Below are 288,358 nucleotides of genomic sequence, written 5' to 3'. Positions count from 1 at the left end.
CATTCGATGCAGGAATTTGTCCCATTAACCTTTTGGCAGTATGGGATTATCTAGTTCCTTGTAATAGTATCTGTTTGGTAACTAGAGCAAAGAGTGTTTATTTGCCTACTCTCCGGCAGATCCCTGTACTTCAGGAATATTTATTGAGTGTGGACCAGCTTCCCGGAACTGCTCACTTCCCCAGTATAGAGGGTGGTTGGGGGTCTTAATAATGTGTTTTGTGGTGGATTGTGCCATTATGGCTCTGCTACCTGACTGTCACCATTGAGCAGCAGGGTGTGGGTCCATGATGATGCGATTCATTGTACCATGGGCCCGATTCAGAGATGTACGCTAACCTGATGTTTAGGAGTCAGTGCTTGTGCAGGGTCCATTCTGGACATATGCAAAATGGATCCTGCGATAACTTCTAGTTATTTGGAAATATATCTGTTTTCAGCAATTAGAGCACAAAGGTGGAGATTTATCAAAACTTCTAACAAGGACTAGTGGAGAAGTTGCCCATAGTAACCAATCAGCTTCTACCTATCAGTTATAGGTAGATCTGATTGGTTGCTATGAAAAATTCTTCACTTGTCATCATTAGGTTTGATATATCTCCCCCAAGATGGAATCTAGATCTGATTTAAAGAACGTGTCCACTTTGCATGTGCCCATATAAATTTCTTGCCTACTCCTATACCTGCACACTACAGCTACGATTGGCTGATCAGCAATATATTCCCGACCCAGTGGCAGAATGCTTAACATGCAGCTGATATGCTAATCCATTGTAATTGTCCTTTTAGATGGTCAAACATTGACTGGCACTTTTCTGGAAATGTTAACCCCTGACAGACCAGGTGAGCTTACAAAGCCAAGTTAATGGCTCTTGTTTAATTTGGGATCAGCCATGCTGGGTCTCAGGGTCTTATAATAACAGGTCCCTCCCTCATTTACATTGATGTAGGAGATCCATTGCGGCAAGAACACTAGTGGAACTCATTTAGGTATACATGATCAAAGGAGTCGCCATTAATATTTCCACTAATTAAATCTTGTGCCAGGGATACTGGGAGAAGAGAATTGTAAAAAAGCTACAAATGTTGGTAGAAAAACCCTGTGGAATTACATTACCAGTAACTGATATATTTAACAAAATAAAATACCACGACAACAGCCAACCGAGTGGAATCTTAATATGAGCTGCCAATGACATTGAGTCACTTAGATCATGGAGTCCTAGTTAAACATTCTAAGAAACATCGTGAAAGGGTACTTTGTTCACTTATCTCATTGATACAATGTCTCATGCATATGCTATTGTGGGATGTTAGAGGTTGGATTGCATTATTGAGCTGATTTAAAGCCATTTCCATTTTATAATAGTAAAGACAGCTGTTGTTTTTTTCTTTTTTTTTTTCATTAACTATAGATGTGATAAGCATTTTTTCTGCTTGCAGAATATATTTTATAGGGTATTTTTATGATTAACATATTGATTGAAATTTTGGAACAATTCTTGTGATATAATAAATATATTTATATTATTCAACACTTGTGTGTCTCACTGGTCCAATACAGGCCTTTGGCGCTATCATTGTTTACTGTGCATTGCTGTAGATATATTACATAATTGCTATTGCAGTTAATAAATGTTTCAGTTGGGAAAACCCTTTTGTTTTTCGTTGAACTAAAAAGTTTTTGCCTGATGAATCATAAATGAGCATGTGGTGCATTAAGTTTGATTGCATCTATAGCACCCCATTATAGTTTGTGGGAGCTATTTTATGTGATCTTTATGGTCTAATTCTATTAGACTCGAGTGCTAAGATATTTTTAAGGTTATTAACCTTTTTAAATATAATCCTAGGATGTGCTGGATCTTTCTGAATTGCATAGAAATGTTTATTTACTATTCTCTTAATTTGTTGAGAATGGCTATTGCATTTTGTTATAAATGCTGTTGAGTGATCTTCATTTTGTGAAGTTTCTGAGATATATTTGGTTGATTGTAACAGCGATTCCCTATTTAGATCCTTGGAGACTCCTACGGCCTGGTTCAGGAAATTTGTATTAATTCGTTGGCTTGGTCTACTTTCTCCAAAAGTTTTAGAAAATGGGTGCTATCTTTGACATGTGATTTTAGAGACATTACAAAACATTGTAGATACTGATCCACATAGAATGAAATGGTTCCCACAAATTATAATGGGGTGCTACAGATGCAATCAAACTATATGCACCACTGGCTCATTTATCATTCATTGGGCGAAAACTTTTAGTTCAACGAAAATCAAAAGGGTTTTCCTGATTTGAGACATTTTTTAACTGCAATTATGTAATATATCTACTGCAATGCAGCTGTATGCTACAATACGTGGGACGAATCGCCAGATGTTTAAAAACCAGATTTATGGAACATAGGCGTAACATCATAAACTCTAAAACTAACCACAGTAATCCACATCATTTTAATCAAAATCACGATGGAAACCTCAAACCCTCATCATTACAGGAATAAAATTTTTAAAAAATACAGCGAGAGGGGGAGATAGATTTCGCAAACTATGACTAAGGGTGGGTACACACCCAAACGACCGGCAATCGTTCAGTGCAATTTGTCTTCACCCTGGACATCGCATGATTGCCGATACACACTTAAAAGATTTAATGAAAGACAGAACAATCACTGTTCCGTCCTTCATTAACATGCACAGCCTCACATGCGATATTGTGTGATTGACTGTGCAGCACAGCCAATCGCATGATATCGCATGTGACCACAGAACACGCAAATCGGGCATACACACTGCATGATATGCCCGATTTGGGCAAATCGGGCAGATATCATTTAGGTGTCTACCCACCCTTAGAGAAACATACTGGATCTACACGTTACAAACTTTACACCCTTATGGACTTAATGAGGCAATTGACATAGGTTTCTAATAACCTTATTCTAAGCAATGTCACAGGATTCATTTAGGCATGGGAGTGACTGACCGCTCACCTTATGCCCATCTGATAACCGTGTTACTACACTAGCGATATTTCTATGCTACTTCTTTTCAAAACGTTAAACTTTCTGTCGAAGCTGAATAATTGGCTAAGACAAGTTCAGGTTAAAATTTACTCGCGGCGACGCCATCTTGCGACTGGCCGCAAGATGCCATCTTGAAAATGAGATCGCAAGACGCCATTTTGCGAATGGCCGCCTAAGCGCCATTTTAGACAAACTCACATTTTAGTACATGTGGCGATAATACTAATAGCACCATGCGTTTGCATCTAGCGAATGCATAGGACTTTGTATGAAACCGCTGTTTTATTAGCTTTATGCGCATGCATCTGCCCCAAGTTAACTAGCGTCCTTATTTCAAACCCTGAATACCCACACATTACATATTCACACATAAGGTTCAGTAAGCTCTAAAGTATATGATTTAAGTTGGTTCAGTTAGTTTAAATGCTGAGAAATAAAGATATTTGATAACTAAGGTATTATACATGCTAAACAAGTCATATTTGGAGTTGTACTGATGCGTATCCTTTTTACAGTATTCCGTTGTTATCGGTGGGGAGATCGCATCACGTATTCCCGAGTTATGGATCGCAGAGCCTACAAGCAACAAAATGTATATTTTAGAAACAACTGTTAGGATGCTACGAGAGGCGTGAAGAGGAAGACCCCAGCTGTTAGAGGCAGGGAGAGTCTGTTTGAACCAGCCTTTTAAATATGCTGTAACAGATGCTTCACCCCTGAGAACCAATGATATCAGCAACAGACTTCCCTATTGTCCTGTATATTCTGGGGGAGTATAAATATGAGTGCACGAACGCTGGTTCTGAGTCTTCGTGCTGAATGCTGAATGACGAGGGGTCTCTTGCTGATGCCTATCTCTGGGTCCGGAAGCGCCTGCGTATGTATACTGTACTTGCGGTCTGTATAATTTTCTTTTGCACCTAAATTGTGTCTTGATCAATTGCGTGTAACTGTCTGAACTTTTATCTGAATATTACTTGTGCTTTGGAACCACAGATTCCACGTCTAAGTCTTTATTTATGGTATGACTGCGTACGTAAACTAGCGTCATCCTTAGAAGGTATAGGCAGGACATTAGAAGGTATAGGAAGGTGTATATAGAGGTTCTGATCCAGTATCATAATTTCCTATACATGTATTTTATAACATATAATTTATGGACTTCATCATATTTCTATGCTATGTAGTAGCTACTGCAGGCAGCTATCAAATTAATGAAACCAATCAATGATTTAGAATACTAGTTGCTTAAATAAGTACAGTATACACGCGATAAATCTGTCGTACCTTGTCTGTATAGTTCATTCTTCATCCTTCTTATTTGTATATTTTATACACTCCTAAATTATTATCATATTCTGCTTACTCTGAATATTTTTATGATCATCATTGTTGCAAACAGATTCTTCTATTGTCATATCTTTGATCTGTCCCTCCATTTTATCTCCCTCTCCCCATTTGTTACTAGATAGAGACCTGACTGTATCTTCAATATTAGAAATTTTTTAAGTTCAACAATCTGAGACTTGAAACAGACTCCATTGATGTTTTTTTCCATCAAGTCTTACGGTTAGAAGGACATATATAATGGAGTTCTTCAAGGAATCACAATATGATCTTTAATCCCTATAAGTGAATTATGCAAACAAAGAGTTAAACAGCAAACTCCTCCCGGCTCCAGGATACAATCCAGTGGTGAATAAAGAGCTAAATCACATGCATCTGTCTTAACAAGAATAAAGAGGACTATAGGCAAGCCACAGGTTACCTCTACCTTCTGAAGAAACTGTCGGCTTAGAAGGCAGAGAAACGCATCAAGGCAATGGACATGTGACAGCCTAGACAGAGGTACCCTGTCCATAACCTTGAGATCAATTATTATTCATTTAGAAGTCCTGCGTTGTGTCCGCAGCACATAACAGGATACACTCTCTCCACTGCTGCCTGACTGACGGGTGGCGCTGTAGGGCCCTGCATGCTGGTGCCAACCTCGGACAGGCCAGTGTTTTCTATCCTACCTGCCTCTACCTTCCCCTCTGCAGAAACGAGGTGGAACACTATTGGCGGCTCATACACTGATACCATCGTGGCTACAAGGAGAGAGGACAAGACTCAGGCAAGTTAATCCTTCCTTGTATAAACACGTTTTTTTGAGACTCACAGGTGTTGTAATCAACCACTGGATTCTATACACATTGCTCAATGAACAGTAAGGACGTTTGAGTTTATCTATGCACCTTTTCTGATATTGGGGAGCTGCATACATTGTTCTTCTTTTTCCCCCATATACCAAGATACATTGTAATCTTAAAACAAAAATATACATATATTTTTTTCCTACACGCCAGGAAAACTAGATACATTTGTCCTCTTTCTACCACATACTGTGTCTTCAAAGAGAACTTTGTGGCTGCAAGCCAGGGTGACTATCATTTGCTCTTTTACAAGGAATGGGTATGAAATACCGCCGCCCGATTTCCATCAGCGGCAGGCCGACATCAGCAGAGTTCCGAGCAGCGGAAGCCCGACAGTGCTGGAAATCCCGATCGTGGATAGGTGAGTATCTACTAACCTAACCCCCCTAACCCTAACTTCCCCCCCAAGTGCCTAACCCTAATCCCCCCTCTAAGTGCCTAACCCTAACCACCCCCTTCCCCGCTGCCTAAACCTAAGTCCCCCGGGGGGGTGCCTAACCCTAAGTCCCCCCCGGGAGTGCCTAACCCTAACCCTCCCTCCCCCTAGCCTAACCCTAACCCTCCCGGGGGAGTGCCTAACCCTAAGTCCCCCCCGGGAGCCCTAAACCTAACCCTCCCCCCCACGGCTGTCCGCTTGCGGCGCCCGGCATCACTACAATCGGGATGCCGGGCACCGGTCTCCCGGCGTCGGGGAAATGCGGGCGTCTACATCTAGACGCCGGGCATTTCACCCTTGCCGGGATATGACAGTCGGGAAGCCGGCTGCCGGTATTTAGGCATTCGGCTTCCCGATTGCTTCCCTTTTACAATCCTCTCCAACCAGGAGGATGCGTTCTTTTGAACACTGGTGCTCTGGGGTACAAGTATTTGAGCCTAGGATCCCGGACATTATGTCTCAGTGTATGGCATGGATACATGACTATATCTATGCACGTTTTTTCTAATGTTGTAGAGCTAATATACATTACATTCTTAATTGAGCTCCGCTGATACATGCCAGGATGACTGGATATATGTGTGTTCCTTTCCTATATATATAAGAATACATTGGGGTAGATGTATGAAGCCCAGAAGTGATATCAGCTCACGTTATGTGCGCTGATACCGCTTCTCCCCGATGTATGATCGGGGGCCTGGGTGGTAAATGACAGGAGCGCTATGCGCCCCTGTCATTATCGGTGCTGCTATCTACAAAATAGCAGCGCCGAGCGGCAGGGCCATGTACGAACGGTCATACCGCATGACCGTTCGGCCAGCTGTAGCTGTCGTTATCGACAGCTACAGCCTGGCGCTAGCCTATCCCCACAGCAGGGACAGCGCTGTCCCTGCTGCCGGCTCCAGGGCTGCACGCGGGGATCTCTGGATACTTGCGAGATCCCGCGCATGCTCAGTGGAGTCGGCCGGGAATGAGACAGCGCATCAGCACTAGGCTGATGCGCTGCTGTCTCTAGTGGGTAGCTCCCCCTCTCTGGCCAATGAGATGTTCTTACATCTCATCGGTAGTGCTTCCTGCTTCGCCTCGGTAAGAGGCGAAGCGGGAAGCATTATAGCGGCATGTTAAGTGCCGCTATCATACATCTACCCCATTGTCTTTAAAAGTGAACCGTGTTATTGTATGCCAGGATATTTTGTTCTATTGTGTAAGATTCTGATTCTTGAATTGTATCTGCTATTGTGTGTGTATATGCTAATTAGAAATACTATAATAAAAACACATTACCGTTTTTTATATACTATTTAAACTTTTTTCATTATAAAGATATTAGACTTTGTAGAGCTTTTCTAAATCTTTTCTATACAGCCAATTTACTTGGAGAACCATAAAGTCTAAATTAGATATCATTGTTTTTCAAATCGGACAGATATCTGAAGTGCCTAGTGTGGTGTATGTAGTACACTTTTTTTATCTATAACATAAAAACCTACTTAATCCAACAGAGCATTAACCGCTTCCATCTAGTATAAAGCTCACATTTCCAAACAGAATCAATACACCAACATTAATTATGAACTCTATATTGTGGGTAGAAACATGCAAAATGACACCTTTTTGTTTTGTATTAGTTTTATGTAGACTGATTTAATTCTGATGCATCAAACATGTACTGAGGCTTTTTTTTCTACTTAGCCTATTATTATGTTAGAGCAACTTTTCTTTCACATGGAAACATAACTGAATTCATATATTTCCTGTATAAGATACTAACTGACTGGATACATTTTTCAAAAGATGGATAGAAGCCCAATTGATGCATTTCCAAATATAAATATGAGTGGTGTGTTAAGTCTTCTGTTTTACAATTTTATATATTAGAAAAACTGGTCATGCATTGGTGGGGACCTAGTTAATCAACCTCCAGGCAATCAGTCTAATTAGAATCCAGTTAGTGGGTTATTTTGACCACCAAAGACTTTCATTTTAAAGGGTAGAGTATAAGTTGTCAAACACATTAATATGGTCTATTTTCATTATACTGAGGTTTACTACTATTGATTTCTTAATAGTTCTAACAATACAATTGTTAGGAAACTGCTAGAATCCGCAGGAGGTGCTGCATTCTTCAGGAAAAGATTAAGGGGCGAATACACTGGGCGACTGTTTTCCAGAATCTCTGAATCGACCAAAACCGCTGGTCGTAAACACTAATTGGCAACCATCGATGATCGCCGATCCGCTGCAGAATCAGTGAAATTCTTCATGTTAAAAATGTATTGATCACGATCATATTTTGCTCGGGATCAGCAAATCAAGGAAATGGAGTTCACTGATGCCCAAACTTCGGGATCAGGGAATCCGTCATTGATGTACAGGGACCTTTAGTGATGAGGTTCTTCTCATGTGCAGTTCTCGGTGCATTGCATTCAGTTGTGCAGTGTATTTGGTACCTAGAACCTACTCTAATATGGTTGCCTTGTTTGTCCCTTAATCTGAGAACTTTTGAGTAAGTTCATAAACTTCTTCTAATGCTAGGTCGAAATGGCCGACGATTGGTAAGTTACCAATTGTCCACCCGATATGATGGGCATGACGTCACAAAAGGGCAGGTATTTAAATTTGCCCTCCCAATTGAGCTGTCACTTGGCAGGTCATCCATAGAACACCAGCAGATGCAGCAATATATCTGCAAATATATCGGCCACTGCTGTGCTGCACAGCCAATGTTATATATCTGTGAATGACATAATTCACAGACATATCAGGAGTACAAACCCGTCCGATGCTTTGATTGAATGGCCAATATATCACCCTGTGTGCACTCAGCTTAAGAGTTCTGCAATGTCTAGATAGACACAAAAGGTCAACAGGTACAAAATGTTGATACACAAAAGGTTGACATGGATGAAGATAGACAGGTACAAAAGGTTGACAGGGTCTAAAGGTCGACATTGAAATGGTTGACACAAAAAAAGGTTGATATTTTTTTTTTAGGGTTAGGCACTTACGAGAGGGTTTGGCACTAGGAGTGATGGTTAGGGGTAGGCACCAAGATGGTGTAGTGATATCTACCATAATCCATTTTCCTTGGCTTTACCTATCCTGCATTCCATTACTGCAGATGAAGTTGCTTCTCTACTCTCCTGCTCACATACTGTCATATGTTCTCTAGAACCAATGTTGTCATGATCTCTGTTGTCTATTTTGCCACAGTTGCCCATCCCTTCTTTGCATCTTTAATTTTTTCCTCCTTATTCCAAAATACTTTGGTTGTGTTAATCTAAAATAAACCTTTACTAGATTCATTATTCTTTCTGAATACCTCTCTATCTGGCTAGAGCAGACCAAGATTCCCATCACTCACAACTTTTTCCAGTGTTCACATGCATGGTTGGACATTCAGTAGATCACTGTACTTATCACTATAAACTAGGGATGTGCAGGCTCGGATTAATTCGGATTTTCCCGCCAAATTCGTATTTTTCCCGCCAATAATCGTGACTCAGGAAGAGGCAAAACGTCATCTTTCATGGACTTTTGTTCAGGAATGATGATGTTTGTCCATATGACATTTTGCCTCTTTCTGAGACCCGATTTTTGGCGGGAAAATCCGAACTAATCCGAGCTTGCACATCCCTACTATATGGATATGGATTAACTAGTCGCACCAAATAAATATTGCACCCCTCAATAAGGGACAATAGTAGCCCCCAAATATTATAATCTGTTGGGGGGTGCTACCACAGGCAATGGATATTAAGCCACAAAATTTTGAAAGAGAAACACCTAAAGTGGTGCACTAGAATAACTAAAATATAACTTTTATTAATTTAATTAATATTGTCTAACAAGACAAATGAACAGCGAAAATTTAAAACAATTAAGGAGTGAAAAAGTAATGAATTCAGTGAATAAAATATGTGCAACACCCCTGTATTACCACATAACCATATTTCGGATCAAAATCGTTATGTATGGCACTTATCCTATTTTAAGTATTTCATGTATATTGATCCTAAATGCCTGTTGCTTGCCGTTATTCCAGCATATATGCATACATGTGTATTCTTTATATAGTTAGCATTTATAAATGCCAATACTGAATAAGTACTGTAATTACTATTGGACCATTAAGTCTGTTTTTAAACAGATGAACATGATCAAAAATTAGTGAGTATTGTTCAATGATTGCCTATATGATTATAGCAATCAAAATTTATGTATATTTATTAAAGTGATTTAATATTTCTTCTCTGTGTCACTTTTATTGTGGATATACACATATTAAGTTTGTCACATTTAGCATAGAACTCATTTTATATGAACCAGCTGCTAAGTCTCATGAAGGTGCTCATGGGAAACATATATGCAGATTTTTTGTGAACAGCGTTAGTTCAGATCTCCCTGCTTCTCATACACTCTATAACAAACCCTCCCGGGTGTCTACTGGGAAGCAAGGGAGAGGTTATTTTCATAATGTAATTACAGGTTCATCACATTGTATACATTCTAATCTCTGCACGCATTAGATAATTATTGACAGGCCCTTTCAGGTTTTCATTGAAGAGCAACAGAAATGTTTTTTATCATATTGAGTGGCAACAGGGTGCGCCACTACCGACGCGGCGTTTCGCTTTGAAGCTTTATCAAGGTAAGCCGAGCCGCTTACCGGAACTGCCTTATATACCCGCAATCATATCATTGGCAAGCGGGATGTCAATCTAAAAGCACCTATCACATCGCGCCACATTACTAAGTCCCGCCCTCTAGCTCATGCTAGTACCAGGGCCAGTGACGTGGTATGTCCAGGATCATCAATCGCTTACCGAGTGACATATTAGTTAGCAGGCTAAGACAATCAATCCCAGAGAACGATGTCTCTGTTGGTTTTAATATAGAGAAAGAACATTATTCCTCAACAGTCTAATAATTATAATCCCTCTAAAGACTTATAAAATTAATATTAGACTATCCTACTTAATATAGTAAGAAAAAAAATCAGTAAAAAATCGTCAGGGCTGGTCACATGATCATTCTTTAATGTTATATTAGAGTCTATTCAGGTTTGTCTAATAGATGGACGATCAAGGATTCACTATTGGCAAAATATTATCAATCCATCACCTATGACATAGATTGACTCTCCAGATGCTAAAAATTCATTATGTAGGATAAATATTATATATAAAAATAAATATGCAGTGAATACCAACTAAATTAATTGTGATCTCAAAACATATGCAGTGTTAAAAGTGATATCAATAATCTTATATTAATAAAAAGTTCATTAATATAAAAAAGGAAAAATGTAAAAAAGAATTAATATTTACATAAAAAAAAATTTTTTTTTTTTTTATTCCTATATCTCATATTAAGTGATAATTGTAACTGGAATCATCCAGTATTATTGTGCATAATTACATATATCAAAGAATTCATACATGAAACTATAGTGAAAAAATGTGAATTTGTAGGTGAGGTAACTCACTTCTTTTTTCCAGTCTGCACAGAAATTATCACAGAAATATATTCTATTATTATTATATTATAATAATATTCTATTATTTGAACAATAATTTATATACTATTTAAATACATTATTAAAAAATTATTTAGCCGAGCTAACGTCTGATCTGCCTTTAATTATATCTAATAGAGCAAGAACTATCATGTCTGAACCCAATATATCAATATATCGTGAACTTAATGACAGACAAACAAAATTGAAAAATAGTATGGATTTATTAATGGATGGTGAAACAACAAATTCTAATAGAACACAAGGGGACTGGACACATGATTTATACCAACTAAAACAATTATTGATTAAACAATCCAAAACATTTTGGAACAAAACAACATTTGAAAGTTACATTAAACAGATGATTACACCAAGGGGCTTAAGGCCACGTGTGTTTCCTTCCTTTGAATTGGCCACGGAGGGCCTGAAAACAGAATGGGAGAAATTTTTAGCATCTGGAGAGTCAATCTATGTCATAGGTGATGGATTGATAATATTTTGTCAATAGTGAATCCTTGATCGTCCATCTATTAGACAAACCTGAATAGACTCTAATATAACATTAAAGAATGATCATGTGACAAGCCCTGACGATTTTTTACTGATTTTTATTCTTACTATATTAAATAGGATAGTCTAATATTAATTTTATAAGTCTTTAGAGGGATTATAATTAATAGACTGTTGAGGAATAATGTTCTTTCTCTATATTAAAACCAACAGAGACATCGTTCTCTGGGATTGATTGTCTTAGCCTGCTAACTAATATGCCACTCGGTAAGCGATTGATGATCCTGGACATACCACGTCACTGGCCCTGGTACTTGCATGAGCTAGAGGGCGGGACTTAGTAACGTGGCGCGATGTGATAGGTGCTTTTAGATTCACTGACATCCCGCTTGCCAATGATACGATCGCGGGTATATAAGGCAGTTCCGGTAAGCAGCTCGGCTTACCTTGATAAAGCTTCAAAGAGAAACGCCGCGTCGGTAGTGGCGCACCCTGTTGCCACTCAATATGATTAAAAACATTTCTGTTGCTCTTCAATGAAAACCTGAAAGGGCCTGTCAATAATTATCTAATGCGTACAGAGATTAGAATGTATACGATGTGATGAACCTGTAATTACATTATGAAAATAACCTCTCCCTTGCTTCCCAGTAGACACCCGGGAGGGTTTGTTATAGAGTGTATGAGAAGCAGGGAGATCTGAACTAACGCTGTGCACAAAAAATCTGCATATATGTTTCCCATGAGCACCTTCATGAGACTTTAGCAGCTGGTTCATATAAAATCAGTACTATGCTAAATGTGACAAACTTAATATGTGTATATCCACAATAAAAGTGACACAGAGAAGAAATATTAAATTACTTTATTAAATATACATCAATTTTGATTGCTATAATCATATAGGCAATCATTGAACAATACTCACTAATTTTTGATTGTGTTCATCTGTTTAAAAACAGACTTAATGGTCCAATAGTAATTACAGTACTTATTCAGTATTGGTATTTATAAATGCTAACTGTATATAAATAATACACATGTATGCATATATGCTGGAATAATGGCAAGCAATAGGCATTTAAGATCAATATACATGGCATACTTTATATAGGATAAGTGCCATACATAACGATTTTGATCCGACAAATGGTTATGTGGTAATACAGGGGCGTTACACATATTTTATTCACTGAATTCATTACTTTTTCACTCCTTAATTGTTTTAAATTTTCGCTGTTCATTTGTCTTGTTAGACAACATCCCTACTATAAACTTCCTTCCTCGGAAATCTTATGAATGACTTTGGATTTTAAAACCAGATTTATGCTGAAGACATTCAAATTTACCCTTCCTGTTCATACCTCTCACTAACTATTATTTCTAATTGAGGGGGAGATTTTATAAAGCTTGGAGAGAGATAAGATTGCAGATAAATAGCACCAACCAATCAGCTCCTAACTGTAATTTTTCAAACACAGCCTCTAAAGTGATAGGAGCTGATTGGTTGGTGCTATTTATCTCCAATTTCATCTCTCTGCAAGCTTTATTAAATCTCCAAGTAGGGTTTTACAGCGCTCTGGGTCTCTTTTATAATTTGTCCTTAGCTGCGCCACCAATAGAGGTATCCCTCCCCCACTGAATCGTAATAAAGTAAATAGTAGTGGTGTGCTCTGGGACAATAAATAAATGTAACTCAATGAAAGTGTCGATGTATTAGTGGTTCGGGTTTGTGCAATGTCCTGTAAATAGATTCCAAAGTCCCAACTATACGGCTGAGAATCTGTCAAACTGTAGGCAGGGTGTTCTTTAAAAAACGTTGTTAAGATTAAGTCATTGGATAGCCTACGATGTATACCCCTATCCGCAGTAGATACTGTATAGGAAATAATGCTAACAATTGTCCTTGGATAGTCCCATCAATAAAGTTGTAGTAATATCTGTAGGGTGGGTGTTCTTACAGTGTGCTTCAAGGTATCAGAACCGCCTTTACCTCCTCTCCACCTCAAATACAATACAGTGGCACAGTATCAGGGATCTTAAAAAACGCTATCATGCAGGTAGGTAAGAAGGAATCGTACTTACCCCGTATGCTGTGTTGCTCCTGCTGGTTCTCCTCGTCCCAGTGCTTGTATGGATGTGTATGAGGGGCTATGGTGGGTAAGGACTGCTGATGCACACTAATAAAGGCTATAAACAACTACAGACTCCGGTCTGAAATGAACTGATTTATTGTAACTGATTAAGGATTCCAGTCAGTATTGACTTCTAAAAAAAGCTTCCTGACATAGGAAGCATAAGGCTAAGAACATGCCCAATAATGGGAATGTATAGGGAAAGTCTCTCATGGAAAGTTCTTGTCAAATAGGGGGCGTGTCCCAACGCATTTCATCCGTTTTTCGCGGACTTTTTCAAGGGTGCCCACCCTCCTGTTCAGTCTCCTTATATAGGCTCTGTGTTTGTGGCTGTGTCTGGCGCTTCTGTCTGTGCTGCGTGCACTTCCTGGTTGCGTGCGCGCATGCGCGCACGCGCGTCCTAGTCCATCAGTGCTGCTGTGATGCCTGGCACTAGAGTGTGCATAGGTGTCCTCATATGTTTGCCGCGCATGTGCGGTCTCCGGCGGCCATTTTGTCATAGGTTTATGTCCAATATACCAGCGCTAATGTATTAGCAAGCGCTGGAGTGTGCATAGGAGTCCCCATATGTTAACTGCGCATGCGCGGTCTCCTATGGCTATCTCTAGAACTGCATCCTCTTGTTAGTAGATTGTCACTGACACTTTAGTGTCTGTCAGAATAGCGGCCATCTTGCCTATGTATTTTAGCAATATCAACACAGCTACACAATCATGAGGTTGCTAAATAAACGAATGAATAATAAGTAGTGATAAAGTGGCTATTTCAACAAATTATTGCAACAAATTGCTGTCCCTATTTTACAATGCTACTCCTTTAGTGGCCATTTTGCACATCTGTTAATCATTAAAGGGCCATTGCTTATGTTTATATACGGGCTACTTTCTCCTAGTTTGTTGTACTACAATCAATTTTATGTTGATATGATCCTCCTCTTATGCTGACGATAATAACCCTATTCCAAACTAAATAAGTGAATAAATGACTACCTGTACTTTGCTCTAATAATAGATAAATACCTTGATTAACTTGGAATCATGTGTCACGGAGAGGCTATAATCGTTCATTATAGAACTTGTTATATAATTTTCCATAACTGATTGTATAATCCATAATTATATGATTATATATACCCGTCACCCAGGCATTATAAGGATATTGTTAGTGTAGTGCAATGTGGAACCATAAACACTGAATAGTGCTGGTGTCCACCTCTTTGTTTGGTTAGGTCAGTAATTGGTGAATGTTGTAGAAACATAACGGTGAATTAAATATGGACATATGTATGTACATACAGTATTTATGGTTATGTTAAGCGTCCTCAATGTTAGCCACCGTGATTGGGTGCATCATGGATAATGAGTGCAGGTCTTGGATCTATATTCAGTCCTTCTGGTACTAATGTGCACAGGTTGAATATCCACCTACTTTCTATCTTATCAATTCTAGCGCTATGGTCACCCCCCCCTCCAATGTGGTGCAACTTGATCTATCGCTAGAAATTTTAACCCCTTTGGGTTCATGTCATGTTTGTTCTTAAAGTGCTCCGACACGCTATGTTGTTCAAACCCTTTCTTGATATTGCGTATGTGCTCTCCAATTCTTATCTTTAAACTTCTAGTAGTGCGACCTACATACTGTAGCCCGCATGGGCACTCAAGAATGTAAATAATGTTTCTACTATTACAGCTTAAACTCTGTCGAATTTTGTGTTCTTGTTTGGTTGTATTGCTGTAGATACTGTTAGTTGGAATGGTGCTACGGTAACCTTGTGATTTGCATGGTAAACACTGTCCACAGTGGTAGAAACCACTATTGATGAAATTGCCATCCAATGTGGATTGTTTTCTACATTTGATGTTTTTTAGGTGATTTTTAACTAATTTTTGTTTTAAATCAGGGGCTTTTCTGTACACTACATTCGGTTGGTCGGACAGAATGGTTGACAATTTATTGTCCAATTTCAAAATCGGCCAGTGTCTTTTAAGTATGTTTTTGACTTTGGGAGCTGACGTACTGTAATTGGTGACGAAGTATATTTTGTTCTTATTCGTGTCATCTTCCTTCTTTTTGTCATTATATATTAATAATTCTTCCCTTGGTCTCATTTTTACATTTTCATAAGCTTCCTCCACTTGTGTTCTATCGTATTGTTTAGCTGAGAATTGTTCTTTCAATTTTTGTCCTTGTATTTCATATTCTTTTATATCTGTGCAGTTTCTGCGGATTCATGTGAATTGACCCTGGGGGATGCTGCGAATCCAACTAGGATGGTGGTTGCTTGCAGCCAGAATGTAGCTGTTTACATCTACTTTCTTGTAGTGTGTTCTAGTTTTAATGCACAAATTCTCAATGTATATGTCCAAGTCGAGGAATTCCACTTTCTCTTTATTGTATTTGGTTGTGAAGACCAGATTTTGATTGTTTGAGTTAATGTGCTGTGTGAACTTTTGCAGTGATTCCTCATCTCCCTGCCATATGAACAACACATCATCAATGTATCGTTTCCAGAGGACCAAGTTTGCACCGAGCTCATGAGCGCCCCATATGTTCCTAATCTCCCAAAGGCTCATGAACAGGTTTGCATAGCTCGGTGCGAACTTGGTCCCCATCGCGGTGCCACGGCGTTGTAGGTAGAACTCTTCCTCAAACCACATATAATTATGGGTGAGTATAAACTCTATACCTTGTAGTATGAAGTTGATCTGTAATGCATCAAGGTCAGGGTCTTGTTCTAAAAAATATCTAATGCTCTCTGTACCTTGTTTATGATCAATTACATGTATAGAGATGTAACATCGCTCGTTGCTAGCCAATAGTCTGCCTTCCATTCTAGACTCTGTAAGATGTTGAGGGTCTGGGTGGTGTCTCTCAGGTATGATTTTTGTTCCTTAACGTATTTCTGCAAAAAATGATCTATATACTGTGAAAGTGAAGCTGTTAATGAGTTTATCCCTGATGTGATGGGTCTACCGGGGGGGTTGTTACTGTCCTTATGTATTTTTGGCAGATAATAGAACACGGAGATTACTGGTTGATCATTCCTAATGAATTCAAACTCATATTTGTCCAAAATGCCAACTGATTTGCCTTCTTGTAGTATTTTATCTAATTCTTGTTGAAATTTGGATGTGGGGTCACCTTTGATCTTATGATAAGTGTCCGTATCAGTAAGGATGTTGTATGCCTCTTTGAGGTAATCCTCCTTATTTAATATCACAATTCCCCCCCCTTTGTCTGCGGGTTTGATCACTATCGTGCTATCTTTTTCCAGTTCCTGTAGTGCATTGATCTCATCTTTCGATAATTATTACACATTCCTGTAGTTTTGTTACTGAGTTTGCGTAAATCTTGTATAACAGCTTTCTCGAATGTCTGCACAAAGTTCCCTTTTAAATGACAGGGATTAAATTTGGATTGGGGCCTCAAATCCGTATGCTGGTACTTATTAGCTTGACGATTGTTTGTAATTGCTGAGTTCTGATCCATAAAATATTTTTTTAGGGATAATTTCCTAGTGAAGTTCTTAATGTCTAGATACGTTGCAAATTTGTCTAATTGATTGTTAGGGGCAAATTTGAGTCCTTTGTTTAGTAGTGTGATCTGAGAGGGTGTCAGTGTTTTGTTACTCAGGTTAAAGATACCTATTGGTGCGGTGCTGTTTGATCCTTGATTTCTCTTCTGCTTTTTTTTCCCTCCCCTGCATCCCCTTCTATGTCTTCTAGTTTCCTTTTGTTTGGCGTCATTGTTTTTTGATCCGTCATGTATATGTTGGTCCCTAACTCTAAAAAATGATCCGACCATTTTGTTGCTGTGTTGGAATCTTCTTGGATAGTTTCAAAAAGGGTTTGTGTAGTGTTCTTTTTGGTGACCTCAGGAATGTTATAATCAAGATTATTGCCTCTGTCCAAAGGTCTTCTAATGTCTTTCAATATTACTGGTGGCTACATCCCTCCATCCTTGTTCAAATGAACATCTGACTGTATTCACATAATCGTCGTCATTATCTCGTGTGTCCTCTATAGTGTAAATAGAAAAACTATCCTCTTCATCCTCACTATGTGTGGTGAGGTTCAGTAGATCTATTTCTGGTGTTTCTATTGGTTGTTTTGCATGTAGTTTAGTCATGTACTGTTGGTATGTTAATCGTAATTTTTTGTAAATGGGGGTTCCTTTATTCCTTGGTTTAATAATATCGTTATTACTACCAATCTTCTTTTTTATTTTGTTTTTATTTGTTTTATTTCCCAATAAATGTCGAGAGGATTTGTGTACTCCAAATTTATCCCTTAGGATTTTAGATTTTTTTGTCTCTACAATATCGTCTTCTATTTTCTTTAATCTATTTGAAATTAGTGTTTCTAGAGTTTTGTATTCCTCGTCTGTTTTGTGAGGTTCTAGTTTCTGATCTAGTCTCCCGATTTCTAAATCTAATGTTTCCAATTCAGTTTGTCTCGTGGTGATGATTAGATCTATGAGTTTGTGTGAGCAATCTTGCAGAATGATTTCCCATTTATCAATGAATTCTTTATTGTCTTGATTATGTGTTGGAGCTTTTTTAATCTTAAGTCCTTTAGGTATAATATTTTGTTCCCGATACCATTTCAATGTATTTAAGTCCCACCAGAGTCTCGTCTCTTTAGCTAGGAGCTTTTCTAGTGTAAGAAAGGAATGGAAGAATATGTCATTCTCTGGTTCTAATCTCTCCCTATCACCTAGTTCTGAAAATAATGTGATTGCCCTATCATTTCTTGTGTCTCGTACATCCAAAAGGCCCATATGTAGTTAATCGGGTGCAGACTAGGCAGCTGTAAAAATGGGATATAACAATAGTATAAACAAGTAGGGTTTTACAGCGCTCTGGGTCTCTTTTATAATTTGTCCTTAGCTGCGCCACCAATAGAGGTATCCCTCCCCCACTGAATCATAATAAAGTAAATAGTAGTGGTGCGCTCTGGGACAATAAATAAATGTAACTCAATGAAAGTGTCGATGTATTAGTGGTTCGGGTTTGTGCAATGTCCTGTAAATAGATTCCAAAGTCCCAACTATACGGCTGAGAATCTGTCAAACTGTAGGCAGGGTGTTCTTTAAAAAACGTTGTTAAGATTAAGTCATTGGATAGTCTACGATGTATACCCCTATCCGGAGTAGATACTGTATAGGAAATAATGCTAAAAATTGTCCTTGGATAGTCCCATCAATAAAGTTGTAGTAATATCTGTAGGGCGGGTGTTCTTACAGTGTGCTTCAAGGTATCAGAACCGCCTTTACCTCCTCTCCACCTCAAATACAATACAGTGGCACAGTATCAGGGATCTTAAAAAACGCTATCATGCAGGTAGGTAAGAAGGAATCGTACTTACCCCGTATGCTGTGTTGCTCCTGCTGGTTCTCCTCGTCCCAGTGCTTGTATGGATGTGTATGAGGGGCTATGGTGGGTAAGGACTGCTGATGCACACTAATAAAGGCTATAAACAACTACAGACTCCGGTCTGAAATGAACTGATTTCCATGAGAGACTTTCCCTATACATTCCCATTATTGGGCATGTTCTTAGCCTTATGCTTCCTATGTCAGGAAGCTTTTTTTAGAAGTCAATACTGACTGGAATCCATAATCAGTTACAATAAATCAGTTCATTTCAGACCGGAGTCTGTAGTTGTTTATAGCCTTTATTAGTGTGCATCAGCAGTCCTTACCCACCATAGCCCCTCATACACATCCATACAAGCACTGGGACGAGGAGAACCAGCAGGAGCAACACAGCATACGGGGTAAGTACGATTCCTTCTTACCTACCTGCATGATAGCGTTTTTTTAAGATCCCTGATACTGTGCCACTGTATTGTATTTGAGGTGGAGAGGAGGTAAAGGCGGTTCTGATACCTTGAAGCACACTGTAAGAACACCCACCCTACAGATATTACTACAACTTTATTGATGGGACTATCCAAGGACAATTTTTAGCATTATTTCCTATACACTATCTACTCCGGATAGGGGTATACATCGTAGACTATCCAATGACTTAATCTTAACAACGTTTTTTAAAGAACACCCTGCCTACAGTTTGACAGATTCTCAGCCGTATAGTTGGGACTTTGGAATCTATTTACAGGACATTGCACAAACCCGAACCACTAATACATCGACACTTTCATTGAGTTACATTTATTTATTGTCCCAGAGCGCACCACTACTATTTACTTTATTATGACTCAGTGGGGGAGGGATACCTCTATTGGTGGCGCAGCTAAGGACAAATTATAAAAGAGACCCAGAGCGCTGTAAAACCCTACTTGTTTATACTATTGTTATATCCCATTTTTACAGCTGCCTAGTCTGCACCCGATTAACTACATATGGGCCTTTTGGATGTACGAGACACAAGAAATGATAGGGCAATCACATTATTTTCAGAACTAGGTGATAGGGAGAGATTAGAACCAGAGAATGACATATTCTTCCATTCCTTTCTTACACTAGAAAAGCTCCTAGCTAAAGAGACGAGACTCTGGTGGGACTTAAATACATTGAAATGGTATCGGGAACAAAATATTATACCTAAAGGACTTAAGATTAAAAAAGCTCCAACACATAATCAAGACAATAAAGAATTCATTGATAAATGGGAAATCATTCTGCAAGATTGCTCACACAAACTCATAGATCTAATCATCACCACGAGACAAACTGAATTGGAAACATTAGATTTAGAAATCGGGAGACTAGATCAGAAACTAGAACCTCACAAAACAGACGAGGAATACAAAACTCTAGAAACACTAATTTCAAATAGATTAAAGAAAAGAGAAGACGATATTGTAGAGACAAAAAAATCTAAAATCCTAAGGGATAAATTTGGAGTACACAAATCCTCTCGACATTTATTGGGAAATAAAACAAATAAAAACAAAATAAAAAAGAAGATTGGTAGTAATAACGATATTATTAAACAAAGGAATAAAGGAACCCCCATTTACAAAAAATTACGATTAACATACCAACAGTACATGACTAAACTACATGCAAAACAACCAATAGAAACACCAGAAATAGATCTACTGAACCTCACCACACATAGTGAGGATGAAGAGGATAGTTTTTCTATTTACACTATAGAGGACACACGAGATAATGACGACGATTATGTGAATACAGTCAGATGTTCATTTGAACAAGGATGGAGGGATGTAGCCACCAGTAATATTGAAACAGACATTAGAAGACCTTTGGACAGAGGCAATAATCTTGATTATAACATTCCTGAGGTCACCAAAAAGAACACTACACAAACCCTTTTTGAAACTATCCAAGAAGATTCCAACACAGCAACAAAATGGTCGGATCATTTTTTAGAGTTAGGGACCAACATATACATGATGGATCAAAAAACAATGACACCAAACAAAAGGAAACTAGAAGACATAGAAGGGGATGCAGGGGAGGGAAAAAAAAGCAGAAGAGAAATCAAGGATCAAACAGCACCGCACCAATAGGTATCTTTAACCTGAGTAACAAAACACTGACACCCTCTCAGATCACACTACTAAACAAAGGACTCAAATTTGCCCCTAACAATCAATTAGACAAATTTGCAACGTATCTAGACATTAAGAACTTCACTAGGAAATTATCCCTAAAAAAATATTTTATGGATCAGAACTCAGCAATTACAAACAATCGTCAAGCTAATAAGTACCAGCATACGGATTTGAGGCCCCAATCCAAATTTAATCCCTGTCATTTAAAAGGGAACTTTGTGCAGACATTCGAGAAAGCTGTTATACAAGATTTACGCAAACTCAGTAACAAAACTACAGGAATGTGTAATAATCTATCGAAAGATGAGATCAATGCACTACAGGAACTGGAAAAAGATAGCACGATAGTGATCAAACCCGCAGACAAAGGGGGGGGAATTGTGATATTAAATAAGGAGGATTACCTCAAAGAGGCATACAACATCCTTACTGATACGGACACTTATCATAAGATCAAAGGTGACCCCACATCCAAATTTCAACAAGAATTAGATAAAATACTACAAGAAGGCAAATCAGTTGGCATTTTGGACAAACATGAGTTTGAATTCATTAGGAATGATCAACCAGTAATCCCCGTGTTCTATTATCTGCCAAAAATACATAAGGACAGTAACAACCCCCCCGGTAGACCCATCACATCAGGGATAAACTCATTAACAGCTTCACTTTCACAGTATATAGATCATTTTTTGCAGAAATACGTTAAGGAACAAAAATCATACCTGAGAGACACCACCCAGACCCTCAACATCTTACAGAGTCTAGAATGGAAGGCAGACTATTGGCTAGCAACGAGCGACGTTACATCTCTATACACTGTAATTGATCATAAACAAGGTACAGAGAGCATTAGATATTTTTTAGAACAAGACCCTGACCTTGATGCATTACAGATCAACTTCATACTACAAGGTATAGAGTTTATACTCACCCATAATTATATGTGGTTTGAGGAAGAGTTCTACCTACAACGCCGTGGCACCGCGATGGGGACCAAGGCCCTCATTCAGAGCCGCTCGTTAGCGGCAGTACGCTCGCTCCGAGCGATGTTTGCACATCTGCGCATGCGTACGGTTTTTAGTACGCATGCGCGAACCAGTCAGTGCGGCCAAAAATCGTTGGTACGCAATATAGCGAGTGCCTGCTATTTTGAGTGACAGAATGAGGCGTATGTGGGTGGTAACAGGGGAAGGTGCTTGAAAATGGGGAGTGGAGATCCGAACGCAGGCGTGCTTAAAGGTCAAAACGGGCGTTTTATGGGTGTGTATATTTAAAACAGCAGCGTCATTGTTCACGTCACTGGGTTATTTTATAGCCAGAACTGCTCGCAAATTTGTGGTAGCAAACACCAACCACAAGAATAGCGAGCAGTTCATACGCTGGTCGATGTACTCGATTAATCTAATAAATAGCGGACATGACGTAGGATGCGAGCGGCCAGGGGGCGTTTTTAACAAATAAACGAGCGTATGTTTTGCTCGCTCATTCAGACTTAGAGGTGTGAACAGACTGCAATGTGCGTACGGATCATTTGAATAGCCACCCCTTGTTTTTAAACGAACGACCACAAATAGCGAACGGCTCTGAATCAGGCCCCAAGTTCGCACCGAGCTATGCAAACCTGTTCATGAGCCTTTGGGAGATTAGGAACATATGGGGCGCTCATGAGCTCGGTGCAAACTTTGTCCTCTGGAAACGATACATTGATGATGTGTTGTTCATATGGCAGGGAGATGAGGAATCACTGCAAAAGTTCACACAGCACATTAACTCAAACAATCAAAATCTGGTCTTCACAACCAAATACAATAAAGAGAAAGTGGAATTCCTCGACTTGGACATATACATTGAGAATTTGTGCATTAAAACTAGAACACACTACAAGAAAGTAGATGTAAACAGCTACATTCTGGCTGCAAGCAACCACCATCCTAGTTGGATTCGCAGCATCCCCCAGGGTCAATTCACACGAATCCGCAGAAACTGCACAGATATAAAAGAATATGAAATACAAGGACAAAAATTGAAAGAACAATTCTCAGCTAAACAATACGATAGAACACAAGTGGAGGAAGCTTATGAAAATGTAAAAATGAGACCAAGGGAAGAATTATTAATATATAATGACAAAAAGAAGGAAGATGACACGAATAAGAACAAAATATACTTCGTCACCAATTACAGTATGTCAGCTCCCAAAGTCAAAAACATACTTAAAAGACACTGGCCGATTTTGAATTTGGACAATAAATTGTCAACCATTCTGTCCGACCAACCGAATGTAGTGTACAGAAAAGCCCCTGATTTAAAACAAAAATTAGTTAAAAATCACCTAAAAAACATCAAATGTAGAAAACAATCCACATTGGATGGCAATTTCATCAATAGTGGTTTCTACCACTGTGGACAGTGTTTACCATGCAAATCACAAGGTTACCGTAGCACCATTCCAACTAACAGTATCTACAGCAATACAACCAAACAAGAACACAAAATTCGACAGAGTTTAAGCTGTAATAGTAGAAACATTATTTACATTCTTGAGTGCCCATGCGGGCTACAGTATGTAGGTCGCACTACTAGAAGTTTAAAGATAAGAATTGGAGAGCACATACGCAATATCAAGAAAGGGTTTGAACAACATAGCGTGTCGGAGCACTTTAAGAACAAACATGACATGAACCCAAAGGGGTTAAAATTTCTAGCGATAGATCAAGTTGCACCACATTGGAGGGGGGGTGACCATAGCGCTAGAATTGATAAGATAGAAAGTAGGTGGATATTCAACCTGTGCACATTAGTACCAGAAGGACTGAATATAGATCCAAGACCTGCACTCATTATCCATGATGCACCCAATCACGGTGGCTAACATTGAGGACGCTTAACATAACCATAAATACTGTATGTACATACATATGTCCATATTTAATTCACCGTTATGTTTCTACAACATTCACCAATTACTGACCTAACCAAACAAAGAGGTGGACACCAGCACTATTCAGTGTTTATGGTTCCACATTGCACTACACTAACAATATCCTTATAATGCCTGGGTGACGGGTATATATAATCATATAATTATGGATTATACAATCAGTTATGGAAAATTATATAACAAGTTCTATAATGAACGATTATAGCCTCTCCGTGACACATGATTCCAAGTTAATCAAGGTATTTATCTATTATTAGAGCAAAGTACAGGTAGTCATTTATTCACTTATTTAGTTTGGAATAGGGTTATTATCGTCAGCATAAGAGGAGGATCATATCAACATAAAATTGATTGTAGTACAACAAACTAGGAGAAAGTAGCCCGTATATAAACATAAGCAATGGCCCTTTAATGATTAACAGATGTGCAAAATGGCCACTAAAGGAGTAGCATTGTAAAATAGGGACAGCAAATTGTTGCAATAATTTGTTGAAATAGCCACTTTATCACTACTTATTATTCATTCGTTTATTTAGCAACCTCATGATTGTGTAGCTGTGTTGATATTGCTAAAATACATAGGCAAGATGGCCACTATTCTGACAGACACTAAAGTGTCAGTGACAATCTACTAACAAGAGGATGCAGTTCTAGAGATAGCCATAGGAGACCGCGCATGCGCAGTTAACATATGGGGACTCCTATGCACACTCCAGCGCTTGCTAATACATCAGCGCTGGTATATTGGACATAAACCTATGACAAAATGGCCACCGGAGACCGCACATGCGCGGCAAACATATGAGGACACCTATGCACACTCTAGTGCCAGGCATCACAGCAGCACTGATGGACTAGGACGCGCGTGCGCGCATGCGCGCGCGCAACCAGGAAGTGCACGCAGCACAGACAGAAGCGCCAGACACAGCCACAAACACAGAGCCTATATAAGGAGACTGAACAGGAGGGTGGGCACCCTTGAAAAAGTCCGCGAAAAACGGATGAAACGCGTTGGGACACGCCCCCTATTTGACAAGAACTTTCCATGAGAGACTTTCCCTATACATTCCCATTATTGGGCATGTTCTTAGCCTTATGCTTCCTATGTCAGGAAGCTTTTTTTAGAAGTCAATACTGACTGGAATCCTTAATCAGTTACAATAAATCAGTTCATTTCAGACCGGAGTCTGTAGTTGTTTATAGCCTTTATTAGTGTGCATCAGCAGTCCTTACCCACCATAGCCCCTCATACACATCCATACAAGCACTGGGACGAGGAGAACCAGCAGGAGCAACACAGCATACGGGGTAAGTACGATTCCTTCTTACCTACCTGCATGATAGCGTTTTTTAAGATCCCTGATACTGTGCCACTGTATTGTATTTGAGGTGGAGAGGAGGTAAAGGCGGTTCTGATACCTTGAAGCACACTGTAAGAACACCCACCCTACAGATATTACTACAACTTTATTGATGGGACTATCCAAGGACAATTTTTTGCATTATTTCCTATACAGTATCTACTGCGGATAGGGGTATACATCGTAGACTATCCAATGACTTAATCTTAACAACGTTTTTTAAAGAACACCCTGCCTACAGTTTGACAGATTCTCAGCCGTATAGTTGGGACTTTGGAATCTATTTACAGGACATTGCACAAACCCGAACCACTAATACATCGACACTTTCATTGAGTTACATTTATTTATTGTCCCAGAGCACACCACTACTATTTACTTTATTTTTATTAAATCTCCCCCTAAGGCCCGTATTCAATTTGGAGCGAAAAGCTGTTTTTGCGTGTTTTTGGCGAAAACTTTTCACCGATAACGTAATTTTCGCCTGTTTTGATTTTACTCAGTATTCAATTTGGAAAACTTTCCGCCTAGGCAGAAAGTCAATGCAATGTAAAAGGCGAAAAAGATTAGCCTATGATTACCAGGCGGAAAAAAGTGCAGAATTGGGGTTTTGGGGTGCAACATTGCGGGAACCCCCGTGTAGCCTTCAGACAGTCCCCCAAAGGTAAACTGTGTCAAAAATGTTTTAAAAAACACTTAAGGACACCCCCAAAAAATCACTTTGAATTTGGGGGCAAAAAAATAAAAGTTGGGGGACAAAGATAAAAACTAGCAAACTTGACTCTGGGGGGGTCCCCAAGTATGCCCCAGGTGTTTTTATCATTGCAGGTGCTTGCGGCAGGTGGATTTTCTACGATTTTTTCAACTTAACTTTAGCAACTTTAAAATATGCTGACCCCCATTTTCAAGTACCCCAAATTTGCTGGGATAAGTTATTTTCTGCAAAAAAACTCCAGAATACTAGTCTTCACCACTTATACAAAAACGCTATTTACGGTAGCAGCTATTGAACCCATTTAAAAACACCAAATACCTTCAGCAAGCCAAATCGGGGGTACCATAGTGAACCTCCATTTCAGAACATCTTTTGGGGGGTGTCAGGCTGATTTCCCCAAATCCGACAGTACTTTCCGCTTGTTTAAGTTTCGCCGTTTGCCGTTTTCGCCTACTTTCAATTTGAATACGGCTATACGCGGGTATGTACGCAATACTTTTCCGCCTGCAAAACACGCGATGTAGGCAAAAAGTCCAGGAGGCGAAAAAGTATTGCGGCTCGTCTCAAATTGAATATGGGCCTTAGTATGAAAGTCTGCAAAGCTGAATTTGTTATCTATACTTCCACTTAAATGTTTCTCCCCCACTCACTTGCTCCATCACAGGTGTTACATTTTACCATCCTTTTTACCACTAAACTGTAGTTTCTTTTTGTCTCTCCGATTCTGCTTCTTCAGCCAACACATACAGTATGGGGCCTGACTCAGAAGTGCAGCTAATTTATGTTTACTGGATTACATTAAGATTAGTTATGTGCTATGTAAGACAGATAAAATATGCTGCTATATAATATTTCTATCAATTAAATCATACCTACTCTCACGGAAGTTGCGGGAGGCTCCCGAATTTTCAAGGTATCCCCCCGCAACCCCAGAAGAGTGTCCGGATCTCCCACATCCCACCCACTTACTAGTGAAGTGGGCAGGATGGGGAGATAATTGCCAGGAATCGTGGAGGGGGAAGGGCTGAATGACTTGAAAACTGGGCCTAATGACATACGTGCCCAAGCCCAACCCCGGAAGTGGCCAGCTGCGTCTCCTCTCCGAGCTTCTACCGGAGAGTAGATATTAAAAGTCGGCAATTATGAATTAAATGGACTTCAATATTTGGTAACATTACTGCCCTTTTGTGTTACCACACCTAGCACACATAGATGTGAGGAGCTGTCCTCACTGCTGGAAGAACATGCAAGCAGTTCAAATTTACCTTTTGCAATAGAATTTGCAATAAATAGAGGTTTCAAGCATAATCATGGCCATGGTTATGGGCCTACCCACTGTGCCCAGGTTACCTCTGAGGGTAGGTCCCTAACATCCTGGGTTTACCTGGACGCAGTGAGTAGGTCCATAACCATGGCCATGATTATGCTGAAACCTCTATTTTTTTGGAAAATTCTATTGCATTATGTATTATATATAATTAGTAATGTTGGAGTTGTGCACTTGTGCTTTTTCCTCTTGTGTTTGCAACAATAGTCTCCATAGTTAGCACCTCCCATTATTTTTATATATATATATGTTTTCGGGGTGTGCAGTCTAGGGCCCCCTTTTCTACAAGTTTACCTTTTGACTGCTCAGACGCTAAGACACAGTCAGCTGATCTCTGCCTCTTACAAGCATGCAGCCCCTGTAAAATCAGCTCCTTACTATGCCTTAAAAATAAACCCAATAAAATAAATGTAAGTATTGTGAATTTAATGATTATCCCAATTTATCTTTGCCTGCCTCGGGTAAAGTAGAAGATGAATGAAGGCAGACATATTATTCTGTTGCCTTCATCTCTCGGCAGGCACTGTACAGAACTGCAATGATCATTTCATATTTGCTCATTGTCGCTGTTTTGCAAACTAAATCACATGACCTGATACATCAAGCTGCTCTATTTCTCTAGACACTCACTGCCATGATTTACACTGTGAAGCTTAGCATGAATTCAGTAAGAAGAAAAAAATCACTGACATTCCCATCCTTGCAAATTCGATTTTTTTTTTGTTTACTTTTTTTTCTCTCTCTCTGATTTCCCATTTGTTCAACATTTTGAGCAATCTTTTCCTTCTGGCCATTTTATAAGATGCATCATGCGCACTTAACCCTACCATCCCAGAAATAATAGAAGTAATTCAGAATGTGAAATTGTGTGTATTTACAGTATGTATGTATGTAATATGTATATTTTTGTGGATATATATGTAACCCCCCTTCAGTGTGCGGTGTGGTGCATTTGGAGTGATACACCTCCTATTGCCTCAGGCTAGCTCTCCAGGGTGTGGGCAATACCTGAGAAGGGGGTCCCTGCCCATGTAGGCTTTATAACAGTCACACATATAGATACAGGTATAGATAGACACATGCAGCAACAGTTCTATTGAATAACTTGGGCGCCAGACCTTCTCTTATAAAAATAAACCAATTTATTTCTCTCCTCCTGCACATGACTTTACAGGACAAGTATATGGTTACAGCAGCTTCTCCTCTTCCTCCAGCTCTTATACTTGGCATGTCAGATGGTGTATGACAATCTTATGGATATGGTTACATTACATCACACTCTTCTTCACCAGCACAGTCTTTAAGCACAGTCACAATGAATGCTTTGCATTTTACCCACACAGGTCCACCTGGCCCTTTGCTGGCTGGTGCCTGTAGTTCTCCACTTCATATGTGCAGGTCCACCTAGACCTTCGCTGGCTGGTGCCTGTAGTTCTCCACGTCATACGTGCAGGCTCACCTAGCCCTTTGCTGGCTGGTGCCTGTAGTTCTCCACTTCATACGTGCAGGTCCACCTAGCCCTTTGCTGGCTGGTGTCTGTAGTTCTCCACTTCATACATGCAGGTCCACCTGGCCCTATGCTGGCTGGTGCCTGTAGTTCTCCACTTCATACATGCAGGTCCACCTGGCCCTATGCTGGCTGGTGCCTGTAGTTCCACAGCTTCACACACATCTCACATAACTTCTTTTGCACTCTGCCTCTCCTTTGTCTCTTCTAAGACCATATACAGAGTGTCTCATACACAGTCTGCCTCTCTCTGCTCCCCTGCTCTTTCACATGGGACAGCAATATACAGACTTTTCTATTGCAGCTATCACACTCTCAGCTGCTGCCCATCCCTATCCTACAGGGATGGCTCCTATAGCCACACTGCTACCACAGTGACCCCCCCTTTAATGGCTGCTGGGGGGCTTTTATGCATAAGGGACTCCTCTGGTACCTTAACAGTAAAAGCTCATGGGAAATTCCTCTTCCCCATCTCTTCAACACATATACTTGCATCTCTCACCCCTCTCATGGGTGCTGAACACTGCACTGGGTGGCTCACACTGCAACCTTCCAGCTCTTTCTCTGTGGTCTCTCACAGACCATCTCAGTGGTCTCACTCCAGACCTATTTCTCCTTTGGCCTTAGATGGGCATCGTGGCAGTCACCACGGCCCCGCCAATCTCCCCCTGCCAGGGGAGCACGAGGGCTACATTTCTGCTTCCAGCTCTGAAGCTTCCCAAAGATGTCTGCTCTCTCCCAAGTTCTTCTTCTCAACTCCCTTTGTTCTCTCCCCCTCCTCCCTCTGCTCTGCCAGCTACACACCCAGTCTTCCCACCCCTGCGTTTCTATCTCACCAGCCCCTCCTTTACCTGAAAACTGATCCGGGTCTCAGGCATGTAATATCTACAACAGGAAGCAAGCTCTAACACTGAGAGGGGTGTATTTACAAATACCATCCCTTAGAGGGTGTTACATATAGATAAAAACTTCTCAACAATGGCACAAATCACAGCCAGCCTAAATATACAGCTATGAAGTCAATTAGCAGGTGTAATGATATAATAGGTGCAATAGCTGTCTTCTCTTGTCCAAACAGTCTGACTCAGCAACAAATAAACCAAAACAATCTAATAAAAAGGAGACAAGGTGGTGCACATACTGTAGTGTAGTAGTTTTAGTGCTTCTCATAAAACTACTAGGATCAAATTATATGTACAAGATCTCAATAGTGAATGAGCACATCAATATAACCACTGATGTATAGTAGACGTCCAACATCCACAACAGATAATTCTGATCATCATGTTTCAGTCTATAATAAATCACAAGCCATATCTGGCCAACATATAGTAGTGTAAATCTGTATGACTTTTTAGAAAAAAAAAAAAATTACCCCCCCAAAAATTACTGCTCACAACCAATACAACTAATGATTTGTTTTCTCACATAATTAATATCCTCGCTAACAACGATCACAATCAGGGCAACCCCTCTGGACCTCTCTGAACAGGGGGATTGGTGCACTTCAGCCCACAAAGATCATTGTGACACCAGCACCATGGTTTAGTTTTGTGTATTATATTATTACTGAGATGCTGAGCAGGAGCAGTGCTCTCTGGTGCCCTGTGCCGCCCCACACCTGAATAAGTGATATCATGGGAGGGAGCTGGGCCACTGGCAGAAGAAGTGTGTAGAGCTGCCCAGATGCTGCAGACTCTGCAGGGTGCAGACCCAGAGCGTCCTTTGCACCCTGCTAGCCAGATGCAGGGGTCGTGGGACAATGACTCTGCCGCCCCAAGGGTCCTGTGCACTGGTCAACGGCACCCCTCGCACAAATCTCCTTAGGGCCCTACTAAAATATGACAATCCTCAAGGAGAAAAAAAATACACAACAGCTGAAAGAAGTGTAGTGATATTCCATTGAAGGCAAAGGGCCTGATTCAGCACAGTTCGCAGATGCGATTTCAATAGCGATTACGCATGCAGTCTCACTGCGACCATATGCTAATCCTCTACGAACGCTATGCCGTCGTAGCACAACTTAAGAATGCCCACCTTACTTTACACATATCCGTAATACTTAACAAGACTGCAAAATCATCGGTAACATCGAGTACAATCGGAACCTCATGCGCAGACCTTGTTAACCTTCCGGTACGCAGTGAGAGCTCAGGCTGCGTATGGCATCACAGTGGCTAATTTATGCACTCTCCTACAACGTCGTTCAAACGCACTGACAAGCCTGTGTTTCGCCGACCACCCCCCTATCACCACCCCCAAACGGTACTTCCTGTCAATCACTCTGTGATGGGTCTGCTCACGCAACTATTGGCCAATTGCGTGCTTAATCACAGTTTCAATCCTTGCTGAATCAGGCCCAATATTAACAGCGTCAAAACTCATACATGCCAGCATGATTTCTCTTCTCTCTGTAAACCCTTGTATACAGGGCCGGATTAAGGGGGGGGGCGACAGGGGCGGTCATCCCTGGGCCCCCACACACAGAGGGCCCCCACACTACTGCATGCAGCAGCACATTCAGTGCTGCTGCATCAGCTTGGAGCAGGGCGGTAGTGTGGACGGCACATAAGTGCTGTCCGCACTACACAGCATAAACACACAGCCGCCTGCACCGGCAGCTGTGTGTTTGTTTTAGCAGCCGATGAGAGTCACGCAGACTGTCATCGGCTGCTGCGCTGCGGCCCACTGCCGGAGCCTCCGTCTTCCGGCTCCCGCAGTGGCTGATGGGAGAGACGATGACGTCTCTCCCATCATGCAGAGCGGGCCGGCCCGGGAGAGGACGCCGGACAGAGGAGCAGATGCCGGAGCGGGGATTAAGGTAACTGGAGATTTTTTTTTTCCCTGTGTGTGTGTGTGTCTGGGGACGACTACTCCTAAGGGCACTGCTGGAGGGGGGGACGGACTACTACTAAAGGCACTGCTGGGGTGGGGGGAACGGACTACTACTAGGGGCACTGCTGTGGGGGGGAAGGACTACTACTAAGGGCACTGCTGGAGGGGGGGAAAGGACTACTACTAAGGGCACTGCCGGGGGGGGAGAGGGCTACTACTAAGGGCACTGCTGGGGGGGGAAAGGACTACTACTAAAGGCACTGCTGGGGGGGGAAGGACTACTACTAAGGGCACTGCTGGGGGATCGGACTACTACTATGGACACTACTGGGGATACTGCTGGGGGCACTGCACACTTTTGGGACCACTATTGGGGGACACAGCATAGAGGGGGGGTACTACTGGGGGCACTGCTCTGCTGGGATGACTACTGGGGGACACAGCATAGAGGGGGATTACTACTAGGGGTACTCCTGGGAGGACTACTGTTGAGGGGGGACTGCTACTGGGGGCACGGCTGGGCTCGGCTCTGTGTGGCTTGAAGGGGGCCCCGGCAACTTAGTTGCCCTGGAGCCCCCACAAGCCTTAATCCGGCCCTGCTTGTATAGAAATCAATAACTAGATTTCCCGGTGTTGTGATATAGGACAAGTGAACCTAGAAAGGGCCGTAACTAGGGGTGTGCACAGATCATTTGCATTCCTTCTGATCAGAGTAATTAGCCGTCTTTGGTAGCTTATGAGTGCTTCTGATGTCATAGTATTTGACTCAGCTGTATTAAGGGGTTTATTTACTAAGTGTCGGGTTATAAAACTTGACACTTGTTCATGTTCATGCACCAATATTTAAAAGGGCAATGCGCTTACTAGTAATAGCATTGCCTTTTTAAATATCGGACATGAACACGAAAAAAAAGTACTTTAGTAAATAAACCTGTAACTGTTGGACAACTACTTGTTTTTGCTTTGTGTCCAGTCTGTCAGCCTGATGGCCTATCTCCATCCTCTGGCCTCCTATAAGTCAGGCCCTGTCAAACCTCCTTGCCAGAGTATTTTGCTTCTGCCCTGTAATCTTGTTACTGCTGTTGCATTCTTACCTAAACATGTACCTTTACCAGACTGTCCTGACTTCAGTGGCGGACTGGGCCGGGGGGCAGAGTACCACCTGCCCCCCGGGCCGGTACATTGTTAGTACTTGAATGCCGCCTGGCTGTGGCAGAGAGTGCTGCTTCAGCTCTGACAGGGGAAGAGCAGCTACGCAGCAAGAGATATCTAAGTTAAAGAGGCTAATAAAAAATGGCTGCCCCCATGCTAAGCTACAAAGAAATGGCCGCTATCGACCAATGAGGAGCCAGGTGTTCATTCCCAGGATCCATAGAGGCTGGAAAGTGGAAAAAGGGGGCGGAGCTATCGGGGAGTCTGACAGGGAAGCTGAGATGAATAAGAAGAGTAATGGCACCCAAGGAAGAGAGAGAGAGACAGTGAGTGCAGAGGTGAGGAGTGCTCCACAGAATGCAGGAGAACATCCTTTCTTCTCTACACTTTTAGAAACCAGGTAAGTGGAGGGTGGCTGGGTGGGGCTTATATACAGTGTGTCTGTCTGTCTGTCTATCTATCTATCTATCTATCTCATATCTATCTATCATATCTATCTATCATATCTTGTATACAAGTTATATGTGTCAGTGTGGCATAAACTTTGTGGGGGTGTTGTTTTGTACTTTATAATGTCCATGCGCGGAATTCAATTCAGTGCCATGCTGAATAGGACCGGGAGGGAGCTCACGGAGCTATTCAGTTCAGCGCGCTGTTACGTCGGAGAATGCTGGTTCTCGCCACCTAACTTAGGTATTTAATCGCGAGAACCAGCATTCTGGGACTAAAGTGCCAGCCGGCACTTTTGTAGAATTTCTCCTTGCATCCCCAGGGGGGTGCGAACAGAAATCCTTTAGCCCGACCAAACATTGCGTTGAATAGCTTCGGGAGCTCCCTCCCAGGGCTATTCAACATCGCAGCCACACTGTGCGTGCGCAAGCCCCGGAGCGAGAGAGAAATTCTCTCGCTCCGGAGCTCACTACAAAAGGAACGCCTGCCACTTTGTGGGCAGCCGCACTGACATCAGCAGTGATCCCTGGGGCTTGCGGTTGCCGAAACCCAACCTTAGGGTCTCGTCGCAAGCCCCGATGGTCGCGATGGTCTTGACCATCGCGACCATCAACCTGGTCGGTCGCTAAAGCTGTGGGTGGTAACCCACAGCTTAGCTAGCGACCAGGAGGCCGCACTTCAAAATACAAGCGGCCATCCTCATTTAGAGCGACCGCTCGCATTTTGCGACCACCTCTGAATGAGGGCCAGAGTTTTAGAGGAAGGCGGAACAAAGGGCCGGGCACAGCTGCTCAACCCAGCCCCCAGGAGACGCACACAATAGATGGTATTTATTTATAGCTCTTTGTCATAACAATTTCCCTCATATGCTTCATTTGCTATTTAAACCACACGCACATTACGGAAACCATGTCACGCCAAATTTTACATTGCATTTGCTAGTACAAAAACTGGGCCACTTGCTTGTGTCTGCCCCTCAGGCTGAAAGTTGCCAGCCAGCCTCTGCCTGACTTCATCTCTGCCACAGCCTTTTGTGCACAGTATTTGGCTTCCTTGACCATACGTTGCTTTAGTGAATCTCCCTGTTTCTAATTTTTTTTCCAGCCAGGGCCGGATTAAGCCTTTGGGAGGGCCACCCCCTCTCTGCCCTCAAACGGTCACAGCTAGTCAACGATCAGGTTAGTACATATACAATCAGGCCCACTTTACATTAGTGCTATATTATCATATTGGGATTTAGGGCCTGATTCTGACCCGCTCGCGAGCGCTGAGTGCTCGCAAGCGGGTCGATGGTGCCCAAGTGCGCATGACGGAGGCGGCTCCGTCGTGCGCATGTGCGAGACCCAAATAACGACGGCCAAGCCGTCGTTAAGGGTCTCGCACCAAAGGGGACGTGCTGTCGATGGTGATTGACAGCACTCCCCCTTTGGTGGGCGTGGCTGCCCAGACGGAGGCGTTCCCATGGGAACGCCTACCATCTGGGTCCGGCCCCACTGACATCACTAGTGATGTCAGTGGGAGTGCTTTTGGCTCTGATAGAGCCAAAAGCACTCCTGGGCTTGCGGCAGCAAGACCCTACCGCAGGGTCTCGTAGCAAGCACGCTGGTCGCGATAGTCACCCACAGCTATGCGAGCGGCCAGGAGGCCGCTCCAAAAAGGAGCAGGGACGGCCCTGATTCATGCCACTTGTGCTCCCAAGTAATAATCATGAGGACCCTGAAAAGTACTGCGAACCAACTCTGATATATTCTAGGCTTACAAATTTTTATTTTAATGTATAGTACCTCAACACAACCATTTATTTTTCATGATCATTTATATAGCACCAATTAAATTATACAGCACTGTTAAGAGCTATGTATTCATTGTCATCAGTCCCGTCCCATTGGAGTGTCACAGCACCGAAACCCGGCTCCTACTTATCAGTGTCAGGCGGTGCTGGTTTCCCGGGACTGTGGCAGTTCCGTTGGAGGCAGGTGCAGGCTGCCGTCCGACGCAGCTGGCCCCTCTCATGGCTGCTACAGGGACTGCCGGCATCTTCTCTTTTCCCAGTTACTGCTCCTGTGAGCAGATCTGCTCTCTTCTGGCGTCTCAGGCTACAGATGGCCTCAGCTACCATAGGAATTGAAATTGAGTGTTAGGCACGTCAAACCTGATGTCACATTTGGCACCAAATTTGAATTCCCTCCCTATAAAGGGAGTCTCTGGTTACTGTTCCAGTGCCAGAATATTAGGCGCTGTACCTTTTGCTCCAGCATCTGTTCCTAGTGAACTCCCAGTGCAAGTTATCCATGTTCTGATCTGAGTTATATGATGATTCTCCTTGGTTTACTCTGTTGCTGCTCCTAGTGATTTCTTGGTTTGATTTCTGCTATTCCTTTGACCTGATACTGCTCACCCCCTGGTACCACATTGCCCACCTGGTTCTGACTCATTCCTGACTACCACACTCCAATATGCCCTTTGGTGAGCAGTCTCACTGCCTTCCCTCCATTCCTTCATACCCACTGGCCCATATATTGGAACCCAGCCAGATCGTATCGGCCGCAGTAAAGCCCCTTGCGGGGGTCTCTGGTGAAGGCCACTAATACGTTAGACTCTGTGCTTCTGTTTTGGGTCTATGCTAAATCCAAGTGTACAGTTAACATCCACACCATCTATTTGAAAGTTTGTGACCATATACTCTGGCCTGACATGGATGCCGGAACACTTTCTTAACAGAGTAGAGAGACAAGAGAACGATCATGCCCAGATCATGCAGTATTTGCAGACCCTCGTGCATCGAGTTGACGCTATTCAGTCTCCTCAGGTGCAGCCTGCACCTATTCCTGTAGCTCTAGTGCAAGCCACAGGAGCCTTGGCTCAGTTTCGGCTACCTAACCCTCCAAAGTTTGATGGAGACCCCAAAAGTTGTCTGGGTTTTTTGAACCAGTGTTCAATACAATTTGAAACACGAGCCAGCAACAAAGGTGGCTTACATTATGTCATCGTCTTGTTGTCAGGGCAGGCCTTGGCTTGGGCCTCCCTTCTGTGGGAAAGAAATAATCCTCTGGTGCATAATAGGCAAACTTCCTGGAACCCTTTAAACAGGTTTCGATGAACCACGACAAGTGACGCCCGCAGCCTTCACCATTTTGCATGTGAAAAGAGACACAATCTGTACATTTCAGGACTCTCACTTCCGAGCTCCATTGAAATAATGAAGCCCTTATCGCCAAATTCTGGCAGGGGTTTTCTGAATTAGTTAAGGACGAATTGGCATCCAGGGAGCTGCCATCATCTTTTGATGATTTAATATCACTGCATCAAAATTGATCTTCACCACAGGGAGAAGAGCTCAAGAAAGGGAACAGTCCCGTTGTTCCAACTACAAACTGGCTCCTCAGTTCCTTTTATGCCCCATGAAGAGCCCATGCATGGGAAATCATGTCTGCCTCCTGAAGAACGAGAAAGGAGGTTCAGGAACAATCTCTGCCTGTATTGCAGGGAACCAGGACACCTTCTTGCTGGCTGTCCCAAGCACCCAGGAATCTAAAAAGCCTAACTGAGTGGTCAGAGTAGGCTCAGCTCACTACATCCCGGAAGAGGGTGCCTCATCACAATTTTCAATTGAAGCATAGTTATTGCCGAATCAATCTTCAGATTTACGTATGGCCTTCCTGGATTCTAGTACAAACAGGAACTTCATCACAGCCAAGAAAGTTAAAGAGCTTGGAATTCCTACAGTACATCTGCGGTCTTCTCTCTGTATAATCAGAGTAGATAGAAATAAAAGTCCTACTACTACTGTTCATTATCAGACCCAGAGTTTGACCATGCAAGTTGGTGCTCTCCATAAAGAGCAGATATCCTTCTTTGTGCTTCCAATGGCTGAAAGTCCAATTATTTTGGGTCTGGCTTCATTTACATGCACCCACCCTTGACTGGAATAAATCCACAAATCCTGTCTTAGGGACCTCACTGTCATCAGAAGTGTTTGTCAGCTATAGTTCCTGCACATTGGGTCATTCAAAGTGCTACTATCTTTTCAAATCGACTCCCTGTCACTCCCTTATCAATCCTTCAGTGATATATTCCGCAAAAATGCTGCAGAGACCCTACCTGTTCACCGACAATGGGACTGCCCTATTGATTTGTTACCCGGGAAATTGCCTTCTCGAGGAAGAGTCTTCCCCTTGTTGCTTTCTGAGACCCAAGCGGTAGCTGAGTATAAACAGGAGAATCTCGAACGAGGGTTCATCAGAAAGTGAAAGTCACCAGTGTGCAAATGTGGGTAGGCAGGCGATCGCACAGCAAGGCATTAGCACGCCCACTAAGTCATGGCGTGCGATCGCTTTGTGTATGCAGATGCCCAGCAGCCTGACGCCCATTTGCACACGTCATATCCAGGAAGTGTATGCAACCATCGGTACATCAGGTAACATCGGAAGCAATCGCAGCGCTTGGGGTGACCATACCCTACCGCAAGCACTGTGAGCACTTCACTGTAAAAACCAGCAACCAACTATGACACTGGCTCTTAATTATGCACGCCTCTGAAACGGCGTTCAGACGCTCAGGCACGCCTGCGTTCGCACCTCTACTCCGTTTTTAATGGCCAGCACCCACAAACGGCTTCTCCTGTCACTCACTCTGCTGGGCAGTCTATGCGCAGTGAGCGAATGCTTCCCGATCTCTCGCACTGGTTCGCTCACGTGCACTGCGATGCGTACACATGCGCAGATTGCAAACATCGACTATGCGTGTGAACGCTTGCTAGCGAGTGGGTCTGAATCAGGTCCTGAGTTTGAGAACCTCTGGCTGTGAGGCTTGATGAGACTCCTACTGTGGAAGATAGCTGGGAACCAGCAGTGTTTGGACTGAATAGCAACGATACAGTAGGCGTTATGCCAAGTCAGGGAGCACTGTGCAGTTTGATGAGGAGAGCTTCCAGAAACAGAGTCTGAAGGCAATGGACCAGGTGTGCCATCTGGCAAGGGTAGAAGTAGTGCTACAGAGCCTGCATACAGTCCTAGATGGATGCTGGAACTGGTTTAGGTGCACAGCGCAAAGGGGATGTAGACACTTGCTGGATAGACCGCACCGCTCAGGGGATGCACCAAACTGGACTTGCTGGATTAGGTGCACAGTGTAGAAAGAATACTGGAACTTGCTGGATGAAGTGCACAGCATAGGACAGATAGTGGTACTTGCTGTATGAAGTGCATAGCGTAGAATGGATGCTGGTACTTGCTGGATGAAGTGCACAGTGTAGAATGGATACTGGTACTTGCTGGATAATGTGCACAGCTTAGAATGGATAGAGATATTTGCAGAGTGAAGTACACTGCATAGAATTGATGCTGGTATTTGCAGACTGAAGTGCACTGCATAGAATGGATAATGATGCTGACAGGCTGAAGTGCACTTCGTGGAATGAATGCTGGTTTATGCAGACAGAAGTCATTACAGAACTAATGCTGGTCTTTGCAGACTGAAGTACGTTAACTGATCTAATGCTGGTTTTTGCAGACTGAAGCACAGGAACAAATCAAGGAATAGATCTTGGAATCAGAACATACCAGGAATTGTGGCTGGGAGCCAGTAGTAGGTCACAGGAGTAGAGTTGTTCTGGCACTGGGCTGCTCTCCGGAACATCCTTAAATAAGGCGCCCTCAGCCCTGGTAGGCTCTTAGAGTTGCTCCTGATTGGTGAGCAGAGAGTCAGCTGACAAGAATAAAGATGGCGGCACCCATGCACTAATGATGTGAGATGATCCAGGAGATATGCCAACCAACCAGCCGTTTGGCATGCACCAGATTCAGGGATGTCTTCGGCAGTTTACCCAAGGCCAGAAAGGGGCAACACTGTGTTAGGTATTGGGGCTTGGAAGCCTGATGTGTGACATATACATTATCTTTGGTTTCAGTCTATGGATGGATCCTGAGAAACTTTCTGCCATTGCCAGTTGTCCTTGTCCTTATGGATGTAAAACAATTCAGCGATTCCTGTGATTCTGCAATTTTTAGAGGCAGTTTATCAGGAATTATTCATGTGTAGTGGCTCCCATCACTGCACTTACCAGGAAGTCACAAAATACCAAGGTTTGACCTCCTGAAGCTGAGAAGCCGTTCTCTCGTTGGAGCTGTTAGCAATGAAACTTGCCTTGCTGGAATAGCAGCACCTGTTGTAAGGAGCAAAGTTCCTGGTGACTGTCTTCACAGACCATAAAATAATTAGAGTTATGGTAGACTTACCTAGATAACTCCTTTTCTTCGAGGTCCATAGGGTCCACAGGGATACCATTGGGATATTATGGTTGGAAGACTAGGCACCAAACAGTTAAAGCTTCTGCTCCCAGAATGCCCCGAGTCCTTCCCTATATATACCCCACCCCTAACCATAGGACTTCAGTTTAGTTAAAAAGCCTCAAGGCAGGAGAAGGAAAGAGGAGAAGGAAGAACAATTGTACACCAGAGACACTCTTACATAATATGAGGTAATCTGTGACCGAAAGAATATAACCCAATGAAGCCAGGTGCCTCAGATTGGGTGTCGTGTGGACCTCGAAGAAAAGGAGTTATCTAGGTAAGTATACCATAACTCTAATTTTCTTCTTCAGGATCCACAGGGATACCATGGGGATGTCCTAAAGCAGTTCCCCTAGGGTGGGAGACGCTCCTGAGCAGAAAGGAGAACTCTTCCCCCAAAGGAAGCATCCTGAGAGGCAAAAGTATCGAAGGCATAAAACCTAAGAAAAGTGTGGACAGAAGACCATGTGGTTGCCTTACAAAACTGTTCAGCGGAGGCACCATGACTAAATACCCACGATGGCCCTACAGACCTAGTAGGATGTGCTGTCACTGTGCTTGGGACAGTGAGATCAGCCTGTGTGTACACCTGAGAGATAGTCATGCATAGCCATCTCGCCAGAGTGTTTATTAGCTGGCCATCCTCGTTTGTGAAAATCATATAATACAAAAAGAGCATCTGATTTTATAACAGAGTTTGTACACTCCACATAGATACAGAGAGCACGAACTACATCCAAGGAGGCTTCACCTACAGAAAGGTCTGGAGCCTGAAAAGCTGGAACAATAATTTCTTTCACATGAAAATGGGAGACTACCTTAGGAAGGTAACCCTCCCTTGTATGAAGAACAGCTTTACCCTGGTGAAAAATCAAAAATGGGGAGCGACAAAAGAGCGCTTCCAAATTAGAGACTCTGCGAGCAAAAGAAATAGCAAGAAGAAAAAGTGCCTTTGCCGTTAACCACTTCAAATCCACAGAGTCCAAAGGTTCAAATGGGGAAGTTTGTAGTCCCTTAAGAACCAAAGGTAAATCCCCACAGTGCTACCGGTGGAACAAAAGGATGCTGAATTCGCAAAACTCGTTGGAAAAAAAATTCTAACATCTGGTAATGAAGCAATCTTCTTCTGAAACCAGACTGACAGTGGAGAAACCTGCACTCTCAAAGTGGCCAGGCATAGACCTTTGTCTAATCCTGCCTGAAGAAAAGCCGTACCCTAGAAATCCTGAATATCTTAGGATCATACTTCCTATGGGTATCCATTGACCAAAAGAATACCAAACTCTGTAATAGATGTGGGCAGAGGCAGGCTTCCGTGCCCTAATCATCGTTTGAATTACAGAACTGGAAAAACCTTTCGCTCTTAGGATGGAAGATTCAAGAGCCATGCCGTCAAAGCCAGACAGGGTAAGTCCGGATGTCGGCAGGGACCCTGCTATAGAGGAAGAGGGTCTTTGGACCTCGACCTGTAACTGGGGACCTTGTGGTTGTGGCATGACGCCATGAGATCTATCCCTGGTAGACCCCATTTGTTTATGAGGAGCTGAAACACTCACTGATGGAGAGACCACTCTCTGGCATGTATGTCCTGGCGACTTAGAAAGTCTGCTTCCCAATTGAGTACTCCCAGTATGAATAATGCCAAGATGGCTGGAAGATGATGTTCTGCCCAAATCAGAACCTTTGTCACTTCCTTCATGGCTGCATAACTTCTTGTGCCTCCCTGATGATTGAGGTAGGCCACTGTAGTCGCATTGTCGGACTGGATCTGGACCGGCCTGCCCTGGAGCAGGTCCTGTACCATAACAAGAGCTCTGTATGTTGCTCACAGTTCCAGAATATTTATTGGCAGATGACTTTCTTGATTTGTCCATCTTCCCTGAAAGGTGTGATGACCTGTCACTGCCCCTATCGGTGAAGGCTGGTGTCCATGGTGAGAAGCACCCAATTTGGAATCCAGAAGGGGCACCCTTTGTTTAGATGATCCTTTCACAGCCACCAGAGGAGGGAGTGACAAATCTCTGGAGTGAGAAGATCCTCTGAGACCTTATAAGATGATGCTTTCTGTTCCACCTAGAGAGAATCAATCTTTGCAGAAGCCGGGAATGGAACGGAGATACCCCACCATGTCAAAGGTGGATACCATCGATCCCAAGACCTGCATTGCTAACAGAATGGATACCTTTGCTTGTGTAGCAGGTTGTGTATTCACAATGAGAGATCCGCAATCTTGTCCTCTGGCAAAAACACTCTTTGTGCCCAAGAATCCAGAAATACTCCCAGATGTAGCTTCTGCTGTGTTGGAGAAAGTGACGATTTCTTCCAATTGAATATTCAGTCGTGACTTTGTAGGCAGGCTATGGTCATTTGAAAATGGTTTTGTAACATAAACTGAGTCTGTGCCAATATCAGAAGGTCACCCAGATATGGCAGAATTCTGACGCCTGAGATAGGCCATCATGACTGCCATTATTTTGGTAAATACCCGAGGAGCCGTAGATAAGCCAAAGGGTAGAGTCTCAACTTGGTAATGTTGCTGAAGGACAGCAAACCGTAAGAATTATTGGTGGGATGGTATAATAGGAACATGTAGACATGCACTCTGAATGTGCAGAAAAACCATGTAATCCTCTGGCTCCAATGCCAAAATAATTGACCGGAGAGTTTCCATACGAAACTTGGGTACATGGATAGATTTAGTATAGGGCGATAAGCCCTATTTGGTTTCTGAACCAGAAACAGATTGGAATAATAACCGCTTCCCTGTTGAGACACAGAAACCGGGATTATTACCCCCGCCTGCAGCAGGGAGTGAATGGTTTCCTGAAGGGCCAAGGCCTTGACTGCATCTGATGGAAGATTTGTGCAAAAAATCTTCTAGTGGAGAGGTCTCCTGAAAGTGAGGGCATACCCCTGAGAGACCACGTCTCGGACCCAGGCATCGGTAGTTTTCTGATGCCAATAATCCGCAAACTGAAGAAGTCAGACTCCCACCCTGGGATCCCCCAGGAGGAGGCCCGCTCCATCAGGCCGAGGGCTTGTTTTCTGGCTTAGAAGCTGGACATTTTGCCGGGCCAGACCTCTTAGTTTGTCGCTTAGACTTGTGGAAACTAGTTGGCCTAGAGGAAGACTGTTCTTTTGCTCGTCCCTGAGGATGGAAGGACTGAAAAGAAACCTGCCTAGATCTAGTCTTTGATGTAGATGGCAGACCTGCAGATTTTGAAGCCGCCAGAGTAGTAATTATATAATCCAACTCTGCTCCAAAGAATACCTTTCCGTAGAAACTAAGACTTCCACCGCCCTCTTTGAGCTTTCCAAGATCTTAACCAAAGGGCCCTGCGTGTCACTATTGATGCTGCTGATGCCCTAGAAGCTAAAATTCCAGCATCCACTTCAGCCCCTCCCAGATAGGAAGCTGTTTCCCGTATGTGGGAGATATTCATAATCTTTCTCAGGTTGCATTTGCTAGTGAATCCTCCAATGCCCTTATCCATTCTTCAACAGCCTTGGCTACCCAGGCTCCAGCCATATCTCGATGAGTAACCACTCCAAATGCCAAAAATATTGCTTTAAGATAGGCTTCAATCTTTTTATTTGTGGAATCCTTCAGCGAAGACGCTGATGGAATAGGCAATGTAGCATTTCTGATTAAATGTGTTACATGAGCATCCACAGTAGGAGGTACTTCCCATTTAGTACATACAGAAGGTGGGAACAGATACAATGATGTTATTCTTTTATTCACATAAAACCGTTTATTAGGGTTACCCCATGCCTCCTCGATAAGCTCTGTAAGCTGTTCAGATACAGGGAACTCTGTTTTGACCACCTTCCAGTGGTGATTAAACATTGGAGCCTTCTTACAATGAGCTGGTTCATAATCTTGAATATCTAGGATGGATTTAACTACCCACATCAAAGAAGGAACATCCACTGTGGACGGATGATCCTCCTCCCCAAGCTAGACCCTGGAGAGGAACCCTGTGCATCATCTGATTCCCCTGATGATATGTCTGAATCCATATGTTGGGCAGACTGATAAAAAGATAACTTGCACTTAGGCGCTTTGGTCACTACCGGGTCTGTTATTAACATCAGGTGGTGCCATACTCTGACTAGAATGGAGATAAACATCCTTCCATGAAGGATGCATAGGAGGTGCAAACATAGTATACTGTGTACACTAAATCGAAGGAGGTATAGTAGGAGCAGCCATACGATCCACAACCTTCATCAAAACTTGGGACAAAGAGGAAACCCAAGATGATTGTTGTCCAGGGACAGGTAAACTGGGTTGGTGAGGTGACTCTTTATAACAGACAACACACAAACCATCCTTTACAACCTGAGAGGACACATAAGCCATACAGGACTTACATGGAACCAGCACAGGCTGCTCTCCCTCCTGTTTCCCTTTATCTTTTGACATGGTCAATAAAGGCAATAATTGCAATGTTATGTGACAGCCTTCACAAAATCTTAATTGACTGTGAAGTACTCAGAAAGAAACCTCCACCCAAAAAGGATGGAGAGAACACATGGATAGTTATAATTGACAGATTTAGAAATAAAAGACAGTATCAAACAGTAGCTAGCAAACAGTCACATACAATGCATATGTAATATAATTACAACAGCTCTAAATCAACTACAGCAACGCAAAGGAATGGTAGGACATAGAGCACCATATACCTTAACCAAGGGAGAGGTATACAGGTAGACTGACCCAAACCCTCCTGAGACCACAGATACAGGGCGCACTGTGCATGGACCGTATCTCATACACGTGGAGGGTAGGCGGAACAACCCAGATGAGCAAAACCCTTCTTGGAACTGCGTCTGGGTCGGGGAGGAGCTGCAGGGTGAACACCTACTTCCCCAAGGCTGCGTTAACCTGTCGGATACACTGGCCTCGTGGCAGCAGAAGTGTCTGCTGTCAATCCCCAGCATCAGACGATAAGGCCCTGGCTGGTGTAGTAAGGACATGGACAATCCCGGGCCCTGACAGCAGCGGATCTGCTGCATCTCTGACACCAAAAGCAAGGAATGCCACGCGCAATTCTTCATAAGTGAGGAATCGCCACCTGACATTTCTGAACATCCAGTGCAGTCCAGGTTGCAGCATTACTGCTAGCTAAGCTCAGCCGCGACCCGCTGAAAGCACCAGCAGAATTACTGATGTTGCGGCCCGGCGGAGGTAGATGAGTCGCATTATCTGCATCTTATAACAGATGCTGAGTACTGCTGACTCAAATATAATAAAACAAAATAAAACACAAAATAAAAGCTTAGGCCTGCCAGAGCAGTCCCCTGTTACAAAGGAGCGTCTTGATCCTGCCACACCAAATGAACAACTGAAGTCCTATGGCTAGGGGCGGGGTATATATGGGGAAGTACCCAGAGAATTCTGGGAGCAGAAGCTTTAACTGTTTGGTGCCTGGTCTTCCAACCATAATATCCCCATTGCATCCCTGTGGATCCCTATGGACACCGAAGAAGAAATGTGCTATATCTATAAACAACTCACTGTCTGAATTATCACCTGGCCAGGTGGTCATTGTTCTTTGGCTTTTTTAATCTGGTCATCATTTATCATCAAATATCAAGGCTGATGCATTGTCGCCAGCAGCGTGAAAATACTGTAACTACTGGAAAATGATTTGTATCATCAGAACTAAGGGCCTGATTCAGAGCCACTCGCTCTGAATCAGGGCCGGGCTTTTTTTTTTTTTGGATCGGCCTCTTGGCCACTCGCATAGCTGTCGGTGACCACCCACAGCTATTGCGAGCTGAGGCCATTTGGCCTGCGACGAGACCCTTGTGGTAGGGTCTTGTGGCTGCAAGCCCCAAAGAGATTTTGGCTAACAGAGCCGGAATCTCTCCACTGACATCACTCATGATGTCAGTGGGGCCGCCCCCAAATGGCAGGCGTTTTCATGCAACGCTTCTGTTTGGGCAGCCACCCCCCCGGCCCGCCCACCAAAGGGGGCTAGCTGTCACTCAACATCGACAGTAACGATACTGGATTTAAACCTATATACGCTTCTGCCTATACCTTCTAAATCCTGCCTATACCATCTAGAATTGTCGCTATTTGCGAACGCAGTCATACAGTAAATAAATGCCTTCAGACTTTGAGAACTGTGTTTCCAACGCACAAAGGTTATTATTCAAGAAAAGTACAGATAGTTACACGCTGTGATCTAAAGACAATTTAGCGCAAAGAAATCATACAGACCCAAGGTACAGTTATACATACGCACGCGCACTGGAACCAGTTACCGGCATCAACAAGAGACCTCCGTCAACAGCACCAGTAAGAAGACTCCAGATTGGAGTCGGTACGCACATTTATACCATTACAGGGATAAGCAACACAATAGAAAAGTTTGGCATGGTACCAATGGTTCCCAGTAGGCATGCATCTGTTACAGACGTTTAACAGGTTGATTCAAATGGACACAAATCATCCTCCAACAGCCTTTTGTCTCCTTTTTCCCGCCGGATGCAAATCTAATCTGCTAATATTACAAAGTACATTTTAGTGTTTTAACTCTCTACAGTCCATAAGTTGAGAATGCATGTTGCGATCTTCTCACCGATGATACTGGAAAGCTGTTGAGACAGAGTAGATCAGTACAACACTAAACATGGTTTACTTATCATGTACTAAACCTTAGATATCAAAATAGTCTTTATTTCGCAACATTAGTAATAAATGAATAACCCTTGAATATTACACTTTGGAGCTATGGAACCTTTTATGTGAGTGTGTAGTGTGTTTGTATGAGGGGTTTGGGAAAAGACGCTAGTTAGTTATATGTAACTAATGCATGAAGCTGATAAACAGGGTTCGCCTGCAGGATTTTATGCATTCGCTAATGTGCGTCATGTTAACAGCGCAACTGTGTGTATTTAAAATGTGTATAGGGTATGGTGAAATATGCGATCGCATGATGCTAATAACAGCATCACCGTATGTACTTAAGTGTGAGTTTCTCTAAAATGGCGCTGGGCGGCCATTCGCAAAATGACGTCATGCAGATCTCATTTTCTAAGATGGTGAATCGTGGCCATTCGCAAGATGGTGTCGTTCCAATCTAATTTTAAACTGATTCTGTCTCAGCCAATTCTGCTGTTGCTGCTTTTAACTGTTTACTCATTGATATAAGATACCTTACAGTTACCTCGTTGTTACCCTTCAAGTCTTCCTGGGGACTTATAATCAAATGAGGTTGTCTACCAAACAGTGTTTCAAAGGGGGACAGATTCAGAGGCGGTCTGGGAATGGTCCTTATGCTATGTATGACCAACGGTAATGCTTCTGGCCATCCTAGTCCAGTCTCTACCATGATTTTACTTAGTTTATTCTTAATAGTCCCGTTCATCCTCTCTACCTTGGCACTGGCTTGTGGTCGGTAGGGGGTGTGAAGTCGACTATTAATACCGATCAGTTTACACATATTTTGAAAAACATCACCTGTGAAATGAGTACCCCTGTCACTCTCGATAATTTTAGGGATACTGTATCTGCATACAAACTCCTGTACAATTTTCTTGGCAGTTAACGCAGCAGTATTAGTGGCCACTGGGTATGCCTCAACCCAGTTGGAAAACACGTCAGTGCACACTAATACATACTTGAGATTCCTGCAGGATGGTAATTGGATGAAATCAATTTGTATTACCTGGAAAGGTCTGTCAGTCGGTGGAATGTGGGATGGTTCGGTAGGGATAGTTTTCCCAATGTTCTTCCTCAAGCAGGTCAGACAGGACATTGCTCTCTTTTCCGCTTGAGAAGAAAACCCCGGTGTGCAAAAGTATGCTGTCACCAATTTGCACATACCTTGCTTTCCCAAATGAGTCAGACCGTGCGCTGCCTCAGCCAGGCTGGGGTAATATGTCTTGGGGGCTACTGGCTTACCTTGTCCATCCCTCCAGAGTCCAGAGGCTTCTTGCCCACATCCCTTGGACTTCCAGACTGACTTTTCCTGGATAGAACACAAATTTTGCATCTAAATTAATTTCAGCAGATCAATTGTTTGAATAGACATAATTTGTTCCGTTGGTAAAAACATTTTTAACCCTGCTGCCCATTTTGCAGCTTCATCTGCTCTGTTGTTGCACAGTGACACCGGTCATCCTCACATGTATGGGCTTTACACTTAATTACTGCCACCATTTTGGGCAGTTGAATTGCTTTCAGTAATTGTTTAATATGTCTGGAATGTGCAACTGGTGTGCCTGCTGCTGTCATAAAATTTCTCAGACGCCATGGAGCTCCAAAATCGTGTACCACTCTGAACGCATACCTAGAGTCAGTGTAAATGTTAGCAGATTTACCTGCTGCCAATTCACACGCTCTTTTTAGTGCTACTAAGGGGTTCAGCTTCTATGATGTCTGTGTCATTTACAACAGCATAACCTGTACATAATTCACCTGTATCTGTTTGTCTATGACAACTCCCGTCCATGTAAAATGTCACATCCACATTCTTTAAAGGTGTGTCATGTATGTCAGGTCGTGCAGTAAAGGTCTGGTTCAGATATTCCATACATAATGTGCATCACTATTGCCGTTGAACTCACTTCCCGCCAGCAACTTGTCTCCTTCCACCCTTTGTACATCATGTTGTACATATGGTAAATACGTTGCTGGGTTCAGCATATTGCATTGATTAACAGTGATGTTTGCAGGTGCTATTAGAGCTAGTTCCCATTTGGTAAACCTAGCCGAAGAGAAGTGTCTGGTTTGGGCAGAGTTCAGCAGAGCAGATACAGCATGGGGAGTATAGACAATCATATCATGGCCCAATACTATGTCCTCACTTTTACTTACCAATAGAGCTGTTACTGCTACACTTCTTAAACATGCTGGGAGTGATCTTGCCACAGTGTCCAATTGGGCACTGTAGTATGCTACGGGCCTACTGGCATCACCATGGTTTTGTGTAAGGACACCTGCAGCGCAACCATCAGCTTCCGTACAATACAAATCAAAAGGTTTTTCATAATCAGGTATTCCCAAAGCAGGTGCTTTTGTCAGACTATCCTTAAGATTAAGGAAAGCCTGCTCTGATTGCTCTGTGTGTATGACACAGTCGGGCTTTGAGGAAGAGACTAAGGGCTGTATTCAGAGGCGGCCGTATGGTCTACGACCGTACGGCCGCCTCGATGTTTGTCTAGTGCGCATGCGCACGAGGGAGCCGGCTCCTTCATGTGCATGCATGAGACCCGCTACGACCGACAGCGCTGGTCATAGCGGGTCTCTTTCCTAAGGGGGCGAGCTGTCAATGTTGATTGACAACTCGCCCAATTTGGAAGGCGGGCCGGGGGGGTGGCAGGCCAAATGGAGGCGTTCCCATGGCAACGCCTGCCATTTGGGGGAGGCCCCACTGACATCACTAGTGATGTCAGTGGAGAGCTTCCGGCTCTAACAGAGCCAGAAGCTCTCCGGGGCTTACGACAAGTGAGACCCTACTCTAGGGTCTCGTCGTAAGCCCCGATGGTCATGATGGTCAATTACCATCGCGACCATCACCCTAGCGGTCGTTAGAGCTGTGGGTGTTAACCCACAGCCTAATGACCGAAACAGAGGCGGCCGGTCAGGATGCAAGCGGCCGCCCAGTTTCTGAGCGACCGCTTGCATCCTCCGACCGCCTCTGAATGAGGCCCTAAGTACTGTAATGGCAAGGCCAAAATAGAAAAACCTGGGATCCACATTCTACAGTATCCACACATTCCCAAGAAGATACAAATTTGCTGTTGGTTCTGCGGCAGTGTCATGTTCTGTATGGTCTGGATTCGATCAGTAGTTAGATGTCATAACCCCTGGGTTAGGCAATGTCCCAAGTATTTTACTCTGGATTGGCACGGCTGTAGTTTGTCCTTAGCAACCTTGTGTCCTGTTTGCGAGAGATGAAGCAACAAAAGTTTAGTATCATTTAAACATGACAAACGAATCAGAACATAGCAATAAATCGTCTACATATTGTATGAGAACAGACCCATTGGCAGGTTGAAAAGATTGTAAACAGTCATGCAAGGCCTGGGAAAAGATACTGGGGCTGTCTATGAAACCTTGGGGCAATCGTGTCCATGTGTATTGTACACCCCTGTATGTGAAAGTGAATAGGTACTGACAGTCAGGATGGAGAGGCACAGAGAAGAAAGCAGAACAGAGGTCAATGACAGTGAAATGGGTTGCATTTGGTGGGATCTGCATGAGAATGACAGCTGGATTTGGCACTACGGGAAATTGGCTCTCTACCACCTTATTAACACCTCTAAGGTCTTGTACCAGCCTATAACCCCTCCCACCACTCTTCTTTACCGGAAAGATGGGACTGTTGGCTACACTAGCCGTACAAACTAAAATTCCCTGTTGTAACAATCACTCAATTATGGGATATACCCCTAATTCTACCTCCTGTTTTAATGGGTACTGGGGAATTTTTGGAGCTTGCCTACCGCCTTTTAAATTTACCATTACTGGGCTTACGTTTGCCATTAATGCAGTTTCCTGTCCATCCTTGGTCCAGAGTGAATCTGAAATTTGGGATAACATTTGATCTACCCGAGATGGATTTGCACTTGAACTGGTAGAGTGATACATTATCCTTTGGGGAGTGTCCAACATATCCCTCACCTCATGCGCAACTCTCTCTGGGACATCTAAAAATACACCATCAGGGGTACAATATATGACACATCCCATCTTACATAACATATCCCTTCCCAGTAGGTTAGTAGGAGCTGCTGCTGCTGCTGCCAGAAGGAAAGAATGCCTGGTATGCAATGGCCCGATAGTAACCTTTGTGGATTTTGTTAAAGGATAATGTTGCACTTTACCAGTTACGCCCATTGCTGGTACTATCTCGTTGGTTACCTGTAAATTAACAGGAGATTTTATCACTGTCCTGGTCGCCCCTGTGTCTACAAGAAAGGATATTTAGTACCAGCTACATCAACCATTATTACCGGTTCTTCCATAGTACTTCCCGTTAACCTGACTATCTGTAGACTACAGGTATGACCTGACCCCTAGCGTTGGCTCCCACTCTCCAATAAAGCATTAACAGCCACAATTGGAGCTGGTGCCTGTTGGACATTTGCTGGTGTGTATATCATTATGAGGATATCTAGGTACTCCCTGGTTAGGGGGTCCTACCCTTTTTACCGTACAGTTCTTACTTAGATGTCCTGGCTGGTCACAATTAAAACACTTTTGTGGGTTGGATGAATGAAAGGATTGTTGTGTGGGTTGAGCAGGAGAGAAAGGTGGTGGGTATGGGTAAGGATATTGAGGGAGAGGGTATTGTGGGAGATATGGGGTTTGTGGATAGTATGGGAATTGTGACTGTGTGTGATAAGTGGGGTAGGGCTGTGTTTGCGGTGGTGTGGGATTTATTGAGGACGTGTAACTGTTCAGGTGTGGGTGCTGGTGTGTCTGCTGGCTGTGATGTTACAGTCATTCCTTCTAGAGCTTGAATACTGACAGCCATTAGTTTCTCGCTCTGGGTCTCTCTTTTTTTAGAGATGTTCTTGTCAAGTTCAATTGCAGATTCTATGAGGGTGTCTATTGTGACTCCCCTCCAGCCAGGCTGTGAGGTCTGAACCCGGGTCTTTAAGTTCTCTTTGAGACCATCCATGAGTACAGTGACAATCATTCCCCTGTCGTGAGTGCTATCTTTAATATCTTCTAACCCAGTGTACTGGGTGATAGCCTGCAGAGCCCGGTCACAATAATCTTCTGCAGATTCACTCTCTTTTTTGTTTTATGGTGAGGATTTTGTTCCAGTTAACTACTACTGGAAAATATATACCCAATTGAGTTACAATGCGGGAAATGTTACTTTGATTAATTTCATCTGTTAAGGGAACATCTCCATCCAATACACAATCCGTGATAAATTTTGTCACATCGATATTGTGTGGTAGACAGGCCCTTAACACTACTCGCCAATCTTTGTTGGTTGGCTCATGAGAGCTACTCAAATTTCTTAAAAATCTTTGACATTTGGCTAATTCCTTTTTGGGATCGGGGAAATCATTCATTATGGAATTTAGCTCCGCTCTTGTCCAAGGACAATGCATTACTACTTCCCTTGTGGGTACTACTCCGTTCGCATCCGCATTCCAATTCGGAACAGTTATTGTCCGGATGGGATGCAGACCGGCCACACTGCTACTTTTGACCTTATTACCTGGCTGGGGGTTTAGTCTGTTACTGCAACGTATAGGGTTAACACTTCCTGTACTATCACTGATGGAGATGGCTGCACCACTTGTGATTGTCGTGGTGGAGCACTAACATGTGTACAGCATGGGAAATGGCAGACATAACAATAGGCTCATCATCCACATCATAAACATTTTCGTTATGGTTACTTAAGAGAGGGTACAAATTACTTGTTACATTTTTATGGGTTTTTTCAATAACTGTACCTGCACCACCATCAACATAGGGCGGCGGTGGTGTGCGTGAACCACTGGCAATACCTTCCACAACACTACCTCGCTGCACATGCGTGCCATTTTGTGGCTCGCATGCATTGCAGTTTAGCGCTGTGGGTGTACTTTCTAGTAATACATTTACAACGCTAGTTGGCGTCACTTGCACACTTTTAAGCCACGCATGCCCTTCATGCTGCCACAAGTTTAAACATCCATTATATTTTACCTTTTTCACTCGAGAACGCACCAGGCTGATGTTATCTTGGACATTGTTCAAAACATCCTTATCAAAACTACCAATTCTGGGAAACGGCGTTACACTCTTCATCATCATCTTAAACCATATATCACAGTACCTAATTGCATAAGCACCATACTTAGTATGCATAATACGACGGGCCGATCCAAGCGGCGTTTCCATTTGCAGCACATCATTGTCTAACATCTCTACTGTTTGCGTGGCTCCCATCCTGGGACAAATCCTACAGTCAAGATACTTTCACTTACCTGCGGACACCTTGGAAAAAGGGTGTATCCACGAACCCTATGGAAGACCTCTAGACGCCTCCACTCACCTATGGAAGAAAAGCTGCTCCCACGCAGAAATCCCTTTTTGACTACGTTTCATCTGCTAGGGGGCAATGAATACCCTTTGTTTTCCAGTTGATTTCATCCACCCTCTCACCAGTTCACAATCACAGTTTAGCCGAAAAACATGCGGTTCAATTATAGTGCTCAAATAAGCCTAACCGATTACTGAATACTATAATCACACTGGGAGCCGAACCCTAACAAAAATAACAACCCATACACCTGCCTTGTGTAAAGTAAAAAAAAAATGCGACTTCGCAGCATATGCAATAATACAACTTGGCTGCGTACGCAAGAATGCGACTTCCCCCTTTTTAACACACAAAGCAAAACAAACAACCTATCGACGAAGGAAAACAAACTTTTTCCTTCCACATCCCTGGATTCTTAATCAGCGCTCCTAAAGTCACAGTAACCAGTACCGCACTCTCAGCAACAACGGTGGTAACAGATTCCGAATGCACAATGCGATCTCCTGTCAGGCGCGCTTCCACCCTTTTGCTGGGAGTTCGATACCAAGTGTAACGGACCGGTGGCATGATTACACTGCGAGCCCCCAACTAATAATACTGGATTTAAACTTCTATACGCTCCTGCCTATACCTTCTAAAACCTGCCTATACCTTCTAGAATTGTCGCTATTTGCGTACGCAGTCAAACAGTAAATAAATGCCTTCAGACTTTGAGAACTGTGTTTCCAACGCACAAAGGTTATTATTCAAGAAAAGTACAGATAGTTACACGCTGTGATCTAAAGACAATTTAGTGCAAAGAAATCATACAGACCCAAGGTACAGTTATACATACACACGCGCCCTGGAACCAGTTACCGGCATCAACAAGAGACCTCCGTCAACAGCATCAGTAAGAAGACTCCAGATTGGAGTCTTCTTACAGGGATAAGGAACACAATAGAAAAGTTTGGCATGGTTCCATTGGTTCCCAGTACGCGTGCATCTGTTACAGGACATTTAACAGGTTGATTCAAATGGACACAGATCAGCCTCCAACAGCCTTTTGTCTCCTTTTTCCCGCCGGATGCAAATCTAATCTGCTAATATTACAAAGTACATTTTAGTGTTTTAACTCTCTACAGTCCATAAGTTGAGAATGTATGTGGTGATCTTCTCACCGATTATACCGGAAAGCTGTTGAGACAGAGTAGATCAGTACAACACTAAACACGGTTTACTTATCATGTACTAAACCTTAGATATCAAAATAGTCTTTATTTCACAACATTAGTAATAATAATCCTTGAATATTACACTTTGGAGCTATGGAACCTTTTATGTGAGTGTGCAGTGTGTAAGTATGAGGGATTTGGGAAAAGACGCTAGTTAGTTATATGTAACTTAGGGAAGATGCATACGCATGAAGCTAATAAACAGCATTCGCCTGCAAGATTTTATGCATTCGCTAATGTGCGTCATGTTAACAGCGCAACTGTGTGTATTTAATTTGTGTATGGGGTATGGTGAAATATGCGATCGCATGATACTAATAATAGCATCGCCGTATGTACTTAAGTGTGAGTTTCTCTAAAATGGCGCTGGGCGGCCATTCGCAAAATGGCGTTGTGCAGATCTCATTTTCTAAGATGGTGCCTTGTGGCCATTCGCAAGATGGCGTTGTTCCAATCTAATTTTAAACTGATTCTGTCTCAGCCAATTATCCAGCTTCGACAACAGCTCGCCCCCTTTGGTGCAAGACCCGGAGTGATGGATTGCCCGTCGCTAGCCGGGTCTCGCGCATGCGCACGACGGAGCTGGCTCTGTCGTGCGCATGTGCTGTGGGCCACCATCGACCCGGTTGCGAGCGCTCAGCGCTTGCGACCGGGTCTGAATCAGGCCATGAGCCCAAAGTTGATCCAATGGGCACATGCTTCCCTCTTCACTGGTCAAGGGTGAAAAGACTCTGGACTTGATCTCAGGAGTTACTGGTGGCAGTCTGTCCATCAGGACGTAAAGGACTTTGTGGCTGCCTGTTCTATTTGTGCTCAGCACAAAGTTCAACTTTAAGTTCCTTTTGGTCCATTACATTCCTTACCAACTCCAGATCGTCCATGGACCTATATCTCCATGGATTTTATTACAAAGTTACCTCACTTTCGAGGATTCAATACAATCTGGGTAGAGGTGGACAGGTTCTCTAAAGCATCCCATTTTGTTCCCTTAAAGGGACCTTTAGCTCCCAAGCTGGTGGAGGTATTCATCAATGAAATCTTCAGGCTACACTGGTTCCCAGAGAATATAATCTCTGACAGGGCAGTACAGTTTACCTTCAAATTCTGACAAGCACTTTAAAAGAGTTTTAATATTAAATTGAGCTTTTCTTCAGCCTACCACCCTCAGAGAATTTCAGACAAACTGAATGGTGAACCAGGATCTGTAAACATTTATTAGAATTCACACACAGATGGTGTAATGGTTAGCATTACTGACTCACAGCACTGAGGTTATGGGTTCGATTCCCACCACGACCCTAACTGTGTGGAGTTTGTATATTCTCCCTGTGCTTGGGTGGGTTTCCTCCCACACCCCAAAAATATACAGGTAGGTTAATTGACTCCCATCAAAATTAACCCTAGTGTGTATGTGTGTGTTCATGTGATATGGAATATAAATTGTAAGCTCCACTGGGGTAGGGACTGATGTGAATGGCCAAATATTCTCTGTACAGCGTGCGGAATATGTGTGCGCTATATAAATAACTAATTATAAATAAATAATAATAATCTCTGCCAACCAGGATGACAAGATTTCTCTGTTCACATGGGCTGAGATAATAACATTTACACAAAGCCTCAGTTCATTCTCATCCTGAATGGGTTACCATCCTGTCCTACCTAAACTGCTTTCTTGTTAATCAGTACCCCTTTCAGCAGCCCATGCCACTGTCAAGAAAACGTGGGGTGAGGAAAAAAAAAATTATCTATGTAAAGCTTTTTCACGTTACAAGTTTTACTCCGACAGGAGGCAGAGTCTGGCTGTCTGGCTTCAATGTTCATTGGTCCCTTTCAAATTCTACAGGTAATTAACCAGATGGCATTCAAGTTCAAAACTTCTGTCCACACTCAAAATTCTTAACGACTTGCATATCTCCCTCCTTAAACCCCTGGTTCTCAATCGGTTTTCATTATCCAGAAGTCCTCCTCCATCATCACAGTTGACCACCAAGAGGAATACAAGGTGAAACAGATTCTGGTTTCTAGAATCTCTCCAGGGTCCATTCAGTACATTGATTGGAAGGGTTTTGGTCTGGAAGAGAGATGTTGGGTAAAATCCTCTAATGTCCATTGCTCCCCAGCTTCTTCACAAATACACGAAAACTTCCTTCATAAACATTCTGTAGGGTGTTTGGTGCCCACCATACGGTGTTGCTGCGTGCTGGAGCCCAGCTCCTACTTACCAGTTCCAGTGATACCAGTCCATTACAGGCAGATGCCAGCTGGCACCCTCTGCAGTAGTTCCCCATGCTCCTGGCGTCTTGCAGGGACCGCTGGCATTTCCACTCTCCCCGGGTGCTGCTTGTGAGCAGCTCTTCTCTTTTCCAGCTTCGCTGGCTACAGATGGACGTGGCTCCCACAGGGGAGCAAGCGCCACTCTGCTTGAAATTCAAAGAGGAACGCGCACCAAACATAATGTCACATTCGGCTCCAAATTTTAATTCTCTCCCCATAAAGGTCTATGGGCACTGTTCAAGTGCCAGAGTATTAGGCTCCATACCTTTACTCCAGAGTCTGTTCCCAGTGAACTCCCAGTGCTAGTTATCTGTGTTCTGGTCCGGTATGTGATTTTCTGGTTTCTCTTCAGTTATTCCTTTGACTTGATTCTGCTTGCCCACTTGGTTGTGACCCATTCCTGATGACTACACTCCAGTACGCCCTCAGTGACCAGTCTCACTGCCTGCCTTCAGTTCCTTCATAACCACCAGCCTGTACATTGGAACACAGAGGGCACCAACCTGCATAGGTGTAGGGGTCCCTGATGAAGGCCACCAACACATTAGGCTCCGTGGCTCTGTTCTGGGTTTATGCCAACTCCAAGTGTACGGTCAGCATCCACACTATCTATCCGAGAGTTTGTGACATGGAGCTCCAAGTCAGAACTGAAACAAAAAATATATATTGTATATATCATACACACACATACACACAAAACCAGAACTCCTTTTTGCATTTATTTATTTCAGTGTAGGAGAGGAGCCTATGCTGGCAGGTGGATGTGGGGAGGCACACACAGGAACCAATGTCTGGGGACCAGTCACTCTGCCCCATGCCTTACCCCATTTGTCTGGGAGCTCCAGAGGTACGGAGGGGCACCCGCTCCAGGCGTCTTCCACAAGTGTGTGGAGATCCCCCTCAGCCACCCCCTGTGCTGTCCCCGGGCCCCGGCCCTGACTCCGAGGAGGGTGCATCTTCCCATGGGGACATACAGACAGCACACTCATCCGGAGCAGAGGCTTCTGCTCACATGCCACCATCTTGATCATCTGGCCCACCGTGGCACTTTCTACAATGAGCTGGGCACTGGGGCTGCGGCCCGCGGGGGACAAGCAGCAGACACTTGGAAGTCTCAGCTGTGTCAGCCTTGCTTGGGGACGAAGGGGGATGTTGCCAGGCAGTAGAGGGGATGGAGTGGGAGTCAGCTAGGGAGAAGATTGGGAGGAGATGGGAAGATGGGTGGTGGCCAGGCAGGAGATGGGAAGGAAGGGCCAGGGGTGATCAGAAACTGAGCGAGTCAACGAGAGAAGATGCCAGTGATCAAAGAGAAGGAAAGGCAGAAACGGATCTCTGCAGGGGCCAGCTGCCAGAAGCACTGCAAGTGAAATTGATTTCAAACTGAAAATTGACAGGCGCCGTTGAACACCGCTCCCTGTCTAGTGGCGCTCTGTGCCATGGCACATGTCGCACCACCCTAGTTACGGTTCACCGTGATGTGGTAGGTGGGCAAACATCTTTGGCCAAACTTACTAAGAAACTTAAACAAAAAACATGTTAATTGTTGGAGTTTATTATAAATATTTTGATCTTTTGCAGCAGTCAGGGGCCGGGTATGCAAATTCCGCGATCGCACGGCCAGGCTTAAGGACGCCCTTTATGTCTTAGAGAGAGACGGCAGAGTGATCGCACGCCCGTGTAATGACGCCCACTTTTCTTTCTTAGCTCACGTCATCTCCAGGAAGTGTATGATTATTCAGTAACATCGAGAGCCATCGGAGCTGCTCGCAGCCTTTGAGGTAGACCCTACCCTGCCGCAAGCACTGCGATCACTGCAGGCTGTAATACAACCAGGTGACGTGTACAATGACGCTGTTTTGCCGCTCAGACACGGCACTGTCACTCAAAGTAGCACTCAGTCTTTGTGCTAGGAGTGCACGATTCACAAATCGCAGTGACTGGCTCGGGCACGCACACTGCCACACATGTGCAGACGGGCGACTATCAGCTTAGCGACCAGGTCTGAATCAGACCCAGAGTGCCCATGTTGACCCCTGCACGTGAGTGTCAGACCTGGACCATGAAGCAATACTTATGTCTCCATTTGTGCCCATGTTGTAAATCATTTTATGCAAAAATTTGTATTAAACTATAAAAACCTAATACAGCCGAAACAGTTCCCTAATGATGATGATGATAATAATAATAATGATAATAATAACTTAAATGCTGATAAAATCTATGCTCAAGCATTATATGCACAAATCCTCGTTAGCAGAGCATGCATAAACAGTAATGCGGTCCATACATCTATTATAGGCCGATTCACCGTTCCACCAACGTAGAACATTGCGCAAAAACACTGTTTGGCGGACATCGATGATTGGCGATCCGGAGGGGAATCTGCACAAATTTTAAAATACCTGACATTCTGATTCTGATCATTTTTGGGTCAGAATCGGTATTGTCCAACATGTTGAATTTCACCAATGCCCCGATCCAGGCATTAGTAGAACAGGGAATTGACCAGATAGCTGCCTGATGTACTGTAAGGGCCCTATAAGTTAGTAATTCCAGGGTCATCCTCATTACGTATTTGCACCTCACCACCTGCAAAAAAATATGGCTCTCCCAGGCATGTGTTTCTTTTTCCCAGCATGCATGTGTTCGCAAAGACATCTTTCCTTTATTTGGTCTATGTTAGAACTCACCCATTCTGCTCATCCAGACGCAGGCAGGCAGAATCATGACAATCTGCATCAGCGTATTTGCGATGATAATGTAGAATATGCTATGCCAACTAGCTTATTGCTCTCCCTGATTCAGCCTCAGAGATAATGGAAAGTGGACAGTGGAATACTGCATTATTATCTTCATCATTATTATTATGAACATGACCAAAGATTTGCTTGCATTGTCTTACTTTTAATGCTGCCCCATTTTTATTTCTAATGTTTAGCTCTAGTCTTACGTCTGACACAGATTTATTAACCAGTTGTCAAGTTTGTGGATTTTGAATACATCAATCCATCACTAGCTTGTTTTGTTCTAAAAATAACATTCCAATTACGCTTGGCACAAAACAGTTGCAATGAATATTATACTGGGATGATTTATCTGACATGCGGTTTATAAAATGTATTTTATAGTTGGGAAAATGAAATGGTAATTGAATACAGAGGTAAAATGCAATCAGACATTTTTGAGAAAAAATTGGTCCTCTTATTTGTAAAGATCTTGTTGATAGTCGTATAAATTTGTCTATTGAAATCATGTATTTTTATCACAATATATATGCTGTAGGATTACTCAACCCAAAACTGAAAATTCATGGATGTGTTCTGTAAATTCAACATGTAATCTAGTTTGATTGGTTGGCAATAGGATGCACGTATGAAAAAATTTGTCTTGGTATGAAAGAGAAGAACATTATCACATTGCACAAACTCTGGGGCCGCACCAGATGGGGTAAATGCCAGATACCAGAGAACAAATTTTTTATTAATGTTTAACAGATGGAATTCCATTCAAATATTTCTGTATAATACAGGTGTAATTAATAAAGTATTTAGACAAGAAAAAAAATTGAAATATAACTATAAATAAATACAAAACATATTCTAGTAGTAAAATACATAGTTACCAACATCTTAATATATTTACCAGGTACATCTAACCCCCATTATGAATTATGCTATCCAGGTTTGTCTTAAGGCCCCCATACACGGTGCAATTCAAAGTTGGTAAGATGTGTTGTACGATTGCCCTTGAAATTCTTCACAAGATGTGGTCAAATGGTGTACGATTGATCACATAGGATAAGATACATGAGGGGTATTCAATATAAATGCGTTAACTTCGAAGTTTTGAAGGCTGCAGGTAACGGAGCACATCGGAGATTTTTTTTGCGTTAAAGTATGGTACGTGCTCCCGCTTATCCCCGTATTCAATATAAAATTAACGAAAACGGCAAACTCCGAAGTTGGATTTGCGTAAAGTTACGAATTTTTCCTTAAAATAATTGTAAGACCCCCCTAAAGTTGTAAAAACATGGGGGAACACTATGGGTACCCCCGTTTTAGCCTTTAATTGAAAGTCGGGTATTTAAATAGCCGCAGCAGGTGTTTTTTTCCCGACATTGAAGAAGTGATGCAGAAGAGCACTTAGGTTATTTTTTTCATTTTTTTAAGTGGTCCCATCAAATTTGGGGTACATGAAAATGGGTACTAGCATATTTTGATGTCCCTAAAGTAAGTTTTTAAAAATTCTGCATTTGTGCACCTGCCGCATACATGCAGAATAGCCCTGAACCTATTTGCCTATTGTTTAACAATTTTTCCCATTTTTTTTTTTGCACCCCATTTTTTAAAGTAATTTTTTGGGGTGTCCCTATTTTTTTTTTTTTACTTTTTTTTGACACAGTTCTTTTTTAAATGTCAATCTCAGGGGTGCAGGCTATTTTTTTTAAGCCTGCACCCCTAAACCCCAATTCTGCACTTTTTTTCGACACCTATTCAATGGTGAAAACTTATCCCCGTTTTTTATCAAAGACTTTTCAAAAATGCGATAAGTCTTTGAAATTGAATATGGTGTAAAACTAAAACCAGTGATATTAACGCAAAAACGATAAAAAATGCGATATTAACGCAAAAAAACCCATATTGAATACCCCTCATAGAAGTGTATCACATTGTACTCAAAAGATCGTAGATCTCTCTGCAAAACCATCTGATCTGCTATCCAACTAGAGGACAGTGGGGACACGCATCGGGGTCACAGAACACACAAAAACACCTATTTTCATATGATTGGTCTGTACAACCCGTCAAAACTATCCATATCTGGTAAAAAATCGTACCGTGTATGGGCACCATTAGTGCCCTCCAATCCTCATCATATATATACTGAAAATGAAAATAAGCAGCTTTGGTATTTTAATGTCACGTTTTCCATTTCAGCATGACATCAGACCATCCAACTTTCTTTGCCCTGGTTTATATGCTTTTTGTTTAAATTTATAAATTCATATTCAAAGAGCTTGATTCCAACAAGCTGTATTGAAGGTGTGTGCGCCATATTAGTTTTCTTGGACCAGTTTGAAAGGAGTTTTGATCAGTAGGCCGTTCATAATATGTGCGCACTTCATAATAACACAAGCAGTGTTATTGGATACAAATGCGTGGTTGTATTTTATATTTAGTGGACAACAATTGGCTGAAGTTTATTATAGGAAATGCCAGTATAACTAACTGTGAGACATGGTGCCATACTCTGTTATGGCAGATGTTCTGCATCCAATTACCTGCATGGATACCAAAGACATCAGAACTAACAGCATCAATGCAACCTGCAGATTTTTCCATTTCAGGTATAAATGGAAACTCTTCAATAAAACTTAAGCTGATAAAGTTCTCCTGTGTTTTAACTGACACATTACCAGATATCAGGATAACGGCAGCATGCAGTGTGTTAACCGAATACATGTGGATTACAATATGTGTATCAAAGTAGAAGCGTAAATGCTTATCTTCATTATGTCTGCAGAAAGTCATGTTACAAGAAGCTGTGACTTTAATCAATGAGCATTGTGCTGCGCTCATTTCAGCTCTGCAGCTGCTTCTCCGATGATGCGCCCATGGGAAGTCTTAGTATGAGGCACATGGCAAAGACAGCTTGTTAGGATGTAGCAGTTCACAGCATGGATATAAATAGAAGGCGTTTATAAATGTGGTGAGCGTGCCCGCTGTTCATCCTGCGAGGCAGGCCGGGAGTTTGTAATTTACTATTTCTTTAATCTGCGATTGTAAGTAGCAGAGACACTGAGCAGCATAGAAACAGACACAGAGATTTTACAGATAGTTTCAGAGAAATTAGTTGGAATCATACCAATGGCTGTTGCTATTCTACAGTATATATACATTAATGCAGATGGAATGTGATTGAAATACCGGCAGCTGTTTAGCCGCCGGTTCAAATCGCGACAGCGGATGCCCGACAGGATCAAGATCCCAACTGGGGCAGGTAAGTACCCTAACCATCCCTTGCCCCCCCCCCCCAACCCTCCCTTAGAGGTGCCTATCCTTAACCTACCCCCGGGGATGCCCAACCCCCTCTTACCGCTCCCTAAGCCTAACCTTCCCGAGAGAGGAGGGGGGGGGGTGCATGACCCTAACCCTCCCCCTAGGGGTGCTACATAGTCACATTTACCAGAGTAATTTTCATTCTCAATTATCTACTGATAACAACAAGTACACTTCAATTGCTGACAAATAACATACTTGAACTATTGAAATAAAGCACAAAATGACACCATTTTATACTCTCTTATAGCTTGTGTCGTTGTTACTATTGTTCTGTATGTAATCTTCCTACAAGTTAGGTCAAAAGTTTTCATATGTGAGGCATTGTGATTTCCAATATTATGCAGATCAACACCTGCAGCTATTTCTATACAAGTGTGACTGGATCTTTCCTTCCATTTTATAGAAATGAAAGTAGTAAAGGTTAACCCATACTTTAAATGTGTAGTGACAATGGTTATGGCCTGGTGTTTAATATGTACAAAGAATGTCTCAGTGATGGTGTTGGAAGGATGTGATTGCTCCATATGACAAAACATTGTAATGAATCAACTCTTCCATCCTCACTCTCAGAGTGACCAGACCAAGGGGGTGTCTCTTTTTTTGTTTGCCAATGCAGTGCTTTGCATAGAATGCTTCAAGCTAAGTCATTACTTCCGAAAAATGTTATTATAGCTAGTGTTCCATCTACTATATATTCAGAAATGTTAATACAATTGTTTGCGTATTCAGAATTGGAAACAAATGGAATCGCAAAACGCATCCGATAAAAGACTTGCATTTTTGAGACCTATAGAGAGTTGCTTGCATATGCAAATTTTCAGCTGCATGACTTCACTGTGAGTACACAATGGAAACACATTACATTTAATGGCCAGGTTGGTACTGATAATAAGCATAAAAGTGGCTTTGAACATTTAAAATGCAATTTAAAGCAGATGCAAATATAATTTTGTAAAAGTGTGTGTCATGGACCGCCGTGACGACTCTTCCCAGATACGACAATCTGAGAGTCGCCGCCGTGACCTTACACCAATACCTCAGCGCATGTGGTTAACTCCGGTATCTGCCACCAGCAGACGACCAATTTAACGCTAAAGCGTAAGGCAAGCTTCTGCTCTCATCTGTACACACAACTTATCAATATTTAAACATAGGTAACATGCCAAACATGAGGTGTTTGGGTCATAAAAACACAGATTCCAAGATCTAAAATTAGTTTAGTTTAATTCAAGAAATATCTTCAAAGCTTATGTACAAAAATTACAAAAGGATATAAGGATGTTACCAAGAGTCACAAACACAGTTAATCACAATTTCAAGTAAACCAAAGAAAATAATAAAATGGGAGAAAACAGACCAATCAGATCGCGACTGGATGGGGCCTTCCCAATGACAAATTCAGGTGCCCTGTGTCTTGTCGACAGCCTCAAGCAGAGAATCACCCCTTCTGCCCAGTGAGCCTGTATTTTATCCCTGTGTGCCCAGCTATTTCACCCCCTCACCCCCCCCCCCCTGGGGGGGAAATACTAACCCTCCCCACAGAGAGTGGCTGATTGGCTCACCCAAACTGTTTAAAGATGTGGGACAGCAAACTGATACCACTTATACGGGTCAAAGTAAGGTCCTTTTTATGCCCAGCTGCACATCCTGACTCCAGGGTTTATATAGACCTGGCCCCCTGGGGCTATGAACAGACCCTGTACTTTGTGTTCAATACCCACAACCACAGATTTTAACAGTTGACCAAGTTTTATGATGCTATGGGAAGGAAAAAAAGAAAAACAAATGAGCGCTAATAATAGATGAAGAAATGTTAATATGTAAAACAGAAAAGGGGGAAAAAAGAAAGGAAAGAAAAAGGAGACAAACAAAAACAAACAGACACCACTTAAACCATATATAATGTTTAGGCTCTTTTAAAAGATGTCTGAGGCAGGTCCAGGCAAGCGTACAGAGGTGTGTATAGTCCAATGCAAACTGTCCCTACCTGAGCCTTCGGCTTCCAGTGCCACCAACATAAACTTAACCTGCCTGTAATGCACGGGAAAGCCACCCGATGTGTTGGTGGGGTAGCGGCAGCTGTGCGCGGCGGCATGGGATGACATCAGCGGGTCAAAGGTGATCGCGACAACTTGATCCGTTGGTATTCCGCTTTTCTTCCTCCTGTTTCTAGGACCAACGCGTTTCGTACCTGCCTAGGTACTTTTTCAAGGATGGTTTCTTGCTCATACAATCTTTGCTTGCTTTGAAGCTTTGTTCAAGTTCATTCAGCTGCGGTGTGCTGCGACCGGGCCCAGAAATACGTCACTTCTCCAGGATAACGCAGACTTTCTCCGCAGGTCTGACTGCCGTGTGCTCAACAGTCCAGCACTACCTCAGGCATTTCTGGGCCCTGTTGCAGCACACCGCAGCTGAATGAACTTGAACAAAGCTTCAAAGCAAGCAAAGACCCGCCGCCTCCTTGCTGGGAAAGCTGCTCTGATGTGACGCGTGCAGAACAAGGCACTGCAATTTTCTCTATATCAGGAAGGATTGTATGAGCAAGAAACCATCCTTGAAAAAGTACCTAGGCAGGTATGAAACACGTTGGGCCTAGAAACAGAGAGGAGGAAGAAAAGCGGAATACCAGCGGATTACCTTCGACCTGCTGACATCATCCTGTGCCGCCACGCACAGCTGCCGCTACCCCACCAACACATCGGGTGGCTTCCCCGTGCAGGTTAAGTATATGCTGCCGGCACTGGAAGCCGAAGACTCAGGTAGGGACAGTTTGCATTGGACTATACACACCTCTGTACGCTTGCCTGGACCTGCCTCAGACGTCTTTTAAAAGAGCCTAAACATTATATATGGTTTACGTGGTGTCTATGTTTGTTTGCTTTTGTTTGTCTCCTTTTTCTTTCCTTTCTTTTTTTCCCCCTTTTCTGTTTTACATATTAACATTTCTTCACCTATTATTAGCACTCATTTGTTTTTCTTTTCATTATCTGATGTTTTTTAACTGAGCAGCTTTATATACCATTCACCAAGCACAGTTCATTCAAACAATTTTCACCTATGGGAATGAAAGCCTAACATTCATCCCAGCTTCAAAGAACTACACTAAGGGTCTTGACACCGCACATTAGACTTTAGCATGACATTATACAGATACACCTTCCTACAGAGAGAGACATATATATTGACATTATATTCTGAATCAGACCCCACTTCTTTAAGAAAAAATATACCTTTTCATCACAGTGTGTACAGATGACCAGGTAGCTGCTCTGCCCAGCTGCTATACCGAGGCACCATGCCGCACAACGCATGAAGCCCCGACAGCATGAGTCGAGTGGGCTCGAGTTGAAGCCGGAACCGTCAGATTTGAAGACAAATATGCCTGCCGAATGGCAGAAGTGACCCATCTAGCGATGGCTCCATTCAAGGCTGGCCAGCCTATTTTTGGAGCATCAATCAACACCAACAAAGAATTCGTATGACTCAAAGACGCAGTGTGCTCAAAGTAAATACATAACGCACGTACCACGTCCAACAGGGCTAAGCTTCACTACTGATTGAAACCTGGTGAAAGGCTGGAAGGACGATATCCTGGTCAATGTGGAAAGCAGATACCACTTTCGGGAGAAAGGAAGGTTTAGTGCATAACACCACCCTATCCCTCATGAAAAATGAGAAGCGGAGATTTACAAAAAAAGCCGCTAACTCAGAAACTCTTCTGGCCGAGGCAATGGAAAAAAGAAAAAACCTTCAAAGTGAGGTATCGCAATTCTACAGATTCCAATGGTTTGAACTTCAGGAATAGTGGCCAATTTTCTTTGAAACAGGATCGACAGGGCTGAAATTTGTCCCTTAAGGGAGGACAATCTAAGACCCTTAACCAACCTATCTTGCAGAAAAGACAAAAAACGAGACTCTCAAAACCTTTCAAGTTTAAAATTGTGTCATTTACACCAAGAAATATATATCTTCCATATCAGATAATAAATTGGAAAGTGACTGGTTTGCAAGCCTGTACCATGGTTTTCCCTTTGGGCCTCAAGATGTTGGATTGAATACCAAGCGATCAAAGCGTGAGGCAAATCGGGGTGATGACATGGACGCTGAAGTAACAGATCTGGACGCAGGGGCTGATGGTACGGAATGTCTGCCGACTTGTTCCGAAGAATTGCATTCCAATAACCGCACGGCCACTCTGGAGCCACCAGAATGACTGGCAGTGACACTCATTGATACCGGTAAAGTACCCTTGGAAACATTACCAGAGGAAGAAAGAAGTATCCCAGCCAGAACACCGAAGGTGCTGTCATGGCATCCACAAAAGATGCCTGAGGATCTCGGGACCGAGATCCGTACATTGAAAGTTTCCTTTTGAGACGGGAAGCCATTAAATCTAGGTCTGGAGACCCTCATCTGGAAACTATGTCCGCAAACACTTCCTGGTGTAATTCCCATTCCCCTGGATGCACACTGTGGCGACTTCAGAAGTCCACCTCCCAGTTGTCCACCCCTGGAATGTAAACTGATGAAATAGCTGGAATCCAACTTTCTGCCCAATGAAGGATGTGAGAAACCTCCCTCATTGCTCACCAGCTGTGTGTGCCACCCTGCTTGTTTCTATAAGCAACTGCCATAGCATTGTCTGAATGGATTCGCACTGGTAGCCTCCTTAGATGAGATTGAGCCTAAACCAATGCATACCAAATTACCTTTATTCCAGTATGTTGATGGAAAGAGAAGCTTCCTTAATGGACCAAAGGCCCTGTAGGTGATTGTCTAGAACCACCACCATCCCAGCCTGTTAGGCTGGCATCTGTGGTGACAATGATCCAATTATTGATAACTGGCAACCCCTGTTCAGATTTACATCCTGCAGCCACCATAGGAGTGAATGACGGGTCTGCAGAGATAATCTGAACATCTGTCTGTTTAATCTAAGGTCTGACTTTACCCATCAATAATGCAATTGATATAGCAGTCGACGAGCATAGAATCTAGTGAAAGGAACGGCTTCGAACAAAGCCACCATTTTTCAGAGTAACTGCATAGCCCTGAGGACTGAGATATGAGGCATCTGTAAAATGATCCTTATTCTGGATTGGTCCTGAATCTTTGGCTGCGGAAGAAACACTCTGACACTGGGTGTCGAAGAGAAGACACAAAAATACCATCCTCTGAGATGGATTTAAATTTGATTTGGGAAAAATGATGATCCAGCCAGATCTCTGGAGCATGCCTAAGGTAATCTGAAGATGTTGTTGCAATAGATCTAATGAAGAAGCCCTTAGCAACAAATCGTCTAGCTAAGCCAACACATTTATCCCCCTCTCCTGAGTAGGGATATCATATGTGCCATAAACTTTCTAAATATTTTGGGGGTGGTGGCCAAACCAAATGGCAGGGCCTGAAACTGAAAAGGCAGATGCCACACTGCAAACCGCAGAAGATGCTGATGACCTCTCCATATCGGAGTATGGAGGTAGGCAACCTTGATGTCTATGGAAGCCAGAAAATCCTCTTCTTCCATTGAACAAAAGACTGAGCTTATTGACTCCATCCTGATTTTTTGAGAATGGGTCGGAACGACCCATCTGGTTTGTCTACTGAGAAAACACTGGAGTAGAACCCCATGCCTTCCTGTAGTACTGGAACCGGAATAATTGCTTCAGAGTTGGAAAGCGCAGAAATGGCCTGCATGAGAGCTGCCTTTCTGCAACCATCCACAGGGAGAGGAGTGGAATAGATCCTTTCCGTAACAGGATCCTCCAACTCCAAAATGTAACCCCTGATGACAATTTGACTTATCCAAAAATCCATATTGGAAAGAACCCTATTTTGCAACCCAATCCAAGTGACCTCCCACCAGAGGACGGGTCCCAGTCCCGTGACAGTCAAGTGCTGACTTAGCAGTAGGCAGACTGGTGTCTGGGCCACCCCGTCCCTTACAGGTCCCGATACGGGGACCCCTAGGCGCACCACGAAATGAAAGAAGCCTGGGAGTTTTTGTTTAGGTGTAGTTACAGGAAGGTAATGAATTTTTCCTCCTGTAACCTGAGAAATAATTTGTTCACTCTGGACCAAACAAAGAACTTTCTTCAAAAGGCAATGCCTCTAAAGCATGTTTTGATTCTAAGTCTGCCTTCCATGTTTTAAGCCATAGCGAATGGCAGGCAGAAACAGCTAAGGCTGAAATATAGACTGAACATGAATAGTATCTAAAAAAAGCGTTACCTATATAGGTTAGAGCTTCTGAAATCTGATCAGCTAAGGAGTCAGCTTAAAATTCATTCCCTGATTGAAAAGCAGTAATCTGATTCATCCATGGACCGATAACCTTCATCACCCAGGCGCTGGCCAGAATTGGCCGCAGCAATACTCCCGACAAGGTGAATAAAGATTTTAAAACAGCCTCATTCTTTCTATCCATAGGATCTATAAGTGTTAAGCTGGGTACACACGTAAAGATTTTCTGTCCAACCATCCAACTAGTTGATTGGTTGGAATGAAAATCTGGTAACATATGGGAGTAAATGATGATCATCAAATTGCTCCTAAACGCCAGAAAACAGTTGAAAATGGTCGTCAGACAAGTTTGATCTAAACAATTTGTTCAAACAACAGTTTTTGTCCATTTTCTGGCATTTGGGAGCAGTTGTGGGAATAACCGTATTCCTGACAAACCTAGCAATAGAAACATCCACCTTGGGTGGAATTTCCCAAAGCTTGATATCCTCTTCCGAAAAAGAATAGAGACACTTAAATTTTTTTGGAATATAAAATTTTGAATCAGGTTTTAACCAGGCTTCTTTAAATTTTTCCTCAAAATGTGAAGATTCTGGGAAAACCGAAACGCTTCTTCTTACATATAAAGAAACTGTACTAATCTCTGGCATAGCTGCCTCCTGTAACTGCAGAGTTTCCCTGACTGCGTCTATCAACAAAGAAACTCCTGAATCTGTCTGGGAGTCCCTGTTTGAGGTGTCCTCCCAGTCATAATCCAATTCTCCTTCCTGTGAAGCAGTAGCTGAAGCTTCTTCAGGAAAATCTACTGAGGCGTGTGAACGTCTTAACGGCTGTGACCCCTGCAGATGATGTCATTTTTTTTCAGGGACTTCGCCGTCTGAACGAGACATCGTCCCATAGTCTGGGCCTATCTGTGCTCTACCGAGGGAGGAGCTTGAGCACAGGGTATCATACAATTCTTCTGAAAGTGACGTAATTCACCTATGGCATCAGCCATAGACCTAGCCCAATCAGTCAGCACCGACTGTTCAGCCCAACATCCCTGTAATGAAACCCCCTGTGAACAACTAGCACAGAGCGAGCCTGGATAAAATTATAAACAGTGACTGATCCCTGTTTTTTGGAACCCTTGTCTGGCTTATCCATACTGGGAAAGAAAGACAAGTGTACTTCAAGCAGACAGCTACCTAAATTCCGATAGAAAAAAGTGTAGCCCTTAATGAATAGAAAGGAGAGAGGCTAGTCAAGACTCTTATTCACCCATCTGTTTAAATGCAAAAAACACCTGGCCCTTAAAAGACCAAAATCTTTGTCAATAAACCAAAGGTAAAATAAAATATCTTAATAAAAAGTTTTACTGCTTAGCTTGTCAGCCTCTATCCCCCAGTGCCTGCTATGGATTCTAACCAGACTACAGCTGCTGTGGCTCTGCAGCAGCTTGTATTAATAATAAATACCTGGGGAAGTGGAGACGTGGCCTAATTCAGGACATCTGTGAATCCTAGCCTCGGGCGTCCGCGGCCCAGCCTAATGACATCACCGCTGTGCGATTACACACCCATCACCTATCCGATGACGTCACCCGCTGCGTGTGCAGCGGCACCCTATTGACTCTGGCCATCTCTTCCCTCCGGCGATCCCCGGAAATTACTTGTGGCCGGCCTAATGACTTCACCGCTGTGCGCCTGCACGTGCAGCGGCGTCCTGGAACCCGGCAAAGCTCCTCTCTCCTTTAAATGCAGCAGGATGTTGCTGCTTCTGTAACCCTTCCAGTGGTCCAAAAGTAAACCCCCTGAGGATTGAAGCAGTGTGGTGTTGGACAACCCATGGAGGTGCGAGACAAGCCGGCTCTACAGTATACTGTCTGTAATAGCAAGCCCCGGCCAATCTGCTCAAAAGCAGTGAACCGGGAAGCAGTATATAATGGCAACAAGATTTTTATACTTTGTAACAAATCTTACCTCTTAGTATGCTGCCCCATCAGATGTGTCTGGCATGGAGAGAGACCCCAGTACTATTAGTTTGGTGACTCTCTCAGAGGCAGTCTTTAGAGTGGGATACAGGTTCACACAAACCTTCTAATCAATATAAAGCTCCCACTCTGTTGGTGCTTGTCGTCTGTCTCCAGGAACTAAGCACCCAAATCCAAAAGATTAAAATAAAACCAAACTGAAAGCTAGGACCTATCTAGCCAGTGCCTTACTCCAAAGGCACTGAAAACAAGACTGAGCATACGGTGGAAAGGGAGGGGTTATATAGATGGTGGAAGCCAGTTTTCAATTAGCTAGTGTCCGACTCCACCCTTCACTATACATAACCCAGATGTAAGGAATTCCCCAGATGGATTAAAAAGAATGCATGTAACAGCCATTTGATACATTTTAAGAACTCCAAATACTTGTATTAGGGCCATTAATACACTTCTATATTGTTATCCTATATAATTTTGCCTTTTTTTTGGAGTATTGGCAGATTTCCCCATTTTCACCTATACTTCTTGCTGGGAAAAGTAGGAAGAATTTTTGGAAACTGGATTGTGTGAATAACGGATGCACGCATAGACGCAATGAGCGGAATTCACACGTAAAGGGTGCAAAACTTAGCACATGAAAAGTTACCACAGCTAACTGAATTCACCCTTTGGTGTAACACTGTTGCAAGTACCACAGCAGAGGTGCATTCCATGCCTGGTGATAAAATGACAGGCAGCATCTAAGTGGATGGCAGTTGGGCAAAATATAATGTTAGCATTGGGTGCCTGATCAATCAACTGGACAAAAATGCAGGTTGTTTGACCCACTCGTCTTGAGCTCGTTGGCTTAGGTTTGGTGGGTGCCCTCTCTAGACTGCATGGTTCAGCTCTTTCCATAAATGTTCAATAGGACTCAGATCAGAGCTCATAGAAGGCCACTTTAGAATGGTAAAAACAAAACATTGGAATATTCTGGAGTGCGTTTAGTGGTGTATATTGGGTCATGATGTAGAGTACCATTATGCAGAGTACTCCTACTACAGCTCTACGTCACAAAGTGCTCAGTACAATTGTGTACTGTGATTGATTCTCACAGGAGTCCTAGGGCATTGTACCAAACCACTTTAATAGAATAAACAATACAAATAGTTTAAGGAAAAGATAGAAAAATATTCTATTTAACATAGAGGTATTGTTTATTATTCTTTTAGAGATCGTAATTGGAAGTGTCCGAGATCGGAGAGCAAGACCCAGCAGTGGGGGCGAAAGGCACGTTCTTCTTCAAACTACCAGCCGGTGGGAACATGACAAGTAGCCTCTGAACTAGTGTACACCACGCTCATCATCTGTCCATGTAGCGCTGATTGCAGCAGCACAGCTTCCTGCCCACTCTGACATGACTGGCCACATTGAGAAAACCTCATGTCAGTGGTGCCCGATGCATATACAGTCTCTACCCAGCACTGTATACGAGACACCACTTCTGATACCAAACAGCAGAGTGACTACTATTATCCTTGTTTAAATAGGCTGAATGACTGATTAGAAAATCAAAGTGATTGTGTGATGCTAGTTTAAGAAAGCAATTAGTTTTAAATATCAGTGTAATACAATTATTTATTAAGTTTTATAAAGATGTACCAACAAATTTGTCCAGGTCATTTTGCAATATCTTTGAAGAATAAGAAATCATTTCTTTTCAGTTTCTTTGCTTTAGTGCAAAGGTTCCCAAACGTGGGCCTCAAGGCAACCCAACAGAGATACTAATTAAGTCACATGTGGTCAAGCATGGATATCCTTAAAACCTGGACTGTTAGGGTGCCTTGAGGACTGAGTTTGGGAACCTCTGCTTTATTATATGACATAGCAAAGTCATGCAGCTATTCATAAGACAATAACTTTTAATATCATCACTTTTTAACAGGAATGAGGCTGTGTTTCAATGAGCTGTACGGGTACCAACAAATTTGTACACATCTGTATTGATGTGTATTATTTTTTTGTATACATTATCAGGTTTTTGTTCAGTTGGATGCAAAAAATTTTTTTTTTATTGTTAGATACTTCATCTCTTCTTAGTGGACTACAAATCCCAGCAACTAGTCCTAGTACATCGAGCAATGTACTGACTGACTAGTGTACAGGGCTGGTTGGTACTATAGGAGGGAACCTATATGTTTACCTACTATAGTTCCAGCAGCTCTGGATGGCATAGCCCAGTGCTGGTAACAGCAATTTCTGGGGACTCCGTCCCCTGAATATGCTGCTACCAGCCTAGATATGAGCATTTTTTATTTATTTATTTATTTAATATTTTGTTATAGGTATACAGTTCATGTGGATGCTTAGGTTAGAGAGGTTAGGTTGAAAGAAACAATGTCCATGAAACCCAAAGAACTATACAAGTTAAACAGTCAAACAAAAACAACAAATATGTTTTTCTGAAATACATTTTTATTGGTTCGGTCAATATTTTTGAGATGTCTTAGCAACATAGGGAACTGGATATTACGATAAACAAGTCACATGCTCCTCTAGGCTGCAATGCACTGACCACTGGTATGGAATGTAAATGTGTATACAAAGGTGATGAAATACAGTGGTATATCACAAGAACAATGGAAGCGGCACCAAGTGAGATACATTAAAACCATAGGCTAGGCATTGTGGGCACATAGAAAAAGTATTAAGGAGAAATCAAGTGGACTAACATAAAATATGACCTGGATACAAAACACTCTTGGTGCTATGCACAGTAAGCACATAGAACGCCTGTACACACACCTCTCTACTTCTACAGTCTACCACTACTTGTTCATTTAGTTTAATATGGCAATTTACGTTGGCAAAGAACTACACATTGAATAAATATTTAGTTGCGCTATACAGCAAGCACATGATATTGATAAAGAAAACCTACTTTGTGTCAATGAATATGAGAGAGCTATTGGTATATGTGTGTGTGTATGTATATATATATATATATATATATATGTGTGTGTGTGTGTGTACTCATGTAGTAATTCAACAAGTGTTTAGTCTGCTTCTGAAAGTTGATAGGTATATTATCAGATTGGAGAGATTTTAGATATTAACAGGTGCTTTCTCCAAATTCCTATACGCTCCTTCTGACATCAGAACTTTCACATGTTGAAATGGATGGTCCAATACATTGTAAGAATATACGGTAGAGTGAGACATATTACATGAGAAGTAGTTAGCATACATCTATAGGAGGTCAGCCATCAGACTGTTCTATTAGCTCTTCAAGATGGAATCATACACCTGGTATACATAATTACACACCTCCGGAGCACGGCACTTCAGGGAAAGCTGCAGGAGACAAAGCACAAACAGATTACTGTTGTATCCGGCACACAAATGTACCTGTGAAGTCATCTCGAAACAAATGTATTAAATGTAGCTTGTGGAGATTTTAGGAACAAAAAGTTAACAGATAATTCAAGAATATGATAACAAGCTGAAGCGAATGTCCATTTTGCAGACAAAACAGGCGTTATGATGTAATTTTTAGTAAACACTGATTAATCACAAAAAAAAAAACCCTTGTGAAAATACAGGTATGTCTGTCCATGTATAAATAATGATACAAATGTAGAACAGGAAAACATTTAGGCTCGGCTGTACTGGAATATTCAACAGTTTGAGGGTGGCACCAAATACAGCAGCTCCTAGCTATTTCCTTGTTACCCGAAAACCTGCATAGAGTCTGTTTTATGACATTTGTAATGATTTGCAATCATGACTTACAATAGATAGGTCATATGACTGTACTGGGGCAATACTGACTTTTGGTTAACGATAGTGAAAATATGCTACAGCCATGCATCATAAGGTCTCAGAAATCATAAGATTGTAAGCTTGCGAGCAGGGCCCTCTTACCTTTATGTATGTAGGTATGTATGTATGTATGTATGTATGTATGTCTTTTACAACCCAGTAAAATGTTAATGTTGATTACAATTGTAAAGCTCAACGGAATTTGCTGTGCTATATAAGAAACTGTTAATAAATAAATAATAATGATAAGAGTAGTATTAGCATGGTATTGTTAAATATGATGAAGGCAAATGTTTAAAAAAGGAAAAAACAAACCCCTCCCCTAAAAATAGGTTAAACTGAGAAGGGAAAGGCCCTTCTAGCAAGAAGTTCGCTCAGGTCGCGTTAGCCTCTCATGCTCTTTCATTATAGTGTATAAAGCCATAACTAACTAAAGAAATCATTTCCTAATAGTTGTTTTAGCCCAGGCACATCAGGATGTCTCAATTATAGTCGATAATTTTAACAACTAGATACGATTTAGCTAGAGATCATTTTCTCTTCTAATACTCTCTCTGCTGATAGATAGCAATTGTGAGACTTGGTGTAACACTGTTACAAGTACTAAAGCAGAGGTTCTTTCAATGAATGGTGATTAAATGACAGGCGGCAACTGAATGGATGGCAGTTGGACAAATTATGATGTTAGCACTGGGTGCCTAATCACTCAACTGGACAAAAATGCAGGTAGTTTGGGCCACACTTCCTGAGCTCTTGTTGTTTTAGGTTTGGTGGGTGCCCTCTCCAGACTGCATGTTTACATGACAAGCAGCCTCTGAACTAGTGTACACCGCGCTCATCATCTGTACGTGTAGCACTGACCACAGCAACATAGCTTCCTGCCCACTCTGACATGGCTGACCACATTGAAAAAACCTCATGTCAGTGGTGCCCTATGCATATATAGTCTCTACCCAGCGCTGAATCCGAGACACCATCTCTCCACACAGGTGCCAGCTGTCCTCTCTCCCTCATCGCTCTCTCATTCGGTCCGGAGGTCTTTCCTGCAATGCTCTGAGTGACAGGAAAACCCCAGTTAACACTTAAATGAACAGAAAAAGCGATCTGTTCTACTTCTAAGCCTCTCCTTACCCAGTTCTGTTTATATCTGCTGTTCAATGCACATGCAAACAGCAGTGTGACAGAAATAGTAGCAAGGTCTGGTTTATTTTCATTTCTTTTTCTCCCTATTACAACACTGTACATTATATCCCTTCATGAGAAAACAAAGACGTCTGTTTTCCTCATATTTAGTGAAACAGTGCTGTGGCAGCCAGAGTGTCAGATTTATCTTCAACTTACAATTTTCTATTCAAAAATTTACTTTATGTACATAAGCTGTGTGGGAAACTGTATTTCAGCAATTGAGTAACATTTATTTAATATACGATTCATTATTATTGAGTTTTTGAAGTGGTCTAACAATTGTGTTTGCTACATGTGAGATATCCTTATGGCTGCAGAGGATAGGAGTATTTATATCTTCACCTCAGATAACCACTAAATAGATCTGGTTCAGGGGCGGATTGGGCCACCGGGCCATTTCCTGCTGGACCGGTACCCCGGGCTTCCACTGCCCCATACCGCTGCCGCAATCGGAGCTTAAACTTCGATCGGGCAGCTACACTGTACACAGCAGTGTGCCCGAAGTTAACAAAAAATGGCCGATGGGGGAAACTCCTCCCATAATCCTTTGCGGAGCCTGGAGGCGTCAGTCACCACTGACGGCTCCGCCTCCAGCCCCTCCGTGGCCCGCGCGATGTCACACCCGCCAGTAGCAGCAGATGCTGCATGGCATGCACACAGTGCTAAGCTGTCAGCACCCAGCGGCAAGCTGCCACAGTAGAGACGGTAGGCAAATATTACAGTGCCCAGTTTGCTGCTTCACAGGGGCAGCTTCCACGGCCCCCGGTTCTCCTGAGCAAGGACCGCTGGATACCTCCTCGGACGCGCGTGCACGGACTTGTCCCTGGTTGCAGGGGCATTGTCCGTGACCACGCTACACAGAGCACCACAGCATAGAGTGACCCTCGCTATTGGCTCCAGCCAGCCATCCCCGGACCGCAAGAGGATCACCCCGGTCAACGTGCGAACATCAAACTATATTGAACACAAGTCACAAGTATCCTTCACTGAGAGTAGCGGGACGCCGCTAGATCTCCACATATATATTGACTATACTACCACCGGACTTTTATACTTAGTGGTGCGTTACAGGTTAAAGACTGGCCCATGTAAATACATCTTGTCCCGACCATTTCCATCCAATCTCCCACTATTGAATTATGCTTATGTATGTTTAACATTGCTATATCTAATAACTGGCACTGTGTTTTTCCACATGACTTATATGTGTGTGTGTCCACCACACCGTGCTGGTATCAGTCTTCTACTGAGTATTAGACACCTGTATAGATATAGGTCTTTCTGCCATTATAAGTAAAAGATATTTTTTAATACATCCTATTCTGTGCATAATTATAGATTTCAATCAGCATCACACTGTATACAAATACATTACCAGAGATCTGTATGCACATTAGTTGCAGACAGCACGACCCAACAAATAATGCTGCGCATCCACTAGGCAATTAAACCTAGCGATGGAGCGATAACCAGGGTAGTTATCGCTCCATCGCTTGGTAATCGGCCTCAAATCAGGCAGTATAAGGTTAAAAACGAACAGCGATGCCCGTGCCCGCTGGTCGTTTCTATCATCATTCATCGCCCGAACATGACGGTCAACCTGACGATCGGCGTCAGGTTGCCATGTTCGGGGATGATTGATCTGCATACACTGAACTTCTGAACGTTCAAAGTATGCACTTCACCCCGAGGGAGACAACGGTGTCATAATCGTGCCATCGTCCCTGCATCGCGTAATGGATGGGCAGCTTAACAGGAGAAAGGTTGTGCGCAGCATATGGTCACTTTTACCTACTCAGAATAAGGTCCTATGAGGAGGGATCCTGCCCCCTCAACAGACCCCGCCCCCATTAGGGCTGCATCTATTAATTTCCCAGGCTGGTATTCCATCCCAATCCGCCCCTGATCTGGTTAGTGACATTTACCATATACCCACTGCTACAGTATTTCCCATATTTAGGTTGCACAATTTGTGATTATTGCTATTTTGGCTCCTACATTCTTTTGCATGTTTCAGAACGAAAATATAAAGAACACCTAATAATATAGAACCGTATTCTACTATAGTTGTTAATTTATTTGCATATCTTTGTGTAAGTTCTTTGATTGCTCATTAGCTATTTTAACTGTACAATTAAAAGTTACGTTTTAATACTTGCCATCTAAAGAGTGCCCCTGAAAAGGATTTTTTTTCCCTGTCTGTTCCATCTTGTACAAAGGAATAATCCTTTGGTAAGTCTCTATACACATCAGCATAAAAGCAGCTTCGATATAGAATATTTAATGCTACCTACACACACATACAGTTAGGTGAATAAATATTGGGACATTGACAGAGTTTTCATATTTTGGCCTCTATTCACCACCACAATGGCTTTGAAATGAAACAAACAAAATGTGCTTTAACTGTAGACTTTCAGATTTAATTTGAGGGTAATTACATCCAAATCAGGTGAACGGTGTAGGAATTACAACGGTTTCTATATGTGCCTCCCACATTTTAAGGGGTCAAAAGTAATGGGACTATCAACGCAAAAGCTATTTCATGGACAGATGTGGGCTATTCCCTCGTTATTTCATTATCAATTAAGCAGGTAAAAGGTCTGGAGTTGATTCTTGGTGTGACATTTGCATTTGGAATCAGTTGCTGTCGACTCTCAATATGAGATCCAAAGAGCTGTCACTATCAGTGAAGCAAGCCATCATTAGGCTGAAAAATCAAAACAAACCCATCAGAGAGATAACAAAAACATTAGGTGTGGCCAAATCAACTGTTTGGAACATTCTTAAAAAGAAAGAACACACCGGAGAGCTCAGCAACACCAAAAGACCCGGAAGACCACGGAAAACAACTGTGGTGGATGACAGAAGAATTAAAACCCCTTCACAACAGTTGGCCAAATCAAGAACACTCTCCAGGAGGTAGGTGTATATGTGTCAAAGTCAACAATCAAGAGAAGAGTGAATATAGAGGGTTCACCACAAGATGTAAACCATTGGTGAGCCACAAAAACAGGAAGACCAGATTAGAGTTTGCCAAACAACATCTAAAAAAGCCATTACAGTTCTGGAACAACATCCTATGGACAGATGAGACAAAGATCAACTTATACCAGAGTGATGGGAAGAGGAGAGTATGGAGAAGGAAAGGAACTGCTCATGATCTAAAACATACCACCTCATCAGTGAAGCATGGTGGTGGTAGTGTCATGGCGTCGGCATGTATGGCCGCCAATGGAACTGGTTCCCTTGTACTTATTGATGATGTGACCGCTGACAAAAGCAGCAGAATGAATTCTGAAGTGTTTCGGGCAATATTATATGCTCATATTCAGTCAAATGCTTCAGAACTCATTGGACAGCGCTTCACAGTGCAGATGGACAATGACCCGAAGCATACTGCAAAAGCAACCAGAGAGTTTTTTAAGGCTAAAAAGTGGAATGTTATGCAATGGCCAAGTCAATCCCCTGACCTGAATCCGATTGAGCATCCATTTCACTTGATGAAGACAAAACTGAAGGGAAAATGCCCAAGAACAAGCAGGAACTGAAGACATTTGCAGTAGAGGCCTGGCAGAGCATCACTAGGGATGAAACCCAGCGTCTGGTGATGTCTATGCGTTCCAGACTTCAGGCTGTAACTGCCTGCAAAGGATTTGCAACAAAGTATTAAAAAGTGAAAGTTAGATTTAGGATTGCTTAGTTTGTCCCATTACTTTTGGCCCCTTAAAAAGTGGGAGGCACATATAGAAACCGTTGTAATTCCTACACCATTCACCTGATTTGGATGTAATTACCCTCAAATTAAATCTGAAAGGCTGCAGTTAAAGCACATCTTGTTTGTTTCATTTCAAAGCTATTGTGGTGGTGAATAGAGGCCAAAATATGAAATTTCTGTCAATGTCCCAATATTTATGCACCTGACTGTGTGTTTCTATACTGTAGCAATCATTATCATTTGGACTTATGTAATGCAACTGGCCATCCAAATCGCTAATATATATGCGCACCCTTGCACATATGTTTCCTTTTCATATCTGATCATAGTTTTAGGTTTAATGTAATAGCAAAATAACTTATACACTCACTGTGTAATTAGGGTTCCCAGGCTGGATCCTCAGCTCTGCCAAGATCCAGATGCCATTGGTAAGTTTGAGAGACTGGTACAGCATATCCTGTCCTTCCACGTTCCTCTTGGCAATAGTGTAAACATTGTTATTCTGTAGCTTGCTGGAAACAGAGTCTAAAAAGAGATAGTTTTATAATTTAATATCAAAATTTCTGTGCAGTGCATGTTTATTATATACACAAAGCAGTTCTGTGGACAATGACATTTTAAATTACAGCAATTTCCTATTATTCATCTCTAAATAATATGAAAACTCTTGTCTTGAGTGCCGAGTAATGATAAAAAAAAAAAAGAGAAAGTCAGTACTTGAAGGAAGATAAAATGGAAGAGTGCTGTACAACACAAATACATTCATTAGATCCAGCTGTAAAAAGTTATTCACTAAACCTATAAATAACCTAAAGATCAGCTTTGATTTCATTAGGACAATAAAATGCATTAGTTTAACTATAGGTATTGTTTGGTTAAACTGTACTCATTCTTTAGTATATTGGACTGAATAGTCATATTACCTGAAATAAAATGTGTTTATTATACATAAAGTTAAAATATATAATATAATAAAATATTTTTCAAATATCTTAAATCTGCACCATCGGTTAAATGTTAAAATATAAACTACTCCTTCCCAATATTGTAGCCTCCCACTGTGCCTCTTTCTGTTGCTGCCGTCCACCCCACGGGCCACAGAGTCATGCGTGAGGGGGGTTAAAAGTTAGGGGACCAGTGATAAGAGGATGAATAGACGGCATGCAGGGAGAGCTTGGGGGCAGCCCAGTATCTCGGTACTGGGCACGACCCCTAGAATGATGGAAAGGGCGACATACTGCAAGTCCACATTCCCTTTTCGGACAGGAACGTGACTTTAGCGTGTGCAGAAGAGCCGTGCTTCGTGATCATCCTGCCCAATCATTAAGCTAGAATTAACACTACTTCAAACAGTATTGATTGGTAATGCACGGTCATTATAGAAGAGTTTCAAGTGAAAACATGGATTGTACAGCATTAGACTTTGGTCTACTCATCAATATGGAAGCTCCCACTCTTCTGACAAATACAATTTTGCAAAAAATTCAGAATTAAAATTTTAGTAAACGATTATAAAAATTAAAGACTAAAAAGCAATCACATGCAGAATGGAAAACTAAACCACCCAAATTAATAAAACAAACGTCAGTGTTAAGTATCTGTGTAATGAAATTGTGATGAATTGATACTTAGGCACATAAGGCTCTGCCTAAGGACAACACAGCTTTGTTAAATACCTTTATTTAAATCTTAAGGTGCATCCACACGTAAAGATTTTCTGTCCACCATCCAACTAGTTTATTGGTTGGAATGAAAATCTGGTAAGGTATGAAAGCAAATGACAATCAGCAATTTGCTCCCAAATGCAGAAATTGGACAAAAACTGTTGTTTGAACAAATTGTTTAGATTAAACATTTAACAAACTTGTCTGACTACCATTTTCATCTGTTTTCTGGCATTTAGGAGCAAATTGCTGATCGGTTACTCCCATACGTTACCAGATTTTCATTCCAATCAAACAACTAGTTGGATGGTTGGACAGAAAATAATTACGTGTGTACCCAGCCTTACTGTTCAATTGAATTAGATGTGAGGGGGGTGAGTTGCCCCCCTCACGGCCCAATCTCGCGCCAGACTCGTGGATTTTTGTGCTCAGCCCTGTGGGGCTACAAACAAACATCTGTGAGTCTGTAGGTATCGCATATACAGCGCCTTGCAAAAGTATTCACCCCCCTTGGCTTTTTACCTTTTTTGTTACATTACAACCTGTATTTTTATCTGAATTTTATGTGAGGGATCTGCACAAAATAGTCTAATTTGGTGAAGTGAAATGAGAAAAATATATAAAAAAAAAGAATCTTTATAAATAAAATTCTGAAAATTGGCATGTGCATATGTAATCAACCCCTTTGCTATGAAGCCCCTCAAAAGTTCTAGTGCAACCAATTCAGAAGTCACATAATTAGTGAAATGAAGTCCACCTGTGTGAAACCTCAGTGCCACATGATCTGTCAGTATAAACACACCTTTTCTGAAAGGCCCCAGAGGCTGCAACACCACTAAGCAAGAGGCATCACACCATGAAGACCAAAGAGCTCTCCAAACAAGTCAGGGACAAAGTTGTTGAGAAGTACAATTCTGGGTTGGGTTATAAAAAAAATATCCAAATCTTTGATGATCCCCCAGAGCACCATCAAATCCATCATCAGCAAATGGAAAGAACATGGTACCACAACAAACCTGCCAAGAGAGGGCCGCCCATCAAAACTCACAGACCGGGCAAGGAGGGCATTAATTAGAGATTCAGCACAGAGACCAAATGTAACCCTGAAGGAGCTGCAGAGTTCCACAGCAGAGACTGTTGTATCTGTGCAAGGGACCACAATAAGCCGTACACTCCATAGAGCAGGGCTTTATGGAAGAGTGGCCAGAAAAAAAGTAATTAGTAATACAAATAAGAAGACACGATTTGAGTTTGCCAAAAGGCATGTGGGCGACTCCCCAAATGTATGGAGGAAGGTTCTCTGGTCAGATGAGACTAAAATTTAACTTTTCGGCAACCAAGGAAAACGCTATGTCTGGCGCAAACCCAACACATCCCATCACCCCAAGAACACCATCCCCACAGTGAAAACATGGTGGTGGCAGCATCATGCTGTGGGGACGTTTTTCAGCAGCAGGGACTGGGAAACTGATTTGAGTCGAGGGAAAGATGGATGGTGCTAAATACAGGGATATTCTCAAGCAAAACCAATATCAGTCTGCCTGTGATTTGAGACTGGGACGGAGGTTCACCTTCCAGCAGGACAATGACTCGAAGCATACTGCTAAAGCAACACTCGAGTGGTTTATGGGGAAACCTTTAAATGTGTTGGAATGGCCAAGTCAAAGCCCAGATCTCAATCCAATGGAGAATCTGTGGTCAGACTTGAAGATTGCTGTTCACAAGCGGAAACCATCCAACATGAAGGAGCTGGAACAGTTTTGCCTTAAGGAATGGGCAAAAATCCCAGATGTGGCAAGCTCATAGAGACTTATCCAAAGCGACTTGCAGTTGAAATTGCTGCAAAAGGTGGCTCGACAAAGTACTGACTTTAGGGGGGTGAATAGTTATGCACGCTAAAGTTTTTTGTTATGTTGTCCTAAATGTTGTTGGATTCACAATATAAATAAAAAAAACAACTTCAAAGTCGTAGGCATGTTCTGTGAATGAAATGATGCACACCTTCTAACAAGCCATTTTAATTCCAGGTTGTGAGGTAACAAAACATGGAAAATGCAAAGAGGGTGAATACTTTTGCAAGGCACTGTAGTTGTACTTACTTGTGGCCAAGAGTCATTAGTAGCTAACTGAACTGACCTCATGTGTAAGCTAAATCTATTAATGCCTGGTTAACTGGTTCATTTACTACATTTACAGCTCTTTCAGTTTATATTTTATTATCTTTATGTGCAAATGAAGCTAGTGTAATGATTTGATATCAGCACAAGCAATCTGTGTGTACTGAATAACGCTTACAGTTTCCACTTACATTGGTTTGCTATCAGGTAGGAGCAAAGCACAAAAGTTGCGCTGTGTCCTAGGCTGGCTTTTTCATGTATTCATAATATAAATGTGTCAACACATACTTACACAGATCCAGACTCTCAGAGACATGGTATCATTACCAAGGAGATGCTACCAGGCACCCCTGCTGCCGGATAGCAGATGCTATGGAATTACAGGTTTACTAGTACTGGAAATTGCTCCTATATTGTGTTTGTAAGGATGTGGGGCGCTTATCAGTCAAACACTGCATTGTTGTTTATGTCTTTGTTCTTGCTAAAAAAAATCCTCAGGCTTCTTACAATACTGCAAAGAATTCCCTAGGAATCCATGGGTTAATAATCCTTCCCACTGTCACATGACCTGTGCTATTTTTAGAAGGCATCTTTCTCTCTCTCTCACACATACACACACATACACACACACACAGACACACACACACACACACACACACACACACACAGAGGAGCTGCTGAACTGTATCATGCGCCCTACTCTTCATATTTTTTGCAGGAAGATGGCAAACTAGTGATGATGAACTGACTGTACATTGTGTGGATGCTACAAGAACAATAATAATATTTAAAAGGTATTTAAAAAAGGTGACAACTGCTTCAGAGCGCAAGAAATACAGCAAGCTACTAATCAAATGCTGGAATGACTGAAAAAATAAATAAAAAAGATATTATAAAACATACGTTATTTTTTATTTCTTTTGTAGACTGTACCAACACACAGACAATCTAGATTATCCACATATTTGCACAGGAGCTGCCATGTATTTCCTTCACCATGTACTGAATCCAAACCTAACACAACTGCCAGGTAACAACAATAACCCCCTTCTCATCCCAAATATTGCTTCATGGAAAAGTAATCTTACAGGTCTTAAAAATACCACCTTCAGTGGGACAGAATTAATTTACTGTGCAGACACAAAGGGGTATATGTAATAGGCTGCAGGCTTAAAGCATCGACGGAGTTCTGTGCGAGACTGAGTGATGGTTTAAAGTAGCAGACATTTAATAGGTAAAACCAGGTTGATTTGCCTTATAAATGACTGCTACTTTAAAATGTCAGGCAGTCTCGCACAGCACTCGCCGATGCTTTAAGTCTGCAGCCTATTACATATACCCCAAAGCATCCGATGCAATGTTATTACACTGCCAGAGAGCACTGGCACCCGGCTCTACACAGCCTGAATTGAGGCAAACCTGCAACCAAGAATCACGCTCTTTAGAACCCACAGTGCATTACAAAGGATCTGCATTCATTAGCACACAACTTCAAACAGCTGACAGACTCTGGGCTACATCTACTAAGCAGAAGGTTTGGTGTCATTTAGAATCCTCCAGAAACCGCTGTCAATTGACAGTGGTTTTCATGTCAAATTGGTACCATTTACTAAAAGTTGGGGTTGATGTTTAAACATTGGGTCTGATGCAGTACGGATCGTAACTGCGATTTCAATAGCGACTACGCACACAGTCTCACTGCGAAGATATGCTAATCCTCTGCGATCGCTATGCCGTCTCAGCACAACATAAGGACGCCCATAAGATGCATACGCAGAATGCAACAATCGGCCGATTGCGTGCGTAATCACATTTGCAATCCTTGTTGAATCAGGCCCATAATCTGTCGTCGAACCCTGTGGGTTTAGAAATTATAACCCGCAGCGGTGTGCTCTATATGGTGGTGGTTTCTATTGAAACTACTGCGGAGTAGAACATATTCTATTCATATTCATTTAATTGACATCATATAAACAAACCACTTTGAATTAGAAGGAATTCTATTGATATTTGTTTACTTGTTGGAACTATATTTGTTACAGAAAGCACAATTCAATTGACATCATAGAAACAGATAGTGGATTAAAAGTTATTAAATTAATGGTGCTTTTACAGAAACAACATTCAATTAACAACATAGAAACAGACAGCTAGCTACTTTCACTTTGTAGGTTTGTGAGGAGTTTAAGTGGCGAAGGAGAAAGTTGTAGGTAAGTATAAGGAGAAAGATATAAAGTGATTGCTAATTGCGGTGAATTTTTTTTTATATATATATATATATATATATATATATATATACACACATATATATATATATATATATATATATATATAAAATCTTTTTTCTTATTCTGTATATTGTCTATTTGAAGTGCTTTTTCCATATAGTCTGTCTTTTTTTTCTTTTTCTTTAAAAAAAAAATAAAAAAATAATAGTTTTTTTGTGTGTGTGATTGTGTTTATGTTTTGTTTTTGTATTTCTGTTAAAGACCAGTCAAGTCTGGTATGATTTAGGCATAATCCTCCATAGCCCAATTGGGTGTTAATTAATCTTGCCTTTCAAAATCAATTCATTTACCTGCTGTTTCAGCAATTACGCCTGTCTGAGCCTAGTCATTTTTTTGGGTGAATTTGCTCAGGTTCCTAATTCCATTCTATTCTTATCATGGTCTAAACTCTAAAACATCTTTGGTGCTTTCATATTCAATTCTATTCTATTCCAAAGTGTTTTTTCTCTGTGGTTTTGGCTTTAGTAAAATCAGTGGTTTGCAAAGTCATGGAGAGGGCTAAATTTACTAAGAGTAAACCAATTAAAAGCAACACAAGGTTATCCAGGACCCCCGAACAGGTGAACAGATAGCGTTCCAAAGTACAGGGGGTTTCTATAGATGAAGGACTCATTAAGATTGGTTCCGATAATTTATCTTGTGCAAAAGTTTCGAAACCTGGTCTTTAAGATGTTTTTTTTTTTTTACATGGTTTAAAAAAAAAAAAAAAAAACAACCTACAAAATGACTGGCACCATAGACATGTATATATTATATTTGCCTGAAAACATGATGTGGACAGTTTAACAAATTTTGCTAATCTTCTAAAATAGGAGCAGAACACTGAATAATAACACAGGTCTGCGATGAAAAAGGTTTTTTAACGAATTTATGTTATTTTTTCATATTCTTTAAAGTAATACATGTATTCTGCCTACATTTATTATAAAACATTGTCTTAAATTAATTCAGTCGGTAGTATAGAACGTTGCAATTCAGTTCTAGTCATAAAACTTCCCCCACCCAGTGCCAGATTAAGGTCCACATGGTCCTGGAGCTGAAATTTACAAAGGGCCTAAACCCCATACTGACTAAAGGAACATTGCACACACACAACTACAACTAGAAGGTGAGCTGGAGAAGGTGGAACCAAATACAACACAGTTTTGCCCTGTGCCGGCTCATTTTAACCCCTGCCTACCACCACATACACACACACACAAACAAACAGTACATATACAGTATAAGTGATTTAAATTTTTTTAGGCAATATCAAGGATCCAAATTACAAAGAAATAGTCAGGGAAATGCTTAAAAGTAACAGAAACCTTGGCTGCAATACGAGTTTAAAGGTACATTTTTTGAAATCCCATATTGAGCATTTCCCGAATAATCTCGGAGACTAACATCGTGGTGGAACCCGTTCACCCTGTTCTTCACTGTAAAGATGTAGAAAGAAGATAGCAGGGTTGCTGGGACGTCAGCATGATGGCTGACTACTGCTGGATGATACACAGAGACGACAGAAAAAGCTTATGAGCGTAAAGTGACAAAACGAAGTTTGAAGACAAAAAAAAAAAAACATTAACGATTTTTTCAATAGTTATGGTTTTGTTTCTATTATTGTTTGATTTTATTGTTATTGTAATTAAGACAAAACACAGTGATATCACCTACACTTCTTCGTATCACACAATAAATATGTCAAAAACAATTAAACTTCTTGTTTTTTCTTAAAAATGGGTGTAACCCCCTTATAGGTAAATGTGATGTACACAGGAGGATAATTAAGAATATAAAAGTATTATTAAAAAAGTTTTCAATACCTTAAATTTTGCAGACCTGTGTAATGTTTTGAAACACTGATAACAACAACAATGGCTTGTATTTGTTCAACCTTAAATGTAATATCATACCTAAATGTATATGTAGCATATGGTTGATTGGAGCAAGAGAAACCATGGGCGGGATGTAATAGAGATCGAGTCTGCTGGTGGTGTGGGATGCAGACTGATCTCGATCGTTTTTTTTAAAGTTGAAGTCATTTACAAGGCAAAGCCAAAAAACGATCGAGATCAGTCTGCATCCCACACCACCGGCAGACTCGATCTCTATTACATCCCGCCCTAAATGTGACAACTAACTACATAATGAACCATGAGAGTAAATACATTTCTAGGTGTCATAGTATGGACTGTGAGGCTCTGTGCCTCAGTATGGTGCCACCATGTGTGGAAGCCTCCATCACAAGATTACTTTTGTGTAGTGTGCATAGTTGCTGCAGCACCTATTTGCTGGTTCTCGTTGTAAAGCAGATGTGTATAACCAGCGACGGCACACAGCGATGGAACAATATATTCTGCCGGCCGTACACATTACACGATCCCGTGTGCGACCACGCGATAGATCGTTCCAATGTACATTTAGCATTGTGGCGTCGCTGACTATTTTAGTGAAGCAAGTCAATGAATAAAATGAACGTCCGAGCGTTTTCTTAGCTTACGCTGCCTAAACAGTTAAAGATATATCACAACGATGGACTTTATTTTATTTGAGATTGATACATATTATCCGGTTTCTCCAGAAAGATTGATGGAAGCCCTGCTTACTGATACAAAATTTCATTTTTTTCCTTTATCCACCGTTCCTATTTCATTTATGTGAAAAACGATTCTTTCATTTCACAAGAGTCCAATTCCCGGTAAGAGTCTGCTTTGGTATGACAATAAATAAAGCACAGGGAAAGACACTTAACGTGTCAACGTGTCTGGAAATTGTTTTTCTCAAGGACAACTTTACGCGGCCATTTTGCGTGTCACGTCAAAACTAATCTTTTCGTGTTGACGAGGGAATACGACTAGTGTCGTCATCAAGGCAATCTTATAAGTCCTTGGTCAAAAAAGACTCGCTGTAAATTCAAAATTGCTCCCGTGTGAAGGTGGGATGGGTCGCTAGTAGATAATATACAATGCCATGAAACGATAAAGAGGACCCTGCCCAAATGAGCTTATCTAACAGGTGTGTGGAGAAAGTCACACATAAGGTAGTGGAATAACAATTGTAGCAGCTGGTGGTAGAGATTAGTGTAACTACTGCAGAGGAGCAGCATTATCAGCCACAAATATTAAAGGCAATTGGCAACGATCACTTCCATGCAGCTACTGGAGGGAAGTAAAGTGCAGGCAAGCATGGTGGGTGAGAGGGAGGAAGAGGTGGAAAGATATACACTATTTTTCCATAGCTTAGACAATCTGCAACAGTTTTATAATTATGAGATTTATTTAGTGGGAAAAAGGGCGCCAAGCTGTTCCAGCTAAGGTTCTGCAATGAAGACACTACAGTATAATCTCAATAGTAAATATTGACAAAAATTGTGGGAAAAATTAAATTAGAAAACAGAAAAAACTATAAAACTACTGGTTGGTATCATAACTGTTCGACAACAACCACCAACCTCCTACAGGTGAGATCCAAAAATAATTTACAGCATATCCATGGGTGTCCTCCAGGGAAGGGGTACCATTTTACGAGGAAGATTCCATATTAACTTCATTGAAGCAGTACAGTATTAATGTGTTGCTTCATTTCTACATATAAAATACAAGGTTGTTAAAGAATGTATTTTGAGAATGTTACATGGCATAGAGCATGAGGTGAGAAAGGAGCCTAGAATACAGTATTCTAGGCTAAGCAGGGAAAACAGTGTTTAAAAATAGGGAAATAGGTTCAGGGCTATTCTGCAAGTATGCGCCAGGTGTTTTCTAGAATAGGCTATTAGCGGCAGGTGCATTTTTGCAGAATTTTTAAAAAATTACTTTAGTGACTTAAAAAATATGCTAGTACCCATTTTCATGTAGCCCAAGTTTGATGGGACCACTTAAAAAAAACCTAAGTACTCTTCTGCATCACTTCTTCAATGTCGGGAAAAAAACACCTGCCGCGGCTATTTAAAAACCCGACTTTCATCCTCAGGCAAAACCGGGGGTACCCATAGTGAGCCCCAATGTCTGGACATCTTTAGGGGGGGGGTCTTACAATTATTTCCTGAAAATTCCCGTTTTTTTTTCGTAAATCCCAATTCGCCGGGTCCCGGTTTTGCTCATTTTAAATTGAATACGGGGATAAAGCGGGCACACGCCCGATACTTTTTCCCCAGAAAAGCTCCGATGTGGAGCAAAAAGTCCAGCACGGACTTTTTGCTCCCTAATTGAATACGGGCCTTAGTTTGCAATGTTCTCTCTTTGAATGTATTAAATGTAAAAATCTCAAATACAAAGACTTCATTTATAAAATAAATAAATAATGACCGTGTCAGTGGGTGAACATACTGTACATGAAAAATATGTGAGTAAGAGGGGTGATGGAGCTGGGTGTCATCATTTCAGAACAGCTCAGCGCAAATAGTAACTGTAATGTTTATGCAAGTTATTTTACCTTTGCAGGTGCCAATATGGACAAGGGCTTGAGTGTGGCACCTATGACGTTTGAGGACATAAAATGGCATTTGCAAGAGGGTAAAAATTATTTCTGTATCCGCTAAAAGTTGAGTTTGATCTTAGTGCGGCATGTTAGTAAGCAAAGGTAGGAGTGTAAGCACTGTAGAAGGAGATGGAGGTGGAAGAAAGCAGTAGTGCAAGGGATGAGGGTTAAGAAAATAGAGCATATGGCTGAGTGTTCGTGTTTTTTCTTTTATTGTTAGTGTATGGTTTGCATTCTTCTGGCAGTACATTATCTATGTGCATGTGTGTGGGAAGGAACAATTACCTATCATGCAGAGCAGACGCTGTCTGGCTGGACAAACAACTAAATCATTCGCTGTATATTATACCTGATTTTCTTCAGTTTTGTGTAACTTGATACATTTCAGGTACATATTAACAGTGACAAATTTCTTGGAGAACAAGTACTGCTGCCTGCTTGAATCAAATCAAAAATCTGGGGTACATATAAATGGATACTAGTATATTTTGGGGTCTGTAAAGTGCAAAATTAAAAAAAAATTTAAAAATACACCTGCTGCAGCCTCCTGCAAACCTAAAAATACCTGTCCCATCCATAAAGTACCCCAAAATACCTATCCCAGTACTTTAGCTCAATTTTCAAACACTTTTTGTATTTTCACCTAAAAAATTACATGGCTTTTTTAGGAGGTACAGGTATTTAGAATTTTTTTTTTTTTGGCCTAATTAGTCATTAGGCCAAAGGGTTCTGAACCGAGGGCCTGATTCAGACCCACTCGCAAGCGGTTCGATGGCCATGCAGTGCGCACGCCACTGCACGCGACCTGGAGCGAGCGAGAAATTACTCGCTCCAGCACTCGCATCCAAAAGGGGCCGCTGTCGATGTTGATCGACAGCTCGCCCCATTTGGCAAGCGGGTCGGGGAGGGGTGGCTTGCCAAATGGAGGCGTTCCCGAAGGAACGCCTGCCGTTTGGGGGCGGCCCCACTGACATCACGAGTGGCGGTACACCTGTCAAACCGTAACGCAGGTGTCCTAAGGCGAGCTTAGGGAGGACAGAAACCTCCCGTGGAGCAGAAGCCCTTCTGCTCCACAGGAGGTTTCTGTCCTCCCTGAGCTTGCCTTAGGACACCTGCGTTATGGTTTGACAGGTGTACCACCCCAGTCAAACTCCCCAAGTGATGTCAGTGGTGAGCTTCCGGCTCTATTAGAGCCAGAAGCTCACTGGGGCTTGCGGGAACGAGACCCTACCACAAGGGTCTCGTCACAAGCCCGATGGTCGCGACCATCACCTGGCCGCTCGCAAAAGCTGTGGGTGGTCACCCACAGCAATGCGAGCGGCCAGGAGGCTGGTTTTAAAAAAACATGCGGCCGCCCTGATTCAGAGCGAGTGCTCGCTTTTTGCGAGCGGCTCTGAATCAGGCCCCAAGTCCCCACTTTTTACTCAAAAATAGGGATTTTGCACTTCTTTTCTCCTCCCTTTTGGTGTAGAAACTTTTGTGCCTGTTTTTGACTATGGAGTTTTCGCCTCTAATTTAATACAGGCCTAAGTTTGAACTTTTTCATATTTTATTGAGCAATTCTTTTTAGGTGGGATTCTACCTCAATGTCAAAGATATTCATTCTTAATAATGGCAAAAACAATGCTCGTCCCAAAAAAAGCCAGACAAAACAATGGAACGAAAATAAGCTCATTTTATATTTTGAACAAAAAGAAAATAACTTTTTCAAGCTTCATCCCAAAGTAGTAACCTATTGACTGCTTTTTAGGACAATTTTTCCATATTTGTTGGTTATGATATTTTTTCGTTTTGTGCTAATAGTTTGAAGGATTAACAGACAAAAAAAAGGCACTTTGTACTTGTACATAATACACTTTTCCATTTCTGCCAGCTACCCATCAGAATTGTGGGTATATAATACAAGTGTAAAGCTGGGTACACAATTTTGCAGATCACTCTGCTAATCTGATCAACCCTCTGATCCTTGGCGTAATTGTACGATCAGTGTCCACACTGTAAACACTTTGTTCCCGGGGATCGACCTCCCGATGTAACCGTTGCAGGAGTGTCTGAAGTAGTTTATCGGCTATTGCTCCCAGTGTAACACCATTACGCTTAACTTTGCAAGTCTATAAATCAATGCTTATATTCAACTGTAACATAGGGGATGAACTGTACATATGTACAAAGACTAACCTGCATTCAGATGGCACTCTTTGATCTGGAACTGCAGCTCATTCTCGTTAGGTATATCTTTCCACGTGGCCAGGAAGACTTGCCGCTCTATAAAAATAGAATGTGAAAATAAATTATACACCAGCAGACCCTTCCAACAATTTACATGGGGAAGACGTTACTATGACTATGAACTTTACAGTGCATGACATGAAAATTAAGCTATATGAAAACTCACAATGCTTGTTTCTTTGTCTAGCACATAACTTTGCTTATTATATATATAACATATACTGTAAATATAGGATGTAAACAAAGATGACAATGTTTTAATCCAAAAGACACAACATTTTATCATTAAGTACATTTATCAAATTTTTCCATGCTATGTGGCTTCTGCCACTAGCAGCCTCTTCCAGTCTTTGTATGTTCACAAGCCTGCCTAGGAAAGGGGGGTGGGGGGAGAGAGTGTACTAAGCAGGTCTAGGGTATAGGCAACAGGTCAGTTCAACGAGGAAAACATAAAAGTACATTGTGCAGTGAGTCATCCTAGGCCACAAAAGATGGATGACAGTTCTAACTTTAAATACCCTTCAGTGGAAGGGCAGACTTGCTACTTATGAGACTTGAATCCAACCATTTTAAAGTGACATTACCATACAATATAAAATCCTACGCATGCAGAAGAATTCTCTCTTACCCATTTTGCCATCTTCCACAAACAGTACGTGTAGAGGGATGAGGCAGCTGAAGTAGAACACATCAATGTTGTTTTTCACAGCCACCTATTTGACAAGAGGGAGAACTATGAATTAACATGCTAGATTTACTAGCATCAAGACCCTGGCATCGTATATCCCACAGCTGATCTAAAGAGTTCACAACATCTATTAACCTCTCATCCCCACAGTGGCCCTACTTGGCTTTTCCTAAATCATTCTCTCAATCAGGCGAACAGAAGTGACATTTGTATTTATATGCTGTACTATAAATAAATGAACTCGCTTTTTGTTGTTACTGACTGACGTGGATTAAAACCATTTATCCAAAAATAAAGAATACAACAAAGTACTTAATTTTCCACTTTCTGTTCAAATGCATAATACAAAGGCAAATGATTAGGACTATGTAAATTCTCATTACCTCATGCCTGAAGACTAGGTTTTATAATATGCAGAGCTATTCTGAGACACAGTGTTGTCATGTAATCCTACGAAGGGTTATAACATCTGTCACTATGAATTATAACAAATCCATACACTTAGGGACAGTCATGTTTGCACAACCAGTGTACTGAGCTATGTTGGAAGGACATGTCTGGGAGCTAGCAACACTGAGCGGAAAGAATGTACACTGCCCTCACATTACTGAACGTATCTTAGTGCCATGGGCTTGCCCATGTCATTGACAGGCTACAAGACATAAACCAATTCTCTGGCTGCATCTTCCAAAAGTTAAGGCACTGTCAGAATATCCATTATTTGATCACCGTGTCAGTTTAGCTGACCAAGTCATATGGAATTGTCCATATGAGTAATGTATCCTCCTAAGGTAAAATGACATGCTATATAAAGCTATGTTTCAGTGACACAATGCATAGCGGATGTGACTACAAAACATTGCTCCTACTTACTGGACACTGCAAATAATCTGTAATGAGTTATGCCAAAACACTATAAACTTCCATCCTACTCCAATAATGTAACAATTCAGTCCTGCCATGATCTCCTAAGTAGTAATCTGCCTGGTGCAAGGCCACCTCCTTCTATTCTTGTTATATAGTCAGGTGCATAAATAATGGGACATTGACAGAATTTTCATATTTTGGCCTCTATTCACCACCACAATGGCTTTGAAATGAAACCAACAATATGTGCTTTAACTGCAGACTTTCAGATTTAATTTGAGGGTAATTACATCCAAATCAGGTGAACGGTGTAGGAATTACAACGGTTTCTATATGTGCCTCCCATTTTTTAAGGGGCCAAAAGTAATGGGACTATCAACTCAAAAGCTATTTCATGGACAGATGTGGGCTATTCCCTCGTTATTTCATTAGCAATTAAGCAGGTAAAAGGTCTGGAGTTGATTCTAGGTGTGACATTTGCATTTGGAATCAGTTGCTGTCGACTCTCAATATGAGATCCAAAGAGCTGTCACTATCAGTGAAGCAAGCCATCATTAGGCTGAAAAATCAAAACAAACCCATCAGAGAGATAACAAAAACATTAGGTGTGGCCAAATCAACTGTTTGGAACATTCTTAAAAAGAAAGAACGCACCGGAGAGCTCAGCAACACCAAAAGACCCGGAAGACCACGGAAAACAACTGTGGTGGATGACAGAAGAATTAATTCCCTGGTGAAGAAAAACCCCTTCACAACAGTTGGTCAAATGAAGAACACTCTCCAGGAGGTAGGTGTATATGTGTCAAAGTCAACAATCAAGAGAAGAGTGAATATAGAGGGTTCACCACAAGATGTAAACCATTGGTGAGCCACAAAAACAGGAAGACCAGATTAGAGTTTGCCAAACAACATCTAAAAAAGCCATTACAGTTCTGGAACAACATCCTATGGACAGATGAGACAAAGATCAACTTGTACCAGAGTGATGGGAAGAGGAGAGTATGGAGAAGGAAAGGAACTGCTCCTGATCCAAAACATACCACCTCATCAGTGAAGCATGGTGGTGGTAGTGTCATGGCGTGGGCATGTATGGCTGCCAATGGAACTGGTTCCCTTGTATTTATTGATGATGTGACTGCTGACAAAAGCAGCAGAATAAATTCTGCAGTGTTTCGGGCAATTTTATATGCTCATATTCAGTCAAATGCTTCAGAACTCATTGGACGGCGCTTCACAGTGCAGAAGGACAATGACCCGAAGCATACTGCAAAAACAACCAGAGAGTTGTTTAAGGCTAAAAAGTGGAATGTTATGCAATGGCCAAGTCAATCCCCTGACCTGAATCTGATTGAGCATGCATTTCACTTTATGAAGACAAAACTGAAGGGAAAATGCCCAAGAACAAGCAGGAACTGAAGACATTTGCAGTAGAGGCCTGGCAGAGCATCACCAGGGATGAAACCCAGCGTCTGGTGATGTCTATGCGTTCCAGACTTCAGGCTGTAATTGCCTGCAAAGGATTTGCAACAAAGTATTTAAAAGTGAAAGTTAGATTTAGGATTGTTTAGTTTGTCGCATTACTTTTGGCCCCTTAAAAAGTGGGAGGCACATATAGAAACCATTGTAATTCCTACACCATTCACCTGATTTAGATGTAATTACCCTCAAATTAAATCTGAAAGTCTGCAGTTAAAGCACATCTTGTTTGTTTCATTTCAAAGCCATTGTGGTGGTGAATAGAGGCCAACATATGAAAATTCTGTCAATGTCCCAATATTTATGCACCTGACTGTATGTGGTGCATGAGTAGGACAGCAGTCTGGGGAGTAAAAAGCATACAGTAAGCAGAGGTTGTGTGGATGCAGACCTAATAGTGGAGGATGGAAGATTCATTTATATTATGTTCCACACGAAGGGACTGATTCAGAGATTTACGCTAATGCAATCGCAAGTGCATTCTCTCTCAGATCACAGTTGCTAAAATATGCTAAGACCTTTGAAAGCAAAGCAGAGCATAGGGACGCCCACTGCTGCCTACTCATATCCGTTTGATGACGTACAACAACGTAAACATCGGTAACATCGATGCAGATTGGACAGCCATGCAGCATATGCGACAAGTCTGACCAGCACGAAAACTGCAGCTGTCATGACACGCAGAGCTGTATTGCTGTGTAAGATATCGCAATGGCTAATTTATGCACACCCAGATAATGGCGTTTAAACTGTCAGACACGCCAACGTTTGCCTAGCCACCCCTTGTTACCTCTCCCTAACGCTGACTACCTGTCACTCACTTTGCAAATGGATCCTGCGAGCAGACGGAAACGCAAAACAATCGATGCGTGTGCACAGTGCGGCTTATTCACACGTGTAATGGCAAACAATCTCTCAATCAGGTCCTAAGTGTGTGTGTAAAAAGCAAAACATGTATGTAAATCTGTGCCGACAGGAAACAAGGGACATGCTCACACTATCCTAAAAAGGGCTCTTCATTTAACTCAATAGTGTAAGATGGTCTTAGGGGCTAATAATGATTTTTTTTTTAGTTGGATCCTCCTTGGCAGTTACATTGAAATGAAAGAATTAAATAAAACTTTCAACGAGAAAGTACCGTTGACTAAAATCCTGCTTAATGTGTTTTTGGCTAGACATGTACAGTGTTATATTAATATGTTTTATGGCCGGTTCCCTGCAACATGTGTACCGTTTTCCTCTATCTTACAACTTCTGTTTTTAAAATTTCGGGCAGGAGCCAAATATTCAGCAGTGATCTGTGATCTGTCATTCATAGTATGGGACACGTTGCCTTGCCCACGATACACACATTGTGCTATAATGATATCAATTACAAGTTCTCCTTAAAAAGCACCTTCAATTTAAATGTCCCCTAGTTTAATGTGTCTATATAGTTCTATACGCATACACAAAACATGCACACACATGTCTGTAGATATACAGAAATACGTGCAGAATAGCTCTTCTGTAAGCAGTACGTGTTCTGGATTCACCAGCACTTGGAAGGATATTGTTACAGTTACAGATTGGGATTTAATACTGCGGCACATTGCCACCTGCATTTATGCCACTAACCTGGAATGTTGCCACAAAGGAAAAAGGGAGCAGAACAGTCTTGTAGATGGCACATTCATTAATGACATGTCTGGCATGGGTGGTACACTCAAATTGATTTTTCTAGATGAATCAGTAGGACTGAATGGGGTGAGCAGATGGCTCAGTGGGAATACATGAACCAACAACACTCCCAGCTGAGCACAGCGAATATGCTTTGGTGGAAGCTTGCCCTATCTTAGGACACACACAGCATTTCTTTATCATTGTGTATGCTCACAACGTCTGTTGCTATCTGGCTCCTTATTTCTATAGTGCTTAATGAAAGCCAGAAGCACCAATGACATCATTCCAGCCAAAAAACAACAACAACGGTTTAATGGTGAAACTACTGCTGCAGCTTAATATTTACCCATTCAAACAGAAGGAAAAAGAAATGACAGAAAAATTAGAGGTAGTTACATACCTGGAGGTTATTAAGTGGCTCCATTTTCATGACAGGTCCCAGAGTGTTGAGAGGCAGAGAAATGTCGATGCTTTGGTTTGGCATGAGGGGTGTGTGTATAGCCAAGGGTGCACTGGGAATTACTCCAAAGCTGAAGAAATATACAGAGAGAAAGAGTCCATTATAGGTAAGAAATCTCCATCACCTTTCTAGTCACCTGTAGCTTCTTCTGACCACGGCGGCCACAGACAGAATAATCCAGATGAGACTAGATCCAAAGAAATTGACTGCAGAGCTACAAATGAACGTTCTCTGAGACCTGATGAACATCTCGGTGAGCAAGTTGCACCATTTCACCCAATTTGTATCCTGTAGTTCAGTTCTTTACAGATGATGCAGACTAAGTTTTCCACTCACTCATTGCAATTGATACGGGCTCATTGATATTGATATGGGTTAAAAGTAATTTCACAGAAAGAGCAGATCCTACTCATATTACTAAACTCTTTAAATATCATATTGCAACGTGCTTTAATAAACAACAATAAATAAATAAAATAAAACACTTGTAAATAATATAAAATTTCCCAATTCCCACTTTGGGAATGTAGCATCTGCCACTAATATCACTATTTTACCCTTGAGAAAAAAAATGTGAAAATGCAGTGAGATAGGTCAATGCCAGGGGCTCGGGTATCCTAATCCCTGAGCTTTTCACCCAAGTATACTATGGCCGATACATATATTAATACTCTAAATACCTTAATCCTCACACCTAATAACAGCTGCCCTTCTGCATGCCATTCATTTCATATTAGGTAAGGCAAGTTTGGACAAAAGCAGTGAGGCTAAACCATACATAAGGCTATCTGACCGTAAACCAGCAACAGACTCTTTTTTTCCTATATTTTTTAAATGAGTAGGAAGGTATTTTATTGCAAATACATGGTGCCCTATACAGTAGTACACTTGAGGGCCTTTAGTAAAAAGATCTCTTTTTGCTGCCATTTAATTACGAAACTACAAATGAAAGAGTTTTCATTTACGTTAACGTAAAAATACATAGTCTTTCATATGCTCCATATATTAGTACTTAGATCAAGCAATTTTTCATTTAAACAAAGGACATTCTCTATGGCAGTGGTTAAACTGGGGGCCGTGGCAGGGTACTAGCAGGGGTGCCACAGGTTTTTGGACCTGTACCAAATCAAATTATTTATTGTCAATGTAATCGGCAAAACCAGTGCTGAGGCCTACCAATCATAAACTACAACAATAAAGGAAGAAAGATGCAGTGCTTGACCAAAATTAGTTAGATGAATCAAATAAAAACATTTAGTTATAACATGGACATAAATGCACATTTAAAAACCGGTATAATATGATCACAATATACAATCAATGTGTTAATAATTAATTCTCAGCATAGGTGCATAGAATCAACAAGATATGAGTATGTAACCTTCATCAGGTGATCCACCTATTCATGCAGGAATTGCAGGAGTCCCCCAGATTTTGATCAGATATTTCTGTTGTAAGAGACTCATTTCGTATGGAGACACAGTAGCATATGTAAATTGCAACAATGTTTTTCAGAGTGTTAATTGGTCAGAGGGTAAATATAGGGCACACTTCAGTATAGAAGGGGTGATCACGTGTCCTTTTAGTTGTAAATCAGTACCGCTCCAATAATGGTCATGAGTGACCAATATGCAGTTTGCAAAGAAATTACATTGACTACTAGTGCTCCATGAAAAGTCAGAACGTATCTGTATTAACGAATAGTCGGAAACTAGAAAGATTCAAAGTATCTTGTGGTTCACATTAAAAGTAGCAATGTCTCGTTAGTAGCAATGTCCCGTCAATAGCACTAACATCGCTTTAGGCGCTCCTGTTGTCGATGCTGGCTTTATCCCTGTCTTGTCTCCTGCGGCAGAGGCGGACTACAAGTCAGTCTCGCTTATAGCAGCCGCCAGTGGCAGGTACCCAGGGGTGTCAGCAGATGTAATTGTGGTAGTGTAGGCCAATATAGGCAGCAGATATCAAGCAGATTAGCTGGCGGGTATATTCTTAATGCTGGTACAGTATTAGGACGTAGCAACAGTGTCCTGAATAACCTTGATGTGTTTCTCAGGGTGTAATTTCTCCCGATTTGCCTTCTGATGAAACAGTTTTTGCCCCCTATCCTATTACAAAAGACACAAAAACGCATATGTGCGAAAACTGCGCAAGGTGAAACCAGCGAAATGTACAGAACATTTTGGGGAAATCAGTCTGTAACCCAATAAAAAGCCTAACTGGTATAGGAAATAAATATAGAAGTGTATTAATAACCCTAATAAAAGTATTTGAGGTTATTAAATTGTGTCAAATGGCTGTTATATGCATATTTGCTTAAGTGTTGAAAAATGATAAAAAGCTATATTTTTTGGAGAAAATAATTGCTGTAGTTAAATTGGGGGTACATTAAAATGGGTGCTAGTATAATTTTGTGTCTTTAAAGTGCAGTTTTAAATTTTTTTAAAAACTACACCTGCTGCAGCCACCTGCAATCCTAAAAACACCTGTCCCATCCATACAGGCCCCAAAGTACCTGACCTACTACTTTAACCCATTTTCCACTATACAGTACTTTTATCATTTTCACCCCCAAATTGTCATTTTGTTATTGGCCAAATGAAGCTAATTAAAAAAATATTTTTGCCAAATTAGTCAATGGGGGAGTGTCCAATGGGTTCTGAACCAAGTCCCCAAATTTTTTGCCAAAAATAGATATTTTGCTAATTTTTTTCACCTGCTCTGAGAGGGTGAAAACTTTTCGCTGGTTTTTGTCTATAGAGTTTTTGCACATGAGAAAACTTTGGCAATAGGATTGCACGATACGCACTTTTGTGCAAAAAGTTTGCACCTGCGAATGCTTTTTGCGGCTAATTGAATCTGGTCCTATGATCTCTAAGAAAATGTTTTTCATTTACGTATCACAGCACAATGACAACAACTGTGAGCAAAGTATACCGTATAGCATATTTTAGTCAAAAGGTTAAAATGATCCTTGTGGTTTCTGCGACAGCGCTGTACTACACAAAAAGCAGTCCTCACCTATTCTTGTTAAATTGAATGGCAAAGTCTGTCATGTGCTGCAGGGCCTTGTTGGTGAAGTTCATGTCCATGTAGATGTGCCCTTGTCTATGGGAGAATGTGCCCGAGATCTCCAATCCCTTTGCTTTCACAGCAGGCAGCCAAACCTAAGAGAGCACACAAGGCAATTACTATTACATTACCAAATTAGTTGACTGGCTCAATGTTTCCCTTAGCTAATTTGTTCAGTGGGTTCGCAGTGCCTATCGACTGAATAGTGGCACTAGGCTAAAACAACGAGGCACATAATTTGTATCCAACTTTCTGGATTATTTTAAAGTATGCGGTCTTAAACTACCACTAAATGCAAAACATATTTACAAATGTTTTATACTTTCTGGAATATACACTGCTTTATGACTGCATTGTTCCCTACTGCATTTGAATAGGCTAATATTCTTTATTTTACGTCCTTCTTTCTTATATTTGACAGTTGAGGCTTTGTGCATCCAGTACAGTGGTTCATGTTTTAGTAATATAAAGGTACATATCCTATACAAAGACTGCAAAGCACAATGGGCCTGGTTGAAAGTTTATTGCTCAAAAGAAGTGTACATGGAATAAAAATGGGAATATTGATGCACATGCACGGTTGAAAGCGCCTGATTTACTACTAGTCTCCATCATCAGTGTGGGCTTGCACATACACTATACTATGTAAAAGATAGAACGCCAAACATGTCCAACACTACATAGAATGGATTTATATGTACCTGTCCTATGCGAGAACGCCCCATTATAAGCCAGTTGACTTCTTGGGTCGTAAGTGTAGATGCGATGATAATGCTTACAGCTCTGTACTGCCTGTACTCTGGTGCAACCATTTCTGAGCACACGCAGTGTAAACGTTCTGCCAATGGACATACGTTCAATCATATGTGTTAGCTCAGATATATGTTGCTGTTCTGAAATGCTCCTCTCATGCAAACCATATATCTAGCCCTTAGGTAGCCATTTTACATGCTGGAAAAAGCTTTTTCTGTATAATAAAATAAACTGCTGCCATTAACTGCAAATTGTCTAGTGTGAGCTGACAAGTATAAGCTATTGCTATATGTTATCAGTCATACAAAACGTAACTAATATGGAATGACTGCAGCATGTTCTCAGCGAGATTATAAAATACAATGAGAAACTATAAGGTTACCATGAGAAAAGTGCATGGCAAGGACAGTTTGTGTAGCAAATTGGTTGCTAGATATACTTAATGTTACTGTAATACAACTAATGTTTAATAAATAAATGGTTCCAATCATATAGATACAAGCAATCTGAAAATGGTTTCAGTCACACTTACAGCTTTCGGGGAAACATATCCCCCTGGGGCCATCCCGATGCCAGTTGAAAGTTCAAACAAGTCATTGAGTCCACTGCTAACCACAGCTGGAGTAGGTGATGGTGCAAAGGTAGCCGGGACAGAGGACGGGATAAAAGTCTGTCCAACCTGCGAGTTAAATATAGGCACAGTGAGTGTTACAAAGAAATTGGACATAAGTAAAAACTGCCCATGTATGTTGTAATTTCACCAGCCAGTATAGCTGAAAGTGTTAAAAGGAGTTGTCTATTCTAATTATTACGCTTATTCACTCCCCTTCCCAATAATAGGACTTTTACTTGGGTACCGCCACTCCTTCCCCGAAACAATTCAATGTACTCAGCAGTGTCCCAGGATACACACAGTCAGGATCCAAGTCATTTAACTTCAATAATGAAGAGATCTGACTCAGCACTAGCTGGAAACCTTAGATCCAAAGTAGTGAATCTCTACAACCTACGGAGAGAGACACCAGCAGTACTAAACGTTGATGACAGGTGGTGAGAATGCGGCCAGTAAGAGTTTGGCAAATTAACCATCTATACTTTATGTCTAACTACTTAACATCTAGATCAGTAGCAAGGCGGGACATAAATTGGCTGTTCTACCATCATGATGTGATACTTTGGCAAGCTCTAGCTGAAGACATGCTTACCCTGGCAGACCAGGTTAGCGAATGTACAAATGGCTTGAAATCCACTACTTGCCAAGCTCTGACCCAAGGTGTAAAGTCTCAATAGTATAAAGGTGTTTGAATAGAGAACCAGAGCTTGCCATAGCTCATAGACTAGTGGGTAACTATAATATAGTACTCTGTATTTGTGTATGAAGATGTGTGCAAAAAGACAATTTCAACAGGCATTCTAAGTATTTAAAAATATGAAACCTGACACTAAGGTTTTAATATGCAGAATGAACACACATCTACAATAACTGCTGCTTACTATCTTGAACACAACTTCAATGAAATTACTATTTAACAGGCAAACAGAAAATAAGTTATAATCAATAAAATTTCCATACATTTTTAAAAAAGTAGTCTAAAAGGTGCGTACACACTAGACTCATTTTTAAACTATATTGCCCATGACGACACATCGTTACAACAATTTTGTTTACGCGTCTAGTGTGTACACACTAGATCGTTAATGATGCGTGCTCGTGTGGGACGTTAACGATATCCTTGGTGGTCTGCATTTGCAGCACAATCTGGGGATATCGTTAGCGATGCCATGCTGCCGAATGCAGCATGTCCTCGCTCCTCCCCTGCCGTCATTCCCGGCATCTTCAAGTGTGTATGCACTTACCAATGCCTGCACCCTTGCCGCTGCCGATATCGCTGGGTGTACACATCATTTAGTGTGTACCCAGCTTTAGTAAGTTAAGGCAGCTAAAACTACACGGTCAGTAAACAAAAATGTTTTTGATACTAATATTTGAAAACTGTATTATTTTGAGTATTTTAGTTTTTAATAGGATTACTGGATAAATACTTTTACTGTGTTGCTTAGTATTGTAGTGAACACTCATGTTTCTATCCAGTCTCTATTTATCTACACAGCACACTGTGAAACGTGTTCCTCTATCAGAGCACATGTCCATGCCAGCTTTAGATTAAAATATTTTATAAAGCAAAGAAAAACGGATGTATATAAATTATACCAAAGTGTAAAAAACAACTTGAGGAGCTCTCTAAATTTATAAAATTCCATTTTAGCTGTAGACCTAAATAGTTTGCAGAGGACACAGTATAGTAAAAACTGAAACAGCAGGTGCGAGGGACTAGGAAATGTAAAACAATTATAATAAAGAAATGAACTGTTCCATATTAAAGATGCACATCCTGACAACTATTGCAACTGTGGCCAAGAAAGTGATAGTCATCAATTGGACTTCCCATGTTAACCATTGTCAAGAGATTTCTTATGCAATTGTTATATTTTGACAGAAAGGCGACACTTCCCGATATTGAGAAGGTAGTGATTCACTTTAACAAAAAATGGCAAATATTTATCTCACATCTAGATGATCAAAGCTCAATCTCAAATTTATAAACTATTTGAAAATACAAATTGGTATTTGTATAAGCAATTGAAGGCTTCAGGTTGTCTCCTCCCTCATTTACTATTTACCAGCTAGGTTGCACCACACCGCTAATTGTAATCTTATCAATACTGCTTCAATATGTTTTTGTGACGTAATTCTTTCTACTACCAAGCACAAGTTTTTCTGAATGACACGCCTGACTGCTCATAGGTCCCCCCTTCCAATTCCCTTCCTATTTTATTCCCCTATATAAACAACTTTTATTCAAGTGGTTATGATAACTAAGCACATATTCTGCATTTATATTGCTGGACTTTTTACGACAAAGTGTTGTCTTGTAAAACAATGTGCGTATATCTTTGTTTTTATTTTCTGATACCGTTTGTCATGTCATTTTTGTACTGTTTGTAAAAAATAATAAAACAGACTTAAAAATAAAGATGCATGTGTTAAAAGTTGAAAGCTTAAAATGTTTATGTATTTTAATGAAATTATTATTATTTTTTTTTACAGCAACAGGCTGTTTTGTCATTTCCGTGTGTGAAAGTAACAAAGCATTGTAAAGAGACAACACAATCTGTTGGCATGTTTCTGGTAATAGGGATACTTGGAGATAAAATGACAATCACAAAAGGTGGAGGATATGGAAGATGGGCTAACAAGTTCATTAAAGCTGATCAAAGAAGTTCATTAAAGCTGATCAAAGATACAATACAGCTGGTGATATTGGACAACTACCCCACAATGTCAGTATACGTCATTTAAGAAGATAAGTACAACTCCCTCAGATTGTAAATGATCATTATTAGGTAAATAGGAAATATGGTCTGAAGATTGTGCCTTTATCGTCTGTACTTATTAACAGGTCTCTGTTTAACTCGTAGATAATCCAGCCCACTGGCCTAAGTACTGAATGGGCAAAACGCTCTCAAAACAGCCAGACGGAGAAGTGTCCCCGAAGTCTGGTGAACAAGCGAAGGATAAGTTTAAAGTTTTTATCAGTCTTATGCTGCCCATCCACTAGCAGACCTGAAATTGACTGCACGATTATGACATTGTAATCGTGCAGTCTGTGCTGTGCCTATACTGAGCGAGCAGTCGTTCAGTGTAGGCACAATCAATCATCTGCAAACATGCTGAACCTGACGTTATCGTCAGGTTGTCCAGCATGTTTGCCCGATGATAGATGGCTAAACAACCAGCGGGAGCACGCATCGCTGATCGTTTTAGACATTTTTGCAAACGATTTATGAATGATTGAACAATAACGATATCGTTCAATCGCTCAACTTAATCGTCTAGTGCAGGGATGGGGAACCTCAGGCCTGGGGGCTGTATAAGGCCCCCGGAATCATTTGGTATGGCCCTCGGTGCTTTTTTTCTGCTAGCCTCATCTAGCTAGCAGTGTGCCTAGAATGGCATCCTGCAGCCAGAATCTAGGCAGCAGTGCCGCCTGGAGCATCCGTAGGACGCTTCAGACGGTCACACCACTGCTAACCTTACAGCTCCCCGGAGTATTCTCAAGATGTTGCAGGCATTGCTGTAATCCCCGGCGATTGTGGCTCCGCCCCGTGTGATGTCGCTCAAAGGGTCATGGCCTGCACCGGCCCCGTGAATAATGTTAGATAAATCAAAATAGCCCTCAGCGGAAAAAAGGTTCTCCACCCCTGGTCTAGTGGATGGGCACCTTTAGAGGATTGTAGACTTAAATCAATGAGATAAAATAGAGAAATTCAGAGAACTGCTGTATGTAAACCAAACAGCAAGAATACTGGTTTATTAAAATCCGTAAAAGCTAATTTCCCATTTATCATTACACGGTTAAAGATAACTTTTTTTTAGGGCTGCAGCATGAGTCGACGATAACCATCCCAGAAACTAAAATCATGAAACAAAAAATGACGTGTCGATGGTATGAGAAGAGGTGTATATTATATAATATTTTTAATCAATACCTTGTACCTCCAGGAAATTTAAATGTTGGAAGCCAATCTGAAATTATATTAATCCAAAATTGAGATGGTCAATGTTTCAAATAAAGTTTGCCTGTACCTGCATAGTTCCACTAAGGGCCATTACACCAAAAATACAGGTTGATTTCAAAACAAAAACAAAATAATAACATACGTTGATGTGACCCAACAATGTTGTGATGCGATGTAACAATACATCATAAGCACTGCACACATTGAATGATCCACTGTTGACGGCGCAATGTATTGTTACATGCTGCATGTAAACTGTATGGCATTGCTCGGCACACCGTCCCATCTGCTGAGCAGAACAGCAGATGGGACGATGTGATGAACAATTGATCGGGCGTACACACTATACGATGTGTACGATATGCTGTTCCGATGTGCATTGGAACAATATATCATGCAATAGATCATATAGTGTGTTTAGTAATAGCACTACTAATTAATAGGTGAATAAAATAAATAAATAATGAAGAAGGAAAATATAGGCACACATATTCCACCTATAGTGTGTCAGGTAGTATCCCAGGTTCTTACCGCTGGACTTCCACCGATCCCACCTCCAAGGTCACTTCCCAACTGGAAAACAAAAAATAGTGTCAAACAGTATAAATAAATTCGCTACTAAGTAGCATCAAAGGTGATAATGATATTTCAAAACTTAATAGCAGTACAAGGTGTCTATCCAAATTTACTGTTGAATACAAAGATAATTATGTTAAGGCACCTACACAGATCCAGGATAGAAGCTACTTAGCACAAAACTGAAAATGGCATTCCTAGGTAATGATAAAAATTCACACTAGACAAGGTGCTATTCAAGGAGGTACCCTTCCATGCTGTTGGTTTTCCTGTGGCTTTATAATTAATTTCTCAGTCTCTCTTGAAAAGCAGGGCTATGCAAGCAGGAGGATAAACCAGAAGTCGCACAGTGACTGCAGCTTTTAATTGGCCGTCCTGTTTACAGCTATATTAAAGTGGCTGAAAGTAGTCCAAAGAACGAGTGACTTTTTTTGATAACGCTAGAGTATTATAACAACAAGACTAACATTGTGAGGCATATGAAATGTTAAGCCTTTTACCATATATTGACGGTCTCTAAGTGCCAAATAAAACTATTGACAGGAGATACAAGACACTACACCATAGTTGCATGGTTGCAATGTTATTAAAGTTAAACTTTCACCAAATTTATAACTGTGCATGCAACACAAATGATAAATAGAGCAAAAATGTATATAGGTGCTTCTTTATAAACTGTGTTCTTAACTTTTAAGTGGTCTTACATATCCCATGTAATGACAACATAAAAGAAAGCAGAAAATCTGTATTTCAACCCCACGGGAAAGCTTAGAACATTCTACCTGACTGTTGAGTTTAATAAACTGACCTTGTCATAGCTGTGATGTATTTTATGTAGCACCTAAAAGAGACTGGACCAAATTTATACAGTATTTGATTTACTAATTAATTTCAAAATTGTAATCTTTTTATGGTATTCTCAAGGGAGTAAACTTACTCTAGCTGAGAACCACCTTTTGAGTAAGACAGCAATGTAGTATGTTTATTCGCATTAACTTTGGAGCCGGCTGATCCAGTATAAAAATTATAAAAGTGACAGACTTATGAAGAATGCACCAACTAAACATTTCACCTAATTTTGCCCCTATTTCCATGATCTTTAACTAGGTTCATGGGTTGAGTAAAATTTTTTTAGTATTTGCAAACCTATTTATATTGTACAGTAAAGGCTGCTATAAAGCAACCTTTATTGGTGGTGAACCTCATGTACCATGATTTTACAAAGTAACCAAAATGCTTCCAAGTCCTATTTCTTACCAATGAACTTGAGCCACTAAACCCAAAATCAGAACTTGATGTAGTCCTGTGCCAGCTTAATAGGTATCAAAGGTGTAAACATGGCTCTTGATGCTTGGATGTGGTCACTGCAGTGGCTCAGACCCAAGCCCTTTCCGGCATTCAGCGGCTATCTCAAGCCTCTTGGCAGGGAAACTGTCTGGGAAGAATTGTCCCCAGAGAGTTTAGAAGAATAAAATAAACACAATGTAGCTGTAAGCACTTGCAGTGATTTGCTGAGAAAGAAAGCACTCTTTAAATGAAGTACTTCCACTAGTATGTGTTACAAAACAAGCAGCATATCGTCTACATGCAAGTTGGAGCTGGTTCAGTGAGGCTGAAAGCATCATATAAATGAGCCAATATTCTCAGGCCTTGTATCCACTGGCGTTTGTTTTGAGCAAATGCCAGTGAAACTACATGTGAAATGCAAACATGTTTCACATGCAGTTGCTAATTGTGTTTTATTTGCGTTTAGGAAGTATGATTCCACAATGAGTTGGCTTGTGCTTAATAAATGGAGCAGGCACAAAACTCCCTAACATAAGTGATAGCGTGAGTCAGTAAGGCGTTCATTGGTAAGAATGGTTTTCAGACTCTGTGACATACCAGAGAGGAGGCCTGGGGACAAAAATAACCTAAAATCTATACTAAAGGTCGCTGCTGCATTCAATACCAAGAATTTAAAAAAGTGATACATTTGAAAGTGTTTGGCAATTTGTGGAACATGTTCAATCTGAGGATTCATTATCAAGAAAGTCAGGAGAGAAAGGTCCACACTTTCATGAACTTTAATTATCCTAAAAGACCCACTATCATCCTTAATAAAACAAGCTGATTTAATTACTCAACTTCAATTCCTGTTTGACTTTAGTTTCCCTTTAACCACTTGCTTGGCACTAACACTTGAGATGCGACCGCAGCCAGGAGTGCGTTACCTGTCCAGGTCGCACCTCATGTGTTAGTGCTGTCCTGCTGTGTTCCCCTTGTCTAATGAAGGACGCCTAGGATTGACACTGCAGTCTGTGACCATCAAAATCACTTCCAAAATTGCGCCCCAGAATGTCGTGCGAACGGCACTGTGGGGCATATGTGCCTAAAGTAAAGGTGCGAAGAGGAGAACAGTTACCCTCCGAGCAGAAATATTTTGATGAGAGAGCGGGGCAGGGGTGGGTTCTGCCCACTAAATCTTTTTTTTGTCTGTGGGAAATTAAAAATAAATAAATGCATAGTGACACATGGGGAGGTGAGGCACTAAACAGTGGGGGCCCATTGACACAGGAAGCTATTACAACTGGGGGGGGGGGGGGAAAGAGTATTGATACTGGGGATCTTTTTCAATCGGGAGGGGCTATTTCTGATGAGAGGGTGAGAGGTTATTTTATAATGGGTGCTTATAGACACGTATTTTTATAAACATATACATTTTATTAAAAAAAAATTTCAGACATTATTAGATAAAAAACATCAATATCTGAGCTGTTTTTGGTACAATAAAATTGGTCAGTTAACTGATTGAACACGGGTAGTGCTGAAGTCCCTATTTCTAGCATGTACGCCTAGAAGCAATAATTAACAATGTAGCAATAATTAACGTATTATTTGCTGCAATTCACATTCTAAGTTTCAAATACAGGATAAGCCACTTAAAACCAGCCCACCTCAAGAATGGCTTTGCGACAAAATAAGAGTTACTTTGGTAACACTTTTTATTCAAAGTCCACAGGATACCATGGGGATAATGTGGTTGGAGTGATCCAGGACCAAACAGTTAAGCTTTCAGCTCCCAGGATGACTCTGGTCCTCCACCATATACAGTATACCCCGCCCCCGGCCACAGGCATTCAGTTCTGTAAAGAAGCCCAAGGCAGGAGAAGGAAAGAGGAAAGAGGAGAAGGAAGAACAATCATACACCAGAAACACTCTCACAATATGAGTGAATCCATGCCAGAAAAAAATTACCCAATGAAGCGAAGCGCATCATGGTGGATGCCCTGTGGACTTCAAAGAAAAAGAGTCATCAATGGTACGTCTACCATAACTCTTATTTTCTTCTTCAGGGTCCATAGGGATCCACAGGGATACCAATGGGGATGTCCCAAAGCAGTTCCCCTAAGGTTGGGGGACGTTCCTGAGCAGAAAGGAAAACTCTTCGCCCAAAAGGAAGCATTCTGAGAGGCAAAAACATCAAAAGGCGTATAACCTAAAAAAAAAAAGTGTGGACGTAAGACCACGTGGTTGTCTTGTACAAATGTTCAACATAGGCACCACGATGAAATGCCCACGATTGTTCCACAGACCAAGCAGAATATCCTGTCGCTGTGTTTGGGACAGTGAGATCAGCCTTAGTGTAAACCTGGGAGATCATCATAAGTAACCATCGAGCCAGAGTTTGTTTATTGGCTGGCCAACCTTGTTCGTGAAAATCATATAACACAAAAAGAGCTACCTATTTTCTGAGAGAGTTTGTACGCTCCACATATATACGGAGAGCACGAACCATATCCAGGAAGATTTCACCTACAGAAAGATCTGAAGACTGAAAAAGCTGAAACCACAATTTCTTCATTCACATGAAGATGGAGAACTACCTTAGAAAGGTAACCCTCCCCTGTACGGAGGACAGCTCTAACCTAGTGAAAAAAATAAGAGATAGCAAGGACAAAAAAAAAATGTCTTCGCTGTCAACCTCTTCTAATCTACAGGGTCCAGAGGTTCCAATTGGGGAGCTTGTAGTCCCTTGAGAACCAAAGGCAAATCTCACAGTGCTACCAGTTTTACAAAAGGTGGCTGAACTGGGAGAACCCCCTGAAAAAAATAATTCTAATATCCGGCCAAGATGCAATTCTCTTCTGGAACCAGACTGACAGTGCAGAAACCTGCACTCTCAGGGTGGCTAGGCAGATACAAAAGTCTAACCCAGCCTAGAAAAAAATAAGTACCCGGGAAAACCTAAAACCTTAGGGTCATACTTTCTTGAGGGAACACCCAACAGAATGTCAAACTCTAACAGATGCGGGCTGAGGAAGGCTTTTGTGCCCTAAGCATCTTTTAAATCACAGAGCTGGAGAAATCTTTGGCTCTTAAGATGGAAGCCTTAAGAGCCACCCCATCAAGGACAGACGAGGTAAGTCCGGATGCAGACAGGGACCCAGCACTAACAGATCCAGCCATAGAGGAAGAGGAAACTGACTATTTATGAATAGATTCTGTGTGCTGGTGAACCAATGACATCTAGGCCAAGCAGGAGACACTAGTATTACTGTTCCCCCTTCCTGCTTGAATTTCCTGAGGATCCTTGGGAGGAGGGAAATTTCAGGAAACAGATACGCCAGCTTGAAATCCAATCTTACTTCCAGTGCGTCCCTGAAGGCGGCTGAGGGTTCCTTAGTCCTGACCCATACCTGGAGACCTTGTGGTTGTGACATGATTCCATGAGATCTATGTCTTATAGGTCCCATTTGTCCACCAGGAGTTGAAAAACCCCCAGGAGGAGAACCCACTCTCTGACATGTATATCCTGATGACTTAGGAAGTCAGCTTCCCAATTGAGAACTCCCTAGATGAATATTGCAGCAATAGCTGGAAGATGACGTTCTGTCCAAACCAGAATTTTTGTCACTTCCCTCATGGCTGCATGACTTTGCGTGCCTCCCTGATGATTGGGATTGGCTACTGTGGTCGTGTTGTCAAACTGGATCTGGACAGGCCTGCCATGAAGCAGGTCCTGTGCCATGACGAGTGCTTTGTATACTGCTTGAAGCTACAGAATGTTTATGGGCAGATAACTTTCCTGATTTGTCCGTTTTCCCTGAAAGGTGCGATGACCTGTCACCTCTCCCCATCCGCGTCCGTGGTTAAAAACACCCCATCTCGGATCCAGAATGGGCGACCTTTATCCAGATGATTCTTATGTAGCCACCACGAGAGAGAGAGAGAGAGAGAGAGAGAGAGAGACGCATGAGAAGGATCCTCTGGTACCATCTGGAGAAAATCAATTGCTGCAAAGGCTGGAGTGGAATGGAGCATATTTCACCATGTCGAGGGTGGATACCATCTACCCCAAGACCTGCATCGCTGATAGAATGGATACCCTTTGATTGCGGTGCAATTTGCGCACTTGCAATGACAGGGCCACAGTCTTGTCCTCTGGCAGAAACACCCTTTATGCCCGAGAATCCAGAAGTGCCCCCAGATGTACCATCTGCTGTATTGGAGACAGAGAAGATTTCTTCCAATCGATTATCCAGCCGTGCTTCTGTAGGCAGGCCATGTCAGTTGTAGATGGTGTTGTAGAATTACTGGAGACTATGTCATTATCAGAAGACCCATCCAGGTATGGCCGTATTCGGATTCCCTGAAGCCTGAAATAGGCAGTCATCACTGCTATTATTTTGGTGAAGACACACGGGACCGTCGAGAACCCAAAGTGCAGTGCCTAAAATTGGTAATGTTGCTTCAGGACAGCAACCCGTAGAAATTATTGGTGAGATGGCTTAAATCGGCACATGGAAGTACGCACCCTGAATGTCCAGAGAAGCCAAAAAAAAATCCCCAGGTTCCATTGATCGAAGAGTTTCCATACGGAACTTGGATACACAGATAACCCTATTGAGGGTTTTCAGATTTAGAATAGGGCGAGACCCATTCTGTTTCTGAACCAAAAATAAATTGGAATAATCATCCTTTCCCTGCTGAACCACAGGAACTGGGCTGATCACCCCTGCCTGCAGCAGGGAGTAAATGGCCTCCTGTAGGGCCAAGTTCCTGATAGATACCGATGGCGGAGTTCGTGCGAAAAACTTATGGGGAGGATGTCTCCGAAAAATGAGAGCATACACCTGAAAAACCACTTCTCTAACCCAGGCGTCTGTTGTTATTTGAGGCCAGTAGTCCTTACTTTGGAAATATACTTTTTCAATTTGCAGATTCCAGAGCCTTCTTGACCCCGCATCTGCTTTCCAGGACCTTAAAAAAAAAAAAAAGGCTCTACGAGCCACAACCAAGGCGGACGATGCTTTAGAAGCTAGGAGCCCAACATCTATTGCAGCTTCTCCCACATAGGGGCCGATTCCCTTATGTGGGAGATATATGTCAGCTGTTCTCTGGTAGAATTGGTAGAGTATCCTCCAATGTCCTCGTCCTTTCTTCAATAGCCTTGGACACCCAAGCTCCAGCTGGTCAAATAACAGCTCAATATGATGAAAATACTGCTTTAAGACATGTTTCAATTTTCCTAATCTGTAGGATCTTTAAGAGGAGATGCTGACGGAATAAGCAACGTAGTGTTCCTGACTACGTGTTACCTGAGAGTCCACGGTAGGAGGGACTTCCCACTTAGTACATTCAGTAGCCGGGAAAGGATACAAAGATGCTAATCTTTCCGTTTATCCTGGTTACTCCACGCCTCTTCCATCAGTTCAGTGAGCAGACCGTCCCCCCCCCCCCTCAGATTTAGGAAACTCAGGTTTTACCATCTTCTGGTGTTTAAATACCAGAGCCTTCTCTCTAGGAGCCGGCACATCATCCTGTATACTTAGGATTGATTTGACCACCCTCACCAAAGAAAAGACATCCACTGTATAAGGATGGTCCTCCTCTCCTGAGCTAGACTCGGCAGAAGAACCCGGCGCATCATCTGATTCCTCCGATGATGTGTCTGAATCTACATGCTGAGCAGACATAAAAAAACGAACGTCTGCTTAAGTGCCTTAGTGCCTACCAGTCTGTTCATAACAGCCGTCATACTCTGACCTGAGTAAGTATAAACATCCAACCAGGAAGGATGTATAGGAGGGACAAACATAGCATGCTTTGAGTATCCCATTAAAGTAGGCAGTGTAGGAGTAGCCAAATGATCCACTAGCTGCGTCATCACCTGGGACAAGGAGGTACCCAAGATGGCTCCTGTACCCGGGCTGGTAGACTGGACATGTGATGTGGTTTTTAATAACAGACAGCACACCAACCATCCAGTATAAAGTCCTTAGGGGACAAGCCTGCCAAACAGGATTTACCTGAAACCAGCACAGAGGCCTCAACCTCCTGTTTCCCTTTACCTTTTGCATATTCCATAATAAAAGGTAACAATGCAATGCAATGTGACAGCCTCCACAAATACTAGTAAATATGAAGTAAACAGAAAAACCCCCATCCACCTGTACAAGAGGGATGAGGAGAAAAAATAGTGATAGTTATAACTGACAGTCAGAAATAAAAGGCAGTATAAACACAGCAGCTAGCAAACAGTCACATACAATGCATATGTAATTTAGTTGCAGTAGACTCTGAATCAACTACTCAAACACAAGGCTTGGTAGGAGACAGAGCACCATATACCTGACCTGAGGGAGATGTATACAGGGAGACTGACCCAAAAACCTCCTGAGACCAAATCGCTTCAGCAGAGCACAGATAATGGACTGTGAGTGTCTCATTTACACAAGGAGGGTAGGAGGCGCGACTCAGACTCCCATAAACCTTTCATGGATCTGCGTCTGGGGAGGAGCTGCCGGGGGAGAGCTTACCTCCCCTAAGCCACATCAACCGACCGTAGCAGAAGTATCTGCTGCCGATCCCCGGCGTCAGACGATAAGGCCCCAATAGTATAGCGAGGGAGCGGACACACCGGGCCCTCATTGTAGCGGCTTATGGTGCGTCTCCAGCGCAGGAAGCAAGGACTCCTGTGTGCGATTCCCCGTAAGCGAGAAATCGCCTTACCTGACATCTCCATTCATCCGGTTGCAGTCCAGGCCCCAGCATCGCTGCTAGCAAGCTCTGCCATGACCCGCTGAAATCACCAGAGACGTTACTGGTGTTGCTGCCAATGGGAGGTAGACTGAGTCGCAGTGCATGCGTCTTAATACAGACGCTCAGCACTGCTAACTCAAACACATAGAAAATAAAAGTTTGGGACGGCCTTAGCAGTCCCCTGTTACACAGGTACGTCTGAATCCTGCCGTACGAAACGAACAACTGAATGCCTATGGCTGGTGGTGGGGTATACATGGAGGAGGACCAGAGGCATCCTAGGAGCTAAAAGCTTAACTGTTTGGTGCCTGGATCACTCCAACCACATCCCTGTGGATCCCTATGTACCCTGAATAAGAAATGTAGGGTACCATTAATGCGGTAAGGAAAGAAAACCAAGAAAGTACTGTAGTACTTACTTTTATTTTCATAATATCAAATGCTTGGTTCTGACCATAAAGACATGCACTACGAAAGAATACACTAACCACCAATAGTTGTTGCGCTCTGGGTTTAAGGTGGGCCAGTTAAGAGGGCTGGTTTTAAGTGGTTCACCTTGTACAAAAGACTAACACGGTGTGCTTATTCATCTTGAAAAAATACGTTATAGGATGACTTTACAACACTAGAATAGTGCCATTTTACTGTGAAGTTAATTAATTTTCAAATAACTACACAATCTGGCAATTAATAAATATTACACGAATATAAATATTCCAAAAGAAATATCCCAATAAAAAACAGCTGCCACTTTCAAAACCAGGGCGAATTTCTCAAACTCCTTAAAATTCAGAATAAAAACATGTTAACACAGTATGTGTGTATAGCTAGTTGAATATGTATACACTTAAATCTCTAAAACCATTGCTGAATTACAGCATAGATTGGTTTACAACAAATATTTACTTACATATAATCATATACCGTGCTTTTTTTACTGATGTTACTCAATGGTACCAAGTACAGGACAGAAACAGAAAGTCCTTCTATCAGCATCGCAAGTTAATTTTAACGCTCCTGTCTAAAACTTGCACCAACAGGCTACTCCATCCAGCTAGTTTAATGACCAGGGAGACATTCAACTGGTCACAGGACCCTCAGCACTTTAGGTTTGTTTTTCATACAAAAATAGTACTGCATATACAAATACATATAATAAAATCTTCAAAACATGCACACAAATAATTCTGGACTTAAAAGGCGCAAACTGCACAAAAAATAATGTCACTGATGTTTACATAATGACAAATAACACACCAATCTCTACCTTTACAATACAAAATAATGTGGGCAATTCAATTGTTTAAGAGAATTAACTCCCTTCTAAAGTAGCCGGGTAGCTAATTAAATTGTTTGCGCAATCAGCCCCGTGCTGCAGCATTCTCACGCTCTAATTCACGGGATTTTAAATGTTAAGAGGCTTCTCCCGTGCTAAATGCTGGACGCTATGCACTTAAGGTGCGTCCTGCACTCACGTCCAGCACCAAAGCCCTATTTTCCGTGGATTTGTGCTCGCTCCTCGGGAGGGCGCGAGCAGAAATCCATGATAAGTGCAGCCTCTGGGCTGGTCGCCCAAAACAATTGAATTAGTTCCCGGCCACCTTAATCGGGGAGATAATTCAGTTGAATCACCCCCAATAAGTTAATGTCATGTATGATGCCAATTCCTGGCTTCTTTGAATTGCTGGACATAACAGTTTTAATCAGCTGAACCAAATTATCCATATAGCTAACTAGTGGTTTATTATCACAAAAGATGAGTCAAGTTCTACCGTATCTGCTGAAAGGCTAATCCAAGACTTGTACTACATTATTAGTAAAGTAATACATTTAACAATAACAGAACTTAATGCTTAATGTAAATATCTGGAAGAAATGGTTTGAATGACAAGAGTCACATAGAAGAAAGTTGAAGCAGGCAACATGGGAGAAATAATGGCATATCTATACAAGGTTATGTATTGTGCTACAGTAATCGGTGCAAGGGAAGACAGGGGCTGTGTTTTGTCAGGCTAAGAAACTGTATGCTTTTGAACATAGTGTTCAAAGCTGAATGCTAGGGATCATGCATGTGAGCTGCCTGATGAGAGACTCTATAATGGAAACCAATAGAGGGAGGAGAGAAGGATAATGCCATTTTATCACAATACTACAGAGTTAGAACCAGTTACCCATTGCGTATCCTCTCCCATCTGCAAGGGTAGGCGGAACACAGGAGGAAAGAAGCAGAAAGGTTACTGTCAGCGAACAGACAGCTGAACTATAGAAAACAACAATCAGTGCCTACAACAGCGAATGTAACATCCCCAACAATTACCAGCTGAAAAGTGCAGATACTGCCCTGATGCCACCAGCATGAGTGCTGCTTGTAGTGTTTGGGTGAGGACAGGATGTTCCTGACACAATTAGAAACAGGATGTATTGATCTACAAAAGTCATGCTTTAACCCTTTATGAGTCAGGGAACGCAGTCACTGTAATAGTCTGGAATACTGTATATTTCTACTTCTGAAAGATGACACAAAATGCATAAAGCACATAAACGTAATTAGTAATAACACATTACATTGGTCTCCTTTTCTGCATATCTAGCAAAAACAGATTGTTTTTTTTTTTCTTTTATAGTGCTGAGAATTAGGTCAGAGAGAATGTATTATTAGCTTTCATTTAAATACCAAATTAACATGTAATCCTCACAACCCAGACGAGGAAATTTGCTGAAGATGGGTAGCAATGAACTTAAAACAGCAGTTGAACATACAGTGACTGTTTTGCTTTCTTGTTTAACTATAATACCAATAAAACTGTGGCGCATGTAGTGCCTTTTCCCAGTCAACAGTTGTATAACAGTGAATGAAGCCACTTACCAGACTATCTAGACCTCCACCAAGCAGATCCACAGCTCCCATCTGCATTGTGGACACTTGTGGCACATTTCCTGGAGGTCCCAGGTCTAAATTGAGAAGATCACCCAAGAGGTCTCCTTGTGAAGGAATGACCTGTGGCTGCTCGAGAGTGGTAGCTGGAGCGGGACCTACAGGGCTGTCACCGATATCAATACTAGGAATAAATACATTTGTATTAGATTACAGAAGTAGAGTACCACTACTTAACAGCTATCTTCAACTGCTCGGTTTTTAAATGCCACACCTAATCCCCTGTGTACAGATGGACCTTATGCTGTGCCATCTTGTTGACATCAACAGATTTGATTAGAATAATGCAAAAATATATTTCTGCAACTCAGTTCAAATGAAATGACAATGGAGGGGGGTATGACTGTCCCATGGGTGATGTCAGGGGCTTCAGGAAGATACACTGGCAGCTATGTATAAATTATATATATTAGTCATAGACAATGTATATAGAGAATCCTAACAGACAGAACATGGATTACATTTGCAGAGAAGACATATAAACTCTATGGTATTGCACATTTATCCCCTAAAAGAACGGAAAACAAAACTCCAGCATTTATAAAGATGTTCCAGTGGGAAGCTTATTATATGCAAAAATAAGGGAGCATTTTCCATTGAACTATGAGTTATACTCCTTTCAGACATGCGACCCGGGAAATTCCTGCTCAGACCCGGGAATTTCTCCTGTGCAAATTCCCAGGTATTTGGTCTAGACCCCCCTTTCACACTACAACGTCTACCCGGGAAATTCCCAGGTAGACCCCTTTCAGACAAAAGCAGGGTTTTTTAGTTTTTAATATTACCTGCCTCTCCTCGCCTATCCCCTCTCCGGCTGCCGCTGATTTTATTTTATTATTATTAAATTATTTAAATGTGCCCTGGTGGTCCAGCGGGAGTGTGGGTGGCCCGCTGTGGCAAAAACCCACCGGCGGGTGTCCCCGGTGTCCGGCGCTGGGGGTGGTGAGCAGCAGCACTGAGCGTCCTATAGGACACTCTGCGCTGCCAACTCAAAGCAGCAGCGCTGAACGTCCACGCTGTCAACTCAAAGCAGCAGCGCTGGGCGTCTTATAGGACACACTGCGCTGCCAAATCAATGTAAAAGCTGCTTGGTGCAGTCCAGGAGTACCATTCACACATAAGCAGGGCAATTTCCTGGGACTTAGGTAATCTTGCAATCTTGCGCTGAAATCAGAGAGATAAAGCTTAAACTTGCTCTTTGATAGATGCTAGGCGGAGGCCTAGATCCAGTCCAGCCTGAAGAAAGGCAAGAATTAGAGAAACTTAAGACCTGAGGGTCATAGTTTCAAGTAGCACACCATTGGAAATATAAATGCCAGATTCTGTGGTAAATCCTAGGTGAGGCCGGTTTACGTGCTCTAAGCATGGTCTGGACCACAGAGCTAGAAAATCCCTTAGCCGGTGGGAAGTCTCGAGAGCCAAGCCCTTAAAGACAGACGGGCTAGGTCCGGATGCAGAAAGGGTCCCTGAGATAACAGGTCTACTCGTAGAGGAAGTTGAAGAGGAAAGTCTATGGAGAGTCTTAGAAGATCCGAGTACCAATGATGTCTGGGCCAAACCGGAGCTATTAAAAGGACTGTGCCTCCTTCCTGCCTGAATTTCCGAAGCACTCGAGTAAGTAGGGATCTGGAGGGAAGAGATATGCCAACTGGATAGTCCATGTCACTGACAAGGCGCCTATGAAGGCCACGTCGGGGTCCTTTGTTCTTGCTCTGTATACTGAAAGATTGTTCTTGTGGCCATGAGATCCACTTCTGGGAGACCCCACTTGTCCACCAGAAGCTGAAACACTTCTGGGTGTAGAGACCATTCTCCTACATGCACATCGTGACTTCTGAGGAAATCCGCTTCCCAATTGAGAATACTGGGATGAACACTGCAGAAATGGCTGGGAGATTGCGTTCAGCCCATGCGAGAATGCGGGGCACCTCAGTCATTGCTGAAGGACTTCGAGTGCCCCGTTGATGTTTGAGGTAGGCCACAGCCGTGGTGTTGTCAGACTGTACTTGTACTGCCCTGTTTTTCAGAACATTTTGAGCCAGAGTGGGAAGCTCTGTATATGGCTCGAAGTTCCATGATGTTAACTGGCAACATTGTCTCGATTGGGGACCATTGGCCCTGGAAGAAGTGTTGGCCTGTGAGGTAAGCCCACTCCGGGATCCAAAAGGGATGACCCTGGTTCAAATGGGGAGTCTGTAGCCACCAGGCTAGGGACAGACAAACCTCTGGGGGGAGGCTCATCATCTGGGATCTCCTGGGGAGGCTTCAGGTGTTGCATGGGCCTGGAGTGAAACTGAGCGCACTCCACCATGTCACAGGTGGATACCATTGATCCCAAGGCCTGCCTTGCAGCGTGAATCGATACTCTGCAACTGTGAAGCAGTCTGCGTAGTCTGTAAGTACTGTATCACTGAAATCTTGTCTGCCATCAGGAAGATTCTCTGAACTCGAGGGTCCATGAGGGCTCCCAAATGTACCATCCTTTGAGAGGGTGTCAGGGAAGACTTCTTCCGGTTGATCAGCTAACAGTGCATGTGTAGAAATGTAATGGTTAACTGCAGAGGGCATTGAGTCTCTGGGGAGCTTGCCAACAGCAAAAGATCGTCCAAGTATGGGAGCAGTCTGATCCCTTGACGACTAAGTCAGGCCACCATGACTGCCATGATCTTGTTAAAAACATGAGGGGCCATTGAGAGGCCAAACGGTAGAGCCTGAAATTGGTAATGTTGCTGTAGTATAGCAAACCAGAGGCACATGTAGGTAAGCGTTCTGAATGTCCAGGGAAACCATAAAATCTCCAGGCTCCATAGCTAGGATAATAGAATGGAGAGTTTCCATACGAAACTTGGGCATCCTAATAAACTTGTTCAGAGATCTGAGATTAAGGATAGGCTGATGAGACCCATTGGGCTTCCGAACTAAGAAAAGGGTAGAATAAAAGAAAATTGCCCCACTGTAAGGAGGGGGCCCGAGTTATTACTCCTGAATTCAGTAAGGACTTAACGGCTTTGTGGAGCAGCAGGGCCTTGGTTGAGTCCGAAGGAGGTCCTGTGCAAAACAACTGTTGGGGGGGGTCACCTCAGGAAGGAGAGGGCCTATCCGTGGGAGACCACTTCTTACCCAGGCATCTGACGTGGGTAGATGCCAAACCTGTGCGAATTGAAGAAATCGGCCTCCCATGCCCCGTCAGGCTGCAGGCTTGTCCGTAGACTTGGCTGGTGGACGTCTAGTAGCCCAGGCCTATTTGGCCCTAGACTTGGAGGCCTTGGCTGATGTCTGGTGCCGTGGAAAAGACTGATCCTTTGGCTTTTCCTTGAGAGCAAAAGGCCCGAAAGGATGACGTGCGAGGCTTTGTATTATATGCAGAGGGCGGGAACGCCGTCTTGTTGGCCACCAAGGTAGTCACAATTTTATCTAGCTCTGGACCAAATACGATGTCCCCCGAATAAGGAAGAGACTCCAGAGCCCATTTTGAATCTGAATCTGCTTTCCAGGAACCGAGCCAAACGATACGACGGGCCACTGCCAAAGTGGCAGATATCCTGGAGGCCAGGAGAGCCGTATCCATAGCTGCCTTACCTAAGTAGGAGGCTGCATCCCTAAAGTGAGATACATAGGAGAGTTGTTCCCATGAAGCATCAGAGGAAAGTGTTTCTTCTAGGGCTTCTGCCCAACTCTCAATGGCTTTTGCCACCCAGGCCGTAGCCCTAGCAGGACGAGTAATCGCTCCTGTAAGAGAGTAAATGGATTTATGACAAGCTTCTATACGTCTATCTGTAGTCTCCTTCAAGTAAGTAGCAGTATGAATGGGTAACGTGGTATTTTTAACCAAACGAGTTACATGAGAATCCACTGCTGGGGGAACTTCCCATTTAGTGCAATCAATAGCTGGAAGAGGGTAAAAGGAACTGAATCCTTTTACCAGGCATGATCCATGCTTCACTCATGTGATCAGATAGCTGGTCTGATTGAGGGAACTCTGGTAAAACTACCTTTTGTCGTTTAAAAAGTGCATTCTTTTTCTTAGGAGCAGGTTCATCCTCTTCAATTTGTAAAATGGATTTTACAGCTCTAACAAGAGAAAGTATATCTAGCTTAGAGGATGGCTCCTCTTCTCCGAAGATGGAGTCAGAGTGAGAGGGGTCTGCATTTTCCGCCTGCCCACATGTCAGAATCAGATAACTGAGTGTACTGGGGGGAAAACCGAGCCTGTTTAGAGGGTTTGGTAGGTAAAGGCTTTTCCTTCTGTAGCAGTTGCTGCAAGGCTGTAGAAGTAGTAGCCAAACTCTGTACTGAGGTAGACGGCATATCTACACATGGTGGAGGCAAAGGATTTGCAGGGAGTACCTACTGTGGCCATCCCAGAGTGGGAACCACTACGGGGACCGCTCAGTGTTCTGAAAATTTTGCCAGCATTTGTGAAAAGGCAGCCCAGGGAGGGTCCTGAGGGAGAGACACCGGGGCTGAGGGACCAGGGGCTGTGTAGCAATTAGTGCAAAGCCCATCCTGAATAAAGTCCCCTGGGGCTAAACCCGCTGAGCAGGCTTTACAGGACAAAAGAATAGGGGCAAGATCCTGAGGCTGTTTATTATTCTTTCCTTTGCCCGCCATAGTAACTATACAATGCATTAAACACATTGTAGTATGTGAAATATGGCACAATGTAGTGTGCAAACGCGCTATATATGACCCAATATCATATGAAATAACGCTATATATGGCCCGATGTAGAATGCAACAGCGTTAAAAGTTACAGCATATAGTATGCAACACCACTATATATGGCACGAGGTAATGTGCAACAGCGCAATATATGTATATAAAGGTAGCACAATATAGTGTGCAACTGCACTGCTGGTAGCCCCCCTGGAGTGACAGCGCTATATATGGCACGAGGTGATGTGCAACAGCGCAATATATGTATATAAAGGTAGCACAATATAGTGTGCAACTGCACTGCTGGTAGCCCCCCTGGAGTGACAGCGCTATATATGGCACAAGTTAGTTGCAAAAGCGCTAAATCTGATACCAGGGAGCGTGCAACCGCGTTAGATCTGGCACCATGTACTGTGCAACGCGGTGTCAAGTATGTGATAGCCCTCACAATGTGAGGTACAATGACCCTCTATACCTTAGTATGACAGGGTACAGTAGAAGAAAGGGATAGTTCTAACTGACAGTATAGAAAAGGAGAAGTTAGCGCTAGCACAAGTCACATACAAATCAGAAAGAAAAATCACATTTTCTGCAATGGTCACTAATATCAACTACACAAGCCACAGTGGCTGGTATGAAATAGTGCTGTATGACCTGGCCCTTGGGAGAGGTATACAGGGAGACTGGAACCAGCGATTCTTGGAGACCTGCATGCCTAAAATGGCTGCCATGTGTCTCTGAGGGGGAGAAGGGTGAAGGAGGAGCAGCCCAGGGAACACCAGGACGGCATCCTTAGCTGGGGGAGAGTCTGCAGCCTTTTACCCTATAAATTGTCACTCCTACTATTCTTCTAGAAGAAATCTCATGCAACATTGGTGGCTTGCAACGATTAATGTCTCTGAGAACCTCAATTTCTCTCTCTTCTGTCACACTTTGAGGGCAGATGACCGTGCCAAGTGTTTTTGAGGGCCCTCTCCAGTCTCTATTTGTACAAAACATCCTCGCACTAACATGGGGATCACTCTAACTTGAGCTTAGATCATTAGGCTGTATTTATTGACTTTAGCTCAGTATGTATAAATGTGTCCTCATTCACTATTGTTGCAGTCAAGCCAAACAGTCCCTCTCTGGGTGCCAGCTCCCGTGCGACTCTGCTTGCGCCAAGCATCTTTTATTTGCCTGAAAATGTGTCTTAGTCACAAAGCAATGCGACTAGGATGCACCAGGAGCCTGCACTGATTAATTTGATATGCAAAACTTGTATATCTGTGTGCGAGTCTGAATCTGCATAGGAAGTGCTACAATGCAGCGGTCGCAGCTTTTTTCCATGGTAGCTTCTGTTGTGCTTCGTATACAGACTCAGTCACACACAGATGTACAAGTGTCACATATTTTCAATTAATCAGTTCAGTCTCCTGGTGTGTCTTTGCATCAAATTTTCAGCAAAAAGATGCTCAGCGCAGTCGCATAGGACCTGGCGGCTTGCTCGCGCCACATATTGAGGCTAGGTTTAGGAGGTCACCTCTGTATGGGGAGGAATAGTTGAGACACCGTATTCAAAGGAGAGTATATGCAGTGCACCTTTCAGCAGTTGTACCTATTAATATATCATGTCATGTGAATTAAAATAATGAAAGTACAGACAATATAGGAAATGCTCCGTACAGTATTGTGAGCCATCTTCTGCTGACAAAAATATCAACCACTAAAAACAAAATTAAAAACTTAACCCAACACACATTGATAACATTCTTGCATGTATCAAACAATTTGGTTCTAAAGCAATGATTAATCTGCCACAGAAAACCAGGAGAACAAAATCACTATCCCTGTTCCTGTGTGATAGATGGCAAGTCATGGTGACAGGGTCCCTGATATTGTCCAGAGTTTGATACAGCATAACATTCTGTTAAATAAGGAGCAAACTCATTAGTTGGATGGTAGTTGTCTCTCTTCCTTAGTATAGTTTTGTTGTCTATGTCCCCTCTTATCCTCTGTATAGATAAAAGAACATGGAATAAAAGAAGCTTCATCAATACCGACAATATTGCAATACTACCGTAAGTAGAACCAGTGTCAAAATTCATTAAAAATCTAAATACTGAGGTAAAAACTACAGTTTGTACGGGGGTGAGATATTCTTTTGCTTCAGTAAACCAGTCCAGGGTAGGAAGACCCGGGTTACCCGTTTCCACTGAGCCTGACCAGGGATTTACCAGCTTAAAACCCTGCTTGAGACCTGGGAAGAAATGCAGGGTCGATTCTGGATTTTTTCCTAGGAGCCTTTTCCACTGAGCCGCTACCCCAGTTCACACGGCAATAACCTGGGTATTTAGGCCAGTGGAAAAGGGGTATTGGAGAACACAGTAAAATAAAGACATTGAGCTGGATTCCGAGTTAGGAGCAAATAAAAAAGGAGCAGTTTGCTCCTGGAACAAATAATGTTGCAGATGCATTTATTATATATTTTGCATGCAGTGATAATACTGGCTGCCTTTGCATGTAACAAACAAACACTGGCCAGCTTTGCTTTAACACTATTTTAAAATACACTCAAACACAACACTTCACAAGTACAAATCTCTGCACATTTTAAATCTACCTATCAATTTATGCTGTACCAACGTACTCCATGATACTGTAAAAGGGCAAAACTTTACTCACCCATATATGTATTTGCCACAGTAATTTGCCTACTAGATTCACAGAAAGCCACACACAAGCCCATTTAGAAGACAATAACCAAAGAGAATGTCTTTGCACTGAGAAAACTACCTGCATTATACATACTGGGAGAACATACAAACTCCATGTAGTTCCAACGTTGGGTCAAAATCACACCCCATGGCTCCAGCACAGCAAGTAGCAATACTAATATACTGCCTATAATTCGGCTCACCATTGTGATATGTGTTTACATATTACTTGGAAACTCTTGTATTCCAGACATTCACTGCAACACTTATATTAAACATTCAAGAACTCCATGAGCAAGTTACCCATGATGCAAATGCAATTATGACCAAACTCAAAGTTCTACACCACATGACAGGGTTTTGTATAAAAGATAGACAAGAATGAGATAGACAGGCAAAAAAGGTCGATAGTGACAAAAGCTCGAAAGAGAAAAGGTCAACATGGATGAAGGCCGACAGATTTTTTTTTTTTTTTAACGCTAATCTTCACCTTACCCCTCCTCCCCTTGTTGTCTAACCCTAACGCCCCCTCCTGCTGCCGAAGCCTAACCATTGGGGTAAGAGCCTAACACTAACCATCTCTTCTAGTGCCGAACCCTAACAAAAAAAAAAAAAAAAGGTGTCAACCTTTTGTCCCTGTCGACCTATTGCCTGTAATATCTATTGTCTACGTTTTTAATGTCTATCTATTGAGTGGAACCCACATGACTGATACTCATAGTTAGACCTATCAATAACAACATGCACAACACTAACACTTGGTACACTACGCTATATGTACTAATGTTTTGAAAATACCTGTAAGAGCCACAAATGAGTATTGAAATTTTAATACTTGTGTTTGCCTCTTAAAATTTGTATCCAATTCCATTATGTAAATAATAATATTACTTAACGGAAATAAAATCAATGTTTTCAATGAGTATGATATATACTGTATAGCACATTATATACCGGCTAAGGTCACAACACTCACCTTCCATGCTGGATTGGCAGGTGTTTACGGTGAACTCCATGACTGCCTTCTACAAAGGCGTTGGGTGGTTTGTGATAAACTGAAGCCAAAGAGCCAATATGGCAAATCAACTCATCCAGCAATGTGGGCTCAATGAGGTCAGTCTCCTCAGAGATCAGTGGCTTCTCTGAGAGCACCACCTCCTTGGCAGTGACAGGGTCAGTAGAGAGTAAACGCCAGTAAATGTATCCTCGGTCACGCAAGTCGGGGTTGTCAGAATCCTAAGGTAGAAGCAACACGTGTGACCTTAATAAATACAACACTTAAATATGATTATCAACGGTGCAATATTAAAATCAAGTTCTTAATGCATTAGTCTTAAAGCAATTGCCAAAATATGTCACTGTAAAGGGCAGAACAATTTGTACTACATAATGAGATGAAGTTACATTTAGCTGTATTACCATCTATCAACTCAATTTGATTAATGTGTACCTTCATTTTAACAGTAATTTTAAAAAAGGTATTAAAGTTTAAACTAGAAGAACAAGCAACAGCATGATTGTCAGCCAAACCATACCAGTTCAGACGGCTTCCTCCACTGTAGCAGGAACAATCTCCAGATAGTTTTACAGAGTGATCAAATAATGCTTTGTATTTACAATCGCAAACAGGGAGCATGACCTAGGTGCTCTATTTATCTTACCCCAGAACCTTTCACAAGCATCCACAGTTGTATGCAGCTCTCTCTACTGAACATGTAACAGGGAGAAAGAGCCCCAGATGTCTTTGGAACCTCCAACTAATCAGTTTGGAAAGTTCAAGAAGAGGTTTCTGGTGGTTTGGAGAGTTATCAGTGAATGAAGGATAGGTAGTTATCCAACGGTGTGAAGCATGTAAGACCATATAACCTAGAAATGTGAGAAGAGCTAAACCTACTCTAAACCTAGATTCTCTCTCGTACCTTCCTAACAAGCTTCTGTGTCAATGGTCCCATAATTACTTTACCCAAGATACCAAATGAGTGTGCTGGGTATAAACTGTACATAGAGACATTGACTAAAATTCTTCAATTTAAAAAAGACAGGAGAAGAGAAGTGAAAAAACAAAAACAGGATCTTAAAGGATTTTAGGGATTGGAAGTTTTAGCGCTTAAAGCAGCTGCAGAGAGACTCTCAGATTTACCTTCTCTTCAGGTACAGCAAAGACCTGAACCTGACAAATTATATTTCAGAGCCTTGACACCAGAATAAACATACCATAGTTACAGGCATATTGCAGTCAGTTTTTCATTTTTACAGCAATTACTCTGCACCATACTACTTAAAGAGTTTTGGTTTAAAAAAATAGCTAATTAGAAAAACAGAGTGCACTCATGCTGTATCCGGACACCAATAGTAGAAGCGCACAATGCAGGCCATAAATTGGACTTTTTACCCAACTTCTGAATTAAAGGGTCACTCTGGAAGTGTTTTTCTGCAATACAATTTTACATATTTAAAAACAGGATTTTGGTACTTGCCGTTGAATCCATCTTTTCCGATTCCACAGGGAACACTGAAGCTTTTGATAGTGGGGTATAGACGGTGAGTTGAGTAGAGCCTGGCACTTTAAAAATCTGAAAGTGTGATGGCTCCTCCCCCTCTACGCACCAGTTTTAAGAACAGAGTCCGAGAGGGGACGGAGAACAGGCAGAATGACAGAGAAGGATATAGGAATAAGAACACTCAGTCCAATAGGACCAACACACTACAGGAACACAACAGTCTGCAGGAACACAATAGTCACACAACTAAAACAGACCAAACTGCAACAGAACTGAAGCAGAACAATTAACTGGTAAGCAGGTAAGAAGCACAGGGCGAGCGTCTAGAGTGCCCTGTGGAATCGGAGAAATGGATTTAACGGTAAGTACCAAAATCCTGTCTTCTCCTTTATCCACAAGGGGAAACTAGAGCTTCTGACACTGGGTAGATCCCAAAGATTCTCTCCTGGGGGGGGGGGGGGGGGGGGATAGAGTGCGGAACAACAACCTGCAACACTTTGCGAACAAAACTCGAGGCAGATGCCGCAAAGGTGTCAAACCTGTAAAAATGTACAAAAGTATTCAACGAAGACCACGTAGCAGCTCTACAAAGCTGTGAAGCCGAGGCACCTCTACGTTCTGCCCATTAAGTACCCACCGAGCGTGTAGATTGCGCAAAGATGGATACAGGCGGAGGCCTAGCAAAAGCAACATATGTCTGATGAATACTCAGACTAATCCACCTGGCCAAAGTCTATTTTTTATGCAGGATAGCCACGACAATTTGCACCATGAAAGGACAAACAGAGCCTCTGATTTTCTTAGTCTTTCAGTATGGGCCACATAAGGTCGAAGCACCCACATTACATCTAGGGAGTCCACTACCCCCAGAAGAGTCAAACAAGGCCGATACCACTATCAGCTGATTTAGGTTAAAAGCCAAGACCACCTTAGGCAAAATTGAAGGTCTGCTACGCAGTTCCACCCGATCTTCGTGAAAAACTAAGTAAGGGGAATGGCAGGACAAAGCCCCAAGCCAAAGCAAAGGCCAATAAAAGTACCACCTTCCAAGTTAAAATTTTCAAATCCATGTCCTCCAAAGGCTCAAACGTGGCTGACAAAAGAATGATAAGACTAAGTTCAGGTCCCATGGAGCCGTGGGTGGCACAAAGGGGGGCTGAACTCTAAGCAACCCTTGAAAAAAGGTCCAAACCTCTGGAATCGGAGCTAGGCGACGCTGGAAAAAATGTAAAGAGTAGATGTAGACCCAAGTCAAGCCGCTTTTGAAGAAAAAGACGCAACAAATGAAAAGAGGAAGTGGAAGATCCACGTCCTTCACACCAAGAGATATAAGCCTTCAAAGCAATGATAATACAATGATGTCACTGGTTTCCTGGCTAGAAGCATAGTAGGAATGACCGCTCTTGGAATGCCATTTCTTCTTAGGATGGCGGTCTCAACAGCCATGCCGTCAAATGAAGCAGACATAAATCCAGGTACACGAATGGACGCAGCTGCAGAAGATCCGACCATAGTGGAAGAGGCCAAGGTTCGTCTGCCAGACAGAGTGGGAGATCGGAATACCAAGCCTGACTAAGCCAAAAACACAACGCAAAATTGCTAATAAGTAGCACGGCCAGCTTTTTAACAATCTTCCCCAAACACATACCGACGGTGTCTGACATACATAAAAATGCCTTTCCAACACATTAAAATCACCACAGACTTAAATATGAACAGCACTAAAAAGTAGCAAATTAGTGGTGTTTTCCCTGCATTCACATTAACACATACACGCGATGTTAAGCAGTGCACAACGCAAAATAGCTAATTATAAGCACGTTCAGCTTTTTAACGATCCCTACACAACCAATACCGACTTAGTCCCATACACTCAGAGATACCTTTCCAGCTTAGTGCTGCTCGCTAAGTACCCCACAGACCCCCAGACGCACAACGCTATTTAAGGTCGTTCTCCCTTGCATACATACACTTAAAGCAATAGATCCGTAGCGCAAAAGGGTTATTATTATTCAATTCAATCACAAAGCCAGCATTTAAAGAAATGACTGTTTTCTACAACTAAGGTTTAGTACATGATAAGTAAACCGTTTTTAGTGTCGTACTGATCTACTCTGTCTCAACAGCTTTCCGGTATCATCGGTGAGAAGACCGCAACATGCATTCACAACTTAAGGATTGTAGAGAGTTAAAACACTAAAATGTACTGTGTAATGTTAGCAGCTTAGATTTGCATGCGGCGGGAAAAAGGATACAAAGGGAGGTTGGAGACCGTTTGTATCCATTTGAAATTGTCCAATAAATGATCCTGTAACCAAGACAACTTTAAGAAGAACCAATGGAATCAAGCCAAACTTACCTATTGTATTCCCAATCCCTGCAAGGGTATAAATGTGCGTACTGACTCCAATCTGGAGTCGTCATGCTGATGCTGTTGATGGAGGTTTCTTATGGATGCCGGTAACTGGTCCCAGTGCGCGTGCGTATGTATAACTGTACCTTGGGTCTGTATAATTTCTTTGCGCTATATTGTCTTTAGATCACAGCGTGTAACCTACTGTTTTTATGTTGAATATTACACTTTGTGCGTTGGAAACACATTTCAATATCTGAAGGTTTTTATTTTACTGTATGACTGCGCACGCAAATAGCGTCAACTTAGAAGGTATAGGCAGGAGCGTAAAAAGGTTTAGAAGGTATAGGCAGGATTGTTCAGAGGTTTAAAGTCAGTATCGTTACTGGAGCCACTAGAATGACTGAGGACGACTCGCGCTTGATCCGCTTGAGAAGCCAAGGAAGAAGCAGGAAGGTGGGAATAGGTACACAAGGCTGTACGGCCAAAGGATCAGTAAGGCATTCGCTCCCATCGCTTCTGGATCCCTGGTCCTGCGGCAGTAAAGGGGTAGCTGTCAATTTGTCCGGGAAACCTCGAGATCTATCTGTGGCCTCACCACAATGGTGAACTAGTTAAAGGAAGACCTCGGGATGAAGGGACTACTCCCCAGGGTGAAGATCCTGATGACTGAGGTAGTCTGCTTCCCAGTTGTCGACTCCCGGAATGTGGACTGCTGAGATGGCCTGAACGTGCCTTTCTGCCCACAGAAGAATGCGGCTGGCCTCTTTAATTGCTAGACGGCAGCAGGTTCCCCCTTGTCGATTTATGTATGCCACTGCTGTGGCGTTATCTGATTGTATCCGAACCGGAAGTCTTTGTAGAAGAGGAGCAGACTGAATCAGGGCCCTGTAGACTGCCTGTACTTCGAGAATGTTGGTCAGTAAGATGGATTCCTGTCGCGACCAACGTCCCTGGAAGTGGTTGTCCAAGACCACAGCTCCTCATCAACAAAGGCTGGCGTCCGTAGTGACCAGAGTCCAAGTGTGGACCCGCTACCAGATGGTCCGTGCAGAGCCACCAGATTAAGGTTATGCGGGTCTGAGGAGACAGGAGCACCAGACAATGCATTTGTAGGTGGGAACCCGACCATTGAGACAGAGGATCTAATTGAAATGTTCTGGAGTGAAACCTGCCGAATTGGATGGCCTCAAAGGAAGCCACCATCTTCTCTAAGAGACGGATGCAAAGATGCACAGACACTTTCTTCGGCCTAAGCGCCAAGCGAACCAACTCCTGGACAGCTCTATAGCTTTGTCTATCGGCAGGAAGATCCGAAGCAGAATTATGTCCAGACTCATACCCAGGAACTGAAGTCTCTGCGACGGCATCAGTTGAGACTTCTGGAAGTTGACAACCCAGCCATGTTGTATAAGTAACTGATGTATAAGGGACACTTGGCGCAGATGGACCTCTCCCGACGGAGCCTTGACGAGCAGGTCATCCAGGTAAGGGACAATCGTCACCCTCTGAGAGCACAGAAGTGCCACCATCACTGCCATCACCTTGGTGAACACCCTCGGAGCTGACTAGAGACAGCACAGCAGGGCCTGGAATTGGTAATGAGCATCCCTGATGGCAAACCTGAGCAAGGCCTGGTGACGCTCCCAAATCGGAATATGTAAATAGGCATCTTTGATGTCTAATGACACCAAAAATTCCCCTGCTTCTAGTCCCGCAATCACAGAATGGAGGAACTTCATCTTGAGCCTGTGAAAGGAGAGGTACTGGTTCAAAGACTTGAGATTTAGAATGTAAACTAACCCTTTCGAATTTGGAACAACAAAAAGATTGGAATAAAATCCCTGGTTTCTTTGAGAAGTCGGAACAGGGACCGGAACCTCGGCCAGCAGAAGCTTGTCGATCACCTGATGCAAAACTAGTTGTTTCAAAGGATTGACTGGAAACCCTTTTGTGAAAAATCACACAGGAGGAGTTTTGGAAATACTATCTTCTATCCTTGAGATAACTAATTCCAAACTATTTATTAAGGAGGGTGTGACAGTCTGTGCTGTGTTAGCACTCTCCGCTTCACAAGCATTGCACAGGGATGACCCTTCAGAGCGAGCATGGGTAAATTTCTTTCTGCACCTAGCGCAGGCAAACAGTTTCTGTGTAGCAGTCTGGTCTGTCGCTTTGGAAGACATCCTAACCCACTCACAGACAAGCGCGCGCGAACACACACTTGCAGATGACCTGACATAGACAAGGTAAACTGAGGCATACAGTGCAACAGATGGGGAGGAGCAGAATTACAATAATAAAGCTACTCAAAGTAGAAAGGTGGGAAGGAGCACAATTCACACAAAAAAAACTGCTACCCAACTAATTTACCCAATGTAGAAACAAGTGGGGAGAAGCAGAATTTACAAAAAGAAATAATGCTACCCCACTGCAGCACTCACAGACCCCTTTGCAGGCTGGAGCTAGTTGTCCTCTTGTCTCTCTGTTCCCCTTCCTCACTGTGAAGAGGAGCTCTGTGTGTAGCTGAAGATGGAGCCGCTCCTAGTGAGCAGAACACGCCAACACCACTGTGCAGTGAAGAAGGAGGAGGATGAGGTGGCGCATAGCTCTCTGGGAGAACCATGGCAGACGTCAGCAAGCTCTGCCCCCTTCCCGGAGATTTGCAAATAGCCCTGAAAACCAGCGCCGGTGCCTCTCTTCTCAGACACATTGTGAAAACTGTGGCTAATGGGGCATAGAGGGGGAGGAGCCAGTCACACTTTCAGATATTTAAAGTGCCAGGCTCTACTCAAACCACCATCTATACCCCACTGTCAGAAGCTCCAGTGTCCCCTAGTAAATGAAGGAGAAATTATTATTTACACTGCTAATGGTGAAAGGCTTTGCAATCCTTTGCCATCATTCTATAAAATGTCTCAACACAGGACCCACATGGTATCAATGATGCAGAAGACAGGTCAGTGTCCGGTCATGGTCAATGAATTGTAGCTATATGACAATATGCTAGGTATATTGGCCCGTACACATGCAGCTGCAGCCGTGGGAAGGGGGGCGGACATGCCCTCGACCCACGTCCAGAAGCAGATGATGGCCGTTCAGTGTGTATGAACGACCATCATCTGCAGATATATCTGTATAGTGTGTACCCAGCTGAAGCTACAGTAGTTGACTTTTATAAGTCATTTTGAAAATCATGATTTCGCATGTGCTTTGGCCACACAATTTTAATCACTTTGAACTGCAATGATGTCCTTCAATCTCATGCAATGACTCAATTTAATTACCTCCCATATTCCCTTGTGGAGAAATTAATTGCAAAAAGAAATCTGAAAAAAAAAGTTCACTTTGCTTTCATAAACGATTAACTGCATGACATTAAGGGGCTGATTCAATTAAATGCCATGTTACAGCACAATGTATGGGTGCACATCACGTACATAAAATAGTCCAACATCGCACATTTTCCTGCACACCCCTATGGGAGTGCAAGTTAATATGCATGATGTTGGGACGACATAGGAGCGATGATGGGCGCTATTATCATCATTCACACGCCGCCCCAAAGGCACCGATCCTACGCCGTCCCAATTGCACCGCTCAAATATCACTTTTAATTGAATCTGCCCATTAACCTCAAGGTGGTCCAGTTTAATAGGCAATAAGCTACAAAATAGCATTTTGAAGTACCTGAGTAGCTAGACTTAGAACTTGTTGTACCAACTCTTGCGTCTCTGATGGTTTTTTCAAGAACAGTTTAACAATGGCAGTCAGAAGAGTGAGCTGCACCTACAGAAAAAGAGAATCATTGTCTATGTTAATAAATTTTAAAATATGTGCAACAGAAAGGGTATTTGTGGAAACAAAAGGTTTAAAAATATTTTCCTTACTGATTAAGTTCATAACAGTACATGTCAGATACAAAGGTACTAATGGTTAAATATCAACAAGTTTCAATGGTCCCAAATTTACAATATCTTAATCTGAATTCAAATTACAAGATAATGTAATGTCCAGTAAAATGTATCAGAGTCACAGTAAGGCAACGTAATATACCAGCAGTAACTGTAATGACCAATGCCCAATAAAGTCACTGTAATAATGCCCAATAATAGTAGTTCCTCCTCAGTAATCACCAATCCTTCCCTAATCTACTGACAGCCGTTACCTGAATCTCAAGCAGTGTCCGATATCACTTGATTTCTTCCACTGCCGCTCAGTTACCATATTAATCATCTCAAGTATTACTCCTGGGAGAACACAGGTGTGGCCATGAGCCACCAGTTTGGCAAGACAGAATGAAATGATGGCCACAATTATGCACAGTAGAGAGTTACCTGTGTGCTCTCATCGTGGAATCCTTCCAAAAAGCTCTCCAGCAGTTCATCAGCATTGTCAATGCGCTCAGCGTATTCTCCTACAATCCAGATCATGGCAGCTCGGGCGTCAGGCTCATCTAGGGAATCCAGATTCTCACACAAAGTGGCAATGATGCTTTCATATCTGCCGTACACAATTGAAAACACATGCTCATAGATTCAGACATTATATTAAATGCGCCCAATCATTTCATAGCATTACTTGAATACAGCTTTTTTTTTAATTTCAAAATGACTATCCACCTATATATCTTTTTTAGGAAGGACGTACTTGTTGGGGTACTTGCGGAAGATGTCCCGGATGACAACAATAGCTTCTTGTACCACGTAGTTCACCTTTGTCTGAATGAGGTCAAGGAGGGTGCTCACGCAGCGCTCTGCAGATTGCTGTGGAACAAGAGGCATATATTGTGCTCGACGCTCAACAAGCAATGGAATCTTTGCTGGGACAGACGTACTGCGTTGTTTTTACTATCTTTTTAGTGATTTCCATTCTATAATCATTACAAAAAAAATAATAAATACAAAAAAAAATAATTTATCTAGTACCCCCCAAAGATCAGAAGAAAGATAGGAAAGGTAATGGGAAAATTGGTGTAAGATGGATCCAATAGTAAACGAACATTTGTGGAAATTAAAAGTGAATCTATACTTTTTACCAAACTCTAAAATACAATAAAACTCTAGGTAAAAACAATACATCCATAAAACGACAATCAAATGAAACCATAGCCTAGCAGATTCTCATATATGCAACCAATGTAATAGATATTCACTTAGGAAGTAAGCATTTGTGGTGTACACCTTACCTCAACTTTGATGGCACATCTGCCAATGGCGCGCACTGCCTTCCTGACAAAATCAACATCCACTTCAGTAGCGTATTCCTTCAGCTCAGCCAATACCTGACAGAAATAAATAATGGTGGTCACTCACCCAACAAGAGCATTAGATTCAATAATAATAGTACAGCAAATGAAAACATCTAGGTTATTATGAGGAACATGTTCATCTCTATACTGTTTCAAGAATATTCAACAGTATGGTGTCATCTTGCAATGCGATATTTCTGATTTCAAGTCATCTGCAGACTACAGAGATGAATAGGCTAATGGCCGCTTAATCTAAACAGGATGATTCAATACAAGAATGCAATACTATAAACCACTCTACACAATATTTGTATTCCATGAGCTGTCCAAGTGGAAAAGTGAAATGAAAGTTTGAAGTGATCCTGTAAGCCTCACTGGAGCTAACATGACTTCAAATAATATGGGTTCAGACTAATAGGCTGGGACCAAGCGCTGTAAATCTGTGTTTCTATATAGGAAGAATGTGTATGTAAGTAGAAAAATAGAATTCAGTAAGGAGATAGAGAGAGAAGATAAATAATAAAAAAGGGGAAAAAAATGAAAACATTTCATTAAAATTAGAAAAAAAAAAGTGCAGATAAAATAAAATGAATAAAATAAAATAACAAAAAAAGATAAATAATTTACAATTATAGCAACAGGCAGTCAGCAAATTAAAAAGTAGTGGTTAATAACCACATGCATATAAGTAATGTTTACATTCTTTTTGGACTGATTGGTGCACCGATGGGAGGACCGATTTGTGCGGTCTTGCTGATGTGGGTGAGGATGTCCCTAACTGACCCTACCTGTGGATGCTGCTCCTCTTCTTACCATGATTTCCAGTGGTGTGCGGCAGAGACGCGGACGGTGTGATGATGTCAGACGACGGCTTCGTTCCTAATGGGGTCTTGCCTCCTCCAGCTAGTATTCGCTTGGACGCTTCTCTTCTCATCCACAGATTTTTGTTATTTTATTTTATTTATGTTATTTTATTTATTTTATCTGCACTTTTTTTTTTCTCTCTCATTTTAATAAATTTTTTAAATTTTTTCCCTTTTTTTTAAATGTATCTTTTTATCTCTATCTCCTTACTGTATCCTATTTTTCTACTTACATACACATTTTTCCTATATAGAAACACAGATTTACAGCGCTTGGTCCCAGCCTATTAGGCTGTACTCATATTACACACTATTATCTTTACCGAGCTGCTCACCACTCAGAGAGTGCTGCTTATTAACCCTGTTTGTTGACGACTTCAGATAAACTTTATAAAGCCATAAAAGGGAGCTCAGCAATGAAAAAAAACACACTGAAGCATACTATGCACACACGAAGAGTGAAGACACATGTAGCAGACAACACAACAACGGAGGGAATGCAGTGTCCCTCAGGTGGATTAAGAGAAACAATTTAACAGAGTACCAAAATTCCAATTTTCTCTTGCATCCAATCTGGGGGACACTGCTCCCCATGGGGGTTGTTCCTAAGCTGTCCTTATGGGAGGGTACACTCAGCCATAACTATGTACCCAAGGCTGGCTTCCTTAGCCATAAACACCCACGGGGCGGAATTCAATTGATTCCAGCCCCTATCGCGCCCGACGGAGCTATTAAATTCTTGCTCCTGTCGGGCGCGATCAGCTGCCAGCGCTACATTTCAGCTCGCAGCCCCTGGGGGATGAGAGCTGAAATGTGCGAAAAGTGACATGTTTGGGCGCCCAAACATCACTTTTCGCGATCGCGCCCAGCACTTTGGTCAGGTTTAGCTGCTTTACTCAGCTAAACCCGACCACTTTGGGCGCGATCAGCACGAAAATCTAGAACAATTGCATAGCTGCCCGCGATCTCCTGTCACTTTAGACGGGAGATGCGGGCCGCGAAAACAATTGAATTCCGTCCATTGAATCTGATGAACAGGTGGCTATCATGCATAAACGCCCCATTGACACTCCATCGATGTACTATAACGCAACACTAAAGAGGCTTTCACTGAGCTAGTAGAATGATCTACAATACACTCTGGAACACGGACATGCTACAAAACATATACAGCGGCACATAAGGTGTGTGAACATCAAAATTTTGGACCTCGGGCATAGAAGACAACTTCCTCTGGGGGAATTCAATTCAATATTGAATTGAAAAGCGCCGGGAGGGAGCTTCCGCAGCTATTAAATTCAGTGCGCTGTTATGTCGGAGAATGCTGGTTCTCGCAACTTAACAAGGGTGTTAAGGCGCGAGAACCGGCATTCTCTGATTAAAGTGCAAGGCGCGCGGCTGTTAGCGTCGCGCTAAGCAGTAAAGCAGCTGCGCGCCCGGCACTTTTGTCAGATTTCTCCTCGCATCCCCAGGGGGGGTGCGAGAAGAAATCCTTTGCCCGTCCAAACAGCGCGGTGTATTGAATAGCTTCTGGAGCTCCCTCCCGCAGCTATTCAACATCGCACCGACTTGAATTCGCCCCATTGAAAGAAAATGGACAGGGCAGAAACCTATTCATTTAAGGAACCCAATTTTAAGCCTTTGTCCAGTCCATTCTGCAAAAAGGACAAAATGCGTGGTCAAGTATGAACCTGCTTCTTTTCGTACCAAGTGACATAGCTTCCAAACTCTATTACAGTTTTTGGAAGACATTGGTTTCCTGGCCAAGATCATCGTCTGAATTACCCCGTCAGAAAACCTCTTAGCCCAGAGCATCATGGCTAAAATAGCCATGCCGTCAAATCTAAACCAGCTGAGTCTGCGTGCTGGAAGGGACTTTGGCTGAGTAGATCTCTGCGTGCAGGAAGTCACCACAGTGGTACTGCTGCCAATAGGAGGTTATTGGCATACCAAGACCAATCCAGGACCACCAGGATGAAGGGAGTTTTCTCTGCCTTAATTTCTTGAAAACCCTGGGAATCGGAGGAATTAACGGGAAAAGATATGCAAGTTGAAAATGCCATGGTGCTGCTAAGGCATCTGCCAGTACAGTCTGAGGATCCCTGGTTCTGAGCCCCATACCAATGAACTCTGTGATTGAGACGAGAGACCATCAAGTACAGCCCTTGGTGCTACACTAACTAGGTGAACACCTCGGGATACAAAGACCATTCCCCTAAGTGAATGGCATGTCTGTTGAGGTACAGTAGTAGGCTTCCCAGTTTTCTACTCCTGGGGTGACCACCGCTGATATCACTGGAACAAACCTTTCTGTGCCCAATGAAAAATCTTGCACTACAGGTACACACTTGTGGTTTACATATGCCAAGGCCATGGCATTGCCAGACTGAATTCACAGGTCTGCCCTGAAGAGCGCTCTGAACTGCGAGCAGAACCTGGCGAATCATCCAGAGCTCGAGTATATGAATGCGAAGTCCTGTCTTGGTTCTGATCCAAACACCCTGAAACAGAGGACCCAATGTAACTGTTCCCCAACTAGAGAGACTAGCGTCCGTTGTTATTATAGTTCATGTTTCCACCAACAGATGCTGTCCTAGACTGAAGTGACTCCTGACCAGCCACTAAAGTAGAGACTAATGAGTCAACGGGGACAGTCTGAAGTACTGAGTCACCAGATGGGGATTTGACATGAACCACTGGGCCAGCAACTGGGCCTGAAAAGTCCAAGAATTAAAGTGTGTATAGGGAACAGTCTTAAAACAGGACACCATCCTCCACAACAAGCGCATGCAGTGGAGTATCGACACCTGTCTGCAAGCCAGTAATTTCGATTAATACCAGTAATACCAGTCTGCGCACAGTTAAATCTAGTCTTCCTGGAAGGAAGACTAGGAAGGATCTGGTGCAAAATGGAAGGCCTTAGAAGGTGCTGCAACAATAGAGTCTGCTTTCCCTCCAATATAATTAGTCCCTTTGAACTTTACTAACCTCTGAAATCGGACTCTCCCTGAAAGGACACCCATGGATGGCCAATTGTGCTCTCCAAAACTCGATATTTCCATTTGATATATAACGATTTAGAAATATAGCCATATTATATTGGGCATCAATCCACCTGATATATCGTACTGGGAAAAAATTATTGATAAACCTGGAAAAAACTGGGAATGGATGGCCCTCCCTCCTGCAAAAGCTAACTAACTGCAGGTACTGACCTAGACAGTGGGGATTAGACACTGTGTAAGGTCCTCCAGTATCCTCCCCTCAGGCCCCAACTATTATTTACACTGCCGGCACGCACCAGAGATGGAGGACCACTGCACATTCCATTTCAATAATAGTGAAAGAGATGGGGCTGCGCTGTGTAACGTAGCCGCGGGTCCAGGTGCACAGCCTTGGGATTTTCGGCAAGTAGCGCCCGGACCACCAAAACAACTGTAACTGGTATGCTTCTAGCCGGATACCTGTGAGACATTTCCCTTGTGAGGAACTTTGTAAAAAAAACGAATGGTTCTCCAAAAATAGGGAATAAAAAAAAAAAAACTCACAGAAGCTGCTTCAGCAGGAAACAATGATGGTGCCTACTACCTCAGGCGCATGAAGTAAACTGTAAACTGAATTCTTGTTAACTTCGGTGGGGATTATGGGATGTGCCAACTCCTCACAGCGCTCTCTACATCCTATGATGAGCACGGTCCTGTCACAAATCAAGTGCTTAGACCCCTCTTACCCTACTCGGTGCTGCCGATTTACTGGTTGGTGCCTTTCTGCTGGCCAGTCAGGATTTCCTGTAGCTGCAGATCGGCAAAGCAAGCACACCACCATCTTGCCTGAAGTCATCTGAGTAGTTTCAGCTATTCAGTCTCTACGATGCACATGATTTGCACATCCAATATTATGCTAGAGCTCCCTATTTAAACTGCTCTCTGTCACCTGTCCATTGCCAGTACAACAAGACTCCAAGGACTCCTGGTCCCCAGTGACAGAAGCGGTTTCCAGATCCTGAGCTGCAATATCTATACCAGTTCTCTACGTTGTTTTATCTGAATGCAGTGTATTGAGCCCTTAATCAGCATTCACCATTCTGCAGCAAAGAGTTACCATCTGCTCACCTGTTGTAAACAGTGTGCTGTCTGGCTCCCACAGCAAGATCTGTGCATCAGCGAAGTCTGCTATACCAATACTCCTGCATGCAGTCTCACTCACCACGTACCATGTGTGTTTAGGGCTGGTTCTGACTGTCAAGTTGTTGTAGCTGCTATTGCAGACACAAATGTTGTAGTGTGTTATGGACTGATCTATCCTGTACTTATGAAGCACTCACTTGTACTAGGTTGTTCAAGTATGCCAGGTAGTATACTTAGTTAACCTAGATTTACTCTCATCTCCTATACTTCAGATAGGTGATACTGAATGAGGAGAAATATTATTCACCCTTCTAGTTTCATTCATTCTAGTGTAAGCCAGTTCTGCCCTGTGGCCCCAGGTCAAGGTACTCTACAGCATCAGAACATGACGTCTCCCAGATTGGTTGCAAAAGAAATGTATGTTAACTGCAGTCTTAGGGCTGATTGCGAGTTGAACATGGGTCTGTAACTCAATAGCTCAGGGTGCTTTACCTGGGGTAACAGAACGCACCAATCAACCCGCAGCTAACTGAATCTGCTCCTTAAACTTTTTAAACAAAGCTGCAAGGTAATCCTTAACAGAGTGTTACCTACAAGCTTTCTGTACTAACATATGTTTAGCTGTACTAAAAGAAAAATAATTGCACTGATTTAGCAAACTGTGAAACTATAGGTTATGTAAAGGGAATGAGACTGAAATGCCAGCGGCTGTTTAGCCGGTTCAAATCCCGACAGCGGATGCCCGATAAGATCAAGATCCCGACTGGGGCAGGTAAGTACCCTAACCCTCCCCTGTACCCCCCCCCAACCCTCCCTTAGTGGTGCCTAACCCTAACCTCCTCCCTTGTGCCTAACCCTAACCTACCCCCAGGGGTGCCTAACCCTAACCGCCCCTTACTGCTCCCTAAACCTATCCCTCACGTGGGGGTGCCTAACCTTAACCTCTCCCTGTGGGTGCCTATCCCTCCCCCCTAGGGGTGCCTAACCCTAATCTCCCCCCAAAACCTAACAATAACCCTTGCGGCTGCCGGTCACATGACATGACTACACTCCATGTAAAGAGGTTAAAATTAATTTGTGGCAGTGATATGGTGTGGTGTAGCCAGTTAAAAATTTAATTTGTTTGTTAGCACTGCTAGTGGCAGCAGTGCTTTCTGATCACATTTATTTACAGCAATAACCCTACAACAGAAATTACAGTATCAAACACATATCACTGGTTTTCATATTTTAACCACAGCTAAGAAAGTATGCCCCAGAAATCAGAGTGGAATAATTACATGAAACAAGACTGAAGAGGTACAGTGACCCTAACCTGAGCGATGTTGGCCTGCGATGCCAGCCGTATCATAATATCCAGCTTCTCCAATTTCACATAAATTGGATCATTGTATTTGACAAAGAACACCTTGATTTCTTGCTTCAAGATCTCTGGCCTGGTATGAGGAAAAGTGCAAGTGGTTAGTCATCTCCACCTTTACTAAAATGTAGAATAAAAATTACTAATATACCATACTGACCTACTTGCTTAATTTCTTAAATTGCAGCTACTATTTGCCCCAGATATCTAAATGCCTTCTCCCTTTAGATGCTGGGAAAAAGCAGCAAATACTGTATACAGCCACCATCCGTTTCTTTAACCAAAGCATTAATAACTCCCTGCAATATTCTATTACACTCATTGCTCTACCCCATCCTGTAGTCCTAAGAAGAAATCAGGCAGGGGTGCACACTATAACAGTCCCCAGCTAATGTGCATAAAAACCGAACCGTCAACATTAGAGAATCCTATAGCTGCACATCCAGTTATGTATCCGGTGTGACAACAGATGCTATTTTGGTAAAATGGGATAAAATTTAAAATCTAGATAGAAACTTACATAACTATCTTAACAAATCACCAAGAATAAAAAACTACTGCGCTTCTGATGAACTATTCTCAATCAAGACACTTATAGAAATGCATTTTCAGAAACATTATTTCTTTAAACACCCAAAAATGTAAAAACTTTCACATAATATTATTAAACTGTAACAACTGTGGTCAAATTAATGACAAAGGATTTAGATGATGATCCGTGAACACTTTGGACAGAATCTCTTTCCTGTCTTAAGCTGGGTACACACTATACAACTGTGCGACCAAGCGATGCGGCAACAGATGTAATGATACATCGTACAGACTGCATGATGAACCATGCGATGGCACAATGTATCGTTACATGCTCCATGTAACTACACTGCGTCATTCATTGCATCGTCCCATCTGACGTGCAGTACAGCAGATGGGACAATGCGATGGACAACCAGGAATGACTGATGTGACGCACACAAAATACGATGTGTACGATATATATTGTTTCGATCCACGACGTACTACACATCTTATAGTGTGTACCCAGCTTATGTCCACCCACACCTAAATCTAATAAACCATTACAGAAATAAGCACTTATGTGCCAGGACTTGATTACCTGTCCATTTAACATTAACCCTGTTAGGCTTGCAATCAGCTAGTGTTACACAATTTGGCATGATTCACCACTTGTCTGGCGTGGTCACATCATTTGTGACCACGTCAGGCCGTGTTACTTGACATGGTCGCAAACATTTTGACCGGAAGAAAACCTACAGCAGCAGCAAATGGCAGAGGGTCCTCGCGGCCTCTCTGCATCCTTGCACCCCCCTACCCCATGTCTGCCGTGCTGCCAATCACTGCCGATCGGGTAATGCGACAATAATCCCCACCAGGCAGCTGCAGAAAAGAGCAGCCGATGGGTAAATGTAAAGTCGCAATGGTCCAATGATTGATATTCCGATATATGGCCGGTCGATATTTTTCCATTAAATCGATATTAACGTTTTAACGTTATGTGTTTCAAAAAAAATAGTTTCTTAATAAAATCGTGTTGGATAAGTTTTAAATAGATACTCATGTCCTAATTCAATCATTAAAAATCCTTATACTGTCTGGGCGGTTTTTGGAAAAAATATTAACCACTAAGGCCAGGATCCAATTAGCCGTGATAAATTACCACGGCTAATTCGCTCGGCTGGGGCTATCCAATTAGCCCTGATGCCGGCAGTTATCGTGGATTTGGTTTTGCCTGCCTCCCGATCGCAGCAGTGAAAATACATAGGTCCATGTCTTTTCACGGATCCTGTGTGTTTTCGTGAAAAAAACAACGTTTTCGGAAGTAAAAAAAGGGGTTTTAATTGGATAGCATGAAATAACAACCAGCGAAAAAGACTCAAAAATCGTCGAAAAAACAAATAATTTTTTTGCATCTGAAAATTTGTCATGGCTTATTGGATACCGGCCTTAATTGGTTAAATAATTAGTCTTTTAGTGCTGAGCAACCAGCAGGCACTTGCAGACTTCTAAAAAGCATTTCTCTTTCGTCCAGGCTGGGGGACACTGGACCACAGGGTTGTAGGTGGGAAGGTGTGGATTTGGCACTAACGCTGAAATTGCTTTGTGGACAACTGCATGCAGGGGCTTTGTGTATGGACTGTCAGCTGGGGCCCACGTGTGCTCAGCCAGCTGGGGGAGCCAGCATGGGCTCAGGCTATGAGCCGTTCACTCTCTGACCTGGTGACGTTGCTCCGCCGTAGAGAGGAATTAGCTCAAGCAGCGCCTGTTTTGCCCTCACCGCCTGCTGTTGCAGAGGGTGGTTACCCAGGGTCCTAATCCTCCTTGGGTCCGTACCATGGAGCGCTTAGCGCTACGGGTCGAGAAAGTATCGGCATCTATGGAACGCTTCTTTGAGGAGTCTAAACTACGCACTACGCATAAGCGTCTTCCTCCATCCAGTGTCTTGTTGGAGTCAGACCCCGAGGGGGACAAAGAAAATGAAGAGGGGGAACTCCAAGAGGAGGTTCTGCCCGACAAGGAAGGTTCAGACTCTGCCTCAAGTCAGGGCGTAGAGGACCTTATTATGGCAGTACGACAGTATTTGGACTGTCCGGACCTTGACATCTCAGCTAGGGCGGAAGGGCCATTTAAGCGGAGGCGTAAGAGGGTCATTTGTTTCCCAGTGTCTCAGGATCTTTCAGATCTGGTAGAGGAAGCATGGAAGACCCCAGATAAAAAGTATGCTACTCCTCGTAAGTTTGCAGCCCTTTATCCCTTTCTACAGGAGCAGGTCGCTAAGTAGAAGCTGCCTCCAAGAGTGGATGCAGCTGTGGCTCATTTAGCAAAACACACGGCTCTGCCGGTCCAAGGGGTGGCCTCCTTTAAGGATCCGCTGGATAAAAAGTTGGAAGGATGCCTTAGGAGTATTTTTATGGGCGCTGGAGTGGTATTCGCCCATTACTGGCATCTGCATGGGTCTTTCCAGCCATGGAGACGTAGTCTGACAAATTAGTGGCAGGCATTGTCGGTGACTCATCCAGAGAGGACTTACTGGTACTGGCGGAACATATACGTGCGGCTGCAGACTGTGTGTGAGGCAGCACAAGATGGAGCGCAGATTTCCTCTAGAGTCTCAGCCACGGCAGTCGCGGCAAGCAGAGCACTCTGGCTTCGTGCTGGGAGGCGGACGCCGAATCTAAACGATCTTTAGAGTCTCTGCCTTTTGGTGGAAGCATCCTGTTTGGCTCTGAGCTTGATACTATCACATCCCTGGCGACAGGTGGAAAGAGCGCTTTCCTGCCGGTGGTGTCCCAGAAGCTAAAGGGCTCACGTTTCCGAGTCTTCCATTCTTCCTTTCGAGGAGGGGGGAACAGTTAGAGGTCAGGGGGCCCAAGGAGGTTCTTTTCCAAGTAGGGGTTCTGCCACCCGGGATAGATTCTCCGGCACATTCAGGCGCCCGAGTGCTAGGGCACCTGAGAAGCCGAGTACCTTACAGGATGTCAGCCCATCCGGTCTCAGGGAAGGTAGGGGGCAGTCTCCTTCTTTTCCGGGACAGGTGGGTAGCTTCGGGAGTAGTTGCCTGGGTAAGGGGTATTGTCTCCCGAGGTTATGTGATTGACCTAAGGGGGCCACCACCACAACATTTCTTCGCTACAGCATTACTCAGGGAGCCGGAGAAGAGACGGGCCTTAAACCAAGCTATCAGTTCCCTCTGTTCAGAAGGGGTTATAGCTCATGTTTCACAGTCTCAACAGGAACAGAGGTTTTACTCCAACCTGTTCCTAGTCCAGAAACCCAACGGCAGTTATCGGCCGATTTTGAATCTACGAGCCTTGAATGTGGGTGGATCGGTTTCGCATTGGAGTCGCTCCGATCAATGATCCAGGGTATGTCTGCAAACGAGTTTCTGGCGTCTATCGACATCAGAGATGCATATCTCCACATACCGATTTGGGCGGGGCATCAGTCTCTACTAAGGTTCACTGTCGGAAGAGCCCATTACCAGTTCCAGGCTCTTCAGTTCGGTTTGGCTACAGCTCCGCGGGTCTTTACAAAGATCATGGCAGCAATGGCAAGCTTACTGCATTCCGAGGGAATAACGGTCATTCCCTATTTGGACGATTTACTAGTAAAGGTGGATTCCGCTGCCCAATTTCAGCTCCACCTGGATCACACAATGCAGTTGTTACAGCTGTTACAGCATCATGGGTGGATACTGAATCTCGAGAAGAGTCACCTCAGGTCGTGCCAAGGTCTGACGTTTATGGGGTTGATCTTCGATATAGCACAGGAAATGGTTTTCTTGCCCGAGCCCAGGCCCTTCAGGACTTAGTCAGGAAAGTGCTGTCTGCCTCTTGGCCATCTGTTTGGGTGGGCATGAAGTTACTAGGCACGATGGTCTTTACCTTCGAGACCATCCAGTACGGCCGCTTCCATTCACGGATTCTCCAGTGGGAGATTCTCCGGAATTGGACGGGGCGCTCAGATGACCTTTCTTCTCAGATGTAGGCTATGTCAGACAGCACTCGTCAGTCACTTCACTGGTGGCTGATTACCGATCACCTTCTCCAGAATCGGTCCCTGGTTACTCCCAACTGGATTGTTGTCACCACAAACGCAAGTCTCAGAGGTTGGGGAGCGATGACTGAGAACCTCTGTCTCCAGGGGAGCTGGTCGTCATTGGAGATAGGTTTCCCAATAAATATGCTGGAGCTCTGAGCCAGTTATCTGGCACTGTGCGGGGCTCAGGCCCTCCTGGTGGGCTGACCAGTGAGGATGCAATCAGACAACGCCACGGCGGTGGCATATGTAAACCAACAGGGCGGAACCAAGAGCGCACTTGCCATGGCAGAGGCAAGTCTCATTCTCTCTTGAGTGGAGACGTTCCTCCCGGCAATTTCAGCAATCTTCATACCGGGGGTGGAGAATTGGGAGGCAGACTACCTCAGCAAGACTACTTTCCTGCCAGGGGAGTGGTCTCTCCACCCGGAGGTTTTCCCGCAGCTGGTCCAGAGATGGGGGCTGCCGGAGGTGGACCTGATGGTGTCTCGCCACAATTGCAAGGTCACTCGACTTTGTGCAAGGTCCAGAGATCTTTTGGCATTTGCAGTGGATGCCATGACAGTTCCCTGGAACTTCTGTCTGGCCTACATTTTTCCTCCAATTCCCATGTTACCAAGAGTACTCCGTCGACTCAGGGAGCAGCAGGTTTCAGTCATCCTAGTGGCTCCAAACTGGCCGCGTCAGTCGTGGTTCGCCATGGTTCTCAGGCTAGCCGCAGGTCCGGGTTGGAGTCTGCCTCTGCGACCAGATCTTCTGCTACAGAGGCCAGTCTGTCACGAGGTCCTACCTCAGTTGGCTTTAATGGCCTGGTTGTTGAAACCGGTCTCTTGAAGACCAGGGGTTTTCCTCTTCAGTCATCAGGACCTTGCTCCGAGCGTGGAAGCAAGTTTCGGCGCAGAACTACCACAGGGTTTGGAAAACCTATATTGTGTGGTGTGAACAGTGGGGAGTACATACTGCCCAGTTCCGCCTGCCAAGGTTTTTAGCATTTCTGCAGGGCAGTCTGGAAGCCGGCTTACGGCTTCAATCCTTGAAGGTACAGATTTCGGCTCTCTCCATTTACTTTCAGCAGCGTCTGGCTCTGCTCCCAGAGATGCTGACTTTTTACAGTGACGCCATGGGATTTGCCCCTGGTTCTGTCGGCTCTTAAACAGGCTCCGTTTGAGCCTTTGGAATCCGTGGACCTTCGGTTCGTAACGTGGAAAGTGTTTTTTCTTATGGCCATTGCCTCGGCTCGGCGGGTCTCGGAGTTGGGGGCCTTGTCCTGCAAACCACCTTTTCTTGTTTTCCATGACGATAGGACTGTTCTCAGGACGGTTCCTTAGTTTCAACCAAATGTGGTTTCATCTTTCCACTTAAACCAGGAGATTGTTTTTCCTGTTTTCTCACCTTAAGAGTCCTCAGCCAGGACAAAAGAGAAAATAGGATTTTTAGTACTTACCGTTGAATACTTCTGAGTCAAGCTGGGGGACACTGCGTTCCCTCCCTCACGCTCAGCTGTATTGAGTATGAGTTATGATTTTGGGTCGGATTAAAGTCAATTTCATTTTTTTTTTTGTTTCGGAGTGACAGTGTCACTGAGTATTGCTTCTCCTTACCAGGCACTTTTGAAGTTGTACTGAAGTCAGGGGTTGCAGAGGGGAGGAGTTATAGATTTCAGTGTTAGTGCCAAATCCATGCCTTCCCACGTACAACCCCATGGTCCAGTGTCCCCCAGCCTGACTCCGAGAAAAGGATTCAACGGTAAGTACCAAGAATCCTATTTTCTCTTTCGTCCTGGCTGAGGACTCTGAAGGTGAGAAAACAGGAAAAACAGAGAAAATAGGATTTTTGGTACTTACCCTTGAATCCTTTTCTCTGAGTCAGGCAGGGGGACACTGCATTCCCTCCCTCACGCTCAGCTGTATTGAGTACGAGTTATGATTTTGGATCAGATTGAACGCCAATTTCATTTTTTTTTTTTGTTTCGGAGTGACAGTGTCACTGAGTATTTCTTCTCCTTACCAGGCACTTTTGAAGTTGTACTGAAGTCAGGGGTTGCAGAGGGGAGGAGTTATAGATTTCAGTGTTAGTGCCAAATCCACACCTTCCCACCTACAACCCCATGGTCCAGTATCCCCCAGTCTGACTCAGAGAAAAGGATTCAACGGTAAGTACCGAAAATCCTATTATCTTTGAAAATTCATTTTTAATAAAAAAATGTAAAAAAAGTATTACATTTGTACAGTATTTGAGTTCCTACATTTTTCAGTTTAGCTATAACTACTTTTTATCCATCTCCAAAATTTCTATTTTGGTTCCCTTAAACCTTATACTGACACCTTGTTCAAACCATATAACTCCCCTTGTTCCATAACTGTTCCTTAATTGGCAAATACATTTATTTTGTTCACAATTCACCATACATCAAATAAATACCCCATATCCCCAATCTGATCTATTATATATTTGATAGTATTTCTTATTTGACTGCCTACTTTTAAGCTCCATGATTGTAGAGACAGAATTTCACTTTGCAGCTGATTACAATGAAATGGCCATATAAAATTACAGCAGTTTTAACCAATGAAACTGTAGGGATTTCACACAAAATTGAGAAACATTCATAATGAAACTACTCAGCTTGGAAAAGTGGATGTAGATATTTAAGTAGTCACATTGTTATAGTGCAAACAAGCCCAGGCCATCTGCCACCAAAGCTGGTTAAGAATCTTGGGAATGGGCCAGGCCCCCATTTTTAAAATCATTATACAGGAAACAAACAGTGCACCAGCCCTCCTATGAGTCATTGTATTTTGAAGAGTGACACACGTAGGAGGAGTGGCAAGTACTGCCACGGATTAGAGATCGACAACAATACACCCAGTGGATGCACTATGTATTGCAGCTTGTCAGGTGAGTGACAACATAGGGCAAGAACTTCTCAAAATAAGTCTGGCAAAACAAAAGTTCTTGGGGTAGATGTGCTAAGCTTTGGAAAGAGATAAAGTGGAAAGATAAAGAGACGGCAGACCGACGGCATAATATATCTGGTGGTCTGTGCACACTGCATGATCTGATCCCCCCCCCTCCCCACAACCAGAGCTTTGGTTTTAGCCATACACAGCAGATCAGATGCTACCAATGACTCACACGAACGCGCAATAGTGCGGACACTGAGCGATGTGGTCAATATATCCTTCTGACCTGTGTCGGAACTAAATATCGCTTAGTGTGTATCCAGCTTTGGGGGCTGATTTGTTGGTACTTTATCTCTCTACAAGACTTAGTACATCTACCCCTTGTCTGTTAAAAGAAAACACATCGGTAGCAGTGTAACTGCTGTTAATGGTCACCAAGACTTGTTTATGGAGAAGAGACCTCAGTGTATTACATTACGAGAAGTTCTATATGGCTTACAGAACAATTATTTTCATTCTACTTAACCTACAACACCACAATTGAAAATTTGCTAGAAACACAAGGATAATGGTGCATACACACGATCAGATTTTTTCTTCAGATATGGACGATAACGATTTAAAAATCGTTCAGTCGTTCATATCTGAAGGAAAATCGTTCATATCTGACATGCCTGAACGATGGACGATCAACGATGCGCGTTCCCGTTTGTCAGATAACGATATCTGACATCTGATGGGTTTGCAGTCAGACTTGGACGATTCCATTCATTTTAATGCAGTCAAAAATCGTTCAATCGTTCAAATCGTTCAAAACTTAAGAGTAAATTAACTGGTCATGGACAATTTACCACAGTGCAAATCAATGACGTGGTAACACATGGAATATCACTAGGAATGACTAGACATTTGTTGCCATCATTAACAGAACATCATCAACAAATACACAAAGAAACATTAATCAAGTAATAAAAATGCATATACTAGAAGCCCAATATGTTTTTTCCTTGAAGGATTGTTAAGCATGAAACAGAAGTTGCCTTACATAAATGCACTACTTGGTAAATTTCCATATAAAAGTTAGAGGCGCTTATCAGAAGTGAAGTAATATCAGATATGATCTTGACTTGCATGGTTGATATGACTTAAACCAAGGTGTTTCCTTTTATTTCTTTAATGACATTTTACACATCAGTTATCTAATAGTGTAGCATCCTTGCTAATGTGTCATGTCCAGAAACCAGAAGAGCCATAATGACAGACACTGCTGGCTTGCTGACATGAAGTTAGTGAGCATGTGCAACACACTTGAAAGAAGGCAGGGGTTGAAGAAATTGACTAGGAATAAGTGAATATAATGGGAATAACATATTATAGAACGTAAAGATACTAGGGGGTAAATTTACTAAGGTGAGTTTTTAGAAGTGGAGATGTTGCCCATACCAACCAATAAGATTCTAGCTATTATCTTCTAGAATGTGCTAGTTAAATGTTAAGTAGAATCTGATTGGTTGATATGGGCAACATCTCCACTTCTAAAAACTCTCACCTTAGTAAATTTACCCCTAGAAGTTACCTAGGAGTTCTGTGACGATAACAGAGCATATGGCTATTGGTCATAAAAGTCCAAGGTGAACTTCAATATCCTTTTTCCTTAAAAAGAGTTTTGTTTGTTTTATTTTACTTTCGCTGACATTTATACATTCCATCACTGAAAACTTTCACAATTACAAAATGTTACCTCACTACTCTACAAATATGCATTATACTTTCAGGAATCACTTATCAACTTGCTCCTTACCTAAAATGCCAGCAGAGCTGCCATGTGAATGGAAACTTTTAGTTCGCAATGGCTAACAACGGAAAACTATGCTTTGCACAAGACATCTGCAAGCTAATCTCAAACATCGGACATATTTTCAATGTATGTAAATTCTAATTAAAACATTTCAGATCATAAAATGTATATACTGGGATTAGGGACTACTAAAATGACACAAAATAAAATATTCTTTCTTATTTACCTTTTTTGGACAATAAGGTTGATGTTTCTTAGAGCCACATATTGGACTTCAGGCTCCCCGGAAAGCAGGGTGACCAAAGGAGGTGCCAACTTTTTAAGAAGCATGGTGTAATAGTCAGAGTCTTTGGGCAGCAGCTCCAGGAACTTCATGAGGACTTTAACAGCAGACAGGACTACAGCAGAGTTGGCATGTGACAGACGAGGAGTGACGCGCTCGCATATACTGTGCAAAGGAAAAATGGGGTTACCCAGGCATACTTGGGAGAACCACACAGACTGGAAATGTATAACGGCACATATACCTGTTGACCAAGCTCAGGAATTGTAAGCCCAATTAAAAGATGCCCTTACCTTTGTGCCTCCCTTTCATCCTTAGGATTGTAGTTTGACAGACAGTCCAAAATAAAGATCTGACCCCACTCAGTGCATTCGTTCAGGGCAGTCAGCAGTTTGTTGATGTTTTGCGGATTCAGGTCAAGCAGGTTACTACTAGGGTGAGACTCGCTGATTTCAGAGAGAGCGGCCACTGCATTGGCTACCACCTAGTTAGAGGAGAGAATTATTTAACACAGAGAAAATGAATGCTCAGGCCTTTGTGAAAAAACAATATATGCCAGGCAGTAATGGACAATTAAACACTGACAGGTTCATATAGCATTGGACACATTTTAAGAAAATATAAACATACCATCCATATAAGTTTATTTTTTGTGTGGTGATCAACTAGCGTTGCACTGAAAATCTTTCTAGTAATAGTTGAATATCCTATGTGGTACTGTGTTCGGTAATATCAGTGATCATGATTTAACTACCTGTTGCATAGCGCCAGGGAATTTATAAATTTCTTTTTACAATTTATATAAAAATTGCAAGTGTGTCTGGGAAAAAAAAAACGATGCCATGCGTATGCTGAGCCTCAGTAGCTACGTCCAGCTCTGCAACAGTACCATATACACCAGTCTTACTCCAAGAGGAACCAGAAACATATGTGGCCTGGTTTATTCCGGAAAAATAGTTGTATATGCTCCAGGTTTATTCTGGGAGAAACCAGTAGTGTATATGTCAAGTTTACTGTGGTAGCATACGCGCTAGGTTTATTCCAGGAGACAACAGTGACATAGGTGATTGATTTAGGTCAGGAGTAACAAAAGCATAGCGAAGTTTGAAAATGTTAGTAGTAGATATCACATTAGCCAATTTGTACACATAATACTGTAACAAAAGTGTCTGGTCTGGGTGCAAAATTCACATTTGCAATATGAAATAAAAATAAATACAGACACACATACAAAATAAAAGTACAAGTAAAATACAAACATATGCTGTTCTCTCTTTTAGAAATCAAATGGGACTATTCTCAACTATGGCAGTGTGAATGCAAATGTTAAATTAACAAACATGGCTGTAACTTCATATAGTACAGCAGCCAAGTTAATGACATATACAATACTAGTATATCGGACCGGGCACGTGCCAGGCCACCTTGGGTTGCCACCCGTCCTCATCTTTCAGCTGCTCCACCCCCTGCATGCTACAGTTGCACACCCTGTTGTCCTATCCAGCTCCACTAAAAACCTCCGTTACCCCCACACTCTGCTCCCATTGTGCTCGACCTAAGCTTGACATAGAAAAAGAAAAAAAACTGTTGCACAGGAAAATATTAGTAAATAGTATGAGAGAGGTTCCCCTAATAATAATGATCATCAATCCTAGTAACAGTTGGGGGTGCTACCACAGATCCAAGATATACATATAAAATGAGTCATTTTAACAATATAATAAAGATGAGATTTTAATTTATGTGCACCATTTACAGATCCCTTCTCCCTTCCTCTTCCAATACTCGACCTAAGCTTGTAAGATCCTCCCTACCCTTTTTACCTAAGCATAGAGAATCATAGGAACAAGATGCAAACAAATCTGCATAAGGATGCAAGCGCAAGTCTTTTTGGTGAACACGTGCAGCACAGAAATGTGTATTTTACACTAACAAAAAATGCATAGCTCCAACTCTACATAAGCTCCTGAGTTTGAACATTTATTTCAACAAAGGGAGATTAAATCCACCGGTAGAGGAAGAGGTAAAGGAATGTCATATACTGTACGTGTACAGTATTGTTGCTGTCAAAATTCATTGCTCAAAGAAGAAGCATAGCTACCAATGTGCATCAGTAACTGTTAACCATATATTCTAGTACAGATTGGTCCAGTAGAAAGGTGTGAAATTATACAGCACAAACATCTCTACTACTACTTACACTTTGTAAAATAGATTTTATTCCCACACAACATGAAAGTGGGCATTTGGTTTTTCTCCCTTTTAGTTGACCAATCTGGGAATACTAACAAATACAGGTGTAATCTCCTTACTGTCTCCTTTCTACAAGGAGTTCAGTGCCTGAAAATATATTTTAGTTGTAAGCACCAGCAGCCTGGGTTATAGTTTGCCCATATTTCTACATGGCATACCTCACAACTTTGGCACACATAAGCGTCACAAGACCAAGCTGGAGGCCTTAGGTGCCCCGTATCCATCCCTAAAAAACCTGCTATTCATTGCTTGCGGACCCAGATATGGTCAGAGGCAGTGAACGGGGCAAACATCCAAACTTTATGAGCTGCGGGACAATTTTTATCTAGAATGTGACACAGCTGTCAAATTGGGATGGACATGCCAAAATCAGGACAGTTGAGAGGTACGGTATATAGTGTTTAATTTGTGTTGTTGTTCATGTTCTACATAGTATTGTATGTTCTCCCTAATACTACAGTAGCAGGGAAAGCTTCATTCTTAAATGACTAGAATGCCTGCAGAATCTGTCTTCATTTTCTGCATAATGAGACTGGCATAAGGGATATACTGCCAGTAAAGGAGTGTAAGGGAACATTAATAATAATAATGTAAGTGAAAAGTAAATGTCTATAAATGTCTTGAATGTCTCATAGGCCATTTAGAACAGTAAGCGGTGTATAATATGAACAAAATTGCTGAATTATTGAATGACTATGTATTATAGGTTTTACTTTGGAACCAATCATTAATACAAATATAATATGGTTATAGATGTAACAAACCTAACCTTGTGTGCTATTCAACACTCTACTTACCATATTACATCTTCTTAAAAGTAAAGTACATAGAGTGGAATGTTTAAATAATAAACATAATAGAAACACATAATAAAGACATCAATAACACTTTTTTGGTAAGATGTTCGGCTTGAGTGTATAACACAGACAGTTTAAAGTCTGACCATTGGTATCTCAGAAAACAGAACTCTGGAGCAAGGGAGTGAACAGCGGGCTTAGAAAGACACCATAATTATATCTCCATACTTCAGTGTGACAAATGGAAAAGACGCGGTAACCAAGCATAGCGGCAGCTGATTTTGAACACTACACGCTTATAAAGTCAATTACATGCATATGTGATATCTTCGGGCTTTAAAGTAAAATTCCTCGAGAATACTGGTCTTTAGATTGGTATTTTTATACTATGTGCTGCAGAAATGGCAATCTGGATCTGTGACTGTTTACGCGTATACTAAAAGTATGCAGTGGAGAGTCAGAAACTACATAGAGACACATGGACAATTTTAGGGACAAAGGCTGCTTTATAACCAATATTTATTCTGCAATGCCACAAAGGCTAATAACAACAATAGACCATAATGGCTGAAACATTCACTGAATGCTGTCCACTAGCACGACTGTCCATGAAAATACTTCTAACCTTAGTTACAATAAATCTAACAATGTATCAATTTAAAATTACCAAGACAATACGTAGAGCAGCGGTCAGCTGAACTAACTTCAGTGTTCTCCCCAGAAAATTTTGCCAGCCGGGTGGCATCAAGTAGTAGCCTGGTGGGGGCCTTCACAATAATGAAATGCTGAAATCCTGACCTTTTATTGATTTAAACCAAAGAGTAACATTTTATATATTAACTCTTCTATTCTTCTGAGAGGTCCAGTTGTCACCAGCTTTTTCATAATCAAAATCTGTAGGATCTAGTTCCTCTATTGAAATCAGGATCAGATTATTTAGTGTGTTTTCTTTCATGCCAATCCTTAAGTTCAAATACGTTATAGAGTAAAAAATCCTCTGACTGGTAAGCTATATATATATATATATATATATATATATATATATATATATATATATATATATATATATATATATATATAGCATAGGATCCGGCACTCCCTGTATATAAAGGGTACTTAGCTGGTTGCCTGCATGAATATCGAATGTTCATAAGACCCTCAGTGATGTGGCACTCCAAGCAAATAAACACACCATAGACATGGCTGAGAAAAGTCAACGTTTCAATACCTAGAACAGCGGTATTTTCATCAGGACATACATACATATACACAAAACATCCTACCTTATAAGTGCTCACTTGAGTGACTAAACAGCCTCACCGGAGCAGGGACCCACACCCGCCCGGCGGCGCTGACCAGTGACGTCACAGCGTCACATGACTCTACTAAGCAAGTGCCATCACCATGGTGACTTATAAACAAGCTAGCGCAGTCTGCATTACAGTACTGTGCGATTAACATAAACATAGGCAAATAGCATATAATGTCTCATATAACAGGAAAATATTAACAACATGTCTACAAATTTAGCTAAGATATTAAACACACTTTTTTGAGGATAATATGATTCCACATGCATAATGAAATGGTATTCAAGTTAACAAAAACATGTTCCGTGTGTCTCTCCGGCTTGGTTCCTTGGTAGCCTTGCTGTTCAACTCCGTGACCGCGATACTTCCGGGTATGGGTCTCGCGGTATTGGAAGCAGTGTAGTCAGACTACTGCTTCCAATACCGCGAGACGCATACCCGGAAGTATCGCGGCCACGGAGTTGAACAGCGAGGCTACCAAGGAACCAAGCCGGAGAGACACACGTCTGTGCACTCCGGGATACGGAACCTAGGAAGAAGCCAGGACGATCTGCCCAGCACCCAACCCCCACTTCAATTCTCAGGGCTCCGGACGAAGACAAGTGAAGAAGGTGAGGACACTGCGCTCCAGAAGACTACTGTGGGTAAGTAGGGTACCTGGGGTCACGGGACGCCGCACCTCGAGGCCCTGCTCACCATTGGGACATACTAAACTGGAAGTGACTATCATTGCATCAGTGACCCATATTGAACAAGTGGTTGCATTTTATAGATTTGGGACATACTAAACTGCAAGTGACTATCATTGCATCAGTGACCCATATTGAACAAGTGGTTGCATTTTCCAGATTTGTACCACAACATCTCACACCCATCAGTGCATTCGATAGATGCATTTAACAAACCCACAATAACTAAACGGGTTTTGTGGAACTCAAAGCACTTTTTTCTTTTTCTTTATATATAATATTTTTTTGTTTTTCATATCCCAAAATTTTCTTCTGTTTGCCAATCAGAGTACTTGTAGTTATATATTTTCCATCCCCTCTATATACATTATTGATTTTTTCTTTATTTAGATCTTGTTCTTACTGGTGTCTTAGTTTGTCTTGTCTCTGTCTTATATGTCTATATGTGTACATGTATTGACATACTTTGTATCATACATCTGTAACATTAAGTTTCACTCAACAAGTAAATTGTCTTGTATAGTAGATTTACTGTTTATTGTATTCATTGCGACATTATCAACTATAGAATACTATCACCTGTGATTGAGCGCGGGCTATTTCTACTGCAATTCTATTAACAAAAGAGATAAGGTTCCTCTTCAGCTCCTGCTGCCATCTCAGGTTACAAGTGAGTGAGCGCTTACTCACTATTTACTATCTAGGAACTCCCGAGGTGCATAACCTCTCGGTCGACACCATTGGAAGAACGTATGCCACACACGATGGTATAGTCTTGCAGAAGATGGTTTCCGAGCTCTCAGCATAGTACGTACTACAGAGCTGGAAAACCCCCTGGATCTTAACATGGCCGTCTCAACAGCCACGCCGTCAAAGACAGCCGAGTCAGGTCCGGGTGAAGACTTCGGGTTCCTCCTTGCCGATTTATGTAGGCCACGGTGGTGGCGTTGTCCGACTGGACCTGCACGGGATGACCCTGGAGAACCCGATGGGACTGCTGGAGAGCATTGAAAACGGCGCGGAGTTCCAAGATGTTTATCGGAAGCTCCTTTTCCGCCTCAGTCCATCTGCCCTGGAACAAGTGTGGACCCGAGACCGCTCCCCAGCCCCGAAGACTGGCGTCCGTCGTCAATAGGACCCAGTTCGCCACCCAAAACGGACGACCCTTCTTGAGATGGGTCGTCTGCAACCACCAGGCAAGGGACAGGCACCTCCGGAGTGAGCACCATCGTCTGGGACTTGAGACTCTGAGGCAGTCCATTCCATTTGGACAGGATCAATTGCTGCAGAGGTCTGGAGTGAAACTGGGCATATTCCACCATGTCGAATACGGACACCATGGAGCCCAGTAACCTCATTTCCGAGTGAAGAGACACACTGCGACTCTGCAGACAACTGCGCACCCTCAACTGCAAGGCAGAGATCTTTTCCCCGTCACAAAGATCCTCTGCTGACTGGAGTCCAACAAGGCTCCGAGGTGCAGAATCTTCTGAGACGGGATCAGGGTGGACTTTTGCCAGTTTATCAACCAGCCATGCCGTTGCAGTACTGCAATCGTCAGGTCCAAATGGTGTAGAAGGAGCTCCGGAGATCCTGCCACCAACAGAAGGTCGTTTAGGTACGGCAACATACGGACTCCCGACAGCCGCAGGGAAGCCGCCATGACCGCCATAACCTTGGTGAACACACGTGGTGCTGTCGCCAGGCCAAAAGGTAACGCCCGGAACTGGAAGTGATCGTTGCGGATTGCAAACCTGAGGAATTGTTGATGGCGCGAAAGAATAGGGTCATGCAGGTAAGCGTCCTGTATGTCCAACGACACCATGTAATCCCCAGGTTCCAGCGCCAGAATGATGGACCGTAGGGTCTCCATCCGAAACCTCGGCACCCGCAAGGACTTGTTGAGTGCTTTGAGGTTAAGGATCGGACGGTACGACCCATTGGGTTTCTGCACCAAAAACAGATTGGAATAGAAACCCAGGCCCCTCTGGGAGAAAGGAACAGGCACTATAACTCCAGCCTGGAGCATAGTGTGCAAAACCTTCTGCAGTTCCGTGGCTTTGTTCCGGTCTGATGGAAGACCCATGGTGAAGAATCGGGATGGGGGCCTGTGCCGAAAGGAGAGGGCATACCCGTGAGAAACCACCTCGTGAACCCAACTGTCTGTCGTGGTTACCGACCAACACTGGGCGAACCGTAGCAGGCGGTCTCCCACTCTGGGATCCCCCAAAGGGATACCCGGACCGTCAGGTTTGTCATCGGACTTAGGGGCCGGACGTCTGGTACTCCAGGCCTGCTTCCGGGGCTTGGCCGATTTCTTGGGGCCAGCCTGTCGGGGAAAGGACTGTGCTTTAGGCCTACCCTTTGCCCTGTAAGGCCGAAAGGACGACGTACCTGAACTGGAAGGAACTGCAGCAGATGGGAGACATGCCGATTTGGCTGCCGCCAGCGTGGCTACAATTTTGTCCAGATCCGGACCAAATAGGACTTCTCCATTAAAAGGCAAAGCTTCCAAACCCTTTTTGGAATCAGCGTCCGCCTTGCAAGATCACAACCATAAGGTGCAACGAGCCGCCACAGCTGCCGAAGAAACCCAAGAAGTCAGGGTACTGATATCTAAAGCCGCTTCATTAATGTAAGTGGCCGAATCCCGGAGATTGCCTATCAACTCGGTCTGTTCAGCCAAACAGTCGGAATCGAAAGACGCCTCCAAACTATCAGCCCAGCGCTCCATAGCTCTGGCTATCCAACAAATGGCCATAACCGGCCTGGCTGCCCCCCCCTCCCCGCGAGGGAATAAACGGACTTCAGGCAGATTTCCACCTTACGGTCCGTGGCATCCTTTAAGGAGGACATGGAGGGCATGGGCAACGTGGCACTTCGGACCAGGTGTGTCACATGAGAATCCACCTGTGGCGGGGATTCCCACTTAGCAAAATAATTGTCCGCAAACGGATAAGCCACTGCTAAACATTTTTGAGGCTGATACTGTTTGCCAGGATGTTTCCACGCTTCCTCTAAGTGGTCCACCAATTGACCCGAAAGAGGAAAGTGGCGTCACCCTTAACATCCTTGAAAAAGGCATATTTGGATTTTGATACCGGAGGTTCATCATCCTCAATAACTAAAGCTGTGCGGACTGCACGAATAAGGCCAGGTATATAAACCTTAGACTTCGCGTCCGACTCTTTAGTACGGAGAGGTTCTTGGTCCGAAAGATCCAGAATCTCCCCATCATCGGTCGTCCCCTCGCCATCCTCATAAGGAGTGGACAGAGACGCCACCGGCCGCTTGTGAGGCTGCAACACAGACTCCTCTCGTAACACGTCTGACAAATGCTGCACAGAACTTGTCAGAGAATTAACCCACGCAGGCTCCTGAGAGACCTGAGGAGGGGAAATAGGGAGACTGTGGGGTACCATCTGTTGTCTCGGGAACCCCTGCATGGGTGACGACACCACTGACTGCTGGGACAATCCCATCTGAGGGAACGCAGGTTGCGGAGCTAACTGGCCCATTAGGGTTGTAAGCGCTTTAGCGAAACAAGCCCAGGGCGGTTCCTGTACCGGAGCCGTGACAGTAATTGGCCGCGTCAATAAATAACACTGCCGACATAGCCCCTCCGCGCTACCCTCCCCCTCCACTATAGGTACCTTACACGTAGTACACAGAAGCTGGAGAGGAAAATCACTCTCAGACATGATGGCAAGTATGTGACCCCTCTCACTGATACTCGTTAGTATAGTGGGAGAACCACCCTGCAATCACCGCACCGCAAAGGCTTTAGCAGAAGAAGAGCAGGGACAGTGAAAAGGCTGACAGTAGAAAGTGAAATTACAGGCAGCAGACGCTAGCAGCAGTCACATACAATGCAAAGAAATCAATCCCTGCACTATCAGCGCTGATCCTCAACTACGCAGACACAGGGCCTGGTAGGACACAGCGCTGCATACACAGACCTGTTCCAACGGAGGAAAGGTATGCCAGGGGACCCAGACCACGATGCCACCGATCAGCAGCTTTCAGCAGCGTTCACCATGCTTCCATAAAGATGGCCACCGAGGAGCAGAGAGGAGGCCGGCCTGGGGGAGGAGCGCTGCCACAGGGCCAATCGGCAGGTGCAGAGAGGGCTGTGTGCAGCAGGGGAGGCGCCGGCTGTGTACAGGGAAGGCGCGCTCCCCTGGCATGCAATTAACCCCTGGGACGCCGCAGCGCTACCACTCAGCTGCGATCTGCTGTCCCAGGGGGGTAGTGGACCACGCTGCAGCCAGTCCCCAGGGAGCCCCCTGCCTGGGGACTCCGGACCATGTTCCAACGGGGACCCACCGCGGGACCCCGCTGCTTACCTGCTGTCCCCCTTAAATCCGGCCATGGTCCCAAACATCTGGGGTCACCGCTAGCTGTGACCCCAGATGCCTACCAGCATCCCCGCATCAGTACCGGCATTCTGGTACCGGCGGGGGTGTAGGGAAGACAGCATGGACGTCAAGAATGACTGTCCATGCTGTACCTCCAGATGTGCAGCCACAGCTGCCTTGTAGAAAACTTCAGGGGCTATCCTTAGCCCCCTTCTAAACAGGTGCATCCGACTCCGAGCCGGGCACCAACGAAACGGAGATGCCTTGGCTCGTGGGCGGGGTATAGGAGGGGGACCCTAGTGCATCCTGGGAGGCTGAAAACTTAACTCTATGGCGCCCGATGCCTGTCGTCATCACCTATACCCCAAGGTATCCTGTGGATACCCTATGGACCCTGAAAGATAAAGAGGCATTAACATAGGGAATCAATTTAGAAGGGTACGAATACTCCTAATAAAAGTGTTTGGGGTAATTAAGTAGTTTAAATTGCTTCTCATTAGCGTCTTTGCAAAAGTGGTGAAGACACAGAGCAGTATTTTTGGGTGAAAATAAGTAGTCCAGTCAAATTTGGGGTACTTGAAAATGGGTGCTAGCATGTTTTAATGTTTGTAAAGTGAACTTTGAAAAAAATTTCAAAAACGCACCTGCAATCCGAAAAACACCTGACCCATCCTTGCAGACCACCAAGAAGTGTATTTCGCTAGTTTATATGCCTGTCCCCCCACTTTTTCACCCCAAAAATTAAAGTACTTTTTTGAGGTGTTCTTAGTTTTTCTTTTTTTGCCAGATTTGTCCTTTGGGGGACTGTGCCAGGGTTCTGGGTCATTTCCCCACGTTTGCACCCCAAAATAACGATTTTGCACTTCTTAGCAACTTTGTCGCCCTACAGTCAACCCATTTTCTATGTTTATTTTAATATTTTTACCAGTATTGTAATTCTTGACTTTGAGCCGACACCCACAAATATTGGGATTTGTTGCCATACTTTATTGATTATTAAGTTATACACTTAAACACACTCCACTTTAATAACCTTTTGCACTGTACCCATCCATCTTTTATATATATATATATATATATATTATATATATATACACATACATACATATATATATATATATATACATACACACATACATATACACAAAACACACACACACGCCGTGCCAGTTAAATGTTTGGAAGCACCTTCTCATTCAATGTTTTTTGTTTATTGAAATTATTTTCAACATAGTAGATTAATACTGCAGACATCAAAACTATGAAACTATGAAAGAACACATAGGGAATTATGTTGTAAACAAAAAAGTGTTAAACAAATCAAAATATGTTTTATATTTTAGATTCCTCAAAGTAGCCCCATTTTGCTTTGATGACAGCTTTGCACTCATATGTGTTCTTTCATAGTTTTGATGTCTTCAGCATTAATCTACTATGTTGAAGATAATTTAAACTTTTGACTGGTACTGTATATATATGTGTGTGTGTGTGTGTGTGTGTGCGCGCACGCACGCACATATATATATATATATATATACATACATATATATATACACACACACACACACACACATACTTATACTATATATGTTTTGACCGATCACTGTGGCCAGCAATGATCAGGACACATCGGGAGGCGGAGCTGAGGCCGGAGGGAGTGGGCGGGGGCTCCAGGTTACATAGTAACAGCCGCGGCTATCAGAGCTGCTGCTTCTTCTGCGCAGTGATCACTATTGTGATCACTGTAGTTCCGGAGCCGCAGAGGGAGGGTGTCCCGCTGGCGGCCCAGATACAAAGCAGCAGCGGTGGCTACCAGAGCGACTGCTACTGCTTCTTACTGATGGGGGTGGGGCCGGCTTCCCGATCACTGCTGGCCACAGTGATCGGGTCACAGCAGCGGTTACATGAGCCGTGGCTGCTGCTTCTATGGAAGTTCGCTGGGAGGGGGGTGCTGCGAGTGCCCAATCACTGTGGCCAGCAGTGATCGGGATACAAAGGAGGGGGAGCCGCAGTTGTAGGGGGACCAGCAGCTCCCTATGAGGTGGGCGGCTGCTCGAAATTAACTTCCAGCAAGCTACGCACTGGGCGTTTCTGACTGGTCGTATCAGATACGACCATGTCAGGGAATGCCCAGTCTGGTATGGTCTTATCTGATACGACCGTGCCAGGCAAGTGGTTAATGTGTACCCAGCCTAACCTCTGCGGCCTAAGGAGATTTAGTGTGTTTCCCAATTTAACACAAAGGAAACAGAATTAAAAACTAGAGTCCACGGTGTTGAGATGGGTACTTTATAGCAGAGGTTCTCAAACTTTGCCATTACAGTCCACGTTTTAAGGATATCAATGCTTGAGCAGAGTACTTAATTAGTACCACAGTCAATTTGATTTAACCATCTGAACTGAAGCATGGATATCCTTAAAACCTGGACTGCAATGGCAGAGTTTGGGAACCTCTGTTTTATAGAATTAATGATATATTTAACACTGCCCGAGGAAGCGGGCAGGTGCTGTGAAATGTGCTGCAGTTTTAAGTGAGAATATTATTTTTATAATGCATTATTCTTATGCCTGATTTTTAACTTGATACAGTGTTTTTAAATTATTTAAAAAAATATTTGTATTTTTATTTAATTCTTCTAACCATTGTGGTCTATAATAGTGAAAATTATTGTTATTTTTATAATAAATCATTTGATTATTGTTAATAAATTTTTGTTGGGTCATCCCTCATTTGCCAATTGCAGTCCATATTTCATGTTTAGGTAAAAGTTTGTTTGACCACTTATACAGTATATCTTATCTTAAGTACCGATACTACCTTTAACAGTCCTATATTGCTTGGCTTCTATTTATGGAGATAAGGGACTAGGGACCTCATTCAGAGTCTCTCGCAAGCGGCCGCTCGCTCGTACGCGGCCGATGTTAATAGACCACGCATGCGTGCACTTTGTTGTGCGCATGTGCGTACGAGTCCTTGCGATCACAAAATCCGTTGCTTGTACGGCTTGCGAGCAGGAAGTGACTCCCGATAGTTGATTGACAGGAGAGGCCATTTGTGGGTGGTAACAGGGGAAGGTGCTTGTGAGCGGGGGAGTGGTTGTGTGAACGCAGGCGTGTCAAGCCAACAAAACGCCATGTAAAGGGCGTGCATAATTTACAAAGTAGCGTCATGGTACACGTCACCTGAATGTATTTCAGCCAGCACTGATCGCAGTGCTTGCGGCAGGCTAAGGCAACCCCAAGGGTTGCGAGCAGCTCCGATGGCCCCGATTAATCCTTCAATTCCTGGAGATGACGTCTGTTGCGAGTGGCAAGAGGGCGTCTTTAAACACTTGCAAGCGCACTTTGCCGTAGCTCGCTAAAACATGGTGGGCGTCCTTACGAGACGCAGTGCGAGCACTTCATTACAATATCCGGCCCCTTTTTGCCAGCGAGCGATCGCATCTTGCGAGAGATTCTGAATGAGGTCCTAGATTTACGTAGCTCAAGTGTCACAACAAAGTTTTGATCCATAAAATATCCCTCTCAGCACCGGAGATACTCTCGTATTTAAAGGAAAGCCAAACTTGCAAGTGACTGCCGCATTATAGTGTAGCACTACCCAAAGCTGGTAAGATGGAGCTGCGCAGATAGACTGTTGGCTCCAAGCAAGCATACAAACAGGGAGTGGGAGCCTGAGCAAGGAGAGCAAGATATAGAAAAGCAGGCTGCTTTGTTACTGTCACAGGGTAATTAGGAAATTAACTGAGTGTTTAACTCAGCTAATGAGGTGTAATGTGCATCTGATTAATACGAATCTTCCACTTACCAACCTATTAAAACGTTACTAATGTGCTGATTAGGGTGAAAGCAAGCACAAGCAAAAATTAAAGGGTCAGTGGAAATAAATAAAGTAAAATACAGGTAAAATGAAATGTCAGTGAGTTCAAACAAGTACAAATGTGTTGGTGAAATGGTTAAATACAGAGATGCCTGGATTACTGCTATTTCACATTACAAGAGCAAAATATAGATTTTATGCTTGTAAGAGCCGTCAGTTTGCATCAAATCACTGTGGCCACAAAACAGAATTTGTCCTGTTTTGCAGATTTTTGGACTTGCTTAGCGTTATTCCATGGAAAGAAGTTCTTAGGCTCTCTCAGAGATTGTGCATGATGACAAATCCCAGTGTCACAGTTTCCCTGCATTAATCACACTTACTGAACAAAAAACCAGCATCAATTGCTTACAATGCAATTGCCCAAGCACATAATGGACAATGCTGCCTACTTATGTAAATGGGTTTGCTCGACTTAAAGACATTGTATAACAGGGATAACAAATTCTGGAACTGTTAAATATTATAGTCTAATAATTAGACATGAGCGGTTCTGTGGAGTCCGAACATAGGGGATCCGAGTCAGGCGGGGAACACCCGAACTGGGTTCGGGTGTTCCCCGCCTGACTCTGATCCCCGTTCGGGGCCGAACGGCGGCGCCTGATTTCGGATTCTCGCTAGAGAATCCGACATCAGGGCTCCTCGAGTGTAGGGCAGACCGCTGTGATAGCGGTCTGCCCTACACAGAACAAACACACAGCCGCCAGCGGCAGCTGTGTGTTTGTTACAGCAGCCAATGAGAGTCACACAGACTGGGGGCATACTACTGGGGGGGCATACTACTGGGGGCCTGCTTATGGGGGCATACTGCTGGGGGGCATACTACTGGTGGCCTGCTTATGGGGGCATACTACTGGGAGGGGGCTGCTTATGGGGGCATACTACTGGGGGGGGGCATACTACTGGGGGCCAGCTAATGTGGGGCATACTATCGGAGCGGCATACTACTGGGGGCCTGCTTATGGGGGCATACTACTGGGGGGGCATACTACTGGGGGCACTGCATAGGGGGGCCTACTACTAAGGGGACTGCATAGGGGGCACCACTGCTGGGAGCATTGTGTAAGGGACACCACTGTTGGAGGCACTGTGTAAGGGACACCACCGCTGGGGGCATTGTGTAAGGGACACCACCGCTGGGGGCATTGCTGTGGGCATTGTATAAGTGACACTTCTACTGTGGGTACTGTATAAGGGGCATTGCTACTGTGGGCTTTGTGTAGAAGGGTCATTACTGTGGGTATTGTGTAAAAGGGTCACTACTGTGGGCATTGTGTAAAAGGGGCACTACTGTGGGGCGTAACATAAATAAGAAACACTACTTTATGGCGTAATGTGAATCAGGGGCACTATGTGCGGTGTAATGTGAATAAGATTGTGCGCTTACTCTTTGGGCCGTAGCCCACTTTGTAAACAAGTACTGTGATTCTGCTGGCCGTACCCCACTGAGTGGGTGCACTACTTTTCATTTCTGCCACTGCTGTGTGGCAATGTGTCATAGATGTGCTTTAAACTGTGGTGTCTGTGTCGCTGCTCTGTCGCTTAGTGACCAGTCAGCTCACTGCAACCTTTGGCCAATAATGTTGAAAACAATATTATAAGCTGTGAGGTGTTCTATATTGACTAGAAATTAATGTTATTGAGGTTAATAATACTTTAGGAAGAAAAAAAAGACCAATTTATGTGATTTTAGCTTTTTTTGTCAATTTTTGTTAAAAAAAAATCCAAATCCATCTCCAAATCCAGTCTCCGCAGTTTGGAAAATCCAAATCCAAACGACGAATTAGAACCAAATCCTAATCCGAATTAGAACCCTAATAATAATACAGTCATGCTCCATGTCATAACAAGAAAATTACATTTTACAGACTTATTTATGTCACACTGAACTACAAAATCATCCTGCAATTTAATTTTGTTAGAGGCCTTCAAAACATAAGGAAAATAAAAAAGGATTAAAAAAAAAAAAAAAAAAAAAAAAAAGTTGTGTTCCATTTTCATACCGAAGATGAGGAAAAATCACAGCTAAATTAGACACTCATCTGGGCCATACAATCATAAAGTGAGATATCAGTATTGTTCTTAATTTGTTGCCAAGACTTACTCCGTATAATATGCGGGTTATTTTATTTGTAGCAAAACCTTTTTTTGTTTTCATTTACTTGTGACTGCTATTTTGTCTCATAAAGTACCCTTTTTAAATCTGTTTATTTACATATCAAGAAATGATCATCTAATGCTCACTAAAATTCAACAAATCTAATCTAAAGTAAATATAGCCTTAGGGGGGCATCCAGTTAGCAGCGAACTGCAAAACACGGGGATTTTTCTATGATTTTTTTTCCTCCCTATCCTATTATTTTGTGCGAAATAATAGGATATTTCCGGCGAAAACACATACAGTAGGATCTGAGATAAGCTCACGGACCTGTGTGTTTTCACCTTTACAGAGAAAAAAAAAACTTTTTGTGGATTTGTTTTGGGACACATCATGTGTCCCGAAAAAACCCCACGATGAGTGCCGGCATCGGACGGCACGTCGGGGATAATTGTATAATCGGGTTCCATTAGCGCCCCAACAATGTTCGGGGGTTATTTGGATACCTCCCTTTGTACTTCTATAGTAATAAATTAGTTAATTAGATAGCGGTTCTGCTAATCAAATGTACCTCATTACTTTAGCATTAGGAAGTGCTACTAGTTCTATATAAAAATAGAACCTTTGGAGAATTTCAGGTCTGTGGTAGTACCATGCCAAGAAGTAAGAATCTGCAATGATCTCAGAAAAGCAACCATTAGTGCTTAACAGTCTTGAAACGTTTTTTTTAGGACTTTAACAAAAAATTTAAGATCATAATTCCACATTGAGAATTATTTACAAATACAGAACACTGAACACAGTTGCTTATCTTTCAAGCAAATTCTCCTAAAGATCACACCATGGCCCAAATAAAATAGATGGCTGGTCAGGGCATGATACAGGTTAGAGATTCAAAGTGGCAATTAGTTTCAAGGCACAACCAGGTTGTTTTCACCTTTAAACTAATAGTCACTTTAAATAATGAGAGTTATGGTAAGAACTTACCTTTGTTAACTCTCTTTCTTCGAAGTCCATAAGGTCCACAGGGAGACCTTGGGGGTGTAAGTGATGGAACTGAATCCGGGCACCACGCAGTTAAAGCTTTCAGCTCCCAGGATGCACTGGGTCCACTCTCCCTATACCCCTCCCCTGAGCCAGAGGCACCTCAGTTCGTAATAAGCCAAAGGCCGGAGGAGGATAAGAGAGAAGGAAGACTGGTACACTCAAGAATCACATTCTCACAAAGGAGGAGACGGAAAACCGGTGACCAGCAACATAGCCCATATGAAGCCAAGTGCTCCAGGGCGGGTGCCCTGTGGACCCTATGGACTTCGAAGAAAGAGAGTTAACAAAGGTAAGTTCTTACCATAACTCATTTTCTTCTTCAGAGTCTATAGGCTCCACAGGGAGACCTCGGGGATGTCCCAAAGCAGTCCTTTTAAGGGTGGGGACGCTCCTGCGCTGAGAGGAGAACCAGTCGTCCATAGGAAGCATCCTGAGAGGCAAAGTTATCAAAGGCATAGAACCTTAGAAAGGTCTGGACAGAAGACCACATGGCCGCCTTACACAGCTGAACATCCACGGTGAGCTGCCCACGAGGGACCCACATACAGAGTAGAATGAGCAGTAACAGAAGCCGGAACAGGCAGGCCAATCTGCGTGTAAGCCTCCGAGATAGTCATAAGAAGCCATCTAGCTAATGTTTGCTTATTGGCTGGCAATCCCTTCTTGTGAAACCCATAGAGTACAAATAAGGAGTCTGATTTGCGAAGGGAACAGGTACGTTCCACATAAATCCTGAGGGCGCGTACCACATCCAAGGAGGCCTCACCTGCCGAGAGGTCTGGTGATTAAAAGGTCGGAACTATAATTTCCTCATTAATGTAGAAACTAGAAACAACTTTAGGAAGGAACTTGGGGCGAGTACAAAGCACAGCCCTGTCCTGGTGAAATATCAGGGAGGGGGAGCGACAGGAGAGCACCCCAACTCTGACTCTCTCCTGGCAAAAGAGGCTTCGCTGTTAACAACTTAAGGTCTGTCAAATCTATTGGTTAAAATGGAGGACCCTTGCGGGCCTGAAGAAAAACCACCAAATCCCAAAGAGCCACTGGGGGAACAAAGGGAGGATAAATCTGGAGGACACCCTGGAAGAAGGTGTAGAATCCGGTAGCGGAGCAAGTCTTCATCAGTACCACACTGACAGAGCAGAGACATGCACCTTCAGTGAGGCCAGCCGGAGTCCAAGGTCCAAACCAGCTTGAAGGAAGGCCGGGACTCTCAAAACTCTAAACATCTGGGGGTCATATTTTCTGGGACGACACCATTGGAAATATGAATGCCACATTCTGTTGTAGATCCGAGCAGAGGCTGGCTTCCACGCTCTTAACATAGTTTGACTACAGAGCTGGAGAACCCTTTGGACCTCAGGAGGGATGTCTCAAGAGCCACACCATCAAAGAGATGATCCAAGTCCGAGCAAAGGCAAGGACCTTGAGGCAACAGGTCCGGTCGTTTGAGGCAGCAGGAACAAAGTGTCGATGGAGAGACTCCGAAGATCTGAGTATGAATGACGTCTGGGCCATGCTGGAGCCACCAGTAGGACAGTGCCACCGTCTTGTTTAAACTTCCGAAGAACTCGAGGAAGAAGGGAGACTGGGGGGGAATAGGTACGCAAACTGGAAGGTCCACTTCACTGACAATGCGCCTACAAAGGTCGTCTCTGCATCTCTTGTTCTAGAACCGTACACTGGCAGTTTGTTGTGTCGGGAGGCCATGAGGTCCACCTATGTTCGCTAGGAGTTGAAACACCTCTCGGTGAAGAGACCATTCCCCGGGACGCACATTGAGAACTCCCGGAATGAACACTGCAGAGATGGCCGGGAGGTGACCCACGGCCTATGTCAGAATGCGTGACACTTCTGTCATTGCTGCCCGACTTAAGAGTGCCTCCTTGATGATTGACGTAAGCCACATGGCAGGGTCGATTCAACAGCTGTCAAACGGCCATGAAAGCAGTGTGGACTGGTTACTGCACCCCCAGCCCCGGAGACTGGAATCCATTGTTAGGATTACCCAGTCCAGGTTCCAAAAGGGGCGACCCTTGGTCAGATGAGATGTCTGTAGGCAACAAGATAGAGACAGGCGAGAGCACCATCGTTTGAGCTTTGATCCAATGGGGTAACCTGTTCCACCAGGAAAGATCCTTTTTGTAAAGGCCTTGAATGGAATTGAGCATATTCCACCATGTCGAAGGTGGACACCATGGATCCCAGAACCTGCATTGCTGAGTGGATCGACACTCGGCGACTGTGGAGACACCTGCTCACTCGTAGTTGAAGTGTGGAGATCTTGCCTGATGTCAGAAAGATTCTGTGATCCTGAGAATCCAGTAGGGCTCCCAGATGAATCATTCTCTGTGAAGGAATCAGGGAGGACTTTGTCTAGATGATCAACCATCCATGAAGGAAAACAATGGTTAACTGTAGATGGCTTTAAAGCACCTCTGGGGATCCTGCTAAGAGCAGGAGGTTGTCCAGATATGGTAGCAGTCGGACAACTTGACCACGCAGGTGGGCCGCCATGAAAGCCATAATTTTGGTAAACACTCATAGAGCTGTGGACAGTCTAAAGGGCAGGGCCTGAAATTGGAAGTGTTGCTGTAGTATAGCAAACCAGAGATACCGCTGAAGAGAGGGCTCTATAGGTACATGTAGGTACGCGTCATGAATATCCAGAGATATCACAAAGTCTCCAGGCTCCATAGCTAGGATGATGGACTGTAGGGTTTCCATCCTGAACCTTGGTACCCTTATGGATTTGTTTAGGGATTTGAGGCTGAGGATAGGCCGATGAGCCCCATTCGGTTTCTGAACCAGAAAGAGTAGAATAATAACCAGTTCGTCACGGAGATAGCGGGACTGACACAATTACCCCTGCTTGCAGCAAGGATCGTATGTCTTTCTGGATATGTAAGGCCTTGTTCGGGTCTGAAGGAAGACCTGTGTAGAAAAATGGGTGGAGATGCCATCTAAGAAATGAGAGGGCACACCCGTGAGAGACCACTTCTCTTACCAAAGCATCCGTGGTGGCTTGACACCAGCACTGGACGTACTGAAGATGTCGGCTACCCACTCTGGGATCCCCCAGAGTGAGGCCCAGCCCGTCAGGCTAAGGGTTTATCCTTGAGTTTTGAAGAAGGGCGTCTGGTGTTCCTGGTCTGCTTGATCCTGGGTTTGGCGATCCTTGTTGAGGCCGACTGCCTAGGAAAGGACTGGCCTTTAGGCTTTCCCTGAGGACGAAAGGACTTAAAAGATGTAGTAGAAGCAGCTGAAGGCAGAAATGCCGTTTTCAAAGCTGCCACCGTGGTTACAATCTTGTCCAGGTCTGGGCCAAACAAGATCTCCCCATTGTAGGGTAACCCTTCTAGGGTTTTCTTGGAATCCTTTACTGCCTTCCATGAGCATAGCCACAGGGTACGGTGAGAAGAGACAGACGCAGCAGAGACTCTGGAGATTAGGAGACTGGCATCCAACTGTGCTTCTCCAATATAGTGTCGAAACTGGATTATTGGCTGAGACAAGATCAGTTTAAAATTGAATCGCAGCGACACCATCTTGCGACTGGCCGCAAGACGCCATTTTGCGAATTGCCGCAAGACGCCATTTTGCGAATGGCCACCTAAGCGCCATTTTAGATAAACTCACACTTTAGTACATGTGGCGATAATACTATTAGCATCATGCGAATGCATCTGTGACCATCGCCATAAGTTACGGCGATTCACCAAAAGCCCATTTCATGACTTTACGTATTATAAAGGATATATTTCAGAAATGGCTTTACAGTATGTCAAAATTGGATTGCATTAGCTAAACAGAGCAAATGGCCACGTGACAACTAGCTTGTGTAGATAAGCTTCCTGGATAACGTCTGCTCTCACTCCAGGTGGCCCAGCTAGAATACACACCTTACCTTAGCAGGCTTCCTGCAATGAAATAACTTCAAAGCCAAGAGTGTTATCTTAGGTCTGGGTCATGTAGCTGGGCTAATTTGCATTCACACAAGAGTCTGGTAGAATAAAGGGCCTTTTCTTTTGAGCCTGGGAAAAGGTGGGGCTGCTGAGAGAAGGGGCATGTGGAACTACTATAAGGCTCAGCATTCAACACTGCTAGGTGTTCACTTAGTAAGTGAGATTTAAGTGCACCATTCCTCATACACACATTAATACTAGGGATGTGCAGGCTCGGATTTACTCGGATTTACTCGGTTCTTATCGCCACTTTACCGCAAATTCGGATTTATTATATTGGCTATCCAAAACACATGATAGGCGATAGCCAATAAAATGCCGTTTTGAGATCCGAGTAAAACCGAGCCTGCACATCCCTAATTAATACACACAATTGCGCTCGTAACTAGTCGCATATTAGCGAATGCATAAGACCTTGTGTGAAAACACTGTTTTATTAGCTTCATGCGCACGCATCTGCCCAAGTTAACTAGCATCTTTATATCAAACCCCACATACTCACACATTACATATCCACATAAAAGGTTTAATAAGCTTTAAGGTATAAGATTAAAGTTTGTTCAGTTAGTATAAATGCTGTGAAATAAAGATATTTGATAACTAAGGTTTTATACATGCTAAGAAAGCCGTGTTTGGTTTCGTATTGATGCGTACTCTTTCAACAGAATTCCGGTATTACTGGTGTGGAGATCGCATCATGCATTCTCAACTTATGGACCGCAGAGACTTCAAGCAACAAAATGTATATTATGAACAACTGTTAGGATGATTGCATGGGGTGGGAGGGCAGAGACCCCCAGTTGTTAGAGGCTGGGATGAGTCTATTTGAACCAGCCTGTTAAACGCTCTGTAACAGATGCTTCCCCCCTGGGAACAAATGGCATAAGCAAGAAACTTCTCTATTGTCCTGTCTATTCTGGGGGGGTATAAATATGTGTGCTCAAGCACTGGGTTTTTAGTCTTCTTGCTGAATGCTGACTGAGGGGTTTCTTGTTGATGCCTAACATCTGGACAAGAATGCGCTGCATATGTATACTGTACTTGTATATACTGTATAATTCCTTTGCGCCGAATTGTGTCTGGATCAATAGCGTGTAACTGACTGTACTTTTACCTGAATAATACTTGTGCTTTGGAACCACAGATTCCAGGTCTTAAGTCTTTATTTACTGTATGACTGCGTACGCAAATTAGCGTCATCCTTAGAGGTTTATAGGTAGGATATTAGAAGGTATAGGCAGGGGTATATAGAGGTTCTAATCCAGTATCATCAATAGGAAGCTGCATCTTGTATGTGAGCAACAAAAGACATCTTATTCCTAGAAGCCTCTGAGGGAAAAGAGTCTTCAAGTGCATCAGCCCAGCTCTCTATAGCTTTAGTTGCAATAGCCATGGCTGGATGGCCAACAGCCCCTTAAAGAGTATTTCAGCCAAGCTTCCACCTTCCTATCAGTAGGATCCTTCAAGGAAGTAACTGTAGGAAGAGGCAACATAGCACTTTTTAATTAAACTCTTAACATGGGAATCCACCGCAGGGAGTGATTCCCATTTTGCACAATGAGTAATCGGAAAAGGGTAACATGAGGTCAGCCTTTTCTGTGGTTGAAACCTCTTACCAGGTGCAGCAATGTGTTGAGCTAGTTGATCCGATAGAGGGAATTCTTCTAAAGCCACTCTCTGTCATTTAAATAGAGGGTGCTCATCATCTACTAATAAGATGGATCTGACAGCTCGCACCAAGGCAAAAATATTAATTTTTGACCGACTCTCATCCTCCTCTAGAGGGGAGTCAGGGTTAGAGAGATCAGCACTGTCTGCCTCTTCGGATGATGAGAGTTGCGTGGACTGTGATGATAACACAGAACGCTAAAAGGGCTTACTGGATAGGGGCTTCTCACCTTGCAACATGGTTTGAAAGGCATTAGATGTAGCCACCAGACTCTGTACTGAGTTAGAGAGTACGTCTACCTATGGTGGAGGTACAGGAGTTACCTGTATCGCCTGAGCCTGTTGTGGCAACCCCAAAAGGGGACATTTTTGGGGTTGAATGAAGACTACATTGATCCTTTTGTGTGCTCCTTACTGTGAATTAAGCACAGTTAATGCTATAGATCAGTGTTGGCTAACCATGACACTCCAGCTGTTATGGAACTACATAACCCAGCATGCACTGCTACAGTTTTGCTATTAGGGCATGCTAAAACTGTGGCAGGGCATGCTGGGATATATAGTTCCACAACAGCTGTAGTGTCAAGGTTAGCCAACACTGCTATAGATACTTAGTTCTGTGCTAGTGTATTCCCTTGATAACCATGAAGCTATTACAATATGTCAGTTAAATCTTCAGTGTCTCTGTCTAAAAGTCATAAGCCCCCAAAAATATTAAGCATGTGTGTTAGTAGACAAATTATTAGGCCCACCTGCTCTTCCCATAGAATGGTCTGCTGAATCATTAAGATTGATCATATGTGCCTTTTCACACAGAGCAAACAACCATGTTTTTGCCCGTGAATGCACATAGACTCAGGTTTTTGCTCTGTGTGTGAATGCGAACAACTCAGGACGAAGTCCCTGGTCCACAACCCTGCTGTTTACAGGGGTCGTGCTGAGGCTTAGGAATTTCCAATTTCCCGGATCTCTACGGTTCTTAATTAGAGAGGCCATGCCCCCAACCAAAGCACTACTATTGGGACCCTTTAAAATGTGCCTAATAAGAATAAGAGAAAACATGTAAGAATAAAGATCATCTATTTGAACCGCAAATATATTATAGAGACATGTACACATATATACGCTAAGTGGGTACACATGTACAAGTGCATGTTAATACTATTTAATCAGCCAAACACATGACCAGAAACTCAATACATAAAAGCATGCAGACATGGCAAAGATGTGAAGTTGTTAATTAGACTAAACAAAAGAATATTAAAAAAAAAATAGTCTCAGGGCCTGATTAAGAGATGTAAGGAATGTGGATGTCAGACGCATGTGGAGTAATTGGAGCAAAATTAGGAGAGACGCTCTGTCTGAGACAGTACAGGCTTAATCAGAAGTTTGATGTGTGACCGATGTTTCCGCTTTGTATGTGTGGGCCTAAGTCTTTTGCATATTTTTCAAGTCAGTTGTGTATGCAATTGTAGACATTACGGGATTTGCGTCCATCTCTATATCAGATTATTAGTACCAGAAGAGGTGGTCTGGATATTACAGAAACAGGTGATCTACTTGGATTTTCACACACAACAGCCTAGAGAATGGCACGCAAAACAAAAACATCCAGTGTACAGCAATTCTGTTGGTGCAAACACATTGTTAATGAGAAGAATGGCCAGGGCATGTTTAACATCTTTTGCATTCAAATATACTTACACATTTTTAAAATGTAAGGAATGCTGCTTTCTCTGTATTTTACCATGTTGGCATGTTTATGATATTCTGAGCGGGCATCCTAAAGCATGACCCATGTTTGTGTAGCGTTTCCTCTACTGTACATTTATATATACATTTTATATAAAGTTACCTGCTACTGTAAAGTGAAAGGATGCTAAAAGCCACTGGTGTCTTTTGTGACATACTTTTGTAAAAGTCAAAGAACGGTCACGTGACTTCTGATATCTTTATATTTTGTACATTATTCTTTACCATAAAAAAAAAAGGTCTTCACTTTCAAAAATGTTCATGTCACTTGTATCAGTTTCAATCTTTATTTTATACAATTAATAATAATCAAAATTTTAACTGGTTGAGTGTTGACACTGCACAATGCACCATTATCAGCGAAAAAAGGATCTGCATTATGATGGCTGATGAAGACACTGTTTTTATTATTTGTCTTTGTGTGCAGAATATTACGGTTGTTCCTATCTAATTTTCCAATATCCTGCTGCCACCCAGTGTTTCATTAATGCATTGCAGTTGATGTTTTATTTGCCATTAGCCTTTCACTGTTTTACTACCACGGTCAAAAAAACCTGACAATCACAAACTTCAGCCCAAAACTCAGACCGGTCGTATAACATTGGACCGTTCAGATTTTGGGCCGCTACTAACCAGGGGTGTTTCTAGAGAGGAGGGGGCCCGTGTGCAGTCTCCTTGGCCAGCAGCGCACTGATAGACTCTGGGCACTAGAGCAGTGTTGGCTAACCTTGACACTCCAGCTGTTGTGGAACTATATATCCCAGCATGCCCTGCCACAGTTTTAGCATGCCCTAATAGCAAAACTGTAGCAGTGCATGCTGGGTTATGTAGTTCCATAACAGCTGGAGTGTCAAGGTTAGCCAACACTGCACTAGAGTGTGCCCAGAGTCTATAGCGCATGCACAGGTCACTGGGAAAATGGCCGTGACGGCCATTTTCCCTGTACTGTGTATGCACAAAATGATAGGACAATGGTCCCACTGCTGACACCAGTGCCGACATGGGGCTCCAGAGAGGAAAGTATAATATGGGTGCAAGGTGTGCGGTGTGGGCAACCTCTGGACCCAGGGGCCTGTGTGCACCGCACACCCTGCATCCATTATAAATACGCCCCTGCTACTCATCTCCTCCAGGGGGAGAGGATCTCCATTCCATGCAGTAAACTTCAGCTCACTTTTGGATTATGGACCGCCATTATCTCCTGCTGTGGGCATTAGATTTCCCAAGTGGTACAATCCTTCAAATGACTTACCAGTGTAAGTGCAACCAGCGCAATCATTCAATCATTATTAGGCCAAAAATAAACTCTACACCGCTATAGACATTTAAATCTATGTGGGCTTCTATGCGGTTTATTGTTTTTATATCTATGTGGTTTTATGTTATGATATTTCATCAATTAAATCTATAGTAATATTATAAGAACATTGTGTCTGTCTGTCCGTTCCAAGTTGACGCATAAACTACTGAACCGATTTTCATAAAAAATGCATAAGTCTGTAGTGAAATCTCCTAGAAATAACCTGCACTTTGTTTCATCTCAATCCATCAAGTTAAAGCTGAGCAACAAAAAAACAAAAAACACATTTATTAACATCATTGGTGGAAGAGATAGGTGTGGCACCATACGTGCGGCCGGAAAGGTGCTTTGGGCCCACATTCACTTGAATAGGATAGGCTACATAGCAGTATATACACAGTGCACACTGTGATAATGGTGTGAGTGGTGGGTGAAGACGCTGATGCCACCAGTCTGAATAGCGCTGCGACAGGGAACCTATGCAAAGCAATACAGCTATAAGACTTCAAATAAAAAACAATGTTGGCAGAAGTGATTTCACCGTGGGCAACAGCTAGTTGTTTCATAAATTCCTATCTACAGTGCTTTATTCATATCTAATTTATTGACTTCTTGATAATTCGTCTCAGCGCTGTTCTTCCCATTATTTCCTGCTTTGTAATGAGGCAGACAACGCCACCTCTCACCTGCACCTCATTCTTTTTTTAGCTCAAGCAGGGTACACACTAGACGATATGTCATCTGATCCGGCGGATCGGACGACATATCCACCATGGGCAGTGTGTACACGCTATGTCGCTGACGATGCTGTTGCGCCGTCGCTCCAGGCATCAGCAAGTGTGTACGCAATTACCGATCCTGGCACCCCTGCTGGACTCACCGCACAACACATTGGGTTGGGAACACATCGTTAAATTTGTACCCAGCAGTGTCAGAGGTTGCCTACTTTATTATTCCAGCAAGGAGTGGCAAGGCAGCCTCAACCTTCTCCACTGGCCTGCTCTACTGGGACCAACTGCTCCTCAAAACGCTCTCAATAACTACCGAACTAATACACATCACTCTAAACCTACTCCGCTCACCTTCTTTATGCCACATACTCAATTTCACCACACTTTGATCAAAACTCCTTTCTCCAGCATCCTGTTTTTCCCTCCCCTATAATTCATACTTCAGTGTTTCTCTCCTTGCCCATCTGCACCCCAATGAACTATTCTAACTCCTATACCCAGTTCACTTACTGACATACAGAAGCGAAAATAAACCTCCCACTCAGAAATCCTCCTCTCATATTCTCTTTCCCACCTTGTGCTTTCTTATAGATGGCTGGTGACATTTCACCCAACCCCAGCTCCCTAGTAACCTCCATTAACTAGTGACGCTCTTCTTTTAGGTCACCATTGACTGTGACCTCCGTGTTACTCTTCACCTCGACCTTCTAGAATACGCAATTCTCTTACCAAAGATGCAAAGTGCTTATCCATTCTGTAATCTCCCACAATTACTGCAGCATCCTTCTATGTGGCATTCCCTTCATCACCCATCTGTCCCTGCTTTAATTAGTCACTAATTCCATAATTGCTCTGACTCTCTCTCTGCTCAACATACACCACTCTCAACTTAAGCTGGGTACACGTACTGAGACGATGTTGGCACAATGTGTCGTTTCCGGCCGACAAATTCTTCAGAACCACCATTGATTTATGCATCTTAAACTATTCTACCTCAGTCTCTTAGATGAGCCTCTGACCAGTGCCATATCTCCTCTCTGATAACTCCTGCCTGCCTATGGTATTCCCTACCATGCCTATTTATACTCTCCCAAGCCTTCAAATCTTTATTCATTCTTTGAAAACCCATCTATTAAACATTATATTACTCACACCGGTCACCCCTTGACTACTGTCACAATTTCTACTCTAAAGGTGCATACACACGTAAAGATTTTCTGCCTAACCATCCAACTAGTTGATTGGTTGGAATGAAAATCTGGTAAGGTATGAAAGCAAATGACAATCAGCAATTTGCTCCCAAACGCTGGAAAAAGGACAAAAACTGTTGTTTGAACAAATTGTTTAGATCAAACATTTAACAAACTTGTCTAAATGACCATTTTCATCTGTTTTCCGGCATTTAGGAGCAAATTGCTGATCATCAGTTACTCCCATACGTTACCAGATTGTCATTCCAACCAATCAACTAGTTGGATGGTTGGACAGAAAATCTTTACGTGTGTATGCAGCTCTAGCCACACTAATTCTACGTGTCTCAGCTCTGTCCTTTTCCCAGTAAATTGTAAGCAGGGTGGAAGCCTACCCTTTGTTTTCAGATTTGCATTTAGTTTACCTACAGTACCTTGCATGACCCTATATCATTTATGCTCCATTTTCTCCACTATCCAGGAACCGTGTAACAATCTAGTGCTTTACATCAAATTAACAATAATAATGTAATTATTAATAATAAAAGGGTTTTGGGTCCCTTAAAACAACAAATAATAACTCCAGATTAATTGCCTAAGTAGGAAAAACACCTCTAAGTTTCTCTTAACACGATGGAATGACCTCAATAGAATATGTCAAGTTGCCAAGCAACCCATAAACATTGCTTCACCCAGAGCATCACTTCACGCAGAGTAATCTTGAAAGAAGACCGGATGTTGCTAGGCAACCAGCTGCAGATGTATGCCAAAGAACAGAAACCACAGGCCAAGTGTGCTAAAACCTATTCCAGTTCAGTTAGCATAGAGAAGAAAATAAATTCCAATTTACAAGTATAACAACAACCATCCCTGCATAGCTTCCACAATAACAACACGCCATAGTGTATGGGTGGCTGAACACAATTTGGAAGAAATTAAGAAGCAGAAAAGAAAATGCAAGAATCCATAGTAGTCTTGATACTATCAGCTCATTAGTGATTAACCACTCACTGAGTGAAAGTGACATGTCTCTCAGTCTAATCCAGAAGCACTGTTGAGATCATTGACAATCAACAGTTGATCAAAAATAAGGTAACATAAGCCAATACATGTCATTCTCCTCAGACGGCAATGAGCTTAACTTCTCCCTAAACTTTTTAAATGCACCAAATGATACTTTATAGTCTTAAATAAGATTTTTTTCATTTCTTTCCTGTCCACTGTACCTTTTGCCATTCATAAATGTAGCCTTTTTATATACAGATATTCCCTATATAGAGGAGCCTTTCATGCAGGAACATTAACAATCTCTATATTCTAAAGCTTAATACATCTTTTAATAGCATCAGAATACATTTAACACCTCTATTTTTCACAGTGAACCTACTAGCCACCATCTCATCCATGGATTCTAGTTTTATCTATGTATTGTTGAAGCTGGATTATTGGCCGAGACAAGATCAGTTTAAAATTGAATCGCAGCGACACCATCTTGCGACTGGCCGCAAGACGCCATCTTGGAAATGAGATGGCAAGACGCCATTTTGCGAATGGCCGCCTAAGCGCCATTTTAGATAAACTCAGTTTAGTACATGTGGCGATATTACTATTAGCATCATGCGATTGCATCTGTGACCATCGCCATAAGTTACGGCGATTCATCAAAAGCCCATTTCATGACGTAGTTTGGGTGCTCTGGATAAAGTGTATATAATTATAATTCCCCTAAAGGATATATTTCAGAAATGGCTGTACAGTATGTCAAAATTGGATTGCATTAGCTAAACAGAGCAAATGGCCACGTGACAACTAGCCTGTGTAGACAAGCCTCATGGACCTAACGTCTGCTCTCACTCCAGGTGACCCTGCTCGAATACAGCAAGAGGGTCGTTTGTAGCACCTTACATTAGCAGGCTTCCTGCAATAAAATACCTTCAAAGCCAAGAGTGTTATCTGAGGTTTGGGTCTTGTAGCTGTGCTAATTTGCATTTACACAAGAACCTGGAAGAACAAAGGACTGTACTTTTGAGCCTGGGAAGGATGGGGGCTGCTGAGAGAGGGGGGCGTGGAACTATAAGGCTCAGCATTCCACACTGCTAGGTGTTCACTTAGTTTAAGTGAGATTTAAGTGCACCATTTCTCATACACACATTAATACGCACAATTGCGCTGGTAACTAATAGCATATTAGCGAATGCATAGGATCCTGTATGAAAACGCTGTTTATTAGCTTCATGCGCACGCATCTGCCCCAAGTTAACCAGCGTCTTTACATCACACCCCGCATACTTACACATTACATATTCACATAAAAGGTTTAATAAGCTTTAAAGTATAAGATTTAAGTTTGTTCATTTAGCATAAATGCTGTGAAATAAAGATTATTTGGTAACTAACGTTTTATACATAAGTAAGCCGTGATTGGTATTGTACTGATGCGTACTCTTTCAACAGTATTCCGGTACCATCGGTGTGGAGATCGCATCATGCATTCTCAACTTATGGACCGCAGAGACTACAAGCAACAAAATGTACATTATATGAACAACTGTTAGGATGTTGTATGGGGCAGGAAACCAGAGACCCCCAGTTGTTAGAGGCTGGGTTGTGTCTATTTGAATGAACCTGTTAAATGCCTTGTAACATATGCCCTCTCCGTTTAGGACCAATGGTATTAGCAACAAACTTCTCTATTGTTTATTTCTGGGAGGTATAAATATGCTCTGACCCTGGGTTCCTAGTCTTTGTGCTGAATGCTGATTGACGAGGGGTTTCTTGCTGATGCCTAACATCTGGACCAGAGAGCGCTGCGTATGTATAATTGTACTTGGGTCTGTATAATCTCTGCGCTAAGATTATATGAGGATCATAGCGTGTAACTGCTGTACTTTTACTTGAATAATACTTTGTGCTTTGGAACCACATGTTCTAGGTCTGGAGTCTTTATTTACTGGATGACTGCGTACGCAAATTAGCGTCATCCTTAGAGGTTTATAGGAAGGATATTGAAGGTATAGGCAGGGGTATATAGAGGTTCAAAGGCAGTATCCTCAGTATCATTGCTGGTTATTAGTTGAATTGATTGATGCTCAATTATGACTATGTAACACAATGAAAAAAAAATGTTTTGTGAAGTGATTCTTCTCAAGTTTGATTGGTTATACATTACCCCATATAAGCTATGAGTAACAAGAATCTATTTATGGAGTACACATGGGCAAACCGATGACTTACGGAAACATCATAGTTCAATAGAACTACGGCCCCAACTGTGTGGAGTTTGTATATTCTCCCTGTGCTTGTGTGGGTTTCCTCTGGGTGCTCAGATTTCCTCCCACACTTCAAAAATATACTGGTAGGTTAATTGGGCCCCCAACAAAAATGATCCCTAGTGTGTGTATGTACATGTGGTAGGGAATATAGAGTGTAAGCTCCACTGGGGCAGGGACTGATGTGATGGGCCATATATTCTCTATAAAGGGCTGCGGAATATGTGTGCGCTATATAAATAACTGGTAATAAAATAAAAGTTCTTTGATTTCTTTTCAACTGGCATGCATGGCATTCATTAAAATAAGTACATGTCTTTTCTTACCTGTATTTGATCTAATAATTTGTAAATCTTCTGCATTTTGACCATGGCTTTCCTCAAGTTCAAATAGATCATGCAACTCCAGTTTACATTCAACAGACTTTACAATAATACAAACTAATCAAACAAAAAAAACCACACATTTACCATGTAAATGGTACAGCATATGTAGTGTTATATGACATTTACCAAAAGTTCTGCCCCGATGTTATGGTCATATATGCTTTACTTTGATACTGGCCAAACGTCAGCACAAGTTTGTCTTTTCTTACTTCATACAAATTGTATTCAGGTTAAAAACAACAAGACCATCATTTATAAATAACCAATATCTTTACTCTACATTATTTATAATTTGTTCAATCAACTAAAATATTTGGGTCATATTCTATTAATGTATCATGACTAAAATAAGGGGGGGGTTAGGATACTTAGAAAACCTGGTACAAAGTTGACCTAAATTTTGCATAAGCCCACTAGTAATTTCTTTAAGCATTCCCCCTTCTTACCATTGGGTTGGAGTCTGCGATGAGATCACGCAGCGAGTCCAGGAAGCCTTGATCCTCCACCATCTGTGCATTAATATCATGAAGTTTGGCAACACACACAGCAGCTGTCTTGCGCACATATGGGTCTTCATCCTTCAGGCATTTGCGCAGAGGCTCGCAGAGGTACTCTGTGATCTTATCTACACGGATGCAGCCCATGGTGCGCACAGCCAAGGCCCGAATCAGAGGGTTGGGGTCCTCACAATCCTAAGAAATATTATACTTGGTCACTACAAAAACTATTCTGTAAAACAATGGTGAACCAAGAGCATGTGACATACAGCCCTTTCCTGGAGAATTCCATGTACACAACTTCAAATCAGAACATAAAAATATAATCTAAAGCTTGTTAAACAGTTTTGGCATGCCAGAATATTATAAGTCTCTAGAAACATCTGTCAGAGCCTAAGTGAACATAACAGACTAAATGCCCAATAGATTTAGCATGTACAGTAGATGCATCTGTAATGCTCTGCTGAGTAGGTGTGAATACCTTCCCCATGTTTATCATTAGTATACTCAACACACTCCACTAGAAATGGGTTGTGTGGTTAGAGGAAAGCAGCATCGGTGACGCTGGCGTATCTGGTAAAAGGGGCATGCAAAGTTAGTAGGACTTCCATTTTTAGTTTAAAGTAGCCAGACACTTTGAATACACCAATGAAACAACAAATTCATGGTTGTTTTTGAACAACCTTATGGGCCGAAACTAGAATTCAATCAATCAGATCCTCCTGTTCAACTTAGTTAAAATATTTAATTATGATGGGGCCACAGGCGATTCTTCCCCTTCCCTTTCTTATTCTTCTCACTATTGATTAATAATTGAAATACGAATCTACTAAATTCTACTTTTTTTTTTTTTTTGAGAAGGACAAGATGTATGTACTAATAGAGCAAAAAAATCCTTTTTTTTTTGTAACTGTTAAATTCTAATTTCAATGTTGTATGTGATACAACTTTCTTTTTGTCAACAAATATATTGTACTCATATCTAAAATGTTATAGTATGTAGACATAATTACATTTTGTATATTTTATATGCAGCTTTTGTGACATGGTGCGTTAGCCTGCTGAATGTAGCCTTTTTAAGATAGACAGACTCTGGCCATAAAAGAATGCACATGGTAAGCAATACACAGGTAGGCTATAGCATTTAAATAATGCTCAGTTGGTATTAAGGTGCCTAATGCCAAGAAAACAAACCTCACACAATTACACCACCACCAGCCTGATCCATTTAAACATGGCAAGATGAATCCATGTTGTTTATGCATGTCTCACAAATTGAGATTTGTCAGACCAGGTAACAGTTTGTCAGTCTTCAACTGTCCAGTTTTGGTGAGATTCCACTGCCTCAGTTTCTCGTACTTAGCCGATAGGAGTGGAACATGATGTGGCCTTCTGTGGCCCATCAACTTAGAGGTTGGACTTGCTGTGCAGTCAGAGATGCTCATCTGCATCCTACTGGTGTAATGGACGATTATTTGGGTTACTGCTGATTTAATGGCACCTTGAACCAGCCCAGTCATTCTCCTCTGACCTCTATCATTAACTGCAGTTCACTGGATGATTTTTGTTTGTAGAGACTTTATAAGTAAAAATCCCTGGAGTTTCTGAGTAAAGGCACCCATACATCAGAGATTGATTGCAGCAATCGTGCAATTTGCAATCGATTGTGTATAAAAATCTTTCCCTCTTTCAATCGATTGTGGCAATTCTGCAATCGATTGAAAAAGGGAAAGATTTTAATACACAATCGATTGCAAATTGCACAATTGCTGCAAAAAATCTCTGATGTATGGGGCCTTTAGTCAAACCACCCAGTCTGGCATCAACAATCACTCTATGGTCAAAGTGACTGAGATCACAATGCTTGCCTATTCTGGCATTTGGTCTGAACCAGGGTTGGGGGGGGGGGAAAAAAAAAGTTATTTAAAAAAAAAAAAAAAAATTTGCATTAATGTTTTTATGAAAAAAATGGACTTCTGCTTATTATTTTAATACTGTGAAACAATGCTATTAGAAACCTTGATCAACCATGTTCTAATGCTTTCTAACATTAACAAACCAAAGTTATTAGTATTTTTTATCTCAGTAAAAATGAGCCAGACTAAAGGTGCATACGTCCAACCATCCAACTAGTTTATTGATTGGAATGAAAATCTGGTAAGGTATGAAAGCAAATGACAATCAGCAATTTGCTCCTAAACGCCGGAAAATGGACAAAAACTGTTGTTTGAACAAATTGTTTAGATCAAACATTTAACAAACTTGTCTGAATGACCATTTTCATCTGTTTTCTGGCATTTAGGAGCAAATTGCTGATTGTCATTTACTCCCATACATTACCAGATTTTCCTTCCAACCAACTAGTTGGATGGTTGGACAGAAAATCTTTACGTGTGTATGCAGCATTACTTCCACTCATCTCAGTAGGACTGAAGGTTTTGAATTGAAATAAACATGAAGGAGTTTAAACCATGAGGTGTTTCTCCGTTTGTTGCCTCTTTAAAATGTTGGAGTTGTTTACCCTTTAAGTTAGTTGATGCTAGGCAGATTTAGGGCCTGATTCAGACCCACTCGCGAGCGGCTGTCCGCTCGCAAGTGGGTCGATGTTATGGACTGAGCATGCGCACGACGGAGGGAGCTCCGTCGTGCTAATGCGCCAGACGCGACGAGCGAAGGAAAGTCCTTCGCTCGTTGTGTCCGATCAAAGGGGGCGTGCTGTCAATGTTGATTGACAGCACGCCCCCTTTGGTGGGCGTGCTGGGGGCGTGCCTCCCTGACGGGGGCGTTCCCACGGGAACGCCTCCCGTCAGAAGCCGGCCCACTGACATCACTAGTGATGTCAGTGGGAGTGATTTTGGCTCTGATAGAGCCAAAATCACTCCGGAGCTTGCGGTTAAAACCTCAACCGCAGGCTCCGGCTCGCAAATTCGATGGTCGCGATGGTCTCGACCATCACAATGCACGCTCGTATAGCCTGTGGGTGGTGACCCACAGCTATACGAGCGTCCAGGAGGACGCTCCATGAAAATGGAGGCCGGCCCTCATTCAGAGCGTGCGCTCTGCTCAGAGCGTCCGGCTCTGAATGAGGGCCTTAGTGCCTTTCTTATCTGGTTCACCCTTGCTATATCTCTGTTGTGTGTGGATTTACTGTATTGGTTCAGGTCATTCTACTGAAGACCACTAGCAACAATAATGTGGAATACCAGAAGGATTCCTTTAAAAACAAAGTTCTATTCTGCGGTGACTTCTTAAAAAAAGCCTGCGTGTTTTTTGTTTTTGATTTTTTAAAACCAGCCAACCCTGATCGGAACAACAAACTTCTTTGCAGATGGCTAACATGCTTTTATGCATTTAGTTGCTGTAACATGATTGGCTGATTAAATATTTGTATTAACAACCAGGTGTACTTAATAAAGTGGTCAATTTGTGTATATATACACATACATAAAAATAAATGCATATATTTTATATTTTTAAAATCAGACAGCTACCTTGACAAAGCTGTTAACAGCCATTATAGCCATGTCTGGCTGGCTCTTGGCATAGTTCATCAGGTACAGGTACACAAGTTTCTTCAGCTCCAGGTTGTCTGTCTGCATGCAATTCACTACATCTGGAAACAGGGAACTGTAGCAGAGGGGGAAAAACATCAAAAAGTGAACCTTGAATTGAATTTGTACAGACACATTATTAAAATGTTTTGTGAGACTAGGTCCAAGCCATGGTTATGGTATCAGTAGTCTTCTTTCTTTTGTGTGTTTTGTCTGCAGTTTTGAAATTAGCAAGGAGAGACCATTTTGTAGCCAGATTTTTTGAATAATCACAGCAGCACAGAATATTTCAGGAGAGAAGTGTGTTGATCTTCTGGGAGGCAGTTACCTGTCCAACTGTGTGATCATGTAAAGGAGGACAGGGCTGCATGTGACAGGGGCAGTGTGAGGAGGATAATACATGCAAACACATTTTCAGGCAGAAGGTGGCTGGTGAGAGTCCAATCAAATTAGACGGTAACACTAGTGTTAAACACTCTTCCAAATGAAATAATGTGAATACATCCAACAGGTTATCTGACTAACGATTTTAACAGCTGCATATAAAACCATAAAAAATTAACACACACAGTTTAAAAAGTACATTAGCTATTCTGCGCACAATGAAAATACCTATGCAACACAAAGGGAACATCTCTCTTTATGAGATACTATACCTAGAGAACTGCAAATTCATTTAGACCCAGAGGTTGTGCCGACTATGGTTAAATGATCATTAGATTTGTTTTAATGCCTCACAAGACTCTTTGTCTTCTGAGATAATTTTTATTATCTTTTTTCCAGGATAGAGAGGGCTTCCTTTATATTATTTTATTTTATAACATTAAGTAGTGATCCACAGAAAACATATTTGCAATTTTTCATAACTCTTCCCATTTATTTTCCTTAAAAATATAGTTCCAGGTTTCTTGACCTGATGTTTTAAATGGTAGCTTTACACCATAGTTTTATCCAGAGTTTCTTGAGGTTAGATTTTCTGCTTATTTTTCATATAGAATGCAGAAGTTCAGCAATCTATAATTTTTTTAAATAGCCTTCTCCCCTCACCTAGCAGAATAATGAAATAAATTAATCAACCAGTTGCTGTTCCCCTTAATTGACCATTGGACTTAAATAAGGTAGCACCTAAAAGTTATTGTTATTGCCTAACAATCATCCGCATCATCTCAGGGTAGTGGATGCACAGCTCTCCCAATCTATTCCTTTATTCGATGCAGTGGGAATCATTTTTGATTTCCTAGTTAATTTTATGGTTTGTTTTAGGACATAAGTGACTATTGTAGTAACCCATTGAACTATCTCAAAAAAATGTGTTATATAAGGAAAAGGAGCAAAAATAGGATTTTGGTACTTACCATTAACTCCCTTTCTCCGAATCCATAGGGGACACTGGAGTATACACAATGGGGTATAGACGGGTGATAAGTGGATCCTGGCACTTTAAATTTCTTCAGAAGTTTAGCTGGCTCCTCCCCCTCTATACCCCACTCGAACTTAGTTAAGATTAATCAAGGCCGAGCGGAAACAGAGAGAAGAGCAATAGAAAGAGGAGAGACCGGGAAGAACCAACTAGGAAAAGTCGAAGACGAAAACAACATCGGTTTCAAGCAGACACAATGCAAACCTACAAGATGTAACAGAAAACTTACCAGACACTGCAACAAGGAACAGCGCTGAGAGGACGTCCAGTGTCTCCTATGGATTCGGAGAAAGGGATTTAACGGTAAGTACCAAAATCCTATTTTCTCCTTCATCCACTAGGGGACACTGGAGTATACACAATGGGGATGACTCAAAGCTGACATCCCGTGTGGGAAGGCGCTGAGAACTGCAGAACTGGTTGACAGTAAATAGGAATCGCCAAGGATAAACGGTAGAACAGACCAAGCCTGAACTGGGCACCACACAGCCACCTGGCAAGCCGACACATAGAAGTGCGATGCCTGACTGCCCCTGAGGAACCCACAAAAAACACAGAGTATCAGAGGTCACTAACAAGACTCTGTCGAAGCCTGAATGCAACATAAAGGACAAGACTCAAGAAAAAATTAAGATATAACAACATCCAGAAGATGCCGCTACAGCTGACCAAAAAGAACCACAAAAAAGAACCATCAAGAAATACCTACCAGATATAAGGTGGTCGGCTTCGAATTAAGCACAGCCCGAACTAGGAACAAGTATGGATAGTGATGGACAGGACCACATGCTCTGACGTTACAGAGCGAAGGCAGAGCCGAGCCACATCGTGACAAAACAAGAGGCAGGAAACCAGCTAAGAGATGGAAAAATTGCCATCGACAGCAATTTCAGATTCGGGACAGGAAAAGCAGATATCAGGCTAAACTCGCTCCTCACAACCACAGCTGCGACAGCCACTCCGGTAACCAAAGAGCAATAGTGCAAGAAATATGAACCAGATCTGGTGAAGATAGTCCAGCTCACATGGAGACGGTCACAGACGGTTACCCACTTAGCTAGACCAAGTAGAATCACTAGGAGACTGACATGGAGAAGCACTACAGAGGCCCGAGAACCTGAGCCACTGTACACTGGGAGAGGACATGGACTAAATGGCAAACACCATTAGGAACGCACCAGCTAGGATCGCAATGGAGTAAAGAAACAAGGACACCTGTAGACTAGGATCACTTGTGCACCAATCAACAGATTGATGATGGGGGCACCTGTAAACTAGGATGACCTATGCCCCAATAAGGATTAAGGAAAACTATCAAGGCCAAATAAAAAAAACAAAGTCAGGTAGCAACCTTGCCCCCCCCAGGAGTGACCTATAGAAAACTCAGAGTAGGTTAGGTAGTGCAGAACCCCCATAAATCTTGATGGTCCTTCATACTTGGACACCAACCAGAGGAGCACTAAACCTGGAAAAAGACAGTACGCATTCAGTAATTCCCCAAATAAGGACTGAACGACCACCAGTGTAAAAAATACATAACAGGGCAACCCAGGTGAGCCAGAAACAAAAGTCCTCCAATTTCATCAAATAAGACAAAAAAGGATGCAGTCACCTCCAAATAAAACTGTGCTCTCTTCACTGAGAACCGAGTAGAACTGCACTACCTAATAGGTGCTTGTTTAGACACACTATTGTAGATAAACTAAGGAATGATCATTGATAGATAAAGCTTATCCCCTCTGGTGGGGATGCAGCTAAGCAAGGATACTGGAACTTGCCAACATGGCTTATACAACCTTAGTGCACCACATGCACCCTATCAGGGAGATCTGCAGTGGAATGCTTACGGAATGATCCAAACACACAGAGTACGGCTGACAATGTGTTTAGTTCCAGGAAGGAAGGATAAGTCTATAAGTATGAATAATTATTCTCTATCCTCTAACACATGATGGGGAACCTCAGGCAAGCAAGTCGTATAAGGCCTGCGGAATCATTTGGTCTGGCCCTCTGAGCTTTTTTCTGCTAGTCTCATTTGGCTAGCAGGGTGCCCAGAATGGCACCCTGCAGCCAGAATCTATGCAGCAGTGCCTCCTGGAGCTTCCTTAGGACACCTTAGACGGTCACACTGCTGCCCTTACAGCTCCCGAGCATTGCCGTAATCATCAAAGATTGTGGCCTCGCCCCATGTGACGTCACACGGAGGGGGCGCAGCCTGCACTGGCCCTGCAAATAATGTTATATATATCAAAATGGCCTTTGGCAGAAAAAAGGTTCCCCACCCCTGCTCTAATGGATATAACACCATAAGGAGATTTTTAACAGATACCAAATTGAAAAACCGTAGCTAGTCTGACCAGGGCTATCCGACCTAGGGGGATAGAATTAGTACAGTAACCTGATGCCATAGGATATGGTCGTGATGAGAAGGGAGGTACCTTATAAGGACAGAAGTCTGCTTTTACAGCAGTTTATGTGTAATGTCATGTGTGCGATGTCACACTGTGACCTTGTTACCCTTGTAAAGGGGATCTGTGTCAAGAGTGTCTTCCTATGACTGTAGAGCAAGCTCCTTACCTGCAAGCGAACTGGAGTCGTCTGGTCCCTTTGTGGATTCTACTGACCTCTCGTCAACGTCAGACACCAGTACTCTCCTGCAGGTACCAAAAGGTTCCGTAGGTAGTCAAAGCCTCTACCTCTACATCCTGGTCATGGAGACCTGAACTACTTCTTGTAAAAATTGTACCGTGTGTGAAAAGATTAGCAGAGCTGTTAGTGGAGACATTTATGGTCCCACAAGTGACCCCCAGATCAAAACTCACAAAATCACAACATTGTAAGGACAGAGGGTCTCATTCAGACCCGGTCGCAAGCACCGATGTGCTTGCAACTGAGTCGATAGTTAGCCCTGCGCGTGTGCAAGCCCCGGAGCGAAAGAGAAACTCTCTCGCTCCGGAGATCTCTACAAAAGGGGCGGCTGTCGATGTTCGCGATGGTGTCGCTTACCTAACGACCAGGAGGCCGCACTTCAAAAATTAAGCGGCCGCCCTCATTCAGAACGAGCGCTCGCTTCTTGCGAGCGCCTCTGAATGAGGGCCAGAGTCCCCTGGGAAACAACAAGAACTCTCAGACTAAATAGACTGGGTCAGGGAGATACCAGACTTCACAGCCCCATAATCCGAGAGTGCTCTAATGGGGATGTACATACAGATATATGGATATGTAGATAAATATGATCAGACGGTCTCATGAATCCATCTACTAAAGGAGATAGAGTTCAAAGCTTACAGAATCAACCTAATTAGTGTATCTATCCGCCAGAGGCGTGAGGTTACGGTATATGCATGAAGATGTCTCATTCCTCAGTAGGTAAAGATAGCTATCCAACAGCAAAATTTTGCACATGTAAGTTCCAACCGCAGAATTGCTTCACCTAGGGGCTCTAGAAAAAGGGCGTATCAGATATTAAACTGACAATAACAGATATTACACTAGATCATAGCCGAATCAAGAAGTGATCTGTTAGACAGTAGAATATATTTTCTAGATCAGAGAAGACAGAGGAAAACAGGAAAAACGGCATAAATCTCCTAGTAGGGGGGACATGTCTAGAGATAAAAATATGAGATATGGTAAGAACTTACCCTTGTTATCTCTATTTCTACGAAGTCCATAGGGTTCCACAGGATACCTTGGGGTATAGGCGATGGCGGCAGACATCCAGGCACCACAGAGTTAAATTTCCAGCCTCCCAGGATGCACTAGGGTCCCTCTCCTACACCCCGCCCCCGAGCCTCAGGCCACTCAGTTTCGTAACAAGCCATAGGCCGGAGCAGGAGCAAAAAAAGAGAGAGAAGACAGTCTGGAACACACAAGAATCACATTCTCACCAGAAGGAGACGGAGAAACCGGTGACCAGATCAAAGCCCATCTGCAGTACAGGTGCGACAGGGCGGGAGTCCTGTGGAACCCTATGAACTTCGTAGAAATAGAGATAACAAGGGTAAGTTCTTACCATATCTCATATTTTCTACTGCAGGATCCATAGGGTATCCACAGGATACCTTGGGGATGTCCCAAAGCAGTATCCTTTAAGGGCGGGGACGCTCCTGTGCTGTAAGGAGAATCCACCGCCGAAAGAAAGCATCCTGAGAGGCGAAGGTATCAAAAACATAATACCTTACAAAAATATGGACAGATGACCACGTGGCTGCCAATCACCGCTGAACCGCTGAAGCGCCACGTCGAGCTGACCACGAAGGACCCACAGACCTAGTGGAAGAGCTTTAATAGAGGATGGAACAGGAAGACCCGTGAATCCATCCTGCCAAAGTTAGCGCAGTGGCAGGCCAACCCTTTGAATGGAAACCAGAAAGGACAAAACCGAGGGTCTGATTTCCTAAACGGACTGGTACGGTCAACTTAAATTCTTAGAGCCCGTACCACATCCAAAGAGGCCTCACCAGCAGAAAGGACTGGGGAAGTAAAGGCAGGTACTATAATTTCCTCATTGATGTGGAAACTAGACACCACCGTAGGTAAAAAACCAGGGCAAGTGCGAAGCACTGCCCAGTTCCTAGGAAAGATGAGAAAAAGGGAGGTCTACATGACACAGCCCCCCATTCTGAGATCCTACCGGCCAAATCAATGGCCAGAAGGAATACATTCCTAGCCGAAAGCCATTTGAAATCCACTGAGCCCAGTGGATCAAATGGCGGTCCTCAGAGAGCCCTAAAGACCACAGCCAAATCCCAAGGAGCCACAGGTGGAACAAAGAGATGCTGAATATAATGTACACCCTGCACAAAGGTGCAGACATCAGGAAGAGGTTTAATCCAACGATGAAACCAACAGGGCAGAAACCTGCACCTTCAGGTAAGCAAGGCGAAGACCGTCATCTAAGCCCACTTGTAGGAAAGCCAACACTCTGGATATCCATAATACCAGAGGAGCATAGCCTGTAGGGCGACACAACTGAAAGAAAGTATGCCATACCTGATGGTAAATTCTTGCAGATAAAATCTTCCGAGCTCGTAGCATGGACATAGGTCCTGTTAACTATAGAGCTGGAAAAACTCCTAGACCTTAAGAGGGCAGTCGTCAAGGACAGACAACCCAGGTCTGGGTATCAGCCAGGATCCTGAGACAACAGGTCCGGTCGTAGAGGTAACAGCTTCGGAGTGTTAACTGAAACACTCCAAAGATCTGAGTAATAGTGCCGTCTGGCCCACGCACGCGCTATCAGCAGGAGCGCGCCTCCTTCTTGCTATTATTGGAGGAAGAAGGGATAACGGAGGGACGAGGTACACAACTTGGAAGGTCCACTGGACCAACATACGTCTACCATAAGAGTCTCATCTCTGAAAGGCTCCACTTGTTCACCAGAAGATTGAACACCTCCTGATGAAGAGGACATTTCCCTGAATGCACGTCCTGACGGCTGGGAAAGCCTGCTTTCCATCTGAGGATTCCTGAATGAACACTGCCAATGACGGCAGGGATATAGCCTTCCACCCAAGCCAGAATCCGGGACACCACTGTTAGTGTCGCCCGACTTCGGGAACCTCCTAGGTGGTTTACCTAAGCCATCATGATGGCGTTGTCAGACTGTACCTGCACGGTATTTCCGTGGAGGACCTGTCCTGTATGCTGGAGAACCTTGAATACTGCTCTAAGTTCTCATATGTTTATGGGAAGCGCAAAAACTACTGGTGTCCACCTGCCCTGGAACAAGTGTGGACCCATCACTGCTTCCCAGCCACGGATACTGGCGTCCGTCGAGGGACCCTGTCCGCAATCCCAAAGGGGGGTGCCCCTTGTTTAGGTGAGCTTTCCGCAGCCACCAGGCCAGAGAGAGACAAACCTCCGGGGAAAGCACTATCGACTTTATCCTATGGGGCAACCCATCCCATCCGGAGAGGATCAAGTTTTATAGAGGTTCAGAGTGACACTGGGTACTCTCCACCATGTCGAACAGCGACACCCTGGAACCCAGGAACCACATTGCCGAGTGAATAGACACTCGGCGACTCTGCAGGCAACTGCGTACCTTTGCCTGTAATGCAGAGATCTTTTTCTCAATCACAAAGATCCTCAGATGTTGGGATATGGAGCATCCTCTGCGAAGAATCAGAGAGGACCATTTCCAGTGTATCAGTCAGCCCTAACGTAGCAACACAGATATTGTCCGTTGCAGATGGCACTGAAGTATCTCTGGACACTCTGGTAGCACCAGGAGGTCGCCCGGATTGGGTAACAAGCGGACCCCCTGCATCCGCAGGTGGGCTGCCATAACTGACATGACCCTGGTAAAACTGGAAATGCTTATCGACCACTGCAAACCTGAGGAAAAACACTGGTGTTCTAAGAAAATAGGGACATTCAGGTAGTCACCCTGAATATATCCAACGACACCACAAAATTCCCAGGCTCCATTGAATGATGGAATGCAGGGTCCCCCTCCTGAACCGAGGAACCCTTAAAAATTTGTTGAAGGATTCGAGATTGAGGATGTCCAGATAAGACCCATTGGGGTTCTGTACCAGGAAGAGGATGGAGTAATACCTCGTTCCCCTTTGGGGCAACGAATAGGTACTATAACTCCTGCCTGGAGCATAGAGCGTAACACCCTCAAAAATTACAGGGCCTTGTCTTGAATTGACAGAAGACCTGTAACGAAAACCCGTCTGGGAGGCGTTTACCGGGAGGAGAGGACATACCTTCAAGAAAATACTTCTCTTACCCCAGTGGCCGTGGAGGTCAGACACCAGCACTGGGCGAACTGGAAAAGCCGGCCTCCAACTCTGGGGTCCCCTGAGAGGAGGCCCGTCCCGTGAGGCTGAAGGCTTATAGTCCAACTTGGGAGTAGGACGTCTTGTACTCCAAGCCTGTTCTTATGGTTCAGCAGATTTCCTGGCTACTGACTGTCTTGGAAAACTTTATTTTAGACTTAGCCCGGCCTCACAGGGCCGAAAAGACGAAGCCCCAGACCCCGATGGGACTGTAGCCGATGGCAGACACGCAGACGTAACTGCGGCCTGTGGGGCCACAATTGTGTCCAGATGAGGGCCAAACAGGACCTATCCCGTAAAAGGCAAAGCATTCCAAATGGAATCTGCGTCCGCTTTCCAAGAGCGCAACCACAGGGAGCGGCGAGCCGCTACTACTGCCGAGGAGAATCTGGAAAGGAGTAGGCTATATGTAAGACTGTCTCATTATAAACGTGGCTAAGTCTCTGAGAATTTGCCACTATCCACCTGCTCTGCTGGAGAGTCAGTGTGCAGAGATCCAGTTACCTACCCAGCGCTCCATGGCTCTAGCCCCCCAGCACACGGCCATAGCCGGCCTGGAAGCCCCTCCAGCAAGGGAATAATTTAGATTTTCAATATATTTGCACCTTGCAATGTGTAACCTCCTTCAAGGAGGACCTGGAGGGCATGGCAACGTAGCACTCCTCACTAGGCGTGTAACATGAGAATCTACCTGTAAAGGTAGCTCCCTTTTGGAAAAATAATTATCCGCAAAGGGGTATGCAAAAGGTCAACCGTTTTTGAGGCTGGAACCGCTTACCCGGATTTTCCACGCCTCCTCTAAATGATCCACCTGACCAGATAGAGGAAGGCATATTTGGGAGGCTGGAAATTTAACTCTGTGGTGCCTGGATGTCTGCTGCCATCGTCTATACCCCAAGGTATCCTGTGGATACCCTATGGACCCTGCAGTAGAAATTCTGCTACTTCCCTGGACCTGGTCCTAGGTTGTAGTTACGGTAGTTATCATATAAGAACCTGAACAACATAGTAAGCAAACAGTAGTAGCTTGTGTAATAAACCCATCAGTACCTATTCCGATTGTTATGCAAGAAGCCCTCTTGCATATCCAAACTGGTACTGAAGTGAAAATTCATATATTGCAGGCAATGTAAGTCGTTCTGTAGAGTTAGAGTAAAGGCTACAGACATCTATACACCAGTTCTGCCTTCCGTGTGTTCAGAAGAATGCGAACGCAGTCCTCCACTACCACAATGAAATGAAAGGACACAATACAGGGTGCACCTACCCCCTGACTGGGGTTGCCGGCTGGTACACGGTGGGCCTTTAGGGACCCGGACACAAGCCGCAGGCAGCTTTGGCGGGTCTCCCCAGAGTCTGATGACCCCGGAATCCGGACACCAGCTGCAGGCAGCTGTGGCAGGTCCAGCCGGCGGCACCCACGTTGCAAGCACACTGGCACAGCCAGCAATCTGCCTGTTGAAGATAAATAAAAATAAATGAAGAAACAAATGGCTGAGGACAGCCCTGGAATTGCATCCGGCTCCCTCGGCACTTAATCTAAAACGGAGTTCAGGTGGGGTATAGAGGGGGAGGAGCCAGCTAAACTTCTGAAGAAATTTAAAGTGTCAGGCTCTACTCATCACCTGCCTGTACCCCATTGTGTATACTCCAGTGTCCCCTAGTGGATGAAGGAGAAATACATGAAGTCACAACTGTTGTTTTGTCATGTTATTTTTGGCAGTAAGTTAAAACCCACAAATATAACTACGGCTGTACTTAGGCACTTCAAATTTTAATCGTGATATCGAAATTCTTTCTTTATCAAAAGTTGGCTGCATGTATGACAATCACAGCCCCAGCAGCATCTCCCAGAGACCAATGTGCCTTTGTCATCAGGCAGAAACGTGGTCATATTCAACTCACTAAACTTCTCTAACACGAACAGTTGTAACCCCCATGCTACTGGAGCATATCAAAGCCCATATATTTCTGAACTAAGCAATTTAGAGGTAAAAGCTTAAAAAATTTCAAAATATGCAAAACATGGTGTTAAGCCCATCCCTTTCTGACAGTTTTCATCTTAAAAAGCTACTGGGGTAACTCAGAGCATGAGATAGTCAGAGCTTTATGATATCCAAATAACTAATATGCTGCACTTTGATTGTTAAAGAGCCATGGAATGTGCCTTTAGAATGTTATAAAGGAGGTGGAGGAAATACCCCTTTACATTTACAATTAAACTGCAGAATTGTAATGGACAGTCAGTTTACAGCAAATTTAAGAGTAATGGGGCCGATTCTGAGTTGGGCACAGTCACGTCCATCTCAGTGTGTTTTGCCGGTCGCCCATCTGTGACTTTATACAAATGCTGCTACAAAGCCCTTCCCTCGTGTATATACGCAGGCATGAATGTGTAATACTGGGAAGCCCACTGTCAGTGTCCGTAGATACTCAAATACCAATTGGGGAGTCTTTAGTCGCACAATCGGAACTTGCACCAACCCTGTGGCAGGTGCAGTTTCTCTGCCAGAGTAAGACCTTCTATGTGAGCGTCTGTGTATGCCATTACTTTCACCAACATGCCTGCGACACTCCCATAACACGCAGTCTCCGTGCATGCACTAAATCACCTCCTGTCACCGCCCCGGAACACCCACTACATTTTCAATGCACTCGCTGTGTGCCCCTAAAATTACAACAGCAACTCTATACAGACACAAATGGAACACATGCAGCAGCAAAATAAATAAATTGCCCCACTGCGTCCAACTCAGAATTAACCCCAATGTGTTGGGGCACCCTAACAGTCCAGGTTTTCAGTATATCCATACTTAAGCACAGGCAACTTAATTAGTACCTCAGTCAGTTTGCTTATACCATCTATGCACAAGCATGGATATCTTTAAAACCTGTTAGGGTGCCTTGAAGACAGAGTTTGGGAACCTCTGCACAATGGGCCTGATTCAGAGCCGCTCGCTCTGAATCAGGGCCGGGCTTTTTTTTTTTTTGGAGCGGCCTCTTGGCCGCTCGCGTAGCTGTGGGTGACCACCCACAGCTACAGCGAGCGGCCATGATGATGGTCGCGATGGTCTTCGGGCTTGCGACGAGACCCTTGTGGAAGGGTCTCGTTCATCGCAAGCCCCAGAGAGCTTTCGGCTCTAACAGAGCCGGAAGCTCTCCATTGACATCACTTATGATGTCAGAGGGGCCGCCCCCAAACGGCAGGCGTTCTCATGGGAACGCCTCCATTCAGGCAGCCACCCCCCCGGCCCGCCCACCAAACGGAGCGAGCGGTCACTCAACATCGACACCTCGTCCCCTTTGGTGCGAGACCCGGAGCGACGGAGTGCCCGTCGCTAGCCGGGTCCAGCGAATGCGCTGTGGGCCACCATCGACCCGGTTGCGAGCGCTCAGCGCTTGCGACCGGGTCTGAATCAGGCACAATATGCTGAAGATAAGATATTGCTACATTCCCCTCATCTCCCCTTGCTAGAGAGGGGGTCCGCAACCTATTGTGCTTAATATATTCTCATCAAAACGGGTTCCCAAATTCTACTTGGCTGCTTTCTCTTCTGTCCTGGTCCATACAGGACTTCAAGGTCTTTAAGGCAGGAAAAGCCTTGTGGATGAAATGTAGTCTTTAAGTCGACATTTTCAATGTCGACAGCACAATGTACACAGTTATAATGTTGACTGGCTACGTGTCAGAATGTTATGTAAAATGTTGACATTAGTGTTACATGAGGGTGGGAGGGTTAGGTTGTGGGGGGAGGTTAGGATTAGGTTAAATGTGAGGGGAGGGTTGGTTTAGGCACTAGAGAGATGGTTAGGGGAGAAATACTTGGTGGAACACAGCAGGATCACAGGTCTGTCAGGACCCAGAAATAGAACAGCTGCAGCCATCGGGAGCAGGTAAGTGACCGCTGAACCACCAGGGAGGATATGGCGACATTTCATCAGTGTCTACATGATGAATGTTGACATGTCAACATTATGACCATGTCGACACGACATATCAAACCACAACCTTGAGGTTGAATGGCTCAGTTTATTGGGTGCACAGCGAGCATGTGCAGTGGACAGGACAAGGAGAGATCAGAGTTAAGGTATCAGTATCTTGGGTGTGATACATCAAATACCCTTTCATTGCGAATGAGGGCAGTACTTTTTCCAGTACCTTATGTTCAGAACATACAATATTAAAGACAAATTAGACACATATGCCCATGTGATGATTATTTACATTTAAGTAAATTGAGCTCAAATTACATGCTATATTTTGTAATTTTATAACATCTACCATCTATTACTAGCACCAAAAGTCCCTGAATAACAGTGCTTCAGAGGTTTCCAGGTATGTAATGTCACTCTGCAAATGTTTAGTCTGGCTAAAAAGGAGAACATAACACTTATTCTGTGAATTAAGGGAAATGTGCAGAAACTACTAGTGCAATCGATATTTGAAAGAGGTTTACATTACTTCCTGGAGCCAAGGCCGAGTATCATCCACTCTACCAAATAAATCCTATTGTATTATTTATCATCAGTGAAAACTTGTGCTGTATACACACTTAGCAATGTGTACCGAGACGATATGTCGGCCCGACAGGCCGACATATTGTGCCTCGGGTACACACTGAGTGATGTAAAGAACGACGGAACGTTCCTTCGTACCGTCCTTCATTACCTGCAATGTCGCCACATGCGATACTGTCTGGTTGGTGGCGCAGCACAGCCGACCGGAAGATATTGCATGCGACCGTGGTAGCGTAACACATGGGACGATCCGGCCGATATGTCATTCCGAATCGAAAGGAAATTACATATCAGGCCGACATCATCCTAGTGTGTACCTAGCTTTCCTGTTACTCACAAAATGCTAGGACTCTGGTGATTAATAATAAATAAAACAGATTGTAGAATACCGTGCATCTATGTGTGCGTTTTTGCCACTAATATTTTAATTCTACACGTACAAGATGAAGCTAGTCTCAAGAGCATTACCTCACATCTTTGCCAACTGTCATGGCGGCGATGACCTTCTTCACGGCTTCCTTGCGTTTCTCTTTCTTCTCATTGTTCAATTCAGCCTTTAGTTCAAAAATCTCCCCTGAAATCAGACAAAAACAACTGGTATACACATATTCCGGAATAAAACCATAACGAGATATTTTCACATAGTAATTAAAATAAAACAGAGGTCTTTGGATTGCAGACAAAGATGCAAGCTACCTGCAAAGGGGACAAAAAAATTAAAAAATCCTGCTTCTAGTTATTTTGCCAATGGAACGTTAATGTAAATAAGGTTCTCTAACATATAAACGCTACTCCGGACCAGGACAATAACTTGGGATAGTGTAGAAAGCAGACTACATGCAAGTGCTAGAGATTCTGGTGAGAGCCTACAAGGTTGATAATGAGGCCACTTATATCACTGTTGTTTCAGCCAAAATATTTCAGACTGCCAATTTTGGGTTTACTAAAGTTCCAGTAATATTAAACGACGGCGTATTTGTGCTAAATTTCACACATCACCAATCCGTTCCACTGAAAAGGTGTAATGTTGGTTCTACAATAGCATCCAATAATGCTGTGCTTTGGTTTATTTGTTTATTTATATGTTCTAGGTAAAGCTGCAAGTCTCTATTACAATAAATTAAAATGTTCCACACTCAAGTGAAGGAAGGGGAAATGCACAAGCCCATGTACAACACTTTCCACAGAGTATTAGCACATGCAGAGTATTTCTCCTGACCATTTATGCTGGAGATTGGTGTACCACCATACAAATACAGAAGGAGAGGAGGACAATATACATGTTCCTTCTAAGTAAACATTAGTATCAGAATATAATTTGAGATAAAAGAAACAAATCAGTACTGCACCTTTCTTGTTTGTGGTGAAATACTTGGAATCTGTCATGTTTGCTCTTCAAGCACCTTAGGAAAATAAACTGTATTAGAATAATTCAGAAAAAAACTGCAGCAAACAAAATATTGTTGTGATTAACAGCTGCATTGTAATCAGTGCACCAATATGTCACTAATGACAAGTGTATGGTCAGGGGTAGCAAAGAACAGCATTATGTTTAGTGCAGTGACACGGGAGATTAAAGAGGAACCATAATGTACAGAAAAGATTTCAAATGTTGGCAGAAATGAAATTGCATAATGGAAGAGGCATAAATAACATTTACACACATTGGGGCATATTCAATTGGGGGCGAGAATAGCAAAAATCCAGCACCCGCGGGGTTTTCCTGCAGATGCGGGATTTTTTGCTATTCAATTAGGAGCGGGGTTTTTAATTTTTTGAGCACCGTGAGGTTTGTTTTTTTTGCGCACCACCAGCGCATGACCAATTTTTCCTAAAATCCACAATTTTAGGAAAAAGGTTGGGAAATGCTCTGGGACCCTGGGGGCAACCCTCCTAATGACTAATTAAGCAATTGGAAGTTTACAATTAGCTTAGTCAGTAATACTCACATTCCGAAGTGCTGTGTTCGGCATCCAGCATCGGGGCCCGTTCTCCTGCAGCAGCGGTATGTATGTGAGTGTTTATGAGTGTGTGTGCGCGCATGAGTGTGTGTGTGTGACCCCCGGCGTGTGTGTGTCCCAGTGTAAGTATACCCCCAGGTCTCCCAGCAGCCCGCTCCTCAGTGAGAAGATGGAGGGGAGGCCACCGGAGACCCCCGGGCAGGTAAGTGTAATTTTCTTAATTTATTTTTTTTATGCGACGCAGGGTTTTCAGCTCTGAAAACCCCGCTACCACTTTTTTTTTTTATTGGATACCATGGGTATCGGGCGCGTGCATACCCACGGTAATCCAAAATTAGGCGCAAGTTTATTTCCTCGCTAAACCTTGCGCCCAATTGAATAGCCCCATAGATTACATAAGGGATGGTTGAGAGGATCTAAAAAAATTTTTTTAAGAAGTAGTTATATAACACCTACTTATTCTGCAGAGGATATTTAATGATTCACTTCAGTCCCTGTCACAGTGGAGCTTACATTTACATTTCCTCCCAAACGGACTCACACTCATACACGGTCTGATTTTGTCAGCAGCAATTTAACTTACCAGAATGTCTTTGTAATATTCCCACTAGGGAATTGTGGATATATAAAATGCTATCAATTATGCTATAACAAAATTTATTTGCACTAATCTTTGTAGTACTCCCCACGTACCACTAAGATGACACATGAGGATGAATAATGAACTTCATCCGCTTGTCATTTTTATGGCTTCAGAATATATGTAATTCATTGTCATCTTCTTCTCCACCTCTCCCTCGGATAGAATGGTTAATACTATTTATATGTGTTGAAAATTCAACCAGCAATGAATAAGTGCCCTTATGGAAGGATAATTTTTACACTCTGGCCAATGCTGACCAGAGAACACACATGACCTAATCAATTAAATTAATTTACAATCGTGTATCCTCTTACCCTTAACCATTCCTTACCTTTATAGGAAAAATAGAAGTCTAATATTTGCATAAAAACAACTATTTTATACCCCCCTAGGATGACTTATGCACTGTGATCATCAGTTAGTGCAACTTGAGCACACCAGCATCTTAGGAGTCAATCCTATATACCAATTATTAATTTCATCAGCTTATCACTATTATTGCTCCACAATATATGATACTTAAGGTTATCTACCTCTTCCTTGGACAGGATGGTAAACACTATTCATACGTGTTGAAAAATTCAACCAACACTGAACAAGTGCCCTCATGGCCAATGCTGACCAGAGAACACACATGATCTAATCAATGAAACTAACCCATTATCGTGTATCCTTTCACCCTTAACCATTCCTTACCCCTATAGGAAAGATAGAAGTGTAATTTTGCTATAATAATAACCATATCATTTAAATTCAAGAGACGAGAGTGTGAATTCATTTGTGTATATTACGTTGCAGTGAACATTTCATTATTAAAAAGGTAATGGATGCCTAGGATGAGACCCACCACTTCGTGACTGCCTCATTATATTGGGAGCAATGATCTGTTCTCACTGCATATTAACCCTAAAGGACCACTTTCGAGAGAAAATAACAATACAAAAATAAATTTCAAAAAAAAGGCTCAGCACCAGTAACATCATTTTTCTTAATCTGAACACTGTTTTGTTTGGCAGAGTATAGTAAGAAGGTAACGCAAACGTTACATACAAATTGATAGGGAAGTATTTAACTAATGCCAAACCATTAGAAAACATGGTTAGGTAAAATTGTGAAATAAATGAACCCAGTATTATTTTAAGAACATAGAAACTTAGGGTGAAAGCTTGAGAGACAACCCAAATCAATGTCAGGTTATCTTAAATTGAGGGTAAAGATTACTTTATGTAAAGATGAAAATAGATTTTTTTTTTTACATAACCCCCCCTACTGTTTCCTTCAAACTATTACTCTACACTGCTGGAGAATAATGTTATCTTTCATTCTTCCACTCTCCAATATCAAAGCGCTTTTAAGCGTTTTTTTTTTTTTTTACAACACTTGTGTATAAGAGTGATCTGACACTGGTAGAATTGAGAGCTGTTTCCTGACAGAGAGGCCTTTGCACTCCATCATTAAGAAGCATTCTCTGCATCTGATACCACTGATTCTTGCGGATCCTACTATTCCCATCCAATATACGGTTCAGAGGTGGACGCAGTTCACACGCAGCTGCTGTGCGAAAATACGAGTATGTAAAAGTAGCAGGAGGAGAGTGTAGTAGAAAGATGCCCACTGCAGGCTTTTGTGAGATGCTGCTGGGTCTGAAGAGCCAGTATCGGATCATCTACGTGAACATCGGTCATCTAAGTAAGCCTCAGGTTAGTCAGGATGCCCGTGTATTTCAAGTAAAGCTTGGTCCAAAGACAAAGTTGCTGGACTCAGCATGCCCAGACACCCAGTTTCTGTAACGCTGGGAGGCGCTGCCCCTTCCCTGCCACCAAACGGCAGCAGCAGCTTAGGGGGCACTGTAATCGTCATAACAGACACAGACCTGCACATGTGCAGTACACATTCTGCGCATATCGCCAAACATCAGAGATGTACATAAATCACTGGGATTGCGTACAATTCTCGATCAGGTCCATACTGCTGTTTGGGGTAATGCTGAATAACAAAAACAGAGTGAAGTTCATGGGCCCCCAAAGTAATCCAGCAGAACATGGTTGGGTAAAACCTCCATGCACAGTGGAAAACGTCTCAGTTTACTTCTGCTAAAATTCAAAAATATATACTTAGGGGTAGGATAGTGGTATAAGAATAAGACAATGTCATCATTTCTGGAACTCAAGAAGGAGAAGGAAAAGTTGTAAGGTAAAAGAAATTCCAGCTGCGATTTGCTCTTTTTCAAAATGCAGAGTAGTAACACACATTTTATATCTTGCATTATGGACCTTTGTTATTATGGTTATTATTGTCAATATAATCAAATTATAACAATTAAGATGCAGAGCAGAAAAGATTAGAGAAAAAAAAGTAGTAGTGCTGCGCTCATATATTGTAAAGCAGCTAAATTGTTATAATGTAACATGAGATGGAGGTTTTCTTGAGCGATATAAGGAAGGGGAGTGAGGGATGAGGGATGCCATAAATAAATATTATAATAAAAAGAATAGAAATAAAGTAAAGGATAAATTTAACAGAAAAAAAAATTAAATAAAATAAAAGGATAGATGAATTGAGAATATGAATCTAGAAAATGTGGGGAGATTCAATGGTTAAAACAATTGAAGCATATAAAAACATGTCACTTTAATAGTGCGTGCCAATGTATATAGCCTTTTTTGAAGTAGTGGGGAGCGGACCTCGGGAGAGGTGTGGACAGTCCGTCTGATGGGGGTCCGCAAGTGCGGTGAGAATTGTCCCTAATCTTACCCTACTCTGGGGCTTCTTCTGTGGCGGCAATCTCCGGATGGTCTGTGGAAGCGCGTGGTGCCGCGCTTCTTGATGACATCAGACGCTCGCCGATGAAGTCACTTGTATTCCACTAGCTCCAGCTACTGTCTCCGCCTATGGTCCAGCTCCAAATCCAATGCGTTTCACACCATATAGGGTGCTTTATCAAGGTTGCTTGTTAGGTGCAATGATGCTCTTTAAATAGGATATGACTTTAGTAGGAAACAGGAAGTTAATTTCTGGAAGTTGTCACGAAAGGGCGGTAAGCACATGGTCCTGAGTTCAAAAAATACAGGTTTCAAAAAAAATAAATAGATTCATATTCTCAATTCATCTATCCTTTTATTTTATTTTTTTCTATTTAATTTATCCTTTACTTACTTCCTTTTTTTCTATTCTTTTTATTCTAATATTTATTTATGGCATCCCCCACCCCTCACTCCCCTTCCTTATAGCGCTTAAGAAAACCTCCAGAGAAGAAAAGATATTGGTGAAAGTCTGCAGATGAACTTCAAAAGAGGAACTAAAGCTGGGTTTATAAGTAATTCATTATATTCATCTATATTTCTATGTACCTTTTCTGCTATTATTGCAGACAATATTGATTAGATATATCTAAGATTTGTATGAAGCATTAGTTATTCTTCTGTTTTGGACATTATGCAGATTGGCAATATATCTAGGATTTATATGGAGTTGATAAGAACATAATAGTTGGAAATTTTCAGCTGCTTTTTTTACTAATTATATATAGGAACATTTGCTGTTTTTGGTCACATTAAATTGCTCTATGTTGTGTATGCTTTATAACACTGTATTAAGTTTATACAAGTCTTGCATTTAATGTGGTGATGGTTTCTGTACACAACTACGTTTCCATAGCTACGTCTTCAGAGAGGCTGCTCACCACGACAACTGGGGACCATCTGATTAACTAAATCAGAACTGGACTCCAGAACTGTGTAATAAGACAATGTTTATTCATTTACAACTATCCCAGTCACAGAGTTTATAGTCAACCTAATTTCTCCACCGCAGACATGCTCAGAGGCCCAATGTTAGCCAGGGAGGGAGCACATACAAACTCCACACCGTTTTGTTTAATTGAGGACATCCACTTGGGCATCACTACAATTGGGAACATTACTGGACAGCTTGGAATGCCCCTATTTGACATTAGGAGGGACAGGATTCCTTAAATAAATAATCAAACTAGGATGTAAATAAAGGCAGACTTGCTTTGCAGAAAGAAGTGTAGATTGGTGTATTTAGATACAGGATGAGAGCCCATGCATGTACAAGTTCCTGCAGTTTTTCACCTTTATTTTTTTCCTCAAAGCTTGGTTTCAAAGAAGAGAAAGACATTATCTGCATATAGGCACAATTTATGGACAGTGACATGTAACAGGTGGCTGGGGAATTTCTGTGCCAAGCTCAAGCTAGGTACAAACTAAACGATGTGTGGACCGGCAAAGGCACAATGAGATGGAACGATATATTGTGTTGTCCATAAACACTACACGATCTGGTGTAAGACTGTGCGATATATATCATTCCATGCTACATTTAGCAGATGGGACGATGCGATGAGCTACCGCCGTGTACGCGCAATCGGATGTACGCAATATAAGATCCGTGTATATTGTTCCATGCACCCAGCTTAAGCATACTTGCCGACTCTAGAATTCTCCTCTCTGGGAGCAAGCCCAGATAGATGCGGGGACCGGATGGTAAATTATTCGCATAATTTTAGCCTCGCCTCCTCCCTACTGACCCGCAGTTTCCCGCAGGGAGTAGGCAAGTATGAGCTTAAGTCGTTGGGTTATAGCAAGTACAAAGATCAGAGGGGAGACGGAAGAAAAATCCAGAAAAGAGCAGATGTTGGACAGCGCTAGCCGTTTGCTTAAACTACATGAATACTGAGTAAGCCTTGTACAATAAAACATTTGAACATTTCAAATAGATAAGATAACTTAATTATTATTTATGGATTGTAACATACACCTGAAATTACCCGTGAGTACAGAGACACATTCGGAGACTACATGTACCTTCCTGATTTAGATATACTAAAAAGGACAATGACACTTTCCTTTCAAATTGGATGCTGGCGCTTGTTACCACACAGAGCACACTGACCTACAGACTACAGGCTCATACACACTACTAGATGATAAAGTGAACTATATGGACGATAACGATATCCTTATATCTTCCAGTGTGTATGCACGATATCGTTAACGATGCACGCTCCCACGGATCGATAACGATGTCTTCCATCGCCTGTACTTGCTAAAACTAAATCGTCAGATTCTGCAAGTTCGGGAATGTGGCAGGGTGACGTCACTGAACGATATCGTTCAGTGTGTATGCTTAATGTTGTTCCTGACATTGAGCCCGGCAGTTCAAGGGATAAAACTTAACGATATCGGTCATGGAGAATATCGTTAAGTGTGTATGAGCCTTAAGACTAAATAGAATGTGATATACGGCGCAATACCCTTTAACTCTAGCCGCCGGACCGCTGCACATGTCCATATCACTTAGACAGCAGTGAATTAAAGACCAGGAGCTCAACTAAACATATACGCTGGACTGCTGAGTACAGTTTGCAACATACAGTACAGACAGGAGACAGGCAGCTCCATAAAGCATTCCGGAATCCCATGCAGATGCAAGTAACCAGCTGGCAATATATCTTGCAGTCTTTTAATCATTCCCACTACAGCAGATTTAGCACTGACCCAGCTTACAGTATTGGTAACTCCTTTAGCCTCCTCCACTAGGAACTCTTACAGCTGCATATTGATGGAGCCTGCACATTGGGAGATGTCTTCCTAACAGGACTACAAGTAAGCAACTGCACTGTGAGAGTGAGTGCTATATTCAGAACTGATTTTTAAGCTGGGAACACAAAAATCCTATAAATTGGGTGACTGGACAAACAGTACACACAATCAGACTGTATGGTTGTGAACTGTAATCTCTGACTAAATTTCAGGGCACTAAACTGTATATAAGCAGCACTGCACACCGAAGAAGTCAGCTTGTTCACTTCCTTCACAAACTCGTTACTGAGCTCAACAGAGGCCACTGGAGAGCCATGATCTTCTATTACTAAAGTGGTCTGCAATAGCAGGATAGTTTTGATCGACTGCGATGTGCTTTTGGAGAGGAAGCTCCATCACGAACCAGTGTGTTCGAGTGGTTCGCAGAATTTCAACACGGGATATGGTCCCTGGAAGACGAGGAACGCTGCGCCTGACTTGTGTCCACCATCACCTAGGATAACTTTGCTGCCATGTGGGCCATAGTCAGGGCCGGTTATAGACATATGCATGGTACGCTGCTGAGTACGGCGCCACATAGTGGAGGGCGCCTCAGCTGCGACCATGCAGGCCACAGGCAGACTGTGTCTCTGTGGCACAGCTGCACCACGAGTGTAGTGCTGACCAAACGGAGTTCGGTGAGCACTACACAGTGACAAACACACAGCTACCGGCATCAGTGTGTTTGCTTTAATTAGCAGCCAATGAGAGTCTGTCAGACTCTCAATGACTGCTGCTCCCACTGACGGAGACTCGCTGGAGCGGCGGGAGCATTAGATTCAGGTGTTTGTTTTTTTTAAATTACGTGTGTATCTACTGGGTGGGGGGACTACTACTAGGGGCACTACAAGGGGGGCTACTACTGGGGGCACTGCATCGGGGGACCACTGCATAGCAGGGGGGCCTCCACTGGGGGCACTACAAGGGGGGGCTACTACTAGGGGTACTACAAGGGGGTGAGACTACTACCAGGGGTACTGCATTGGGGGACTACTACTGGGAGCACTGCATAGGGGGGCCCCACTAGGAGCACTACAAAGGTGGGGGGAACTACTACTAGGGGCACTACAAGGGGGGTGGAGGACTACTGCTAGGGGCACTACAAGGGGGGACGGGGACTACTACTAGGGGAATTACAAGAGGGGGGACTACTACTAGGCGTACTACAAGGGGGGGACCACTACTAGGAGCACTGCATAGGGGGGGTGGGGGGAGAACTACCACTGGGGGCACTGCATCGGGGTACCTCTATTGGGGGCACTGCATGGGGGGACTACTACTGGGGGTACTATATAAGGGGCACTGCATAGGGGGGGACTACTACTGGGGGCCCTATATAAGGGGCTTACTACTGGGGGCACCACTACTTGGGGGCACTGCATAGGAGGGACCTCTCCTGGGGCACTGCATAGGGGGGACCACTACTGTGGGCACTATATAAGGGGCACTACAGGCGGACTGCATAAGGGGGACCACTCCTGGGGCACTGTATAAGGGACACTGCATAGGGGGGACTACTACTGGGGGCAATGTATAAGGGGCACTACTTGGGGCCTGCATAAGAGGGACCACTACTGGGGGTATTGCATACTGGGGGTATTGTATAAGAGGCACTACTGGGGCCTGCATAAGAGGGACCACTACTGGGGCATTGCATACTGGGGGTACCGTATAAGGGGCACTACTGGGGGGACTGCATTAAGGTGCATATGGAATGGAAAGGACTGTTCCCAGAGTGACGAGAAAGGGGTGTGTCATGGTTATGGCTTTTTCCATGAGACCACGGCCCCTTAATTTGTTTGGGCACGTGCAACAATATGCCTGGGCCCCCAAAAAATATACTCGCTTACCAAAAAATTTGGGCTAGGGCCGGCCCTGGCCATAGTTGAAATGGACGTCAGGGTGACTGTGACCCAGTTAGAGAAGGAGAAAGGCATCTCATCGGGATTCGTCCACTTAATACTCCACAAAAAAACTTGGCCTGAGCAAGGTTTCTGCACGCTGGGTTCCCCATCAGCTGACTCACGAGCAGGAGGCGGCTCAGGTGACTTTGTGCCGCAACATGCTGGTCAGAGACTGGTTTCACGCAAACTCCGTTTGGGAGATGAATTCTGGAGCTACAGTTTCAACCCAGAGACAAAACAACAGTGGACACCAGTTGGAGGTGCGCACGGCGTGGCCAACCAGTTGGTGGTTGTTATTGTGGCCAAGACTGGTCATGTAGCTACCGTACCACTCGTAAAGCAGCACATAGTCACTGGGAACTGGTACGTTAACCACTGCCTTCTGCAAGTGCTGGAAGCCATTTCCTGGAGGCATCCAAGAACTCACAATCGTGTAGCCCTTCCCCATCATGACAATGCACATGTCCACAAGTCCAGTATGTCACGGTTCTGATATTCTGTATATCTTGCCCGGGACCCTTACGTATGACGGATGTGTATAGGAAACGTGGATGTTTAATGATAACTTGGCTCATGGGTAAACTAGTGACAGTGTAGGAAACACAGACTTATGATATGCATGGATACCGAACTGGAGTAAACAGACCACGTCCTGTTGGCAACTCCGCGCCCAGTGACCTGCGAAGGCCAGCAAGACCAGGGATACACTCCAGAAGCAAAGGTGAACTCCACTGGGTATAATTACTAAAGTGAGAGTTTTTAGAAATGGAGATGTTGCCCATAGGGGGCAAAAAATAAAAAAAAAGTGGCCAAAGGGGGCGTGTCTTTATGAGGTGTCCCTTCTTAGTCACTCCTGGGGGCGTGCCCAGCCCTTACGGACATGCCGGGAAGCCCCCAAGCGCTGTGGTCACTGTGAATGGATGCCGGGCGCATGCGCCGGGCATACATTCACCGGTGGTGACCGCTGCACTACCGTTTTGACGACCCGCGGGTGGAGACAGAACCCGCAAGCTGTCTTCAGCGGGCCGCTGAAACAGCCTAGCGGGAACGCTAATAGAGGAGCTTGGTCATCCACCGTATAATCGGAACCTGGCCCCCTGCGACTTCTTTGTGTTGCCGGAAGCAGCAGTGGAGACTTTCAACCAGCATGTAGAAGACATACCTGCTTTGGACAGGTCCAGCTGCTTCACCAAGTGGTATGAGCGCATGCAACTAGTGAATACTTTGAATATATGTATTGTGGACTTTGTTTGTAAATATAGATGTGTCTTTATACAGCTTTGCTGCAATGCGATGTGACTAGGATGCACCAGCAGAATGGGCTTATTGATTTGATATGCAACACTTGTATATCTGTGTACGACTGAGGGCCATATCCAATCAGACAAGAAAACGTTAAGTTTTCATATGCAAAAACTTTGCGCATTGTTCGCCTGAATGTAGTGTTCATTCTAGTACCCTGCAGGTAATCAGTGAGGAGGACATATTTTAATTTTGACGGTCAACATTTTAGATGTGATGTATCGCTACAGTAACTATAGTGATACATCATGTATAAAATTTTGTTCTTCAAAATTAATATATGCCATCCTCACTGATTATGTGCAGGGTGCTAGAATGAATACTGCGAATGTGTGACTTTTCTTGTGTATCGCATCTGCCATTATTCACGCAATCCTATTGTAAAAGACATGATGCGGCATTCGCCCGAAGAAATACCTTGACGTTAGCGGCGAAAAGTACAGCTGAACATGGAGAATTTTGCCTGGACTCCAAAAAAAGGTCAACTAAGATAGGATAACATTATAGAAGTCTGTTATGGGCCATAATAAAAGGGTTTTGGAGTTCTCAATTTGTGTCAAATAGCTGTTGTATGCATTTTTCTCTAAGGGTGAAAAATTCTACAAAGTTAAAATTTTGTGAAAAAAAAAATGCTGTAGTTAAAATGGGGGTACATTACAATGGGTGCAAGTATGTTTCTGTGTCATAAAAGTGCATTTTTTAAAAAGCCCCCCAAAATACCAATTTCCAAAAATGTTTTACTTTTTCACCTGAAAAATTACATGTCATTATTGGCCGAATTAAACGAATTAAAGAATTATTTTTGCTTAATTGGTCATTAGGAGGGTGTCCAAGGGGTTCTGAACCAAGTCCCAACATTTGTGGCCAAAAATAGGGGTTTTACACAACTTTTCACCTGCTCTGAGATGGTGAAATCTTTTCGCCACTTTTGACTATGAAGAATTTGCATGTGTGAAAAGGCGCCTAATAGGATAGCACAAAACGCATTTCTAGCTAAATGTTCGCACAAGTGTAAACTTTTTGCACAACCGTGGTTTATCAAAGCTAATTGGATATGGCCCCGAGTGTCTGAATCTGTATACAATTAATCCATTGTGGTTCATATACAGACTCAGTTGCACACAAGTTACAGTTTTATCAGGACAGCAGTTAAGCGTGCTACAACTATTACCCCTTTCACATCGCAAACCCGAGTCGGACCCGGGTCCAACCTGGATCAGACCCGGTCAGGGCCTTTCACATCGCCATAATAACCCAGGTTATTCCCGGGTTATTGCAGTTTTGGTGCCTTTTAACTCAACCTGGGTTGCCCATGTTAAAACAGTGTGATGTCATTTTTAAAGGATTTTATTGGCTCACAATTATGATGACGTTATCAGTAAAGAAAAAGGAGGGGCTGGGGAATGCTTGCAGTGCAGCAATCATGGCCGACAGAGCACATGTCACAGATGCAAAGTGTGCAAAGGGCCTGATTCAGTGACGGACGCTCTGAACGAGCGCTCGCTCTGAATCAGGGCTTTTTTTTTTTGTTCGGCCTCCTGGCCGCTCGCATAAGTGTGGGTGACCACCCACAGCTATTGCGAGCAGCCAGGTTGATGGTCGCGATGGTCAAGACCATCCGGCTTGCGTCGAGACCCTGCGGTTCCTTGTTATATCATCATATGGAAAGTATTAGTTAAAAAAGATACTTTGCTGAAAACCTTAGCAGATGGATAACTGTAAACAAATAAAATTCAGCTTAATCTCTCTCCCTGAAAACCAAAGGAAACCAAAACTTTGCACATATATTCCCAGTGGAGCCTATCAAAGGCCTTTTCTGCATCGAGGGAAAGTAAAAACACATTCTCTATACGTGTAAAATTCATGAATATTTTATATCCGACACATGTTGTTAAGGGCCTGTCTACTTTACACAAACTGACCTGGTCAGGGTGTATTAATGAAGGGAGAATCTGGGTCAAGTGGTTTGCAATTAATTTAGCATATATTTTGACACTAATGTTTAATAGTGCAATAGGCCCCTAGTTCCTGAAATCTGAGGTATCTTTGCCTAGTTTGGGTATTGTCACTATTTGGGTTTCTAGTATTTCTCAGGGAAAGGAACCACAGGCTGCAGCTGCATTAAACAGGTAAACTAAAGTAGGAGCCAGGTACTCACAAAACGGAACTCACAAAAGGCAGAATAAGGGGCATATGTATCAAAGCTTGATGTGAGATAAAATTGTGAAATATATATCACCAACCAATCAGCTCCAAACTATCATTTCTTAAACACGGCCTGCAAAATGTAAGTTAGAAGCTGATTGGTTGGTGATATACATCTCACAATTTTATCTCACATCAATCTTTGATACATATGTCCCTAAGTCATTAATGTAGCCATGGACAATGGGCCTTTACCTTAGGGAAGACATTTGACTAATAAAAGTGAGTTTGTCCAGAGGGCAATTAAGGAGGTCAAGCCCATAAAAGAAGGGCATGGTCAGACCAAGTAATAGGCAGTAACTTTACATACTTGGGAGGGAAGAAAACTGAACTAGCCCAAATTACTGGGCTATCGTATTTGCCACAGGGGAAGAAATATGGCAAATTAGTTAACATGTGGGGTAGGCAAAAGTCATCACACATCCATGCGAGTTTTCACCTGTTTCAGATATCATTAGGTCAAGGTCCAAAAATATGAGAGGAGCATTAGCTTTCCATAATTAAACAGAACGTTAATTGTTTAACAGTAGCTTTTGTGGAATGTCAGGTAATACTGAACATATTTTATTTTCATAATTCAAATATGAAAATTACCATTTTTGTTTAAGGCTTGGTATTGATCAATATTGTGTACTATTACTGAGCATCATATTGGCTTTTGCTGCTACAGAAAGGTCCTTGCTGGGCATTGCAGTTATTAATTTCCACCATACTGGTCATGAATGCTACTACTTGGCATACCACTTGCTATTAGTGATACTAAGATTAATTATGAAATAGAATAAAAGGTATCTCTATCTATGTTTACTACAGTAAGACAGGAATATTTGATCTTGCTGCGCACTATCACCAGATCTTAGGGAATTGCCAATGGTATAATAGATTTTGGGGCTATCACCTCTATGCTTTTTTTCTTCTGGCTGGACAACACTATCCCAAGAGCAGTGGTTCCCAAACTGGGTGTCTCAGGGCACTTTCCGGGGTCGCTTGGATTGGTGGTCCAGTACAAATAAAATTAGATTTAGTCAGTGTGATAGGCAAAACCAGTGCTGGCTGCTGCCAATCAAAAAATATGTGGACAAAAAAAAGTGAAGCCCTGTCAATCACCACGTGACTGAACCTAAAGGCGGGTATCCACTACCCGACAGTGAAAAGACTGAACGATAACGATGTCGTTATCGTTCAGTCGTTCACTACACTGCAGGGTGCCCACACTGAACGATATGTCGATCAGTGCAGGCACAATCGATCATCTGCAAGCATGCTGAACCTGACGATATTGTCAGGTTGACCAGCATGTTTGCATGATGATAGATGTCTAAAAGACCAAATTTTCAAACGATTGAACGATATCGTTATCTTTCAAATCGCTCATTTTAATCGTCTAGTGGCACCTTAAGAATGACATATAAGCACAATTTACTTCATTTAAGTTTTGCTGAATTTCTCAATAAGAAACTTTTGCCCCAGGGGTGCCGTGGAAAAAATGCTGATACTCTAGGGCAGGGGTTCTCAAACTTTTTTGCTCTGGGAACCCGTCTAACACTAAAAATGATTACAGGACCCCAGTATGTTACTGCAGAATGACTGCCACACGTGTGGTCAGCAGACCGCTCATGCACAGTAACACTATGGAGACACAAAACTGTGAGGTGTCCGATAATTCGATCGTTTCATTTTTTACACATTGCAGGGATGAGCTCTTTTCAAAGCCCCTGTCCCTGCAAGGTGAGGCAGAGTGACTGAGGAGACAGTGGGTTACTGGTGAGACAAAGGGTGACGTAGGAGGCAGTGGATAACAGGGAGAAGCTGTGGGTGACGGGTGAGGAAGATGGTGGAAGAGGGTGGCATGGAAAGGCAGAGGGTGACTGGGGAGGCAATAGGTGACGTAGGAGGCAGTGGGCAATAGGGAGAAGCTGTGGGGGATGGGGAGGCAGATGGTGTCAGAAGGTGATGGAGAGGCAGGGAGTGGCAGTGGCTGGCAAAGAGCAGCATAGGGTGGCAGGGAGAGGCAGAGGGTGGGTGGGGTCAGTGGGTGATTGGGGAGGCAAAGGGTGACATAGGAAGCAGTGGGTAACAGAGAACCAGAGGGTGATGAGGGAGGCAGATAGTGGCAGAGGGTGAGGCAAAGGCAGAGGGTAACTGGGGAGGCAATAGGTGACGTAGGAGGCAGTGGGTAATAGGGAGGAACAGTGGGTGACAGGGTAGGCAGAGGGTGTCTGTGGGTGTCAGAGAGGCAGTGGGTGGCAGGGAGAAGCAGTGGATGACAGGAAGAGGGAGTAGGTTGCAGGAGGAGGCAGTGGAAGGCAGCAAGAAGCAGCAGGTGACAGGGGAGGAAGTGGTGACAGAGAGAGGCAGTGGGTGGCAAGGAGTAGCAAAGGGTGGCAGAGAGAGCCAGAGGGCGGCAGGAAAGACAGTGGGTGACTGGGGAGGCAGTGGGGGGCAAAGTAACATAGGAGGCAGTGGGTAACAGGGAGAACCAGTGGGTGACAGGGGGAGGCAGAGGGTGAAAAGGAGAGACAGAGGGTGGCAGTGGATGACAGGGTGAGGCAATAAGTGAGAAAGACAGAGGGGGAAGTGTGTTTCAGGGGGGAGGCAGTGGGTTTTTAATAAATTCATTTTTTTTCTGTTTCCCGCCTCCAGTTCCCATACTGTATGCTCCCCTGTTCCCCCATGGGGTCTATGCTCAGAACTCCCCTCATTCCACATGCTCCCCTGTTGATGTTTCTTCCCCCTCCACAGCAATCATCACACATTCTGTGTCCCCCCACCCTGGCAGCAGCGGTCCCCCAGGCTGCACTTAAGAACATCTGCACAGACTGCAGAGAGAGTCCGGCAGCTGGCTCCTCTAAGTCTGTCTGCTGCTGAGGCTTGCTGCCTGTGTGTCAGTTTCTGCTGCTGGGCAGGAGGAAATGAGACGCTGAGCACTGGGGTGGGGACGGGGCTGCCTGATGACACCTCGGACCTCTCAGCCAGTGATCTGAGGAGTCTGAAATAACAGACAGTTCAAATGGTTTCACTCTCTTCAGATCACTGGCTGAGAGATCAGAGGAGTCATCAACCTGACCCCATGTGAGTCGCGACCCCAAGCTGAGATGGCTGCGACCCACTTTGGTGTCACGACCCACAGTTTGAGAACTGCTGCTCTAGAGTGCCGTGATTCTAAAAAGTTTGGGAACCACTGCACTAGAGTATTATATTCTACTACCATTGGCATATTCAATATTTCTGTGTGATAATTCTCACTGGCAATTACCTCTTCATATGTGTAAACAATGGCATATTATATCTTGATTTGTATAATCAGTAGTATTTAAGGTCCTGTTAAATATTATCAATGACATATGTTCTGGCTTTATCACTTTTCTAGAGGATATTGATGGGACCTCATCAAAAGCATAGTAGATCTTGTTGTGCATTAACATGCCATTGTAAAAGCACAACTACTACATTCTATATTTGCGGTTATATCCCTGAAAACACACATTTTCAGGGGCTAACCGCAAATATTAAGTTTCCCCCAGTTGTATTAAAGAGCAGCAGGTATTGGAGATCCTTCCATGCACACAGGCAGCAGCATACCCCATGGGTTTCTATGGGGGATGTGATGCTGCAAAATTTACCAACATCCGGAATGCGATGCATCCCGGATATTGGCCCCCGCAGCGAACGTCATCTGAAGATGGTGTTAGCCGCTGTACCCTATGGGCTGCACTGTGCATAAGAAGCCGGCGCCTCCTCAGCAATGGCGGACATGCAGGTGCAGTCAGCGGGACTGCGCAGCAGCCCCCGCTGCTCACCGGGGAAATCGCAGGGATGGGCATCTTTTGGAGCCCCTGTCCCTACATGTGCCGGATGATGCATTCCGGCGATAAGATTGCATGTTGCAATGTGATCATGGGCGTAATGTCATGCCCAGATTGCATTGCAAATGTGATCATTAATAAATGGGGGCCTATATCTTGATAGGAACTATTACTGGCATATTTCACATTTATGGGTGTTATCAATGGCAAATTACATAGTGCTCAGAGCATATAGGTTGTGTTATGTTTAGAACTTACTTAGCAACAATGAATCAATGGTAATCTTCACTGGGCACTGAGACTACGCCAAAGAAAAGAATAAACTTGCCCAACATGTTGGCAAAATTTGCAGATTGTTTGTCAGCATTAAATAGGCAGTAAAATCAAGGTAGGTTTGATAGGTACAGTATGCGTTTACAGAGTATTTGCTGAGTGGAGAATATTTATCATTTCTGCATTGGAGCCATGTACTGCATTGGTCTCTACAGAAGTTTATGAGGTGATCTTCACTGGTGTTCAATGATTTATGGGCCTTCATTGGCAATCTCATCATGTGCTTTCACCTTTGACAAGATGAATAGAAGAGTCATTACAGTACATTTGGGTAAGAGTGAATGATGCAGTTTATCAGACAGCTGAGTGCTAGATTACCAAAATCTTATTTTATCATAAGGTGATAAAATAACGGCTAATGCCCATCCTCTGGGTCCTACCGCTAAGGCATACATGATTGTAATTATATACAAGGCAAAGTGACCTACACCTGATAATTTCTGCCAAATGTCCATTATGCTGAAACAAGTCTGAAACTTGTCCATTACTAATGATATAATGCTTATCACTTCAGGAATCACATTTTCTGCAGCTGTACGAGGAGCTCATGCGTTTACATTTACATGGTAGCGAATGCAGATGCTGCTATGCTACATACTACACAGCACAGTGCGGGCGAGAACCCAGCACATCTGTCCGCGACAGCAGAGCGCATCTGTAACCACAGCCGTGTAGTAGCCGCTACATCACTAAGTAACGGCGGGGCAGCAGCTTTCCCATCCCCGCTGCTCCTACTCACCTGTCTGCCGCTGGGAGGAGGAGGGACAGTGTAGCCGGAAACAGGCGAGCCCCGGGAGCAGAGATTCCAAGCTGCTCAGAATCAGACAGCGGCTCCGGCGGAAACCAGAAGCTCCTCACCCAGCAGCAGCGCACCCACCTGCGTTCCACCCTCCGGAAGCGCGTCTCAGAAATGCGTTCCACACGCCGGAAGCGCACATGCGGTCCAAGAGCAGGAAGTGATCCATCCGCCTCTGTCACTCTGCGGGCCAGGCACAGGAAACTCGCACAGGCGGTGCTGGAACTGAGACCCGAAGACGCAGACTTTTTTTTTTTTTTTTTAATGGTTGTTGTCCGTGAGAAGAGAGAGGGAAACTGAGAGACGGGACCGGTCGGCGGCCAGCACCATGGTGATTCCTGTCTGACACTGCAGTGGGTGTACATGTGAGTACGATACTCCAGCTGTCAGTGTGCGACATATATATACATATACTTAGTGTACACGTGTGTGACTCTGACCTTTAACCCTGCCCTGTATGTTACGTCTCCCGTGCAGGATCCTATTAATTCTATTCATATAGACAGAGGTGCGGGGGTTTATCTCAGTATGCTGCTGTTGTTATGTGAATCTCTTACGATGAGTTGTTGTTGTATAATTAAAACTGACGTAGTCATTTTCTATTTTTAATGTGTTGGTGAAAAAGAGCAAGCACAAAGTAGGAGAGTTATCAAAGCTTGGAGATAGATAAGTAAAGAGAGATAAAGGGGAAGATGTATCAAACCTTGGAGAGAAAATTAAAGTAGCAACCAATCAGCTCCTAAAGGTGTCTACACACTAGACGATTTTTTGCACGATTCCAACGCATCAGAGCGACAATTGGTGTAGAGTCCACGAACGATAACAATGCAGATGCGCGGTCCCGTGGGTCGTTTGTCCTATACTCAGATCTTGCTTTCATGCAGTAAAATCTGGAAATTTTGTTAACGAGATTAAGTCATTGGTCAGATTGCACAGTTTCATGCACTATATCATATGTCCGGGAATTGACGGGGGGTTCAAGGAAAATCATTGACGACATTACATCATTTGCAAGTCATCTAATGTGTAGGCACCTTAACTGTCATTTTTCAAACAGAGCCTGTATCGTGACGGGGGGGCGATTCAATTATTTTATCGTGCCTGATCTCCCATCTAAAGTGACGGGAGATTGGGGTGCGATATTCAGCTGTTTTTTGGGCGCCCATGCCTTTTTCTGCCCTAATAGAGAACGGGTTTACCTGCGCAAAGTGGCTAAATCCGTCTAAAGTCCTGGTTTCTTTTCTTTTCATACATTTCTGCTCACCACCTCAGGGGTGTGCGATCAGAAATGTGGCCACCCATGGCATTTGCGCCCGAATCGAGCAACAATTGAATTGTTCCATCAGATGCCCATTATTCACAACCACAGGTGGGTGAAAACAATTTCATCGCCTCTTTAGAAGCTGATTATATGGTACTTTATCTCTCTCCAAGCTTTGATAATCCCTACCAAAGGCAGATAATATGCCAGTGTTGATGATGGTGGCATAAACAGAATAAAAGTGATCAATACCTCCAGTAAATATTAGCTAAATATTGTTAGCAGATTTTAAAGTGAATTGTGCATTATTGTTGTTTTTATTTACACAGGGTAAAGTTCATGGCGTAACTTTCATTAATTGGAAATAAGAGTTTAAGAAACTGAATCCTAAAAATGGCTGAGCGTGGGGCGCACATCACCACAGCATCACCCTCTGATGACCGACCCTCTATATTTGAAGTTGTAGCTCAAGAGAGCTTGATGGTGGCAGTAAGGCCTGCACTGCATCATATTGTCAAGGTGAGTATTTTAGTGTCATCTGGTGTAAATAGTATTAGTACCTATAAAAAGTGGTGTGTACTTTATGTCTAAAAATGTCCAAAAACATACTGGTAGGTTAATTGACTTTCAATTAAATAAGCCCTAACATGGATGGATGGATGTTTTGTTTGTGTGTAAGTTCACTTAAACTGTAAGCTCCATTTGGACACAACATATGTAATTGATTAAATACACTGCCTTTAAAATGCTGTGTGATATGTTGCGGCTGTATACAGGTTAATAATTATAATTAATAATTGTCATATTTGCTTTTAAATGGCACCATGCTTTTGTTCTTGCTGTGCGTGATTTGGTGTAAAACAAACATGAGTCAGTTTATTTTTTATTGCAATCCTGACCTGTTTATAAACTTGCTGCAGTAAGCTGCTGATAAACTTCACCCATTTTCTCAATAAGGCACATGAAATGGAATTTTCCAGCTTTATAAGTGTGGCAAGCTACTGCATGCAATACTTGCAAATGGTTCTTTTAATGTGGAGAAGTATCTTATAATAGCTCATTGTTATGTGTAATTTTGTTTTTATTCTATTTATTTTCTTTTTTAAATCACACTGCTATATATAGCTGCCTTGTGTTTTCTGTGCATCTGTATTCGAATGATGAGCTGTAAATGAGTTGGTAGGATGGACAACAACAGAATGTGAATGCAAAGCAGGTTTTATACAGCTGGTACTGACTGGCAAGAACAATTGACACCTTTTGGCTGCCAATTAGCTGGCAATGTGTTGGGAATGTTGAGATGAATACAGTCTACAGCTGTAAGGGTTTAGACTTTATTTAGTACACAATTTCCATGATGACTTTGATGTTCAGCGTGACCTGTGTGTTTCACCTTGTATCTATTATTTAGACTTTAATAACACATATTACTAATTTTTAGTTATGTATTGTAAGGGGAACACACATTTTATTATTTTATCAACAGCATTTGAACACTATTTGCAACACTTCCTCACAGAATAAAAATCTAGTTTAGTAAATAAAAAAGCCATTTGTATGTGTACCTATATAATATTCAAGGATAGCTTGTCCTGAGATGGATATGCTTAGTAGGAGTAAGGGTGACCCTCCCACACACACCAACAGCTCCCACTTTGGGGAAAAGAGAAGGGAATCCTGACCGCAGCTGGGGTAAGTGTAGGGGAGGAGGAGATACCCCCTCGATCCAGCATTCACTGGGACCAATATAAATTGACAGAATAGCTAAATCTTGTCTGCAGAGTATAAAAGAAATTGGGCTGAAAGAGTAAATAAAACTTCATGACTGCTAATATCCATTTCACAGGTCCTCGCAGAATCAAATCCTGCACGCTATGGCCTCCTGTGGAGATGGTTTGATGAACTGTACACACTACTTGATCTGCTCCTACAGCAACATTACTTGTCCTGGGCCAGTGCCTCTTTCTCTGAGAACTTCTATGGACTAAAGCGTGTGGCCATTGGAAGCACAAGTAGACAACATACCTTGCAAAGGAAGGAATATTGGAAGTCCCTGATGCTACTGGTGCTCGTACCTTATCTACGATTGAAACTAGAGAAATTAGTAAAGAAGTTACGGGAGGAGGAAGACTATTCTATACAAAACCCAACATTATTCCGTAAAAGATGTTATAAGGCTATTCTGGCATCATATCCATTTGTGAAACTGTCTTGGGAAGGGTGCTTTCTGTTTTACCAGCTCCGATATATTCTGTGGAATACAAGGCATCATTCTCCACTGCTCAGTTTAGCTGGAGTGCAGCTTGCTAGGCTGACACTGGTAGACCTGCAAGCCATGGACAGTACATCAGAAAAAACAGTCTCAACACAGTCTGTTCTAAGGTGAGTTGCAGGTGATCTCTTATTTGAAATTCACTCAAGCTTTATATCTTGTTGTGATACATCAGGCATACGTTACAGTTCTGTAGAGAAAGACCAGATTTAAAACCTAAATCCGAATAAAATTTTGAAATGAATCTTTACTACACCAAGATTTATTTATTGAAATAGATATTTATATACTTGGGAATATTTTAAATATTTTGTGGGCCACTAGTTAAGGGGAGTGTGTTTTATTGCAGAACTCTCTGCCTGTGAAACATACTGTCTCTGTATGCAGCTAGTTGTGTGGATGTACAGATTTAATAAGCCATGTACAGCTTACCAAACTGTGGGCCTGATTCATTACCGATCGCAACTGCGATTACGCATGCAATTGGCCAGCAATGGGATTAGTATGCCATCGCAGTGAGACTGCGTGCGTAATCGCTATTGCAATCGCAGTTGCGATCCGTAATGAATCAGGCCATGTGTCATTTATTGGTTTGGACTCCGTAAAAGGTCAATTAGTGGATTGAAAAATATGCTGAAAAGTACTTTATTTCTTCCAGATGCGGGTTAATTGTACCCATTTGTATAAGAGACTGCACCCAAGCAAGCTTTAGTCACAGTGATTATAGCTACCCTGTAAAACACGCTGTGGAACCTTCTGCAGATCCAAGTGGAAAGATTAAAACTTTTATTTCAAAGTCCCGTCTATTAACTTAGGACCGACCTTCTTTACTGTGAACTTATTATATTTTCTTATCTCCTAAAACATTGCTTGGTTTTAGCCTCTTGCGTCTTAAAATAATTATGAGTGGGGTGATATTGGGATAATCTTTATTTCATGTTACTTTCGTGTTCTTATTTCATTGGTTGAAGTGTACCTAGAAAATAGTTTTCTGTATAAAGACGCAGAAGGTATACCATTAACATGGGAAGGATGGATTTGTGTGTACTAGCATTAATTTGTGTGTGTGTGTCGCGTAGTTTAATGTCGGTAGTATCCAGTGAACCACTTGCTATACAGTTTGGACGGTATGCAATCGGGAAGCCGGCGCACGTAAGCCCAACAGCCGGCTTCCCGACTGCTTTATCCTGGCAAGGGTTAAATGACAGGCGTCTAATTCTAGACGCCTGTCATTTTACTGGCGCCCGGCATCCCGTTCGAACTGATGCCGGGCGCCGCTGCGGACAGGCGCGGGGGGGGGGGGTTAGGTTTAGGGCTCCCGTGGGGAACTTAGGGCTAGGCATCCCCCCGGGAGGTTAGGCTAGGGGAAGGGAGGGTTAGGCACCCCCCTCCCCCCCCGGGGACTTGGGGTCAGGCACCCCCTCCCCGGGGGACTTAGGTTTAGGCAGCGGGGAAGGGGGGGGGTTAGGTTTCGGCGCTTAGAGGGAGGATTAGGGGAAGGTTAGGGTTAGGCAGCCCTAAGGAGGGTTGGGGATGTTAGGTTAGGTTGGTACATAGTTACCTGCGGACGGTCGGGATTTTCTGCCGTGTCGGCCAGCCGCTGTCGGGATTGGAACTGCGGGACTTGTGTCCGGCGGTAATTCGTATGTATTCCGCTTGGACAATGTTGGTATTGTAATAACCTATGTTTTTAATGTTAAGGGTAGTTCTGCACATAACTCTCCTTTTTAAGTTCTCGCTATGCTACCACATGACAAAGGAAAGAAAGCATTTTATATAATTATTAAGCTATTCTAATATACTAACATTTTTAAACTAAAAATGACCATGTTGATTTGTGCAACATAAAATAGCTTTTTAAATCAATTAGAATAGCCTGTACCCTGTAAAACATTATTTATCTTATTCTTGCCATAACTTTTGACCCTCTTCTTCCACAGTGTGGGCAGCATTTTGAAGAAAGCTCTTGGTGGTGTGTCTATGACTCTTTCCTCCAGCCTGTCCCTGGGTGTCTTCTTCCTGCAGTTTCTAGAGTGGTGGTATTCTGCAGAAAATCAGGATACTCTTAAGTCTCTGAGCACTTTGCCTGCCCCCTCTCCCCCTATTCATTTTGATCTAGAAATTTACTCCCCTCTCCTGCCCAAGCTAAAGACTGTGTGCCCACTTTGTCGCAAAGTACGAGTAAATGATACAGCCCTCGGCACTTCGGGCTATGTCTTTTGCTACAGGTGTGCCTACTACTATGTAAAAAATCACCAGCGATGTCCCGTCAGCGGCTATCCAACAGAGCTACAGCATCTCATTCGGCTCTATACACCCGATAGCTAAGTGCTGATAGACCACTACAAAGAGATGGTTTGTACTTAAGGGTACAGTGCGAAAAATGTATATATGTCATTTCAGTGAGGAAACAGAGTATTATCAGCTGTTTAATTGTTTTAGTATTTGCATTAGTAAAACAAGGTAGGGTTTTGTTGCAGTTAAACGTTGCTGTAATGCTCCTTATTAAAATGTATTGGAAAGGAACTAGAAAAAAATGCAATTTATAACTCATTAGATACATAAACATGATTACATCACAACCTATAGTGCTTTAATGTTCTACTGTGGAAAGCTAAACAAGACAGATTTCATATAGATGCACAACACATAGCCAGTTTATTCTTTAAGACACAGCTGACCAATGCAAAATGGGTATGAGACATCATAATGTAACAATGCCACCCCTCCTCCAATGAAACATCACTATTGAAAATGAATTAGACTTATTCATTACAGAAAAATACACAAAATTGAGCAGATCCAATACAGCACAAGCGATGCCCAGCTGTAAAGATTTCTGCCAGTCTACGGTAAACTAATCCTCCTCCATGTGGTACAAGCAAGATTGCCCTGCACTCATATCCTGCAACACCCTCAGAAATAACTGAATTGTATTGCTCTTTTATGTCACTGTATTATAATTGAGACCAGTGTTTAGATTATAAAGGACTAGAAAACCTTACACACTGTTTTGGAACAGTTAAATCAATATTGCTTTTATTTTTTTGCTGTATAATTTTGAGCACTTTTGATATGAAATTATGAAGAAGGATAAAAGTACAAAATTGTGTGTAATCGGCTTCAGTCTTTAACGGGAGTAGAGTCCCCAGCACAGTTCCCAGTACAACCCTGCACCAGCGGAAGAGTGGGAGTAAAGACTTGAGCCAGGCGCTCTTGTTTATGTTGGTACACCATTAGCCATGCATTCTGGTTAGTAAAGCACTTCTGCTTTTATTTCAGATGGTTGTTTACTATTAGAGAAAAAGAGTTTATGGACAGCTGCATTCATTTTGATAAACCCAAAACGTAAGCAACTTTTATATTGGAGTGAAATACATTTTCTCTACATATTAAAGTTTTATTTTCTCTCTATTTTGAAATCTTTTTTGTTTTACTGCTTTGAAGATTGTCAAATGATTAAGAATAAGGAGATGCGGCTGCCAGATGTTTCTCTATTATGTGCAATTTCATTTATTGAGGGAATTCAATTCTTCAACAGTTAAGGGAGGAGCGTTTCCAGACCGGCACATTTTACTCACAGCCCATGGAGGTAGGCAGGGAAGCTTGCAATGGTGGCACTACTGTGGCCAGTGTTTACCCAGCCAGACATCACCGCCATGCCGGACATTTCATGGAATTGAATTCCCTTCATTGTGCATACATATGAGAGATGTAAAAGTTTTGTGTTTGTGAATTCAATAGGCCAATTAGAAGCCGATGCTGAGGGAAAAAGAATAAGTGCTTAAAGAAAACAAGAAAATGTATATATACAACGTCATCTGTAAACTGTCTTAGAGGTGGTCATAGCAGCTTAGATCACAGCATCAGAATGACTACAGAAGTGTACGGTAATACCTTGTCAGAATATGTAAAGGGAAATGCATCCAAAATCATTGGGCAGCATTTTCCTCTGCAGTGACAGACAAGCGTCCAAGATGAAGAAAGAACAGAACACCATATTGTGCAATCTCCAACACTTCTACTGTAGGGAGGAAAAGTCTGTGCATCCACCTGCTAAACATCCTGCACACATGTCTATGTACCTTCTAAACCCAGATATTTCATTTAAATAATTCCATATCACAAAGCTTTGTTTGTTGAGGGCTATGAAGTTACACATACTAAACTGATACTATGGTTCTATTTTTCCAATATGACACTTCTACATTTAGCTATCTTCTATTTACACACTTCAGTACAGATAAGTCCTATGTAGACTTATAACTAAATAAATGGATATTTTCATGTGGCCCCTTTGATCAGGTTACAAACACACCATTAGGTTTGAACATAATACTGCAAGTACATATTTGTGCTAATCAGCTAGCATAGGCAAGTTAAGGTACTGTACATCTATTGTCACGTAATGCATTACACTGGGTAACAAAATGCATACGTTTGTGTTTCAAGGATGAAAATAAAATCTGAACAGAGACAAATTTGTAGTTTATAAAGTATCTTTGTTTGATTTTCAGCTATACTTTGCCTCAGGAATGCCGGTCATCCAGCAGCAGTTAGCAAGCCAATTGGGACTCCCATTTGCCTTGCTAACGCTTTTCCATGTTAGAAAATAGTATGTTAATGGCCAAGAGCCCCAGTGACTGAGTCGACATATTTACAAAACGCAAGTACATCTTGGAAGAAGTCTTCGTTGAATTCATCATGGCAGTGGCTCAAAAAAAACAAACTTAAGTATCACACTGCTGTAAATGCCAACCCTTTAATCCAAATGTTCAGTGTGCTTCTTAGATAAAATCTAATCACAATTAAGGTCATTCAGATCTCCCTGTGAATGTGGTTTATTGGAGGAGCAGGGTAGGGATGGCCTTCGACCAGCAATTGGTGCCATTGATGGCTGCCTGTCGGCAATGTTTTTCTCCCGGACACAGGTAGCATGAGCATAGCCCTGCTCCTGAAGTGATTGACTTGCCATTCTCCTAAGCAGGGATTGTTATTGATAGGTACAAAACATCAATAGTTCTATTCCATCAATGGTTAAAAAACCCATGGCCTTCCATAGAGCAGGTCACCTGGAATGATAGATTAGACATGTCTTAATGTTTATTCCTCCTGATGAGCTCCAGCTTCAATTGATTCCCCCATCAGGATATGTAACTTAAAGTTACATATCCTGGAAGATTTGGTAATATATGTTTAGCACTGTGGGGAACTAGTCTAATTGCAAATGGTAGATTTTAGTATTTTACAGAGCTCTTTCTTTTTCAAGTGATCTTTTTTGTACTTAGAATGCAGAAAGCATCTGTTGTGTGATCTCTGGAATAGCAAATGGCATGTGATGTAAATAATTTGGCGATCCCATGAGTAGCCTTGCACATGTCACTCAACAAGGTAAGGGGATGGGTACGGGATGCTGGCGATCAGGATCCCGGTGGTTAGAATCCCAGTGCCAAGGGTTAGGAACTGACGCCTGTCGGTAGGTATCCTAACCCTCCCTCTCTCCCTACCCTAACCCTCCCTCCCTGGTGCCTGAACGCCCCCCATAGTGACTAACGCTAACACTCCCCCTAACCCCGCTACTTACCTTCGGGATTCCGGCGCAGGGATTCTGACAGGTGTTGGAATTCCGGTGCGGGGATTCTGACAGGTGTTGAAATTCCGGCGCCGGCATTCTGACCGCCGCAATCCCCGGGGTAATGGGTTAGAGAGGAGGGTTCGGGGAGGGGTGGTTAAGTTTAGGCATCAGGGAGGTTTAGGAGAGGGGGAGGGTTAGTAGACCGACCGACAAGTGTCTGTATCCTAACCCTGTGGGGATGCCGGAGTCGCCTTTTTGACTCCCGCAATCCCGAGCACCGGCGTCCCTTACCCAACCCATTAAATTAAATTTTAATTGCCAAATGTCAGGCAGCTAATGATCTTTAGGGGGGATGTTATACCATGAAGAAGGTCATTAGATGCCGCTCGCACTGCCTTACACTTCTGTACAAATCATTAGTACAGAATATTTCTTCATCATAAAATTATAATGGCCTCATTGTAATTACACATGCCTACTTCCTTACCGCTTCCCGATAAATTGCATGGCCGAGGTTATCCCAAATCTAACAAAAAAAAAAAAGAGGAGGACACCGGCTTGAGTAAGGAGCAGTGAAATGTATTGTTAATCCTCAGGTTAGCAGGCATTTTCAGATGGAAGGCCACAGGATTGATACGAGAGATAATCCTAAATGGTCCAATGAATCTGGGACCTAATTTCTGCGATCGTTGATTGATATTAATATTGTTGGAAGACAACCACACCAAATTGCCCACTTTGAAATTGCACGGTCGTCGATGTTTATCCGCCCAGATCTTGGCACGACCAGATGCTTTCATCAGACATTGGCGAACTTTTTTCCAAACAGACCGTAGCCTCGCTACCGATGTGGAGGATGGCATACCAGCTGAAACTGCCTCAAAGGAATTTGCTCTAGGGTGCAGCCAAGAGTTGCAGAACAAAGGTGAAACCGATGAAGAGGAGTGACAAGAATTACTAAATGCAAATTCTGCAATGGGAAGAAGAGACACCCAGTCGTTCTGGTACTTGGAAACGAAGAATCGGAGATACTGCTCCAATGATTGGTTCATCCGTTCTTTCTGCTCATTTGACTGTGGATGGTACCAGGAAGATAGACTGATGTTGATACCCAGGGCTGAGCAGAAATTCTTCCAAAACCGCGCCACGAGTCCCTCAGTCGGAAACTATATCCATCGTTAAGCCATGAAGTCTGAATATGTGGAGTACAAATAGTGAAGACAATTCTTTAGCAGAAGGCAGTTTGGTGAGTGGAACAAAGTGAACCATTTTGCTAAAACGATCGACAATTGTCCAGATGATAGAGCAGCGGGAGGAAGATGGTAGGTCCACAATGAAGTCCATGGCAATATGGGTCCACAGCCTGGAAGGAGTAGGAAGAGGAAGCCGGAGCCCGGACGGAGCTGTGCGAGGAGACTTGTTGTGAGCACAGACATCACAAGCCAAAACGAATTCCCGAGTATCTTGACCCAGAGCTTGCCACCAGACCGAACGGGACAGCAATTCGGTAGTTTTTGCAATTCCTCGGTGCCCTGACGGCTTGGAAGAATGGAAGTCCAATAGCACCGCTTTCCGAAATCTTTCTGTAACGAACGAACGTCCCAGTGACGTTTCTGCTGGAGCTTCCGATTGACAGGTACAAATAAGATCCGCAAGATCCATGGTCAGAGCAAAATGGATATTGGAGGTAGGGATGATGGTTTCTTCCAGTCTGGTGAGTGATTGAACTGATTGAAAACTGCGAGACAGCGCATCTGCCTTAACATTCTTGGAGCCAGGCCGAAACGAGATGACATTAAAACGAGTAAAAAATAATGCCCACCGAGCCTGTTTGGCGTTCAACCTTTTGGCGGTCTCAATATAAGAAAGATTGTTATGATCAGTGAGCACCATGACGACATGATTCGCTCCTTCCAGCCAGTGCCTCCAATCCTCAAACTTGATAGCCAACAAGTCACGATTCCCTACATCGTAATTCCTCTCTGCTGAGGCGAATTTCCGAGAAAAATAAGCGCAGGGATGGAGTTTGCCATCTTCAGGATCCTTCTGAGACAGTACGGACCCCACGCCGATCACAGAGGCGTCTACTTCGACAACAAATGGGAGGTCAGTATTAGGATGCTGAAGAACTGGAGCGGAGGTGAAGGCAATCTTTAAGGAGTCAAAAGCTTGAAGAGCTGTGGCTGGCCAGTTTGCTTCGTCCGCTCCTCTCCTGGTAAGCTCCACAATAGGCGCGAATATGGACGAGAAGGGGTCAATAAATCTCTTATAATAATTGGCAAAGCCAAGGAAGCGTTGTACTGCTTTAGATTGGTGGGCTGAACCCAATCTAAGATGGCCTTGACTTTGCTCGGATCCATTGCAAATCCTTGAGAGGAGATAATGTACCCCAGGAATGACACTTATTGAACTTCAAAGTCGCACTTCTCAGTTTTCACATATAACTGGTTCTCCAGGAGTTCACGCAGCACCAGTCTCACGTGCTTGCGGTGTTCCTCAAGGGAGTTGGAATAAATTAGCATATCATTGAGGTAGACCACTGCAAATACCCTGAGATACTCCCTCAATACGTCATTAATGAAGTCCTGAAATACAGCTGGGGCTTTTGACAGGCCGAATGGCATCACCAAATATTCATAATGGCCGGAATGGGTGTTAAAGGCTGTTTTCCACTTGTCACCTTCTCTAATGCAGACCAGATAATATGCGCCTCTGAGACCTATCTTGGAGAAGATGGAGTCCCCCACGGAGCTGATTGAATAACACAGAAATCAAGGGCAATGGATAGGAGTTCTTCACCGTGATATTATTCAAACCTCGAAAGTCAATGCACGGTCAAAGAGAGCTATCCTTCTTTTGCACAAAAAAGAAGCCTGCTCCAACTGGCGATTTGGAAGGCCGAATTTACCCCTTCTCCAAAGCGTCCTGGATATATTCTTCCATAGCCTTCCTTTCAGGAAGGGAAAGAGCATAGAGTCTGCCTTTGGGAAGCTTAGCACCGGGAAGGAGATCAATCGCACAATCATAGGAGCGGTGAGGTGGAAGGGTGTCTGCCTCCTTCTTAGAAAAGGCTTCTGCCAAGTCCTGATACGGAGTCGAAATCCTTGAAGCTGATTCAGATTGGACAGCAGCAGCTAGGAGGACAGGGAGAGTAAGGCAGGTAGAGGCACAGGAATCACTCCACTGGAGAATTTCTCCAGTTGATAGGGTTGTGTCTTCTGAGCCAAGGAAGACCTAACACTAACGGAGCCAGTGGACACTGGAGTAATAAGAACGTGATCTCAGAATGTAGGGCCCCGATGGACAACTGGATGGGAGATGTTTGAGAGACCACGACAACTCTAGAACGTTCTTCTCCATTGAGCCCAACTACCGAGAGAGGTTGTATTAAAGGTTCAGATGCTAGTCCCAATGATTCGAAGAAGGAGATGTCCATAAAATTCCCTGCTACACTGCTATCTAAGAATGCTAGAACTGAAACTTGCCCGCCTTTTCCTTGAATAACGGTGGGGATTAGGACTGAATTTGCAGGAGAGACAGATGCAAGGCCTAGGTGTAGCTCTCCTACAACACCTAGACACTGCCTTTTCCCAATTTTAACAGGACAATTCAAGGCTGTATGCCCTTTTCCTTCACAGTATAGGCAGAGGCCCTGGGAGCATCTTCTTAGTTTCTCTTCGGCCGAGAGCCGACAGGCACCCAACTGCATAGGCGCTCCAGGATCCGGCTGAGTTAGCCAAACTGGAGACCGAGGAGCAGGTGTAGGAAGCTCCTTCTCCATTCTATGTTCTCGGATGTGGCGGTCAATACGAATGACTAGATGCATGAAGTCATCCAATGTCTCCGGAACGGTATGCTGGACAAGGATATCTTTAATCTGGTCCGATAGACCAAGGCGGAGTTGACTTCGTAGCGCAGGGTCATTCCAACCGGAGTCATACACCCACTTACGAAACTCTGTGCAGTAATCCTCTGCAGCTCTTTGATTTCGTGACGGACAGGAGTTTCGACTCTGCTAAAGCCGCCTTGTCTGGGTCATCGTAGAGGAGGCCTAGAGCGGCGAAGAAAGCATCCACCGTCTGCAGAGCACTATGAGCCGGAGGCAGACCAAAGGCCCAGGTCTGACGGTTACCTTGGAGCAAGGCAATAATAATTCCGACCCATTGAGTCTCTGATCCAGAAGAAGCAGGCCGAAGCCTGAAGTATAGTTTGCAGCTTTCTCGGAAGTTAAGAAAGTCCTTACGGTTGACCGAAAAACGATCCGGCAGATTGAGTTTAGGTTCGAGGGGCCGAGCTGAGGCAGAAACTGAGGGGGGAGGTGCCTGTGTCTCTTCTACCTGGAGAGAAAGTTCCTGGACCTTTTGTGTTAGGCCCTGTATTTGAGCAGCCAGAATTTGAGCTAAGTTCTGACCTGGCTACATGATCACAATCCGTGGCTCTACAAAAATTTATGGCCGGTGATAACGTTATGATTCCTGGAGGGAATCGATGGTATAAATGTAGAGCCAACTGACGACAGCCTTGAGGGCTAGAATGTGCCGAGGGCAAGAGGTGTGATGCAGTCTAGGGGGCTGGTTGTGGCCTTTATAGTCATTGCCAAGGGACTGGTGATGTGAAGCAGCCTTGGAGGCTGATTGTGGCCTTTATAGTCGTGGCCAAGGGACTGATGGTGTGAAGCAGCCTTTGGGGCTGATTGTGGGCTTTATAGTCGTGACCAAGGTACTAATGGTGTGAAGCAGCCTTTGGGCTGTTGCAGCAGCCTTGAGGGCTGATTGTGACCTGGGGCCCCAGGACCGTTGCAGCCTTTGGGCTGATGACACTCAGGTGAGGTATGCAATAGAACATGGGGCTGCTACCAGTGCCACCGGGATGACACTGGCGACGAGGTGTGCTTAATAGCGCACCTGGAACGCAGAGTTGCTACCAGTGCCGCCGGGATGACACTGGCGACGGTGTGCTAATTTGCGCATCTGGAACACAGTGGCTACCAGTGTCGCCGGGAAGACACTGGCGACTGTGTGCTAGATTGCGCACCTGGAGCGCAGAGTTGCTACCAATGCTGCCGGGATGACACTGGCGACGGTGTGCGATGTTGTGTACCTGGAATGCAGAGCTGCTACCAGTGCCGCCGGGATGACACTGGCCACCGGATGGTGACAGACGCTTCTGGGATAGGAAGCGCTCCATGCTGCCCAGATGGTACAAGCAGCACGTGAGGATGGGATGTAGGTGGAGCCACCTGGATGGAGTAAACGGCGCAAATGAAACACAGCTAGACTGACTCAGGAACTCGACTGACAAGCAGGAGACAGGAACCGGAAGTACGAAAATAACTATCACCGGCATGGCGTGATGGACTGGCTGGAATTTAACAGGTACAAGGCCAAACAGAGCAAGTCTCCCTTACTGATAGACCAGTGTGCAGCTGTGCACAGACAGGGGAATTAATTAGCATGCACCTGACACTACACACAGACAAGCAGTAATTAATGCAGTGCTTTAGGCTGGAAGCTGCAGATCCTGACAGGCCATTAGTAGATAAAATCAATGTCATTACACAGTCAACAGAAAACCATCGATAGTTTGCACCCATCTGTGGCCATTCCTTAAGTGGGCATGTCGAGCCTTGGACCAATCAAGTTAGGGAGTGGGATTTAGGGGTAAATTTACTAATGTGCAGGTTTTTAGAAGTGGAGATGTTGCCCATAGCAACCAATCAAGATTCTAGCTATTAGCCTCTAGAAGGTGTTAGATAAATGTTAAGTAGAATCTGATTGGTTGCTATGGGCAACATCTCCTCTTCTAAAAACCTGCATTTGAGTAAATTTACCCCTAGCAGCAGTGGCAGGGCTATGCTCTGTGGATCTTGCGTATGGGGGGGGGGGGGGGGAACAATGCTGACAGGATACCATTGATGGCGGAGTACCATCTGGGGGCTTTATCAAAGAGGCCTTACAGTAGCTTTGCTGCCACGCTACTGAAACTGGGATCTTGTGCTGTGGAAGCCTAATAGACTGAGTCTTAAGCCAGGAGCTGGAAGCTCCATCAGCACATATATGCAAGCGGCTGTGACTCCGAACAGCTCACTTTGCTTGGGATTGTGCATTGGAAACTCCCTTGGTTATCAGCTGCACACGTGAAACACAGACCGGACCCCCACTACTTACCAGGAGTGCCCACCGCGAGCGTGCTTCATAGGAGGTGTCTTCCCAAACTCAGCGGATTGTTCATGGGACTCTGCAACTAGGTATCAATGTGGTGAGAGACTGGTATAACAGTGTGCGCACTTATATCATACAGAAAGAGCTATATATATTATTGGATTTTCCACGTCTTTAATTTGACAAGAGACTGCTCCAGGCATCAAAGATCCAGTGATTCATTTTTATTAGAGGCAGTATATTTTATTTCTTTTTTTAGAAGTGAATTCTTAGAAGTGTATTTGAGTCTTTCTATATTGAATAAATGTGATTACAGGTTGAGTCTCCCATATCCAAAATGCTTGGGACCAGGGGCATTTTGGATATCGGAATATTACGTATTTTGGAATATTTGCATACCATAATGAGATATCTTGGGAATGGTACCCCAATCTAAACACGGAATGCATTTATGTTTTATATACACCTTATACACACATCCTGCAGGTAATTTTACACAATATTTTCAATAATTTTGTAGCTCAAAAAAAGTATGTGTAAATACATGAAATTCATTTATGTTTCATATACACCTTATACACAGCCTGAAGGTAATTTTATTCAATATTTTTAATAATATTGTGCTTTAAAAATAGTTTGTTTACATTGAACCATCAAAAAACAAAGGTTTTACTATTTCAATCATGCTAAAAATATTCCGTATTTCGGAATATTTTGATATGGGAGACTCAACCTGTATATGTACTGACATATTCCATTTTGATAAAGATTATTAATATTATATAGGTGGTGTCTTGAGAATTTTTTTCTGCCATTTCAGGTCTTATATAGTATATTATTTGTTTATTAGCGCATCACCTTTGTCTTGTTGTGATATCTATTCATTACAAGTTAACCCTCTGTCTCCTGAGCTGATGCAATTCATGGATTCTACATTGCTGGCTGATTTCAGAGGGAAACTGATTCAATTGCAAACTTGTCAACTGAAATACATTTTGCACTGCCTGAATTTTTGGGGAGACTACCAGATCCCATCAAAATGGCATCAGGGAAAACAATTTCTGTAAATATGGAACTATGAACATTGGACATTCTTCCCCTGTTCAGAGCAACAGCAAGTTATGGAGTTTCCTATGAAGTCATAAGCCCAGGTGGTGAACAATGGGCGTTGTTATTGGTGAAAGACCTCGCTAGCCTGGGTTCTAGGGGGTTCACACGGAGCTGTCTTTGGGATTTATAACAGTCACTCAAGCTCGGATAGTGGGCTACCTTCTTCTAGCCTTCAGAGGGAAAGCTTAGGAGTGGACCAATCCATTAATAGAGTGAAAAGATCCAATGCTTTATGATTCCCTAGCCTTCTGAGATGTGGTACTTCAGAAGTTTGGTTCACCTGCTGCTCAGTCCTCTGAGTATCCATTAGTGTCCAATCTTCCAAGTGTCCATCTGCTTCTACAACATCTCCCAGATGCTACAGTTTTAAGCCTGTAGAGCCTGTACAACAGTCACAACCTTCTATGAAAATCAGGTATGCCTCACTAGATTCTTCTGACCTCTTGGTGGGTTCAAATTCTGCAAATACGCTACCTGGTCCAGATGTCATCTAAGAAAGTAAGTGGTTGATGCAAACGATGGATTTGAATTCTGACTCTGAAAGTGAATTTTTGGATGATCCTCGTCTTGCAATTGGGGGTCTCATATTTTCAAATCACGTCTTCTCCTCTGAATAATTCCGGACATCCCTAAAGGGGTCTAAAGGTTCTCGGAAGAGGAGAAAGACCAAAAGGAAGTAACTTGTGGAGCATTTGTAATCCGCTTCTTGGAGAGTGGGGGTAATGTCACAATTGGTGCAGTTCCTCCTCCTTGCCTCTGGTGTCATTCTCTGCCTGAAGCCTGTCTAGCACATTTCACCCTGGCTAGTCTATGCTTTGCAGCCTGATTACCTAATCATACAGCTGTGGGTTGTACCTGGGGAACTGGCTATGTATCTTTGCTCAGTTTTGTAATCTGTGCCAGGTCATCAGATCTACCACTGTGACTGTGTTCCAGGTTAACAGTTCCCAGATAGTCTTTTCCTGTTTGCTGCCTTACTACAACGAAGATTCCCCATGTGCTTCCCTGTGTAAGTTATCAGGAATAGTATTATACCTCTTCAGTATTACTTCCATTGCCCCAACTTACCAGGACTTTGTTTATCTGCATATCAGTTATTCTGGACTTTTATCAGCATTTACCACATCTGCCTCACACCTTCAGTACATATTTATGCGGTGCATTGCTACTTTGGAAATTTTTCCATTTAATTCTGCTGTGGGTATCCAGTCCGGTTTCATCCAAACCAGCCAATATACCTTCTAACTATATTCAAAGACTGCCTGTTATTATCCACATTCAGAACTCAGTGACTGTTTATCTGCATCAGCAAACAGAACTCTGTCTATTTTCAGTGATTGCCCATCTGTATTATTTCAGTACTGTTCTGTCCAAACCTGACCATTTCTGTATTCGTGAATGTATCCTTGTTGCTAAATAAATCATTATTTTAATACATCTGGCAGCAGTATAAACCTCACTGAGTTCTACATGCACACAGTAAACCATTGTGAATTGTGTCACGCAGTCAGTGACAGTCCCCCGCTGTGCCACTATTCAGAGGAACCGCTCAAGGAGCTGTAGTCAACAGCGGTGTGCAGCAGGTAAGTTTGCTGGAATTAGTGGGTAAAGGGGTGTTGTGATGGGAGAGAAGTGCAGAGAGGGGTGCTGTGATGGGCGAGGGGTGATGAGAGGGGTGCTGTACTGAGATGAGTGCTGTGTATAAGGGGAGAGGGGTGCTGTACTGTGAGGTGTATTAGGCACCCTTAATAGACATGGCAAAGTTGGGAGCAGATAATAAAAATGGTGTCATTACACATTTTTTATACTAATCAGTAGAATGTTCATATAATCTTTGTCAGAGCTTAGTGCGTATTTGGAGGACAGTATTTCTTGATTGCAAAAGTCATTGTTCTTTACTATTAGTGGGCATATTATGTACTGGTGGGCATTCTGTTTTTTTTTTCTTTTCCCTGTTGGGGGCCAATGTCTTTATTTTACCTCGCCCATTTTCACAAACCCCACACCTTAACAGACCCCGCCTCCATTTCAAAATATTCCTGGGCTGGTTTTCCATTCCAATCCACCCCTGTATGCCCCTAATTCATAGAACATTTCTAAGAATGTAATTCATCTGTATTTATGAAAGAGAGAAAAATACACAAGAGAATGAACATAAATATAAAGTCAGTTTTATTAAACAAAGTCCATGGTATTACAGAAAATATGAAAACACTAGTACATTTTGAGACAGGAAACCAAATCTATAAACTTATGCTTCATCCTAACCTAAAAAAGGATACATGAGAGGACAAAATATTGATAATTTGGTTACATATACAAATATTTTTCAAATAAACATTAGGAGAAAATGCAGGTTCCTATCCATGCAGCTAATGTGATGTACGTGAAAGGAAGGAATCATCCGGCGGTTCAAGTCCCGACAGCGGCTGGCCGACATGGCTGAAAATCCCGATCGTCCCCAGGTAAGTATCAACTAACCTAACCCTCCTTAGGGGTGCCTAACCTTCCCCCCAGTGCCTAACCCTAATCCCCCTCTAAGGGACATATTCAATAAGTCGCGGGGTTTACCCCGCGAATTGGCGCACTGGACGGGATTCATTTAGCAGGGATTCCACTGTTTGATTTTACTTCGCACCTCATGTAGGTGCGAGGTAAAATCAGCGTGAGGCCGCCCTATTCGGCCTCGCGTGGACAAGAATAACACACTGATTCCGCAGTTCTCGCGGAATCAGTGTGTTCTCGCGTGGAAGTCCTGTTTTTTGACGCGGGGAAAAACCTATTCTATTGAATAGCTTAACCCCGCGCCGCGGGACTTTCACTCCTCAATTACTTGCGGGAAAAGTCCCGCGGGTAATTGAATATGCCCCTAAGTGCCTAAACCTAATCCCCCCTTCCCCGCCGCATAAACCTAAGTCCCCCGGGGGGGTGCCTAACCCTAAGTCCCCTAGCCTAACCCTAAGCTTCCGGGGGGGTGCCTAATCCTAAGTAAACCTACCCCCCCCGCGCGCGGCTGTCCGCAGCGGCGCCCGGCATCACTTCAATCGGGATGCCGGGCGCTGGTCTCCCGGCGTCAGTAAAATGTCAGGTGTCTACATTTAGACGCCTGTCATTTAACCCACCCCGGGATAAAGCAGTCGGGAAGCCGGCTGTCGGGCTTACGTCCCAATAATATACAAGATGTATATCAGAAATTTAATTATCTGTGGGTCATATTCTAGTCTTTATATACCAAGATTCAAATGCTCCTATTACTGTAGGATGTACAGCCATGGCCAAAAGTTTTGAGAATTGTAATCTTACTTCAGTATACCATAGTAACATCTGACAAAAAGGTCTAAAAACACTGAAGCAGCAAACTTTGTGAAAACCAATACTGGCTGTATTTTTAGACAGTCATGGAATAGTAAGTCTCCGTCTAGGTCAAAGGTTAAAAACTGTCTCGGCTGATCATCCACTGCCTGTACATTTTAAAATGTGCTATCATTCGTTCCCAGTAAAGTATAAAGGTACTATGGGGCCCATTTATGAACCAGTTTTATCATACGCAACAAGTTTTAAAACTTATTGCGTATGATGATAATAGTGCTCCAGCCAATCAGCTCCTGTCATCTATGAAAAATGCCAGTTGGGAGCTGATTGACTTGAGCACCGCTTATCATACGCAACAAATTTTAAAACTCGTTGCGTATGATAAAACTTGTTGATAAATAGGCCCCTATGAATGGACACAACCTGAGGTGAAGATCAATTACAGAGTTACTAAAAGTGAAAATATTTGGATGTAGATATTTATGGGCTATATCTGTGATCATTCCAAACACATCATTTCACAACAGTTTTCTTTGTAAATTAGTGTCCATAGCTCAGTACATGTCATGTGAAGCTTTTTATTAATATAAGTGTATTTCATTAGTAATGATTGATAGACTGAGTACATTTCAAATGCTTGCCTTTTGATCAAACATAATGTTAGCAGTGCATGCTGAAACCAGTTAGTTTTATCATTCCTTATTCACAATACAAATATACTTTTAAGAATTTGTATTCACCATAGAAGTATGCCAGTCTAGTTGCTGCTTCAGGCAGTACAATGACAGTACCTGTGCATCATTATTTTTTTTTCCATATGAAAATACTCACTTCTCTATACACTCATACAAAGGGAATGAACGATTCACACTTGAGATTTGTATCATGTCACACAGCTATGCCTGCACTCAGGAGAAAGGCTTTATTAAGGCATAATCTAAGCATTTAATCAGTGTTTCTCTGGCCACCTCTATAATAGGCTGCTTGTTGGGATTGTCTTGCTGTTTCCCAATCACAGTTAAAATCTCCAACATCTCAGACTCCACCAGTTTCTTTGCCAGCTCTTTGTCCGCACAGATGAGGTTGTAGGCGATTACAAGTCCTCGATGCTGAACCTGCAGGTCATCATTCAGACAAAGTCTCTGCAGGATTTCCATCCACTGTGTAGACTGGTAGCAGGGGAATACAGGTATGATTAATGCACATAGACATTTCTAGTCATAGTAATATAGAGAAATGGCTGCAAATAAACATCAACAGTACAGTATAGTCTACCATAACCAATATCTACCCTATGTGCAGGGCAGTTGAGAGTGGTGCAGAGCCCGGTACTGTAGGGGGGGGTGGCCTAATTGCATAGGTGTGGCCACAACCCCTGCAAAAGAGAGGCTGCTGGTGCCGACGTACCCGCTCCCGCCCCCCTCTCAGTGTCACTGAATGTGTGTGCTTAATTATTATTATCCTTTATTTATATGATGCCACAAAGGGTCCGCAGCACCTTACAAAGTGCATGAACAAAACAAGAACAAAAAGACTTACAGTACAGAACATTGCAGGACATAGACAATGTTTATAAACCCTGCTGCATCAGTGCTCATAATACCCAAATAAGCAGCAAGGCAATAGAACCCAAGGGTTAGGTGTCACTGTAAGCAGTGGGGATTAGATGATGGTATAAGTGAGGGAAGGCAAAGTACTTGAGGGAAGAGGGCCCTGCTTGTGAGAACTTACAGTCTAAAGGAGAGGGGCAGATGTAAAGCTAATACTAATGTGGCTGATCTGTCCCTTTAGTCTATCCACACACTCATTCCCCTTTTTTTTTCTGACAGTATCCAAGATCCGAGAGGGGAGTTACTTGCCAATTACATTCCCTAGAGCAGGGCTCGACAAAACCCGGGGGCCAGGTCGCCATGGCGACCAGATTTGGCTGCCTGGCGACCAGGTTTTCAGCAACCCCCGGGCCCTGTCATGCAGACCACGAGCGCGGTCCACACTACAGAGTAACAAACATATAGCCGTCAGTGGCGGCTGTATGTTTGTTATAGCAGCCGATGAGAGTCTGTCAGACTCTCATTGGCTGCTGCGTCGTTCACGGAGTGAGCCGGCTGGAGCTCACTCATGAGCTCCACCTTCCGGCTCACCCCGCAGCAGGTTTGGAGAGACGTCACGTCATGACATTTCTCCCATAGTGCAGAGCAGCCAGGAGGAGCGGACAGCGGCAGTCGTCGGTAGGAGCGGGGATCAGGTAAGTTGCGTTTTTGTTTTAAGGGGCACTGCATAGGTGGGGGTGGCCACTACTGTAGGGACACTGCATAGGTGGGGGTGGCCGCTACTGTGGGGGCACTGCATAGGTGGGGGTGGCCACTACTGGGGACACTATGGGGGGGGCTACTACTAGGGGAAATGTATAGTGGGGTCTACTACTGGGGGCAATGCATAGGGGGGGCACTTCTGGGGGCACTGATTAAAGAGGCACTACATAAGGGAACCACTGCTGGGGGCACTGCAGAGGGGGGATTACTACTGGGGGCACTGCAGAGGGGGGATTACTACTGGGGGCACTGCAGAGGGGGGATTACTACTGGGGGCACTGCAGCGGGGGGGATTACTACTGGGGGCACTGCAGAGGGGGGGTTACTACTGGGGGTACTGCAGAGGGAGGATTGCTACTGGGGACACTGCAGAGGGGGGATTATTACTGGGGGCACTGCAGAGGGGGGATTACTACTGGGCCACCCCGTTAGTGGTGTGGCCAAGGGGTTGGTTGTCAGGGGCGTAGGTGCTCAGTAACGGTTCCCGGAGGGAAGGGGAGCGTCTGGCTCCTACACTTTCATCCTGGCTCCTAAGTTTTAGAAAAAATTTGTCAAGCCCTGCCCTAGAGGGTGATGCACATGTTAACGTCAGTAATATTTTTTGCAATTTACAAATAGACCACACCTGTAATAGTAATGTGAGTATGGGTTTTACTTACCACTTCAGTCATTTTATGACACAGCCTCTTGTGGGCGGATGTAAGTATAGCAAGAGCTCCCGCTGCCGCTCTTTGTAGTTTTACCTCATCATCCTCGCCACACAGCAATATCACCAATTTCAAACGATCATTTCCATCTGCTATAAACCTTTCCTGCACCTGTGAGAATAAGATACAGGAGAGAATGGCAGTGATTTGGGGCTTTTTAGTTGCTGAATGAACCAAACATCAATTTCAGAGGTTGCTTTAGAATAAAAGGGAATATGAAGGAAATGTATCAAACCTTCTAAACAGCAGAAAAGTTGCCTATAGTAACTAGCTTTTAGCTATCATTTTATAGAATATACATGATAAATACTAGCCAGAAGCTGATTGGTTGATATGGGCAACCTTTCCACGCTTTAGAATGTTTGATACATTCCCCATAGTTACATATAATATAGTATTGTACACAGGCCAAAATATGGGTTACAGAACATTCTTAAAAGATAATATGACAACTTACTATCTAACTGTGTGTGTGTAAGGTATGGACTTTCTCAAAGGAATATATGATTGGAGGTCACTGTGTCCTCTACAATAGGATTTATGTGTGTATACACACACAATATGTGCATATATATTTTATATACACACACACATGCCTTATTCAGAGATATTCTTTGTTGAAACATCGCATTGCTTTTGAATATTCAAAAACAAACCGTAAAAGGATTGTTCAAGGACTATAGACAGTGTGGCTAATTGGTCCATGAAGTTTAATGAACAACCTCTTAAGCTGCATACACACAGCGATTTTGTTACCAACTATTTTATGAACGATTTTCTGTCAGATTATCTGTCAGATTTTTTAAAGTGTAATGAACGATTTTTGTAACTTCCCTTAATGAAAATCGTTCAGTTGGTCAGTCAGAATAAACTACAAACGGGAACGCGCATGAATGATAATCGTTCATTGTTATAACTCAGAAACTGAACGATTTTTTCAACGATTGAACAATAACGATGTCGTTATAGTTAAATCGTTCAAAAAAACGTTGTGTGCAGCTTTAGTAATAAAAATTTAAACCAATATGTAACTTTATAATCTAACCTAGATCAGTAGAACTGTGTACACGTTATCATATCACTCACCTCTTTATTCACAACCAGATTGCACAAACATTCAGTGGCAGCTTGACGAATCTGCTCATGATTTTCAAACATGTAATTCTCAATTTCAGGAAGAGCCTTCTCCTTAATAATTTTTTGCCTTAATAATATAAAATGGGATTTCAGAGCATCAATTAACTGTATTGCACCATATCTTTCAATCACTTTGTAGAGTTTAATTTAAAATAATTGGATAATTAAATGGTCTGTGTAAGGTATAGCTTTTCAAGTGTTTTATACTGAAGAATGACTGAAGAAAGAATAAAACTTCTGCTGCTGCTACTACCACTACTATTGCTACTACCACTACTAGTGCTGCTACTACTACTCCTATTGCTACTACTACTACTCAGGGCCGTATTATAGCTTGGGCGACAGGGGTGGTCGTCCCAGGGCCCCCACACATAGGGGGCCCCCCCTCGGTGTCCTCGGCACCATCACCAAGCTGAAATGTTTTTTATTTTAATCTTTTAACGGAGCTGCGGCCCGCGATTAAGCCCCGCCCCTGCATTTGGCTCCGCCCCCTTATTCTGCTGCTTGCCTGCTGCCACTGAAGTAAGCAGCAGTAATGTATATATCTAATGTATATATGTACATATATAATGTATGTATTTGTGTGTGTATGTATGTATATATATATATATATATAATATATATCAAGTCTGAAGGTGCGGCACTCAGGGCATATTGAATAAATAACTCAGACAGGTGAAGATAATTTTAACGTTTCAATCCATATCAGATTGTCATCATGACAATCTGATATGGATGGAAACGTTGAAATTATCTTCACGTGTCTGAGTTATTTGTTCAATATGCCCTGAGTGCTGCACCTTCAGAGTTGGTATTGTTTTATATTGTGGTGGCACCGGGCTGAGTTGCTTAGATTATATGAGTGCCAGACCATTGTTGGCTTATATATATGTATATAATATATATACTTCTTACGTCAGCACTCCACTCTAACAAAAAAACAATTGATCTGGTGCCATCTGTGGTATACAAATATACTGAATGAATAAACACGCAAAGGCAGCGGCACTCACGCGTCTTGAAAAAAAGATTCACACCAGCCAAGGGAACGTTCGTTCAACATTTCAGTCTTTTATCAAGAACGTGTTCTTGATATATACATACATGATAAACTTTAATTGATAGGGTCCCCCACAGTCCTTAATCCGGCCCTGCGACTACTAAACCTGCTACTACTATTGCTGCTACTACTGATACTGCTGCTACTACCACTACTACTGCTGCTGCTACGACTACTACTACTATTGCTACTACTACAACTGCTGCTACTATTGCTGCTACTACTACTGCTGCTACTATTGCTGCTACTACTACACTTGCTACTACTGTTACTATTACTTCTAAATGACTGAAATCTGAATGGTGGCCATTTTAATCAAATTGGGCAGAATGGCAAATAATATTTTCATGTGTGTGGCCGCCTAAACATACAACCCAGCAATAATATCACAGCTAACATATTGGTGGGGGGAGGATTTATCAAAGCTTGGAGAGAGTTAAAGTTAAGAGACAAACTTCCAACCAATCAGCTCCTGTAAATTTTCAAACACAGTCATTAAAATGACAGAAGCTGATTGGATTAGCACTTTATCTCTCTCCACTTTATCTCCCTACAAGCTTTGATAAATCTACCCCCAGGTGTTATTTCGACTTGGATGCAAGAAAGATATGCTTTTGTGTACAGCTCATGTGCGTGAAAAATGAGCATTCCTAAATCCTTGTTAAGAGCTTTGCAAATCACTCAGTTGCCTCACCTTACATGTGGAGAGGTGGAATAAGAGAGGGAGGGGGTGTTACAACATTGACCAAATGTCTATAAAGTGGAGACAGTCACACATATGTTTGTTAGCAGCTGTATTCTTTGCAGATGCTCTACCCCTGGAGCCAGGGCCAAATTAAGGGCCTCACGGGCCTGTGGCTGAAAATGATTAATGGCCTATATCGAGAAGTAGAGGAGGTGTGGCCAGTGCGGTATGGGTGTGATCTCTATCAATATGTAATGGTAGAAACAATTACAGAATTTTGTGAGGGAAAAAAAGTTTTAATACTTATGTTTTGGGCCGTCTGTGTGGCCAGCTGCACAGGGGCTCATCAGAATGCTGTCGTGATGATGGGACTATTTTTATTTGGAGGCCAGATGCTGTAGTTCCATCTGCCCTATTGTTAATCTGGCCCTGCCTGGAGGAAATGTCCATGCGGATGATTATGAATGCACCCTTGTAATCCTCACACACTTAGACATGGGCTGACCTATTTCAATAGGAGCAAATGCAGTTTTGCAAATTACTCTTTTTTCCCACTAATATCTCATGACTCATGTTTGTGTGATTACAGCATTGAAAATAAAAATGAACAAAATGATGTGTTGGTGATGAATACACACCTCAATTTGTCGCTCTTCCCAGAGAGGTTGGTCAAGCCCAGGAGTGCTTCAAAGTTCTGTATGCCATCTTTCTCTGTGTTTAGGAGACTTACCAGGGGACGCACCACCTCATATACCTGCAATAGGAAGATCAGTGGACTCAAGACATATCCCAGCGGAAACCATGTTTGATTTGCAAAATACGTGCATCGTCAAAACAGCTTTTGTCAAACCATGTGCCTAGATTACTGTGCTTAGGTTTATGGAGCAAGATGACAGCATTTTCAGAGAGTATGAGTTTAGACAGGGCGTAGAGAGGATTTAATCGTCACCAGACCATGGGCTCAGCGGGGAGGGGGGGGGGGATGTAGTCACTATCTTGGCTGTCGGGATGCCGGCGCTCAGAATGCCAGTGCTGCAATCCTGTCACCAATCAGTATCCTGGTGCCGGCATCCCGACAGTAAGTATTGGGGGTAGGGTGAGAGTTATGGTTATGGGGGGAAGGGTTATGTTTGGGCAGCAGGGAGTGAGGGTTAGGGGTAGGCTTAGGATATCCTAACCCTGTCGGGATGCCGGTGTCGGGATTCTGTCTGCCAGGATCAAGAGCGCCGGCATCCAGTCCCCAACCCGTGTGTGGGTGGGGGGTGGGGGAGGTTGCTTATTAAGGACCCAACGGGGTACCAGGTCAGCGGCTGAGGGGGACAAATGTCCACTCCTACCAGATTTTCTTTCTCCTAATTTGTAGGGCAGTACAAAATTAAGATTTAGGGCCGAATTCAATTAGCCGCAAAAAGTGCTGTCTGGCGAAAAACGGAATGAATTCACCTAATTCGCCTGTTTTGACGCAATGTTTTCTCCATGCGCGTCCCCGCTTTTCACCATATTCAGTTGTAAAATAGTCGAAAACGCGGATAGGCAAATGTTTTACAAAGCGAAACTAGCGAAAAGGACCTCTTTTTGGGGGAAATCAGTCTGTACCCCATAAAATGCTTCAGTGACCCTGGGAATCAATATAGAAGAGTATTAATATCCCTAATAAAGGTATTTAGTGAACTTATTTTGAGGCAAAAGGTTGTTATATGCATATGTGTGAAAAAATGATAAAAAGCATTGTTTTTTCAGAAAAATAAGTACTGTAGTTAAATTTGGGGTACATGAATTTGGGTACTAAATTCTTCATATTACAAACATCAGGATATATTAGTACTACTAATATATCCTGATGTTGTAATATGAAGATTTTAAAAGAACATAAAATACACCTTCTGCAGCCTCCAGCAATCTCAAAAACACCTGTCCCAACCATATAACCCCCCAAAATACCAGGCCCCTCCACTTGTTACCCATTTTTCAAAAGTTTTTTAATTTTTTGTACTGATTAGTCATTAGGGGGGGGGTCAAAAGGGTTCTGATTCAAATACCCACATTTGCAACCCAAAATAGTGATTTTGCATTTCCAATCCGCCTGCCTGTATGTGGAGAAACTTTTTCACCTATTTTTCCATGTCAAATTTTCACGTGGGTGAAAACGTCCTGGAATTAAATACAGAGAAAAGTAGAAAACAGGCGAAAAGCGCAAATCGGCGAAAACTTTTCTCCAAATGGCACTATTCACGGCTAATTGAATTCGGCCCTTAATTTGAAGAACAAAATTATTAAATGAGAGAAAGTTGTAGTCAGGGTGCATTTTCAGGCCTCCTCCTTGCTCTGCCTTTACATATGCATTAGATCAGAGCTGGGTGTCCCCTATACTTTTATCAGGATGCATTTTAAGCCTTCATGAATGATTTTGGCAAAGAAGTGAATTTATATGTGTGCTCCAAGCACTGTAAATATAAGCTTCACACAAAAAGACAATAAAAAGAGGAAAAATTTATCCATTAATCACCGCTTTTTAAAGTCATAAATAAACAGTGTTTTTGAAAAACATACAAGTCTAATTCAATGAAAGGAATAGTCCTAAAGTAGTAGGAGGTCGATCTTTGATGTGACATTTAAACTTATACACAGTTCGCTGCTCGTGTGCCTTTCTACAGCCCGAGTCGTACGTATGAAGGCATCTACATGTCGGTAGACCCTTTAAGCACATTGATGAAAAAGCAAGGTGTTTTGCAAATTATGCACAGAAAGGATCAATGAGCAGAAACTCTTGGTATTAATTAAATTATGGCTATGCACCTTCGTGCAACATTTGACACTTGCAGAAGATGTGTCATGGTAATACATACTCTCTCTCCAGGGAAGGCAATGTCAGGGTTTGATACAGCTGCTATCTTAGCCAGACCATGAGAAGCCTTTGTTTTCCCTACTTCTGTACCTTCCAGAGCCAGTGGGATCATGGCCTATTTAAGACAAATATCAAATGGTAATGTTATATATTTTATGCAATACTTACACCATTAGTTATTGTTCATTTTACCAATGTAGTGTTTAGCTACAGATTGCATCATGAATCCTTATGAAGACAGAGTAAAAAGGCATGATATAGTAATTACCTTGCCTCCCCCTTGTGCAACAATTGTTCCTCTGTCCTTTGAATCTTCACACAATGCCAGGAACACCCTAAAAATGGGAAATATATACATTGCACAATGTTTTCACATCAACACTGCAAGAAGCATTAACTAAGCTTTTGCGACAATTCCATATTTAGCAGGGTTGGAATACCTGAGACTGTGTGTACTGATACATGTTTAAATGTAAGACTAAAATGTTCAGCTGTATCTGACAAAGAGAGGTTTGATAAGTTGATGTCTGATATCATAGGGCAGTGATTCCCAACCTCGGTCCTCAAGGCACACTAACAGTCCTGGTTTTAGTGTTATCCATGATTGTGCACAGGTGGTTTAATCAAAATAACTGAGGAACTAATTAAGTCACCTGTGCTCAAGTATGGCTATCCCTAAAAGCTGGACTGTTAGTGTGCCTTGAGGACTGTGGTTGGGAACCCCTGTCATAGGGTGTGGTATGAAATGTCATCATTCAATGCTATTTAAGCCAACCCTAACTGCTGCCTAACCCTAGCCCAACCATAATTTCATGTGTTGACTTAATGCCGACATTAATTTTGAACTTGTTTACATAGTGTCGACATTATGAATCTCCACATGTTAAATGTCAACATATCGACATTTAGATCATGTCAACATTCTGAAAGTCAGGCTGGCTGCATCCCATATATATGCACACATGAATACTTACACAGATAAAGTGGCGTCACTAGGGGGATGTGGACCACACCAGGAGTCACCCCCCGAGAGGATGACACCAAATTGCCGGTTACTACTCAAGTGTTAGTGTGCAGCGCCAGTCTCTTCTTCCAGATGCGCATGCCTCCGGCACGCACAGGGGGTCAATTGGCCGCACTTGTTCGTTACCAACCCCTCTCGCACTGGGTGTTAAAAACCCCTATCGCACTGGGTGTTACCAACCCCTGTGACACCACTGCACAGATAGGTCTATTTTGTGCTAGTATTTCCAAATACCCCGATTTCCCGATATATACTTATATTTACGATATGTACCTTACTTCTCCATTGCATACCACAATCCACCTGCTAAAACTGCAAGTGAAATGTGAGTTATTACACTTCCCTTGGTGATTTAGCTGATGGATATTCATGGGCAATCGAGAATTAAGGTTTATTCTATATATATATATTTGAGCAGTTACTAAGTAGAATGAATGGTGAAGACTGTTGTCGTCTGACAGTCTGCCTGCCTATTAGTATCCTGAATATAACTGGTCATCCTGTACTCTTGGTGGCATTACCTGGCCAGCTGCTCTTTTGTTTGGTCTGTCAGGATGGCACTGTCTGCTTTCAGCATACACGCCAGAGTCGAGATCACATCAGCCTTAAGCAGCTTCTTCACACGTTTTGTCACAAAGTCAGCCTTATCCTAACAGGAATTAATATGGGCAATGTTAATATTGCAGCAATATACAGCAAATTTACATGTGGTATTTAGAGATATTTTTGAAAAAGGTCTATTGTGGTTTGCATTCATAGGATATTTTCAGATAGTACATTTTTTTTTTTTTAATCTTTACATTTTATCGGAGGTGTAAAAGTGAAATAAACAAATAAATAAAAATGATATGATACTTCTATTGTTTCTGGTTACTACGTGGAGTTCCAGATTTTTCTGTTTCCACAATGCGTGTCATCCACTTACCTTTGGGTGTTGTTCAGGCACATGCTGCTTGGAGAACTTAGCCAGCTGTACCAGCTCAGGTATTACTTCCTTTACATCATAGCTGTTTGTGCAGTTGACCAGAGTGGTAGCCACAGAGTATAGAATTGTCTTATCACTTGTCTGTATGAGAGATGATTGAACAGCACTGTCAGTCTACAATATCTGCATATAAAAGTAATTGCCATTATCAGAAATGAATGAGCAGATGCCTGAAAGGCCTTACATACCTTCGATAGCTCAAACATGGCTTTAAGAGCTTGATCATCTTCAACAAAGTCATCCTTGACATCAGCATCTAATGTCAAATAAGCCAACCCTTCCACTGCCCACTTCCTAGTCTGTAAGTCAATGTTCGGGTTACACAACCACCTGTGAAGAGACACCAATCACTTTACAAAGTGAAAGTTGATTATCAAACAAGAGGATATATACATTCTAAAACACCGAACCTACTGTAGTAGTCCTAATTTCAGGCAGCATCCGTATCTGTGCCTTTTGCCAGTCTTGTATCTGCTACTTTATACTAATGCCACTACAAAGCCCTTCTCTGGTGTATATCTATCAGCGTCCAGAGACGCTGCAATACTGCTTGGTTCGTCTTTAGACGCAGCATTGAAACTTGCACCAGCCCTGTGGCAGTTTCTCTGTCTGAGTATGGCCTCAAATGTAAATGGTTCAGCTTCCCTGTACATAACTGCTTTCAGCTACACGCCTGTGACACTCCCATAAGACACAACATGTCCGTGCGTCTTTTTAGCCACCCCCAGTTACTTCACAATCACCATCCAGGAACACCCCTTATATTTCTGCTGCTGTGCGTCCAAATCTGTACTGCGACTCTGTACCTACAAAATCAGGATGCATGTGCAGTGTGTCTTTAAGATCAGAACAAAGACATTGCTCCACTGCGTCCAACATTGCCGCTGCATACAACTCAGACTCAGGCCCTTTGTGGTCACATGCTAAGTGCTTACCCAAATATGTGCATGAAACAAGCCTCTCGAATTTAGGTTATTTGATGAGAGCTGGTGGGGCCAATAATATAGGAAAGATATCCAAAACATCAGGGTAGATTTGAATGGGTCCACATAATTATTCACATATACATATGAAATATGATTTATGGTAAGGGCATTGTATGCTATAGAAACACTTACTTCCTGCATTGTTTGGCAAGTTTATCAGTAGATCCCTCGGCAAACTGCCTTAAACCATAGTCTGTACCTCCAGCAGATCCCAGTTTACAAAGACCCTGCAATTCAATATTCAAGCATGGTAATCATTATCATAAAAAAACATATTATAGAGCAATATGTATTATGAAGGGAATGGGTATGAAATACCGACGGCTGTTTAATCCCGACTACAGAAGCCCGACAGGACAAGATCCCAACTAGGGCTAGTAAGTACCCTAACCCCCCCTTTCCCTCCTCCCCCCTTTCCCTCCTCCCAACCCTAAACCTCCTTTAGAAGTACCTGACCCTTAGATTACTAGAGTGGTGCCTAAACCTAACCCCCCCTAGCCTAACCCTAACCCTCCCTGGGGGATGTACCTAACTCTAAGTCCCCCCAGAAGTCTATAAACCTAACATTCCCCACCCCCCCCCCCTGCCGTGGCTAAGTGCTAAGCCGCCCGGACTTACCTCGATCGGTCTGGCATCCTTCTGTACTCCGGCGTCGGGATTAAGATAGGTGTCAGTATTTTGACGCCTATCTTAAGTCCCCCATTGGGCTTTAGTTGTTGGGATATAGACCGGCGGCATGTAGTCCGCCGGTCTATTAACCACATCCCTTATGAAGGAGTTGGGTGGACGAAATGGGCTGCAAAGTGTTTTTGAACCTTTATATAGTGTATACATATTAAGAAGTTGCACTGACACAGTCGTAGCAAATAATTGTTAAAGAAAAGCCCAACTCATCAAAAATGTAGTTAGGATAACAGTAATGAAGGCATTTTAAGTAAGTAAGAATGGTTGAATAGGAAAGTTAAATAAAAGGAGGTTAAAGAAATCACAGTAGGAGAGTTTCTGAATTCAGTAAAGGATGCAGTCTGGTGATAATAGATGGGTAGAAAAAATACAAATAAAGGATCACATTATATTGTAGTAAGCGATGCTGTGTTTTAGGTATGATTCTAGAGATAATGACAAGAAATGAAAATGATAGCCTGACAGCTATGTTGATTTGATTACCAGTTGTCTCCACTTCTAGAGATTGAATTGTGTTCTCCAATTCTCCTCTGCTAAAATCAGTCAGCATATGTGCCGAAAGCAGGTAGAGTTCACTTAGTAAGGATCTGCACTATCAGGCAATCAGTAAGACGTAATGAGAGTGCTAGAAAGCAATTGTATTGCAAGTTACAAGTGATCCTAGTAATCTCAATCCTGGAAGGGTATGGGGGGCAGCACCAGACGAAGTCATTGTGTAATACTGGGCACATGAGCTTATTGTTGTCAATTACTGAAAATAAATATTTAAAGTGCAGTCTGTAAGACTGCATGCCTGCTACAATACTTAATATTGGGGTTAAGCAAACTCACCGATAGCATTGGATATACATGCCAAAAGTACTTTGAAATTTGTGACAGGAGCATTCTACATCTAAAGAGGCTTCTACACTATAGAAAAATGCATGCTTTCACTAGAACAAATAAGACAATATTTGTTCATAATATACTAATTTACATTATGCTTCATAGCAAGAGGTAAGTGACCAGCCAATGAACTATACAATGGACACATTGCTGTGAAATATGTTGGCTATAGGGGTTCCTCCTAAATGGTCACAAAGTGTATTATATGACCACCCATCTTCTCAGATATTTTTTTACATCCCATAGAGTTGTGTAGGAAAATTGGTGCAGATTAACTAACATAATACATTTTAATGTACCCAGCTGGACATCATGGTGATGTTGGGCCATGTATTGAATTGGCCACTAAGGGAGAATTTTATGATGACATATTATTGAGATTATTGGAGTTGTATAGATGGGTGAAGTTTTTGTCTATAATAATAAGCCAGTTTTGTCTATAATAAACTGATCTCCGTTCATGAGCACTTCATCTGCAATGCCTTGATTCTCCTTGCCATCACCAAACCCTGGATTTACCCCTCTGACACCACTGTTCCTGCAAAATTCCTCCATCACTTTGCTTCCTGGCTCTTAATCTTCAAATGGGCCCTCAAGACCCATTTCTTCCTCAATGCTTTCCAGCGCTCATCCTAACCCACTACTCTATGCTCCTTCCTCACTCTCTATCCCATCTGTGTCACCCCTGTTTGTCTGACCCTCCCACCAGAATGTAAGCTCTCGCGAGCAGGGCCCTCTTTCCTCACGTGCTTCTTCTTGCCTTACTTTTACTTTCATTTACAATGGCACCTAAAACTGCTTACTGACACCCTGCTGCTTATTTAGGTGTTATGCAGCATTGTTTATAAATCATGTACTTGTCCTGCATTGTCTGTACTGTTAATAACTGTTGTCTTGTGTGCTCATTTGTTTCTGTACTTTGTAAGGCGCTGCGGAACCCTTGTGGCACCATATAAATAAAGGATAATAAAGGATAATAAATTATTAATGGTAATGGAGAAAAGGGCCTCAGCTGAGGTCTATGTACAAGGTTTTTTAGAGGTCTATGTACAAGGAACACTTATTTCTATAGACTATTTCAGCACTCTAAAGATTTTGAAGTAACTTTTTGCTTATTGAGAGGCACTATAACAGACTACTACCACACAAGCACAGAAAGAAATATGTATGTTCCATCGCATGCAGTTCTACACCCTTTCGTGATATCTGTATTGGTATTGGTAAAATGCGTGGAGCTTTCACACTCACCACTAAGGCGCGAATCTTTATCTTCTCATTTTTTGTTTTCTTGTAGATGTCCTTCAACATGGAGACACCATTGGTGATAATGAAGGTGGCACGGCTGAGCTTTGTACTGGCGTGAATTAGAGCTTCCACTGCAACAAGCTGGTCTATCTCATTCTCTGAGGCAGTCAGCGCTACCATCATCTCCATAACCCCTTGCATTCCTAGGAGTTTGTTTCCCAGGTCAAAGGGCCCCTGTAAGATGCCGGACACAGTCTGTATGGCGTGCAGGTTTTTTTCCATGTTTTTGGGGTCAAAATTTCCACTGTTGGAAAAATAACAAATGTTTGTTAAATTACAGCAAATAGATACAGAATGATAGATAACAGCCTGAGGACTGACAGGATGGTAATTTAAGTAATTTCACTTACATTAATACAGTTATGATTACAATTTATTACTTATTTATTGTTTATTAATTTTATACTGCAGAAATTATACATCGAAAATATTTCTGTTGTGCAGAAACAACAAATTATGAAACATCCTTATTGTAGCAATTTAGTGAATGGGTGGCTTACGTTATATACTCCTCACAGATTATCCTGAAGTTATCTCTCTCTGGATCACAGCGCAGATCATCGTATAATTTATTCACAAAAATAGAAGCATTTAACCGGGTGTTCACTGTCAAGGGGAGGCTGTTTGGTAATTCTGGGATCTGACCCAAAATTTTAAGAATTTTCCTCAATCCTGGGAGAAAAAAATAATAATATTGTATTATATTAATAGCTGAGAACTTTCTGAAGAATCTTACAATAACACAATCATATGGTAAGAGAATGATCAATGATTTAGGAAATCTCTTGTTCTAACATCAGAATTTATAGTTTCTTTTTCAGCTTTGAAACATAAACCCACCAACAATGAGAGCCTATCTGAAACCAGGAATTGTAAAACACAAATGTGTTTAGTACAGGAAATGTATTTAGAGGACTAGATGTAGTTTTATAATCCCTATGTACAGGCTGAGATAAAATGTAGGATTTGTGAAATTCTCCACTTTGACTGCCCTCTGTCATTTTTCTTGAACCTCAGAACCTTGGTCACACCACCATTCATTTTAGGTTTTGCCTCCAGTAACCAGACCTACTCCTGTTACACTGCCATTTATCTGTGACCGGAGGTAATCTTTTCTTATTAAATTATATTGCTAACACAAATGTAAAGGTTACTTTTCTATATTTTCCCCCATTCTTTTATTTGGTATTTACCATATTACATTTTTGAAGGTATATATTATTAAAAGTTAAGTTTTAATTATTAACCACATTTTATATGTATATTTCAAAAAAGTGCCCCACAAAATAAATGTTTCTTTATTTTTTGCCTGTGCAAAATAATATCTATGATAGTGATATACATTAATTCCAAGTGAGCACCACAAACAATCTGTAACCAAGGATGATAATACTCCAGATTATTAGTCTTTACGGTTGGTTCAGCATAACAATTTGTATAATTAGTTTTCTAAAAATCCTGTGCAAGAATCCATCCCAGAACCCCCCTTTCCCCTTCTTTGCTACTCCTGTTACAATCCTACACCTGCTGTACAGGGTATTGAAAGAAAAAAACTAACAGAAGAGCATGAGATAACGTAAAGTGGTTGTAAGATAATGCCAAAAAAAGCACTATGTCGCCAGGCTTAGAAGAATTTTTGTAAAAATTAAATTATATTTTATAGCATGAATATTGTATATATTCTTGTCTTTCCATTAGGCAAACACAAAAGGAAAATTAATACATTGCATTAGTGGGCACTTAATGGGATGAGTGAGCATCAGATTTTGGCCACCAAAAACACTGAATTGTATATGCAATTCACTAGTAGATATCCATGCTTTCTTGTGGGTGAAGGTTCATTTAGTGCCCCTAGATGCCCACCTTTCTATCTCATATTTCAGTTTGGGTCTCATTAGATGTTCTCATGTCCCCCATCCTCCACTTCCCCTGGTTCAGATTGTTCAGATTGTTGCTGTTATCAGTGAGCTGTGAATTTTCCTGTCATTCATTTTCTATTGTTTTCTTTTTATGTCTGATAGATTGACTTCTATATGCTGTGTATGTGGACATCTTTTCAATCTGTTGTTATAAATAAAGAAAATGAAAAATTAACCTGTGTCAATCACAAAGAGAGATTTGGAGTGGTCTTTATTCTTCTGGTCTTTGCGGGGAATATTTTTATTGAGCAGATTCAGTGCCTGATCCCTGCCATGTCCAGAGACTTTCTTACTGACAAGCATGTCCAACAAGCAGGTGGTGATCATCCGCAGATCCTTCTTAGTGTCTGTGAAAAACAAATTGCCAGATATGTACCAATAACTATACAGTATATATATTAGGGATGTGCAGGCTCGGTTCTACTCGGTTCCGTTCGGTTCTTTTTACCGGATCTTATTGGGTTTCAGCTGTCACGAGTATATATATATATATATATATATATAATAAGTTGACAATACATTCATGTGTTCTGAGCTCTCACCTAATACCAGAGACTCCTCCTTGCCATGTTCTTTCCGATCCTCTCCTGTCAGCGAGTCCACAATGTTCTGCACAAGGTTGCATGTTGCCAGAGCTATTTCCTCATTGTCCACAGCCATAATGCTGCAGATTTTATTAAAACCCACAAGGTGTAGAATAGCTGTTGCCTACATGGAAGAAAGCAATTTGCATGTGATATATTTGATCCACTCTTTTAGACTGGCTTTTAGGGAAATTTAAGAACCTAATTTTAATGTTCATAAAATCTCTATCTGTCCACAAAATCAACAGCATGCCATATTTATATACAGGTATTTGGTATTTGTTATCCAGAATGTATGAGATTTGGGAAATTCTGAATAGGCTACATCTAAAAAGGCACTCTAGCATTCCTCGTTTTATTAGGCTGTTTAGCAGAGCTCCTCAAAGTAACTAAGTGGAAATTATTAGTCATTGTATTTTTGTATATTACTGAAAAAAAAAACACAATTATTGGGTGTTCATCTTGGCAGGGAAAGAGATCTTATTAAGTGTAGCTACAACCCCCTCTTTAGAGCATTTGAAAGTTTCACAAAAGACTGAATGTGTCACGAAGTCTCATGGTCAGGCAGAATAGCAGCTTTCAAAAGGGTACTACTCACAGAACTTTTATATTTACTTTGTACAATTCCTAGGCTGCTTCCTAAATCCTTGTGCAATAGATTTTATAAGGTTATTGTCAAATATGTTTGGAAAGGAGTCAAGCCAAGGATTGTGAAGAGCACAAGGGATATTTTGACTGACAATGGGGATGTTTTTTTTTTCTTATCTTCAGGATAAATACATTATTCCCAAGCAGGACTTCTATAAGCACCTACAATTGTGTCACTGGATTTAAAGTTTCCTCTCTCCCTCATTAATACATTTATCATTACCTGAATATGTTTTAGAGCGTTTTCAGTCCTCCAACCATAAGGGAGGCATAACGTGGTGGTATCAATCCCAAATAATGGAAGGCAAGACGAGTAAATTAGCTTGTCAAAAGAAATGGGAGGGTGATCTCTCTAGGACACTTGATGAGGAGGACTGGGAGGTTATTTTCCGTGTGTGCTTTAAGGTGTACCAATGTACTAATCATTCGGAAATGATTATCCAGTTGATTCACCGAGTATATTTTACCCCTGTAAGACAGCACAAAATATGGCCCTCTATCTCTAAATACTGTTGGAGGAACTACGGCTGTGTAGGAGATATCTTTCATGTTTTTTGGTTGTGCCCTCTTTTACAGCCCGTGTGGTCTGAAATTTTTGTCATGATTGGTAAAGTCATGGGGGGTGAATATACCGGTGGATCCTTTAGTTGCCTTGTTCCATTTCTATCCTGGTAGTCTGACGCTGGGAGATAGTTTTATCATGGGTCATATACTAATTGCTACTAAGGCTGCTATTGCGCAGCTTTGGAGATCTGCCACAGGGCCTGATTCAGAGCCGGACGCTCTGACCAGAGCGCTCGCTCTGAATCAGTGCCCTCCTACCTAAAAATGGAGCGGCCTCCTAGCCGCTCGCATAGCTGTGGGTGACCACCCACAGCTTATGCGAGCGGCCAAAAAGATGGTCACGATGGTCTTGACGGTAGGGTCTCGCTGCCGCAAGCCCAGGAGACCCCAAAAGCGCTCCCACTGACATCACTAGTGATGTCAGTGGGGCCGGACCCAGACGGAAGGCGTTCCCATGGGAACGCCTCCGTCTGGGCAGCAACGTCCCCGGCCCGCCCACCAAAGGGGGCGTGCTGTCAGTCACCATTGACAGCACGCCCCCTTTGGTGCGAGACCCATGACGACAGCTTGGCTGTCGCTATGCGGGCCTCGCGCATGCGCACGACAGAGCTCCCTCCGTCGTGCACATGCGCATTAGGGCACCATCGACCCGCTTGCGAGCGTCCTGCGCTCGCGAGCGGGTCTGAATGAGACCCACAGAACTTAGTCTGACTTCCATTGAAAATAAGGTTGAAAAGCACTGTGATTTGAGACTGCCAATTGTAAGTATTCCACATCTGCTTCGTCTCCACATATGAAATGGTTTAGGTGGAATGAGTATAGGGAAGAGCAGGGTTGATCATCCATCTATAGCAGGACTATTGACCTTAATATTCTACAATCTCTTACTTCTGAATCTTAGATTTTTCTTCTCTTAAATCCAGTTTTATGCTATATTTCTTAGAAATACTGTTTATGCTGTGTATTTCACTATAGGACTGTTGTCCTAAATTTTTGTGCACCTATTCCACCCCTGTGTACCCTCCTATTTACTTTCTGTATCCTATTATCTTATGTGAAAACTCAATAAAAAACTTGAATGAAAAAAAAAACCACAATTTTTTTTGGGGGGGTAATAGGGCAGATAAGGCAAAACATATTGTTCTCTAGTGGAAACAAGACCTACAAGACATTCTACCCCTAAATAATAAAAAACTGGGAGCAGACTTACTCGTGCCCGATGCCCAGTGCACATGCCAGAAAGCGTCCTCACTGCAGAGATAACCAGCTCCGGGTCCTTGGTTTCCACCAACTGCAACAGGAGATTTACACCATTGCTCTGGAAAATCCTTTCAGCACCGGCATCTTCCCTGCCCAGGACTATAAGATTGTTGACAGCCTAAAGCAAAGAGCAGGTAGAAAATTGTAATAATGTTAGGAGAATGTTACATAAGTCCTCTTCGCAAATATCAAGTTAGTACTTGCTTTCTTCTATATTTGTTATTACTATTAGTACTGCTACTAATATATATATATATATATATATATATATATATATATTGTGATAGGATCACTGATAAAGTGGTCAGTGGTAGATACATTTGCCCTAGGTTTTTGACCTGTGTGTTCTAAAATCCCCAGGAGAAAGTCTGCAGTGAAGCAGATTTGAGTATCGGCTTTTAGAAAATCCGGTTTGGGACCTGGGGGTGTGGATGTGAAGAGAGGGAGGGCTCCATCCACAGGCTACTCCAGGTGTTGTTTTTTGGCCTGTTAGCAGGCTCATTAGGCTCTGCACCTGGAACTGGCTGCTATAGGCTGTGTCTGATTGTAAGCTGGTGTCTCATACCCAGGCCCGCTGAGAGCCACGGCGGGCCCGGGTAATAGGGGGCATGACTTAATCGCAGGAGGCGTGGCTACGTCCCCTGCCCGGAAAAAAGAAAAGATATGCAGCCCTGCTCAAAGCCAGGGGGGGCACGATCAGTGTGATCGCCCCCCCCCACAGGCATAGGAGACTGCTGTGGCTGCTGCTCAGCAGCCACAGCAGTCTCCACTGCAGCTCAGCACACGCTGGGAGGGGGAGCGGCGCCGGACCCGGGCCCCCGCCGGGCACCTCAGGAAGCCCGGGCCCCGGTAATCTGTACCCGCCCCCCCCCCCTCTCGGCGCCCCTGCTCATACCTGGGAGAGCAAGCAGACTGGCTGGCTCAGAGACACTTGGTGAAAATACCTGTAAGCTTGTGCATGCGCTTGTGTTGATAGTGGAGGCAGTGGGTCCCACTATTTCTTTAGAGAGGGAACCTCTTGTTTAGTTAGCAACCAGACGGGCTAGCGTTTACTTTTATGTTTTGTTCTCCTTTTTCATTGCACAATAAAGACTGGCGCTGACCAGTTGGGACGAGACTCCAGACTGGTGTACTATTTTTTCTGCTGCTGTGTGTGTGAAGAGGGAGTCCATCTACCCCAGGAGAGGGACCCCTAATCCGATTGTGTTACAATATAAATATATATATATATATATATATATATATACACACACACACACAGGAAAAATGAATATTGCGCTATCGATTCCAATTCCAATAAATGACCTTGTAATATAGTTTAGACAGTCCACGTGTTTTTGGCATTTTTTCATAGAGTGCAGCTTCCCATTGATATTGTATCACCACACAATCTCCATTATTAGATAGTTCTAGGAAAGAAGTATAGGAGCGCACAATGTGGATTGTCCGTCACTCCAGACACTGCCATTCACCACTTATTCAGCTCTAAGTCAAGCCCGACTCAAAAGCCCAGCGACAGGGGCGTATCTAACCATTTGCCAGGATGGCACTTGCCAGAGGCACCGGCCGAAGGGGGGCGCTGTTTGGTGGTCCTGGGCCCGCCCCTCATTCCTATGCAGCGCAGACGTCCAGAGTCAGACAGCCACTGGCGCTTGCACTTAGCGGCAGCTGCCTGGTTTAAATTAATAAAGTTTTTTTTTTTTCTTTGAGGCAAGACGAGCATGATGTCATGACGTCTCATGCGCCTCATCACTGCACTGAGGAGGAGCCGGCCGCCGCAGCTGCATGTAAGTGTCTCTGGTTTGCGGGGGACAGGGGCTGGAGCTGGGGAAGGGGACTGGCTGGTCAGACAGAAAGGGGGGGGAAGGCTGGCCTCAGTAATGCTCCTGGCATCCACCGGTGTGGTCCGGTGCCCGGTTTTTGTGCAGTGAACTCCACTCTGCTCCATTTCTCCTTGTTGGCCCCATCTTGGATCCTCTGTGCTCTGCATGATACAATACTGAGCCGATTGTTGACTGGATGTCTGGGGAGCCTGTCCCTGGGACTGGTCATCTCCTGGTCAGAAAGAAGGGGGGAAGGCTGGATTTGTAGATATAAGGGGGTGCTGGCTGAATTGGAAGGAAGGTCCCTTTGGAATCCAACTGGGAGAAACATGGAAAGGTTACTTTTTTGTTTTATTATTATTATCTCTATCATTTTTTTTTTTAAATGATTATTATCTCTATCATTTTTTTGTTTTTTGTTTGTTTTTATTAAATAAGTGCGAGTATAATTATTCTGAAAATGGGGGGGGGGAGGGGGGCGCCTGTCCATTATTTTGCCAGGGGTGCTCTGACCCCTAGATACACCCCTGCCCAGCGGAGGTTCTTTTCAGCAGCCACCATTAGCGCGTAATGGATGTATCGCTACGGTGTTTCACGGAGTCCTCACACAGTGCTGGTGCAAATCACCGTCCCAGGCTCGCCCCAAACGTGTCTCGTCATAGATAAGACTTCATCTTATAATGTATATCTGTATATCCAGAAATGACCGGCACTCAGAATAAACAAGATCTTGCCTGGTTGCCCTCCTCATGTATGGTAAGCCTATATCCCGGTTTATAGGCTTACCATAAACTGGGACACTCATGAATTACACAGGTTATACATATATCTTACCTGTCTCTATCATGTCCAGATCACTTCTCTACATATGTATGTGTAGGTGCATTGTGTGTAATTTCAGAAATGGTAAAAATGTTTTATTATTTTACCTTGTCTCTCATTTCTTTTTCACAGTTTGGGTCCAGCAGAATGTCAAACATCTTCTGAACCCGAGAGTCCGTGGAGAACTGAACACGAAGCTGTGAAACAGAGGGAAAGATGGGACTAGACAGAGGCTCTGCACTTAACAATGCCACACAATACAAATGTCTTTACAGTACTTACTACGCATTATAATAAATATTGCCGTCAGTAATACACAATGCTAGGGACACATGCCTGAAAATGCCATCATCGTTGTTAATCATTGTTGAGAAGCAGTTTGTAGGGTACAGCAATGCTAGCCTGGGGGCCAGAACATTTCAATTCAAGTAACAACTTTTAAAGTAATACATAAAATAATTATTATAATAATACAAAAATATAAAAGGTAAGTTAAGGTCCGCAAAAATTGCCATGACAGGTTTAGGTTTTTACAATAAAGTGCATTGGTTTATAGACCACAATGGTGGCATCTGTGACAGTGGTATGTAGTCGATGGTGGAAAATGGATGGATTGAGAATACTCTTTGCTAACTGCAGATGTTTAGGAGCATGAATATTACCTACACTGAAGTGACGACTGACGAGATTCATTTTGCAGGTTGTGATTATTTGGTCACATTTACAGGTGTGTTCCCTGCTTTCGCTGGAGAATGCAAAGCCTTATGTTCCCCACCTGGGAGATGCATTTTGCATCTTCCAGGTGCACTTCTGTAGGACATTACATATCTTGGTGCACTTTTATCATAACAATCTTCAAACACAGAACAATGACACATGTAATAAAGACAGACTGATTTTAAAATTGTGCTTCTGTCTTATTTTTCTACTTTTGGCAGAATGGAAAGGGCCCTTAGGGACCCCTGTCTATAATATTGGGATTGCCATTCCATTGGTCCCATCCCGGTTAAATATACTGCTCAAATCATTCAGACAGCAGCAGGAGGAGGCCTCCATAGAAGCTGAAGGTAAAATGAGGACTCTAGCCTTTGGCTGCACCTCATGTACGACCTGTTTTGTGATTTGTTTTGTTAACGTGTGTAATTTGGAGACAATTTAAAATCCAGTTTCTGTTCTATTTTACACCTAAGAACTCTACTATAAGTGTACCTAGCTATGCTCAGTCTGTTATTAAGCAATACTCTGCAGCTGTTGATAATGTATAAATAAGGTCACGTAAAGAGAGTTTATTAATTCTGCCAATAACTGAGTAATATAACAACCCTCTTACATTGGATGGTCCTTTCATAATAGCAAAACAACCATTAATGTCTCTGAACTAAGATGGGGCCATTGCAACAGAAGCTCTCACTCCCATAGCACCAGCACCGGATGATAGTACAGTGTTGGGGTGTAGTCCCCACTTGGTCTCACCTTTTCCTGTATGTCGCCGCCCAGGCGGTGGAGAGTCTCTGTGAATGTTCGATTCTTTGGCTCCAGTGTTGCACATCTCTGAACATCCTTAAATGCTTGGTCCAACTTCCCCAGTTTCTCCAGTGCCTGACAGCGTCTGAACAGGGCCTTTATGTCCGATGCATCCACATCAATAGCTGCAATTTAAGCAAGACACCTGTCTTTCAGCTGTTTATTTACCCAATCAATTAAAGGTGAAAAAATTATGTATATAAATTATTACTAATGTTGTTTATTAGAAAACTTAGATCACTAAATATAAGAGTAATAAAGAAGGTGTAATCTTGACCTGAGATAATTTGTTATAATTTGTTGTTTTAAAATTTATGATACTATTTGATGTTCTAAAATATTTAATTACAAAAAGGTTAATACATTATGTAGACATATAATATATAGCACATTAACTTTTTATAACAGGCTGATTTAACACTTCATTGTTGTTACAATCACTAATTTATATAAGCAACTCAGGCAATATATATATATATTTTTTTACATGTTCTAGGCATCATTAACACAGCAGTTAATGAAGCAGTATAGAACAAAAATAACAATGTATATAACAATGTCATGTTTTGTATTTATTTTAGACAAGATCTGACCATACAGCTATTGGAATTACCAGCTGCATGTTCTGTTACGGATACATTTTCTAAACTGCAGAATTTAAGGTAGCAGCAAAAAGTGCAGAAAACATTTTGTTTTGCAGGACTAGATATTCCAAGTAACCTCAGAGGGTAAATACTCAGCAGATACATATCATTTTAGTCACCTAAAATGGACAGATTTTTGCTTGACCTTGGAGGGTCTACTTTCATTAGGATGTATTTTTATAGATAAGTAGTCTGGTTTTACTTGTTTATGTTCGGACTGGCTATCTGGCTCTCACGTGTTCTGGATAGTCAATAAGATAAATCCGAACCTGCACTAATTTGGTAAAAAGAACCAAGTCAAATCTGAACCGCTGATCTCTACATATTTTACTCTCTTTAAATTTCACATCTAAAGTACATTATTAATATAGGGGCAGAAAAAGATAAAAAATGTAAAGTTAATATAGGTAGCCCCAACATACCCTCTCAGTCATGAGTCGGTTGAGTTATCTAGCAGTATATTAGGTATAATAAGAAGTAAAAGCTGAAAGTACTAATTAGTATTGGTCACATGAGTTAGAACTAGTAGAACTTTTGCCATAGACTAAAAGTCTGCAAGGCATCCAGCAGATGGCGGTCTAGTGCATGCACCTATGTAGTTACATTTGCCTCTGCATTGTTTATGCTTTGTAATGATCCACACTGTTTACTCACTTTTCTGTAGCCCACGAATGAGGCAAATACAATCACCAGTTGTAATTTAAATTAATGAAATACAAACCTGACTGAGCTTTTGATATATAGAAGAATTAGCTAAAACAGGCTTTCTGGCACTCTTCCTATAATTTATGACTAACTACTCATAGGGTTTGTTCAAATTATATGGTTGTTGTACTATTATATTTTACTACAGTAAAATGACTAAATGAATATTAGCAGTGAAGTAATACAGAACTTCCATTTGGAAAAAATGCACTGTAGGCATGCATATAAAGGGAAACTTGCAGGATTATTTTAATCACATTCACATATATATATATATATATATATATATATATATACACACACACATACATATTGTGGCTCATTTTAAATTAGACGCATTTACACCCTGAATGCACGTTCAATAGTTCAGTGTCCACTATACCTGCAACTTGCATTAGCCTAGAGTGGCAGACCTAGGGGTACATAAAATGTAGGTGGTAGTAAGAAATGCACCTACACCACCCACCAAGCAATCCAGAAGGGCTAGGTATCTCCTCATAACAAACAAGTATATATGTTATACTGGGCATATAGCACGCACTGGCATAGTATGCCACATACAGCCTTTTCAAATTCACCAATATTTCTAACCAAGAGGGGGTTTATGGGACATGTAATCGCCCACACTAGACCGCTTGCCTATAATCTTGCAGGCGTTGCAGTAGAAGTGGCGGATTGGTAGATCTTGTGGACTAACAATAACCTAAAATGTATAGTTATTCCAGACAGTGCTAGATCACAGAACAGTGCATGGCAGCGTTCCAGACAGAGATGAGCAGGACAACAATAGAAGACATTTATGTAATCACTACTTTATACAAAATTTACTGTTGAGCTAACCCACCTTTAGTTGCATCTGTTGCTGCTTGAATATAGTTTTCCTATGGAATCAGAAGACAGAACTTGAATCAAATAGAAACATAATGAAACAATAAGATAAAGTGGAAATGTATCAAACCTTAAAGAGAGCTATAGTGGAGAAATTGCCCATAGCAACCAATCAGCTTCTAGCTATCATTTATGTAGCACTGTCTATAAAATGAGTTAGAAGCTGATAGCTTGCTATGGAAGGGCACCAGGGAGGGATTAGGATACCTACCAACAGGTATTGGTATCTTAATGCGATCGTGATGCCGGCGTCGTGTTTTGACCACCAAGATCCCGAGCGCTGGCATCCCATACCCATTCCTCTATGGACAACTTCTCCACTTTATCTCTTTCTAATGCTAGCCATACACTGACAGATAACATGTGTGTCAGACCGACAGACATTTTATCTGACAAGCTAAAACCCAGCAGATATCAGGGGAGCAGGGGAAATGTCAGTTGGTTGGCTGCAGCAGAGCATACATTGCCAAATAAGGCAGACTAATTATTAAATCAGTAGGGCATGTTGGAAGATTTTAATGCCTGACCATACAATAATCGCTGATTGGTCGTGGCCATACAAATGGCCGTAACTAGGGTAGTGCGACCTGTGCCATGGCATAGGGCACCGCAGAGCATGGGGCACTGTTTGGGCCTGTCAATTTTCTGTTTATTATTATTCTCACTTGTAGCTTCCTCTTATTTTATCCCCAGCATCTCCTAGCCGCCCCTATCTCTTCCCTGGTCCTTCCCCATGAGGCTATGGCCCTTTTTCGGATGCGCGTCTTATGTACCTATTTGAAAAATAGGGTAGGGGGGTGCCAATGCTCTTTTTGCACAGGGCACCAAAATGTCTAGTTACGGCTCTGCCATACACTATGCAATTATCAGCCCGATCTGTCAATAATTTATAGATCAGGCTGATATTTGCATAATGTATGCCCACCTTAAGGTTTAATACATCTCTCCCCAAGGGGCAGATGTACTAAGCTCTGGAAAGTGATACATTGGAGAGTGATAAACTACCAACCAATCAGCTCCTAACTGTCACTTTTCAAACACAGCCTGTGACATGACAGTTAGGCGCTGAGTGGCTGGTAGTTTATCACTTTCCAATTTATCACTTTCCAGAGCTTAGTAAATCTCCCCTCAAGTGAGCTAGTGTTAAGGTTTATTCTATAGAGGTTGAGTCTCTGATATCCAAAATGCTTGGGACCAGGGGTATTTTGGATAACGGAATATTCCGTATTTTGGAATATTTGCATATCATAATGAAATATATTGGGAATGGGACCCAAATATAAACACAGAATGCATTTATGTGTGATATACACCTTATACACACAGCCTGCAGGTAATTTTATTCAATATTTTCAAAAATTTTGTGGCTCAAACAAAGTTTGTGTACATACATGAAATTCAGTTATGTTTCATATACCGTACACCTTATACACACAGCCTGAAGTAATTTTATACAATATTTTTTATAATTTGTGTCTTAGACAAATTGTGTACATTGAACCATCAAAAATCAAAGGATTCATTATCTCAGTCAAGCCAAAAAAATTCTGTATTTCAGAATATTTCGTATTTCGGAATATTTGGATATGGGAGACTCAATCTGTATATGTTTAAGACTTTGTACATATTGGTGTTGAGGTCCAGCGCTAAGATAATGTATTTATTACAGGATGAATTCAGTTTGAAAGGTTGGAAGCAATAACACTTCTTTTCTTGTTTTTGTCCATCATCCACATTATCCAGGGGTGCACAGACTACAGTACAAGTGACACTTGCCTACACTCGCAGAATTTCCAGTAAGTTTTGAGCTCCTTTGAGAGTGAACAACCCACCACATCCTCTCACGCTCTAGTGAAATGGGTGGGTTGTTGGAATTGTGACATAATTTGATGAGTCTCGCCTCATCATGACCCCTTAGCATAACGTTGTGTGGTGTGGGGGTGTTATGGGGTAATTTACTGTGCCAGCCCCCCCCCCCACTTCCACCTCACTCTCCCCAGTTCTCCCAAAGCAAGAAAATGTAGGTATGTATGGCACGAGTTGCCTTATATATGATATAAATAAGAGATTCTAATAAATAATATTGACAAACAAATTTCAGAAGCTTATGAGAACTGAATATTTGATAGTTGTGCTCATGAAGGGAAACATCTCTGAACACATTCTTATCTTAACTAGAAAAATTATTTATGATGACAATTATTTTAGTACTCTACAAAAATAACAAAAACTGTTGTATGTTTGACAACAAGATCCGAGTAACACACCTTTTTAAGATAGCAGGCTGATCGATTACGGAACAGAACAGCTAACATCTTCTTATCACTGATCAGTTTTATGGCTTTGCTATAGCAATCAATAGCCTGATCATAGTCGTTTGCTTTGAAGTACTTGTTTCCATCTTCTTTAAGTTGAACTGGATCTTCCATCTGCAGAAAGAAACATGATCATGCTATAAATATAGCAGTATGTTAGCATATACAATGATTATAATTCACTAAAACTGTAAAAATGTGTTCATGTAAACCCATATTTCTACATTGCGAATGTTTAGTATACAAATTTGTTATCGTAATTGCTACTAATTTTAAGTAACACCTATAACTATTTTGTAAGGGATTGTCTAACATGACATAGCCCACCTAATTTCATTTCTGCCCCCAGTGTATCATAGGAGATGTGCACTGAATGCAGCAGCTGGCTGGATGACCATGGTCTCTATGTTATCAGGGATCAGATATCCTTCCAGTGCAGGCTATACTGTAGTAGAAGAATATTTTGCTGTAAATTCAGCAGGTGATTAATAAAAAAAAATGTTCCACTATTGCATGACAGAATTGTCTTTTCTGACATTTCGTACATTATTATTTCTTCAGACACGTTATAGATTAATATATTCCATCAGCATGAACAGTTGAACAGAGACTATGTTGGACAGGTGCTGTGACATGCTGTGACATGGGGTCTGTTAAATGCTCTTCACACTATTCATTTGTTTCTACAAACAGCAATGTCTGTCCAGATGACTGACTGTTGGCCATATATGGGAAGTAGCTGGTCACATTGGGGGCCATGTGTCACTGCCACCTGTCTTTGTTCCAGTCTGTGGCAAACATACATTTCTAATTGATTTCAGCTCCTTGATGTTTATATACATGGTGTGTTACATAATATATCAAATACATATTACGATAAAATACATTTACTACTTTACTATGAATAGTTTTACTACAACCCGTTTCCAGTCACTTGTGAAGGATCCTGTACAGACTACACTGTGGTATGGTTGTGCTATCATCAATCGTACGTAATCACAGTAGTCTAATGTAATAACTGACATGCCCGGCTTATATAAGTCTATAGTATCTACAGGTTTTTAGCACCAATTGTAAAAAGAAGAACTTGTATGAAGGAATGAATAAACTGGCAAATTAATTAATCGCCATGCATTAGTCTAGAGAAAATGGAGGTGTTATAATTTATTTACTGGGCAACACATATACCTTACAATGTCATGCTATGCCTTTCTATCCAACACACTCGTGGTTCTACCGCAGCAGTGGCAGTAAGAAGCTGATTGGTTGCTAGCAGAGACAAACACACACTAACTCAAGAAAACATATAAAACGCGTACGCGTGTAATTTCTTTCTATGTAGAATGCAGCTTTAGGCCTATACAGGCCAATACAGTTGAACATAGGGTGCTTAATAAAAGACATTCTTGTTGTATATGTATAAGTATATACAATTATTATAAATTGCAATCTGAGTAATAACAAATGAAATACAAATGTATTATCAGAGCAGTTGTTTTGTTGTACTACAATGTAGCATCTTTCACACCTGGGAATCATAGACACTATACATAAGTTCTGTCAATGACTATAAACCCCTCTTTAACATTAAAGCCAGAGGGAATGAGGACTTTAACACAGTTCTAAATGCCAGCAAAAAAAATATAGACTTTGACCAAATCAGGCAATGAGGGGAAAAAACACCATTTCCACACAGAAAATACAAAAAATAGAGGGTTAAAATGATTGGATAAAAGGATTATTCAATAATATAGTCACAAAATGACATGTTTGAGGAAAAATAGTCAAACAGTACTTAGTGGTAGCCTTTTTTGAAAATATTTATCTATTCACAATCACATATTTATTTGTTATTCCATATGATTGTATATAACATGATGACAAAATGAGGATCTATGTTTGGTGTGTCAAACTAACGAAAAGAATATCACTGCGCTAAGTATTAAACAGATTGGAAAAAAATGTGTGTATTGCAATAATCTGCTCCCTATTTAGGCAAACAGAAGACCTGTATAACAGTAATAAATTGTTTTAATATATAGATAAAAATATAAAAAGGAATCTGTTACAAATAGGCCAATTCATGAATAAATTGCGTACAAACTGGCTTAAATCACTTGCTGCTGAGTTTATTATTATTTTGACATTCTTTATTTTTATTCCTGATTTATTGTGAATTGACTCATTTTTTCAAACAGTATTTAAGATACCAGTGCCAGGAGTGACAGATTTATTCTGTGTCTGTGTTTAGTTTTTTTCTGTGTTTGGTGTGTAATATCGTATTGGCAACATTTCACTATAAAGAATATTCTTAGGATAACCCCAATACACCTGATGGACATACTCCAGTAAGTTTCCTGATATATATTGTCACCGTAAGCATTAGAAATCTTTGGGGGAGATTTATTAAACATTGGAGAGAGAGAACAACCAATCAGCTTCTAACTGACATTTTAAAAGACAGATGCTGATTGGTTGGCATAGGCAACGTCTCTACATTATCCTTCTCCAATATTTTATAAATCTCCCTCTTTGTATTGTTACCTGAGCATATAAACGTACCTTGAGCGGCATATGATGTTGCAGACTTCTCCTCTCCTCTGTACTTCTCAGTTTGTGCCTTCTGTGTTATATATAGAAGTGAATGAAATGGTCTATTCTGTGGAATGCTGGTCCTCCAGACAGGCACAGGGGGATCCTCTGGTAAACAAATGTTCAAAATGTTAGAGATAAGACACATACAGTTACAGTGTTAAATTAGAGCTACACAAATAAGAATTTAATCTTTGGCACTTATGCTACTAACATAAAGAATATTCAAAGTTTGAAAACTTTGTGAAGTAGCAGCAGATGCCCCCCCTGTTACAGTGAGTAAGCCAACCTGCCCTGCCATGTAAGGAGGTGACAGAAAGCTGACCACTTGGACTACAGCAAGAATGAAGTTGATATAGTGGGAGATGATCCAGAGCAGCTGTCACTTTTAGAAAAGTGTGGCAGCTTCTGGAACATGCACTGAGCCCATATCATTAGACAGCGGCTGATTCACTGTGGATTATTATTTTCCTGTTGTGTAACTTCATTTTTACACCATTTCTATTACCACAAGCAATGTTTATGGAGGTAATTTACAAAGCAGTGCGTAAGCAGATTTGAACCCATGGTGTTCTTGGATTTGCGCAAGTGCACTTAGATTTCCATTGCATGTGTTTTTAGAGCAAAATGGTGGCTTTTGTAGACAAGACAAAGTTTTCAGAGGCCAAAAAAAAATAGGGAATACAAAAGTCAACAGTCAAAATGTTTTGTTTTTTATTTGCTTAGCTTCCAACTCAGAATATGCCCTATAATGTTATTTTTCATCTATGTACAATGCAGTTAGCCTGAATTCCATCCAGATCAGCCAAGTACCGGTCTATGGGCCTGATTCATTTCGGATCGCAATATTCCGTACGCAGTTCATTAGCATGCTAATCCATTGAGATCGCATTACAAACTCAACACTACATAAGGACGCCCACTTTACATTGCATACATCCGTAATACTTGGCAGAATAGCGAAACCTTCGGTACAATCGAGAAATTGCTAACAACCACGCATGCTATGAGACCTCACACTGCGTATGGCATTACAGTGCCTAATTTATGCTCACCCCTGCAAGGGCGTGCGAATGCCTGCGTTTCCCCTACCACCCCCCCGTCACCACCCACAAACAGTGCTTCCTGTAAATCACTCTGCGATGGGTCTGCATAGCCTATGCGATCGCAGTCCCAATCACAGTGGCCGTCACGCCCACTGCGATACATACACAGAATGAAAAATCGGCTGATTGTGTGCATAATCGCAGTTGTGTACGGTAGTGAATCAGGCCCTATGATAAGAAGCTACAGTTTGAACTTTTGGAATCGCCACCATAGAAATGTACTCAATCATCTGCTTCATGCAAACAGGTACATTGGGGCTGAGGCAGTTAAGTGCAAAATGAAAATAAATGATAACTGAAAAAAGCTGAATGCAAAAATAGTATATTAGTAAATTTCCTTGCATATTCTAAGCTTGAGATGCATTTTAGTCAGCGACACTAGCATACCAGAGGTTCCCAAACACAGTCCTCAAGCCACCCCAACAGTTCAGGATTTATAGATATCCATGGTTGAGCACAGGTGAGTAAATCAAATTGACTGAGGTACTAATGAAGTCATCTGTGATCAGGGGCAGATTGGGATGGAAAACCAGCCCGGGAAATTTCTGGAAGCAGCCCTAATGGTGGTGGGTGTGTTGAGAAGGTGGGTCCGTTGAGGGGTTCGGTGTCTGTGGAGGAGGGCAGGATACTCCCTCATCTTAATGCGTGGAGAGGCTTTTGCAAGCCACTGAGGGGAGCATTTCTGGCAATAGAAATCTGGGTGAATAATACCCTTTTATTTGGGGCCCCCCATCCCTCTGCACTAGGTACAGGCCAGTCAGTTTGAAAATCTTTTCTTACCTATATGGTGTTTTTTCTGCAACAGGGAACCTCTGAAGAATTTGAGTCTCACTGGGCAGTGTCTTCATCCAGTATTCATTATTCATGTAGAAGATCATATTGTCAGGAAGATGCCTGTTTATGTAGAAATATAGCTAATGTCATCATCATAACCTACAGTAGCAGAAGTTTTTGTGCAGGGCAAAATTAATTTCCCTGATCATACAATTTCTGTGTCTCCAGACACCCCTACATGTTTCCATCCCCAGGCTCCACTGTGGTTCTCCAGGCTCCCTCTGTCCCTTCATCTCCAGGACCCATTTTCTCTTTCCATAACCCCATATGTCTCTCCAGGACCCCATGCATTTTTCCATCCCCAGGACCCACTGTGTCTCTCCATCCCCACGACTGTCTCTCTTCATCCCCAGGCCCACCTGTGTCTCTCCATCCCCAGTCCCACCTGTGGCTCTCCATCCCCTGGTCCACCAGTGGCTCTCCATCCCCTGGTCCACCTGTGGCTCTCAGCCTCATTCCCCCAGCTCCAGTGTATCTCAGCCTCATTCCCCCTGCAGCAGTATATCTCAGCCTCATTCCCCCTGCAGCAGTGTGTCTCATTCCCCAGTGTGTATCTCTTAGCCCCATTACCCCAGCCCCAGTGTGTGTCTCTCAGCACCATTCCCCCAGTCCCAGTGTGTGTCTCTCAGCACCATTCCCCCAGTCCCAGTGTGCGTCTCTCAGCACCATTCCTCCAGCCCCAGTGTGTGTCTTTCAGCACCATTCCCCCAGTATTCACTATTCCTGTAGTAGATCACATTGTCTGGAAGATGCCTGTTTATGTAGAAATATAACAAATGTGTGTCTCTCAGCACCATTCCCCCAGCCCCAGTGTCTCCAAGCCTCATTCTCCACCCCAGTGTACCTCTTTCAGCCTTATTCTCCAGCCCCAGTTTGTCTGCCCTTGTGTGTTTCTCAGCCTCATTCCCACGGCCCCTGTGGGTCTCAGCATCATTCCCCAGCCCTGTCACCCTGTGTCACCTCAGTCCTGCATCGTCCACTCCCTCTCCCATCCCCCCACGTCATCAGCCCCACCTCTCTCAGCCGCCGCTGTCAACACTTATCTGATGATGCATTGGCTGCCCGCTGCTTGTCTCTGTGGCCAGCCGGCAGTATCTATGGGAAAGGGGTAATAGACTGCACACCCTGAATATATATAATGGGAGGTGCTACCTGTTGAGACTGTTAATGCAGACACAAAAAAACAAATCACAGATGCACAACTCCAATTACTAATTCTATAAATACATTTTGCAATAAATAGAGGTTTTTAGCATAATCATGGCCAAGGTTATGGGCCTACCCACCATATTCAGGTAACATCTGTAGGGTAGGTCCCTAACATACAGAGGTTTAAATCCAGGGCACAGGACACCCCCAAACCAGCTCAGCCGAGCCACCCCAGGGCATCGCTCTAATAAGAAAGGTGAAGTGAAAATTAAGATAGATAAGAGCAGCTACAGCTGCATATATAGAGTAGAAAGGTGAAATAGTAATTGGAATTGTGCATCTGTGATTTTTTTTGTGTCTGCATTAACAGTCTCAACAGGTAACACCTACCATTTTATATATTCAGGGTGTGCAGTCTAGGACCCCTTTCCCATATATTCCATTTAGGGTGCTTCTTTGCCCACCTGAAGGCACGAGACACCTTCAGCCTGGACTAGCACCCTGCCCCCATTGGTTTAGATCATGGAGTCTGGCATTGTCAATACACACTTGTACTAAGCACATTATAGGTAAGTCCTACAATTTATACACTGTAGTGTAGCTTTGGGTTGATTTTTGGGGCATGGGTCCCCTGGATTGCTTTGGTTCAGGGCATCGCATTATAACACATTTCCCTTTTTTGCCATGTTAACACTTTTACTGTTTGTTTATTATATATGTAATTCCACATTTCTACTCTATAGATGCAGCTATAGCTGCTCTTATCTATCTTACTTTTCACTTCACCTTTCTTATTAGAGCGCTGCCCTGAGGTGGCTCGGCTGAGCTGGTTTGGGGGTGTCCTGCATCCTGGATTTGAACCCCTGTATGTTAGGGACCTACCCTACAGAGGTTACCTGGATATGGTGGGTAAGCCCATAACCATGGCCATGATTATGTTAAACCTCTATTTATTGCAAAATGTTATTGCAAAATGTGTATATATATATATATATATATATATATAAAAACAAAAGGAGAATAAAAGGGCGCTTATAATTTAAATGAGACAGACCTTTTATATGAAAACCCAAATTCCATACACTTTACTGAAAAATAATAAGTAACCATAAAAATGATCAGTCCAATATCAAGAGATGGGATGAAATGTCCTTTTTCACTTAGAAGTGCTGTTATTATAAAACTCTTGTTTCTCCATTGTAGGGATTGTAGATGAACTGTTCTTTTTTTGATACACGATAATTCTTTGCAGTTTTCACTGAAAGACACCCTCACACCAAAACACACCCGGAAAAAGGGCCACAATGGCCACTATCAGTAAATGGAAGACACTTTCTTATTTAAAAGATGTAGAATTTTAATAACATAAAAAAATTCTTTACATGCAGCGAAAGCATACAATAAATGGAGAACCCAATGCGTTTTGTTCCTTAACGGAACTTCAGCAGGGGTACATCTTCAAAAACAAAGATAAACAGGTGTAGAAGTGCAGGGCATAACATGTAAAAAACATTTAACAATATCTAGAACAGTTTTTAAACATGAACTAGAGATATAGCATAAACTACATATAAAGGAAATTTCCTATACATACCATTGTAGCAATAAACCCACAGTTCTATTTGTAACCAGACGGGATCACACCACAATAACCCAATGATCCCGCTACAATGTTTGGGAGATGGAATGCTTTAAGCCACCACAATTCACTTGACAGATTGTTAAACTTCATGAACAGGATGCAAAAGTGTGCAAATTTGCCTATAAAAAGACATAACATATATAGCAATTCATTTATTTAATGATTAAGTGATAATACACTATTTAATTTGTCTCTACTTAAACTAAATTAGTGGTAGAGACAAATATAGCTACTCTAACTGATGATAAAATGCCATTTGGGAATATTCTAATATAATGTAGCTCATATAGGCAAAAACAGATGTAGCTACTCAGTTTGATAATTTTAATGCTATTTAAAATGATCAAATATAATATAACTCAAATAACCCCAGTTTATACCAAGCAAACTCAGATAGTTAATAGTAGATGGCCTTTAGAAAAACTTATCATTAAAAATATATATAGCAGCCTCTTCATATATTACAATATAGTCAAAATTGCATATATTTAACATAGTTGATAGAAAAAACATAAATACCAATATTGCCATTAGCTGTATCTTGCATAGAGTCTCAAAGTTTAAACATAAATGCTAATTTTACTTACATTCCAGTCCTTCACAACAGGAGCTAAAGATTAGCTGGTTCAGCAGGCTGTACCTGTTACTAATAGAGCAGCTGTGAATTTTTATACCTCCTCCCAGGAAGTGATACCCTGACCTCTATCAAATGAATTAAACAGCTAAACTTAGCTTAAAAATATAGAGATCGGCCTCCAAGCCAAAATTAATGAATTTATAAATCAGTGTCAAATCATGTATAATTTGCATATTCCCCTAATCAAATAGTATACCACAATATCCAGTGAATCCCTTTAACAGGCCACACCTGGGGATAATAATTAGTACCTCTTATCATAAGCTCATGCTTCCGAGTTCCGGTATATGGAACGCAAGCTTGAAAGCTTGCATTTCACTCGGCAGAAGGTGATACACACCTCCAATTGCGGGCGCTCACTTCCGGGTTCCGGTGTCGTGGAACGCAGCTTGCGTTCCATTTACGGCTAGGTATACTAGCGACGCCCTGCATCCTCCAGCCAAGCTGACGCTTCACCTCTAATTTGGGTACTAACATCCGGATTATCCAATTGAGGAACGCAAGCCTCACAGCTTGCATTCCACCCAACAGCGCAATGCCACAGGCCCGCTCTCAATCCTCCCAGCCATATTCCGGCCTCCAGGGCAATTTAACCCTTTAATAGAAATCCCTCTTGTGACATCTAAATATAGAACTATAAATGTGCAATCATATTCATAATAGCAACTAACCACAGGGTTTTATAACACACATAAAATATTACATAAATAAAACCATAATACTAACATAAATAAATAGAGACTCCCTAGCCAAAATCACAGCTTTACAAAGACAATCTAAATCACCATACAATTTTCTTACAATATAACTAATAAATTTGTTCGGAATTTGACAGTTCAAAGGCATTTTCTAAAAAATCCCATTCCTAAATTTGATTATAGACCAAAAGTGAAACCTTTAGTTTCTTTACCTTCTAAATTTTACCCAGCTGAGTCTAGAGGTAGTTATCTTGACATTTTCTATGATAATGTCAAAGAAGATTTCACAAAATTTAAAGTACAAAATACTAAATATAATGGCAATTTGAATCCATGTGAACAGCAAGCGGTCAGACAGCTTAAAAAAGATGATGATTTAGTTATTAAGATAGCAGACAAGGGTGGTGCTGTCGTTATACAAGATCATAAAAAGGGCCTTATTTGTGATGAAGAATTAAACTATATATATAATAAAAATCCTAGAGTGTCACAGTTCTATCATATACCAAAGGTTCATAAGAACAAGGAAACTCCCCCAGGATGACCCATAATTTCGGTTGTTCAATCTTTAACTTGCAATCTATCACATTACTTAGATCTTAAATTACAGCCTTTTGTGAAAAATTTGAGATCCTATCTCAAAGACTCTACAACATTTTTGAGACTTTTGAAAGAGTTTAAGTGGTCATCGGCATACACTTGGTTGACCATTGACGTGCAAGCTTTGTACTCTTCAATCCCACATTTAGTAGGGATTGAAGCTGTCAATAAAACCCTCTGTAATGTTTCAAGTATGGATGATACAGAGAGAGAATTAATTCAGAATTTTTCATACAAAAACAAGGTACGGCAATGGGTACAAAGGTGGCGCCCTCTTATGCTAACTTACTAATGGGACAATGGGAGGACCAGTATATTTTTAATTCTGAATTTGATAAGAACAATATTATTTTATATCGTCGTTATATCGACGATCTTGTCCTTATTTGGAAAGGTGATGATAGTATCAAGGATTTTATAACCTATATTAATAAAAATTAATATAATTTGGTCTTTACATTTAAACAGAGTAGTACTAGTATTGATTACCTTGATGTTGTACTGGAAAGTAAGCCTGATCAGCTAATAAATACGAGCACCCATTTTAAAAACGTGGATGCAAATAGTTATATTCCAGCTTCTAGCTGCCATTTTCTGGCATGGATTAAAAATGTACCTTTTGCTCAATTTTTAAGGCTTAGAAAGAATTGTAACAATATAGCTAAATTCCATCAACAGTCGAAAATATTGAAAGATAGATTTAGAGAAAGAGGCTATAAGAAGGAAGAAATAGAAAAAGCAGCCATGAGAGCTCTTGGTTTAGATAGAGATGAGCTGTTAACAGAAAGAACTAAGATCCCTGATGAAAGGTTTTCTAATTATAGACCCTTCATCACTCTGTTTAATCGAGAAAATAAGTCTATAAGAAATGTATTAAATAAGCACTGGAATATATTATTGAAGGATCCAACATTAGGCCCAATTCTTCCACAGAAAACTAAACTTGTGTTTACAAAGGCTAGAAATATGAAGAGTATCCTGGCACCTAGCAAATTAAGATCTAAAAATAGACATCAAATTAATGTCATCAATTCTGGATTCCCACCTTTGAGTGGAGGTTGCTTTCCATGTAGGAAGTGTATTTGTTGCAAATTTATGGACAAATCATCCTTTTATTAGATTGATGATAAGGGGAAGGAATATATGATTAAGGATAGAATAACTTGTGATACAGAATTCGTAGTATATAAAATCACATGTGGATGCAACAAAGTTTATATAGGAAAAACGAAGAGATGTCTGAAAATACGTATCCAAGAGCACCTGAGAAATATTATGAATAAAATCCGTATTCATAGCTTACCCAGACATTTTCAAGTACATGGGTCGGATAGTAGAAGCTTCAAGTTTTCAGCTTTAGAGCATATAAAATTAGACCCTATGGGGAAAGATAGGGAATTAGAACTTTCAAAAAGAGAATCCTATTGGATTTACTCATTAGATACCCTTGCCCCTAGGGGTCTTAATGAAAGTATAGACATTGTTTTATTTTTACATAATTAAGGTTAGTTGTTGGTACACTTTATAGTCTGCTGTCTGTGATTTTATTTTGTTTTATGATTAATTTACATGTATGTGGACGGATATGGATACTAGGTCTATATGGTAGTTATATTGTAAGAAAATTGTATGGTGATTTAGATTGTCTTTGTAAAGCTGTGATTTTGGCTAGGGAGTCTCTATTTATTTATGTTAGTATTATGGTTTTATTTTATTTATGTAATTTTTTTATGTGTGTTATAAAACCCTGTGGTTAGTTGCTATTATGAATATGATTGCACATTTATAGTTCTATATTTAGATGTCACAAGAGGGATTTCTATTAAAGGGTTAAATTGCCCTGGAGGCCGGAATATGGCTGGGAGGATTGAGAGCGGGCCTGTGGCATTGCGCTGTTGGGTGGAATGCAAGCTGTGAGGCTTGCGTTCCTCAATTGGATAATCCGGTATTTAGTACCCAAATTGGAGGTGAAGCGTCAGCCTGGCTGGAGGATGCAGGGTGTCGCTAGTATACCTAGCCGTAAGTGGAACGCAAGCTGCGTTCCACGACACCGGAGCCCGGAAGTGAGCGCCCACAATTGGAGGTGTGTATCACCTTCTGCCAAGTGAAACGCAAGCTTATACCGGAACTCGGAAGCATGAGCTTATGATAAGAGGTACTAATTATTATCCCCCGGTGTGGCCTGTTAAAGGGATTCACTGGATATTGTGGTATACTATTTGATTAGGGGAATATGCAAATTATACATGATTTGACACTGATTTATTAATTCATTAATTTTGTCTTGGAGGCCGATCTCTATATTTTTAAGCTAAGTTTAGCTGTTTAATTCATTTGATAGAGGTCAGGGTATCACTTCCTGGGAGGAGGTATAAAAATTCACAGCTGCTCTATTAGTAACAGGTACAGCCTGCTGAACCAGCTAATCTTTAGCTCCTGTTGTGAAGGACTGGATTGTAAGTAAAATTAGCATTTATGTTTAAACTTTGAGACTCTCTATGCAAGATACAGCTAATGGCAATATTGGTATTTATGTTTTTTCTATCAACTATGTTAAATATATGCAATTTTGACTATATTGTAATATATGAAGAGGCTGCTATATATATTTTTAATGATAAGTTTTTCTAAAGGCCATCTACTATTAACTATCTGAGTTTGCTTGGTATAAACTGGGGTTATTTGAGTTATATTATATTTGAGCATTTTAAATAGCATTAAAATTATCAAACTGAGTAGCTACATCTGTTTTTGCCTATATGAGCTACATTATATTAGAATTAGAGATGAGCGGTTCGGATTCTGTGGAATCCGAACCGCTCCGAACATTGGGGATCCGAGTCCACCCGAACCCTGTTCGGGTGTTCACCGCCTGACTCGGATCCCCGTTCGGGGCCGAACGGCGGCCGCCTGATGTCGGATTCTCACTAGAGAATCCGACATCAGGTCTCCTCGCGTGTAGGGCAGAGCGCAGTGATAGCGCTCTGCCCTACACAGACACAGACACACAGCATCCAGCGGCAACTGTGTGTTTGTTACAGCAGCCAATGAGAGTCACACAGACTCTCATTGGCTGCTGCACGGAGGGAGCCAGCTGGAGCTCACACATGAGCTCCGTCTTCCGGCTCCCTCCTCAGCGTGTGACAGAGCGGACGGCGCGGGAGCGTGGAATCAGGTAAGTTTTATTTTTTTTATTTTTTTACTTGTCAAAGGTCCGGGGGCGCTACTGGGGGGGGTCTGCACTACTGGGGGGGTCTGCTACTGGGGGGGGCTATACTACTGGGGGGGGCCATACTACAGAGGGGCCTGCTACTGGGGGGGGCTATACTACTGGGGGGGGTCTGCACTACTGGGGGGGTCTGCTACTGGGGGGGGGCAATACTACTGGGGGGGGCATACTACAGAGGGGCCTGCTACTGGGGGGGGGCTATACTACTGGGGGGGGTCTGCTACTGGGGGGCCATACTACTGGGGGGGATCTGCACTATTGGGGGGCCATACTACAGAGGGGCCTGCTACTGGGGGGGGCTATACTACTGGGGGGGTCTGCTAATGGGGGGCATACTACTGGGGGGGGCCTGCTAATGGGGGGCATACTACTGGGGGGCATTCTACTGGGGGCACTGCATAGTGGACCCTACTACTAAGGGGACTGCATAGGGGGCACCACTGCTGGGGGACATTGTGTAAGGGACACCGCTACTGTGGGCATTGTGTAAAAGGGTCACTACTGTGGGCATTGTGTAAAAGGGGCACTACTGTGTGTCGTAACATAAATAAGAGACACTACTTTATGGTGTAATGTGAATCAGGCCCTATGTGCGGTGTAATGCTAATAAGATTGTGCACTGTGACTCCTAGGGCCGTAGCCCACTATGTAAACAAGTACTGTGACTCTGCTGGCCGTACCCCACTGGGTGGGTGCACTACTTTTCATTTCTGCCACTGCTGTGTGGCAATGTGTCATAGATGTGCTTTATACTGTGGTGTCTGTGTCGTTGTGCCGCTGCTTTGTCGCTTAGTAACCAGTCAGCTCACTGCAACCTTTGGCCAATAATGTTGAAAACAATATTATAAGCTGTGATATGGTCTAAATTGACTGGAAATTAATGTTATTGAGGTTAATAATACTCTAGGAAGAAAAAAAAGACCAATTTATGTGATTTTAGCTTTTTTTGTCAATTTTTGTAAAAAAATCCAAATCCAAATCCAAATCCAAAGCCAGTCACCGCAGTTTGGCAAATCCAAATCCAAATCCAAAGCCGGACGACGAATTAGAACCAAATCCAAATCCAAATCCGGCAAAAATGGTCCGGCGCACATCCCTAATTAGAATATTCCCAAATGGCATTTTATCACCAGTTACAGTAGCTATATTTGTCTCTACCACTAATTTAGTTTAAGTAGAGACAAATTAAATAGTGTATTATCACTTAATCATTAAATAAATGAATTGCTATATATGTTATGTCTTTTTATAGGCAAATTTGCACACTTTTGCATCCTGTTCATGAATTTTAACAATCTGTCAAGTGAATTGTGATGGCTTAAAGCATTCCATCTCCCAAACATTGTAGCGGGATCATTGGGTTATTGTGGTGTGATCCCATCTGGTTACAAATAGAACTGCGGGTTTATTGCTACAATGGTATGTATAGGAAATTTCCTTTATATGTAGTTTACGCTATATCTCTAGTTCATGTTTAAAAACTGCTCTAGATATTGTTAAATGTTTTTTACGTGTTATGCCCTGCACTTTTACACCCGTTTATCTTTGTTTCTGAAGATGTACCCCTGATGAAGTTCTGTTAAGGAACAAAACGCGTTGGGTTCTCCATTTATTGTATGCTTTCGTTGAATGTAATCTCTTTTTATAGACATAAAATATTTTTTTTATGTTATTAAAATTCTACATCTTTTAAATAAGAAAGTGTCTTCCATTTACTGATAGTGGCCATTTTTCCGGGTGTGTTTTGGTGTGAGGGTGTCTTTCAGTGAAAACTGCAAAGAATTATTGTGTATCAAAAAAAGAACAGTTCATCTACAATCCCTACAATGGAGAAACAAGAGTTTTATAATAACAGCACTTCTAAGTGAAAAAGGACATTTCATCCCATCTCTTGATATTGGACTGATCATTTTTATGGTCACTTATTATTTTTCAGTAAAGTGTACGGAATTTGGGTTTTCGTATAAAAGGTCTGTCTCATTTAAATTATAAGCGCCCTTTTAGTCTCCTTTTGTTTATATATATATATATATATATATATATATACACACATTTTGCAATAACATTTTGCAATAAATAGAGGTTTTAACATAATCATGGCCAAGGTTATGGGCTTACCCACCATATCCAGGTGACCTCTGTAGGGTAGGTCCCTACATACAGGGGTTCAAATCCAGGATGCAGGACACCCCCAAACCAGCTCAGCCGAGCCACCTCTATGTACTATATCTTTCTAACAGCGATATAGGCGTAAGGTGCAGCTATTTAAATTTATCCATCAGTTCGCTTCACTTTTTCTAAATTAGCGCAAAGGGGGTATATTTGTTTGTTTCTATATATATATATATATATTTATATATATATATATAATTAGTAATTGGAGTTGTGCATCTGTGATTTGGTTTTGTGTGTCAGCTGGCGGTATCACCTGCTGCTCTTCTGGCTGCCCGCTGCTTGTGTCTGTGGCCAGCCAACGGCGTCACCGTGCAGACTGCCTGTGTTTGTTGAAGCATGCACAGAGTGGGGCCGGGCTGCAGAGGGGCTGGAGGTGGTGACTGACAGGCTCTGCATAGGCTTGTGGGAGGAGCTACTGCTGCTGGGCATGCGCAGCAGCTCTCCTGTCTGCCTTTTTTTTCATTAGTAAGCTGTACTACTGTAAAGCTGCTGGACCAGAGCTTAGCTCCAATCGAGGCAGTGGGTGGCCACCGGCCATAGTAGGGACTGGCCCAGGGGAACTGGCCCGGCATCCCGGCACCGCAATTCGCCCTGCTTGTGATCAAGCATGGATATCCTTAAAACCTGGACTGTTAGGGTCCCTTGAGGGCAGAGGACCTGATTCAGAGATGTATGCTAACCCGATGGTTAGCGCACATCTCCGATGTTTGGAGGACTGCGCATGTGCAGCAGGTGTACTGCGCATTTGCAGCCCTCCATCTGCGAGCCCGCTCGCAGTGTGTCCCAGGCTGTGGCGATTGACAGGCTGCAGCATTTGGGAGGCAGAGTGGGGGCTTTCCCGGAAATGTGTCACCCCAATTTCCGTGAGGGACGAGGCCAGGGTCTGCGTGGGTGCACGCAGCCTTCCTGGCCTCGCAAGCTGCCAGAACCCGGCCTGGCCAATGGAACATCCACATCCGAACATCCGATGGTGACCCTAGGCTGCGACCTGTGCCGCAGCGCTGGGATCACGCAAATGCAGCAAGGAGGTGTGTAACACCTCCTTCTGCATTTGCATTTTAAATGGACGGAATTACACAGCTGCTTGTGTGCAGCTGTGCAATTCTGTCCACCTCTGAATCAGGCCCTGAGTTTGGGAACCTCTGATATAGACACTGTCGACCTCATTCAGAGTCGGTCGTTGCGGCCACTCGGTCGTACGTCACCGATGTTCGCTACACTGTGCATGCATAAAATTCGCAATGCGCGTGCACAAACTAGGTATTACGATCAGAAATTGCTCTCTCCTTGAACACAGTCAGGTCATTAGTTTGAGTGACAGGATGAGGCGTTTGTGGGTGGTAACAGGGGAAGGTGCTTGTGAACGGGGGAGTGGAGATCCGAACGCAGGCGTGCCTGACTATGCAAACAACGTTTTTTGGGAGTGCATAATTAACTAAGTAGTGTCATAGCACATGTGACATGGGAGGTTTTTACACTGACTAGATCGTAGTGCTTAAGAGAGGGTATGGTCAACCTTAAGCTCTACGAGCAGCTCCGATGGTTCCCGATGGTCTCGATTAATCCTTATATGCCCGGAGATGAGGCATAATGCGAACGAGAAGGGGGCGTATTTTTAGTCTTACGGCCGCATCCTCCCCTCACTCGTCCAGCTAACGATCCCATCTTATCGAAGCAACTTGCGAGCGCTTCATTTGCATATCCGGCCCCTTTTACCTTACGACCGTGCAGCCGCAATGACCGACTCTGAATGAGGTCCTGTATGTCCAACTTGCATCAAAGTTTTAAACCATTTATTTTATGTAAAATACATTCGCTATAGGCATGAATAAAACAAAAACAACTCACTATCTTGTGTATAAAAAAAAACATCAGTTTAGCTAAAATAAGCACACAAAAACACAATATATTCCCTACCAATGAAGTCAGCCACATTCAGTGACACGGAGTGTTCTCAAACAGCTAATCACAACGGTCAGATAGTGCTGGGGACCATCATCATCATGCACCTAGCTCTGACCACCACCAAATAATACCGCTTTCCCAGATTGCATGCATTTGCGCAAACTCACGCTTACTACACTTTCTTACATACGTTAAAATGCCCCTGGCCCACCTACCTAGGTGCAAGCAGGTGGAATCACAAACCTACATGGCACGGTTCTGAGCATATGCAGAACAAGATATGCTATTCAGTCTGATGCTAGAATTATAGTTAAACTATAATGCTGCTTGCGCACAAATGAGGGGAAGGTTAAAGAGACTCTATATTTGCCTTATTCAGAGATAGACGCTTTCGCACAGCCGCTGCGTCTTTGGAAACAGCTGCTGTGCAAATATATGCTGAAGCCTGCAGAAGGTGTCCGAAGGAAAGAGACTCCTCCTGCCGGCATCTCAGATCCGATGACGTCACAGTCAGTGACTGGCAATCGCCCAGTACAGATCCTGCGCATGCGCCAGTCATTAAACATCACAGTTGTGTGGAAACCATTGGATTTACATACAACTCTAAATCAGGCCCTATAACAAGAAATGCTTTTTGCTTTAAAAATACAGGGCCCTTTTTATTATCAGTTTTATGTGATAAACCTGACAATGGGCCCTATTCAGAGATGCACGCAAATCCTGCTGTGACTGTAATTCTATATACAGCGGACTTGCAAAAATATACTGATGACTTAGACGATGTCTTGCACAGAGACGCCCACCTCCGGTCTGACATGTTCCGTTTACATACAGAAGACGAAACATCTGAAACATTGGTCGCACATGGAACCTCTGAGCAAGCCTCTTGTCTCAGAATGAGCATCTCACTTAAGACATTGGGGCCTCTCCAGCTGCATAGGAATTTGCAGAGGCTCATTAGGGCACGTACAGAAACCGGTCCCAACACGTCTGTGTTTTTCTAACTACCCCCAAGTTACCGCACAAAAACGCTGACTACTTACAATGTACAGAAGACTCGCATATCTCGAGTGACTCTCCCAGATGCCTGGATGAGTGGGCAAGTCTCCTGAAGGCTGCGAGTTTGATGCTCAATTCCTGAGTGAAGTGGGCAGGTCAGACGGCCGATGACTCTATTCGTGCTGAATCGAATCATGGCCCTTGTTGCACAATGCAAGTAATTGCGGCATTGTATAGCAGGTGGAGGGGCCACAATGACGCAAGTGTGGTGTCTCGCCAAGCGCACCACCCACTTGCCTGCATCACCGACGTAGATGCACTGTCCTGAGGGGGCAGCCGGAAAGTCGGCAACTAGATATTAAGTACAGACATTCCAAGACCTTAGTCTGATGATGGCTATATACTGAATGATAATTGTTCAGATCCGGCCAATGAACGACTGCTCTGTATCCTGAGCATTGTTCAGTTGATTCCTTGCAGTATAGGGAGGATCACAATGTATGGGCATGCCCATACATTGTGCAGTATAGATGCATTCTGATTAGATCGTTCAGTCATTCAGCTCCTCGTTGGATTGCGTGGTTCATTGGGCCTGATTCAGAGATGTACGCAAACTCGATGGTTATATTGGTCCAGCCAAAGCTGGATTAAGGCTTTGGGGTGCTCAGGGTACTTAAGAATGGGGGGCCCTTAACAGCAAAATTTGGGAAGCAGAATTCAGGTTCTTGTGCGCAATCCTTTGGAGCGAACATGAACAGGGAGAGTGATCACACATCATGTAACACTGTCACTCAGAGTGCATGTATATCGCTTGGATGAAAAAAGATGTAGTAAACATCCAAAACGTTGGTACATTCAGCCGTGTGCTGTGATCATTTAGTCTGATAGTCCCTGGAGTGGTGCCTGTACAGTTGTCTATATTATACTGTATATACCACAGGTTCTCAAACTCGGTCCTCAGGACCCCAAACAGTGCATGTTTTGCAGGTCTCCTCACATAATTACTAGTGAAACAGTTAGCTGCACCTGTGGATCTTTTAAAACGTGTCAGTGACTAATGAATACACCTGTGCACCTGCTGGGTGACCTGCAAAAAGTGAACTGTGTGGGGTCCTGAGGACCGAGTTTGAGAACCACTGATATACACACACACACACACACACACACACACACACACACACACACACACACACACGGTCAAACATACATACATAGTTACATACATACATACAGAATGCCCCCTCCCTGAGTAAGGTTTACAATATAAGCTGCTGGATAGTTAGGTCTCCTCCCCTTCAGTTGCTGGCACTGAATGTACAGTGCTGTGTAGCTCTGCCCCCTGTTCGGACTCTAACTTCCTCCTGCTCTACAGTTGCCAGTGCAGTCCTACGCTGCACTGCAGTTGATTAAAGGATTGGGGGGCCTGGGGTAACTTGCCCCCTGTGCCCTCCCCTTAATCCAGCTCTGGGCTCAACCACAGGCCCAAGATTCCTGGTCTCCCCATCCTACTCACTTTCTGGGAGAGTAGGCAAGTATGATTCATAAAAGCAATGCATATTGGTAGCTGCTCAATCACCTTAGAAATATCACTCAGGTGCATGAAAGGGAGGGGTTAGTCTATGCAAGAAACAACAAAGGGTATCCCTCAACACTCGGAATGATATCAGCAATAAGATTAGAAGAACTACATGGTGGTAGATAATTCAGAGATCTCAGTTGCAGATCTTTGCAAAATATGTCTAAGCCTCCAGGCCACGTCACGGCTTCTCTGATTACTGGAGGTTCCTACTTCTAAGTCAAAGTCTGGGGCGCGCAGGGCCGGATTAACGGGGGGCGACAGGGGCGGTCATCCCTGGGCCCCCATACTTAAAGGGCCCCCACACCCATTGGGGTTAAAGTGGGCTGGAGGAGACGGAATCAGTTTTGCCTCCTCCGGCCAACCTAACTCCGGCGCCGCAAGGAGGCTCCATTAGCCAGGCACCCGCTGAGATTGTAACTAGCGGGCACCCGGCTCCCTCCCCACTGTGGCAGTCGGAGCCGGTGGCTGGAGCTTGCTCGTGAGCTCCATCTTCCAGCTCACACAGTGCACTATGGGAGAGACGTCATGATGTCTCTCTCATGGTGCAGAGGAGCAGCCGAGCGGACTGGACATGGACGGCAGCGGACACTGGAGTGGTGCGTAAGGTTAGTATCAGTTTTGGGATTTTATTAGTGCAAGCGGCTTACTGGGGGCATTACTCTGGGAGGGGTGGCATTACTACTGGGGCACTACTGCAGAGAGAGCATTACTAATGGGGCCACTGATACAGGGGCATTACTACTTGGGGCATATATACAGAGGGCTCTACTACAGGGGCAGGGGCGTCTTGAGAGGAGGGGGCCCATGTGCACTCCACGTGCGGGGCCCCCTCCTCTCCCTGGTACCCGGCAGCCAACTGATGCGGCTGGCCAGCCACCGAAGCATTAGACTCCGGACACTAGAGTGTGCCCGGAGTCTACTGCGCATGCGCAGAACACGGGAAAAATGGCCACGGCTGCCATCTTCCAGTGTTCTGAACAGCCCTGACACCCGACGCGGGACCACGAACAGGTGAGTTTAAAAATGTCGACCATTTTTGTCTACCTTTTTCATGTCGACCTTTTGACCCTTTCGACCTTTTGTCCCTGTCGACCTATTGACTGTCTAACATCTGGTGTCTATCTAGACATTGTCTACCTTTTTACTGTAGATCTTTAGACCGGATCCCATCCAACCATACCAACCCAGGGACCACCGCGCCATAAACTCATCCCCAGAAATAAAAACATACAATCTGGGGCATATAATTGCCCAGTATAAGGCCATATAATGGCACATACACAAACATATCTAAAATGAGAGCCAGATTACCTTGGAGTCACCCCTAGGTCGTCCTAATGGCACTACGGGAACAAGCATGCCCTCCAAACGCTGGTCTCATCTATGCCTCTCAGAACTGCAATGCAAATTGGTAGCTGCTCAAATCACCTTAGAAATATCATATCAGTTGCATATATTTGCAAAGATATGCAACTGAGATCTCTGAATTATCTACCACCATGTAGTTTTTCAAATCTTATTGCTGATATCATTCAGAGTGCTGGGGTATACCCTTTGTTGTTTAAAGTATGATTCATGATTGCACACACGTATAAATATGCTTGTTTTGAGTCAGACGTATCCTAGACGTACCAAGGATGGGTTGCACTGATGATGATGATGGGTATCAAACCAAATGTACAAATAGAGAAGGTCCGGTCGTAAACATACAACTCTGCAAACTCTGCAACTCTGATGAAAAATGTGCAATTAGCTATATGCACAGAGGGCCTAATTCTGAGCCACACAAAAAAAGTGAACCCAGTAGCGTGTATTGGCAGTCGCTCGTCTGGGAGTCCATCCAAATGGCATATAAACTCCTTCTCTTGTGTACACCCATGCGGCCCAATGTGCAAAGACTGAGATGCCCACTTTTAGCACCTGTGCACACTGTAATACCAACTGGTGCATCTTTGTATGCCACTATCGGTCATACCATCGAAAATTGCACCAGCCCTAAGGCAGGTGTAGTTGTTTTTTCTAAACATGGCCTCCTATGGTTGCGGCTGTGAGTCTGGGAACTCAGCCACTTGCGTAAGCCAAGAAAGTGCTCGGATGTCCGCTTTTGTCATTCAATGGTCACTGCTTGGCTCCCTTTTGTCATACATTAAAGCTTTATTCACCTAAACCTCCTTCGACAAATGATCTATAGAATAGTGGAAAACTGCATCACAATCAGTCCAGTGGTTCTCGAGATTAGCCTGAACAAACAGACAGACGCCTAAAAGGGACTTTATTTTATACTATGTATAGATAGAAACCTATGGGTTTTATGAGGCATCCTGAGATTCACCAAGCTCTGGAATACAATTTTTACCAGAGAGGGATCCATGGGATCAATCCTAGCCGGACCCCCATGGTATGGGCTTTTATTGGAGCAGTATCCCGGCAAGACATTTTTTATAAATTCAAGTGAAAATATAAAATTTATAGATATTTATATAAAATAAATATTATTATATAAAATTTATATAAAATATAGAATTTAGTCAATAATATATCACCTCTGCATTAAAAAATGCAGGATGTGATAAATAGGACCCTAATAGAGGTGAAGGGACTGTCAAATTGCCCAGATTTAGCTTGTTTTAGCACAATTTTATTCTGCATTGAGGAAAGGGTAATAGTGGTTCAAATGCGTTTGATTTGGCACTCTCATAAGGTGCCATGATGTTCTGTTTGGAATTGGCTGGTACTAGTTTCAGGTCTATAAACATGCATGTATATACGTAACCCTACAGGAGTCTGCCTGGCAATGCAATTGGTATACAGGGGCTGTTTTTCACTGGTATCCACTCTTTAGAAGGCTTGATACAACTATCTCAATGGGAAATATATCCTAATGGCAGATCACCTATACTCAGCAATTTTTCAAAATAAATAAATAATTTATCTGGGCAGGATCATGTGGGCCCTTGGACATACCAGGCCCTAGCTATCTCCCTTGAATACCTAAAGGGTAATCTGGTCCTGGCTGTGTGCTGAAATTAAGGTTCTGTTCTCTGTGTAAGGGAAAAATTTATTGGACTATTTTGGGCAGTATGGGTCTATTTATCAAAAGCAAAATCAGTATTTATGGTTCTTGCCTATCTATGAAAGTTCCCTCCTGGTGAAGACTATGGACACTTATCGTAAGTTCTAAGTCTTCACCGTGGGTTCATTCTCTAATGCTTCCTATTGCAAATCAAATGAAAGCCTATTTATCATGGACAGTGGCAATAAAAGTCATAAACAAGTGGGCACTAAGTGGATTAAAACAATGTGATGTGACTGGCCAAATATTCTCTGTAAAGTGCTGCGGAATATGTGTGCGCTATATAAATAACTGGTAATAATAATAATAACAGGGGCATTTCTATAATGGGTGCAGGGTCCGGTGTGTGGGGCACACAGGCCCCTGGGTCCAGAGGGGCCCACGCAGCACATCCTGCACCCATATTTTTAATACTTACCACTCCGCCGCCGGAGTCCCACGTCGGCGCCGGTATCAGCACTGTCAAATTCGCCTGAAAAATGGCCGCCATGGCCATTTTCCTGGCGTTTTGCAAATGCGCAGTAAAGAAAACACCGTGCATGTGCTGTAGACTCTGGGCATTCTAATGCCCAGAGTCTGCCGATGCAGCGCTGCGCTCAGTGCGCAGACGGCCGGTAGAGAGAGAGGAAGGGGCCCCAGAGACTGCACATGGGCCCCTCCACTCTAGAAATGTCCTGGGTGTGTAATATATTAAAATTAGGGATGTGCAGGCTCGGATAGGTTCGAGTTTGCACGTGGAGTTCGGATTTTTCCCTCCAAAAAAACGGAACTCAGAACGAGGCAAAACGTCATCTTACATGGACGAACATCATCATTCCTGGTCTTTTGTCCAGGAATGATGATGTTCGTCCATGTAAGATGACGTTTTGCCTCGTTCTGAGTTCCGTTTTTTTGGAGGGAAAAATCCGAACTCCACGTGCAAACTCGAACCTATCCGAGCCTGCACATCCCTAATTAAAATAATTCCAGCCTTTGTAACAGCCCCTATAATGGGAGCCTATAATAAAAAGCAACCAATACCTGCTTGTATTTTTCCAGTGAGGGGTACACTTGTGCTGGGGTCCCCGATCCAGTATTAAATAATAACTGGCCATGTACTAATATTACCTGTGGCCACAGTGAAATGGAATTTATTAGTACAACCACTTGTATCCACTGTGTTTTATGTATTTTAAATATAAAAGTTTTTAATAATACATTTAAAATATTATTTTCATACCAGCAGCCGTTGTGAGCGCCCCGATCAATTAATACTGTAGTGGCAGTAAAAGTACCATGCCAGAAATCAGGACATTTGGGAGGTATGCTTTATATGTGCACTGTCTTTAACTTTTCTATGCAGTCAGCAGATACAGGCTGTATTAGTGACCACAGGAACATTTTCCACATGCCTACTGGGCTGGGTCACTAACTTTAAGGCACTTATGAGAAATTGACATTAGACAATTATTCATTCAACCACATTTTATTTGTTATTTTTGTAT

General features: G+C 42.7%; 3 protein-coding genes and 2 pseudogenes across 4 annotated transcripts; 2 read left to right on the top strand and 3 right to left on the bottom strand.

The window, feature by feature from the left end:
• Positions 1-73,696: 73,696 nt before the first annotated feature.
• On the bottom strand, positions 73,697-216,997 carry AP2B1 (adaptor related protein complex 2 subunit beta 1). 2 transcript variants are annotated; one of them, XM_088446385.1, is made up of 23 exons: positions 216,598-216,997; positions 199,451-199,504; positions 198,570-198,675; positions 185,313-185,448; positions 181,771-182,016; positions 150,928-151,118; positions 150,578-150,799; positions 141,052-141,172; positions 134,684-134,779; positions 134,146-134,261; positions 133,833-133,998; positions 133,186-133,284; positions 125,618-125,877; positions 117,221-117,413; positions 116,526-116,546; positions 106,285-106,326; positions 101,705-101,851; positions 100,369-100,514; positions 97,291-97,420; positions 92,826-92,910; positions 92,147-92,233; positions 79,812-79,966; positions 73,697-74,070 (listed from the first exon to the last, which is right to left on the bottom strand). In XM_088446385.1, exons 2-23 carry the CDS (start codon positions 199,485-199,487, stop codon positions 73,996-73,998), a joined length of 2,877 nt encoding a protein of 958 aa, XP_088302511.1. In that variant the 5' UTR covers positions 199,488-199,504; positions 216,598-216,997; the 3' UTR covers positions 73,697-73,995. The 2 variants fall into 2 exon arrangements, with proteins under 2 accessions (XP_088302511.1, XP_088302512.1); XM_088446386.1 differs by lacking the exon at positions 116,526-116,546 and having other exon boundaries at positions 216,598-216,791.
• On the top strand, positions 145,486-146,803 carry LOC148506744 (uncharacterized; annotated as a pseudogene).
• On the bottom strand, positions 190,137-190,311 carry LOC148506743 (U2 spliceosomal RNA; annotated as a pseudogene).
• PEX12 (peroxisomal biogenesis factor 12) lies at positions 216,816-223,601 on the top strand. The gene is made up of 4 exons (XM_088446387.1): positions 216,816-217,019; positions 218,245-218,434; positions 219,762-220,297; positions 222,128-223,601. The coding sequence occupies exons 2-4, from the start codon at positions 218,309-218,311 to the stop codon at positions 222,513-222,515; spliced, it is 1,050 nt and encodes a 349-aa protein (XP_088302513.1). The 5' UTR covers positions 216,816-217,019; positions 218,245-218,308; the 3' UTR covers positions 222,516-223,601.
• Positions 223,602-235,188: 11,587 nt separating this feature from the next.
• On the bottom strand, positions 235,189-267,325 carry UNC45B (unc-45 myosin chaperone B). The gene is made up of 20 exons (XM_088446383.1): positions 267,219-267,325; positions 264,609-264,770; positions 262,298-262,334; positions 260,054-260,229; positions 258,688-258,777; positions 255,886-256,053; positions 253,422-253,587; positions 253,056-253,226; positions 251,461-251,632; positions 250,904-251,204; positions 248,219-248,313; positions 247,289-247,430; positions 247,041-247,181; positions 246,637-246,764; positions 245,360-245,426; positions 245,093-245,206; positions 242,885-243,000; positions 240,451-240,568; positions 239,317-239,475; positions 235,189-237,514 (listed from the first exon to the last, which is right to left on the bottom strand). The coding sequence occupies exons 1-20, from the start codon at positions 267,228-267,230 to the stop codon at positions 237,254-237,256; spliced, it is 2,796 nt and encodes a 931-aa protein (XP_088302509.1). The 5' UTR covers positions 267,231-267,325; the 3' UTR covers positions 235,189-237,253.
• Between the last annotated feature and the right edge of the window lie 21,033 nt (positions 267,326-288,358).

This window comes from Taudactylus pleione, unplaced genomic scaffold (assembly GCF_031769625.1).
Source record: "Taudactylus pleione unplaced genomic scaffold, aTauple2 ptg000397bl, whole genome shotgun sequence".
Taxonomy (NCBI): Eukaryota; Metazoa; Chordata; class Amphibia; order Anura; family Myobatrachidae; genus Taudactylus; species Taudactylus pleione.
Note: the sequence above shows the minus strand (reverse complement) of the source record. Positions and strands in the feature narration are given on the sequence as shown.

Excerpts from the sequence above, each read along its gene's own strand:
- AP2B1 (XM_088446385.1), bottom strand. The coding sequence starts at position 199,487 with ATGACAGATTCCAAGTATTTCACCACAAACAAGAAAG. Across the intron at positions 133,999-134,145 it reads TTCCGCAAGTACCCCAACAA|ATATGAAAGCATCATTGCCA; the intron begins GTACGTCCTTCC and ends TGTGTACGGCAG. Across the intron at positions 79,967-92,146 it reads AGAGTGCCATCTGAATGCAG|ACTCTGTTTCCAGCAAGCTA; the intron begins GTTAGTCTTTGT and ends ATCTCTTTTTAG.
- PEX12 (XM_088446387.1), top strand. The coding sequence starts at position 218,309 with ATGGCTGAGCGTGGGGCGCACATCACCACAGCATCACCCTCTGATGAC. Across the intron at positions 218,435-219,761 it reads CACTGCATCATATTGTCAAG|GTCCTCGCAGAATCAAATCC; the intron begins GTGAGTATTTTA and ends TCCATTTCACAG. Across the intron at positions 220,298-222,127 it reads TCAACACAGTCTGTTCTAAG|TGTGGGCAGCATTTTGAAGA; the intron begins GTGAGTTGCAGG and ends CTTCTTCCACAG.
- UNC45B (XM_088446383.1), bottom strand. Across the intron at positions 256,054-258,687 it reads AAAAAGAAATGAGAGACAAG|GCTGTCAACAATCTTATAGT; the intron begins GTAAAATAATAA and ends TCTTTGCTTTAG. Across the intron at positions 237,515-239,316 it reads GTCATAAAATGACTGAAGTG|TCTACACAGTGGATGGAAAT; the intron begins GTAAGTAAAACC and ends CCCTGCTACCAG.